Source organism: Lycorma delicatula, chromosome 2 (genome assembly GCF_047948215.1).
Source record: "Lycorma delicatula isolate Av1 chromosome 2, ASM4794821v1, whole genome shotgun sequence".
Lineage (NCBI taxonomy): Eukaryota > Metazoa > Arthropoda > Insecta > Hemiptera > Fulgoridae > Lycorma > Lycorma delicatula.
In genome coordinates, this window is record NC_134456.1 from 165,832,863 (window position 1) to 166,076,655 (window position 243,793).

Consider the following 243,793-nt stretch of genomic DNA (forward strand, 5'->3'; position numbering starts at 1 on the left):
ACATTATGTTCTTTATTTCCAACTGTTTAAAATAGTATCTATCAGTCATCTGTAGAAGGATTATTTTGTACTAGTATAATTAAATTTTGTATTTCTTGTTAAGAAGGGTGAGCAGCATTTTTTGAAATTTTTATGTCGTCAACCGAGAACAAAGGTTTTAATGTATTTAAATTAACTTGAGTTTTTCTTAATTATTTTTATCTAATAGAATTTTGAAATAAAAGAAAAGTTATTTATTTATCTTTTTGGCTAAAACAGCTTATATGAAAAATAATGATAAAGCAATATTTTAAAATAATTATATTATTTAAGTTCATAGGGTTATAATCATTTCTCTATGCTTATGTTCCTTACATATAAGGTGAAGGTTATTACTAGGGAAGACTTATGATTATTAAAATTTATTCTTTTTTATTAACATTTTATATTTTTATAGAATTATTTACATTTTATATTTTTTTAAATTATTCATAGCTTGTTAAGGGTAAAGTTCTGCTTGATTGCATTTAAATATATTATTAAATATGGTTATATATATTATTATCATGTAAAAGAATAATTAAATGCCATAGTATTTTTATTTTCAAACAATGCAGTATTTTTAATGTATGAATCATTTTACTTTATCATTTAAAATAATGGTATTGTATGTAAGAATTTAAACTTGAACTAAACATAAAATTTCCCATTTCTAAACTTTCAATCTTCTGATATATTTATTCATATGAGCAAAATATATAATTATACAATTAGTATTAGGATTAATTTAAGTTTGTTGCCTTTAGATACAATTCACTTTTTCCCAAAAAGAGAAAATATATCTGTAATTAGAAAAAAAAACATTAACATTTTTTATCAAAACTAAATATTTATAATCTTCATGGACACACCTGCTTGTCAAAATTACAAAAATCAGAGATATATAACCCTAAAAGACACACATTCATTATGTTCATCAGAGAGACATACTATCAGCATAGACATCATTACTCATAGAAAGATCATCTCTGGTGGATATCCTTATAGTTCAGATGATCTACAATAAAGTGGCCATAAGAAATTGGGAGAGGAAAATGAAGCAAAAATTAATTCATGGTTATTTAGTTATGATACAGTGTGCTGTTTCTCTATGCAGAATTAAAAATTTTGATTAATTTATTTTTATTTATTTTATATCAAAAGCTTTAGTGTATTGTTAACCTGTAGGGGAATCCCAACTGAATATTTTGTAGCTCAGCTGGTTATTTCCATGTCAAACAACTCTGGGAGTAGGTGAATTGTTTTTTAGGAACCCAGAACTTTCCTTGAAGACCCCACTACCTGGCTCTTCTAATTGCTGAAAGTGAGCAACTTATAACATTTAAGCTAGCCAATAAAAAACCACTCTTTCAAGAGATTTTACAGAGATGTAAGGAAGTTGCCTAGAGAGGGTCTTGAGCTTGAGATGTCTAACTGGAAATTTGTTTATCTTGTGGTATGCTTTCTAGATGGGCAGGTTGTTCTTTGTTGTTAATCACTCTTTTAACTTATTCTTAATCTCTTCTTTCCACTTTATACTCTGTAGTTATAAGTCAGATGCTGGCAGATTGGTGCTGAGGATTCTGGAATTATTTAAATAGAACATCATTAATATGACCTTGTGGGAAGTGGTGGTTGTTGTATCTTGTCCAGAGTCTCTGTTTCCAATACAGTGATTGAATACTTGCTAACCTGTATGAGAGAGTGGTTTGGCATTTAGTCATATGGTACAAAACTCATGTCCCATCATGAAAAAAAAAATGAGTTAGGGTAGCTGTAATTAGGTTTAGCCTACTTCATTACCAGAGAATGAATAAATAAATAACAAGTCCTTAAGTGCCTGTTGAGTGAAGTTGTGCTATGTATTCTCTCCATACATACAAGGTACAGACTTATTTTAACCTGCAGTTCCACTGAAACTGAACAATCATGTGTGTATGACTTTACCAATCTTTGTTATGTAACAACAGCATTTCTGACTTTCATCATGAAGATTCTGCATTTGACTTCTGAAATCAGACTTGTAATTTTTTATCTACAATAAAAATTCATCTTTAATTTAAAAAAGAATAAAGTGGTATGATAATTGGCCATCAGTCGTTTGTTACCAATATGAATGAATAAATATTTTAAATAACTTTTAATATAATAGTTTGTTTTTTTGTCTAAGTAGTGATTTTAGCCAAAAGAAAAACTGTTAATCAAGTTACAATTATAACATGAAATATTATTGACAAATTGACAAAAAAAAACAATTAAGGAAAAGGGTATAAGAAGAAAGTAGGCATAGAATAGAACTGAATAATAAAATAAATAATAGACTGGTAAGCATAGTTTGTAATAGTAAGAATTTTATTAAGAATAAGAAATACAGGGGGAAACAGTGGAAAAGCATAATTTCAAAAATATCCCAATTTGCTAATTTTATTAAGATTAACATTTTGAATTTCAATTACCAATACTGTAACAGTTGCAAGCAGTCTGATATGTCATGTCAAGATTCATAAATGCACAACCATTCTCAAGAATAATAACCAAAATGGTTTCTTGTTAAGTTCAGTTATTCACTGAACTGAAAATACTGTTGCATATCAGCACATCACATCCCTCTTCACTTGATCTTCACTTGGTTCACCAGATGAACTGGCTGCATAATAAACATTAATTTGAGGGAAAGCTATAAGAAACACTGATACAGCAAATATGATGGGTATTTAGAAAGAAGCCTTTCTGTGAGAAAAAATATTTTATATCTTTGTCGATTCACAAACTATTATAAAAGTTAAGAACACATGTTTATTTATTAAACTTCTTTAATTTTTTACTTGGAATGGTAATGAATACAGATGAGCAATCTTAGAAATCATTATGATAATGGTTTAAAATTTCAACTTTTAACATTCTCTTAAATTCAGTAAACAACTATTTCAAAAATGTTAAGGACGTTATGAAAGATAGAAGTTTAACAAATGTTAAATTATTTAATTAAGAAGAAAAAAGTCATGTGTTATATTTCAAATAAAACAATGTAAATATTATTATTGTTTTATTCATTTTCCAATGAAAAACTAAAATAAGTATGATGTAACAATCAATAAAATTAAAAAAAGTACATATTAACTTAACACTACAATAAAATATGTAAACATATTAGCTATGTCATAAAGAAGAATAAACAAAATATTTATTATGAATGAAAAAAAATACAAAAATCTATTTGATTTATGGTAGTAAAATTCTCTTAATTATGAAAAATGAAATTATATAATAATATTTTATAAACATTTTTTGGTTATTTATTTTTTTTTCAATAGCCAAGTCCAAACTTTTTATCAACTTGAATGTAGTGATCCCTCAGGGCAGTCCTGTTAATTATTTTGTATACATAGGACACATAAGGTAAGCAGCATAAAGTGTATGAAACTACAGAAGCACAACTCAATATGCAATTCAGACTACTGATCATGAAGACACAAGAAAAGCTAACACTAAGAAATATTTAAAAATTAGAATACAACTGCAGAAAGTTAAACAGATGAAGTATCAATAAATATTTGTGAGAAATCCTTGTAGATTGAATGGGCACAACTGAAGCAGACATTAACAAACATGGAAGAAGCGATACATGGAGGAAGACAGTTAATGTGAGGCTAAAACAGGCAAAATGGTGGAATGACAGCATTCCACCATTTTCTAAAAGTAACATTTAAAGTAAAAGAAAAGAAAGATACATAAGAAAAAGAGAGATAAAGGGTTGGCACAATTATATTGAACCTTGAGAATATAGTAAAGATGGAAGTAAGAAAGGCTAAATCTGAAACATGGGAAAAATTTGGAAAGAAGATAGAAGAAGAAATATAGAATGATAAGAAATTCTGGTAATCATTAAAGATTTAAGGAAAAAGTGGGGAAAATAAGTAAGAGTATAAGAAATCAAGGAAATTAACTAGTGAGATTCTGAAGTTTTGAAAGTTTGAAGGAAGCACTATCAAAATTATTTTAAAGACATTATTATGAAGAAGGATGAAAAATTGAATTCATAGGTTAAAGAAAATGAAGTGGAATTAAATGGCATTTGTATGGAAGATGTGAAATATTCAGTTGGAAAGCTAAAACCTCCAAAATCAGCAGAATAAGATTGTATTTATAACAGAGATGATAAAGTATGGAGGGAATGAGATTATGGAGGTGTGGATGTTTTATAGCAATGTGTGGAATGTAGAGAAAATAATTATTCCTAAGAAGGATAAAAAATTATTGGGTAGTATCATTTGTTGTGTTGAATATGCATACATAAGTTATTGAAACTTGAAACTAGATAACATTATAATAAAATTGTTATTATTATTAAACTAATAATAATAAATAATATATATAAAAAAAAAAATAATAATAATAACTAGAATAAGTCAGAGGAAGGATTATAAGAAGAGTAAGATTTCTGGTCAGAGAAATACAACTAAGATACCTCCTCTCTACACATGTCAGTAACTAAGACTATTACCTGAAATTCAGATCTAGGCCTTTAACTTATAAAACAGGGTAACTAATAGAGATTTGCTAGTTTCATGGAGAAGAGATGAGCTGGAAAACTGTACTACGCCAAAATTCCTGGGCATGAAACTTGATTCAACACTTACATGTAAGCAATACTTCAGGCATATAAATTATATACTTCATATAATTTATAATTATTATATGGTATATAATTTATATAATTCATGTGCATGACCTTATTTTATAATACTTCTATTGTTAATTTGATTAATACTTCTCTACTTCTCAACCACAGAATATGTAGCACCAGGGTGGAGAAACTGGTGGCCCACACAAAATAAATGGATGTAGCAATTAATGAGATGAATCGGATCATTTCTGGAAACCTTAGACCTACACCTGTCTGAAAGATCTATCCTCTTTTTGGAATTGTTCCATCACATATACGAAAAGGTGTAGCAACAGAAGGCGAGTGAAAGAGACAGACTTCAACAGATTCTCATCATCTGTGTTTGGTCATGAAAAGCAACAAACCACCTGAAGTAGAGAAAGAGCTTCCTTCATTTTTCAAACCACTTCTTGTCTCTCTGGATGGAGAGTTAAAGACTAGAGATGTGCCAAAATCTAGTTCCACAACTCTTCATGACATTAAAAAAAATCTCACTCAGAATCATAACAATCCCCTACAAACAGGTGTGAGGAGATGCAAAACAAGAGGAATTACATCGAAAGTGACACGAGATGCCACTGTGGAAAGATCCAGGACTACGAAAATCTCCTAGTGTGCCCTCTGATGACTCACTTCTGCACCCATGATGACCTGGTATCAAACTGTGATAGGCTATCAACATCGGCAAGTACTGGTAGAGTAAAATCTAATGAGGTCTGGACACAGAAAGCAAATAACTACTGATTCTTATGCTATTTATGCATGATTTTTATTTATTGATACAGTGCAAGTTTAGAAACAGAACACAAAACTGTAATTGGAATTTGACTCCACTTATAATACAAGCGTTAGTGAACACATGTAGTGGTTGAATAGAGAAATATCTTGAAAGACAGAGGAAGGTATTAAATCTGTTAAAGAGTAAAATTAGGATAATAAAGTCAAGAAATACAGAGGATATAATTTACATAGCCAAATATGAAAGAGGTGGACAACTCAGAATACATAAGTGTATGTTTACTAATGATGGAAAGATGGAACAAGAAATTATCATCAGAACACAGAATATAGTTTTAGCAAAATACTTTAAGAATTACTTATTTTTCCAAATAAATAATTTTATTGTAGGAAAAAGAAAACTTTATTTTATCCTTGGAGTAGAAGATCTCTGAGAATATAGGCAATATGTACATTGCATAAAAATAACTAGATAAACAAAAATTTGTTTATCTTCTTAGGTACAACATTATGTTAATATAATTCATGTGCATGATCTTATTTTATAATATTTCTATTGTTATAGATAGATATACACAATTGTAACTTGTTTGTTATTAACATACAGTATTGTGTAGATTATTTATTTTATATTACTTTCATTGTCTACACTGTATAGTATATATATATATATACATTTATATTGTTTCAGTTGAGATTACAAATCAGAGATTGTTGGTATTATTACTTGTAATATTTTATTTTAATATTAAAGGAGGAAAATTATACTTATTTGATTTTTTGGCAGGCAGTATGTTCAGTCCCGTTATCTTCCTCTCATCTTTATTTTAATATAAATAAATATATTTACTGTTGTTCTTCTTTATGTAAATGTAAACAAGATTGTTACTATGTTGTTGGCTTAGTTACCAGCTGATTATATTATATTATGCCTAAAACTGTATTATTATTGTTAGTTATTCTTTAAACATTCTTTAAACACATCAGTCATATGAACAGCAATACATTACAATCATTACATTACAATACATTACAATGTTAATTGCAAATACCAATTAACACATAAAACATGAATTCAACATTTACATATTATAAAAAATATAATTAAAATATGACTAAAGAGTGTTCTTAATTACATAATGTGAATCAGCGCTTTAATGTAGAATTGATATAACAAAGTTGGTAATGTGGTTTGACATTTTTATTGTTCATCTGGGCCATGTGAAAGTTTATTGTGATAATCTTTAATTTCAAATTATATAATTTCAAGTCATATCTTTAAAACTTCAGTATTATATAACAATAATATAGTAAGAGAAATTGATACAGCTGCTGACTATATGATGAATTGGGCTGAACAACTTATTTATTCAACATTGACATAACATCATTTATCTATATTTTATATAATTTATAGTATTAAGAATTAATATTATTTATTAAAATTCTTAATTTATTATGGATAAGGAACAATTGTTGAATCAGAAAAGGAGTATTAAATCTGCCATTACAAGAATCTTTAAATTTACTGATGTAAGTTTGATGGCTCAAAGGGTGGTAGTTATGCCTTACAGATCACGTTATACCGACACACCTTGAAATGGAATTTGATGATGTTCTCTCATCAGATCGTATTCAAATTGAAGATGATTTATGTAAATTGCAATATCTGATAAATAATACTCATCAAAAGACAGTCAATCTAAATACAAAGATTAACCAAATACAGTTACAATTGATTAACTTACCGGTATCTAAAGGCAGTGCCTTAGATTGGCAGCATTACTTAATATATTCAGTGATCTAGTATATAGTAGAAATGACTTGACAAATTTACAAAAATTGCATTATCTTCTTTCTTGAGGGATGAAGTGCGAATATATATTGACTTTAATAATAATGATTGCATCTTAAAATGAGTGTTTCAAAGGGAAAATCTTTGGACACTAGTGCAAATTTGAGATATTGCAAATACCAATTAATACTTATGAATTTATTGTGGTGATTTTTAACGTCAAAACTAGATTAATACATTTAAAAGGTGGAAGGAGAAACTATTGAATCAAAGATTTCCTAACTACAAAGACTTAGAATTCCTTGAACAAGATGACAGATTCTTGAATATCAATCCAAATAAGTCAGATCTAAAGCAGATAAAGCAAATAAGTCAGATAAAGCAGTGCTAGGGTACAGCGTTATAATATATCCCAATCTTTCACTAAATGACTTACTTCAAATACTAAGCCATATAAAGGAAATAATTTTAATTGTTATTCAAAATTTAATTTACAACAATGTCTATTGTGTAATTCAAATCATAATTTACAACATTACATTGCCTTTCACAAGAAGGCATTTCATTGCCTTCCACAATATACTTTTGATATTTCACATTTACCTTATAACCTGTTTAATGCTGATCCCAATTTTAATATAACAGAAATGATTTGAACAAGTTTTCTCATTTATTATCACGATGAAAACAGTAACAATTATTCATGTTACAACCAATTACGTATGTGAAATGTCCCTTCATTCAACTTATGACTTTCAAATTAGAGGCTGCTTACTGGTAAGCTATCTCCATTTTTATTCTAAGTGTATCACAACAATGAATTTTGTACAAAATTCGGTTAAGCATTCTACCCAGTGAAGAGGTTACATTTTCAGGTCCTTTTTCCAGAGGTCATTTCGATGTGTATGTGCCTATTTCTGAAGTAAACTTTACAAATTTATTAATACCATCAAACCCCAAAAAATTCCTTAAAAATGTTGTGCTAGATATATTGACTGTACTCATAAAAAAAAATCAGGCAAGCTTTGAAAAAGAATGTGCGAAGTAATCCCCCAGTAAATAACAGCATCCTGACCCCATAGGGGAAGGTATCAGCCTTGTGACGATCTTGTTCACCACACCATCTCCTCCATTAGTAGCCCTGAGGGGCTTTACTGGAAGTCATCTTCCAGATTCTCTAAACTTGATTACCTTTTCTCAATTAACAGTTTGATTTCTGTTAGGCTGCAGCAGACATTTCTATGTGTGTGTTATTCTCATTTGGACTATCACATTCTATCAAGCTTCAGCCAATTTTGCTCTCCTAATCTATAGTTATACAAAACTATACACTAACCTTATATATCACAAGATGGATTAAATTACTTGGTTAGGGATATCAATTTATCAAAAAATCAAGCTGAACTGTTAGGATTAAGACTGCAAGGGTGGAATTTATTTTTAAAAAATACAAAAATTTCAGGTTTTCAAAGCCGACAAAAAGAACTTTCTCAGTACGTTATTGATTAAAATAATTTGGTTTATTGCACAAATGAGCTTATGTTGCACTTAAGACAAGTTCATAAACCTGAAAACTGGCGCCTTTCCATAGATTCGTCCAATTATAGTTTAAAAGTGGTTCTACTACACATTGGTAACAAATATTCTTCGATACCAATCGCTTCATCATGTGATGAAAGACGTTCTTAAAAAAATAAATTATAAAAAACATAGTTGGAACATATGTGGTGATTTGAAAGTTATAGTTATTTTGTAAGGCATGCAGTTAGACTGTATTAAGTACATGTTTTCTTTGCGAATGAGACAGCCGAGCTAGGGATAAATATTATGTTACCAAAGAGTGAAAGAAACGAGACAACTTAACTCCAAACGGGAAAAATATTATTCATGAGCCCTTACTTGAACCCAAAAAAATATTTCTACCCCCTCTCCATATCAAGCTAGGACTAATGAAAAATTTTGTAAAAGCAATGAAGGACAGTCCCGGATTTTTGTACATCAGGCAGAAATTTCCGAATGTAAGTGAAGGAACGATTAAAGAAGGAATATTTACTGGTCCTCAAATAAAAGAGTAAATCGAAGATGATGTATTTAACTCAATGTTAAATAATGTAGAAAGTGCAGCTTGGGCTTCATTTAAAGATGTTTGCAAAACTTTCTCGGCAAACAAAAATCTGACAATTACCACGGTATTGGTAATCAACTTCTTACTTCATACAGAGCTATGGGATGTAATATGTCTTTGAAAATACATTTCCTCGATTCACATCTGGATTTTTCCCCGGACAACCTCGGAGACGTAAGTGACGAACACTCTGAACGTTTCCACCAAGACATTTCGGTAATGGAAACCAAAGGTAAAGGGAAATGAAATACTAACGTGGCAGCCGATTAGTGGTGGACATTAATTCGGGATGTGCCCGAGACTATTTATAAAGGAAAAGCATCAGTGAAGCAAAATCATTCTAACACAAGTATGGTCATGCAAAATTATAAATTTTACAGATTTTAACCTTATTTTCCTTTAATCTTTGTTTAAACGTAATTTATTTAAAACTAGGGTGATATAAAAACTTGTATTTACTGACTTGTAATGTACGCAAAAAAGCGATTCACGAAATGGTATTATTACACTTAGAGAACGTAAATTTTTTTTTTATCAGTGTAATTTTTAATATTTTTTTATCATACTCATTTAATAAAGCTAAGATTGCTATTTAAAATAAAAATACTTATACTTTACATGATAATTTTAAAATTAAGAGTGAGTAATTTTACATTAATAGTTGTATTATAAGAAAATGTATTATTATAAATATATATAAAATACAAATAATTTTACAAAGATCTTTTCTTAAGAAAGATAATCTTAATTTGCAAAGCTATTGAAAACATTTCGTGAGTTATTACATCATATTTAGCCCACTCATTACAGTAATACTTTTGATATGTCACTAATATTAGGAGATATATATTTAAAACATTATTATACGTGAACTGTTACACGAGTAAGACCTATGGTTTTTTTTATTTGATAAACCGAGTATCTATGATAATTCTATACAACATTTGGTTACTACACTCATATGTAAATTTAAGCAGGTCCAAAAAGGTTTTTCTAAGAAAACTGCCATTTACTTAAAATTTAATAATGTTAATGAATTATTTTGTAATATTTGTTACTTCGATTTCGTTAGACATTTCGAGATAATAATCTAATGATATTGATAATCTAATCTAAATGATAAACTAATTCAATTTATCAACTGAATTTCTTTTTAGTATGTTTTTTCTAACTGTTTACAGTTGCATATCATTCTGATAAGACACGGTTCACATGTTTTTATTTAAGCACGTACATGCTTAGTAGTAGAATGTCAGATAGTTGCGTTTCGTTACCCTAAAACTTGGAGTCTTTGATGTACCATGGTTAAATATATTTAGCAGATAATGACCACAGTAATAATTTATTGTGAAAGTTCTAAAATTATTACTAAGAGATTTTCTTCCAAACCCAGCATCTCAAGACTAAAGAAGAAGTCACATTTTTTGTTTAGCTTTACAAGTTTTTTTTATATTGTTTAATAAAAAGTTGAGTTATTTATTATTTCCATTTACTTTATATATATAATACACAAACACGTAATACAAATTTTTTAATAGGATTTACATAAAAGGATTGTCGTTATTCGTCGTCCTATGAATAGTTACGGATATTTTATAATTTAAAAAAAAATATCGTTAATTTATTTTACGGCAGTCACTTGAAATCGTTATAAAATGAAATAGAACAGAAGTATACGCGTGATTTTCACATCTACATGTGTAATAGACAATCCTGTAAGTAACTAAGAACTTTTATGCAGAATACATACACAGACGAAAATTTACATTACGCTTGGGCATAACAACCTTTACGGAAATGAAATTATTAAATTAAAAAAATTTAAATAATTTTTAAAATTATTCATTAATATCCCTATATTATTATGATATCATTAAAGATAGCTTGCACTATTCCCTAAAATGTTCCATGGTATTAAGTGGTTATTGGTTTACTTAGATTAAATAACCGTTTTGTGCAGGCCTTAGTTTACTTCAGCCAATATTGTTAAAACTGTTTTCTGCAGCAGTATCTAAATAGAATGTACATAAAGTAATTTATATATATATATATATATATCGCGAATTCACCCCCGAAAATTGTCACAACTTTTTAGTTCACTACGTTAATAGTCCTTCCGTTCGGTGTTAAAATCACTAAACTTGATGGAGAACTTACTCTGAAGCAGGCCACACATAATTGGCGTGGGAAAAACAGCCTCCTCTTAAATCGATTCCTGCAACTTTTAATGACTGCCCTTATGACTTTAATTGCCCTTATCACTCCAAAGCAGACTTTAATTGGAATTTGATCCTTTTGAATTCGAAGTTGTCACAAGGTATTAATGGTATACGAGAATGAAAACTGACTCTCCTTGGGCACAGCCAGATATAATTGTATTGTAGCTTCGACTACATTTTTCTGGAGAGCTTTTTGAGTCCTTCGCCTCAAATGGGGAATCCCCGAAGGGATCCTCACAGAGTCTTCGATCTTTACTCCCCGCTTGTGGCTCTTTGAAAGTGATCTTTGAAAAATATGCCTACCTAAATCGTTAGGTATAGTAGTAATCTTTCCTCCAGTTTCGGGATATTTTCCAACTCCTATTTGTAAAAGAAGTTAAGAAAACTGTCCAGCAGAAACATCACCTCTCAAATTAACTTTCATGTCTTTTCTCATAGAAAGTTAGCGTGTTTGAGGCCATAATGAGATACTTTGATGCATGCTTTGACTTCATTAGCTCGAAATCTTCTCAGTACTACTGCCAAAGTCTGAGAGAAATCTCCAGCCAAAACTACGGTAAGTCTTTCCATTAAATCGTTGGATTTTCTGAGATCTTTGAAATTGTTATTAAAAACACCTTGAAATCACCCTTATGCACCACGGCACTCATCTCAAACAATGGACTCTTATGTACCATTGGACTCTTCTTTTGAGTCTTGGAGAACTTGGGTCATATTACTTTGTTTTGAAAAAGAACAAATAGAATATTCACATACTTCAACTATCTACGAGTACTATGTCTGAAGACATACTGCTAAATCTATGCTTTAGACTGCTTCTAACCTTTGCCAGAAGAAAATTGACAAGTACAGATTTTCCGGTACAATCAGGAGTATCCAAGAAAAACATTTGTCCAGAACCAGACTCAATGCTGTCCAAGACCTGCTGGTAGACAATACGTTGTTCGTCTGTTAAAGAAACTTCGCCCGTAGACACAGTTTTATTTAAGACATTAACACGTAATTATTCTCTCTTAGATGTCCTCATTTTCCTAAAACCCCTGGAGATCTTTCAAGCTGAGGCAAACCGTAATCTGGCAAGTTCTTTCCACCTTAAATTTAACATGGCATCTTCAACCCCAAGCACCTATTAGACAACTCGTCCATTGTTGGATTAGCGCAGTTTTGTAATTGCCGGCCAATCTGTCATTTGGTGTCCTCCAAAAGGTTATCTTCATACTATTCCCAAAGACAGAATGAGTCAGAAATACGGCAAAATACTAACATCAAACTAAACAGTTCTACAACTTTGAAAGGAGAACGATTCAAAGAAGCTTCTTCTAGAGTTGAATCCCACTGCTTATCATGTTCGAGCAGGATTTGCATGCAGATTGGAAGTAGGATGCAAAATACCTTCCACCGTTTTCAGACTTTTGATATTGGACTGTTGCTGTTCGATGAATTTCTGCTTACTTTTTTTGGTATTTATCAACTGCTGCTCTGTTTAAAAGCATTTCTGTTAATGTTTGGCCACTGAGTGTAGAGGTTTTTTTGTTTGATTCGGCTTTGCAGACTCGAGTTTGTGTCTGCGATGTGCGGTAACCGATGTATTAGTAAGTACTATATTTCACTGAGAATCCTCTATGCAAAGGCACTTTACACTACAACATACAATTCTCAAGTATGTATGATAATGTCCTACATTTTGTATTTTATTTTACTGTGTGTTTAAAAGGTTGATATCAAAATTTACTTCTCAATATTTCTTCTATATACCATAGATGGGTCAGCAGTATTCGCCATGATTATATTGAAATGAAAGTATTTTATTCGTTGTGGCTGTAAATTAAAAATTTATACAACAGCTTTCAGGTATTTATATTTTTTAAATCTTTTACAATCCACTTACAAGTTTCGTTTGGTTTTAACAATAATGGACTGAACAGGATTAGCAAAGTATATGTCTAAGTCAAAAAGAATTTCAAGATATCTCACTAAAGTCTCTCTGCATATGAAATCGTTATGAATTCGACACAGAAGTCGACACTTCGGTTTTCCTAGAGCAACTATCAATCATGGTCAATTGTATTGCTAATGCCAATGCTTGGCAGATTGCGGTCGGGGAGCATTTATTCTCCCCGCTAATGGAACCAGGTTGAGGGTGAGCTGATGTAAGCTTGTTTTGCCGAAGTCTTGAGCCACTTAACGTCAATCATTCACTTCGGTTCTTGGCAAGGATTATCCATGGATAAGGGTATCGGAGCCCCTTCTGATGCATTCAAGCCCTGGGAAGTTAGTATATCGAGTAAGGCAGTACCAGACTCACAGCTGGGTTAAATCTATGGATTGTGGTTGACTTGAGAAACCCAGGCAGGATTAGGCAGTAATCTGGAGCATGCCCAACCACCTCTCTGGCCTCGCCTTGCAACATACTAACTGGCAAAAGTTTTTTTATGGAAATATTTACTTCAAAATTTATGTGGCAGAGGGTCCACATAAAAACCCTCATCTTGGAAAACCTTTGCCTTCACATGCAATGAAACGGAAGAATGTAGAATTTACCGATATAGTGAAGACTGATTGAAACAAATTTTTACCAAAGAGCAGTGGATTGATTCCAAAATATTTGGTGGTCAAAAAAAAAGAAAGGAACTTTTCAAAAGTTAGTTCTTTTGTGATAGCAAAAGTCTTTTAGAGGCATCACAAATGCTGCAGAAGGACCTGTAAAGGAGACAAGAAAGACTACTATGGGACTGATCATGGAAACTGTCAACGATCAACAATCGTCATGGTTACATAAACTGAAAAGATTGGGGTCTTGGACATTGAAGTTGCACCCCAAGTATGTTAAATACCTGAAGGGGAGTAATCGTGTCAGTGCCCAGTGACTTATTGAACTGCTCAAAAGAGAAAATTGTAGAGGAACTTAATAAACAAGATGTTGATGCGTGTCCCCATTTCAACATACGATGCAAAGGAGAAGTTCTACCCTTCTTGTAGCGTGCCCTGACTTTCAACAAACTCAAGTGTCCAGAGAAGTTTAAAGTTTGCATAGAGTAGATGTTCGTTCATCCTTTCATCGCAACTCCAATGTGGTGTTTTGGATGTAAGAAATTCGGAAACACAACAGCATGATGAATGAGAAAGCAAATCTGTGTGTGGTGAGTTAGTGCATCCAAATGACTCATGTAGAGATCCACCTGTTTGTGTGAATTGTCATAGCTACCACTCTGCGAGGTCGTGAAAGTGTCCGGTTTATAAAGAAGAGGTAGCAATTCAGTAAATGAAGACCCTACAATAGGTCAGTTACTTTGATGCTAGGAAGATTGTAATCAGCAGATCGCCGAAGGTTGCGGGTTATGCTTAGGCTCATGCAGCACCTTTAAAAAAACTGGTACAGAAGGTAGCAGATGTTATTAAAATACAGATTTCTTCTCAATCAAGGAATGAGCCTTTGAAAGAAGATGAAAGTTTTAAGGTGAAAGAAGATGAAGCGAAAGCTCAGAGGAAGCCAAATGCATCTCAAGCCAAAGTACAGATTGAGAAAATTCCCATTCAGAGAATCAAGAAAAAAGACGTAATGATAATTGAAAAAGAGACTGTTGATGGACCAACAATGGAGCCCCCAAAAGCACGGAGGCCTTTAAAAGAGAGGGCGAGCACTTAGCCACCCCAAAAAGTTTAGCAGGAAGTGCATCAAGTCTCAACTCAGATGCAATGCTCACCACTCCATCTGGGCTGATATTATCTGATGCATTTACTGTGATTTAGGGCATCAGTAGATTCCATCTTCAAGGCTTTAGACACCCCGGAATAAGAGATAGAGGCCATAAGGAGGATGAAGAAAAGAAGCAAAAGAAGAAAGAAGCCTAGGTTTACCCTTAAAATGGCTTAAGGGTAAAGATAGGTGATAGAAAATAAAGATCTAGACAGTTTATGAGTTTTTGACAAATTTAATGTAAAGATTTTTTAATACCTGTGTATGATTTTACAGCTGTTTTGATAGATTTGACAATATTTCTTTAGAAATCAGTTGTGTGAATTTAAGTGGCAAGTCCCCTGATGCACTCTTGTCGTCTTTTGTTTTAATGATTTGATTTGTGTGATAAGACACCTTTGACTAGGTTTCTTTTCTTTTTTTTAACTAAGGCAAGGGCTATTTACCATAGCAGTCGATATCCATAATCTCAAGTAAAAAAATTAATAATAATTTAATGGAAGTATAAAAGCAACAAATAATGAAAGCTGAATCAGAGAAATTATAAATTTTTCTTAATTTTGTATATATTATAGAACTTACTTCTTTTGTTGTCAATCTAGGATTGGTTTGCAACTGATCTCCATACATCATGATTCTCTGTAAGTCCCTTCAGCTCCATGTAAGTTCTACAATCCAAATCATCCATAATCTGAAAGATGTACCTCAGTTTTGGCCTACCTCTAGCATTTTTCCCTTCCACAGTAGCTTCTACTACTGTTTAATTATGGCCAACCCATTTGTCTCTTTTTTGTTTTAAAATTCTTAATGTTACATTGACCTTCTGTAGCACCTCCTCATTTCATACTACCCACCCATTGGACTTTCAACTTTCATTAATCTGTGGTAGCACCACATTTCAAAAGCTTAAATCTCCCTTTCTTCTTTAACCTCCATTGTTCACATTTCACTCCCATACAAAAACACACTACATACAAAGGTTTTTAGCAGTTTTTTCTAAGGGTTTTTTTATATTTATTAGAAGTAAAATGGTCTCTTCTTTTATTAAATTCATTTTTGGCTATGCTTTTGCGACTTATTACTTCCTTAATATTGCTGCCCAAATATGTGAAGAAATCCACATTTTCTAACTGCTCCCCACCCAGCATGCAGTGTGCTTTTGCTTGCAGTTGACTTAGCACAAGAATCTTAGTCTTTGTTTTGTTGATGAGTATATTATATTCAGTACCAAGCATGCGTTCCATTTACTGCTCACTCTGATACCACTATATTGTCAGCAAATCATATCATATCAGTTCTCTCTCATTGAACCCATTTTACTCCTTCAACTTCACCTACCTTCTCTCTTACCTCATCCTGTCCTCTCTGCATACAACCACTGAAAAAAAAATTTAGGTGATACCATGCACTTTACCGCACTCCTTGATCTGCAGTGGCTACCTCTTGATGTTCCCTGAACCTTACTTCCACTGTTTCACCTACATACAAACTGTGTATTATCCTTTTATTTCCATATTTCATTCCAGTTATTTTTAGTATCTCAAACAGCCTTGCCTAGTTTACTTTATCAAAAGTCTTTTTTATCTCTATGAAGGCTACATATGTATCCTTGTCTTTCATTAATCTCTTCTTGATAAGATGTAACCCCAATATAGCCTTCTTTGCTCCTGTGCCTTTTCTGAATCCATACTGGTTTTCTGTAAGTAACGCTTCTATTTTCCCCTCAATCCTTTTTAATATTATAGTGGTCAATAACTTAGATAGATATGACACCAAACTTAGTGTTCTATCTTGTTCTATATTAAGTGTGAACACACTTAATCTAGACTAATATTATAAAGAGGAAAGATTTATTTGTTTGTATTGAATAGGCTTCGAAACTACTGGACCGATTTGAAAAATTCTTTTTCCATTAGAAGCCGACATTATTCCTAATGAACATAGGCTACTTTTTACCGCGTTATTTAAGCAACAGATTTTAATTTTTCTATCTTTGTAATTCAGTAACTAGCAACTGTCTGTCTCTCTTGATGCTCGCGTCCCCACCACCGCCTGCCTCTGCTCCCTCGCCCCGCCCACACCCCGCTCGGCTAGCTTGGCAGCAGCATGTGACCTAAGCGTCACTGAGGTGCGGGAGGGGAGTCAATGTCACAAAATAAAGTGCCGCTCGGCTCATTCGCGCGGTCGGCTTCCTACGCAGCGCTTGTGTGCGATATCGAATATTTTTCCTTGAAAATATTTTGAATTTTTTATAATTTTTTAATCACCACTTCATATACAGGCTAATTCCTGTTCAACATGTAAGCAAATAATTTAGAATTAGTTTATGTAGTATTTAGTTTTTTTATCATTTCAAAATGCCCAAAAGATTAAGATCTCAACTTTCTACAAATAGTTTACAGGCTAGGCCAATAAAAATAATTTCAAGGGTATTTCATTTAAAGATGAAAAAATTCATAAAATTATTCACAAAAGATGAAATATTCGGCAAAGTGAAATGTTACATGGCAAGTGTGGAGTGGCAGAAGCGGGGTTTGCCTCACTGTCATTTGCTGTTTTGGCTAGAAAGAAAAATCCAGCCAGACGAAATTGATAGTGTCATAGTTGCGGAACTGACCAACCAACAAAACGACCCGATATTGTGACTAAAAATATGGTGCACGGTCCATGCGGAGAGCATAACTTAATAGCACCATGTATGAAAAACGGTATCTGGACAAAAAAGTACCCTCGACGTTTCGTCAACGATACCCAAACCGGAGAGGACGGATATCCAGTTTATCGTCGTCGTGACGCCGAAAATGGAGGCCAGAGCGCTACGCTAAATATCAGAGGAATTACTTTCTATATAGATAATAGGTGGATTGGCCCTTATTCTCCATTATTGTGTAGGATGTTTAACGCGCACATAAATATCGAGTACTGCCACTCAGTTCAAGCCATCAAATACATATGTAAATATATCAGTAAAGGATCTGATCAAGCTACTTTTAGCGTCAAAAACCCAAACGATGAAGTGGAAAACTATGTAAATGGCCGGTAAATGTCCGAAGGTGTTTGGCGAATTTTAGAATTTCCCATTCAAGAGCGACATCCTACAGTCTTGCAGTTAGCCGTCCACTTAGAAAACGGCCATAAGGGTGTATTTTACTGCAGAAACGGCTGAACAAGTGGCCCGAAACCCTGAACGACTGCAACAAATATCTTATTTTTTTAAATGGGTACACCAACCGTGCGAAGCCAGGCCGGGCAGCTATATTCAATAAATTAAGTGATTCCGACGCGGACGAAGTCGCGGGCCACGGCTAGTTATCTATTCCCTCAGAACAATGAATAAATGTGATGATCGTTTATAGTTGACTTGAAGAAGAAAGAGTTGAACAACCTTTTGGTCTATTCTGTTTATTCTGGCTAGTATCCTACATAATAGCTACTAGTACATGAAAATCGATTTTTTCTGTAGTGTGTGAACTGCCTTGTCTGACTATAACTTGAATCCAAAACCTCCAGATGAAAGTCAAATATGCTACCATGTATCAACATGGAGGTCTGGGACATGCAAATTAATAATCAAATCTGTAGTTCTAATCTTTTCAAGCAGGTGAAATATTAGCAGCAGATAGTTTTTATTAAATGACAAGTAGACGCATGTTTCCTTACTATATTTTAATCTTAATTAACAGTCTCTTGTTTACTAATGCCATTTTAATTTTAACATACCGTATTTATTCGAGTACCCCCCGCCCCCAAATAAGCCTCTATTTTCCGATCCAAAAATCTAAAAAAAAAAAAAAGTATATACCAATTTACCGATACTTAAGCACTATTAGACAGTTTGCCTAGCTTCACACTTTTATTCTCCTTTATCCTTAAAAAATGAAGAACTCATTACATCTTAATGTTAGTCTGACTACATAGGTTAAATTTAACATTTAACCTATGGATTAATGTAAATGTGGAACATTTTACCCACCAGATATTAACCAGACTGGGTGGATTCACCAGCATTTGGATTAGAAAGCTGAAGTTCTACCATTGAGCTAGTTTGATTTCCACAATAATGATAATGTTTAATACAATTAACAATAATTTTGATGGTTCTTTTTTTTTTTGTGTATTAAAACTTTTTACTGTTCTTTAGTAATTAAATGTATGTATTAATAAATTCTATTATTATTTTTCTTATTATACTAGCTAGTAATGACTAAACCAGTTTGTATTCATACGTTGAATTGCATAATCTTTAAACAGATACTTGAGGTCAACTCATGATACTATCCAACACCGATACAGATATGTTGTTTGTCTACACTACACGCTAGAGATGATAAATTAATTTATTTGACGTTACGGGTGTCTATGCAAAAAATAAGGTTAAAAAATCCTCTGATAACAAGTGAATGTCCTTGAATCTCTCTTGCTTTTAGAGTTTGCTTTGTTACTGTACCATATCCAAAGAAAGTAGGTCATTTTGTATTTTTCTCTCCTTTTTTTATTTATATCACATTAGAAATAAAAAAATGAAGTTTGACATCCTAAAAGTTTAACAATTACAATGAAATTAAACTAAAAGTCCAGATTTTATCTGATTTTCTTGGATCATGAAGATGAAATGCTATTCACAGATGTATAAAAAGGATTATTTTTGTAATAGATAAATAAAGAAACCGTTCAATTGGACAGAACCAAATTTTACTCGCATCATAATCTATCACTGAAATTGATTCAGAGAAGAAAAAATTTATTCAGAAGTGGAAGGTGGTTGAGTTATTTTTATTAGAATTTATGATACTGTACTAAATAATTTAGTGAAATAATATTTAATCTTTAGTTTAAGTTCTAAATAGGATATGCTATAATTTTCTTGACTATTTTTTTCTGAGATTTTATAGTTACTTATATTGCAAGCTGTTTACTTACAAGTTTACCCATTTTTAAAATTCTGTTAGCCTGTTATGAGTTGGTTTAAAATAATTAAGAGATTTCAAATTAAGATTTATATTTAGATTTAAGGATTGCTTTCAGCACAGTTTAGCTCAGGCTTTCTGTACACATTATTTAAATATCTTAGATTCTTCAAGTTTTTCTACGTCATGTTTTATTTCCATGATTGTATACTTTATTTTTTCTCCTTATTTTGAAAGAGATCAAATACATATAATAAATAAATAAAACATTTTTTACTTGCTATTTTAACTATCATATATTTTTACTTATCTACATATATTTTACTATTCATGGCCATTGTATAGGGTATGTTTCTGAATCACATGATTTAATTATAAAAAATTAAAGCTTTATTTTATTAGTAATATTTTAAGTTATATTGTTATATTGATAAAGCATAGAATTTTATGTGCCATGTAGAAATATTCCATTGCTTGTACTAGAAGAAGAAGAAGAAGAAGAAAAAAAGGAGTAGAGATGATGGTAGAAAGTGAAAAAAAGTAGGATAAGGAAGTAAAGAAGAAAAGAGAAGTTGTAGGAAAAGTAGTAGTAGGATGAAGCATGAAATTGAGTAGAGATGGTTGAGAAAAAAGATTAAAGGAGAAGTAAATGGATGGAGAAGGAGACAGAAAAGAAGCAATTAAGAAGGACCAGAAATGGGAAAAAATTAAGAAAGAGACAAAAATGTTGAAAAATGAGGATATGAGATAAAGAGAAGGAAAAAAAGGAAGAATAGTGAAGGATAAAGAAGCAGTAGAAAATAAAAGATTAGGTGAATAAGGAGAAAATAAATTATACAGAAAAAGAAAAGTGGTGATGGAGGTGGAAATGGAAATATTTTTCATGCCGCTCAATTAGTTATGTGGTGTAAGTGAGAATGTGTTGGATCAGTAACCATGCACACATCGGTTTGAATCTGAGTTCATATACAAATATTTTTTTTTAACTTTTTTTAAAAATTTATATGTATTGATTTATTAATAATTATTAACCTCTGCAAAAATGTTTGAAATAAAATGAAAACTAGATAAGATTTTATTTCGCTAATAACATCTGATTTTTTTTCAATTGAAAGGTAATAATTATTAATAAGTCAATATATTTAAATTAAAGAAAAGTTAAAAAAAAAGGATATGAAGTCGGATTCGAATCGATGTGCCTTCCCCTTGTAAGATCCAAATATTTCATTAATTAAATATTTTATTAATCTTACTTGGCTGTAACTCTGGATCCAGTATATCATTAGCACCACTTACGATATATTGTTGAAAAGCTTTTAATGAGGGCTTATTACTGTTATTAAGAAAAAGTTCAAAATCCAAAAAAATGGATTTTGGGCTCTTTTGGACACTTTTGGTACAGTCAATTTCAATCAAAATGACAGATGCACAACTAGATGTTACAGCAGCCCTAAATCCAAAATTTCAACATTCTACGGCTAATCGTTTTTGAGTCATGCGAGATACATATGTACATACGTTCGTACAGACGTCACGCCGAAACTAGTCAAAATGGATTCAGGGATGGTCAAAATAGATATTTCCGTTGAAATCTGAAAAACGAAAGCGAAAAGAAGAGAATGACGTAAAATTACGCAGTTAATTGTATTTCATTTTCTAATGACATCTTGAAAACTATTCTTGTATTTATTTGTTTTTATTTTCAACAAGAAAATTATAACTGGGTCAAGACTTTCATGATAAGCACTATCATTTTCTAATAAAAAGAGTACAGTTTGATAAGAATTGTAAATTTTTCAAAGTTTGAGGAAAAATATTTTCAAACTTGTTAGTAATCAAACTCAGAATTAATAATTCAATATTAATATGACCACGGTTGAATTATTAATGTTTTACCGAAGACTTTTATCAAAATTAATTCAGGCAAAAGTTTTAAATTATTGTAAATTATTGATTCTTTTTTTCGACTATTGATATAATTATGAACAGGATATGTTCACTTTAAGGAAAATAAAATCTGGGGCCATTGACCTGTGTAGCCTCATGACATTATAAAATTGTAACGAGAACAATTATTTTAACTATTTATTACGGACAATAAACTTATTTTCTACAATATAAAGAACTTATTATTCAAAATATAAAGAATTTCTGCAATTTAATTTGAAATTACTCCTTTCGTATTAATTTTCAAATGTCTTTAACTATTAAATGATATTAAAATTTATTTAAATCGTTTTATTAAAATTTGTTTCTAATAAATGATGTATTTTTAGTTGGAAATGGTAATTTTCTTGAACAGATTCCTGATATATAATTGTGTAAGAACAATGTTTTACATTACATTATACAATAAAGAGAAAGAATTCCTGTACCTGATAATGTAACCTCAAATTTTTTATACCTCAATCTTTGGATTTCTCCAAATCCAAAAATACCAAAGTCTTGATTCAAAAATTTTAAATATCAATGTTATGTAAGTTTGATTATATACACCGGGTTTTATGTTTTAAGAATGTTGGGATAGCTTGTGTGTTAGAACTATTTCAAGTTAAATAAATTTTTGAAGATTCTGGATAGTAAACAAAATGATATCAATGGGTGAATCAGAGTAGGAATTCATGAAAAATTACTGAAATTTGATTTTTAGCTTAACATAAAATAATTTCAGTGTAAACGCTACTGGGTAACTCCATTTTAAATTCAAAATATTTCTCTTACTCTTAAAAACAAAACTGTTTTTAAGTAAAATATTGTTTCCCAGTTTAAAATTTAAATATAGTCTTTTAATTTTCCTCTGAGGTGTTATCTAAATGGAAATACTTCTCAACTGGTATCACTGAGGAAGACCTTTTTATTCAAAGAGTCCAAAACATTTACATTAAATAACGTATGTTTAGCTACGTTCGTTGAACGCCATACTTCCATAAAATTAGTTGAAGTACTTAGCAAACAGTGAATTCATTTGTTCAACAGTAACAGTATTGTATAAAATTAACAATTATTTGCTGATTTTATGAATCATTATTAGAATCCTTTAAAATAATTTTTCTTTTAGTAAAAATACTCCTATCTGAATAAGAAACTAAGTAATGTCATAAGGACAATAATCATTTAAAATTTTGTCGCTATCTTAATTAAATATAAATAAATAAAAGTTATTTATATTTAGTTAAGAACTTTTTTTTTAACTTACATTAGCTTCACTCTCATCAGAAGAAACGAATTCTATGATTTTTTTTTATTTTGTAAAGGAAGTTTGGTTTTATTCATATGATGCAAGAAGAAAACTTTTTTAATGAGAAAAGAAATTATTACATAAACAAGTTGAATGTTTATTTTTTCCCATTACCATTGCATAGCATTGGATTATAATAACTTAAATAACAGTATGTAATAAGGGCCTGTATTATATTCTTACATAGAGAGCCTTATTACATTCTGATTTTCAAACTGTTTTAGCGTAAATATTAAAAAAAGTTAGCTAGCAAGTTAGTTAGGAACTTGGAATAAAAAAATTCATTTTCCGCGTTCCAGATAAATTTAGATCGCACTTTGTATCAGTTCCTTTCTATCGTTTCTCTGTATTCCATTTTTTTTTTATCCCAAATACAGATTACTCAAGGTTGATATTACTTTTATCATTTGAAAGTTATTTTACTACAGTTAAAGACTTTTTTGCAGGATTATTATCTTTAAAAAAGAAGGAAATTGTTTGTACGATTGTTTTGTATGTATCTTTTTTTAATGTTCAATGTTTAACTTTTTATGAAATGCACAGATTTCAATAATTATTTTTTTAATTTTGTAGTGGAAATTAGTCTGGTACTCCTGTAATAAAGTATCTTCCTGATAACTCGAAAGGAAGGTTTGGAAACAAAATATTACATTGCCGTCATAAAAACTTAATATTTTTGTTTTTTTTTCATCATTGTTACATTTTAAAGCACCCTTGTGTTGTTATAGTGAATTACGTATGTAGCCAATGTCGTATTTTTTAAAAATGTTATCGTATGAAAATTAAAGAAAATTGCTTTGAACTAAAGGTAAATAAATTATAATAAATATTACTCCATTTTAGAAAGCTTTACTTAAAGATTAGAACTTCTTTTTTTGCATTTTTTTCTTATTCTTATCAACACGCCTTCTCTTCTTCACGTTTCTTGCATATGGCTTTCTTAAATAATAACGTTTTTAATTTACAAAAAATCAATTTTAAAATAATATCTATTTTAAATAAAAAGTAAATGTAAAAATTTTAAATTAAATAAACATTTTAAGGAAAAACAAAAGTGATTTAGAAAATATCCTCTGAAGTGTAAATTATAATTTTCAATTTTTCTTTAAATTTCCAACTTTAAGAAGTCAATTGTTTGACCTTAATTCTTAAAGTCAAAATTTTTAAATTGACTTCTTTTTTTATTGTATAAAAGGTTATTGTTTTTACTAACTAATGTTGGTAGTCGTTAGTTTTTGATGTATCACTGACTTCAAACATGTTTCATTTAAAACTGAAATCGTTTTTTTTTTTAAGAACTAAAAATAACTACGTATTTTTTTCTTTCTAGTATTAAATTAGCACGAGAGAAAAAATTAAAAGATAGAAAAAATCTTATTATAATATAATTATCGTATTATAATACATGCCAGAATAGATCTTGAGGTCGATTTTACTGTTTTAAGTTTATTTAACGCGTATTGCAATTATAAAAGGTTTAGATTATTATTTTTCTAACCGCATATAAAATTATAAACCTTTTCTCACTAATCCAAATTTCACGATTTCCAGATAAAATGCTAAGTAACTTAGAAACTGTGAAAAATAATCTGCTTTCTTCCAATGATAAAACCTTGGAATAGTCGATGATGAATCATTGATAAAAATAAATTGTATAACATTTGATGGCATTTTCCCCTTATTAAGAACGAATATTTTTTATTTAAATTCTATTGTTTTCTTTATCACTATTTTCGTGAAGGTTTTCATGTTTACATTAGATATATATATATGACAGATAAAAATAGCTTAGCGATTAACTGAAAGTTGGAAAAATATATTTCTTTTTCTGTTTTATTTAAATTTTTTTTAATCTGAGGTTATCTACCCTATGAATAAAAAAATATATTCTTTGAAATGTAATAATTAATAAAATTAAAAATAAAAGAATTTCTTTACTTTTAATATTTCTTCCATTCTTTTTATAATATAACAAATGATTGAAAAAATATATTAACTTTAATGATTTATTATAAAATCTTTATTTAATAAAATGAAATATATAATTGTTAACATAATTTTCTATTGCTCAACATAAACGTAACAGAATGAAAAAGTAATAAAAATTGGATAAAATTTAAAATAATATGCACCGGTGCCATGGAAAGAACTGATTAAATCTTATCCGTGGAGAACCCAAAGCCCAAAACTGAAATAAACGTTGTAATTGATGGAAAGATTCCAACTAAAATTTTTTATTATCAGAAATAAAATCTCTAAATGACTGCACTGAAATTTAAATATAAAACTCGCAGATCAGTCTGTTTATTTCTACATTAACATTCAATTTATATTCCTGATTCCTCTAAGTTTGATCGCAAGCAAATTAATAATAATTATAAGTCTTATAATAATCATGGGCGATATAAATTTGTTTTTTCCAAGGGATTTTTCAAAAAATAAATAAATATAAGTTTTGAAAGATTTCCAATTTTTTTTTTTATGTTTGTTTTTCTTATTTTTCATTTGTAGTCGTATACTAAAGGAGAAAACACGATAAATCCTTTGTTTTCCTACAATGAAATAAAAGTTTTACAGAAAAGTTTAAAAACAGACTTAATTTTTTTTAGGTTAATACAAAAATTGTCAAGTTTAAAAAAAATCGGTTTAGTCGTTAAGAAAATCAAAACAAGCTGGGTGGCGGTCAATTTTTTTTTTAAGATACAGTAATTTTACCGAATTATCGACAGTTATTAATCGAATTATCGACTAAACCTTTCCTAAGAAAGCAGACTAATTCTTTCAAAAACCAAAATTCTAGAGATATGCAATATTGTTCCTTTAAGAAAAGTTTTAACCAATTCTCGGATGAAATTTCAAATTTCTAAAGTAAATACAGTGTGGATGATCGCGAACTGTGTATTCAATCCAAAATTTGACTCTTTAATCGCAATATGCTATTTCCATTCCGAAAAAAATACCATGATTTGTCAAGAGATTGGTTCAAAGATGGTTCCTTGTTGCTGGCAGAAGGGCTTGAAGGTATCCTTTGCATATTTTTATCACCACGGTTAGTCTACGGGTAAATTTTTCACAGACTTTCTACCTCGCCACCTACACCTTTTTTTGGTTCAGGTTCGCGTTACAAACAGGGAGTGCTGAATTCCGTGAAGCCAGTTCTTCTAATTTGTGGTTTGATGGAAAGCAGCATACCTACGTACATATTTTAGACTTATATTTCTTGTAGGACGATAATATTTTAAGTTTAAGCCTGAAATGCTTGCAAGCTTAGGTCTCTCTCAAGCCTTATAATTCTTTTTAAAATAAGAAAATTTTATATAATACTTAAAATATTAAAAATACTTGTACACCAATAGATACATTTCTATTAACAAATTAAAATTTTCTAAATTCCGTTACTGCAATAATATTAATATGAAAAAATTAGATTCACGTTTTTTTTGGATTATTCTTCTATCGCCAGTGCTTTAATTTAATATTATCTTTAACCTTTGATGTACTGTAAGTGAGCGAAGTCCAAAAACATAAGTAGTTAAAAAAATTAATTCAATAAAAAACCTGATGACAGCTAAAATGATTAACTTTTTTTTTAAATCAAAAACGAAGGAATAGCTAAACGCATCATGTTTTAAAAATTAGACCTGAATTTTATCTCATATAAACTGTTTATATATTATATATATTTATGCATTGCAGCTAACGAGCTGAATAAATCTTCCTAGAAAGAAACAAAAGTACCTCCCACTAGGTAAAACAAACGAACCCAGTGGGTTGGTCTAGTGACGAACTCGTCATCGCAAATCAGCAGTTTTGAAGTTCAGAGTTCTAAGGTTAAAATCCTAGGAAAGGTACTTTTAAACGGATTTGAATACCAGATCGTGGATACCGGTGTTCTTTGGTGATTGGGTTTCAGTTAACCACACATCCCAGCAATGATCAACCTGAGGCTCTTCAAGACTACACTTCATTTACATTCATATATATCATCTCATTCATCCTATGAAGTAATACCTTACGGTGGTTCCGGAGGCTAAACAGAAAAAAAGGTCTAAAGGTACACAAACGATGGACTAATTCCACATCTCCCCACATCCTCAACACAGGTCTACTAGGTTCTAAACTGCGTCAGAGAGATCCAAAATAGAAAAGAAGGCGTCAAGGATAAAAGAAAAAAATTAATGGTGCAAAAAAGTCAATCAAACAAACTTATTTCAGAAGAAAAGAAACTCGAAGAATATTTGGCAACCTCCAGGATCCTGCACAGCAAATTTCAAGAGAAATGGAGTCTCTAGTTACACATTTTCAAGATTTTGTGATCGGTTTAATTTTAGGACAACAAAATTAATTTTTATTAAAAAAAAATTAATTTAAGTTTTAAATTAATTAAGTTTTAGTGCATTCTCAGTTTCCCCAAAAGAATACCTTCGTCAATTTTCGAAACTGTTTGGTGTGTGGAAATAACTACTCCAACGCCAAAATTAATCCCAGATCAATTATTGGACATTATTATTTAAATTATTTATTTACTAAAGATTTGCAAAAACCGTATTTGTAGGATTTGGTGTATGAAAATATGTATAAATTGGCAATTCACCACATTCCTTGATAAGCCACAATGTGTTAACCTGGTAACATGTTTTTTGCTGTGTAAATGGCTTCTACATAGGCTAATTCAGATTTTTAGATCCACTAACTCCAAGAACCAATATTGATCAAGAATCAACAATCAAGAACCATTCTTAATTCTTCAGTTACAATAGGGCTACATTTTTATTTTTATTAATGAATGTACATTCTTTTGAGATTACGCATACTAAAAAAACACAGAAATTTAGAGCTCTTTTAGAGACTATTTCAAAGAAAATATTATTGTTTAGACGCTAAGCGGCAGCTTACATTCATATTTACGCATTAGATTGTCCGTAATCATACTTTAAAAGACGAGAAAGAAACAGTTTGTCTAGATTAGTTCCAAAATTACAAATTGACCTAATAATAGACCTAATAATCAAATTGTTTATGTTTCTGGTAATACCTTTTTATACTTCGTGAATTGAATAAAGCACGGACAAAAAGAATTAGTTAATCTTTTTTTTTTAAAGTACCTCCCTCTAGAGAAGCAAAATTTACTGTTTAGCTAAATGTTACACATTCTTATATTTGGCGTACGATTAGGTTAAAGGAACCTAACCCATTATTTTTACAAAATCAATATAAAATTTTTAATGTTTGTATTATTACATATTGCAAACTGATAGAAATGAATAAAAGTTAGAAATAAATATAAAAAAAAAACCTGGTAACTAAATTAATAAACTAACACAGTAATAAATTCATAACAGAATTCAAAACTGACAAAGCATATAAAAAAACAAAAAAAAAAACAAAACAATTATGCGTTCTTTAACGTATTGTTACAATTATTATTTTGAAACACACACATACACATTTATATATATATATATATATATATATATATATACATACACCGGGTGATATTTAAGTATAGAAACAGCTTTATACTGCATAAATAAGATGTATTTGGAGTCATACTGACTCCGTAGGGGAAGACATCCTCCATGCGGCAGTTTCGGTCGCTACGCCACCTCCTCCGTACCTTATGGGCTTTACCGTAGGTAATTTTCAGAACCTCGGCAAAAGTCATCTCTCAGTCTTGTTCTTGCCTCAGTCAAGATTCACCGCCGTCAATACAATATGTGATATTCCCACTAATGTACTAGTGGCAAATGAACTCTTTAAAACAAAACACATCTATGTCGAGTCTTTAACGAGACTGACTGACATGAAGGAACTGAAATTAAAAACGCAACTACCTAATCGATAGGTTAGAATAAGTACGCGATGAAATTTTCAACGATTACCCATTCGGCCCGATTTTTGCAATTCTCACATAGATCTAATGTCGAGCTGATAAATAGTCTCCGTGCCCATAAGTTCGTATTTTGCGCATTCGTAAACTACATGGTATGCGTCATCTAGTAGTCCACAATCTGGGCACACACCTGCATCCACCAAGCCAAATCGCTGGAGTCTGTTTCGGAAGGCGCCATGAGCATAAAGAAATTGCGTCACATACTTGTTAAGGTGAACCCAAGGGGCGCCCCGCAAACCATCAACGTCTGGGAAGAGATCAAGCGTATAACGCCCACCCTCTGCCTCATCCCATCTGGCCTGCCATAAAGCATTGCCATGCTGTTCTGTCTCGAATTTTTTCTGAAGTCAATTCACCTGACTTCTTAGAAACATAGCGCTGGTTCTTTTCTGACGCAAATCTATTGGTTTCATGCCTGCAATCACCAAGATTGCCTCCCGTGAAAGTAGTGCAGTAATACCGTTAATAATATAAGGCGTTGAGTTCTTAATAGTATATTGCGAAAGCTTTTAAATTTTACCCTATCAGCCCAAACAGGTGCCGCATATAGAATAATTTTCTCGCACACGTCCTTATACAGGATACTCATAGTCTTAAAATTAAGACCCCAATCAGAATTGACCACTCGTCGAATACCAAAGAAGGAACGACAGGCCTTCTCCACGACGTATTTAAGGTGCTTCTTGAACTGCAATTTCTCGTCAAGAAACATCCCGTATTTAAGGTGCTTCTTGAACTGCAATTTCTCGTCAAGAAACATCCCGAGATACTTTTGAATTGGATATATTTAATACGAAGGCCTGGCATCGAAAAACGAATCTGACGCTTCAAACTAATAATAAAACTTTCACCAAAAACAAATTTGAACTACTACGCCTACAGCTTAATTTTTAGTTTGACGGTACTCGGAGGCAAAAAGAAATGGGGTTCTACATAGTTAAAAAAAAAAAATCGGCGAGTACATTATGGAGGTTTTTTTTAATTTCTGTCCACCATCTTGGATCAGCTTTTTTGAATCAAACTTAATTATTTTAAATAGGAAGGGGGGCATATGATACATGATTTCGATTTAAAAATTTAAAAGAAAAGTAATGGCGAATTCCGTTTTTCTGTTGATGGCTTTGTTATCGAGTTATAAGAATTCAAAGTTGCAATAACGGTAATATCATGTTAACAATAAAACGTGGTAAAACGCGCTACATGGATAATTTTATTGTATTTTACATTCATAATGCTACCGAACTTTAAACAGTGCTATAATATTCATAATAATAAATAATAACTAAAAATAATTAACAACATAACAAATTAAACGTCTATATCAACTGATATTATTTTTTAAATAAAAATTAACTCCTTTGTTAATATCAGTTGATATTTGTTACTTACCAGCTGTAAATTTACAACAATACAGTTTGTATTACGTTGAAATAATGCAACTTATTAAGTCCTCATTGCACCTTTTTACTTCAACGTATTTCATGTAATGGTAAAATTTGTTACTGTTAGTAAACATTAAGTTGTAGGCGTAGTGGTTCAAATTTGCTTTTTGGTGAAAGTTTTATTACAAGTTTCCTCGTTCATTTATTTAGCTGCTTTCTCCAGTGGATTCAATAGTTCCTCAAACTTTTCATCATGTATTAGTGATCGTATTTGTGGAACCACAAATATTCCTTCTTTAATTTTTGCATCACTAATTTTAGGAAACTTCTGTTTTATGTACGTGGAACCAGGAGTATTCATGACCTTGACGAAATTCTTCATTAATCTTGTTTGATATGTAACGGAAGTAGATAGAAATTTTTAGGATTATACAATGGGTCATAACATTTTTCTGTTCAGGAATGAGTGATTCGCATTTAGGTCATTCTTTTTTAATGAAATGGGGTTTTCTGTCCCTACTATCCCATTCACACAAAAAACAACACTACTTTGTGTAACCAAGCTTCAGACCAAGAATAAGTGCAATTACCTGCAAATCACCACAAATATTCCATTCAGACACTGTATATTGAACCTTTATTAAAACAAATTTAATATTTTCATATGTTTCTTTCACACTAGCAGAGTGAGCCACAGGTACTGATGGGAATTTATTGCCATTATACAAAATCACAGCTTTTAAACCAACTTTAGAAGAATCAAGGAACAAGCGCCATTCTGTTGGGGTTATGTTCATTACAAAGTGTCTCCATAAGTGAAGAAATATCATTAGAAAACATTAAGCCATTTTCTGCAGAAAAATAGTCTTTAAATTCAGAATGACGATTACGATAAGCACATATCATTATATTCATTTGAAAAAAATTCGATCCTTTTAGCTGAGAAGCAAGCATTTCAGATTGTTTTTAGATAACTTTTAATCTCGATCTATGAGATCTTAATGATCTATGAGATCATTAAGATTTTCTTGAGTCAGTAAATGAGGCTCAGATAAACTGCTTTGTTCAAAAGTTGTATCACAAGAATCTGTTTCTTTTTCTTCCTTACTTCCATCAGACTCTGAGCTCTCTTCATCTAATGTCACATGTTCTGGAGGCTTTGGTATGGGCAGTTCTTTGCAGTGTGGAACTACTTTCATTGCAGATTGCAAATTAGGAGGTTACATCACTGTATCTTTTGATTTTGATGTAATTCCTTTAATGTCTGTTAAGAGGAAATAACAGAAAAATAGTGATTTTTGGAGTCGCATCAAGGTGTAGAACGCGGAATGCTATAGAAAATGTACTACGTCCCTTGCCTTTCTTCTAGTTTATTGATGATCTGCCTCAAAATCTTGAGCATTCATTGTTACTTTCTTCGAAAATGAAACGCCAGTTTTCAAAAAATTATTTACTAGGAAGAATGTAACCATATAATTCTAAATATGAATAAAACCGTTGCATTGAACTTCCCAGGTACACGTAATATTAGTGATATCGCGTGGGTAGAATTCCATTTATTAATAACGATATTTATTCTATTATCCAGAAAGAAAAATTTCTAGGTGGTTTATTAATTATAAGTTCATTTGGGATGATCAAATTGATGTCATTTGTAACAAAATCAAACAACCGTGCTATTACGCTTTGAAGCGCCGTATTAAAAAAGTAATTTTGCCATCGTTGTTAAATGTTTATTTTGACTACTTACATTCCCGTCTAAAGTATAATAATCTCTTTGGGCTCCCTCAAAAAGTCAGAAAATATTTACTTATTTAGTTTATTTAGTTAAGGCCTTCATAAGGCTACTCAAAATAAATGAGGTGCTATATGTTATTATAGTAACTAGATAAGTTACCTTAGATGCTTGTGGGGCTTTGATGATAAAATTTAATCATCAGTAATATTTTAAATTACATTCAATCCAGCTGTCTGCCGTGAAATTAGTTAAAAATACAAGGGGAGGAATTAGTTTTTTAATATTATTGTTTTCTTTATAAATTGTTTGAACAATTTAAGTTGATTTTTTTAATAATCAATTCGGCTCCTAAATTATAATTTTAAAGTAAGTAATTTTATTAAATGCCTCACAATGATATTTAAAAAAGTTTTATTTGAATGTGGAAGATAAAAATACCCATCGATTTTTTCATATACCGTTTTTAAGGGACGTGTATGAACTGACAGCGGTGGTAAATGTTCACCTGCTAAGAAAGGATTAATTTTTTTTTTAATTTGAGCCTCTGTTGAGTTTGATCTATAGAGTAACCATTCGTTTATTTTTTTCTTCACTCTTCTTTCTTCATTTATATTTAATTTAGTGGAGTGCAATATCATCGTTATTTATCTTATTTCATTTGTTAATTGCTACGAATGATAACCAAAATTCGAGAGCCGTGCAGTAAATCTTCAGTGAACATTATTTGACATCTATGATCTTCGGAAGAGATTTATTAAATATGGCTTTAATTTAATTTTAAATAACGTTCTTCGATATCTGAGTTGCTTCTTCTTGCAAAATATATCCTGAAACCTAACATTCCTGTTTCACATGTTGCTGTACTATCACGCTGTAAGAACATATACTCGTACATCCACAGAGCACGTAAGAAAGTTAATGTTATGGTTAATAGAAATATAATATATTCTACCGTCCTCCTTACAGACCTAATCTCGCTCCCAATGACTACCAACTTTTGCCACACCTCAAAAACTGGCTTGCGTCTCAACGATTCGAGAAAAGTGAAGAATTGAAAATCTCTGTGCAAAGGTGGCAAAACTCCCAGACGGCGGAATTTTATGTAGTAAGTTTGAATAAGCTTATTTCACGATATCAAACGTTTTTGAAACGAAATGGTGATTATATAGAAAAAATAAATCAAATATGCAAGTATTTGAAACCATTAATACATTTTTTATTTATTTTTAACTGTTCTCATTTTGTTATCGATCGGCCCTTATTTTTAGGGCCCTCGCCTCGTATATCCATATATCACCTAAGAAAGTTAATGCAATAATGGAAATATAATATACTCTACAATTAATAGTTACTAATTCTATCTACCCTCTTATTAAAAAATAAATTTTAGTTATCATAAACAACAACATCTAAAGGTATAATCAGTTTTTTTAGCCGTATTTCAGTTTATAAAATTGTAATTTTGATTTCTTATTCAAAAGAACGTTTCAATAAACAAAATTAATTAAAGGTTAGGAATGTATATGACTTTAAATTAACTTATTGTTCTACTATCGCTCAGATAATATTGAAGTGTAACAAATTTTTCGTAAAATAATCGACGATGACGCTATTTTAGTGTAAATAAATTTTGCAACTGTGTCAAAGGTTGTAACTTCTGATTTTATAAAATTTTTATGATCCCATGAAATCTTAAAGCATACATAATTTAGTTTTTTGACAAAATAAGTTCAGTGGATAATAATTTAATTATTTATATAAATAATGTAATTTATTTACAATAAAAATAGAGCTCGTAAGAAAGTTAATACAATAATGGAAATATAATATATTCTACAATTAATAGATAGTTACTATTCTATTCACCCTCCTATTAAAAAATAAATTATAGTTATCATAACAGATAATAATAATTATTATTATTAATTATAATTATTATAATAATAATTATCTTATAATTATTATATTATTTTATTTAATAGTTTTGTTGTATCTGTTGGTTGTTTACATTTAGTGACTTTATCGTAAGAAAGTGATTTTTCAAAACCGATGTAATTTTTCATTCGGCTAATGTAAAAAAAGTGGGTTTATATTTATTTATTTACGTAACAAAGCTAATTTTATATCAGTAGCTGAAGACACCGGTTCCCTTGAATCAAAAAGGAGGATGCGTCTCGTCAGGATCGAATAAGCTTGTCAAACTGAGGGCGGAGCATCTCCTATTACCAAGTTTCTTAATAATAGAATTTTATATTTCTTGTTTTTAGACATTCGTTATAGCTTTATGATAGCTGCCCTTGATCATTGGACTGTGTAATAGATGTCCTGAATAAATCTTGTTTGTATTTGATTGATTTAAAACGGGTTACTTTAGGAAACATAAAGTTTTTTTTTTATTCTGATCATAAAAGTTGCCATCTTTAGATACTTTGTTAGTTATTTAAAACGTATTTATCTTTTCTTTTTCTAATTTCTTATTCTACAGAATCAATTTCTTCATCACTTTTAGCATTATCTTGAAACTTAATTCTATATCCTTGCCTTTTCTCCTTTCAAATATTGACGCATTACAAGTCAGCCTCAAAATGCAGCAATCTTTCATCCAAAAATAAGAACTGGCCAGGATAATATACTAATTGGAACTTTTTAATAAGCTTTTCTACTAATATATTCACTTTGTAGTATATGTCACTTGTGTCAACATCAGGAAAACAAAAACATCTGAAATATCTAAGAATCTGCTCAAAACGTCTGGCAGACATAGTAGCTCAAAAAATGGGGTGATACAAAACTCGGAAATTTCATTTGACCACCGAGCAAACAAAGTCCTAAAATTTTTGAATTTCTTCAAATATTACAGCATTAAAAATATTTCCTATTCGTTAGTTCTTTTTATGCGGTCGTATAACTATTTTTAACTTATTGGCATAATTATTAACAGATTTCAAAATAACACGCATCAGATCATTATCCAATAATTTTCTATAAACATCAAACGTGTCTGCGTTATTGTCAATTGGCTTTCTTATTCCAACAGCAGATTTATCAAACCCAAAATCAGGAATTGAAGATAGTGAGTTTACCCAAACATTAACATCTGAATTTTTCGTATTACTTATGTGTGAAGTAGAGAATCCATCTTGAGTAGAAAGTGAGGCAGGGTTAATTACACCTTCAGTAGTGTCTGTTTCTGAAGACGAATCTGAATCATCTGAACAAGGTACAAAATCAGGGTCCTCATCTATATCATTTAGTGAGGTATCTATTTCATAAGCATTTTCTTCATTAGACTCGTCGATTGAATTATTTATAGAAAACATAGATGTATTTGATTCACAACTGATAGAAACATTTGAATCAGCTGCTACATTCAATTCTAAATCACTGGTATTGTTTTTGATATACTGAAAAAATCTAATTGTAAATCATATCACTGTTTGAAGTATTTTGAATATTCAATTCTGATCGCTAATTTTAGTATATGACATATTGCGAACATCTATTTCTAATTCATCGTCATAACTACTTGAAGGAATAGTTAGTTCTGAATTATTAATGGTTCGTAACTAATTGTTTCATTGTTATTACTATAATCACGGTCGTTAAAGATGTTCATAATTAGCTGTTACCTCAGTCGTATTTACGCCACCAATATTTAACTGATTATCAGGATATCCACTAAAATTACTAGAAATACTATTTACATTACCGCTCATTACCTTATTATAGAGTTCATCATCGTCACTACCCCCCTAAAATAGGTCAGACGTTTCATGAAATATATCTGAAAACCGGTCCATTATTAACAAGTAGTTTATATTATTCACAAAACTACACAAAGCCAACCAATTTTGAAATCAATAATTACAGTATAAAGGATACTGGAACTAACAGCCTGAACAAACCACAGCGAGAACAGTACAACACTCAGGAATGGCGGGAGAATTAAAAGCGCGCCCAGTTGTTTCGCATGTTAAACCAGCACAGACAGGTTGAAAGTACAAACATACAGCATTCCGATAATGCTACCATAGCTATCTGGGTAGTAAAATATGGAATCATACTTCATATAGCAGTCCTATTCCAGCAGAACCCCACTTGCCGCAGGACAACAGCCTTTCACGCGACTGCTATAGCAGTTCTGTTCGCGATCGCATTAAACGATTTCTCATTAAACTACGCAAAACATTATTTAAGATGTGCCGTGTGCTTTGTAAAAAAGTATGTTTACATTTTCAGATCATGAATTTGCGTCATCTGTTAGGGAAAACTGTACTCGTGTAATTTTCATTAATTTTTCAAAACTTTCAGTAGCGAACTGTAAAGGATTTTCTGCATCAGATTTTTCAATTAGTAACTGAACTCTATACATATAACTGCGACCTTTTACGTAGAACTTTATGAACTGTTGTTTTAGGAATTTGTAACTCGTAGGTTTGACGAGCGAGGAGTGTTTATTAGAATTTCCGATTGTTTTCAACACTTTCTTCTGATACTGATGGCCTTCCAGGCGATTTCTATTTGGGAAGATACTGTGTTTTTTTAACCGATTGAACCAATGTTGTTTTATGTGAACCCCATATTGTTTTATGTGGTGATTTCTTTTCATAAGTATTTCGAAGTGCAAACTAAACTAAAATGTTTGCCTTCAGTTCGGCATGCTACATAATACTCTGTACATTTTCTTGAAAGGAAAACGTAGTAAACAAAGAAACTCACCTCAGCAACAATACAAGGACTGGTACTGTCAGTTTGTATTGACAGTATTGTCAGACCATTACTGTCTGACAATTAATATCAGATAGTACTATCCTAACAGTCCTATAACAAAGCTGAACTTTCTGAACCAAAACCAAAAAAAAATTCATCAGTTGAATTTTATTTTATTTACGGTTTGCTGTTTTTTTATCATCAGGTTAATCGCAATAAAACGTAATTTGTTTACTTTTACTCTACAAAATGTTGTTTACAACCTTACTAGATACACGATTTAGTCATTATAAAAGTAAATTATTGTATGAGATTAACATTTTTTCAAAACATGAAAACAGGTGATAACATTAACTAGGAAATATTTTTAAATTATTGACTATTGTAACTTACATACATAAATGACAAAAAGACGTTACAGAAAGAAAACTGTACCAAATTGGTATAAAGATTAATTTCACGTATTCTAACTCAATCCATTTATAATAATCCTTAGGCAAGAATGAACTATGAGTGAAATAGGCGTGATGTTTATTCTTAAGGCAGGTATTCATATTGTTATTGTGAAATATCGTACCTTAAATCGGTTCACATTGACAGAATTTTTAGGTCAATATATAAACATGCAAACTGATCTGTTTTTTTTTTTTTTAAATAATTAGGTAAAGGATTTACATTAATATTTTTGGGAATTATGTAAATGGTTCATATTAAGCAAAAGTTAATTAAAATTTGATATTAGATCATCCTTTTATTATACTTTCCTTTTATTATTATGATATTATACTGTTTTTTTTTAAATTAAACAATTGAATAGGTAATCGCTCCTAAGCAGTTCGTAATTATCAACAAAAAAAAGATTTAACAAAATAATTATAAAAGAATATGGATATTTTTTTTAATTCTGTATACAGCTACAAAAAACAATATACTACTGGGTTGTAAGGAGACCCTAACAAAAGAAAAATAAACTAAACAAAAAAAAAATATATATAATAAACTATCAATTGGATAAATAAACTAAGAAAACAAAAGTAAATAATAATAAAAAAAACAAAGTACTCAGAGATAAATAAAGATTTTTTTATTTTCCACCTAAATATTTACTCTCTTATTTCATAATTACGCTAATTAATTCATAAAACACTTAAATATACACACGCATAGACACAAACCTGTACAGAAGGATGACATAAGAAATCCATGTACTAATCTTTTTTACAGAAAAGCGAACACTTACTTATACGAATGACTTCTTCAGCTCTGCTGTGATGTAACTTATTGTTAGCAGTATTCAACCACTCATTTTACCGTGCTACCTTAAACTGCGTTTCAAATAGTAGGCACAATCCGAATGGTCGACATGGTTCATGAAAGTCGTCCGAGTGGAAGTTTTTTCAGCGGGGATATCACTTATTTCATTGCCTGGGATTTCTACGCGGCTTGTATCAGCCAAAAATGACACATGATTACAATTTCTGCATGGGAAAAATTTTCTGGGAAAAAATGCAGACGCGCAGAAATCTCCAATTATGGATGAGTAGTAAATACACTGATATACAAAATAAAATTTCTTTAATGTTTCTCGAAGTGTGATACCATCCTCTGCATTGAGTTTTCTTCATAAATTACAGATATTTAAGTAAAATCTTTCTATGAGCCTCACCTCAGTTTAAAAGAGATCGATTCAGAAGGATATTTATTACTATTGTGAAGCAGAACTGCTTTTAAGTTATACTAAGGGGAATCAATGAAAAGGCACCATTTCTCAGGTTCATGAACTTGCCCTAATTGTAAAATAAGCTTATCAATATCTGTACAGTAAACTAAGAAAGTTTCTTCAGTCGGCCTCCGTGGCGCGAGTGGTAGTATCTCGGCCTTTCATCCGGAGGCTCTGGGATTGAATCCCGGTCAGGCATGACATTTTCACACGCTACAAAAATTGTGATTATTTTCATCCTCAGAAACAATACCTAACGGTGTTACTGGAAGTTAAAAAACAGAAAAAAGAAAGTTTCTTTAGCAAAGTATTGAGATAAATCTTTCTGTCGGCTTCGATAGCCCGAGAGTGTTTTATTTTCTTTAAAGTAAATTCTGACCTTGCAATTCTGAGCCTACAAGTTCAGATTGATTTTTTCATAAGTTTAAATCTCTTAATAAGTCTATTAGCTCACTTTCTGATGTAATATGTAGTTTACTGGATTGTAATTCAAAATCTGAATCTTGATTATCTTTTTCCCATAATGTTTGCTTCTTCATCATCGTTTTCACGAAACAAGTTTTCAGAAACTTTGGGAACTGCAATGGATTCACTGTAAGGTACAGAGATCTGAATGCAGATAGCAATACAGGATAGAATATAATGTATTTAGACTTTTTTTTTAGAAATTCTAGACGTATAACAGAAGTAACAATCAATCGTTTGGTTCACGCCAAATCACAATGGCAACGCTTTTCGTGTGCCTTTTAGCGATCCTCTTAAGTCGACTTCACAGTTACTAAATATTATATGAACAGATCATGTCTTATCCTGATCACCGATTTTACCGTCAAAACAATTTTTTTGTAAAAGTACAATTTTTAAGCTTTTTTAATCGAAGAATAGTTTTCTTATGTGACTTTATAGTGAACTCATCACACATGTAACAAAAAATATCCGAATCATTTATACACTTATGAGGCATTATGAGACTTCATTGTTCACTCGCTTAATATTGTTATCACTTTGATTGAAGATATTATACTATTAAAAGCAGTAGGCTAACAAAAGCAACAATCTTTGTGTTTTGCATTGTACAGACATGATGAATCTTGTTCATGTACGCTTCAATAGAAGGTATGATGTGATGATGTGGGATGATTGTGTTATGACTTAAGTTATTGTTTTATGGTTAACAACTAATTAATAGAGTTAAAACATATATACTGAGGACATAAATATAAAGTAATTACGCAAAACAAAAAAATGTATCCGTCTAATCATGCTTCATATAATAACAACAATTTAAAAAATTTATACTTTGGAATTTTTCAAAACGTAGAGTAATAGAAAAATTCTGATCTAGATTCGTTTTTAGTATTAAAAGCAGATTGGTTTCATGCAGAACACGCTAAGAAACGAAAATTATATTTATCAGTATCATCAGATAATGTTTGAAGAGCCATTTTGTATTTGATGAAGGATCATAAGTATAGAATAATTTTCGGTGCTGTGGCACATCGAACATTTAAACCGTGTGATCAACTAGAAAGGAATATTCAATAGAATTAACTGATCTGGATTCATCAGAATAAATCACTAGATCTGGGTTTACCTTAAAAAGACGTTTGCAGAATCTCTATGGTAAAATCAGGGGATTAGGACAGTATTTCTTATAGCAAGTTTGCAGAACGTAACGATGAAATGGTCCAAGTCTCCGTGGTGGAAAAGTTTTTTGGTGGTCAAAGAATATGATAGGTATTTCGAGACCTTATCCAGAAAATATACTTTTCAATAACATTGAAAATCATTGGAATTGTTTATAAGAGGATTCTCAGTAAAACGAAAATTAAGCTTACTTTTGTAAAGAAATCATACAAAAGACACTCACATTATACTGAGATTATTTAGATATCACATACATACGTCACATAATATTTGATTGCGAGATCATTTGATCTCACCTTTGTTGATAACAATTTCATTTATCAAGCAATCTTTTTTTTGTTTTTATTAAAAAAAGGGTTGGCCCAAATTGTGTGTTTATTAACCAGTTTTTCTTTTGTTGAAAAGTTTACATTAAGTGTTACGCAGAAATATTTGGAAATTATAATTATGCTAAATATTTAATACGCAATTTATTTTTCCGTCTTTTTTTTATATCGCCAGATAAACTTGAAGCTTGTGCGTGGGATGTGAAATGGAATTTTTATTGTAGCGTATAAAAAATGTCATTGCCTGATCGGGATTTTAGATTTTAGTGACTTACTTATTACTTATTCATATAAGTAAGTACTTACTTACTTATTCATATAGCATAGAATTAATTATAAACTAGAGTTGGATTTTTCATTAATCTATTATATAGATTAATCTTTATATTTTATTGAACAGATGGAATTAAGAAAAAATAAATAATTTAAAAAGTTAATTTTCACGAAAATCAATATATTTTTTTTTAATTAAGCTTAAAAATTTGAATTATATTTTTATATTTATTTGTGTAAAAACTCAACAGAAATATACAAATATAGCAATAAGGTTATCAAAATAACGGTTTAACAATTTACTACAACCTACTAATCCATTTTCGCAAATGTTGTCATTAAAAACAACTATATATTAAAAAAAAAGAATTGTGGTAAAAAAATTTGTGATCTTTTTATCTTAATATGTATTTGTTAACATTATTTACAAATTAACCGTCAGCGTAACTAACGTTTTTTTATTAAAAATAACTGTGTCAAGAACTTTGATCTTACTTTCAAAATGAAAAAAATTATATATTTTGAAAAATATGTATTTGTGAACTAAATAATTCAAAATATATTCAAAATACAAAATTTATAATAAATAAACTATCTTCCAATGTATTTCAGTTAGTAGTATGATAGTACCCATTTCAACCTCCGTTGAATACAAAAAAAACAAATGTTAAAATGACAATTCTTCTTACATTGATAATGGTTCTTCTTACATTATATAAATAGCCCATCAAATTAAGAACGAAGTATACCTTGAGAGTCTGAAAAACGTTTTTATAGTAATTTTACTTTAAAATTAAATGAAAATTATTTTTAATTTAAATTATAAATACAAACAAAGAGTAAATATTATATAAAAAAATATTTCTTTTTTTAATTTGTTCGTGTATAAAATGCCATTTTTAAAATGTAATAACATCAGAAGTATAGAAGTTGAAAAGTTAATGTAAAGTTGATGACTGATAATTGTTATGATTTGTATTTTAAAATGTTTCTAACTGTAGTTGAAAAAAGTGTTAAAGAAATAAATCTAAAAAATAGATGAATCTGAAAATATTTATTAGTAAGTAACTATAGTACTCATTACATATATTGTAGTAGTTATGAAGTGTTTATTTTATAATGTTCCCTCTATGAATCATGAGACCTTTTTGATGGTGAGTGGGCTTGGGTAATCAGTGATACAGAGTAGCTGGACCAAAGGTGCAACCATATCAGAGAAGCATCAGTTGAGAGCGAGAATAAGGAATGATTCCTGAAAGAGGGCAGCAGCTCTTTCAGTAGATGTTAAGAGTGTAGGTCAGGAGGACATAAATGGCCATATCAATATCTCTCAATCTACTGATTACTGTGCAGCTGAAAGCAATGGAAAACTACAGCTGTTTTTTAGAAGAAAATGTATCTCTTTGCATTTTCATGTAACAAAGATGGAGGCACCTTCCTTGGTAAAATATTCCAGAGGTAAACTGGTCCCTCGTTTAGATCTCTGGGTGGAGACTACTAAGGAAGGGGTCACCAGAAAATTAAAAAATAACATTTTACAAGTCGGAACATGGAATGTTAGAAGTCTAAAAAAGGTTGGTAGGTTAGAAAATTGAAAGAGGGAAATGGATAAGTTAAATGTAGATGTAGTAGGAATTAGCGAGGTTCAGTGGAAAGAGCAAAACAACTTTTGGTCAGGTGATTTTAGAATAATTTACTCGGCTTCAAATAAAGGGCAGAAGTAGGTTTCATACTGAATAAGAAGATAGGAAAGAGATTAGAGTATTTCAAAATGCATAGTGATAGAATCATTGTAATAAGGATAAAATCAAAACCTAAGCCGACAATGATTCTTAACGGTCTATATGTCTACAACTGCCCATGATGATGATGAGGTAGAGTGTGTATATGAAGAAAATGACAAAGCAATTAAACACATAAAAGGGGATGACACTTTAGTTGGAGATTGGAATGCAAACATTGGAAAAGGCAAAGAAGAAAATATTGAGGGTAAATATGGATTGAATATGGTGAACGAAAGAGGGGACCGACTTATAGAATTTTGCAAAAAGTATAATTTAGTAATTGCCAACACCCAATTTAAAAATCATAATAGAAAGAAGAATATACACATGGAAAAAGCCAGGTGATACTGCAAGGTTAGATTATATCATGTCAAGCAAAGATTTAGAAATCAACTCATCGACTGCAAAGTTTACCTGGAGCAGACATTGATAACAACCATAATTTAGTGACAATGAAATATAGATTAGGATTTAAAAGCCTAAAGAAAAGGTTTCAGATGAATCGGTGAAATTTAGAGAAGTTTGAGGAAGAGGAAGTAAAGAAGATTTTTGAGGAGGACATCGCAAGAGGTTTGAGTAAAAAAGATAAGGTAGAAAATATAGAAGAATAGGAAAATGTTAAAAAGGGAATTCTTAAATCAGCAGAAGTGAACTTAGGCAGAACAAAGAAAACTGGTAGAAAACCTTGGATATCAGACGATATATTGGAGCTGATGAATGAATGTTGAACATATAAGAATGCTAGTGATGAAGAAAGTAAAAAGAAGTATAGACAATTAAGAAATACTATAGACAGGAAGTGCAAACTAGTGAAAGAAGAGTGGATTAAAGAAAAGTGTTCAGAATAGGAAAGAGAAATGAACATTGGTAAAATATACAGAGCATAGAGGAAAGTTAATGAAAATTTTGGGATACATAAATTAAAATCTAGTAATATGTTAAACAAAGATGGTTCACCAATTTATAATACGAAAGGCAAAATTGATAGGAGGGTGGAATATATTGAAGAGTTATATATACGGAGGAAATGAATTAGAAGATGGTGTTATACAGGAAGATGAGGAAGTCAAAGAGGATGAAAGGGGAGAAACAATATGAGATCTGAATTTAAGAGAGCACTAAAAGATTTGAATGGCAGAAAGGCTCCTGGAATAGATGGTATACCTACAGAACTACTATGCAGTGCAGGCGAGGAAGCGAGTATGTAATATTTACGAAAAAGGGGAAGTTTCTTCAGACTTCAAAAAGAATATTATATTCACGATACCAAAGAAAGCAGGAGCAGATAAATGTGAAGAATACAGAACAATTAGCTTAATTAATCATGCAACAAAAAACTTAACTAGAATTCTGTACAGAAGAATTGAGAGGAGAATGGAAGAAGTATTAGGAAAAGACCAATTTGGTTTCAGGAAAAGTATAGGGACTTGGAAGCAAATTTAGGCCTCAGATTAATAGTAGAAGGAAGATTAAAGAAAAAACAATTAATTTATACATCAGAAAAACATTTTTGAAAGTATGTGTTTAGAGCGTAGCTTTATGTGGAAGTGAAACTTGAACGATCGGAGTCCCTGAGAAGAAAAGATTAGAAACTTTTGAAATGTGGTGCTATAGGAGAATGTTACAAATTAGATGGGTGGATAAAGTGAAAAATGAAGAGGTGCAAATTGATGAAGAAAGAAGCATTTGGAAAAATATAGTTAAAAGAAGAGACAAACTTATAAGACACATATTAAGGCATCTTGAAGTAATCACTTTAATGTTGGAGGGACAGGTAGGTGGGAAAAGTTGTGCAGGCAGGCCATCTGGAATATGTAAAACAAATTGTTAAGTATGTAGGATGTAGGGGGTACACTGAAATGAATGACTAGCACAAGGTAGGGTATCTTAGAGAATTGCATCAAACCAGTCAAATGACTGAAGACAAGAAAAGTTTATAATGATGAAGAAGGTTTACAATTTTATCTAAAAATTTTTTTGCGTTCTGATTGCACTAAAACAAAAAGAAAGATTAAAAAATCAAATAATTCATCAATAAAAAAGAAAAGATTAGAAATGGTAGGGATAGATGATTGTATCTGTGTTTGGGATAATTATTTAAATAAATAATATTATTTACAGATAATCTGTAAATGTGATAATAATACAAATCAGCTTAATTCATAAAATATACTTAAATTTAAGCAATATTAGAATATTATATTTTTATTTAAAAAAATAAATAAAAAGCATCATAATAATAATAACACCAAAATAATTCATTGGGTCACTAACATATGTACGGTAGGAATTTGAAATTTTGAAAAAAAATTGTTTCAGAAACTTAGCATGGCCTAAGTATTCTATTACCAGCATTGAACTTTTCACAAATTATATTAATAAAATTCCTGAAAATCCAAGAAATTACATCTTCAAAAATTATAACGAAAAAAATTATGCGAATAAAGAAAAAATAAGAAAGATAATGGACTGCAACAATTCTGATTAGTTTTAAGTTCGCGACAAGTAATCGAACTTAAGTTATTTTATGGTTTTCCAAAAATTAATTTTTTCATGTTTGTGTTCACTAGAAGAATCCTTATTGGTGTTTCTAGGTTAGATAGAGATATAATTATATTTTTAAAAATAACTAGTTAAGGTAAAATATTTTTATTCAGATTTATTTATTAATACTTTACTCAAAACTTTCTTTTATTATTTGAATTAAATGTTAATGAAATATTCTTAGTAATTAATAACAAAAATTTGTATTTAAAAAAAAGAAATAATTAGTTAAATATCATTTTAATGTATTGTTTAATATTAATTCGATTGTTGTACTGACTAGCTTTTTTTTTACCTTCCCTTAAAGGATGGTGCATAGCACATTTTCTTGGCAGAAAAAATGAATCTCTTTGACAATGACACGGTACAAATTATCTTTACTTTGAAGTAGTAAGAAATTATTCTAATTCAATCCGCTTTGTCAATGTACCACATCCAGAAAAATAAGTTGTTTACTTGTCAGACGTCATTAAGAAATTTATAAACATTGTAAGTGTAAAGTTTCCTCGAATTGGGGTAGACAGCAATGACAGAGGTGGATAAAATTCTTTGTTCTCGAAAAGGTTTTAATAGATTGCATCAATCCGTCATACAGCCGGCCCCCTTAAAGTAAAAGGACACTCTCTCGGGCTGAGTTCTACTTAATTGTTAATCCGGCCCGGGGGAATAGGGATATAGAAAGAAAAAAAAGAAAGGTAAGATTTTGTAAACAATGCTAAATGTGATGGATCAGAATTATGATTATTATCTGTTACGTACGTTTTGCTAACGAATGAACATTTTAGACTCGGTGTTCAATAATTCGTTATATCCGTCGGTACCGGTCGAGTACAAATCCTCATTGGTTTCATGAAGATAACAATCAGCATCCACAAATTTTAAATGTTTAGGTAAAATTTACGGGGATTATGTTAATGGACAATTTTTTATTATCGGGATTCGAAATGGACCAAAATACTTAGACATCTTAAGGGATGATATCGCTCCAGCAATTACGGATCCTAATTAATCCCAAAATGTTGAAAACCAGACGATCTTTCGACAAGATTGACCACCGCTGCATTATTCCTTCTTGTTAGAGCGTTTTCAAATACGAATTTTGAAGGAAGATGGCTAGGTAGATGAGAAAGTATTAAATGGCCGGCTAGTTTAACTGATTTGTCTCCTTTAAACTTTTTCTTTGTGGCTATATTAAAAGTGAAGTCTACATTTACAACCTCCATGTTTTGAAGAACTGTGAGGTAGAGGATGTTAAGTGCATTTTGTGCAATATCAAATAAACACTGCTTCATAGTAGGACAGGTTTTTAACTTCCTCTGTCATTAAAACATGCCACAAATTTAAATACTTACAGTAAGAGAGGAATACCGTATATTTATCGTATAATTTTTTAAGCGTTTTTTTATAATACGTTAACTTATTATCAACTGAATTTATTTATCGGATTTTTTTGTAGTGTCAGGTGATCATCAAAACATTCCGAGCAATTCTATAAACGGCGAGTAGTTAGCCGACATATTATTGCCGAATCTTTTTTTTTTAGTTTTTTAAAAACCACGGTAAATAATTTTTCGTGAAAATCTGACTGCCTACTCTTTATTAAAGGATAAATTTATCAAAAAAAAATTTATCGGTTCCTAGCATTCTTCGTTTGTAAAGAGGCTTTAAAATATGTACTTTAAAAAAGTTAAGGGAGTTAAAGTGAGTTTTAGAATACATATACCGCTGTCTGTGAAAAATTTGTTTACAGCTTATAATTTAGAATAAATAAGTAATAACGGCATTTTTCAAATTTTTATCGTTTAATTCTTGTTAAAAATAAACTAGATTAAAAGAAACATTGATTAGTATATAACAGTAAAATATTTGTTTACACTTACGACTAATTAGTGTATTTTGTACGTATTTTAATTTTAATAAATATTTTTTTGTGGAATTTATTAAAAAAAATAAATACAATTCACAAACTTATTTACAAAAATTTAAGTTTCATGTATTTCAAAATATTATATTAATATTTATATGTCCCATACTCAATTACTTAGTTTAGTTTCTAATTTATCTATTATTTTTAAGCGTTGTAGTTTAAAATAAAATAGTTGTAAACAACTAAAATTTTTACTCATTTGTGTTTTTTTTTTATATTTTAAAAACCCTCTTGATATCAGAGGTATGAAACTATAAAGAAGGTACAGTCTCATTTCTAAAAGTTAAATTTCTATAATTCTGCTAAAATTTTATTTTTTCAACTTATCGGCTTATGTATTTATTTATTGTTTTTTTAAGTGAAGAGTGGTAATAATTTTTCAACTTTTTTAAGCATTATAAAAAAATTATCAGACAATATTGTCGTTCGAGGAGCTTTTAACTAAGCTTTATAATTCTGTAGAATAAACTAGCAAGGCTGAATTTATGCTAACTTAAAAAAAAAAATCATCCTTTTTTTAGTTTGAAGGATTTAATTTTATTCTCTATACAAATTGGTGGAAAAGTTCCACAATATTGTTGCTAAGTTGCTTGATAGTTTTGTTTTTTTTTAATTTTGTAAATAATAAGATTATATCATCAAAGAACTTTGCATATGCCCAATTTCATAACCAACATTTCAACGCGGTTTTTGAACCCTGTATAACATATTTAACACATGGTAATATACTGATATATTACCTATCAAAATATATTCCATATTTGTCTATATTGAAAAAAAAAACAAAATAATAAATTACTGCAATAAAGCTTTTCAAGGTTAGAGAGATATTTGATTGCTAACTGTGGAATTTCGTAATGTTACTTCCTTGTATTAGAACAATACATATAAAATTATGAGTAATCGCATGGAATAATTTTTTTAATCCTATATCTATTTTAAATTTCGTATTCTCAACTTTAATTTTGTTTTCTGAATTCTTTGTTTTACTTTTTTATCGGGAAACAATGTTATCAGATCTTTTTAAATCATTTAAATGTAATACAAGAGTGTATTTAAAGACATCGTCATATTTATTTAAAAGTAAATTGTGAAAATTTGATAAAAGCATAATTAATACGTAATTATAATTAATATATTAAAAATGATTTATTATTTTATTTTAATGATAATAAAATATCCAAAGAAATTCTAAGAAATCTGTAACGAGGTTTTTTATTTTTTTATTTTAGAGTTATGCATTTATTTATCAATAATTTTTCTTTTCATTTATTATTATTTACATTTTTTTAGGATAATTTTATTAACCTCATAAAATTTTTCAACCTTACATGCGGAAAGAAAGTATGAAACATTTTAACGCTTTCTTCTTTTAGTAAGAAAATATAAGAAAAATTATAGAGAAAAGTATAAAGTCAACAGAAATCTTATTTCTAACTGTGGATATGTTTATACCCCTATATATTTTTTTTGTTTTCCGTAGGGAAGGAAAAAGCTGTGCCAGCCGCCGTCAGGCTCTCACCCGCTAAGAAGCCTTCCCCTCTTATCTTGCAGGAACCGGATCTAAACCATATGGTATGCACACAGCCCCTGCATGATGTATATATATTCCTTATATTCCTTATTTTTATGAAATAAAATATGCTATTTTTAAGTAGATTTTAAACCCTGTACATCGCGAAATAATCAAATTTTATTAGATAAAATTATTTATACTGAGCACAGCATTAAATACATTTATTTAGTGTTTTATCTAATTAAAACAAAATTACGATCGTAGAATTTTAGAAAATGTTGAAACAACAAATTTGTCAGTAGAGAAAATATTAATATTTTGTAATCATTGCACCAAATTTTGCAAAGGAAAAAGTGGCAATTAAATTTCAATTATTTTGTGTATTATAAAGAATTCTTACGGCAAGAACAAACGATTGAATGACTAGTAATTATACTACCCATAATTAATGTAGATAAATCGATTGTACCTGAAAATAAAGTGAAAAATTAAGATTAAGTTGAAGTTCAACTTTAATACGGACTCTATCATAAAAAATCTCTGAGATATTTTCTATTTTTTCTTCTGTCTGCAAAAAGTAATTTTTAAATTTTAAAGAATTATGCAAAATAATATTTAAATTATTATTTTATTATTATAATTATTATTAGAGAAATAGAAAAATATTTTAAGAAGGTTTTGCAAATATACAGTTCTTAATCCAAAAAATAAATAAAATGTAAAAAAAAATTAAGGAAAAAATCTATTCTATGGCAAAAGCTCAAGACATGCAGAGACGGAAATAATTTTGTCGCGTGCTCGCGGCTGGATCAGGATATTGAGAGATTGACAATTGAAAATGTTTATATAATTACAATTTATTAGTTTAAAAACATAAGTAAAACAAGATAAATCAATAATAATGACAGTAGTAATAATAATAGTAAACGAAAATCATAAAACAAACAAATAAAAATGATAGTAATCACAACTATCACAATAATAATAATAACAATAACAGACAATGAAAAATACATCTGACAATAATATCTAGAATAATGACAATAATGGAAACAGTAAATAATAATAATATTAAATGTCAATAATAAACAAATAATCATATATGTCGATAATAATAACTAGAGATTAAATACAAAACAGAATTTAAAGTAATCATCAGGATTTATTCATAGGTAGATAAATAATGAAAAGCAGAATTCAGTCCCATTGACAAAAGATATTTGCATGACCTCTTGTCTTAACACTTTTAACCACTAGTCTTGTATTAACAAAAATACTACAATAGATAAGACAAGTATAAAATTCTTTAACTGCAAATACCTTTGCTGTTCATAAATAAAACTACCCTAAAAGTTTATGAATGAAATTATCTCTTTACTTATAATCTTAAATTACCTCTTACATTATCTCTTATAGTATTTACATTATCTCTTTCACTTATAGTCTTACAGTAACTCAGCGACTCATTTCTTGTTCGTGTAACGGGATTACTTGTGACGTCACATTAGTTGCATCGAACCTGCACACGAAATTCGCTCCTTCACTGACCAGAATACACATTTCGCAGACTCTCCTCGTGGAACTGATTTTTAACTGTTCTTCCCCGGAGTATTTATACTGCTATTCGCCGTACCGGACTCAAATCGAAGCGTGAGAACCCTCACATTTTCCTATGAAATTCCAAACCTTGGTCCGGTAACTCTTCTCACGGTACAAACATTTGTTTATTGTGTGTCAGTGGGCAGTATTACAAAAGACGACTGTTAAACGGACCTGTTGCCTTTAGTAAAAGGGTTCCTTTTAGTTCCTTTCTGGATTCCTCCTATTATTATATTTTCTACTACTTTCTTCTTAATTTGTAGGAATCAGTTACTGAGGTCCGTTATACCGGTCTGGTTACAATACGTTAAACTCACAGAAGTAAACCATCTGCTGCTAGTTACTATTAATCGATGAACAGCTTCTTTCCTCTTATGAAAATGTTCTAATGATTGATTGACATCACTGAAAATCTCTTCTCAATATTAGAAACAAATAAAATAAAAATTTAAACAGCTTTTAAACGAAACTAATTGTTGCTTCACTTACAGTTACAAAAATATAATTAAATTAGAAGGATTCTAGATATGACCTTACAGCACTGCAATATTATTATAGTACAGTGAGATTAAATTTAAAGAATACGGTTTTACCATAATTTACATGAATATTTTATTTCTTTTGTGCTTATATTTATCGACAAATAATAAAAGAATTTCATAACCGTGTTTTGCTAAAAAAAAGTATTTTAATAAATTACTTCCGGGGTTAAAGTTTGTTTTCTTCCTACATACTAGTAAAATAATTTTTTGGTCCATTACTCAACTATTATGATTCAACAAGATTTTTAAATTACATATAAAATGTTTTACAGAGAGGATTTTAATTCCTAGATCTACATTTTTTTTAACTACCCTATGAATCTTACAAAATTATTTATACTATAGAACTTCTATTTTTATCCCGTTTTACATTTGCGATAAACACTACACTCGTGTGACATCAAAGAAATACCATGTGTGAAATAGGAGAATAAAAAAACAGGAATAGTTTAATACCCCCCTTTTTAAACTGATCTCTTTAAATATTTATTAAAATAATAATAAAGCAACATTCTTAAAATAAATTATAAGTATAAGCTTATAAAAGTAATTCAATTGTTACTTATTATTTTCTTAGCTGTTATAGATAGTATAAAATAAAAGAAAGTATTGTAGTGGGTCAACATTTTTAGGTCATGTTTTAAAAAACATGACTGCCAAAAAAAAACATTGCTCTTAAATATAGGTTCATTATTGTTTAGAATAATTAAAGAGGGTGTGGGAGACAATTTTTTATATAGTATTTGTATACAGTATAATACTTTTTCAATTTGTTTAAATTTATTTAAACATATATATATATATATATATATAATTCATTTATATATATATATAAATATTTATATAGCCTATGACACTCCCGGTAATATAAGACTTCCAACACGTGGTCATGCATTTAAATCAGTTCAGTCATAGAGCTGCTACGGTGGAACAAACATACATACACCCTAAATTCATTACACTCCTTTTTGGGCAGTCGTATAAAAATATACGACTCCCTAAAAATTATTTCTCACCCTGTACGCTTAAGTGTTAGTCAACTGTTAATAGGAATGAAAAGTAATGTAGATGGTAAAATTTTGAAACGGGAGAATACCTAAAGAAACAGAATACATAAGGGAATTAACTGAAAATGATAGGGTGAACTAAATTGAATAAAACTTAAAAGATTTAAGCAGAAAATAAATTATGAAGAAATGCATCAAAATAGTCAAGCGACTGATGACAAAACACCAGTAAAAATATTTTAGATAAGTTGTAGTTATATAAGCAATAATCTGTTAACTTTATTTTTATTACTTTCAATTCATTAAATGCTTAAGTTACATTAATATTTTGAAGAGTAAGTTGTTTTTACGTAAACAAAAACAGAGGAAATGAGGTTAAAATACTCTGCCAATTTCTATTTTTAAAACTTACAATAAATTTATCACCATGAGTTCACTACAGTAGAAAAGAATTTTTTGCAATGTTTTCCTGTTTAATGAGTGTATTAATCCTGTTAGCCAAATATTTAAAATTCTTGCTTATATCATATAATATTGTCAGTAAAATATTTTAATACTAAGTGTATGAATCTACATTTTATTACCTTTTTTATATATTATATTACTTTAAAATATCTAAAAAAAACGTAACTCATTATTAAAACTTATATGTAAATAAATTCACAAACATTATATAAATTACATATAACACACACACACACACACACACACACACACACACACACACACACACACAAATTTTATTAAGATTGAACTTATGCAAATTGAAATACTATTTCTTCTTTTATAATTTTTGGTCAGTTTCCTAGAATATTAAGCCTAATAAACAAAACGCCGAAGTGTTTACTGTCGAAGCATTCGTTTCATCAAATTAAAAACTGGATTTTTCTTTTATGATATATACTACTTTTAAGGATTTACTTAATCAACAAGGAAAATGCCTTAACAAATGTTGTTTTTAATTTTTACAAATCGCAAAAACATATTTTTTAATTATACAGTTTTCAAGCTTTCTAACTTTAAATAATTCTTTTAATGACTGATTTGCAAAGACTTAGGTATTCCCAAAAACAGTCCGCACTCTTACTTGGACGAAAAAAATTTATTTCAGTAAATTCTGATATGTTTTTAAAATTTTGAATTTATTATCCGATAATCTCAAAAATAAGGGATAAATTATTTGTTTTCTTTACAAAAATGTTTATTATGGCTGTAATATACATATAAAGAGTGACTAAATACAGGAGGTATAAATTAAAGTTATTTTCTCTGAGGGTTAGATATTCACTGTAGTCAGTTTTTGAGTTGAACACAACAAAGTTATCGATTTTATAAATTGTAATAGTTCAACAAAATATAATTTTTATTTCAGTAATTTGATATTCAAACGTATGACTGTATCATGTGAAACCACTTAATAAACCTCTTTCTTCCTAAATTTGGCATGGGATGACTGTTATTCTTGAAAATGGTTATGACCTTGTAACTCATTTCAGGTCACCTACCACCATAATTTATGATGCCTAAAAGTAAGTTTTAATTTCATTACTTTGGAAAAAATAATGTACAGTATTGTTCTTTTCATCTGACGTTTTAAACGTGAGTTTCAAGGTAGTTATGAATGATGTAAATTTTATTTCAAGCATTTCAAAGTACTGCTGGAAGAAATTTGTATTTCTCGTTTTATGTTCCTCTTTCGGTATTTAGGTTAATAATGCTATTAAACACGTGATGTTAATATTTGCTCTTTACATATTATTGTTACCTCAATTATACTGCATACAACTGTTTTGTCTGAATGATTTATTGAATGAATGAATATTACCTCAGTAAAGTATGTCACGTAAATTCGCACACGCAAACTTGAAAGAGGTTTGTGTTACTTCAAACTCAATTTCAAAAACATACTTTTGTGATGTGTTTTCTGTCGTTTTGTGTCACTTGCATTTTCAAATTAAGCGTTGTATAAAGCAGAATAAATTTGACTGTGTATTTCCTTCCAACCGTATGAATTATACACCCACCTCAGTTATACTGTTATAATAAGCAATCTATATAATTTTACTTGAGATGTAATTTCCTTGGAATGAAATGTTCCTTTTAGTATATTAATATTTTGTTATAATACAAATTTAATTTTAACGTAATGCAATATTTTAAGTCTTCCATAGTCACTGAAACCTTAGTAATATTTTCTGATGTTTGAGATTTTCATTAAACAATATTACCTATTAAATGAAATATTAATAACTAGACAGTCGGGCAAGCCAAGCGAGCCCCGATAGTCAGGATTTCATCCCCAGGACCTCCGTTTGCCAAGTTGGCGCAGGCGAGCCACGGGGCCGACTCCAGGTCCGAAGAGCTTGCATCGCTCACAATTACCGTCTAACCAGGACCCCCGCATTGTTCGTTACCCTCATGATTGTGAGAATACTACTGATAAATAACCATTAAAGTATTCAGGCTTCAGAGAAACCTGAAAAATTAAATTATAACAGACAGAATATTAGTAATTAAAAAAACTCACATCCCTTTGTCGAGGAAAACTTCAAAATTTATTTCTGTTGCCATGGTGACAAAATTAATTTCATTTTTAATTATTAACTTTTTTCTTCTTTAATGAATATCTTTAATTGATAACTCCCCCCCCCCCCCCCAACGGGGGTAGGGCCTCGGTCTACAGCTTAAAACCTTCTCTAAGATAACAACAATGTATCCTGCAAAACTAAAAGCAATCGGTCGATTGGTTTTCGCATGATACGAGAACATACAAACAAACTGACTGACAGACAAACAAAAATATAAGATTTGACAGATTTTACTGATTTTTATAATGCCAGACACATTTCAAACTTAAAATTAAAAGATTCTTCTGCTACCTGGAAAGAATTTAGCAATGTTCAGTCCTTTATCTATCTTATCTAACATGAAATAATAAATTTCAAAAATTTTAATTAGAAATCTCCTAATCATAATATCAATTTGTTATTCATGCTTTAAAATGAATTCGTAAAAATATATCCCATAAAATACGTAGAAAATAGATAAGCATTAAATTTAGTGATTTATTATTTGGATATACCTTTTAAGATATCTCTAAGAATATAATGATAAATAATGCTTCAAAATCCTAAACTATCTTATAACGAATCTCACTCGTTATAATTAGTCAACCAGAGGTTTAAAAATTGGTTTATTATTGGATTACCTTAAAAGATTTCTCAAATAATGCGTCTGAACAACTTTTTAAGGCTATAAACAATGACAAAAATTAATCTTAAGTTTTAATGGTATTTTCGTTGTTTTACATTTGCTTATGCCAATAGGTATTTGCTTATTTTTCAGAATAAGAGTAGCTTTTTACACTACATTTTATATAGATAAATAAATATATATATATATATATATTAGCTGGTCAGGGGGCTAGGCCCCTGGACCCCGACTGTGTTCATTATCCAAATGCTTGTGAAAATAACATTGATAAATAACAATCAAAGCCTGTTCAATTTACAAAAACTTCAGTATATTAATTTCTTCAGAACAACAGTTTGGTCATAACCGGAGTCGAAACTTTGGGTTATCTGAAGTATATGGGTTTCAGAGTAGAATAGTCGTTCCCCTTCTTAAAAAGGATAATTATAACTTAATACCCGTCCTTCGTATGAACAAAAAATATTTTGCACGGTTGTATTCGTTACCAACCACCACGAGGAGGTGACCACACTTCGTTTATCATCTTTTTTAGTCAAGTAACCGAAGGCAGGTCCAGTCTGTAGCGTCGCACACACAGTAGACTGGCAGTAATTGTGTTGATTGAGCCGCCGCGCTGTACACCATCGCACATTTAAAGCTAATTTTCTCGATAATTAAAAGAAGAATAAAAAAAGTTAACGAAATCTTTTTTGTAGATAATCTAATTTCAAATACTTCAAGTGGTTTTCGAATTCAGTTTGATCAACGGTTTGGCCATAGTAAAGTTGAATATCGGCATGTTACTGCAAGCCATTAAAACGGTGAAACATTTCGTAATGGCAATAGTCCTTTGTACTTTCCAGGTATAAAAAATACCTTCATGCAAAATTTCAGCTCAATCGGTTGCATAATTTTTGTGTAAAGTATCAAAAGATTCACAGGCACCAATAGATTTTTATATAAACATCAGATATGTTTGTATATACATAATACATACAGAATAATATAATATGTACGTGTTTAAATTATAATCGTAATTCTACTCAAAAGAAAATATAAAGTGTCTGAAAAATGAATAATCGAATTTAATAAAATTATTTTTAAAAATTGTTATTTTTATTTACACTTCCTGTTGGGTTCAAACATTGGATAACAAAGATCATGAAACCTTGCACTTCGAGTTAAGGTTATTTACATAATTTTTAATATTTTAATCAGTAAAATAACTTGTCATCTGAATCAATCAATCATCACATTTTTATCATTTTTATTTCTTAATTTGATGAGATTATAATAATTATAAGAAGAAAGGATCGACAGTTTTAACAATAAAAAATTAAATCGTGAATCTAATGTTTCAGGATATAATGTAATTTATTTCGTAAGGGTACATTAAATAATTTCATGAAATGTGTCTGATAATACTAAAGATAAACTGTGATCGATGATATAAGTATCTAATGTAATTTAAAAGAAATTATTATCATAAATTAGTTAAATAAATTGGGTCAATAATATCCAGGTATTCTTAAATTAAGTAGAGACTTATTAATTATAAAAGACACACAGTTATATTTTTTGAGTACATTCGATGTAAAATTTAAGGATCTACTTTTAATGTGAAGAAAGGTATAGAATCGAAATCTTCACAAACAATTTAAAAAAAGGTGGTAATTCAATACTCTTAGTCTGTTGTCTTGGGACTCGGTTGTGAGAGGATATTGTTTCTAACGATTAACTATAGCCGTATTTGTTAATCAGATGATGAAAAATCTCATGAAGAGAGATGAGTGATATTTATTTAATTTTTATTTTAGTATTATAACCTAGATATACTATAAGCAGATTTTAACCGCGAGAGATGAAGCAAATGATTGGGAAAAAATGTCAGATCTTCACTGAGACTATCTGAAGGGGTTGCCAAATGCGTATATACCTACGTTATACATTTTTCTTGGCCACTATTGATCCTCTGTTAATTATAATTCTAAAAAACTAATCCTGAAAAACAAAGAATTTTCATAAAAGTCAAGAAATTTTGAACGTTTAAAACACACACACTTAAAACAAATATTGAAGTAGAATATAAAATAATGAATAGTGATCAAGAATTCTTCTATCAAATTGTGTACGGTGTAATATAACGTTGTCTAAGGTGAATTGAAGGAAATGGCAATCATTGTGAATAATTTTTGTGTTTTAAAGCAAGTAAGTATTATTACAGTTATTGTTTACCATTCATTTATAAATTTCATTAATATAACAAAATTATGATTTTTTTATTTATTTCCTAATAAAGACTTTTAGGACAACGATATTTTTTAAAAATCAATTATATTTAAAAAAAATTCAATTATAGAAATAAATGAAAAAAATGAAAGGAAATAAGAGATTGAAAAAAAAAAAAATTAAAGGAATAGTAAATATCAAGGTTAATTTTTTCTAAAATCTTATTTACAGATTGAAAGAGTAGACCCATCTATATAACCCTGCTGGATTGCAGTTACTCTCGTTTCAATAATGACACTATGATCTGATTTAATGAGATTATATATTAAAATTGAGAATTTCTTTTTTTTAAATCGTAAGATGTCTTGTTTTTTTTTACCGTTATAATGTCAAACTGAAATTCTTTAAAATACGATTTTTTTTCTAAATGAGCCATTATCGAAGGGGAAATAATCGTAAAGCATTATTAGAGGGATAGGGGTAATTTATCTTCTTATCTAAAAATTACGAATTCTATCACTTCTTTTAAATTGTTTCTGTTTCAGTTTATTGACTTTAACACTTTTTTCTGTTTTACTAGTATTTTGTTTTTTAAATGAGGATAAATTATTAAGGTAAAAGTATTTTTAAATCTTCATAGAAAAGCTTTTTAATTAATTATTTATGAAAATAACTAACTGTTTTTGAGAAATTTTTAACTACTTTTTATGATAAAAAAGAACAAAGAAGTCGTAACATATGATTGAATTTGAACTATTTTTACAACTCACTTTAAATATCCACTATAAAATTGTTTTTATTATTATTATTTATCTGACAATAGAATACGCGAATACATAAATAAATGTTTAAGAATAATAATGTTCTCAAATTTACTGCTGAGAAGGATACTGATAAAAACTAAATATTGGTCGGGAAATTTCAGCCACAAATTTCCAGGTTTTATTTTTTTTATATTTATATCGTAAAATAAAATATTAATTTTATCACCAGTATTTATAATTTCCTTAGTTAAGTATCGACCATATAGAAAAAAAAGTATTTAAAAAAAATATTAAGAATATTTATTATACAAATTAAGAAAAAATTACAAATTATTAAATCATCAATAAAAATTTTGCTTGAATTTTTTTTAAGGAAGTTTTATTAAATAAATGATAATGTTATAAATATATGAAGATAGTTTAAGTAACTCGTAACTTGCTTCCTTCCTACTATCTTGACGTTGCTTCCCTAGCAACGCCAAAACAATTAATTATGACTGTTTTGTTGCGGAAACTGCTGTGTTGATATTTTAGTACCATAATTATAGGCATATTTATGAGACACTTCGGCGCCCACAGATAACTCTCAAGAGGGTGGACCACGCATGCGTATTGCGAGTAAAGAGATTTGAATATATACGAATGAAATCAAGTAAGAAGTGCCAGTCAAACTCTCGATTGTTTTGTAATAATAGCCGATTTGTTTTCGTTTTTTTTCGGAACATTATCTGCAAATTATAACAAACACATGGCGGCCTCCTCTTCAGTGGTATGTGTCAATTGATAGGTTATCATTAACGTTAAATTGTATTATTAAAATTTTTTTTAATTAGATTGTAGGAATTACTCATTGTTTAAAAAAAAATAATCTTTTTGTAAAAAAATATACAAATACATTTATTATTATTATTATTTTTTAAGGTTACGTTAGACAAAAAATGTTTAATCAGTTAATATATGTAATTTAGTTTACAAATATATTTTTAATTAAATTATTTCACGATTGAATTTTGCTGCTACAATTTATATTTAAACTTTTAATTAAATTATGCTTTATAAAATTTTTAAAACTAATTAAAAGGTTTGTATAATTTTAAATTTTCTTCGTAAATGAGTATAAACAAAATTTCTCAGAATAATAAAATCAAAATTACTGTAAAAGAAAAATTAAAATATTCTATATTTTGTAATATATTCGAAATTATTATATATATGTAGAAAATCGCAAAACTACAATACTCTTAAAGATATGCATCTGAGGTTTTTTAGTTTCTTAAACAGGATTAACGATTTCTGACTATTTATATTTTAATATTTCATAGTATCTATGTTAACTAAAATTTTCTCTGTAATTTTTAAATGGGTTTTTGGCTTCTTGAGAAAGTTTTTGTATTATAACCCTCATATTTTTAAAGAATTTAACTGATTTTCACAGGAATAAAAAAAATTAAATTATGTTGTTTTTTTTGGTAGTATTATTTCTGAACAAGTTAACTAATTTTTTATTTTATTTACTTATTCTCTAAGCAACAACAGGCTTACGTTCAATTACAGTCATTAATTGATAATACCCAGCCTGACTAGAATTCGAACCAGAATTTTAATAATGAAATTGGTTTGTTTAATGTTAACTCTGATTTTGGCTTAAGATTATATATAACATTACAATGATATGCAGTGGGGGGGGGGGCTCTCCCCTATCAGAAAGTTCTGTTTTTGTATAAATTTGATATTTTTTCAATTATTATTATTTTAAACTAATATTAAATAAGTTTAATATCATTTTTTAATAAATTCAATTTTAATTATTGTTTATTATATCTTCAAATTTATTTTAATATATATAAATTTTATTTTCACTATTATTTCTGTTAAATTATATGGACATTTTATTACAGATCAAATTGTTTATAAATTTCAAAAAGACCAGTTTAAACTTTAGCTGTTCATCCTATCTTTGAAAGAACAAGGAAAACCTCAGAATTTTTAAACACTTAACTTTATTTTATTATTTTATTCTTTTAACAATACTTTTAAATACCTATATTTAATTTAATTATTGAAAATTAAGATACCGTTTAGATATTTTAAAACTTTTTAATTAAAATTTTTTTTTGTTTTTTAATTTATTTTATTATTATTATTATTATTATTATTATTACTTTATTATTAGTTTAATTGTATCATAAAGTTTCGTTAAAAAAAATTAAATTAAAAAATATATTTTATTTTATCTGTAAATAATCATTTGTTGTTCATTTGTACTAAAAACATACTACTGAAGTATAAACCATTATATCGCAGAAGCGATGAGAACTAAAATACGACTATTCATGTACGGTATCATATTATGATCTCATACTTAGTTTTTTTTTCTATTATAATCTATTTTCAATGTATCTGTAGGTCTGGCATTATTTTTCAATATGACTTTTTCATGAGTGACTTATGTCGTTTCATTCTAGACTGCATACAAATGTTAGATACCGAACATAAATACATTAAAAAAGTTATAATCGGAAATAACAATGATTTTTACTTTAATTCATTTAGATTATATTTAGCCTAAAAAATATAAATTTTACTTTATCATTTAACAACCTTATTTAAAATTCAAGTATGAGACACTGAACGTTTAACCAGACCAGAATTATTTTTAATTAAAACCCGACAACAAATGTTGTCAATTAGACATTGCAGAGAAATTGATGACGTAAATATCTGGAACAGACAGGTACCGACCAAGCCAAAATATACAAACAATAAAAATAGGACCAGCAATGAAAATAAACATATTATTACGTGTATTAAAAAAAGAGGGAAATATTTTTTAACATTTCTGTACAGATATTTATGCGAGACGTAGAATCAAATACCCACTTTTATAAAATATGTTGTAAAATTTAAAGTTATTGCTATGCGGAATCGATTGAAGTTTTGAAATAATTCAATCTATTAACTTCACTTTTTTCATTCGTACTGGATGAAAGTACTATTTATACTTTTTCCTTAACTTACATTCTTTCCTCCGCGATATTGATCGGTACCGATCAGTATCGCTAGACTCACTCGGATAAATGTTAAGGACGTTGAAACTTTTAGAAGTTTGGATACTCGGTATTTGTCCAGGTTGGTGGGAATGGCTCTACCTATAGATCTAACTGTTTTGTTCTATCTTGTGGCCGCCGTTCAAATAGTGCGAATTAATGCTGAGATGCTTATCGTGTAAAGCTGGGAGTGATATCACTTCTGGGCAAACATATATATAAAATGAGACTAACGTTTATAAAATGGTATAAAAATTAATAAATAATGTTTTATTAGAACTGATTTATTTTTAAGTACCATATAAATATTCTTGATAAAAAATAAAACAAACAGTTAAGAGAGCATTAAATTTTTAGAAAATATTATTAGAGATTATGTATCCTATATTTGCTACAGATGATAAAATTCTTTTAACGAGTTCAATAACTTTATTTGTTGTTATTACAATAATTTTTAAATATATTAATGCATAAAGGTTAGACGAGACATTTATACATATTATTGTTTTTAAAAACTAAAGATTAAAATCACGTGTTAAACAAACAGTTAATTTTGTGTAATACAACTATCACAATATTTTCATTGTTTACATAAGACAGTAATATGGAGTGTAGATGAATACGTTGCCAAATCGATAACTTTAAAATTTGTTATAAAATTAGTGTCTAATTTGCCTTTCTATTATCACTTCTTAAACTAACATTTTCAGAATATTGATTTCCTAGGAAATAAATCCGCAATTGTAAAGAAAGTCGTAGTAAAAAAAAAAGTAAGTCTGTATTGTTTGAAAGTAGCTAATAACGTAACCTTCTAAGTATTTAAAAGAAATTTTTTTTTTAATTAGTGTTATGCTCTGAGGGCAGCACAAAATCTTTAATAATTTTTTTAATATTTATTAAAATCATAAAGCAATTGGATGAGCTCTCAAACGCTTTACTTCTACAAAACGACAGATTCCTAATTCACGTATTACAGCTTAGCAGTTGATAAAAAATTTGAGTTGTGAGTGTTCGTTATGTGCAAAAGATGAAAAAAAGAGTAATAATTATTGAACAGAATTTCTATTTTCCCCCTTTTTTCTTTACTTATTACATGAGAAAGTACTTGCTTTTTGAAAGTAAGTACAAGTGTGTGTTCCTTCCACAGGTAGTAAAAAACGTTCTACACGATATATGTACTTTATCACATAAATCAAGTTAAAAAAAGCAAATAAACAGTTAGAGAATACATAAAAATGTATTGTTTGCTCAACAATTACAAGGATATACCACCGTTCGCAAACAAAAACCAAGTCGAATCAATACTGATTTACAAGTATTGGGCAAAAAAAAATCAAATTTTTATACGTTAAAAAATATTTTTATTTAAAATTAATTTATACTGTTACTGTATTTAAAAAAGTAGATATATGAAAGTATAGTAAAAGATGTTGGCCAGGTGCGTAAAAAGTCAAAAAGGAAAACATAGAGGTTATAAAGTGATTCCACAGTAAAAATAGATTTAAAAAACCTCTTAAAATCCCCAAAAAAGTGGTAAATATCAAAACAAAGATAAAATTAAAACAAAGTGATGCAAAGACATTTAGTAAAAAAACATTCGCTGTACAAAGTCTAAAGGAGATCTAGAGAGATGTAGAAGATTATTACGTTTTTTTTACTTTCCCGGCATCATAGCTCTAGAGCTATGCTGCAAGAAGTAAAGTATGGTAATCAGTCAAAAAATGGTGTATGAATTTTTTGCATTTCTCGATCTAGGGACCCCCCCCCAAAAAAAATGGAGTAATGTTCGTACGTATGTTCGTGCATATTTAAAACTTAATAACTTTTAACTAAATATTTTAAAAAGACTCGTGTGTATGGGGCAATTTATTGGTAAAATTTTTTTTCGGGAGTAAATTTTCTCAAAATTTTACAAACATAATCCCACTTTATACTAAGCTCAGTACATGCATGCATGCATGCTTATCTTCTATTAAAAAAAAATTGCATCAAAATTCCCCTTCCCCAAAAATTAAAAAAAACTATCTTTTTATTTATTGAAAATTTTTAATCGAATTTTTGTTTGTCCTCGAAAGCATAGTGACAGTGCAAGCGACCCCAAAAAATAAATAGTCTGCGGTAATATTATGGGTAGTCAATCAAGATTTAAAATATAATTTTTTTTTAATTTTTCAAAACATTTTTCGGTTTATTTAAACTTTAAATAAAAATTATTATTAAATCATTATTATCCCCCACCCCCAAAAAGGAAATTTAGGTAACTTTTTATTGGTTGTACATTTTTTAATGGATTTTTTTTAGTTTCTTCCATTTAGCGTGATAAACGAAGAAAAAATTCTTGGAAGGTGAATTTGGAGGTAAGGGAGCAGAAAAAATGAAAAATACCGATTTTTTTGAGTTTCTAAAACTTTCTTTGGTTTATTTAGACATATAATGATAATTCTGCAATAAAACTTAATCATAAATTACCCCCGCCCCAAAAAAGGGAATCTTATGCAATTTTTTAATGTTTAATTATTTTTACCCACGATGGAACGGAGGCAATATACTCGTTTGGGGTAAGAGGTTGTGGGTGTGTTTGTTTGTGTGTATGTCCGTTACCATTTTCCTCAAAAACTACTGAACCGATTTAGATGCAGTTTTTTGCATTACATGAGTATCACCTCAGAACAGGTTCTTAGATTAGTTTTACGATTATAAACCAGGGGTCGCTGAAGTAGATATGTTATTAAATACGTGTGGGTTATTAAATAATTTGCATTGATCAAGTATATTAAAATTTCATCATCATCAGCTACAAAGGTCCCACTATTGGGCATAGGCCTACTAAACTTTAAAAAGTAATAAATAAAAAATAAAATTAAACATTTTTAAAATCCCAAGACCAAAAAACCTTAAAAACGTGAAATAATTAAGTGACTATATTTTTACTTTATAATCTTCTGTGACATAGTGATAGTGTTTTTGAGACAATAAAATTTAAGATTTTGATTGATCGTCGTGAGTGATCCGTAGACTGCATAGATAAGGTTTAGTTATCATCATAGTCACGCACGACGTTTAATCAGAATCTTAAATTTTATAGTCTTAAAAACAATATCACAATGTCACAGATGATTATTAATAAGGTAAAAATAGAGTTAATTATTTCACGTTTTTTAAGATTTTTACGTCGTGGGTTTTTTAAAATTTTTAATTTTATTTTTTTCCACTACATAAAAATAAATAACCAATGCCAGAATATTTCAACTTTGTTGTCAGATTTTTTTAATTAAAAATAGATTAGAATTAGTCTACCAGCATTAAACAATTTGAATAATTTGTCTGTTTTGGCCATATTATCACCAACACGTAATCAATTCTGCGAGTTAGTTTAACTCTTTTCCTCAAAGCCACATAACGTACATGATCAAGGAAAATATGATACATTACACGGATCATTAAATGTGCGAAGTGAGTACCACCAGATGACACGAGAAATTCATGCGTTAGTCTGGTATACCCCCAACGCAATTAACTAAGGAGTGGTACTTTCAATTCTTATATATCCTACCTTAGTTTATCTATTTGTTCCCTAAGTCCTTGAATATTTTCTTGAACATTGATATTTGTGGCAGAGGACAATTCATGTTCATGATTTAAACAGATATAATTTTTTTTCGCTTAAAATCTTTTTTCATCTCTATTATATTTATTTTTTGTAAGTACGTAATCTGCAATGTTAAAAAACTTAATGTTTAATAAATACTTACATAAAATGAATTACTTATTTGTGATTTATTATTCGGAGCATAAAGCAACGACAATTAAATTCTTCATGGCAATTTTCTCATACAAGATCACACTCGACTCACATTTCCCTTCATTTGCTCATCGGTATGGTGATTCCCGCATAATTTTGCGGCTATAGAATAAGATTTGGTAAAGTGCATTCAAAGTATGATGATAAAAATATAATAATAATTTAAAGATAGATATATTTTTTAAGAGTAATTTATTTAAATTGTACTGTATTAAAAAAACTGCCCGTCGTAATATGTCCACAAAGTTTTATCTATAAACCGGATTAAAATAAAATCAATAAAATATGTTTCATGTCTATGTGAGTTCCAATTACGGATGATGTTCGGGAAAGGATTAAAGAAGACAGTACTAAAAGTGTAGGAGATATCACTTTGAACATCGATAAAATAAACTTTTTATTGCTGCAAATTGTTGATAACTTTTTCTGGTGTTTTGTTCAGAGAAGTATTTTTAAAAAAATTATAAATGAATATTCATTAATTTTTTTTTAATTTTCTGGACTAATATTTATAATCTATACAATTTACCTATAAATTCCATCCACTCTGCTATTTTAGGTGGTTTTTTCTTAGTGGTAATTTTATGCTACCGTGCATGTAAGTAATATCAGTTTTTTATCTTCCCGCACCCCTAATTTAATTAAAAAATGATAAAAAATATTTTAGATTAAAAAGGTTTTGATAATTTTCTGAAAAAAAATTAATAAAAATATAAAGACGGCTGGTTGGTCAGTTTGAAAAACAAATTGGTGTCGACTAATAGAAAATTTTGCCAAAAAAGATAAAGACTAGAGATTTTACTATTTACTTTCCTACGTCTTTTCTATAATTTTTTCTAGTAAAATATTTGGTTATTATAATATTACTATTGTTTAAGGTAGACTTATTTTAAATATTTTGATGTAATTTTCATAAGATTTCAAAGACTTGTTGGAGAAATAGAAACAGTTTTAATAAACAGAAGTACAACAAGACTGCGCATAAATAATCTGTGTTGTATCAACATAATTATGTTTACTTTTTGTCAAATTTAAGTAGCAGAAAATTTTCAAACAATTATATATACTCTGAAAGATTTAATGTTCTATTAAAGAAATATGTAAATGAATCATTAGTTATTTTAGTCATTATCAGTGGTAGCCTCGTCAAAGTATTTGAAATTTTGTTATCATTCAGTCGTCAATTGTCAGTGATTGTGAGGTCACTTATTGAAATAATAATAATAAACATATTTTTCTGTAAATTTAAGTAGTAGTTAAAGAATAATAAACTTTAAATAAAAAGGGTACAAGAAAACAGTATATTGCTGGTAGGCGAAATGGAATTTGGTTTTTAAGCTTGTGAAAAATGGAGCCTACCTTCTACCACTATTTTTTTATTAATCGCTGTAAATCAATGTCACTGATAAGACGCAGAAGGGATAAAACAACTAATCGTTTATCATCTATTTCTTGAAAATAATTTATTCATTCTGTATTCGACAGGAACATAAAGATACAAACGAACAAACATACTATACAAACACAAAACCCTTCAACAGGTGCAGTCAGGCAAAAAGGTTTTTATCAACTGAAACTGCTGTAAATTTTGTGAGCTAATGAGAATTTTTTCAAAAGTGATTTTTAAAAAACGTAGAAAAAATTACTATGTACAAGATAAATACAATCTACTACATCAATACGAACATCTACTATATGAATACGATTACACATCTACTATATCTAAGTAAGTTGAAGGGATGTACACAATGCCATATTTCATTACTGAAAGAGGTTCATTAATTTATCATTTCACACTTTCTGTCCTACTCATTTTTGCGGTTGTGACATATTATGTAAATCACCAGAAGAACAAAAAACACTAGTCGTGGGTGCTTTCTCGAAGAGTAATGATGTTCACTCAACAGCTTGACCCAGTGGTGAATAGAATGAAGTTACACTTGAAGAGTTGAATATCATCTTCATTTCAATATTGCCAAGCGGAATCCAACAGTATTTCATTTTATTGAATAACACTAGAGCGAACACTGTTGCATATTAGCTTACAAAACCTACTGAAATGCGGGTATACTCAGCCCTACTTGTGAAACTTTCACTCAGTTTATCACATTGACTGGCTATTAGTGAACATCATTGTTAACAAAAACAATCTAGCCAATACTGTCGGTACTTCCGATGATTTTTTGTATAACAGACACAAGAACAACTTAAAATAATATTGTATAAAACAATTAAATAATTCATTAATGTACCCCTTTTGGTACGAGAAATGAAGCGCTATAAACAGCCTCCACTTAGTAAGGAAAAGTCATTATATTACTATTTTCTTATAATATTATTTATTTTAAATTCAAATATAACGGACATTTAGGTCTGAATAATTTGTATTTAACAGTAGGATAGTCGTAATTTGAAAGTATGTTCAACAAAACAGGATTTTTATTAATTATCATTCTTTATTTTAATTGTTGATATTAATAAAATACAGAAAAATTCAATAATTTTACATATCGAACAATTTAATTGTGTGTGTGCGCGAGCAATTTTATTTTTACATTTTTAAGCTGTTATCTAAAAATGAGAAAAGTATTTGAAGACAATTTTTGTGATAAACTCCATGCTTCTTTTCACATGACCTGATCAATTATTATTATTATTATGAGATTATTTGTCCAAAACTTGTCGACCTCCGTTATTTGGTTGATAAATGTAATTAAAAAAGTCCCTACTTGTCCTTTTATATAATTACGGAGTGAGGAAAATAGATTATAATTTTATCTGAAGAAAATAAGTAGAATAAACGTAAGCATATTTTGTCTTATTTTTTTATTGATATTAAGAAGTTTTTATTTTGAACTATTTCTTTTTTTAATCTTGACCATGCATAAATTGGACACAGTTAATCAATTGCAATGAATCTCTCGATAAAAAATTAATAATCGTCATCTCAGTTAATCATCAAACACAAAATTCGATTTAATTTCACCCATTAAAGTGTACCCATCATTTTTGTTTAAAGTTTTCTTAGTTTCCCTAACAAACTAAAAATTTATTCTACTACCCAGTAATAAAATGAAAATGATTAATACCCTTAATTTGTATTATCCTAGCCAAGCAGAAATAATTTTTAAAAACTACACTAAATTGTTTTTAAATTGTAAATCTTTTTGTTTAATCTTGTGCTAAGTTATTATCTTTTAAGGCATAGAAAAACTTATTTTTAAAGTATCTAAAATTACAATACTTATAAGCAAAAAAATAATTTTTTTCAAGTATAAAAATTACCCTCCATCTCTGTAATAAAGGTTGAAAGTTATTACACGACTGTTCAAAAAGGAGTATAATGTATTTAGGGTTGTTGTTTCACCGTAGCAGCTCAACGGCTGAACCGATTTAAATTATGATCCTGTATTGGAATCCTTACGTTAGCGGAAGTGTCATAGACTATAAATATGTATGTATATATTTTTTTTTAAATATGATTTTTTGAAGGGCAGTAGGTTCGATCATGTAAGCATGTTGTTTCTACTTGCTCTTATTTTCGGTATTACTTCTTCTTACTTACTGTTTATAAGCATTTAAGAAAAAATATCAAGATTTTTTTTTTCAGATAGTTTTAATTTGTTTAAATATATTTTCACATTGTAGAAATAGCAGGCATTTAAGGTTGTCTAATGATTAAGTTCTCACCTGGTCTTAGATCGATAAGAAAATGTTGGCCTTCGAGGCCAAAATTAAAAAAAAAATTAAATGCAGTCGAGGGCGCTCTGAATAGAAATTATCCTATATTAAACTGCGGGAGTGTCATACTCTATAAAATTATATATGTGCGCGCGCGTGTATGTGTATGTTTAAATAAATTTAAAAAACTGAAAAAAAATTAAACTATATACAAAACTGTCACCAATACGCTCTTTAATTATCCTATATTAAAGAGCAATTATATCCTATATATATATATATATCCTATATATTATATCCTATTAAAGAGCAATGTTTGTCACCAGTATTTTTTGGCAGTCGTGTTTTTTTAATTTTTAATATTTATCTCTTGTTTTTATTCTGATAAAGTCTTAATAAAAAAATTCAAGTCAAATTGTCTGAAACACTAGTAAGGGTAATCAATTTGTAAAAGTCTTTTATTAGTTTAATAAAATTTCCCTTACATAAACTTAATGCGAGGGAGAGACAGAGAAGACATCCGATTTATATAAGTACGGGTAATGTATTCGGAGAGTTGAGTTTGTAATTTATCGACGACTGATTAAATTGGCTACCACATTATACAATATACTGTATTTAAATATGTGCCCCTACTTATTTTAATATATGCAATTTACATAACATCTTTTTTTCGGTCGTTTACAATGACAATCTGAAAAACAATCTTTGAGTATCAGTTTTCTTCCGCTACCCGAAAGGGAACTCTCGAACAAAAGTCTAAAAAATATTGTAAATAATGTTGCTTTTTTTTAAAGTTTCTATTCTTTAATCCTTATCTCATGATATATTTTACTAACATACCACTTTAAGATCTTCTTTTACTCTCGCTCTCAGTCTTTCATAAGGAAATTCGTGAGTTCGAACATGAAAATCCATTTCATGTTTACAAGCATAACTTTCTAATATATGCAATGAATTAACTTTTTTTCAAAAAATACATTTTCAGTGAGTAAATCATAAAAAGATCTCTTTCCAAAAGAGGCGATGTAAACGTCCCCTCTTTGGGAAATAAATTCTTCACAAAATTTTCTATAATAGAGACTTCACAAAATTTTTTATACAGGAGTTCATGAATATTTGTTTTGTTTTAATTTATATCCATTGAAATCTTTTGTTGAATGTATTCTTAAATCAACAACAACATTTAAGGAAATGGAATTTAATAAAAAACAATTTCAATAAAAAACTTTTACTGTAAAACACATCACACTTTCAGTTTAAAGAGCGGAAGTGTCGTGGGCTATATAAATATGTTGATACACACACACACACACACACACACACACACAAACATATATATGTTTAAATAATTGTAATCATTTTCAAAGAAACAAACTACAAACACATACTCTAATACAAAATTGTTAACTGAAAAAGGGTCATCTATCCATATTAGTTTTAACGATATGAAAAGTTATTTTAGTGGAACAAAAATCCTTGAACGTACTGATTGATTAAAAATATAAGAATTTTTGCGTAACTGAAAATTAGGCCATCAGCTTGAAAGTTATTTCGCTGAAGGCAAAAAACAGGTCCGAAAGGTGTATAAAGTTTTAAAATGTTTGATTTTGTTTCATGGTAACGATTGTCCTCATACAACCATAATAACAAATTTTTCCTTCAAGATTTCAGTTTGAACTGCTGGATTATCGGTCGTACAATTCTAATATGGTCCAAAAAGGAAATTAAATGCTTGTTGAAAAATAGACTGAAGTGCATAGAAGCAGAGAGGATTATATTGAAAAATAAGCATAATTTTTTTAAGTGGAAATAAAAGTAAACGGTTTTTTTAAATTTCACTTTACTTTTTGACTTACTCTCTTCTGTATGTATTACTTTCTCGGCGAATGTAGCTAGAATAGCTATATTGAAAGGAAAAGTATGATGATCGTATCAAAAATAGAGTAACTGGTATTTCAAATCTTACGTTTTAGAGTCCATCAAGTTCATCTACACAAAAAAAAACATATTTATGTATGAATGTATATACGAACGTATGTAGGAATTTGTGTCGCACGCTTTTGGCCTTATATCTCAGATTGACCGACCGATTTTCTCCAAATTTTGGCTCAAGAAATTCTAAATGTTGGGTATTAATCATGTTAATTTTTTCTCAAAATTCTTTTAGGGGATTGGGGATATCGCGAAAAAACCAATTTCGATCTTATTTAGAGACATTTTAGAAAAACCTTTTCTTTGGCAGATTTTACGAGTGTATACCTAAATTGTATAAATAGATCAAAAAACCTCTTTTCAAAATAATCAACCACCAGCTCTTAAAATTGAATTATAAATATATCTATTTTTTTGTCTTTTTGTTCTATCTCCCTTCAGTTTTAATATAGCTTTTTTAAATTTTTTGATATTTTGTATATCATATTAAATAGGCCTATTAAAAAAGTCTACAATTTTCCAAAATTATAAACTCCGGACCTTAAACAAAGAAAAGCTTTTTGAAGATTTTTACGTTATTTTTCTTTTATTAGACGGGATGTTAAATTTAGAGAAAATCGAATTAAACCTTAACCTATGAATGAATATTTTTAGAATTTTTTTTTTTTAATTTATTCTCCATCTTTAGCAAATGTAATATTCTGTTTTTTTTTGTTTTTTTTTTCTATGTTCCAACTCATTTAACTTTTACTTTCTTGTACAAAGTAAAGGAAGTATTGTGATCGCAAAAAATTTTGGTTTCCAGATTTCAACGGAAATATCCGTTTTGACCATCCCTGAATCCATTTTGACTAGTTTCGGCATGATGTCTGTACGTACGTATTTATCACTCATAACTCAAAAATGATTAGCCGCAGGATGTTGAAATATTGGATTTAGGACTGTTGTAGCATCTAGTTGTGTACCTCCCCTTTTGATTGCAATCGAATGAATCAAAAGTGTCCAAAAACCCCAAAATCCAAAAATTTGGATTTTTTACTTTTTCTTAACTGCAGTAATTGAGAGCTTTTCAATGATTTATCATAAGTGGTAATAATTTACATTGGTTCCAGAGTTACAGCCAAAAAAAATACTAATTAATGAAATATTTGGATCTTACAAAGGGAAGGCACATCAGTTCAAATGTGATTTTATCTCTAATTTTTTTTAACCATTTTTTTTTAAATTTAAATATGTAGATTTATTAATAATTATTAATCTCTGTCTGTAAAAAAATGTACAATAAATAATTTAAAAAATTTACAATAAATAATAATTCAATAACAGCAATAAAAAAAGAAAAATATCAGAAGTAATTAATGAAATAAAATTATATGTAATTTTCATTTTAAAAATATGTGTATATGTAATTTAGTAGGTGTACAAGGAAGTTATGTGGTGACCACATCAGATATTTTTTTAAATATAAAAAAGAACCAGTAGACAATAATATAAAACTGTATTACACATTGCTCAATTATTTTGATTGACCAATTGTTATCCATTAAAAATGATTTAATAACTTATCAGTTTTTTTTCTATAAATTTGTATGATAATATATTATCTTCTAATATAACAGAAGTTTTTATTTATTTTGTGTTTTTTTTTTTTTACTACTAATAGAATTCATTTATTTTTAAACTGACCTATAAATTAAAATATTTTTAAGCTTTCATTTATAAAAAGTTTAGATAATAAATATTACATAATTCATTTAATTTTGCTAGCAGCTGTGTATTAAGGAAAATAAATACATATATTTTTATGATGCATGTATATTATATATACAAACACTAATATTTTGTATGTGAATATATATATATATATATATAAGAGATTAAGTTTTTTAAGATTCATATTATCCATTTACTCTGTTAAATTACATTAAAATCAAATAAACCACCTAGTACAGAATATTGAAATAAGATATAAAAAGTTAAGAAGTTAAGGTGGTTTACAAAAATTGAGGTAGTTTATTTAATAGAATGTAAATATACATACTCTTATATAAAGACTGCAACTCATCAAACTTAAAATTGTTGAATATATTCCTTAGTCAGAATAGTTGATTATAGATAACTGGGATTTAATCAATAATCTTGAATTTTAGTACAGTTTAAACCAAAACCTAAAATAGGAAAATTTGGAGATAAGCTAATGTTTTTCATTAATTATTTTTGTGAAGAAGATTCATTGTGAATGATGTTAATTTTAATTTTTAGGACATTTCATTCAATTCTCACAATAAAATCACAATGAAGTGATTATTTATGAACATGATTTATATTTGACAAGTTAAAGGATTTAAAGAATAAGGTACAGTTTACCTTTACTTTTCACATTTTCTTTGTTTTATTACATAATGTTTTTTATCTGTCCACAAGATATATATATATATATATATATATATATATATATATATATATATATATATATATATATAAGCACAATTAAGTATAGAAATTTATCTAATTTCTGCTTAACTATTGTCCCCTATTTTTATTCAAAATGTTCTGGATTTGGATCCTACAAAAAAAAATTACATTTTTTGTTAAGATTTCAGTTCTTCAAAAAATAAATAAGGTTACCACAATCAGGTGTTAGCATATTGCTACCAGTATGAATAAATAAATAATTTATACTTCTCTAGTAACTGTATTTAATGTCATAGATGTAACATTTTTTAAAACAGCATTTCAGAAAAGAGATGATAGAATCAAAAATTGAAAAAATAGGACATTAATTTTTTTAACTGTACACTAATTTTAATTAAATTTTTATTTTTTCCCATTTGCAAAACCAGTTAGTTACCTGGGCTTTGAAAAAGAACATTTTGAATATTACAATAATTTTATAAAATACTAGCAGCAGAAATTTTTCCCAGCTGGTAGTCATGCATTACCAGCTCAGCTCCTACTTCCAGAATTACTATATTTTATTCTCACAAAACAAATTTACAAGACCTGATACATCTAAGTACACTTTTGAATAAATTTGACTCTGCACTGAAGAAATCCAAACTTTCTTGATCAAAGTTTTTAAATGGTTGTCTTTAAATAAGTTGTTTAAAATGTTATCCCATAGTATTTTTTCGCTTGGAATTTTTGCTAAAATGAATCTTAAGTAAGTGAATTGTGGTCATTTTTTCACTAAATATTGGCCCTCTTCACATTTTTTTTTTAATTTTCCCATCAATGTTCCTATAATTTTAATGAGCTTAGATTTAGCCATTTAAATAACTAAAACATTTTAAATGTCTAAAAAAAAGTTAATTTTTAGTGTTCCTTTAGTCAATTTGATTGATTAAATAAAAAAAAGTAATTATAGAAGAATGTCTCTGTAACTGCTTTACATCAGTAGATTTATTTTAATCATGTGGAAAAAGACTGAGCCTCAGTGGAATGCACCTTCGGGGATGTCTTCATTTGAGGCATGGGTAACAAGACTAAGACCCAGCTTCTGGGTGGGGCCCAGGAATGACATAGTCAGACCTGGTTACCCCACTTCAGCAACTTGAGGCAGGTAAGAAGATAAGATCCAACCGGCAGGCCGATCTGTCATGCCAAATGTAATACTGGTAGGCAGGAAGGCCCATTAGAATTTTATGGACACTCCCCTGGGCTTAGTTATACTTTTTATAACTAAGCCCAGGGCTGGACTTGTAGGTCCAGCCCAGGGGAGTAGAATATTAAAAGAAAAAAGAATCATGACTAATTCCATTTACAAATTTCATTACCTAAATTTGATTATGTTACTGCATAATGGCAAAGAATTAACTAAAGTCCAAGTTGATCATGTGGTCAATGGACTTATCTCACCAGTTTTTTTTTCTTGCTAACATGTAAAACACCATTATGCAGTAGGTAGACAAAAGTTCAATTTTACTAACATATACATTCAAATTTCAACTTTGACAATTATAAACTTCTACTTCATTTTATTTTATGTTTATTAAAAGACCCATCAAATTTTCATAAAGTAAAGGGGGCCAAAGTTTGGTCAGGTATAATCTGTTGGAAAGAATCTGTTGAAAAAATTTTTAAAAAAGAATGTTAGATAAATGGTTTGACTCAATGTTTCAGTTTCTGGTAACTAAAAAAAGCTAAGGAATCTGAGCTGGTAAGAAGTCCCAAATCGCTCTCACACCTTTCAGTTTTCTATATCCTTGAAAGTAGGAACGGGCTTAGAAAAAGAACAGTTTGAATATTACAGCATTTCAACTTTTTACAGTAAAGGAGGCAACAGAACCTAGGGACCATGGTGAGCAGGGAGAATAAATTTTCACTTACATCAGTCATTTACTGGTTCTGAGAACAGAACACTTAAAAAAAGGTCTGTTTAAATATCATAATATACCAATTGTTTTAATTAAAATTCAAAAGACTACAGAGTCTGGAATGAGTGCAAAGTTTGAGTATCTCAATTCCTTGCCACTAAATTTTTTATTTGCCCCAGAAAGTACAAGAGGTTTTGAATAAGAATATTTTACATTCCACAGTATTTCAACTTCATTAATTTAATTTTAATTGCTTGAGAAGCTCAAGGAAACTTAAAATTTACATTTTTATTTAATTTTTAACTGGTACCTGCAGAAAAAGAAACTGTTTTAAAAAGTTAAATGCAAATGCCATTATATGCTATTTGTGTTAATTGAGTGGGTAGGAACTGGAAAGCATCTTAGAAGGACAAAGACTTAACATGAAGATATATACTACTACCAGAATGCAAAACATGTTTTGAAATAGAATAGGTTGAATATTGCATAATACCAACATTTGTTAATTTATGGAGAGCAGGAGATCTAGCATAGATCAGGATTCAAGAAGGCATAAACGAATTTCTCAAAGGAACGGTCTGATTGTCACAATATACAAATTTTTGTAAACTGAGGAAGACCAAATACTTAACTAGGGACGGACCAGAATTTCTTGAAACCATTAAATTTTTTACTTACCCCAAAACAGTGAAAGCACTTTGACAAAAAAAATTTCAAATATTGTAACATTCAACTATTCTCCATTTTAATGAGGGAAGTTTACCTTCCAGGAGTTTAGAAAACCTGATGATGATTTCTTCTTGAAAAGAATCAGAGTTCTGACTTAGGAGAAAACAGTTTTCTAGCTGTAAGAATTCATTGTTTATTTCTGTATTATTTATCAGATTATCATGAAGGAATTGTCCAAGGAGTGAAATTTAAAGTGATGATGGGTGAAAAAAACTGTATAGCTTATTACTCAAAAAGAAGTAAACATTTAAAAGAAAAGAAAAACAGATTGTTTTAATATTCTGAAATTATCTGAACAAATAAATAAACAGCCAAAAAATTTTTTTAACACAATTGAATAAAAATAATATCACAAAACTAGAAGTAGGCTAACTGTAATAATTTTTTTAGCCTTCCATTTAGAATGTTTTAAATACAAGTACATTTAAAATTTAGCTTAGATCCTCTTAATTTGTTTATACCCAAAATTTATGATGTCTTTTTGAAGAATTCATCTGTAGACATAATTAAAGAATTACATTACTATATCATATAGTAAGAATTATTAACAGTTGCATCATAATTCAGTAAAAAAACAACACATGACAAATGAATATGACCTACTGTAAAAAAAAATAACTCATCTACAACTGATAAACGGTAATCATGGAGTATCGTTTTTTAAGTGGTTATTTTTTTAAATAAATCGTTAGTCTAATAGTTTTTTCAGCTAAGAGATTTAACTGAAACAAAATTATTCTTTTAATTCTATGTTCATTATTCTTATATTTTCTTTCTTCTTGCTTCTAATTCCTTTCTTCAATTTAGAATGCTGGAAATAATTACATTGTAATTATTCTAATTCAGTTAACTAAAAGTTAATTAATTAAACTTATTATCACAAAAATAAAATAGCTCATTATTACCAAAAAACAGTAATGTTAGAATTTCTATTAAACTTACTAAGGAATAACTATATTGAATAAACAAAGATTTTTTAAAAAATTATACCAAACCAATTTCAGCCACTATTGTGGTCTTAATTGATGACAATGACATAGTGTTTTTCATTGTGGTTCCAGTTTAAGTTATTTACCCATCGGGTTGCTCTAGTAATGAACTCATTGTTGCAAATCAGCTGATTTTCAAATCAAAATTTTCTAAAGCTCAAATTCTAATAAAGGCAGTTACTTTTAAATGAATTTGAATACTAGATCGTGGACACCTGTGTTCTTTGGTGGTTGGGTTTCAATTAACCACACATCTCAAGAATGGTCAACTTGAGGTTATACAAGACTATGCTTCATTTACATTCATGTATATCATACTCATTCATCCTCTGAAGTAATACGGTAGTTCCGGAGGCTAAACAGAAAAAGGTTAAGTTATTACCAGGTGCTTTTTTATAAATATATATATTTTTGAGTAACAGTGTGAATGTACACACATTCAAAGAAGTTTATTGGTTTTAAACTATTATGTTCATTAAGTAAATCAGAGTGATATGCTTTTGTGTACATTTCTTATTAGTCAAGTATTTTATGATATGGTGCTTTTATTAGTAGAATATCTCATGTTTTTTCTTAATTTTGATAATGTGATTTATTTTTATGTAGTGGCTTAATTAAACAAAATGTTAACTGTGTTTTATTATGAAATGGTTTTACATATTCATAAAAGATGTAAAAAGATCTTCATCCACTATAGAACTTCATCTACTGTAGACAACTAGCATAGTTGCAACAGTTTAGTTTATATAATTCCTGAATTATAACTGGTTTTCCTGTGTACATTTAGTTTTTATATTAGCTACTTTGTTCTGGATTTTTTTTATATATGTCAGAATAATGTACATTTTACTTTGGTTACCATTTCTTTTATTTTTATTGTTATTTATTCTATATTGAAGTGAGTCTTGTTACATTCACTTATGAACAGTAGATATTTTATAGTGTTCAAGTTTTTTAAAAGATTTTCAGAAGAGAATTATGCTGAAATGAGGTTAGATGATTTGAGGCATTATGAATATGTATATCTGTTATTTAAAAACGACATAATTTTTTAATAATAAAAAAGAAACTGTAATGAAGTAACACATCATGATAATAAGTATTGTGGAAAAAATATTTAGCTATAAATTAGATCAGATTATTATCATTAGTTTTATTTTTTTTTTTTTTAGTAAAGAGTAAAACATTTGTTCATTTAGGTCCTACAGTTTTACTTATTCATTAATTAGTTTAGATATGTAGTGCAGTCTTGATAGCCTGGCCATTTCTTATTCCACCTTATGATATTATAAAACGGTCAGGCCCACTACCATATTTGAATCAGCTCCACCACCACATCAGGATCAGGATCCATATACAAACATGAATCCAGCCACACCCAAAAACAAAAGAATTATGGCCAGTACCAAATTGAAAAATTATGGGTATTTTGGGATCACAAGGGAATTCTTCTGACATAATTCATGGAACCTGAAACCAAAATAATGTTAGAAATTTAGTTACGAAACACTCAAGAAGCTTCTACAGAGGCAAATTTAAAAAAAAAATGTTGTAAAATATTATGATGAGTACTGTTCATCTGTATGAAAATGTTCATCCTCATTCCATTGGTCACATCAAGGTTTTATATGAACAGTTAAATTAGGAAATTTTCAACCATTTCCTTACTGCCCTGACTCATCAACAATTGTCTATTACCTTTTCACTGAGATGAACGTAATCATTGAAATTAATGACGACCTCAGAATAGGTCTAATTACTGGCATTATTATTCTTTGGCAATGAATAGTCCTAGTCCTCATATGTTGATCATTGCCTCATATTTTTGTAGATGCTTGAAGGTGGCAGTTACTGCAGATACTTAAGCAACTCAATTTTTGGTGTGCTTTTGTTAAAAATATTGTTTCAAATATGAAAACTCTTGCTATAACTCTAATCACTTAGAATTTTTTCTATAATTTTTGAAATCTTTTCTATTAACCACATTATTTGATAGAATTTCATAGTTTTTATGGCAGCAACTTAGAAATGATTATTTATGCCTAACTCCTCATAATAATTCATTAATAAATTGCTTCCTTTATGATTATGAAAGTGCATCAAGTAGGTTAGTCTATGGAAAATCCTTATTCGGCTGAAGAAATCCCTCCACCCCAACCTTAAATAAGATTTGTGGAAAATGGGTTTAAAAGAAAAAACCTTCTGATAAATGCATTCCAGGAAAAATACATACTTATATGAGTTTTTAAAGTAAAACTTTTAACAATAAAACAAATATAGTAGTCAAATTTGTAGGTCTATTGTTTGTTTTTGCTCATTTTATTTATTTGAATTGGTAATGAAGGTAACATAATGTTTTAGTAAAATGGTTATAAATTAATTGATTTTCATTTACACTTTACTTATTTTGATGTTAAAATCTATTCATTTAAAATTGAAGTAGTCAAAAAAAAAAATAATAAAATGAAAGTTTAAATTTTGGTTTTAGTTTTTAGAATTGTATATTTTATATCTAAAATATACAATTTTAGATATAAAAATTTAAACCAGGCATGTTAACTCTTTAAATATGATAAAACTTTAAAAATATTAACTATGTAACAACTTTTTTTCAAAATATTGGAACTTTTTCCTTCAAGGACTTAAAGAATTAAATAGCAGCATCTTTTTCAATGGAGATACCAGGAATAATAAATGGTAGTTAACTTCCAGTTCTTTCAAAATGAGACATTAAATATTTATTGATTACAAAATTATTTATTAATTTTCTTTTTTGTTTTTGTCTACATGAAAAAATTCAATCATCAGAAATTCATAAGGTGTAAAACCTTTAACTTGATAAAAATTAGGAAATGAATGTAAAAACATTAATGTAGAGAATATATGGCTGTGCATGAAATAAGCTGTTTGGAATGCAAAAATATGAATTAATTTTTACCTTTAAGTTTTTCAATTATTTTATTAAATTTTCATGTGAATTTATGTATTTGAATTTAATATTAAATAATGATGATGAAAAAATATTTTCAAACTACCTATAGAGAATATTTAATTTTTCATTTAAAAATCGTCCACATTGATTATTTAGAAGAACCTTCAATAAGGCAATCACTAAAACTGCCTCTACTAAAAAAATATCAAAACTGAAAGCATTTCATAAAAAGTAAGATTTGAATATTCAAAAACGAAAAAAAATGTATTGCATGAATTAAATTGAGCTTCTCCTCCTTTTATTTTGAAATTTGTTAAAAAATTATGTCAACTTTATCATCATTCAGTAAATAACAATATATTTTCCCACTGATTTTTTCTGATGCACCATTGACACACACATATACACACAACTTAATTTAAAATAGTTATCATTTTATTTTAAATATAATAGATTTTGTTTATTTAATTAAATGTTTCTAACTAAAGCACATGCGTATACCGTATTTCATTCGTGGGTGTGTCAGTACTAGCAGCCACTTTAAATACTTTTTTTATACTTAAATATTATTCATTTATTTAATTCTACTGATCACCTGTGATGTCACAATATAGCAGATGACAAGAGCAGCTGTATGTCAGTGCTACACTAGCTCTCCTTGTGGTGAGAGCAGGCAATAATGACACAGTATACCCATATACCCACTAGTTTATGTAGACCATTTTTTGGGATGTGGGTGCAATTTTGCAAAAAATGTTTTTGGAAATATTATTTTTTAATTGTTCTCAAGATACCGAGGGTGACCTTGTTCTACAGCCTCACCCACTTGACCTTTTAAGTTGAAAATTTAATGACATCAATGGCCCATATATAGACGTAATCTTACCAAGTTTGATAAAAATTGGTTGAGTAGTCAACCAATTGGAGATATAAGGTGGTTTAGAGTGTGAACGGACGCGCGCGTGCACATGTACATATGAACATCCAGAGACTTCCCATCTGGTTTTTTAGGTTCCTTAGGTGTCAAAACGTCAAGATCCAGTGAAAACTGCATATGCCCAAATTGAACTGATTACAATACTTTGCCTCCTGAAGCTATAGCACTGCTATAGCACTAGATAGGAAAGTAGTAATTAATGCAATATTTACTGCTTAATTAAATCTTTTAGGCTTAATCAGTTTTTATAAGAAAAAATTAAACATTTAAATAAATAGTAATAATGAATTTATAGATAATTTAAATTAATGAGTTAATTTAATTTTTGGGGAAAAATAAATTTTTTAAAGTATATTTTTATAAAACATTAACTGATAAATGACCTACATCAATTAAAAATTAATTGGTTTATATTTTCAAACTGTATAATATGTCATCTAATAACTGATTATACAACATAAGAAAGAAAACATTTATCATGTACTAATTAGTATATTAATAAATAACACAAAATTATATTATCTAATTAATTTTCTCACAGTTTTTTTTTTTTTTTTTACACTGAATTAAGTAAATATTAAATTACTGATATTATTGCTGATGTATAAGTTATTACTAATTTCATCAATTTCATATTATTATATTACACATTAAGAGGAAATATAATATTTTAAATAATAGTATCAAACACTATATAAGAAAAATGTTTGTTAAATAATATAAAACACCCTGGATTTAATAAATTTACAGTTCCATAGTTTATTGTTACCCTTAGTTTGACATATTTAAAACTCTACTACAATGGTTTACTACCATGCAATTGCGACAGATATTTATCAAGATTTTATCATCTCAATCATTATTAGTTGTTTAATCAAGTGAAGCTAGCTTTCTTGAAATACTCATCATTTTTGTTTATATTTAAAATCTTTTCACTGTCTGTCATTAATAATAAAATTTTCTACTTCAGAAATAAATATTTTAACAAAAGTGTAGTACAAATCTAACATACACTTTATATTTTAAATATAACTTATTAAAATAAAAACCAATTAGCAGTAGATTAGGCTAAGAAGTCATTGATGAAGAATGCCCTTCATTAGTCAAAAACATTATGGTGTAAATTTCTAAGAGATAAATAGTTAAATTTTTGTTCATTACTTTGTACAAGATATGATATTACCACAGAAAAAAACAGTGAATTGCCAACAGTTAAATTTATTTATTTTAACAATTGATATAACAGCTGCCAATAAATGATAATGGATATTTGAAGCAGGTGAAAAAATACATGTCTGATGGGGATGATTTGAACCTTGAAACCTCCAGTTGAAAGACAGAGATGCTCACACTTTGTTACGGAGATCAACATTAATTAAGTAAATAAATATTCATAAACACAAGAGAATATTTTTCTGATATACTGCCAGTAGCTAATCCATACAAAACTCAAATAACATCCAAATAAAACAGTGTTTAACTGATCATATCTTTCAGCCCCAGATGTATAAGACATGTTTGTTTATAATCCTAATCTCCTACTTTTCTAATCATCATAAATTCAAATGCATCACTGAGAGATTATCTAAAACATTCTGTATTATTTAAGTCATGAGAAACTCCAGGCCATTAGTATACTCAAATGTGTAATTTCTTTTTCATGCAACAGCTGTTAAATTCATGGTAGCCTTAAAACAATGACCCATGTCGCAGTGGTAGAATTATAGTAGTTCAGAGTCAAGTAACTGATATAAAAGTATTGAAAAACCAAGAAAGAAGCCAAAAACTAAAAGAAAAAATCCAATAATTTGAGAGCTACCTTTTTAACACTACTTAATTAGTTAAGAAAATTATTTTTATTCTACTATAGATGGGGAAAACAAAAGATAGTTATTCAAAATGTTTAATTTACAAGAAGTTTATTTTAAGAAAAATATTGTAAGATAAAATAACTACATAAGATAAAACTTTATGTCATATATTTTTTTTATGGATGAATTCTTCATGAAGATTATTATTATCATAACACATATTTTTGAGATTAAGCTGTAAAAAAATATCAGTCATAATTTTTATAAAAATCATTTATTTGTAGATGAATGTCTGAATATTTGTAAAATAAAAGTTATTTTATTAAGGGCAACAGGATTAATTTATGTTTTTTTTTTTGGAAAATTTTAGAAACATAATTCTATTGTTAGGAAAGTACAAAGATTACAATGTGACACACTGTAGGATAACCTCATGAATTATAAGATATAATACTAGACAAAGGTGACATGTTTATGTGAAAAATTCTGTGAGATATGAATATCTTTATTATATATATTTTAGAAACTTTTTAACATAAAACTTTGGAAAATGATATGTACAAGATCTAGAATGGTAATGTAACAAAGAAAAAAGTTAATGCTGTGAATTAACACCATGGTCTGCAAATTTTATTTCTTCATTCATTGTTGCAATTTTGATTGATTATTAATGTTTTGCAACCTTGATTATTTTTTAAGCTGCTAAAATAAATACAAATTATATGTTACATTAAATATTTTATTTAACATACACACTGCCACCAGTTAATTCTTGCTGTGCTCTATTAAACATCAGGCATATACAATACATAAAACTGACATTAGGGCCACAAGACGTTATCTCTTTTAATAAGTCATTTTAGTGATATTTAAAAAAATAAACCCTTACAGTACCAACAAAATTTGTATATCTATCAAGTAACTTGGAAGCCAACACATACACTTGTGAACCATATTATCACAATATAGTGTTCATCAAGTAATGGTCCACCAAAATCTAACATACACTTTTCTGAAACCTTTTTGCCTGACATTCCTTCTTTTCCAGCATAACCTTGAGATTCCGTGTGTAGCCGCTGACAAGCATAATTTGGAAAGTTTTACCCCATAAAAATGTTTGGACATCATTGATGAAGGACAAGCCCCTGAATGGAATTATTGTTTCATCAATGGTCATCTCTTACTGTAGATTCATTGCATCTTGAAACTTTGGGAGAAACAAGTTGATAAGTTCTTGAACTTATTCTCAGAAGAGAATCTCAAATTGGTTTCGGGAGATTAGCTTACTAACATGGCTAGAATACAACAGAGACTTGCTTTCCTATATGACTGCATTTTTGGCATTTTAACAAGACACAATCACAAAATTTTCTCAAAGAATCTTTTCATTTCATTTATAATGGTTGTTTTCCATTTCTTCAATCTAGAGCTTTTTTATAAATTTTTGGTTGTCTCTTTCAGTTTTCTAATCTAATCTTTTGTTCAGCATAATGATTTGTCTCACTGACTAATAAACTGAAAATGACATCATTCATGAAAAGCAGATATACTTCTTGGGGGCTGGCTCTCTGTACCCTCTGAATTACTCTTTATAAACTTCTGATTTTTTTATCCTGTCATTTACAACTGTTCATTGAATTCTGATCTGTATTCAAGTGATCCTGATAGCAGGATCAAGGCCAAAATCAACACTTTCGCTATAATCACTTAAAAATAATTCATTAGTCACCTTAGTGAGTTTCGTTGGCTTTACTGTTCTAGGTTTTATCAGTTCTTGTAATTTGCTACTCGTTAGTGATACAACTCATCATAAAAACAAAATTCAAATTTATGAAATAATATAACAAGATATTAAAAACTGCAGTTCAATCATTTCAATATATATCACATTAAATTACAATATTCATTCACATTAAAACCGGATATAAACATAACAGCATTAATTGTTTCTCGCTATGTAAACAGTTTGGTTCATCTCATCAATGCTTCCAACATAAAACTTCTGGAAAGCTTTTTCTTTTTCTGTTTAGCTTCCGGAACCATCATAAGGTATTACTTCAGAGGATGAATGAAGATGATATGTATATGATATACATATCATCCTCATTCAAACTCTGAAGTAATACCTTACCTCTGGAAAGCTAAGGTTCATACAGCTAACTTTGAGGTTGGGACTTTACATTCCAATTTAAAAAACATTCTGTTGTGAGCCCTACAAGGTTCACAAGGCCATCTTGTAAGAAAATGCACATGAGTCATATGTGGTTCATGTGACTGCCAATTCAAAGAATCCACATGAGCCAAGAGCTGTTTCACATGGCCTCACAAACAGAAATGTGTCACATTTGGAGCACGTGGTAGACAATGTGTTAAATAAAAATCAATAGTGTTTTACAGAAAATATGTTTTTTTTTTAGATATTAATGTTTACTTATGATTAGAATTCATTGTTAGTTGAATATACTGATTTTTCTCACTCACATGTTATTTTTTGCTTTGCTATGAGCTAAGATTTTCTAGTTGCATTTTTAATTTTTTTTTTAAATTAGACTGTATAGTATTGATATCCTTAAAATCAATGAAAACATTGATCACATGCAATTTAATCTCAATTTAGTATAGAGGAGCATGATAAATTGATTCAAAATCATAGAATATTAAATTATTCACATTTCAAATACTGGAATGTTTAATACTGTATACTTTCAACTAATTTCTGTTATCTTTAAACAGACCTTAACATAAAATTTTTGTTCAATACACTTATTTCAGATTCCCAATTTTAACTGATTGATACATCTGTTACCAATTTTAAAAATATTTCATGCAGTGACGTGCCACTTGTGTTTTTACCATTAGTTCTTTTGGAAATTTAAATTTAGTTTGTTTTTTAAAAAAAGTTTATAAATATTTCTCTTATATTCCTCTCCTAAAATAATTCATCATCACTGCCAGAAAACACTGGCGTCTACATTTGGGTTATTACTTCATGAACTAATATTGTTGAGTTGTTAACTGTTTATTTAAGATTGTTAAGATGTTTATTTAAATTCTAATTATTTAAACCTAATGTACACTGGCAAAGGACTAGATGTCAAGAATATTTCATTTCACAGAAGATGGTTGTTGCATGAATAGACTAGAAGTAAACATAGCTTTCACAATTTTAATCCAGCATTTTATAACATTCTAAATAACCAGAAAACAAAGTATGACAAACAATATAGTTTGTAATTAATGAAGAAAAAAATTAACTTTTATTTAAAAGTGACTAGTCTTATTTACATTATTATAACTAGAAATAGTACAACTTTGGAAATGGTAATTTCACTTTCCCCACTGTAAAGGATGAAATTTCATCCACTTCAATGGAAATGGATAAAATGATACATGAAAAGAAAGCAGATTCTTACTAGGAACTGAAAGTAAGACCAGTCAATCTAAAAGTCAATGTGTGTTTACATGCAATGCAAACTTAAAAAAAAGAAAGATAGACTAATTATTATGTAACAAAGTTTCTAATGAAAAATATAATGACATGAAGTTCAGTTAGAATTAAAATAAAAAAATAACCATAGAAAAATTCGTTTTAATTTGGAAGCAATTTTCTTATGGAATTTTCTTTAATTATTTTTATTTGATTTTTTATTCAATAGAACAATGTCACCAAATGATGTGCATTGCAGTGTTTCTTGAAGTAATTCATGGGCATAACCACCTTCTAAAATATCATACTGCTATCTCCAAGTTTACTGTATATCAGGATCAACATCAGACAGCTTTCTTTCATGTCCAAAAATCTATTAAACATTTTCTAAGAATAGAGAATTATTTATGTATATTTTTAAAAATATACTTGATTTTAAATTAAAAAATTCAAATAGAGAATAAGAAATTAGTTGCATTAAAATTAAACTTAAAAACGTACTACTAACTTAACTTTAGTATATTTAACTAAAATAGCACAGAACAACAAAACATATACCACAGAAATGTATATCAAACAACAATCAATTCCATTGAGTATTATAATTAATTATTGAGAATATTAGTTTATTAGGTCAGAAATTGTTAAAGTATTCAAATAAAGGTTTGGTGAAAGTTATTTTGGCATTACATTACCTGTTAAACATTAACACATGTAGTTTAATTAAGAAAATTAGTAGTCTATAAGAGTAAAGGTAAAATTTAACATCATTAAAACAACTTCAATGAGGGTAAACTATAGCCAAATTGTACTGTGTGAAAAATTATACTAATTCATAAATGGAAAGAAATTAAACAAAAAATCTGTGTAGCTCTTAAAGAATAAGCACTGCCTGTTCATTTCCTGATAATAGAAATTTTTCTTTTACTATCCAGTTATACTTAAAAAAATAATTTTGAGCATCTTAGGATAAACTGCTGACTGATATTGTTTATACTTCATTAATTGTTATACTTTGGTTTTTAAAAGTTTGTAGCAATGAACTAGTTTATAATATGTATTGAAATTGCACAAAGCATGATATATCAAAAGTCTATAAAGTAGAGATTTAATTTAACTGTTTTTTAAATAGAATTCTTACCTTCTTTACCTCTTTCTAGCCTGACAATCTTGATGAATTTTTTTTTATACATTCAGATGTTGTTTAATTGACAAATATTTATATATTCTAGTATACTTTTTGTAAGTATTAATACACAAGGATTTCTCAAAAATTAAGAAAGAGCATATTTAACAGTAGCTCACCTGATATAAATTTGTGAAACTATTAAAAAGGGTTAGATAAGAAGAGAATATAGTAATTTACAACCCTCAGTATCTTCTGATCCAATAGTCAAAACAAAAATACAAATAGAATTTTTTATAAATAAATATATCTATCTAGAAAATTTGAATGCAATTTTGTCAGTGCATAAAAATTTTGCAATGTAAAAACAAGATTTTCTTTGATTTAATTTATATGAGTTTATAATAAAATACAATGATCAAGCACAGTAAATGAGGTTCAAAAAAATTTTTTTAAATTGATTTAATTATAAATGGCTGATATGACGTGTAAAGTTTTTTTGAAAATATTTAAAACTGATTATTCACATATTCCAAATGTTGCCTGCCTGCACAATTTTTTCCTTCTATCTGTCTCTATAATATTAAAGCGACTATTCCAGGATGCCTTAATATGTGGCTTATAAGTCTGTCTCTTCTTTTAACTATATTTTTCCAAATGCCTCTTTCTTCATCAATTTGCCGCAACACCTCTTCATTTGTAATTTTATCCACCCATCTGATTTTTAACATTCTCCTAGAGCACCACATTTCAAAAGCTTCTAATCATTTCTTCTCAGGGACTCCGATCGTTCAAGTTTCACTTCCATATAAAGCGACGCTCTAAACATATACTTTCAAAAATCTTTTCCTGACATTTAAATTAATTTCTGATGTAAACAAATTATATTTCTGACTGAAGGCTCATTTCACCTGTGCTATTCGACATTTTATATCACTCCCCCTCCTCCATCTTTAGTAATTCTACTTCCCAAATAACAAAATTCTTCTAGCTCCATTATCTTTTCTCTTCCTATTGCCATATTCAGTGATCCATCTTTGTTATTTCTACTACATTTCATTGCTTTGGTTTTGTTCTTGTTTATTTTCATGTGGTAGTTCTTGCGTAGGATTTCATTCATGCTATTCATTGTTCCTTCTAAATCCTTTTTACTCTCAGCTGGAATTACTATATCATCAGCAAATCGTAGCATCTTTATCTTTTTACCTTGTACTGTTACTCTGGATCTAAATTCTCTAAGATTTTCTGGATCTAAATACTCTGGATCATTAACTGCTAGTTCTATGTAAAGATTAATAAGTAACGGGGATAGGGAACACCCTTGTCGATCTCCTTTTTTTATTATGGCTTCTTTCTTATGTTACTGTTTTATATACTTAACATTATTTATTTTTCCTCATGATGTAATTTATTTCTGTGATATTTTTGTTCATAATGGTTGTGGTGAAAACGGCATAAAATTATAATTTTTGAATGACAAATTGAACTAAATTTATTTTAATATATTTTTAGATTTACATTATAATGTTTTTGGTTAATTTTGCCACCATCTTCAGTAACCAGGAACTGTTTTCCTCTTTTAAGCATTTTTATGAATCCTGTAAATCACACTGAACTTAATATTATAAAATACCTGGCACAAAGAAATTGATAAATTTTCTGTGCTAGGTTTGTGGATGTTCAGTCCTCCACAAAAGGATAAAAACAATGATACCAATAAATAACATAGTAACACAAATAAAAACTCCAATAGCTCAAAAATTTAAAAAAGCTAAACACAATTCTGCCTTCTGAATAAAAAATAAAAAGAGTAAACTATCACATATTATCCATTATATGTCTTTATTTTAGTAGATTTATCACCAAACTAACAAAATACCCTTAAAGATATAAATTAAATTGCTCTAAATGTGCATTATTCTACAATGAACTAGTAGAATGTAACTTCAAAGATATAATTAACATCTGAAAGCACTGATAACAACATGCAGTCAATATTTGCTACTGCCTCAGAGAAACACATTATAAATCCAACATTAACAATAACCTTGAATTCATAAAAAAAAACCACCTTATCTTAATGTACTTGAAATTTATGGAATAGACAAATTTATGATAAAAATACAATAAAAGAACAACAAAACTGAAATCTAATGCACTTTTCTATTTTATTCTAAATGTATGTAATTTTTAACTAAAAAAACTGCCAGCAATAACATTGGCTGAAAGTATTATAAAATGAGATTAAAAAATAAATAAATAAATTAGAAGTTAAAATAAATTTGGTGAAGTTCTCACTAAACAAATAGTTTAGGGCTTTTTCTTCTTTTTTACCTCAATGAAGCATAATATATGGCTAGTACTACCTGTTTTCAGCCACTTCAGTTTATAAGCAGATTAGGAATTGTAATTTTTTTTTCAGTACATTTTTAGTACTATTGGTTGAAGAATAAAATATGTCATTAATGAACAATAGAAGTTATCTTAACTGAGATAACAAGTTATATTCTTTATTAAAGGTTTATTAAAAAATAATTATCCTCTTGTCAGCCATTCCAGAATTCTTTTTTATTTTTATTATATTATTGTCAACAATCTTATTTCTATTTATATTATTGTCTAGTTATGTAATATATTAATTTGGCCTGCTTAACCTTACTAATTTGGATAATAATAAAATTTGATCACTTGCTCATAATCTGTTCACATAAATAGATTTCTTTGTTCTGTATGTTTACAATTAACTAAATGATTAAATTATAGTATCTGCTCTTTGTTCTTTGTACTGTGTTTTATTCTTTTAAAATTAGTTTTTCAGTTATATAAAAGTCTTAATAGGTTTAAAAATATTTCTTGGATAAAATCAAAATTATGTTTGCTAATTACATTAATATTGATAACTAAACTGAAATGATTTGTGTTCATACAAGTTATTATATTTAAAGAATGCTAATCATGTTAGACAATGGTAGAGTACTTTATGCAATAATTAGAAGAAACATTAATTGACATACTTTAATAATTTTAACATGAATTCATCAATATATTTTAAATATATTTTTTTTCTGTAGGAGTCATAAGATAAGTTTCTAGGTAATCTGAATTCCCAAAAATGACAGCAATTATCAAGAAAAAGGAGGATCCTGTTACAGACTTTCTAGGAAAAGGTGAATTGTTTCCTGCTAAACTGATTATACTGTTGCACATCTTGTGACAAACTCAGTAAAAATATACTTGAGTAGCAAATAGTATAATAGCACTTCATTAGTTTCACAACAAATGATAAACACATGGTAAACATACTATTCTTGGAGAAAATAAATCTTAAAGATGTCTCTTCTATTCTAATTATTCTATTTCTCTCAAACCGTTAACAGAGGGTGGACAGATTGTAGAAAGTAATAAATTAATGTACTTCATTCAGTCAAGTATTTACCCACTGTTTATATTCAGTAATAATTTACTTAAAAATCAGTAACAGTTAAAAACAAAAAAAAAAAAATGTTTAATCTTAATAATTTAAAGCACAACTCTTTTTATAAAAGTGTTTATTTTGAAGTTTATAAAGCAAATTTAACCTATTTATTTTTTCATTATCATAGATTTTCTTCATTTCTATGTGTACAAAACAAATCCAAATATTGTTTTGCTTATAATAGTATTATTTGCTATGTATTATAATAGTATTATTTGTTAAATAGTATTTTCTTGTTTGCTTATATTTTTACTAAAGTAGCTTCCTAATCAAAAAAAATGTTACTCAGCCTAAGATTTCGTCAGGTATACTTGATACACAGAATTTCATCAGTTAGAAACTGAATGGACCAACAAAAAGATGCTAATTATTGGCAACTTAAAATTTATGAAGTTTGGATACTTACACAAATAAGCATTAAAATTAAATTAAGAACAAATAACTTAGTTCAATTAATTTATTTGTTTGATAGAAACACCACATAAGATAAACCAAAAGGAGTACATTTTTACAAATGAAGCAAACATTACATGTTAAAAAAACATATTCAATGAATTTAAGAATATTTACATTTTATTTTACAATATGTGAATATTTATAATTTTACAGTCATAATAATAATAATTTATTATAGTAATAATAATTTATTGAACACCATGGCAAATAGTGAAGTAAATTTCTAAAAGTATTAAACATTTAACGACATTAAAAACAATGAAATTTTCTTCCAAAGGCCTCTTAGAGATAGATGATTATCACCACCATTAAGAGGATGTCTAGTGGTACTAATATTAATAAATCTGACAAAAAATGGTTATGGAACCCTAGTATATTTATGTTATGAAGATACTTTATAACTAAAAATAAATATTTAATTTATGCTTTGTTTGTTTGTTAAACATGTGTTACTTTTATCAAATTTTAAGTGTTTGTAAATTTTGTATTAATCTAGTGTGTTTCTTGAATTTTATAAGATGTTTAAAAAAAATTGCATGTTATGAGTATTGTTAATGTGTGTGCATCTTTTTTCGGTGATTTAAAAATTTTATTCTATTATTGTTTGTTCTTTGTATCAGTGGGTATATGAAGATTAACACCTTCATACTAACCATTCTCATCATATAAATAATGTTGGACAACTGACATAGTATGTTAGCAAATTGTTACCGGTAAGAATAGATAAATAATTTTCCATTTAGAGATGCCTTATTGAATGAAATCTGTGGAATTCTTAATTTTTTTCATGCCAGGAAAACTAAACAGTAGCTTAATATACTATTTATAAAATGTTAAAAATTAAGAAAAAGTCCAGTTACAGTTATCTAAAAATCCCAATTTGCAGTCATATTTTACTAACTTATGTAACATTACATCTATTGAGAGAGTAAATAACTTTTTTTATTCTGGAATAAGAATAAGAAAAAGAAAATTTCTTATATTTTTTTGATTCAGGATATTTAACCCAACAACCAGTAAAAGATTCACATATACTACAAATATTTTTAATAGTTTACTAAAACATCTTTTTTGTTTAGTTTACAAGACCTGTTTTATTCATAATTTATGGAGAAGAATCTGAAATTATATTCATCAAAATATAAATTAATTAAATGTTATGAAATTAATATTCAAATCAAATTAAATCAAATTTAACTCAAATCTCCAATGGATTTTTCTTTTGTGAGTTAGAATTTTGCAGACAGAAGTGTGCTAGCTTTCCATGCAGGGAAGATTGATTTTTAATTTGAGACCCAACCAAACCAATTTTGTTTTAGTGCTAACAGTTTCTTAATACTGCCCTAACCACCATTCTGTTGATGAACTCTGGTCAACAGTACATTGTAACCACGTGATCCATGAATAAACTTATTACTCAAACGAGGGATACAGCTTCCACCAAATCAAGAAAATGTATTATGTATTTGAAGACTTCCAGAATGAATCATATGAATGGGTCAATGAATCATATGAATCATTCAATTACTCAATCTTTTGTCTGTTTTTTCACTACTGATTATAAACTATATCTGCAAGGATTTTTAAATGGTTCAGTTTAAATGTATTTTCAATTTCCTGTTCATATTAATTCAAACATTTATTGTTTTATTACATAATTTTCAAATTAATCTTAACCATTTTCATTAATGTTTTTATGATTATTTCTAATAATATATTTATTTAATTTTTTCAACTGTGCTTTTTAGTTAGAGATACAGGAACATAGATTACGTAGAGCACTAGATAGGGAATCATGGAGAGCTGCATCAAACCAGTCAAATGACTGAAGACAAAAAAAAAAGATTACGTAGACTATGAAGGGATAACTATACAGTAAATATATCCTTAAAATCTATTTTTCGTTCAATTAGTTGATGTCTAACTTGAGTAGGAGTACAATTTTTATTTTTTAAGCTTGTAAATATTACTTTTTTCAAATTGTTACTGCAAAATTAAAAAAAATCATTTAATTCCTAATTCATGAAAATTAATGCATTCTTTACTTATAGTAGCCGAAACAAAAATGAATACAAAAATAATATCTTCCAAGTATGTTACTCACCTCCTGAATAGTTGCCAAAAAATTATTATATGCCAGAGAAAATTCATTATATTCGTTAACTCTGTACTTTACAAAGCAAATAATTAAACTACCTAAACATTTCAAAGAACACACCATATTTAAATCAAGATACAAAACAATTAATTGCATGTTATAGTTTGTTAGTGCTTTACAATGTATTGTTCAATTAATTACATTTACTAATAATGTAATAATCTGTATCATCTAATTTCATATAACCTATACAGTATTTTATACTAATACATCTATTTTGATAATTAAAATTATTCAAAATTATTATACCTTTCTGATACAGTTGTGTAGGTTATTTGCCCAATGAAAGTTAAAATTATTTCACAATTTTCAACAAGTAGAACATCAGTCAATAATAACTTGGTGTTATCAGCTTATTACTAGGTAAGCTGTTTTCTGATCACCAGGTTTATAAACTGCCTTGTCTTGCTTTTAAATTTTGAGAATATTTTTTCCTCTATTTTTGTTATAAAGCATTAGATTAAAATTTGACTGTGTATACTGATTACATAGTTGTTACTAATGCATATGTGTGCACATTATTACATAATTATACATGTTATAGGTAATTAAAAAGATTATATATATTTTTTTAAATATGGTATTGTGTTCTTATCTTATTCATCCTTCATGTAATGTGTAATTTAAAAGTTATAAAAATAATGAGTAAAATAGAATAAATAATTAATTATCAGTAATACAAATTGACATTATCAGTTTTATTATTGTTATTAACTTTTTTACAAATTAAAAAATATGTGAATCATTTCCTATGTAAATATGAGGTGATCACAAAATATATAAAAATCAAATTTCCAGACTTTATTTTTCGCTTTATATAATTCATAATTACCAGTATAATTTATCATTTATTTTTTTTTGTGATAAATCACTAATATAAATAATTATTAACATTATAACATTGAACTGTGGCCTATTAAAAATTAGGCCAATGTCATCTTAAATTAAACAATATGATTAACTGTTCAAGGTAATGTTATTCCTGAAACACTTTGATTTAACAATACAATTCTATTGGATATTTTCCAATTAGTTATTTTTCTAATCAATAATATGGTATTTACTATCTACCAATAATGATTATAAAAATATATATTCATATTTTGTTATTTTTGTTCCGTATATGATTTATGGATAATAAAAATGCAACACATTATATTAAATAAATTTATGCATCAGTACATAACCTTTAGTTAAGTACAAGTTATGTATAATATATATTTATAAATCATTTTATTATATTTTTTATTAAACTCTAACTTAGAAATTGCAATCTGATTAATGTTATAACAATCATTATCCAATTGCATGTGCTTCTAATGGGGAAAGGAAATAGTCATCTGTCTAATAAATATTCACTTAGTACACAACTCCACTGCTGCCTAGGCTTGTATAACAGCTATAGATAATGATGAGTATTAAAACAGCCTTTGAAAAGTTAACTTATCCAAACATGCTATTACTTCAGTAACTAATATTTTTGTAAAATAATTACTATTACTAATTAATGAATTAATAAAATGATTTTATTCAAATAAATTAAGCATGCTATAAAATCCATTTCCAATTTCTACTTTTAGAAACTGGAACAAAACATCTGCTGCCAGGTTTTTATTTCCTACAGTTAAATAAAGAGTTATAAAGAATTTATTAAAGTGTGCCTCTAAAGTCATCAGTGTGTTTATAATTGTTAGATGTAATAACCTGACTTCAAGAGGATCAATGACAAACTAGATATCTTCTTAAACTAGTGTTCATGAACGCCTGGAAAGAGTTACCCAGGGAATTTTCCTGGTAACCTAGTGTAGGAGTTCATTCCTAATGTAATCAAAAGCAAAACTGTGAATGAATCACCCCTTAACCAGAACTATATATGTTAGTTTCTTCAATACAAAGGTTCTAATATGCATTAGGGTAAATTAGTTGTAACTAATTTATCATAATGCATATTAGGATAAGAGTGGGGGAGACAATGAAGATTAATAAATCATAATGAAATTATAGTACATGAACCATGTTCTCAGTTCATCTGCTTTATGTCTATTTTGGCTAAATGCTTTCTTTCTCATTATTGTGTTTTTTACAAGTCTTTCATTTCTATTTTTCTGGACTGTTCTTAATTACTTACCTCTTCCCACAGTAAGACACCTCTTTAAATTTACTAATGCATATAAACATTAACTTAACTATAAGTAATAATTGGGGTGCTGTTGCCACACATCAACATAAGTTATTTTAAAAGTTGACTCTTCTGAATAAAATAATTATTATTATCAGTAAATACCTGCTGCTTGGATAATCTTCTGATGCAATTGTAATTGAATACAAACTGCTGTGGGAGAATGGTAGTAATCCAGTTTTCATCCAAAAGGCTCAGGTTAAAATTCTATTTATATTATATTTGTTCATCAGAAGATATATAGAACTAATTTAAATGCTTTATTGAGTTGCAAAAATTTTACAATGTAAACTTTTCACTATCTATATTATTTATTATATTTTCTAAAAATGTAGAAATAGGCTGTGTCAGAAGACATTTTTTTCTAAAACCATGATAAAAATTTGTCAATATGCTCAAATCTCTTTTCATACTTTTTTTCAAACACTTTATATATATAAACACTACATGTACATAATTCTGTAAATTAAGTGAAAAACCACTTTATTAATGAATAACAACAAATATCTTAAGGCAGCTATGAAGAACTCTGTTGTTGAAAGATGCTATCCCCTTACATTAAATTTGTAAGGGGATAAAAATAGCATTGGTGACTTCTTAAAAAATATTAACAGAGATTTCATCAACACCCACTGAATGCTTAAAACACTCTTTTTATGTTTAAAATATAACTTTTAACTTCATTGTCAATGAGAAATAAAAATACTGATTCATCAACAAAACTGTTAAAGGTGAATGACTTTGAAATGGATTATTTCAGTTATTTGCATTACTGGAAAAGAATTTATCAAATTCCTCTAGTACATAAATAGGGAATGAAATGATAGAAGTTCAGCCCTTTCTGATTTGATTTATTTCCAAATCTGCTTTCTCTTTAAAAACACTGCCCAATTATTTTTAAATTCTTTGTTAAAATTAGACATTAAATTATCAAAATATAATTTTTTAACAGTATGAATAACTTTAACGTGAATTTGAATGAAATATTTCAAATAATTTTTTAGATTATTAGGGCAAGCTAGAAACAGGCCTTATGAAAAACATTAAGGTCTTGTTAATCATTTACATCAATTTAACAATTAAATCACCATTAATTGTTAAATTTTTCATCAAAAAAATTTTATTATTACTTCCAATTTTTTCTGACAATAAGATTATCAAAAAGATTAATTTATACGATTTTAATTTATAAAATTGTCATTCAATTTCTAATTGAATCTTTAGTAATTGTTCTTTTAGAAGAACAACATAATTACTCATATAAGCAATAAATAATGAAATGAGTAATCATTATTTCATCGCTTTTTTTCATTAATAAATGATGGATGCTGTTGCAATTTGACAGTTATTATCTGAAATATCGTATTCTGCAAAAAAGGATCAAAAATTATCTTTAGATAAATCTGTAAAAATATTATCAGTACAGATGGCTGAAATAAAATTATAATTTTAATTTTGCAGGGAGAAATATTTAGTCTTACTAATTTAAAACTGAATTAATAATTCATTTATCACAGGACTAGAATTGTTAGAAAGTTAGCATTAAAGTCGCCATGCACTGACACTGAATCTATTATGAATTTTAATAAGTTTCCAGTAGTTCATGTAGAAAGGTTTCAAAATCAATTTAGACTAGAGTATTGAGTTGCAGAACATTCAAAATTAATCTCTTACGCATATATAACATAACTTTCAACTCTATAAAAAAGTAGTGTTTATCAGACATTTAGATGCCCCCATTTTTATGTGTAGTTCTATAAAAACTTCAGCAATCTTGAAATAGCTACCTCAGAAATGCTTCTGTATAGGTCAGCCTATGTCCTAAAAAGAATGCAAAATCTGGTAATTTGTTGGAAAGAAATATTTCAACTTCTTCAGTTTTATATCTTAGGGATTGCATATTTATACAGAAAATTTTAATGTTAGTGTAATTAAAGTTTTCCAAAAGAGAAATCAGAGTTTGATACTTCAAGAAGATTAGGTTAAGCTTGACTGCCGATGTATTAATATTTTTAGAATTTATTTTATTTTTTGGGAAGAGTTAAAATTAATTATTGTAGAAGTAGTTGGAATACTGTCATGGAAGGTATATGAAAAGCTTAAGAGGGGAGTCATTTAAAAGAAAGAAAAGGATCCCCTATCATTGAAAAAATCCCTCCTCAGAATTGCCAAAGACAAGGCTTCACCCAGAATTTAAAACATGAGATTGGTATACATACCACATACAACCAAATAGGATCCATAAAAGAACAAGGTGACATCGTATCAATATTGTCTACTCCTGCAACCATTCACTTCTCTTTGGGTTGCTTCAAACACCAAAATGTCAAATTGACTAAGAATATCAGTGAATTACACCCTGGTTTGGCTGAAAATCCTGGCCTTCATTACAACACCAGGGAGCTGTGCTGGCAGCCCATCGAAGACATTCATTCCGACACTGATGATAAGATTGTCCCTGGAACAAAAAATAGTCCTCATGAAGTCCAAAAGGCAGAGGATTCCTCCCCTCTGGTCTTAACACTGAAGTTAATGATAGCCCAACTCAGACTCCCCTGCATAAAAGCATCCAAATCTATTGAATGACTGTCGCCAAAAAAATAGCAAGACAACAGTAGTGAAACTGTCATGGTCAACTGTTTCCTTTCCAAATTTAGAATCAGAACCAATGAAACTACTGAAATTTATATTCTCAAGCAAGCTGCAGAGATTTCTGTTGGCCAAAGATGCATTTCCACAACTTTCAAGAAAGTTGTGTCTGCAGTTTGTAGTTGGATAACAAAAGCCTTCTTTTTGCCCACATTGGAAGACCAAGAGCAGGACATTTCACCTTCAACAGACTAACTAAAACCGTGACTATTTAAATAAAAGCAATAAAATAAAACAAAGGACTTGAATTAATATTAAATTTACTCATTTAAAAACAATTTACAAAAAATAAAGTGTGCTAAAATAATTTTCAATAACCTCTTCCAACATGTTATAACATCATGACATTTTAGTACTGATTTTATTTATTTTGTATCTCCATGTATTTGTTTCACTACTAATTAACAATACTGTATTTTTGCTTTAATGTGGATTTTAGTGACCGACATATTTTTTTAATAATTTTTTTAATTGTGTATTTTATGATAATGCTCTGATCAAGATTTTACCAGTTTCCCTTGATCTGTTTAGATACATGCTTGGATAGTTCCTTTTTTTATTCATCCAGTAGAACAAATTTTATGTTCCTGAGAATCTATGTAATGTACATTTATCAACTGATGTGAATCAAATATTTAATTGTATAATTTGAGTAATGGAACACAAGTTGAATTTTTTCCATGTAAAATCAATTTCCAAAATATTAATTTAACTATGAAGTCATTTATAGGACAGATAAAGAACCACTTCAAAATAATTGGCAGCAACATTGTTAAACTTTCTCCAGAAATGAGTATGTACCAAAATTTTTAAATAAAAATTATCAAACCTGAAGGAAACTGATAATTTTTACTAAAATCTTTGGTTTTTGAATTTGTGAGACATTTTGGGAAAATTTTTAGAGATAAAATCTTCATCTTGTTTAAAGAACTCAAAACTGTTTGGAATAAGAGTTTCATTACAACCAGCTCTAGTAAAGATATAATTTTCTGAGTCTTCTAGATCTCCCCACTCTTTGAGATCCCAACTGCAAATTTTAGTAGAATTATTTTCCCATAAATAAAAATCATCATGGAAAGGGAAATCTATATCTTTTTGTTACATTTTTCAATGTTTTATGACCCCCTAATCCATAAACCAAAGAACAGAAATTTTTTTGATTTTGGCAAGGTTATCATACTTACTACAAAAAAATGTTAATTAAAACCTATTCTGTTTCTTAAAATAATAGGAAAATTATTCTTGCACATTTCATTAATAACAAGTTGTTCTTAATAATTCTAATGATTGACTTTTTTTCAGATGATTAGATGGATTTTTTACTTCACCATCCTATTATTATTCATTAGTTCAACATGTGTTGCAGCAACTTTTAATATCCACTACAATTACCGTCCACCATCAGAAGCATCTGAATTTTTACCTGACATGTGCAAAGAACAGGTAATATTATTATTTCAGTTATTTTTCAAAATAATTGTTGCTGTAGTATACTGAATTAAATTTTACCTGTTACAAAAGAATTTTTTTTCTATTAAGCCAATTAGTCATAACAATTGTAAAGTTATTTAGAAACAATATAAGTGATTGTACCACTATTATAATAAGTAATGGTTCAAGTTAATAAAATAAATTTTAATAAATTTGGTTTTCTCCTATAAATCAACAACTAGTATATTCAATATGAAAAAAATTGAAACATTTATATATAAAATGTTATGGAAATATTTTTTTTTAAATTCATGAGTGATTGATGTAGCTCTTACATTCAACATAAAAAAAAAATTTTTCATGTTGTTGTGCAACTATATTCATTCCTCACACTTGCCTCAATATAATTCCAGAACTATGCTCTAAATGTGTTAAAATTTCTGATATAAAACATTTTTGTATTGTAAAAAATAGTACTTTCAATTTTTCCCTTTTTTATTTCAAATATATAACTAATTCAAATTATAAATTTTACAATTGAGGAATAAATGAACATATTTATTAATCAATAAGAACGATAATTTACAGTTGACAAAGTAAATTATTTATTCATAATTTTCTTAAAAGCAAAGCCTAATATAAATTAGTAAAACAAATACATATTAAGCATTTACAAAAATGAGCATGAAGAATATGGTATGATTTTGTCTGAATCTTCCTAATCATCTAGTGATAGTGTTGGTAATTGGATCATGTCAAATTCCTCCTTACAACTCTCAATCTTTTTTTCTATGGTATCTAACATTCATACATTCATTTAAAAAGATTTTTCTTTCCAACATAGCTTTCCTATATGTGTGTGCGTTTTACAATCATAAAATGGTATACTCCATATTAATCATTTTAACCTTTTTTTTGTAATTCCTAAATATATGTTTATTTATTGATTCTTTAAATAACCATGATATATGTACTTAAGTTCAAATATAGTTACCTACAATGAGAAATGAATTTTTTAGTATGTGTAAACTACTAAGCCTGACTGGAATTTAAACCTAGAATCTTTTGTATGAAAGGCCAAGATTACCATCATTAAAGAAATTAGGAGTTTAATACTAGTATCTTCCTTTATTGTACCTCAAAACTCTTCTTGCTTGCACAAACCTCTTTTCTACCTCTACCTAGTTAGTTTTCTTTGAAGACTGTGTTCCTAATTCAGTGACTGTACAAAATACCCAAATAACCTCAGGCGTAAGTGTTCATTGTATAAAGTCAGTGCTTCTAATACATAGTTATTTAATCAATCTCCTTGTAATTTTACTCTCTAAATAACAGAATTCAATGATTAGAACTGATGAAATGGGGACCATCATTTCTATTTTTTATCAATTAAAACTGATAGAAAAGGGGAAATCCAATTATAAAGAAACCTCTTGTTTAGAAAATTCTTTTTGTTGAAAATGACCATTGAAAAGCTGCTTAAAAAAGCTGTAAATAATATTTCAATACTGTAGTTTCCAAAAGGACAGCACAGATCACCAATAACTTTATTTTATTTGCACATATACAAAAAATAGTTTTTCTTATCTATTTGCTTATATAACTGTTCTAATTTCATAAATCTGGCAGAACTTTTTAAGATGACTTTGGAACATGGAAATCATGAATAGTGTTTTTTTATATTCATTTTAATATTTTTTACAATTTATTAATTTGTATTTCTATTATTAATGTATATTTTCTTTGAAATTGTATTAGATAAATGAATAGATCATTATCAACATTGACTAGTTGATTAGTCCACATGGATTTATTAACAGCATTACTTCTCTTCACTATTAGCAAAAGTACTGGTACTTTTGCTTTCTGCATGGCCTTCAGATAATAGTCTCAGAGCCTGAATCCTTCACTTCATTTGACAGAGATATCATATCTGTCTTGCTGGAAACAATTATTAGAAAAGTTTTATATGATCTACATGTCACAGGCTAGATTGATAGATTCTGCCACTTGCATTTGTTTAAATCTTTCTCATAATGTTTTCTGGAAATTCTTTAAATTCAAAATGACTAAATCAATCAAACTTTTGCACCTTTTACACTTATTAATTAAAACCGATTGTGAGGAATTACTTGATCAGAAGAGTTCCCATTCAATTGGATTGGTTATCCTAATCAGTTGCTTGTCACATTATTATTATTGTACAAAAAAATAATTTTTTATATCATTTAAATTTACTTTTTTTACCATCTTATTACTTACAGGAAGAAATACAAACACTCTGTCAACGTTGTGCAAAATCTACAAAATCTAATATTGTTTATCCAATGTGCTGCTCAAACCAAGAAGAGGCAAGGACTTGGTGTGAAAAATATGTGCATTTTGGTATACACTGAAAAAATAAAATTTTGTAGGTGGTAATAAATCTGTTAAGTTTTAAATTAACATCACAACAATTTGTAGTATGAATTTATTTATTATTACCTACTTGAAAATTGCTAACTTTAATGAATTGTTGCTTTATTAGTTTACTTCGAGTAAATATTTTTATAAGATGCATAATAATTCAACTAAAGCATTTTAAAATTAATTTCGGATTGGTTTTACTTTCCTTTTTTATAATAAAACATTGATTTAAGTTTTTAGATATCCAAAAATACTTTTATTAGTGTATCATAATAACTGAGATAGGACTGTTCATCATAAGAATCTTTTATTGATTTTGTTTTGAATTTTAACTATATTATATTAACATTTTATTCTCATGTAATGTTTTGGAGTTTAGAGTTTACAAGACTGCTTATTTAATAAATAACTAAATTTATAATAGTAATATTAGGAATTAAATGTTAATGAACAACTTGTTCTTACCTTTATTTAAAATGTAGATTAAAATTTGTTGCAGAGGCATAGAAATTGTACATTAGATGTGAATATGTGTGTATGTGTTATTTCTGTGTACGTGTTTGGTAAAATGTGTGTTATGTATGTTTTAAAAATATATTGTACTTAAAGCTTCTTAAGAATATTTAAATTTTTAATTGAAAAATGCATGTTAATTTACATTTGTATAATAATTTAGATGATAATAGTAATGTATTTATGAATATTAAAAATAGAAAATATATTAACATATTTTCATGTTTACATTAACGTTGAAGGGGGGGGATTACATTAGGAAAATGTAATGAATTTCTGGACCATTTTAAATCTCTTTAGTAATACATTTTTATTACACCCTACATAACTACATAATGGAAAGATTTGAAATAATTTGATTATATAATAAAAAAAAGTTTAACTTATCCAATTAATTTAGAAAATTCTTGTAACCTTTGCAAATCTGCTTTTATCTGATGCTAAAAAACTACCTATCCACAAATGCATTATTTTCATTTTAAATAGTCCCATGTGAAATATAAGTGACTATTATTAAATACATTATTCTACATTAGAATTTATAATTGCTAGACAAAAAGCATACTAAGCAATGAATCAGGGATCATAACCTCCCAATACATATATTTGAAGGTATTCATGAGACTAATAAACTACAATGATATAATAATTTTTGCTTACACTGGGGTAAGTAAAAATAGCCCTAAAATTGGGGTTTTGAGTAAAATACTTTAATACAATATTAAAAACGTTATTTAGCATATTTTTCATTCTATTATTAAATATATGAATTCCAATGTTGTAGCAAGAGTTGATTTTAGAAATAATATAATTTAATCTATTTATTATAAGCTATTAAATGGTAAATTTAGCAAATTCATAGTGCTTTGTTTAAAGCATCTCAATGAAGTAATGGCAGGAGGTATTTCTGTACCAAAAGATTGATAGGAGTCAGAATATTAAAACTTTTAAATAATAGTAATGTTGTACTTATTTTATTAATAAGTGCATATTCTAAATCCTTTGTGAATCAATTCTATTGTAGTACAGTACCCTAAGTTACATTTAATAAATTACTTCCCACACATGACCAAAGATAAACATTGCTAAGTACAGTTTTCCTGCATGTTGTCTGCATTCACAAGATGTTAATGAGCATAGGAGTCAATGTTAGATGTAGAAGTAAAAAATATTTGTCAAGAAGATGGTTGGATTGTTTGATAAAAGGGAATTATGTACGCATAAGGTATGAAAGTTTTAGTAAAAATTTTAATGCCTCATCGTTAAATTTCCATAATTTGTTTATGCCTGCCTGAATTGGCATTTTATTATTTAATTTTTATTACAATAATTTAATAGAGATTTATTAAAATTTAACCAGAAAATAATTGAATTCAAAAAATTTTTCAGTAATTTGTTTTATTAATTTAAAATGATTAAATTAGTTGGTTATTTTACTTTTATTAGTTTTATTATTTGTGTAATTTATAAGATTATTAAGTGCAGTGACAACACTAATTTATGAGGTTAGAGTAACAATGGTTATTACCCAAAATAAAAACATTGACTCGACCGACACCTGTTACCAAATTAATCAATCAAATTTTACAAATCAATGAAATATTTTTGAAATTAAATAAATTCTGTATGCTGTAAAATTAAATAACAGATTATAAAATATTTTTTATTAATTATTAAAGATATTGAAATTGTTAAAATTCTGTTTAATTTTTAAAAAATATAATTAATTACAATTAATCATTGTAGTAGATTACTGTATGATTTTTAATATTCAGTTTGCATCACTTTGTAAACGTTTAGTTAGAATGTTTTAATTTATGATAGGATGACTAAGTATAACTTCAATTATCTTCTGTCAGAAAATAAAACATGATGATTAAACTTTATAAAGACTGAAACAAAACTTTGAAGATAGTGCAAAACTAATATAATGAAATGATAAACAAAATATGAAAGTATAAAATGTGAATGCATTATAAATTCAGTTTATGTAAAAACATAGTATACTTTTAAAATTAGACCACATTTTTAATAAAGAGGAAGTGGAATCTCCATTACAATCTCATAAAATTATTATGAAATTATAAATATTTAAAATTAAAAATTACTTAATACTATAATTAACATGAATAATTAATAAAGGAATACTGATATATAATTAACAATTGAATAATACATTCACAAATTTTAATTATAAGCAATATAAGTGTACACCATATTGCATGTTTCTGAGAATATTTATAAAGATGATAATTATACTAATCTTCCAAGCTCATGAATGGTTGGCAGGCATTGTAAATATAAATGTTTTAATTATCATGCTGTTAAAAAATATATATAACATATAATATGTATAATGCATAATATAATATAATATATAATACATGATTATTTCTTTCTCTCATTTACAAAAGTAATAATACTCATTTATACAACTTCAATACAGGAATGTAAAAATGTGATACTTGTGTTTAAGATATTAAAAAATGTTAATATTAAAAATAATTAATTATTAAGTGTTATGAGTGTGAGTGTATGTAAAGTAAAATAAGTCAGAAAAACCCAGTTATTTTTATGAAAACATTTTATAAACTAACCAAAACTTTTTTTGTTTATGATTAACAAATTATTATAACTATCACCAAATATCTTCTTTTTGTTTTTTTTCCAAATCTTTTATAATGTTCAAGACATAAAGATGTATGATACAGAGTCACAAATCTTTACGACATGTGTGATGAAAGCATAAATAATAAAAAAACCCAAGCAAATTCTAATAAAAATATTAAATTACTCATTTTTAGTCGTTTAAAATCTAATTATCTCCATTCATAAAAAAATCAAAAACATTGTATTTAAGGAACATCATATTCAACTTGAAATATCCTAAAATAGTTTATTAATTCAAGTAAAAACAAGATAGTCATTCATATATTTTAAAGAATTAAAAAAAAGCATTGTGTTTATCAATGAAATTTGGTAAATATTGAGCTAAGTTTAAGAAAGAATATAATATACAGAACTTGAAAAAAGTAAGATCGAAATGTAAATTCTAAAAATTGGTGCACATTTCAGTTAAAACAACCATCATCAGTTATTACAGTACATACATTTTGTTCTAGATGCATACCAACATAATTTTTTATTTATAAATTGTTTTTTTATATTTAATTTCATTAAACATTAACTTAGCAAATTTAAAAAGGCTGAGAAAAGCTTTGAAGAGTGTAAATAAAAAGAACAACTTTGTTTTTATAAAATTAAATAACAAGTTTCATTATCCTACAGAATATATGTATTTAACTATTAGTGATTGATAAAATAAAGAAAAATCATTAAAATAAATTAGAAATATTGTTCTTTATGCCGTATGTATTGTTTTTAATTATAAAAGAATTAATAATAAATATGTTATGTTCATAGAAATTCATATTAACAAAAAAAAAATATTGAGAAATATAATTCCAGTAGATATACAACTGAATATATATTTTTCTAAAACATTTTTGATGGTCCTACTCATAAATAAGTAAAAAAGTCAGCTATATAACTGGGTTAATTACTGACTTAAAGTATGCATTTAAATGTAGTTACCTATCTATTAATTAATATTATTTTTTTTAATTAAAGAAAATTATGGAAACTTTTGTGATATTAACTCATGTGATATACTACTAATAGATCATTTATTTATTAATTTTGTATAATTATCTTAAGAAATTAATGCTGAAATAAATGGAAATAAAACATGAATTAGATTGTTTTGTTAGCTTTAATAACTTTTATTTCTTATGAAGAATACTAATTCTAATTTGAGGTGATTTACTACTTTTTTATTTTAATTTTTTAAGAAATTCTATATTTTTAATTCTTTGTATGTCAGTGTCATACTAATCAGAATAAATAAATGAAAATTCAAGGTGTAATTTTTACTGTCTTTTTGTTTTACGTATTCAAAAAAAGAGTAAATAAATAAAATCAAATAAAGAAATAAAAATATGAAACAACTACTATCTGTCTGAATAAACAACTAATTAATTATCATCCTACTTGAGAAAATATATATTTTGTCATTTTAATTCTGAAATTAATAGTTGACCTTATAACAATAATAATTTTTAATTTTTTTGGGAAACTGACGGTCTCCACATCATCCCTTAGAGCCATCCTAATTTTAATGAAGATAATCTATCTAAGCAGGCATGCTGAATGATCTATGGTAGATGTTGAAGCTAGTATAGTAGAACAGTAAGAAAAACTGTAGTATACTACATTTGACCCGTCAGGAAATGGAACTTTTCATAACAGGGATAGTCAGAATGTAAAAACATAATAATAAAAATAATTATAAATTAAATTAGCCTGAAAAAACCTTAAATTTAAATGTTTTAATTTAAACTATTAAACCATGAAAGCCATAAATGATTTATTTCATAAGAGCACAGACAATAATTGACCTCTTAAAATTCTCTATTGTTGAATTAAATGTATTAATATCATTACTGTATAATTCCCAGACACAAATGTGTCAATTGCCAGACACATCTCTCCATGGGACTCATCCCACCAATGCTTTTATATTGAAAAACATTGTTTTTTCTAGTGTTCACATTCAGAAACTGGATCCCAATGTCAAGAATATCAGTATCAACATAACCATTCATTGCCTTTGTACAAAGAGCATTAAATTTCCTTTCCATTAACATTGAAATGTCAAATTTAATACATTCATCTTCATACAATAAACCTCTGTATAGCTAACCTTGTTGGTGCAATACGAATAACAATCTTCTTTGGACTACTTCAGTCTTGTTGCTTGACAACTCTGTCTAATAGTTCTTAAAGTTCCAAGTGACAGAACAATATTCCAACATGACATGAACCTGACAATAACTTTATATAATCCTAAAATATCATTAACTGTGTGAAATCTTCTGGTGACCCAAAAAAGTCTTGGAATTTGAAATAATTTTATCAACATGATCAGTAAATAATAGCTTAAGGATCGAACTGTATACCTAAGTCATGAACATTAGACTCACAGTGAATTTTCACATTTGTAATATTATATATATATTTTACAGCCAGAATCTTTCTGGTGTAAGTTGTAAACAGTGTCTTATTGAGACTAACGGAGCCTGTTTTCAACAGATCAATCATAAATCTGATCAATATCACTCTGAAGAACAATGTATTCACTGTAGTCATTATTTTAAAATCATCGGCAAACAAAAGAAAATTAGAAGTAATTTTTCAGGTATCTCATTGATAAACAATAAAAGAATAAAGATCCTAGACTGGATCCTTATGAAACACCTGATGTGGCACTAAATTCTTGTAAAATTTTCCATTCACTTTAATGCAAAATTTCCTCCTGTTGAAATACGACTTTATCCATTTTAACATCCTTCCAGATATCCCAATGCAAGAAAATGTTCTATTTGGATGTCATGTAGAACAGAACTGAAATCTTTCTGAAAATCAAAGTAAACAATATCAATTTATTTCCTATTCCTAAATGCAGAAACAGCAAATAACAACAAGTGATTTAGATTTGATGTTATTGATTGTTTTTTCACAAATCCATGTTGCAATGAATTGATATTTTTTGCTACGAGTCACTTAAAGATATCTATAGACAATGTTTTCAGAAACTTTAGCAACAGTTCATAGTACTGAGATTAGTTGTTAACATTATGTAGGTCGTCCTTTTGAAACAGGAAAAACCTTTGCTAGTTTCCAATATTCTGAGAATATACCACTTTTTAAATTATAATTGAATATCTACAAATTACCAGTCATATCATCATAGACAATGCTTTAATGACAAGCAGGAGTGTATCATCATACACAATAGCTGTGTTTAGGTCTTGAGGTCCATGCATTTTGCTTATTTTAAGAAAGAGTACACATATTTTAAGAGGTTGTTCAGCTAAGTGTGCAACTCATCTTCAATAATATCCACTCTACTGTCGAAAAAGCCACAAACTTATCCTTAGAATTAGATCTTTCAAATCTTCAATCAGAAGCTTTCTTCATCTTAAGGCATTTTATGATAGCTGCAGAAAACAACTGTAGGTATTTTTCAGAAAGAATTCATCTTTTAGGAATGCAAATCTGTAAGGATTGTAGAAAGATGAAAGTGAAACCAACCACTGCATCATCAACAGATGTACTGTAGCATTCTACACTGAAGACCAATCAGTATCTTTTGAAGATAAATACAAACCAAGTAAATGACCTTTCTTTTTTAAAATCATAGCCTTCTATGCAGCATATTATAACCTCATTAAATTCAACATTAACAGTAAGGGACATCATTACATCTAGTAAGGGTCATTCATTCATGAGGGACATCTTTGGCTAATTAGCACTTAAATATTGTAAAGGATTAAGTCGAGAATAAATTTTCCACCTCTTGGTAAAAATGTATTAAATTGATTAAAATTTAAATCATTAATAAAGTCAAACAAAGAATCTGCCTTTTCCCTAGTGTAATATGGCACAAGAGGGTGGATTTTGAGTGAATCCAAGACAACTTTATGATCACCAAAATCACCTACCACATTAGCCATTTAAAATTGAAATAGCACTTTCCAATTTTTCAATAATTGGCCAAAAAATCAGAATGGGTATGTAGGCAGAAGTAATGATTACTCAGTAATACATTCCTACCAACTCTAGATTCAATTTTGATCCAGACATACTCAGTAGGGAACTCCAAATCACTCCTTCTACAACTGTGGATACCATTCTTTTATACCCAGCAAAGCACTTCAGCCCACTTCTTATCAGTTTCATCCTTATAAATCCTCTTCAGAGGAAAGCTTTCCATAATAAGAAAGTACTATTATTATTCCTTTGGGGCAAACCTCAGGGACAATGACTTTATCAGTCATCAGCAGGAACAGAAATATTAAAGAACTATAATCATTGCCTAATCTTTATAAATAAGAATATTTGTGTGTTCAATTGCCTTTAATACAAATCTACAGTTTTATTCCATTCATGTTGAAATTTAGCACACTAACAGTTCCAGACAAGAGGAAATATTTTTATCTATAGTTCATGTTGAAAAATCTATCCCCACCCCCTTTTTCACACTCTTAAGCAAAGTTTTAACACGTAGTTTTGCGGTTATTCGTGAATATCACACAAACTGTGATGAAACCAACTAAAGTAGAGGAGATTTACTGAAAGCTCATAAAATTCACTATAAAATGCAATTTGTCCAACACTGATAGCATTCTTATTTCACTGAGCAAGTGAGACCGATAATGAGGTGGAAAACGAGTGAGGAGATTAATAGACCCCTATTAAACAAAGACCAGAGGCAAGCATATGACACTGTTCTAAGTCTTATTTAGACTGGATGGTGGGCTCTGTTTCCTGGGGTAACTGTTAAAACATTTTTGATAAATATTTTGCAGTGTAAATTAATTGTTTGGGATGAATGTACCATGGCTTACAAAAAGACACTAGAACCAATTTTTGCATACTTTTATATTTATATAACTATATATTTTTAAATGTTTGAACTGAGTAATAGGTATAAGATTCTACAAAATAGTAGTAAGTTATCCTATGAATTAATAAATGCCCAATACTGCCGGCCTCTGTGGAGCAAGTGGTAGCATCTCAGCCTTTCATCCGGAGGTTCTGGGTTTGAATCCCGGTCAGGCATGGCATTTTTCATAGACACTACAAATCATTCATCTCATTCTCTGAAGCAATACCTAATGGTGGTCCCAGAGGTTAAATAAGAAAAAAAATGCCCAATACTAAAATAAAGGGAATAAAATTTAATAGAACCTATGACCACTAAACTCACACTAATCTTATTGGTTGAAAGTACCACAAGATGTCTAGACCTCTAAAATAGAACTTATACAAACCAGTGAAAACTGGGTGGGATTAAAGGTAATGAAAGAACTGACTTTCTGCTTTAAATTTATACTAAGATACTATTTGAAGGGGAGACAGCCAAAGGAATTAGCATAATTCTAGCTAAAACTGCAATTAAAGATTGAGTCTCCAAGATTAAAGGTGGAGGTAAAGAAAGGTCAGCCTTTGAAGAATGCAGACCTCAACTAAATTTTACAGGTCTTTCATTGTAGTACCCGGAAAAATTTACTAAATTTTATTTCTTCTTCTTCTTCTTCTTCTTCTTCTCAAAATTATTTAATGCTGTTAATTGTTAAGATAGTTTTTTAAATGCAGATTGTGAATGTTCAGGAAACCATTTGAAGATTGGAAACTTCTTTAAAAAGATCCAATGTATAGGTTATACCGACAGATAATGGAATTAGTATATACTTGTTTCCATGATTCTGAAATAATACGCCAAGCTAGGCAAGTTAATTATGACAGAGAACTGAATAGAAACAGATATGTGGTATACAAAAGATTTTTAGGTTTAGTATATGGGGCAAAACCAGTAAGCTTTGATGTATATCAAAGATTAGCACAAAAAAAAATATCTACCCTGATGAACACTGTTTTCCACAAAAAAGATTGAATGAATTTTTTATTGTTTTTACACTTTGTCCCAGTTTTTCGATGTAACACCTGTAAATCACCCGAGAAAGAAGTAAAAACAGTCAGAATTAATTAATAATTTTTTTGTCTGAAAAAAATTATTGTAATACAACCTGTTGCTGGGGTGTACAGAATGAAGCTGTCACTTGTACAGCTAAATGTCAGTTGTGTTTTCATGAACATGATGTGCTGATATTCAAGAGTAAATTTAGTTTGGTGAAGCACAGAATGAAAAAATCTTCCTCTTAACTTTGCCAGTTAAACCCAATAGATTGTAAATCTTAGAAAATATTATGTAATTTAAGAAATGACGGTTGTCTTGTGTCAGGTCATTTATATAACTGGAATACGGTTACAATATCATAACAGATTTTCCATTTCTTTAATTTTAATTATATTAACTTAAATTATTGTCTAGTTAACTACTGATGATGATTGTTAAACCATTGAAATGCCATCTTGTTAAGTATGATCCATTTCTCTAACCAGCTGCTGAGCTTTCCTTATGTGTTTAATTTTTTATCTTGTTTCATAATTAACATTTTTATATATTCATGTAAACTACACCTAAAAAATTTCTACTAAATTTTTTGTTTTCAATTTTTTTTTTTTCATTTTTGATGATATCACCACAATAAGCTTGAAGCCTGTGCGTGGGATATGGAAATGTAGGATATGAAAAAATGACATGCCTGACCGGGATTCAAACCCAGGACCTCTGGGTGAAAGACCCAGTCGCTACAACTCACGCTACGGAGGCCGGCGCGAGTGGTAACTTGAGTGGTAATTTGAGTTAAAGCAATTATTTTTTTGCTTAACCCTGTGATCGATGCTTTCTAAATAAGCAAAAAAATTTTGCTAAGTTAAGTTTGTATAAAAAAATCTTTAAAAAAATATATGTAGCCTATTAAATTTTTTTTATTGATTATCATTTAACATGATATAATTAACTGAAACCCAGTTATTAAATTCACCAACAAAGTGGGAAATCAAAATCAAATAAATTATTAAACTATGTCTGTGTAAAATAACACTCAGAGATTCTGTTTTCAAATGATGCTGCAGATACCTAATGTATAAATTATTTAAAAAAGTTTTTATTATTCATTTTAAATAAATGAGTTATATGTTATTGTAAACTCAAAATCACTTTTTCTCCTTAAATCTAACAAAGAAAACTTTAAAAACAATTTTTTTTCTATTAATATGGCTTCTGTAAAGTAAAAGTGGATTTTTAAATTTATTAAATTCTTAGGGGAAAAAATTATTTCTTTTCTTTTTTTTTTTGTGAAATAAAAATTTTTCTTATGCATTTGTAAATAAATTGTGAAAATCAACATACTAATCATTATGATTAAACAAACTGTCAAAATTATCATATAACGTTGAAAACATTATTCATTAATTAAAAGTTTAATACAGTAATGTTATAACTTTGCATCAAAATTAATTATTACATAATTAATTATTTCAATAATTCCTTACGGTGAAACCTAAAATTTTAATAACATCAGAACATGAATTTCGACAAGGTAAGTCAATATTGAACTTTTAAAGCTGAAATTTAAAAAAAATCAAATTGTTGGGTAATTATAATAAGTTTTTCATTAATAAGTCTAATGAGATAATTTTATTTATAAATACGATTGGAATAATCTTAGAATTCTGCACCATATATGAACTGCAGACAAATTAATAAAAAAAAACCTCATATAATAAAGAAAAATAGTAAATATGAAGTTTAAAAAGCGAAGATGTTTGTTAGATATGTTTAATATTTGGCCAAACTCACTTTGTCTAATTGTCTATTTTTATCCATTATAACGACAAACTATCAGTAATTGATTATTACTTTTTTAATAATTTATTTCACAATTTTTAGTGGTATCTAGTACCTACAATAATATACATATAAAATTAAAATATGGATAGGCCTACAAACCCCTCTGCTCAAATGAGACAGCGATGTTTAAAGTAAAGTTGCCAAGAAAGGAATGATATTTTAAGGGAAAATATAGAAAGAAGTACCACGAACATTTCCGCCGAGACATCTCAACGACGAGAATGCAGACTCACAAATGAGAACTTACAACAGTCGATTCTTACTGAATGAAAGACTAGAGAGTCATGCTCATCGTGTCAGTTTAATACATAAACGTTTATCAAATGAAACCCAAGAGCAACTTCTCACCGCCTCTGCTTGATATACAAGGAAGGAGAGTTACCGGAAGCTGTACTCATAAAATTTGATGACGAGACTATTGTTCTTAGAATGAAAGATGTTGATGGTTACGGCTAGCGAATGGTTGCTGATATCGAGTTGCGACTAGCGAAAACTTTTGCCCAGATTTCAGTTCCCCCCGGTAAAATGTCAATGAAATTTATAACGCTTTAAAAATAAAGAGGTAAATTTGATGGTTTCTTTTGAATTTTTTGACCTGAAAAATATAATAAAACGGGTGAGTCCAAGGAATGCATCTCTCAAAGTTTTCATGACATCCAGCATAAAACAGAAACAATTGGTGATGTAAACCACTTTTTACAATAACTTTGTTAAATCAGTAATAAATGCTAAGTTTTGTTATCAAAATTTGTAGAGGAGAATTTAAATCTCAGAAAATTGATTTTAAAAAACCAAAATCCATTTTTATTATTAGAAACAAAACTTAACAGACAAAACTTTAGTATGAAAAGGCCTATTAATTGGTTGTTGATCATAACTTACCCATATCAAACGTGTGATCCAGATTTCATTAAAAATTAGTTTTTGGGAACACATGTTTTATTTAAACATTTTGTTTTATACAGTAAGTTGTGTACAGAGAAAACTCTGAGGGCAGCAGCTCGCACATAATTACTAAAAAATATTTTCAATTTATGAAGTTCTGTACGCCTGCCTATAGCGTGAGCGAAGAATAATTAGTCATTTCTCATAGAAGACTCATTCGATGCACATCATCGTCCTATTTAATTCATCATTAGCATGTACTCAAAATGGTGTAAAACTATTTAAATGTATATTAAATAGTTAACAATTAATTATTTACAGTTAAATGTATATTAATTGTAATAATGTTAGTTGTATAAAAATAAAGTTCGTTTTTTAAAAACAAAACTTGTTGAGTTTGAAACTTATATACATATATATAAAACAACTGTAAAATATTAAGTTTTAAATTGGTCTAAATATTATAAGAAAAAAAGGAATTAATAAATAAAATTATGATTCTATTCTACTTAATTCCTTGTCATTTTGATTTTTCTTTTACTAGATTTGAAATTAAATGGAAATAAATTGATGTATTTTTATGTTTACAATAAATTAATTTCAGCCCTTTCTTTTCCAATTATTCAAAGTTAAAATCTTACATTTTTAAAAAAATAATAATTTATTTGAGTATTTAAATATTAACAAGGAATTTCCAGAGAAAATTTATATTTACTTCTTGGAAGGATATGCTTGAATGATTAGATAAGCGGTTGGTTGGTAAGCTGATGGCGGTAAATTACAATAAGTGACTTAATTATTATTTTGGTTTATTAAAGGCTATTATTAACTTACTTATTAATAAATTTATTATTTGTAAAAATGACTTTTTTAATTTTCTCTTTAGTGTCATTCGAATGATTTGCTGCTCTAATCTAATAACGTTTACTTCACTTCTTTATCAGTCTACACCGTTAAGTATTCGCTTTAAGAATTCTAACCTTAATCTTAGCTTCCTCCCGATTTTTTTTCTATCTTTTCTACAATAATGTATATATTTTTATATTATATAAATATTAAATAATTTTATACACATATATAAACATTAAACACGATGTATATATGGTACACATATATCCACATTATATCAATTAGTTATACATTCGAAACAAACACGTGTTGAGTCTTTGAAGGATGGAACAAGACTGACTAAACAAAAGGGCATTAGACCAACTCAATTAATAAGAGTAACAAAAAAAGTGAGAATTTAATATTTAATATTAATAATTTAATTTAATAACAAAAGAGTAAGAAAAAAGTTAATATTTTTATTTTAAAATTTAAGAGTCCTCCATTAATAACATTTAAAGTTCTTCCTTTTAATAAATTAGGAGCAAATGAAACCTGAGTCGTAACAGTTTTGTTTGATAACTGTACATTTTTTTCTTCATTTCGGTAACTTGCTTTTAATATATCCTCTACATCCTAATTTTACCACCTAAATAAAAATAAAAATTGTAAAACCTTTTTTGTCAAATCTTTATTTGTGTGCTACAAATTTTATTCGTCAAAATTTTTTTACAATACATCGTTCATTACCTTTGTTTACATATTACATTTTTTACTACCAGTGAATTTAAATTATTTACTATCGTTATTATTTTGAGTTTTAATTTGAAATAGTAACATTACAAGTCTTATTTGTAAACAAAGATCTAATTATCGTTTGTTTTATATAATTCGTATCATGCAGTAACTTCATTCAAATGTTGCGGCGATAAAATTAACTTTGAGAATCTACATGTAGGCTTATTTTTGTTTATAAGATAATTTTTTAACTTGTAATTATTATTTTATTTCGTATTATTTTCCAGACCTACTTTTTGTTATCAAATTGTTTTTTAACTTATAATTAACCTTTGATTTCGTATCGTTTTATTTTTATATGCCTCGAGAAAGTTCAATTTATTTACTTGTTAAGTTAAGGGATGTGTAAATTGATTACGCAGAGTTATTCTGATTCGGTTTTTGAGTTGAAAGTGTCTTCCGTTGAATAAAGTTTGTTTCTAAAGTAAGTCAAGCTAATAAGTCTTAAGAAAACTAAGCGGAAGGGTTGAGTAAGAGTAGTCGTGCTACACGGACGTGTTGTTGCTCCGCATTTTTAGTCTTTTAGAGTGAATTTTTTTCAGATTTTTAGGAAAGGATGTTTAGTATTGTTAGGGGATTACGGACTGGATACGTTTTTCGGATTTCTGTGATTTTGGCTGCCGGACTAATTTTTTATAGAGCATTTTGAATTTTCGACCCGATTGCCTAGTGCAATAAGGATCAGTTAAGTGTGTTTGTTCGTTATACTCGTACAAGCTAGTTACCAAGTTGTTTATTGCAGTCTACTGATAAGATTTAGAAGAATTTCTTGTCATAAGGTGAGCTACCTACTTTTTTCAAAGTTTTTGTGGCGTTTAATAGGGGGAAATTCCATCTGTCATATCTCCTACAATTTTCCTTTCCCAGTTGTGTCCTTTTGTTTCTATCCGTTTCGGGACATTCTGACTTTTGGGAAGAATAACGGAACCTCGAACTTCTAAACGCCGGATGTACACTCACGTAGTGAATTCGATATTTCTATATGGGGTACCGGTTTGGCACAGGGCCCTTGAAGTTGAGTGCAACCGGCGCTTGCTAGAGGGAATACAACGCGTATCGCTCTTCGCGTGGCAGTCGCGTATAACTCTGTATCAACCGAAGCAGTTATGGTGATCGCTGTGTGGTCCCACTACAGCAATTAGCTAACCGTAGTACTACAGTATACGAAGGGTGCGATCTACCAACCGTTCGAGGCACTGATGGTCGAGTGGCAGGCCTGGTGGGACGCCTCTCAGAAGGGACTCATCAATTGATTCCAAACATCAGCCCATGATTCGAGAGGAAGTTTGGCAAGCTGAACTATTGGCTCATCCAGTTTATCAGCGTCCACGAAGCCTTTAAGACATATTTATGTGGGAGGCGGAGGGCTGATGAGGAATGCCCGTACTGTGGTGAGAGGGACACACCTAATATTAGTAACGGTAATATTACCTAATATTTCAGTACGGTATGTGGATCCACGTCGGTCTTGCACATCACTGGTGGTCCGCTGAATACTGAAAATATCATTGATAGGATGCTAGAGAGCGAATAGAAGTTCATCATCATTTCGAACTTCTTTGCGGGTGTGATACAGCAGAAAGATCGGAGAACAAGGGGATAGGGGACAACCCACTGTGGAGTCATCGTTCGTATCTCTGAAGATACGAACTTTTTGCTTGGATGGGTGGCGGCGATGAAGAAGTGGGACTTCCTGACCCCGAGTTGAAAAGATCGATTCCTGGCGGGGATGTCCCTTGGGGTAACCCCGTTAGAGGCTAGACACGTGATGCCCGAGTCCCGGCCATTGGGTTGGGGCTGCTGTGAATGGCATAGCCAGGCATCGCGCGGCTCTCTCCTGGTAGTTGGAAGCGAAGGTACCTCCCAGAGCCGGGCTTATGCTTAAATGCGGGTCAGACCCCGGGAGGGAGTCCGATGAGATAGGAGGATTAGTCGGTAGGGCGCAGGCATACATACGCAGTCTTAGTAACATCTTGCTGAATCTGTTAGCGAGCCCGACACTCTGCCCGTAAATGGGGTTCCTCCGGCTCACCGAAGAAAAAAAAACCAAACCGGAGTCTTAAAGCAAATCTTCTAAAACTGGATTTTGAAACTAGATTAACGGAAAACTAAATTTTCCCTTCTTGAGCCTAAAATAAAATTAACAATCTTCATTCAACCGATTAAGATAAACGACCAGTTTTATTTTATACAGCAATGTGTAACTTTAGTGGTTCTTCATAACAACTGAATTAAAAAATCTATATTAAGTAACCATAATTATTTTATATTTCTTAAATGAATGAAGAAATATGAACTTCATAAAAGGTGATGACCGTACAGGAAAAATTTGCATAAAAAATAAATTTATTATACCTACTAGAGTATTGTTTTTTAGAATTTTCAATCTTTAATGTTCTTTGTTTTGTATTTATTTGGAATTCAATTATGATTACCAAGAGCTCATATTGAGGCATCTACTTCTTAGCTGGTTTTCTAATCTTAGCTGTTATTATAATAAAATTTGTTGGTTATGGTTCAATTCATTGGTACAAAAAATAAAATCCACATTACGTCGCGCTGGAAAATTTCAAGTGCGAAAAACAAATAGCACACTCAGTGAAATAATACGTTAAGTCTAAAATTAGTTTTTTTGAGAAAACCCCAGTTTTAGTGTTAGAACTGAAAAATAAAATACATGTACTAAATTTCAATAATATTTCACAAGGTCATTTCGTAAGATAGATATGAATAATAACAGTATTTTCCTGGAAAAGAACACACATTTCTGAATTTTATATAATGATCTTAGTTTCATGAAAATTTTACGACGCTATTTTAATGGGTGTGCGGTATTCAGTTCAAAGAAAAAGGTTAGTTCTCCTATTCTGGGAAGAAATTTATATTGTTCGTAGTTATTTCTTATTATTCTTATTAACAAAAAGAAAAAAAAACTTTTACGTTAATATTTTAGGCTACTTCTTAAAATTTCATATTAGACGTCTACAAAAAAGAGTTCAAAAAATTTAAGTTATAAGCTTTACTTCACATTAAACATTTAGTAACATAAATTTTCCCGATATTTCAAAAACAAAAAGGAATATTGAAATGACTATTATTTCACTCTCTACAGATTCTTTTTTATCTAAAAAAAAATTTTGTAATGAAAAACTGAAAATTAATTCAATTTTAAAGTCTACGAAAAGAAACCAAATTTTACAATTTTTTTTTAATTTTTCTCTTTTATTACTTCATGTAAAAAACATTTTTTTATTAAAATAAATAAATTATGAAAATATTATCTTCACTTTTCGCAATTAAATATGTGGAAATATCATAGATATATTACGATAAATTCTTGTTTTGACCTTTCAGGGAAATTTCTAAAAATTCACAAAAGGATAAAGTGTTGAAGTAATGTATCACGAAAGTTTATATAACTTTTTTATCTAATAGTCCAGAGAAAATTTAACTAATTGCGTTAAGTTTAAACTTAAAGTTATATTTGATAAAGAATCTATATTGTAAAATATATTATTGAAAGAGTAAAACGTCAAAGAGCTTTTCTACAATCGATCCATTTGTAATGAAAAAGTAATTCTGAAAAAAATATGATAAAATTAGAATTTTGAGGTAAATAATTTTTCATGTAGAAAATTATAGGTATTAACTAAATTAAAATTTCCTTAAAACCATTTTTAATTCAAATTCATTTTGAGATCTAATAATATCGTACAATCAAATTTCAGAAAATAAAAAATGTACTTGTATGTAAAACGTTAACCATGATATAAGAGGCATAAAAAATAATTTTTTTATTAACTCAAAATAAGGGAATAATTAAATACAAACATACATCTGAAAAAAAAATTATTTTTCAATATTCTCCTTAAGTCGGAGTTTATCATCATTTCATTATTTCTCTTTATTTAATAAAATTATTAACTTTACGGCACTAAATATTTTTGGATATTTTCAATCAAAAAAGCCGAAATATAATAATATTACAGTTAGATAAAAAAATTAACTTAAATAAATTTTATCGTAATTTTTTCCATTTTAAAAGTTTGTTGAACAAACGAGGCAGCACCGGGAAAGTTTTGTAATCCTTTGATGATTTTTTTTTAAATTTCGAACAAAGTTCCTTAATTCTAATTTGATGTCATAATCACAATAATTATAGGTGACCAGCCACAAGAGTCACTTCAAGTAAGCCAGTCTTAACTGGTAGCTAGGGTAAGGAAAATGAGGAGAGAAATAGTTTCACGTTAACTTTTGTATTAAGCTGCCAAATACAGTGTTGCGTAAATATCATAATTCCATGCCCATCAAAATGAATAATATTCAGTCCTACAAATGATATATTCTTTCTATTCATCACAGCGTTTGGCTGTATAATGACCAACATTAATTTCATTGAAAGCAACCCTGATTTGCTTTATATGCATCCCAGTCATAAAAAAAAGACTGTGAAAATTGGTGTAAAGCAACGAAATGTTGTATCTCTTTTTCTAGAAAAGAATGCATTTTGCAGACTGTCGTCACTCAATAGTGGAAACTGAAATCACATAAAATCTAGATATAAAATTAACATTGAAAAATTTAGCGTTTTTTTCCGCCACCAACAAAGAATAAAACAAGTTTCCAACACTGCTTTTCCTCGTAAATAATGAAATACAGAAATATATATTCTCGATTATTTAATATATATAGGAGTAATAATATTTGCTATTTAAGTATGGAAACAGCTTTGTGCTGCATATCCGAGATGGAAGCAGAAAGAAATGGGGTTCTACATAGTTAAAAAAATCTGCATTATGGTGGGTTTTTAATTTTTGTCGCCATCTTAGATCCGCCATATTACATAAAACTTAATTTTTACTTCCTTGTACGAAGTAAAGGGAGTATTGTGATTGCGAAAAATTTCGGTTTTCAAATTTCAACGGAAATATCCATTTTGACCACCTCTGAATCCATTTTGACTAGTTTCGACGTGAGTTCTGTACGTATGCATCGCATAATTAAAAAACGATTAGCCGTAGGATGTTGAAATTTTGGATTTAGGACTGTTGTAACATCTAGTTGTGCTCCTCCACTTTTGATTGCAATCGACTGGACCGAAAGTCCAAATCAAGTTCCAATCAAGAAAAGCCCAAAATTCAAAAAATTTAGATTTTGGACTTTTTCTTAACTGCAGTAATATGCCCTTATTGAGTTCATTTCAACAATACATCATAAATGGTACTTATTTTCATTGGTTTCAAAGTTATAGCCAAATAAAAATTTAATAAATTAAATATTTGGACCTTACATGGGGAGGCACATCAGTTCGAATCCAACTTCTTCTCCTTTTTATTAACTTTTCACTTGTCATATATTTGCTAAAATGGGTGGGCGTACCCCGTCAACTACTAAAAATATATATATGACATCCATAAATTAAAATTTATTTCGTCTAGACAACAATTCGCTGCCACGCCTAGGTTGCTGAATGCCAGCAAGTACCTGTCCACCATATCAAAGCGCTGGGAGCCTTAATTGGCTAGCTGGTGGTCAGCCCTATATATCTCTAGGTTAGCTTCACACAGCAGTGCGGTAGGAGTCTTTCCCCTTAGGTAAACTACTGATGTCGGTTGAACAAAGCAACCGCATCAAAGAATTCCCACACGGTCCGACAATGCGGCTCTCGCCACATTGACTCGCCGCTTGTGAGTGGCCACTTTTCCACTTGACCTCTAAGTTCCAGGGTGGTCCGGTCCCCGGCTTCCCCCCTAGAGCAGGGCAGTCAAACATCAGGAATTCATTTGACTGGACCTCTCCGCAAACGCACAGCTCATCAGCTGCCAGGCGGAACCAAAACAGATATTGGTTTAAATTAACATGGTTGGTGAGCACCCGGACACTAATGCCCTTAAAAACGAGCTCGAGGTATACCACCTCCCTTGCATAAACTTATGAAAGGATCTTTCCTTAGTCGTGAAGTCCCATTCCAGCTGCCATGTTTCCATCGCGAGGCTCTGCAGCCTCTTCCACAGGCGGGAGATGAGCAACTGAACGAAATTTAAATCCGGTCATTGTGATCTCCGTTTCGCTCCGGTACTGGCCCGGCTCGAAACCGCATCCCAAATATCTCGGCCTCCAGGCCTCTTCGCAATCTTCATATGGCTGCTCGAACTTTCACCACTAAATCGATTAGGAGAGCCTTTCCGAATACGGTGGTAGCCTCGTAGAAAGGTGTTTAAAAAAAAACAACAGTGCATACAATTAGGGTTCTGCGCTGGTCACTCCTTAAAGTTTGAACAAGTGATCTATTCATATCCAACCTATGCGCTCAAACGGGCGCCGCGTATGAGGTCATGCTTTCGAAGACACCTCGGTACACCATGTACATTTGACGGCCCGACAACCCATAGTCTTTCCGAGCAATCCTCCTAAGTTTGTGCATCTCAGAGACGGCGTCGCTCTACTTGCCTAATGTGGTTGCTAAATAGCAACTTTTCATCAAACTAAACACCTACACTTATGAACTCTAACGCGGCTGATTACATAGCTTTTATATTTAATATGGGGGTTACGACTGTACGATAATTTGTCTGCACCCTTGAGAAGCATAAACTTCGTCTTGGCCACAGAAATCAGCCCATATGGCTAGGAACGAGGGGGGCTGACGACCGGAATCGTCACAAGGTGGGTGTCTTCCCCTACGGGGGTTAGGATGGGCACAGAAATCTTTAAATTTTGAATGTCCATCTAGCCCTCTGCGGTTGACAAGGCCGCCAGCACCCGATCTTCTAGCTATGGTCGTGAATTACCACGAACTAACCTACGATGTTGATCAATTGAAACTTGAATAACTGACGTTTAATAACACACAGATATATGAAAGTAACCTACCGGGTTGGTCTAATGATGAACTCGTCATCGCAAATCAGGTTATTTCGAAGTCGAGAGTTTTAAGGTTCAAATCCTATAAAGGCAGTTAGTTACTTTTATACGGATTTGAATTCTAGATCGTGGGTACCGTTGCTCTTTGGTGGTTGGGTTTCAATTAACCACACATCTGAGGAATGGTCGGCCTGAGACTGTACAAGACTACACTTCCTTTACGTTTATACGTATGATCCTCATTCATCCTCTGAAGTAATTCCTTACGGTGGTTCGGGAGGCTAAACAGAAAAAAGTAGCATTAATGAAAAGGAAAACTAAAAAAGTTTTGTATTACATTTGATTCCCAACATTACATCGTACATGCTCAACATGAACTCCCTGTGCCACACAACAACATTGAGTCTGCAGTCCAGTTCATACCATACACATTGTAATATTAGACGATCCACTAATGTAGTCGCTTCTGTGATATGAACTGCAAAGATCCTTGACGCTAGTTGATAAAGGTAACAGATACACATGTTGTTTGACAAAACCCCAGAGAAAAAAGTAAGGATGAAAAGTTTGGAACGTAGAGGCTAACGCAAACGTTCACTATCGTCACGGCCTTTTTTTTTTTTTGTCTTCAGTCATTTGACTGGTTTGATGCAGCTCTCCAAGATTCCCTATCTAGTGCTAGTCGTTTCATTTCAGTATACCCTCTACATTCTACATCCCTAACAATTTGTTTTACATATTCCAAACGTGGCCTGCCTACACAATTTTTCCCTTCTACCTGTCCTTCCAAAATTAAAGCGACTATTCCAGGATGCCTTAGTATGTGGCCTATAAGTCTGTCTCTTCTTTTAACTATATTTTTCCAAATGCTTCTTTCTTCATCTATTTGCCGCAATACCTCCTCATTTGTCACTTTATCCACCCATCTGATTTTTAACATTCTCCTATAGCACCACATTTCAAAAGCGTCACGGCCATCATGCCCAATCTATCTCTGGTGCGTTTTGCACCAGAATACTGTTGGCATGGTTACGGTAATGCGGCGGAGAACCATTTAGCTGTTAGAAAATTAATTAATTAATACTATCATTTATAAGTCCGTACCAAACACTGATTTTGAGAGATCACGTTGATGTTCGATAATTTCATGCGATGGCTCGGATCCCCAAATGCTGCAATTGTGTCAGTCTACTGACCTACTAACGTAGGATGTAGCCTCATCTGAAAATATTACATTTTTTCATATAGTTCTCATTTCTATTAATGTGAATAAGCATTAAATTTGCAAATTCCAACCTTTTCACTTTGTCACTGGTTTGATTTCATGTAAAAGTTGTATCTTACACGCACAGAATTTAAGCCTCTCACGCACAATTTTGTACACTAGATTTAGATATTCCTAACTCTAAACTGCGCCTTGCTAATGATTTTTTTCAGGTTACGCATACAAGATGCTAGGATCCGTTCCACATTCTGTTCAGATACGGACGGCCTACCTGGTGATTTCCCCTTTAAGACAATGCCTGTTTCCTTTAACTAATTAATACTCTGGAATATTGATTTTTTTCGTAGAAGCGGCAAAGCCATATTCAGTCGATAATTACGCTGAACTCTGATAACCGACCTTGTTTCGATCAACCAAATCACGCACTGAAGCTTCTGCTGCGGTATCGTCGTGATTCAGAGTCAGATTCCCGACCCAATACACAGTGGTGCCAACCACGACGAATATTTAAGAAGAAAAACTTAATAATGTAACGAACCTAAATATGAAAACCGGATGCTTTATCTGATTCCATTATCTGATTACGATTTTTTGGAACGAACGAATTCTTTTATAAACATTCCATATGTATATATATGCTGTTTAAGTTCGGCATAAGTTTATATTTAGAAAAGTTGATCTGATCCACTATTTGAGCCAATTGATTTCCTGCAATTTGGTTATGAATTACAAGAAAATAATTCGTATCTAAAACAAATTTCCAAGGAACCCCTACGTGATTCTTTAGTTAATCCCTGCAAATGCAATTTAAATGCCTTACGTTATTACGTAGTTGAAAGAAATCAACTTTAAGTATTTCACTGTGTGATTGTGTAAGTAGCGATTGTGAAATTTATAAGTGATCATTTCAACATTTGCTTGTTTAGTTCATACCTAAGAGTTGTTTTTATCATGTTTTTTTTTTTTTTAATAGATTTCAATTAATTGTAGTTAATATTATTTCATTTATTCATCTACACAGGAGACACAAGTTACTTACAAAATGTACGTATCCGCCATTGTTAAATTGAACGAATACATTATATTTTCCGATGATAGCCGTTGAAAGCGTTTATATAAATTACAAATGTACACTTCTCGACGAGATTGAATTTAATTTGAATATAAAATATAACACCATTGTAATAATTGAACATGTTACAGAATTGCTATGTACGAATAAATTAACGTGACGTTGCCGTAATGAGAAGAAAGCCAACTGCACAAAGCGACCGAAGAGGCAGAATGCCCTATTGGTCAGTAAGAAAACAATGGCTTTTAATTGCCATCACCTTAAGAAAATTTTAAATTCTTACATAACTGCCTGTCAAAATCGGAGATTTATTTTAGAATGTTACTCGTAAACACAACATTTGACTTAACATAAGTTAAACTTAAATTTTTTTTTTTGTCTTCAGTCATTTGACTGGTTTGATGCAGCTCTCCAAGATTCCCTATCTAGTGCTAGTCGTTTCATTTCGGTATACCCCCTACATCCCTAACAATTTGTTTTAGATATTCCAAACGTGGCCTGCCTACACAATTTTTTCCTACTACCTGTCCTTCCAATAATAAAGCGACATTCCAGGTACCCTTAGTAAGTGGCCTATAAGTCTGTCTCTTCTTTTAACTATTCCATCCTTGGCTCTTGTAGTGAAAGGTTGTGTTTTATTGTGCTCTGTGAATTGTCAGTTGTAACCAGTCCAGCCAGGTGTTCAACAGTTCTTCTACCTGCGTCGCCAGACAATGTGAGAAGGGTCTGCTAGGATATCAGCCGGGCGGCCAGCTACCTGGACTACAGGCCAGTCACATTAAGAAAAGGATAATCCTTTTCTTAATTTTACTTTTATTCTATTCAATATTTCTAATAATGTAAAGTGAACTCTTGTAGTCATTGTGAATACATTAAGTAAATAGCCTATTATTATAGGACTATTGTGATACTTTTAAAATAATTTTATTTTTTAATTGATTTTCTTGTCAGTGATTTTATTTTACAGCAAGTGTAGATTAAGAAGTGTAAATTAATTTTAATTTTTAAATTTTTCTTCCTTATTTTCCTCAATGGAAGGAAAAATAAGGCCTCCTCCACCCCGTTCTCCCACCACGGAACTGTCCGACGGTGGAGAGGAAAGCGGGTCTGGCGCTAGGAAGCGCCAGAAACGCCGGGACTCCGCGCCTCCTATGGAGGCGGAGCCCGTAGCGGGCTGCAGCAGCTGCCAACTCGCAGGCTGATGATGGGGCCCCATCACAGCCTGCTACCGTCAGGCGGGAGAAAATCCCGCCGATAATGCTGGACTGCCCGAAAGAGTGGCCAGCATTGGCGAGGGACATAAAGTCGAGGATTGGGGGGCGCCTGGTGGCTAAAAGCACCGGGCTCTCGATAAGGCTGCAGCTGGGCAACGAGGCGGATTACCGGGCGGTGCAGAGTTTTCTGCACTCGAAGGGAATCGCCTTTCACTCCTTTCAGCTCCCGAAGGACAGGGAGCTGAAGGTGGTTATACGGGGGATCCCCTATGGGGCTGCCCCGGAGGAAGTAAGGGAGGAACTGACCTCCCTTGGCTATGAGGTGGTTTCGGTTAAGAAGCTCCTCACAAGGGACGGTCGGGAAACCCCGACCTGCCTAGTGGCCCTTAAGAGGACCCCTTTGGCCCGGGCCATTTATGACCTTGGCAGTATTTTTTACTGCAAGGTCGCAGTGACTGCATTTGTGTCACGAGGGGGGCCACCCCAGTGCCACAGATGCCAGAAATTTGGACACTCGTCCAATTACTGCCAGAGGGCCCAGCAATGCGTAAAGTGTGGTGGAAACCACCACACTTCTGCCTGCGTCAAGCCGCGTGAGGAACCAGCCTCATGCGTCAACTGTAAGGGGCCACATCCGGCCAATTACAGGGGCTGCCCCTATTATAAGGAGCAGACAAACAAAGTCAAGGGACTTAAAAAGCCCGCGACTTTGGACGGCCGCAGCTGGGCCCGTGTTGCCGGTGGGGGAAAAACAGCCCCCAAACCGGAGGTGCCGGCACCTGTGGCCAAAGCGGCCGTGAAAAAAGGGGAGGTACCCTCCCCAACACCCGCCAAGCCAAAACCGGCGGCAACCACCAAGAAGGTGGTGAAACAAAAGGCGGCGACAAAGCCGGCCCCGGTGAAGAAGGCCAAGCCTTCCTCGACGGGAAAGGCAAAGCCTGCTCCGGCTGGGAAGGCCAAGCAGGCTGTTAAAAACACTGTGGCCCCGCGCCCCACCAAAAGGGCGGCCGCGCCAAAAGGCACCCCCAGCGGCAATCCGAAACCGGCTACCCCGTTGGAGACCACTGGCATGGACTTCCTGTCGCAGATGACAGTGAAGGATATCCTGCCAGATATCATGATGGTTTTGCCACGCCTGCTCCAGGCAAAATCTCTCAAGGACTGTATTCAGTCCTTAATAGAGTGCCTCATGGCTGTACTGTCCAGGTATGGTTAGGCCCACCCTCAGACTCTTGCAGTGGAACGCCAACTCAGTAGTAGGCCGGACGGAGGAACTATGCCGTCTGGCCGAGGATCTACTGATAGACGTGATACTGTTGTCTGAGACGTGCTTGAACCCAAACAAGCAACTGACCCTTCGGAACTATTTTACATATAGGACGGATAGGCCAGTTCGACCCGGATCTCGCACCTCTGGTGGAACTGCGGTTTTAGTCCACAGACGCCACATGCATACGCGCGTTGTTCTTCATACAAACGTGATGGAGCAAACGTGTGTGCATGTGGAGCATCTGGGCACGGTGTATCGGCTGGTTTCGGCTTATAGCAAGCCGAACGACGCGGTAACCGGCGCAGATCTGGATGCCGTGCTGGAAAATTGGGATGGGCCCGTGATACTCATGGGCGACCTCAATGCCAAACACGTGTCATGGAACAGCATTCTGACAAATCCGAATGGCAGATTGCTGTACGAAAGGGCGAGAGCCCGCCGCTTGGTCGTCGTAGGCCCTGAGGTGCCCACGTTCGTGCATCGCTCAGGCAGATCTAGGCCTGACGTGCTGGATATCGCAGTCATGAAGGGGGGTACCCTCCCATTCATGATTGAAACGATAGAAGACCTCAGCTCGGACCATTCCCCTGTCCTGTTGGAACTAGGTCAGGCAGGGGGTGGCCGAGATCCCCCGCCTATACCCCGAAGGTCAGTCAACTGGAAAAGGTTGTACGAGACCCTCCAGCGGGAGTACAGGCCGGTAAATCCTGAGCTCCTGAACACCCCGGAGGAAATCGACGACACTGTCGGGCGCGTCACGTCGTCAATGACCGTGGCCCTGGCAGGCAGCTCATCGGCCAAAACTCGAGCAGTTGTTCGAAACGACCTCCCTCCTCATATCTCCGAAGCCATAACGGAGAAACGACGACTGAGGAGGAGATATCGAATCACCCTGTCCCCCGCTGATAAGCGGGCCTTTTATAATCAAACGGACAGGGTAAAACAACTGCTGACAAGCCATCGAGAGGATTCGTGGAACGAATACCTCGCCTCGGTCTCTGACGACATCTCCTCGGTGTTCAGGTTGAACAGGAGACTGCGAGAAGGGAAGAAGCCTCGCCATCCGGTTGTGGGGCAGCGAGGTTTTCTTGCATACTCGGAGGCGGAGAGGGCCGAGGTATTCGCCGATACCTTGGAGGAGCAGTTCACTCCAAACCCCCCTCCCACCCCGAACGACGAGCACACAACCGAGGTGGAATCCTTTCTTGTAGATTATTTCTCACAGGTGGAGGACGCCCCTCTAGAGATTGACCAAGTCACTGAAGCGGAAGTTTCCGTAGCCATTAAGGCCACAAGCCCCGACAAGGCCCCGGGTGTCGACGGGATCAGCGCCCATGCATTCCGGAACATACCGGCCTCCGTGATTACAGCAATTTCGGTGATATTCACGTCCATTTTGTACGTTGGATATTTCCCGAATTGTTGGAAAACGGCCAAAGTCATATGTTTACCCAAACCGGGGAAAAGTTTACTTTTCCCACGGAATTATAGGCCAATCTCCCTGTTACCGGTATTGTCTAAGTTGTTCGAGAGGATTTTTCTCGAAAAACTGAAGTGATACATGGAGGGAGAAGTGCGGCCCGAGCAATTTGGGTTCAGGGAGGGTCACTCAACCACCCTCCAACTGGTAAAAATAATAGACGACCTTGTCGGAGGCCTGAACAGGAAACGGGTGACTGCAGCCGTTTTTCTGGATGTGGCCAAGGCCTTTGACAAAGTTTGACATAGCGGGCTGCTTTATAAGCTAGCGCGATCGGCGATCCCGTACCGCTATGTCAGACTGATGCGGTCATATCTGCTAGACCGACATTTTGTCGTGCGCGTAGGGGAAACGATTTCCTCTACCAGAGAAATAGCCGCTGGGGTTCCCCAAGGAGCAGTACTTTCCCCGTTCTTGTACACTTTGTACGTGAACGATATGCCGCTGTCGGAAGGGGTCAAAACGGCCCTTTACGCAGACGACACGGCATATTTCTACGAATCCGCAAATGTGGATTACGCGGTCCGGAGGCTCCAAAGGCAGCTGGACTTAGTGGAACCGTGGCTCGACATGTGGAGAATCAGGGTCAACGGTGAAAAATCGGTGGCCGTGATGTTCACATGCAAGACACGAAAACCGACCAGAGAGCTGGAAATCTCAGGGGAGAAAATCCCTTTTGAGAAAACAGTTAAGTACCTGGGGGTGGTGTTGGACAGGCGGCTTACCTTCGGCGAACATGTAAATTATGCGACCCGGACGGCTAAGGCCGCCAGAGCCTCGCTATACCTAGTGCTGAACAGTGCCAGCCCGTACCCACTGGCAACTAAGCTCCTCATTTTTCGGCTGTACGTACTGCCGATTCTAACATATGCTTACCCGGCATGGGGGGCAGTGTTGAGCTCCTCGCTTCAAAAGAAGATCGAGGCCGTCCAAAACATCGCGTTGCGGACGATCTTTGGAGCTCCGTGGTTCGTCAGGAACGCCACTCTCCGATCTGATGCGAGATTTCAATCCGTGTCCGAGGTGGGGGTGGCGCAGCGCGCAGACTGTTCGGGAGAGCGGCTGTGTCCGAACACAGTCATCTTCGGGACATCTGCCGAGAGGACCCAACTCCGACAGTTGTAAGGAAGCGGCCTCACGCCGTACTGGACGAACCACCGTGATGGTGCGGTGCGGTAGCCGAAAATCGACAAACCAGGCTTAGGGGCCTCCATATCGCATGAGCCATAAACGGAATAGTGCGTGAGACGCGTTTCCGGGGTCGCGAGTGAAAAGTTTTCGCGAGTTATATAGTTTGAAGACGTCAAACACGGTAAGTCGCGCATAAAATAAAAACGCGGTCTAAATTTTAAAAAAACCTTACAGTAAGACAAAATATCCCAGCAATTGCGACTCCTCCGGAAAAGGGGACGCATTGCTCCCTCCTTATAGCTAGTGCCCCGTTGTGGCGTATTCCTGCTAGCCTATTAAAGAGTTAGCACCGAAAGGACTTCAGTGGACGGTCTGAAGGGGAATTACGTCGGGAGGACAGGCTTTATAAGCCTAGCCTTCCGCGGTCGGCCCATGAAATGGGTTCGATAACGCTGGTTTAACAACGGATTGGAATGCAATTAAATCCGTCTTAAATTCACTAAAATAATAATAGACAAAACTTGAAAAATTAGATCCGAGATTAAAAAATAACCCTTTTAAAAACAAGCCCGATTAGAATGATCCAGCAGCAAGGGACTCTGTCCAGGTTCTGCGATAAAGTAGGGAGTAATAGACTCCTGCCAACTTTGCATTCCATTCCATTCTTTTAACTATATTTTTCCAAATGCTTCTTTCATCATCTATTTGCCGCAATAACTCTTCATTTGTCACTTTATCCACCCATCTGATTTTTAACATTCTCCTATAGCACCACACTTCAAAAGCTTCTAATCTTTTCTTCTCAGATACTCCGATTGTCCAAGTTTCACTTCCATATAAAGCGACACTCCAAACATACACTTTCAAAAATCTTTTCCTGACATTTAAATTCATTTTTGATGTAAAGAAATTATATTTCTTACTGAAGGCTCGTTTAGCTTGTGCTATTCGGCATTTTATATCGCTCCTGCTTCGTCCATCTTTAGTAATTCTACTTCCCAAATAACAAAATTCTTCTACCTCCATAATCTTTTCTTCTCCTATTTTCACATTCAGTGGTCCATCTTTGTTATTTCTACTACATTTCATTACTTTTGTTTTGTTCTTGTTTATTTTCATATGATAGTTCTTGCGTAGGACTTCATCTATGCTATTCATTGTTTCTTCTAAATCCTTTTTACTCTCAGCTAAAATTACTATATCAACAGCAAATCGTAGCATCTTTATCTTTTCACCTTGTACTGTTACTCTGAATCTAAATTGTTCTTTAACATCATTAACTGCTAGTTCCATGTAAAGATTAAAAAGCAACAGGGATAGGGAACATCCTTGTCGGACTCCCTTTCTTATTACGGCTTCTTTCTTATGTTCTTCAATTATTATTGTTGCTGTTTGGTTCCTGTAAATGTTAGCAATTGTTCTTCTATCTCTGTATTTGAACCCTAATTTTTTTTAAATGCTGAACATTTTATTCCAGTCTACGGTATCGAATGCCTTTTCTAGATCTATAAACGCCAAGTATGTTGGTTTGTTTTTCTTTAATCCTTCTACTATTAAACTGAGGTCTAAAATTGCTTCCCTTGTCCCTATACTTTTCCTGAAACCAAATTGGTCTTCTCCTAACACTTCTTCCACTCTCCTCTCAATTCTTCTGTATAGAATTCTAGTTAAGATTTTTGATGCACGACTAGTTAAACTAATTGTTCTGTATTCTTCACATTTATCTGCCCCTGCTTTCTTTGGTAACATGACTATAACACTTTTTTTGAAGTCTGACGGAAATTCCCCTTTTTCATAAATATTACACACCAGTTTGTATAATCTATCAATCGCTTCCTCACCTGCACTGCGCAGTAATTCTACAGGTCTATTCCAGGAGCCTTTCTGCCATTTAAATCTTTTGATGCTCTCTTAAATTCAGATTTCAGTATTGTTTCTCCCATTTCATCCTCCTCAACTTCCTCTATAACACCATTTTCTAATTCATTTCCTCCGTATAACTCTTCAATATATTCCACCCATCTATCGACTTTACCTTTCGTATTATATATTGGTGTACCATCTTTGTTTAACACATTATTAGATTTTAATTTATGTACCTCAAAATTTTCCTTAACTTTCCTGTATGCTCTGTCTATTTTACTAATGTTCATTTCTCTTTCCACTTCTGAACACTTTTCTTTAATCCACTCTTCTTTCGCCAGTTTGCACTTCCTGTTTATAGCATTTCTTAATTGCCGATAGTTCCTTTTACTTTCTTCATCACTAGCTCTTATATTATTATTATTATTCTTATATTTTCTACATTCATCCATCAGCTGCAATATATCGTCTGAAACCCAAGGTTTTCTACCAGTTCTCTTTATTCCGCCTAAGTTTGCTTCTGCTGATTTAAGAATTTCCTTTTTTAACATTCTCCCATTCTTCTTCTACATTTTCTACCTTATCTTTTTTACTCAGACCTCTTGCGATGTCCTCCTCAAAAATCTTCTTTACCTCCTCTTCCTCAAGCTTCTCTAAATTTCACCGATTCATCTGACACCTTTTCTTCAGGTTGTTAAACCCCAATCTACATTTCATTATCACCAAATTATGGTCGCTATCAATGTCTGCTCCAGGGTAAGTTTTGCAGTCAACGAGTTGATTTCTAAATCTTTGCTTAACTATGATATAATCTATCTGATACCTTGCAGTATCGCCTGGCTTTTTCCAAGTGTATATTCTTCTATTATGATTTTTAAATTGGGTGTTGGCAATTACTAAATTATACTTCGTGCAAAACTCTATAAGTCGGTCCCCTCTTTCATTCCTTTTGCCCAGCCCGTATTCACCCACTATATTTCCTTCCTTGCCTTTTCCAATGCTTGCATTCCAATCTCCAACTATTATTAAATTTTCATCTCCTTTTACGTGTTTAATTGCTTCATCAATCTCTTCGTATACACAGTCTACCTCATTATCATCATGGGCGCTTGTAGGCATATAGACGTTAACAATCGTTTAGGTTTTGATTTTATCCTTATTACAATGATTCTATCGCTATGCGTCTTGAAATACTCCACTCTTCTCCCTATCTTTTTGTTCATCACGAAACCTACTCCTGCCTGCCCATTATTTGACGCTGAATTAATTACTCTAAAATCATCCGACCAAAAGTCACCTTCCTTTTCCCACCGAACCTCACTAATTCCTACTATATCCACATTCATCACATCCATTTCAAACTCAAAATAACAAACTTAAGTCCAAACCAATTTTGTTTCTCCCTTAGGCAAAGGTTTAATTTTTAGTTATATAATTTTGCCAAGTGTACTTCCTTTCTGACAAGAAAAAAAGATGTTGGACAAAATGAAATGAAATTTGTGCAGGTTATATTTGACATATCTAACTCATAAAAGTAAATGGAATTATTTTAAAGTCCTTTAAGACACTAAACCATTATGTTCATCACCAACTCCTCCCATTATCTCTGAAAACTTTTTGTTGCAACAAAAATTTATTCTTCTCTACAGAATCCCTCTCCCCAAATAACTTTACAATACCAAAGCGATACAAGAAATAAAATAAGCAAAACAAACAGCTATTTATTAATTATTTGTCAGATAATACAGCCTTTTCAAGCCAGGCTCATGGCCAAGTGACTTTATAGTTACTAAGTTAATATTTACAAATAAAATTTAAAACATAATAAAAAAAATTATTAGAACAATGTACCTAGACTTAACACGTTCCCGTCGGCACATTATTTCCCTGCTTTTAATAGAAAGATGTTTGATTCACGAAGAGTCTTCCAACAGACGTTTAGTTTCTTTGAAAAATGTATTTGAAATAGTGTATTTGTTACTGGTTTGTTGAGTTTAGCGAAATTTTTGTTTTCCATAAAAAATTGCCTGCGCACCAGTGTTACGCTCTGACTTACAAAAATACTGCATCGGTACTTGGGTGTGCCGCGCCCACTATTTTTATACTGAAACATAATTTTCATATTATTTTCATCCAGCTCTGAAGACCAAAAAAATAGTAGTCACATGGTGCCAATTAGGGTTTTACGACTTAAGTGAGGAGGATATCCAAGAAATTGTCCAGCGTTTTGTGATGTTGGATTATGCCAGTAGTATAAGATCTATCATTATCACACAAGAACAACACATTGTATATGAGGATGCTATGATGACTACCAACAAAACATGCTGTCTTGATCTTATGAAATGGTTCACAGTAACAGTTAACAGTATAAGTTTCTGTTTACAAGAAAAACTATAGTATTTAATTTCTTTGGTATTCCAAACCATAGGTAACAAGAACTTTACCTATAAATAATAAATATTCAATCTTCATCTTTTGGCATGCTTTAACTCTGAAATATGACAATTTATTCATGCTTCAGTAAGATAAGACTACAATTCAGAAATTAATAACTTAGTCAAATATCAGTTTTTTTGTTGTTTTTTTATTTATTTAATTTTTTTACTTAAGCTCATTCAAAAAACTGTTTTCATTGTTAACTAAGTATCAGCTTTAATGAGAGTCATAGACTGCTTTAATGATGGGATGCCACTCTTGGGACTCCACATATGCACTGAGGTTTAGTGCATATTTTTACATTTAGTTTACACTTTAGTTTATTTTTCACATTTAGTTTACACTTGTGCAATGTTGAATTACAAAGTTTTTGGTGAGGGTACTGTGTAACTTACGAGGGACGTAACTAGGGTGAAAGGTGTTTCCAACGAAAAATTTCAATTGTAACAAATAACTTAGGTTCTAAATAAGGTACGAGGTCTGTTCAAAAAATACGAAGACTAACGTCATAAAACAAAGTGTACTTTATTTAGAAGTTAATTGTCTGAGTCCCCTTCAAAGCACTCTCCTCCCCGACGCACACACTTATCCGAACGGTGTTTCCACTTTTGGAAACAATCCTGGAACGCTTCTTTTGTAATGTTCTTTATTTCCTTCGTCGCATTTACCTCAATCTCGGGAATCGTCTCAAATCTTCTTCCTTTCAAATGTCTTTTGAGTTAGGACAACAAGAAGTCACGAGGAGCGAGGTCTGGTGAGAAGGGTGGGTGGGGAAGAACAATGGTCGAGTGTTTGGCCAAAAACTCACGAGTCTGAGGGCTGAATGGGATGGACCGTTGTCGTGATGAAAAAACTAGTCACCACTCTTCCACATTTCTGGCCTTTCCCGCCGGATAGCGTTCCGCAGACGTTTGACAACTTCAATGTAGTAAGTCTGGTTCACTGTGGAGTCTTGGGACAAGTACTCGTGATGGACTACGCCCTGAGCATAAAAAAAAAACTGTCAACATCACTTTCACATTGGAACGAACTTGGAGAGATTTTTTTGGTCTGGGAGATGTTTCACCCACCCACTGGGACGAACATCTATGACTGGGGTCCACTGGGACCTTTGTTTCGATGTCATAACCGTACACCGAAGATTCATAACTTGTTATGATCATCGACAAGAACTTTTCATCTTCTGATCGTTCAAGCTATTCTTGACAAGCCTGGACGCGATGTACTTTTTGGTCGTCCGTCATCAGGCGTGGAAAAAATTTCGCAGCAACGCGGTGCATCTTCAATTTTTTGGTCAACATCTCGTAACATGATCCAACTGATATCCCACACTCTTCAGCAAGCTCTCTGATGGTCAGACATCGATTTCCCCGAACCAAGGTGTTGATTTTGTTTACGTGTGAATCGTCAGTTGACGTGGAATGGCCGCTCATCATCTTCAATCGACTGACGACCATCTTTAAAACGTCCATGCCACTTAAAACATGTCACACGCTTCATAGCAACCTTCGCCGTAAGCCGTCTTGAGCATAACAAAAGTTTCACTTACAGATTTTCGAGTTTAACACAAAATTTCACAGCAACTCTTTGCTCTTTCAAGTCACTCATTCTAAAATCCGCCAAACGAAAAAAAACATACTTCACAAACAACCGCGTAGTTAAGCAACCAATATTTGGAATCAAAAAACTGCGTTGTAATCAGCTGATCTGTACGAACATGGCGACGCCAAGCGGATTTGACTGAAACCAACTGGATCCGAGCAATTCAAACAGTCTACGTATTTCTTTAACAGAATTCGTATATTCCAAATTTCAAAAAATTTGGAGATGAGTCCCTAATTTTAAACAATTACCTTTAAATTAGTAAGAAGTTTTTTACTAACATAAGAAAACAGAAATAGAATGTAAAACAATAAATCTTTTTTAATAAAATTTGAATTTCTAGATCTGTAAACTTAATTATAAAAGTCACTGAAAAGTTTTCATTGTCATTATGGCAGTTTTTAATATGCCTATGAGCTAAAGATGGGCATAACCGATTTAGATAATCGAAATAATCGATTATAAAAATAATTGTAATAATAGTCTATTATAAAACTTGTATGCAATTATTATTCGTTTCTTAGCGATTATCAAAAGTATTGGGTACTAAATGCCGAAAGAACTATTTCGTCAATCGTTAATAAATGTTTGATTTACTTCAAGTTTAATGCAAGAACTCAAACTCAACAACTTGGTCAACTACCATGTTTTAGAGTAGTTCTTCACGACCATTTTCTGCTTGTGCAGTGGATTATGATAGTTCAATTATGATATGCCATGGTGGGCAGCGATCTAAGTCTTTCACTAAAGCTTATACTGTACTGTTTATATGTCTTGTGCTTAAGGCAATACATTTAGAACTAGTTTCTGACCTATCTTCACAATCATTTATTGCAGCCTTAAAAAGATTCATATCTCATAGATTTGATTCCTAATCAAATCTTTTCTGACAATGGTACTAACTTTCACTCTACTAAAAACATACTTTATAACTTATATCAACTCTTTAAATCAGACAATTTTAAATCAAATATTCAATCATTTTCAACAAAACAAGATTTCAATTCGTCATTCATTCCTCTCACTCTCCTCATTTTGGTGATTTGTGGGAAAGCGCAATTAAAAATGTCAAACATCACATGCGTTGTGTTATCAGTCAAGTGATTCTTAACTTTGAGAAAATATATACAATTTTAACACAGGTTGAAGCTTGCCTTAACTCCCGTCCCTTATTCTCTCTTTCTATAGACCATAGAGCCTCCTAACCCTTAGTCAGTTGTTTAGGGCACTGGCAATTATTGCAAAAATTTATTTAATCTATTTGGAAGTATTGGTCTAAAGACTATCTGCAATACATGCAGCCACGAAATACAATACAATATTTATTTCATTCTGCAAGTACTGCAGAACAAAGTAAATAGCAGTTTTCCAAACGAAATCTTGCTGCTGGTGATTTGGTTTTGATCACCAACGAACATTCCACTCCACTGCAATTGAAACATGACATTGTCGCTCAGGTTTATCCTGGTTCTGATAATCTTGTGAAAGTGGCTGATGTAAATACTGCTAAAGGTTTACTAAAAAGACCTATGCATAAACGTAGTTGTTTATTACCAATTATAAGTGATTGAACTAAATGATATATTATAATAAGTAATAACATATTTCTTAAAGGTCATAATGATATTTATAATAACAATTTATTAGATTTGTTATTTATGGTTCAATATTATCATGTAATTTCATTTGTTTTGTATTTAAATATTGTATATTCTAAGATACACACTTATGTTGATGTGATTGTAATTCTCATTTTCAAATTGCTCCCATATGTCTTATACAATATACAGACTGTTGTATAGCATACAGATAAAATACATACAACACCAACATACATACAAACACAAAACATAAACATACATATAAAATACAATGTAAAACATATACATTATTTTTTATATAGGCTACCAGGCTAAAGGCTAATTTGGTTGCATTTAGGCAACAAGATGGTATACTCATCATTTGTTTGAGGTAAGAGTCCCAAGCTACTTTTGCATTGAGGCACCAAGTTGGTATAGCCATCATTTGCTTACGGTTGGACTCCGAAGCTCAATACATCTTAACACATGAAACTGCATGAACAACACTGTTAAAGAAATCCTAGAGCTATGTGACTCTAGGTCCAATCTGCCATTGGCATTGTGATTGCACTGGCCAATGGACACATCTTGACACATGAGGCTTCACGAACAACATTACCAAAGAAATCCTAGATCTTTGCGATTCTAGGTACCAGTATTCTAGAGGTTTAGTCCACCCTAGATCATGTACACATTACGGCCTTTGGTATCATGATTGCTCTGGCCAATGGATACATCTTGACACATCAATATTACCAAAGAAATCCTAGATCTTTGCAATGGTAGGTACAATTAATCTAGAGGTTTAGCCTACCCTAGATATGTACACATAATTTTCATTGGCAACATGATTGTCCTGCCAATGGATACTTCTTAATGCATAAAGCATCATGAACAATATAATAAGAAATCCTAGATTGCTGCAATGCTAGGTACATACTGATTAAGATAATCAGATTATTTATAGAGTTATGTAGTTACTTATTACTATTACATAAAATAATTTATTTATGAGCATTATGATTTATTCAAATCATTGTATAATTGATTGTAACTTTGATTCATTGTATGTTTAAATAAGTGAATGTAATTACAATTTATGTTTTGAGATAACTACTACATACTATTTGTGATTCACGAGTGATCATAATTTATTATAAACATGAATTTAGAAATGTCTATTATGACTTGACAATATTCTCCTTGTTACTTTGTTGTCTTGATAAATACAACACTATGATTTTTTAAGTTATATACAATTGCATGATATTATTACCATATTTAAGGTGTTGTAAATTGTTTGTTATTAACATAAGTTACTGTGTAGATTATTTATTTATTACTTTCATTGTCTACACTATTTGATATATGTACAATTACACTGAATCTGCAATTCAAAAATTGTTATTGTTACTATTGTTATTACTTATAAATTTGATTATAATTTAAATGAAGAAAAAATCTTGTATGAATATGTCTTATATGGAAATCCTAACTCTACAAAATATATGCTCTGTAAATTCTATGAAGCTTTTTTTCTTCTGCTCCATATGTTCTTTTCTTCTCGTTTTATCTTGCACCTGAGCAACTTTTTTTCTGTAGGTTTCATATTTTGAACACTTACAAGCTTTACCTAGTCGTAATCTCTTTTGTCAGATTATTGTTCTACTTTATGTACTCACCCAGGACTCATGCCAGCAGCTTTTTGAAAAGTGTTTAAGTTTTTAAAACATCCATTATTGTAGTTGCATATAGTTTCATATAAACAAGTTTCTAACCTTGCTTTCAAAGTGAATAGAATTTATGGACACTGGTCCAGATGTCATTATGTAATGATGCTATACTGGCATTTGCATTTTACCAATCAGTCATGCATCTCATTAGTATAGAATCTGATGCTAATCTTTGATGTAAAGGTAGAATTCTACTTATAACTTTCTCTTTTTAATTTATCTTTATGATCCAAACTTGAAGTTTTTAATTTATGTTTGTGATTCAGGAATTTCATTTCTTGAATCACTCTTTGAAAGAAACACTAAGAATCCTCTCCTTCAGGACATTTTTCCATTTTCTGTGATTTGGCCATTTACCAGTAGACTGACAGTGAGAAAGGCTGGCAAATATTGCCTTTTTCATGTCATCAACATTACCAAATTTTTTTTAAATGCTGTTGCGATAGTAGGCTGTTAATTTTTTTTGCATGAATTTACAACAAATTTCAATGAGTGTCTACCTTCCATCAGAGAATTAGTCCCTACATTAACTTTTACAATTTTCCTTAAGTCTGTTCACAGTCTTTTTGCTATCAGCATTAAACTTTCTGTATTTTCAGTTGGCAGAAGAGAAGCCATTGTATTTACTGTTGTATTTGTGTTTGTGGGTTTCATACCACACTAGATTTTGAATCATTAGTGAATTCTGTTTTCTTTTTTTCACATATGCAGCACTATCTTGATAATAACTCAAAATCTATGACATGACCTGTCACATATAGTATTTGCAGCATCAAATACTATATTTGGATGTAAAACCATGTTTTTGCCAGCTTCCATCATAAGGTAACAGTAATTTCAGTTATTTATTCTTCAAATATATATAATATACCTAATATTTCATAGCTTTTCCAACTTTAGAGCCTCTGATGGGCTATAAAAAAAAAAGGACATTGACTTAACAAAATGATTTTTTACTAAAAGTTGAGTAGTATCTACCTTATTTTTCTACAAAACTGCCGAAATAATTGAGGCATTTGTTGTATTGTGACACCAGCTTTCCAATAACCTCTTCAAAGAAGTTTGCCACCAGTGAGGTACGGTATGTTTTGACAGCCTTCTGAAGTTCTTCGTTGGTGGTGAAGTGCTGTCTGTCCAATCATGCCTTCAATTCTCAAAAGAGGTAAAAATCACTGGATGCTAGGCCTGAACTATACAGTGGATGGTCAATAATTTCCCACTTGAACTGTTTGAGAAGGTCTTGTGTCATGTTGGCACAATGTGGTCATGCATTGTCCTGAATCAAAACCAAGCTGGATGAGAGCATGTCTTCATTTGTTCTGGATCACTCTGCAGAGGTGATGTAAAGATTCACAATGAACTTCCTTTGTTACTGTTGTCCTCTGCTCCATGAAGTCTAACAACAAGACACCTTATGGTTCCAAAAAAATGTAGCTATTGTTTTCCTGTTGCTCAGTGTCTGAGCTTTTTCGGCTTGTTTGGAGAAGAAGTGTACATACAATGCTTAGACTACTTTGTTTTCTGAATTGTCATACTGGATCCAAGTCTCATCGCCAGTAACGATAGACTATAAAAACTCTTCCACCTCATTATCATAACGCGTGAGAAACATTAAGGCTGACACCATTCACTACGTTTCGTGATTGTCACTCAACATTTTTAGGACCCAATGTGCACACAGTTTCCAGTATTCTAGGTCTTTAGTCACAATTGTATACAGAAAAGACCGTGAAATTTCTGGGATATTGGCAGAAAGTTCACTTATCATAAACCTCCGTTTGTTGTGGACAAAATCATCAACACCCTCAACCAGGCATACAGTAGCGACAGATTCCTTGCTCACCTTCATCATGGACATCCGTTTGCCCTTCTTTAAATTCCCTACACCATTCCTGTACACTACCATTAATCAAAGTTTTCACCCTACACTAAGCTCATTCTGCAATGGATTTCAGCAGCGCTACATCCTTCTGCTTGCAGAAAACGTGTCACACTTCGCAATTTACACTTGGCAGGAATATTGATTGTAGTGGCCATGTTCAATTGCCTGTAACTCAGCTCAGACTGACGCAATGGAACTGGCAATGGTAGAGATTATGGTGGGGGGGGGGGACGGTGTAATCATATGACATGCAAACCTGGCTCCCACCTACCTCTTGTTTACTTAAATGCATGTTGATCAGAGGTTGAAAAAACGGCTCTCATAGTTCACTAAATAATTTATGCCTATTCACTAGGGTTCCTTTTTGCAAAGTATATTTTCTAACTTAAAATTAATTCTTATCTATATTTTGTTAATGCTTGGGTTTTTATTTACTCCTTTGAGAACGTTTACTTTTAATTTTCTATACTAACTGATGGATAACCAGGAAAAGACTTACTCTCCTGATCAAGCATTTTTCAATATCTAATCTTGATCCTCATTATTGAGTTAGGAATTTCAATCACTTTGACCCCAGTTGAAAAAAGACTTGTTCAACCTATTAACTTGACTGCTTATTTGAAGTTTTAGAGTAGATAAATTCACATGTTATCTGGAATGAAGGAGATTTCTTCTGGAGACTGATAACCAGCATTATCTTAGTTGTCCTGGTGATAACAGTTAAATAAAATAGAAAAGTGGATTGGCAAAATTACTTTTTTTAAATTTCAAGTTAACTACAAGTACAATAAAGGATGTAAAATATACCTGCAGACTTTCCAAGAATGAATGAAACAGATCTAAGTCATCATTACATTGGTATTTTCTTTAACATCCTTTTCTTTTTATCTGAATTGTGTCAATCTGATAATAATGTTAACAATAAGTAATTCCTGCATTACATTCAAGTTGATGCAACAATCAACCGGATAAGAATTTTGATGAGTAATGAAGAATTATAAGATGATGTAAAAATACTGTATTTTTCTTTTCTTGAAGTGCTTTAAATGGATTGATTTAAAGACTAATGTAACAGAACACAGTTTGTTGTAATAAGGGTGATTACTTTGTTCAAATGTCTCTTTAAATCTTCAAAAAATAATATAATGTCTGCAAATCATTCAGTGAAAGCATTAAAAAAGCAGTAAAATGCATGAAAATAGCATCTACCAATTTGAATAAATTGTGAATTCTTTCAGAAACTCTTTTAAAACAATCAATTGAAATTTCTTAATTTTTTTCTTGTTGGCCACAGGCAAGTTTAAAATTACCAACACTACTAAACAGTAAGTGGTACCTCCAATCAGTCTGGAATGTGTACATGATAACATAATCATAAATATTTCTTTTTTTATAAAAAGGAAGAATCATATAGGTTTACAAATAATAGAGTATTATTATTTAACAAACATTTAATGAAAAATAATACAGAAACAAATTTATGAAATTAAACTTTGGCAGTAATTATACATGGTATTTTGTACAAACTTGGAAAAAATAAATTTTAATAACTGAATTCTATACCTGAATAACTTTGCAGATGGTGTAATAAATGAATGGTATTGTAAATAAATTAATAAACATATAAATAAAATTAGCCAACAAGTATCTTTATTACTATTAACAAAATTCTTTAAAATGAACATAATGATTGTAGTAAAATCCAAAATACTAGTAAATATGTATATTATTACAAAGATAAAAAAGTAACATATCAGTTATACATCCAAAACATATTTAAAATATAGTATTTAGGTCCAATATTTAAATTTAAAATTTACTTTATAATGAAAAGGAGTTACATTTGTATAAGAAAATCATCATCTGGATCATCATTAAGATTGCCACATAAACCGCTTACAAGACCACGAAGGAGAATATTTTGATCCAGAGTAATTGACACAGGAGTATATACAACATAAAATCCAATGCGTTTTGAGTAAACTGTTATCTGCCCAAGACTATTCCGTATCCTGAAAACATTTTTTTAAATTACCAAAATACTTCTATTAAATCACTTTAAATTATTATTTTAATCATGGAAAGAATGGGATTGATAAAATTCCTTAGTTTTTATACTTTTTATTTTAATTAATAACTACATTTACTTCTCATTCAGGAATATAAAGGTTGAAAAAATATTATGTGTAAGACACATCTCATTATTAATTAATACAATTCTGAGATCATGTAATGGCACCAAGTTCAGAATATTATGTATTACAGTGTACTTATAATTTCTTTTGATCAGTCATTCATCCATTGAACAACTTTTCAACTTCTTTTTTATTCTTAACTTCTTTACATGCATTTTTCTTATTATACTAGTACTTAAAATCTATAAACTATACATGAAATTAGATTTGCAAAGTGAGCACAAGTAGTGATCCACCTCAGAAAAAACAATATTACCAAATGACAGGAATTTATTTTGGTGGACAAAAAAAAAATTTTTGGTAAAGTGCAAATTCTTTTTAAAAGAAAACACTGCTGCCTATGCTACTATAGTTTCCACAATGAATGCCTGAATGTGAAATAATCCATTTGAAAAAGTTATCAACTTATTTACTTCATTTTCCAATGCTTCTTTCAGGTCTTTCTCTGAAATAATGTATTTTTTCCAGTATAATTTTTTTCCTAAACCATTTTCCATTAAAATTATGTTACTCAAAACATATTTACATCAACAATTATATTGATGTTTAGTTTTTTGCTAATTTAGTTATACACTGTTTGAACATCTTCTGCAGTACATGTTTTCACATAAAAAATTACGTCTGTTGGTTTAATTTTATAATTATGTTTGTGCTTACCTTAATTTTTCTATTTTTAATTCTGCTGTCTTTACATTTTTTAAGTAAAAATGTAAACTTGCTGCGCATTTAGTATTATTTTTAACATTTTTTAATAATGGACAATTTTAGATCTACATCATGTAATAGAAAGAAACTTTTCATAGCCAAGCCAGCAAAATCATATGTTGTGTAGGTGAGTTTATGTTGAAAGAAAACAATCATTTAAAAGTTAAATCTATAAATACACTCTAATAGTAAGTAGCTTGTGTATATGGTACAAAAAAATAAATAGTTTTTAATATTATATAAAATATTAATAATATGAAAGTGTTTGATCATTGCTCCAAAGTTGGTAAATTTTATTCAGTAATACAGGTTTTAAGCATTTAAGCTGATAACAGAATTAATCGATATTTGATAAGATAATTCAGTTGCGATTCAATTTCTACTGACTTTATTAGCATTTTTAATAGCACAATTAAAAGAGCATTTAAATAATACCATGATTAATACAATATTTTAATATTTGACAGATTATTTAGAAAATAATAATTTTTATCAGGTTTGGGCACATGCTTAATATACTTCTATACATATGTGAATATTTTTATTAACTGTATTATGTTCTGTATATTTATACAAAAACAAATATAATAAATAAATACCTGTCATTAAATTATGTAATTAATTTACCTGAAATAATAATAAGGCTCATTAGGAGGATACTGGAAACCATTTTCAATATCTGGAATTGGCTTTCCATTCAATGTTGCAGTATTACCACTTATTTCTACTGTTGCATCACCTACTACAATTTCAGCAACCTGAAAAATTGCAACCATTTAAATTGAATGAAGTCTATTAAGTAAAAGATACAAAATTAATTCTGATTATAATAGTAAATAAAATAATGGAAAAGGTACTCCTTTAGTATTTACATTTTTAAACTCATTGTTTTAAAAATAAAGTTAGAAAAAACCTTTTTTAAGGTAAAGTTAAAAAAAAATATTGTTCAATTTTTAATTTATTTTTTATGCCAAAATACTTGAAATAGGATATTTCTCTGTAAGCCTTGATATGTATTTTGCAAATCAAGTTTTCCAGCTGATTTTTCATTCACATTCACATTGTACACCTGTACATTGAATTAAATGTGGCTTTGCTTCTTGTTTTGATTACCACTTATACCACACCAATTAATTAATCACAATATTGAAACTTTTCTGATTCCCAAATAATTTGACTGCTGATATTTGATTAAACTACCGCATTCATCTTGTTTGTATTGCATTATTTGTTATAAATTTTTAAATGTACTATATCCTTTGTCGTGAGTGCTGTACACATCGTGGTTTTTAGTTATTACATAAACCAAAGGTTTATTGCCAGCTTTTTTAAGCAGAGGAAATTAACCAGATACTGCACTATAGCTATGTAAGCCAGTTACACTTTTCATTTATTTGACCTTTCACATGAAAAGCTGAGGCACTATCAATCTGCCATAGAAGTTGGCAACAACACACTCTACTGTACAATATACTGGTGCTCTAAAAATTTTCATATGTGTTTTAAGGTGTTTATAATTAAGTTTTAGAATAACTGGGGCGGTAGCATCTATGACGCTCATAGAAAGTACAAGGAGATCTTTAAAAAAAAAAAACTACTAAGTTGTAGTAGGCCGAGAGACATCTATACTTCATGATCTGTTTATAAAACTTTCACAACATTAAGCAATACATACCACAGCTGAAAAGATTAATTACTTTAAACTGAACAAGAAAATAATAATTACCAGTCCATTTGAGCCCTTCTTTGCAGAAACTGAATATTTAGAGCTTTTTTCAAGTTTACTAAGAATTTCAAAGTTTGAACCAAATTGATGGCTTACTGTTGCATTATCTGAGGTCAATACTGATACTGAGTTTGCAACACAAGATTCTAAAAAATAAAGAAAACATATAATAAGGATAACATGATGTAACACAAAGCAGGAGATAAAAATTGGTTAATTTTTCTTAAAAAATTAGTCATTCCAAACCAGGATTATTAGGGGTTTTCATTATCTTTTTTGCTAAGGCCAATATACTACTGCACATGGAAAGCCAAACCCATTACAATGCAGGTGATATTCATTCAGTATTACAAGTGAAACTCTTTGTTCATTATAGGAACTGGCTATATAATAAACACCATCACTATCAGGAAGAGTGACTCTTACAGCTCAGGATAGTCACTCTTACAGCATAGTCAAAAGAACGATTAAAGCAAATAGTGTAGGGAACAAATGTAATATTTCTTTCTGTCAAGAAATAGTTCTTAAATTAAATACACTGCCTCTTTGTTTAATACATGCAACTAATGCATATACAATGTTCAAGCATTACTTTTTTTATCCATTTCTTTTTTTTTATGTTTTCAATAAAGAGATAAAAACAAAAATGTATATCTTTATACTGATATAAATTTTCTTATTGAATTTTATATATACTGTTCATAATAAATATCAGTAAATATATTTATTAACAGAATACAAGTGAGGTAAAAGTCATTCCTCTGCCTGCAGGATTAAATATTATAACATTCCTAAATAGGTGAAAATTTTTGGTTTTGTAATTGTCCCTAACAAACTGTCAACATTTGTATAAGCTGAACATAAAATTTGAAAACACTAAAGGCATTGGAGATGCTTCATGATCAGATAGAGTTAAAACTAGTTACTCTGGAGACAGTTAAGAACCCTCTAATGTTAACCAGAAAGGCTTCTGTTAGGCTAAAATAAACAGAACAAGTTTGTGACATATTCTAAATGAATTAAAATTTAAATAGTACTTTTAAAAATTACTTCTTGCACTTTATGAAGGTGATTTAGAAGAAGATTGGAATTCTGTGAAGAATTTATAATTTGTTATGAAACCATTTCTCAGTTCAGTGATACACTCTGATGCAAACTGATTACCTAACAACTGTTATAACTGTGTTTTGTTTATTGGTTTGATGAAAATTTTCAAATAATTATGGAGAACAAACTGTACCTGGATTTCATGACTGATGTGGGGTCACAAAAATATGAGTTACCTTATTCCCTTGTTGGAAATATTACAAGCAATTTATATTTTGAGATATTATGGGACATTATCATTTTCAAGCTTTTAAAAAATTCAGTATTTGTCAATTGGCCAATCCTATATTTGTCAATAAGATAGGGCATCATTTTGTTGTGTTCTTAAAGTTAGAGACCACTGTCAAACATTTTTTGAATAGATAGGATGCTAAGGAACAATTGAGTGACCATCGTGTTCTTGTAAATGTTTGGTGAGTCGTTGTTCCAGGAAATTGTCTAAACTGGATGTTTTTCAAATTCATATGACCTGAACCCATTAAGCTGTTGACTGAAAATTCAACAGTTAAACATTGTGGTAGAATTTAGAGCGAGGTTGGACTGTATGTTCACAAGTGATGAATGAAGACAACACCTTGTTGCTTGTTGAATAACGGTTATGAATTGTTGTCTTGACAGTTAATGAAATGTATAATTGAACTTGATGCATATCTTTACATATATAATTAAATTAAATAACATATAACTTATATTAATAAACTAAACATTCATCCGAACATGTCCATCCAGAATGTATGTATGTAGAATGCTAGTACAAGCTTCACTTTCAGGTTAGCGCCAGCACCCACTAGATCACAGCACCAGATGGCTTGATGTGGAATGGAACACATTGCCACAAATAATGGCAGAATGATAGAATTTTGAACATTTATTTTCTTATGTATTAAAAAAAAATTTTAATGTACAACTACAACTTTCCTTGAATCTTGGTAATAATGTACTGAATGGAGTTTTGATGATCCAAAAGGAAAGGAAGATTTGAAATTTTTGAATTATTTATTCCAGGAGTAAATGATTGTGTAAAATTACATTAATGATTTATGTACCATTAGACAAATATACCTTCCTAACAATTTGTAAAATGGTTGAAACAAATGTGTGTGTGGTGCGGATGGGTGTAGCAAATATGACCAACTTTAAAAACCTTGCCGTAGTACCATATTATAAGTCAGGTACCACCGACTGCATCAGTCTGACGAGGTACAAGAGCGAGAATACCTCATCTATAGACTAATGATAACACTAACAGTGGGTAATAATATTATTTATCTCAGACTTTATGAGAGTAGCAGTGAAGAACCCAAAATGCCCAAGATTCAGAACAAAATCTCATCAGGCATGGTAAAACTTAGTTAAATAGCAGGCCAAAGGTGAAAAACTCAGAAAAGGTTGCATATGTTGGAAGCCAAAGAAGGAATATACAATTTGACTGAAGGTAGTACATGAGTAAAAGTTTCATGCCTGTGTGCTCTGCCACCTCACATAATTCTATGCTAAACAGCTTACAGCATAGCCCAAGCTGTTTTTAACTATTTTTATGTTTTGCTATTTTCTTTTTTTTAATAAGTTATTTTTTTGTTAGTAAATGAGAAAACAGTCTAGTGGACTAAAAGTAAATTGACCTTTAGCCCACAGGTATATGTCTATCTCATGTATATTTGTCTCTGCTAATTGCCTATCTTTAACGTACAATAAGAAAACAATCTAAATATTAAATACCTTTCTAATCTGATTGGTGTATGAATAATTTTATTTTCTTGTGTTCTCATAGTGAATCCACTGTTTGTAAAAATTTATTATAAATGGAATTTTTACTATGAAATAGTGTGTGCGTATATGTAAATACAAGTAATTTAGTCATACTTCTACATTAAAATAAATACTTTTACAGTTTATTTGTTTAGGCAACTACAAGTTAATACCCAATTACAGTTTCTTTTGGATAAATTAATTTTTCAACATGTGGAAAATGTTATAAATTTTACAAATTTTACATTTTAGCCTAACCAGTTAGGTTTTGAACATCCACCTAAAAGGTAGATGATTCTGTTAAAGATCAGTTTATATACATAAACTAAAATGAACTAAGACTGAAAAAGTTTTAACTTTTAAAATACAGTCATATGAGGCGTGTTCAAAAAGTAACGAAAATTTTGAAATTTTGCAGGTTGTATTAGTCCAATTCTCAGGATTTTTTCATTGTTGTATTGGTAAACATGTCTGAAAAGTATATGTACATTTTTAGCCATATTAGGTGTTTATTCTGTTGTCAGCAGTCAAAGGATAACATGTGTTATGGTACGATTGGGGATTTTTTATTTGTATAAATAATGGATCAGAGAATTTGTATTAAATTTTGCTATAATAGTGGAATAAAGTATAGAAATGTTCTAAAAATGTTAAATATTGCTTTTGGTGAGTCTGCTATGAGTAAAGCGAGGGTTTACAAGAAGGTCGTGAAGACGTTGAAGATGACGAGTGCCCTGGATGTCCCAGCACATCAACAACTGATGAAAACATGAAAGTGTTTTTAAGTGAAGGAATCCAAAAAAACGCCTGGATTTGTGGCGAAACAATTCATGGCTTTTGCACCACAACAATGCACCTGCTCACACTTCATTGCTTGTTCATCAATTTTTAGCCAAAAGTAACACTGTAATAATATCCCAGCTGCCATATTTGTCAGACATGGCTCTGTGTGTCTTTTTTCTATTCCCAAAAATAAAGAGAACCTTAAAGGGCTGTCGTTTTACAAGCATAAATGAGGTTAAAAGCGAATAGCTGCAAGAGCTAAACACTATTCCAAATATCGAGTTCCAGAAGTGTTTTGGGGATTGGAATAAGTGTATAATATCTAATGGGGACTATTTTGAAGGGGATAACATTAATGTAGACAAATAAATAAAATTCTTTCCAAAAAAATAAAAATTCTCTTTCTTTTTGAACACACCTTGTAGGTTAACGCTGGCTGCATTTTAGATAAGTATGAAATAAAAGGTGGAACAAAAAACTAAAAAATAAAATAAAATAAAAGGTGGAACATGGTGGAACAAATATTGTGCAATACAGAACAAATAACTACAGAGAGGAGATTAAAATATTTATATCAAAATTATCCAAGCTTAGTTAATTTGTTATTTCATATGACTAGTTTGTAGATTGACTAGATTGTATACTTGTGTATCTAGATGTATGTCATTAGTTGTTACAACTAAATATAAGATAACTGGTCAATTTTACTGATTATTAGCATCAGAATAATCAAATGAACCACCAAAATTAGAATTAGTTTTGATATTTAGTTACTAATGTAGTAAATAAAAGTGTTAAAAATAAAAAAATTCAATAACAAAAAATTTGGTTTCAGTAATCAATTGATACAATCTTTTTTCAATCAATCTCAACATGATTAATAACTTTCTGTCTGAATTTAAATTCATGAAAAATAATAGTAACTTTTTAACTGTTCAAATCTATTATTAATTTTATTGCAGCTATTTTTCATTATTCTCTTTTTTAATAAAGTCTCATCATGATTAATAACTTTCTGTTTGAATTTAAATTGAATATAATAATACCTTTTTTAACTGTGCTCTATTATTAATTTTATTGAGCTATTTTTATTATTACAAACATTTTTATTTTTGTTATTTTGAAGCTAAAAATTAGGTTTCCTGCTATTAATGATTTATAAATAAAAAAATTATATTATGAGTTTACAACTTTGGTTAGAATTAGAATTTTTATTAAGTTATCAGTAGTAATTTAGTAATAGTGATAATAAACATTTGTCATTCAAATTCTTATTATGTCACTGAAAAAAAAAACTTACTAACAAGTCCTGTAGATTCTACTAATTGAATGAACCTTGAGAAATGTGTATTATCCAGTTGGATTTGGTATATGTTTCTATTGATACTCGGTACATCTATCAATTTAAGGTATCTATCAGCTGTTAATACTTCTATTTCCATTGTAGGTTTTGCAACTCTATGGAGTATGGTTATATTTACTGCTCCACTGTAATTTTCAGCATAAGTTGTATCATTATTCACATTTTCTATAACAGAACCACCGAACATACTAGGAAGATTATCAATGAGATTGTTAACGATACGAATCTGAAATAAAAACAATTCATAAAACATTTTACAATACATGAAATTTAAAAAAAAGTATCTCAAATGCATTAAATATATTTTTTTTTATATTATTATACTTATATTTTTATTGAAACAAATTTTTATTTTTATTTTAAATTTTTAATAATAACTAATAAATTTAATAATTTATTAATAATTTTTTATTAATATAATTAATTAATTAAATAATTAATTAATAATTAATTTATTTATTTATTAATAGTTTTTATTAATAATTTAATAATTTATTTAACTAATAAATTTTTAATAATAACTTAAAATTTTTATTTTATAAAAACTTGAAACAAAGTCCAACATTCCAACTAACACATTTCTGATAATAAATTTTAAATATTAAAGTGATATTTTCAACATAAACTACATTTTATTCTATATGGTAATTTTTAACTCCATTTAATGAAAAATGTTCAAACCAATTTTTTCTTTGTGTTATGTTTAGAAACAATCCCTAAAATAGTAAACAATGTCTTAAATATTAGTAGGATTCAATTAAATATTTTTTTTAACTATTCATTTCAATGGAGCTAAGATTGTGTTTCCAGGCTGTAAATGTAGCTAACAGTTGGGGGTTTCTTAATATATATTTTACATTTATCATTAGACAATTGTTTAATAAAATCAGATAATCTATTGTAAAATTATTCCCAAACTATAAAACAATAGATATAGGTACATTTTACACTGAAAGAAAATGTAACAATTTTTTTTTAATTTGAATATGTAGAATTGTTGGAACTTGATGCTGACCTGGCTGAATCCCTTTCTATCACTCAGCTCTGATATTACCACTCTCCTATATTTTTCCTTCACCAATAAATCCAATTACTTTATATTATTTCATGCTTTTCCATATAAGTAGACAAACACATTGTTTCTGGCTTTAAATTTAATTTTATCACAATAATATTGAAAAGATTTTCTTACAATAAAATTTTTATCACATTATCAACATCTACATAATTATTAAAGTTTTTTTTCTTTCAATATCATAAAACTATAATATTTCCATATTCTTTTGTTTCAAAAATATGTTCTGTAAATTTAATCAGATTACTGATTTTTTAATAACACAAAATTCAATGTTTAATTCACAATACTTTAATTCACATTAGTCAATGTCAAGATTGACTTTCTTTGTGTTTTGGTAGAAAACATTTGCTAAGCTTAAATAATCATCAGGGCAATTAGTTGGCAATGCTCTGTGGAATAGTCATTCATTCTACTCTTGCAAACAGTATCATATGTAGAGAATGATGGAGTTGTGTCTTTGATTGATGCAATTAAATCATTATAAGGGAAGTCTGTTGTTAGCAGATAGACGACACCATTAGACTAAATTAGAATGTAATGTGATAGTAAATTACATTATCACTACAATCAAGAAAGTTGTTTGAATGTGAGCCAACAACCTAAGATCAATGTTTTTGATATTGATATTCAGGAGACTAATAGTTTATGGTACACCTTTTTTCAGTGCAAATGCTCTGGTTGTTTGGAAACTGTCCCTACTCAAATCCAAAAATTATGACAGTTGAGGAGTAGAGGGCTCCTGTTGTGGAGCCCAGCACATTACTATCCACACTCTGCACTCCTTTAGGATACTCTTAATCAAGCTATCTCATGTCTACTGCAAACTGAAGAAGACAAGACATTCAATGAACTTAATTTTGTACCTGAAAGGCTAAACAGTTCAATGTAAAATTTATATATATAATTTTGGATTATAAGTGTTACAATTAATTAATATTAATTATCAATATATAATATATATATATATATATATATATTTTTAATATGTAATATATATTAAATTAATTTCAGATAGTTACAGAAATCTATTGATAATATTATTACACAGTAATCCAGCTAATTATTGCACAGTATAACAATTTTATTATTATTATTATTACTATATTACCAATTAATTATTGAATTTATTTTGTAATGAGGGCATTGGTGTTGTCTTTGTTAGAACCATTTTTAATAAAATTGGTTTTGGTAATGCAGATAACTGACCTGGCCCAGAAAGAAATGTAGAGGAGATTTTATAACATTATTTAATATTATCATTTTATTTTCTATCATAACTATTATTATAAAAAGATGACATTTTTACTGACCTTCCAACAGAGAGAAAGCAAAAAAATTAAAGTGATTTTCTTTAACTACTTTACTTGATCTGGTATTACATACTTATGACCTTATAACAATCACGAAACATGAATCAGTCAAATATTTTTCTGTTAAATCAACTGTAGGTAGTCTTAAGGACTGGTTTTAACAAATGTTCTTATTATATGTAAAAAACTGCTCTCTCTCTCTCTCTCTCTCTCTCTCTCTCTCTCTCTCTCTCATTTATAATTGGATTAGACAGAATAATTAATTAAATATCTCTCTTTTACATTACAGCTGTAAACAGCTCTTGGTCATCTGGTAATAACTTGAATTGGAAAGTATGGATATTCAAAAGCTACTAAAAAAATCAAATTCTTTTAACTTTTGTCTTTAATTATTAATATATAAAATAAAAGTATTATCCATATTTAATGATGTGATGCGCAAATATAAAAATTATTATTAACTACAAAAATATAACAAATTAATAAGCAATTTTCTAATTCGGATTACACTTGGAATTTTTCATTCTGTAATGACTATCTGTCATAAAGAATGTGGTCTTTTTCTATTGTCTACCCTTTGGAATGAAGTCTTTGGAGTGGATTATAGCTTGTGAAACCTTTTGAAAAGTTACTGTTTTGGAAAAAAATAAATAAACATTGTAATATTATAAAAACAAGGTTTGATTTTTAAATGGTATATTAAAACTAAATTAAAAGTAGTATTAATAATAATAATAATAATAAAAGAAACGAAGATGTATTGATGTAAAAAACTGATACAACTTACATTATTATACTTCATTCCAATCTTTAATTGTCGAGCATAGAACAATCTTATAGCACTTTCGAAGCAAGCCGATGTTCTTGGATAAAGTGGTCCTTGCCATTCTGATTTTTTCTTATCTACTTCACATTGATTATATGGATAAATATCACTACTTGCTATCTTTTTTTGTTCTTCAGATATTGTTCCTACAATGTCAAAAGACAAAGACAAAGAATCTTCTGACTGACCCGAAACAGACAATTTTGTTGTGACACTTTCATCACCCCATCCATATTTAAAGGAATCTGCACCAAGAGGAGGGAATGTTTTTTCAAAGTCAATAACAAAAGGCTGAAAGTAAAATAAAAAATTAATTTTAACTATCATACTACCAAATAAATGTGTACTTTTCAATATTAAAATACCATTTTAATATAACATTGACTATCATTATCTAGTAATAAAAACAGTGAATATTATTCTCATAAAAGAATTATAACAAAAAATAAGCACAGCAGCATGATGTGAAAATTCTTAGATGGGGAATGCATTCCCATAGATATTTCAATTTGAAATATATGTTATATTTCTATTATATCCATTTCTGTATATTTCTGACCTCCATGGCAGAATGGTAGTATCTCTGCCTTTCATCAGGAAGGTTCTGGATTCAAATCTTGGTCAGGCTTGACATTTTTCATACATTATAAAATTTATCTAACATTAAGAAATTATAATTGGGTGTAGCCTGTTGTTTCTGGAGTAAATAAATTTTACAGTTTATGATTTTTTTTTCCATCCAAGTTTTATTAATACTGTTACTAATACAGAATGGGATAGAAAAGGGGTTTTAGTATTGTATCAGTTTTTTCAAATACTATGAAACACAGGAAAAAACTATATTGAGATAAGGACAAAATTTCATAAATAAATACTGAATGGCCAAGCAGAGCCCTTTCTTTCTTTTTCCTATTTAGCCTCTGGTAACTACCATTCAGATAATACTTCAGAGGATGAATGAGGATGATATGCATGAGTAAGTGAAGTGTAGTCTTGCACACTCTCAGGTCAACCATTTCTGAGATGTGTGGTTAATTGAAACCCAACCACCAAAGAACACCGGTATCCATGATCTAGTATTGAAGTCTGTGTAACAATAGCTGGCTTTACTAGGACTTCCAAATCAGCTGATTTGGGAAGACGCGTTCACCACTAGACCAACCCGGTGGGTGGCCAAGCAGAGCCCAGACCTCATCAATATCACACTGAGTTTTTTTATTGTATTCAAAAATAGAAGTTATTAAAAATAATGTTTAGATGATCAATATACTTATTTTCAATATACTTATTTATTAACTGAAGATGGCAAATAATCAATTTCAATTCTACTCAACTAAAGACTAAAATTGCAAAGTCTAATCTCTTTGATATCACTCAAGATCTTTAAGTGTTCTTAGATAGAATTGGCAATTTACTGAAAGATTAGGTAGTTTGAAAGTAAATTTTGAATATCAAAATATTTCAATTTTTTTTAATGAAAAGGCTCATGGGCATACAGTAGGTAGGTGAGAAAAGGGCTTAAATTCTCACCATAAAGTTTTTTATTAATCCAGAAAACTAGACAGTTTGCTAAAGATTCCAGTAGTTATATTTTTCCAAATGTAAGACTTAAATTTTGAAAATTGAATTTTTTTAACAATTGAAGGATCTAGGGGCTACAGACCCTAGCAAAAGAGGAGCTCTTGATGCCTTGCACACCATTGTTTTTTAATTTCTTCTCAGATAGAACATGTTTTGAAAAAAAATAATAATAGAAATGCAGCAGTATTTAATCTTTTATAAGGGGCTAGAACTTTTTTTGAGTTGAGCACAAAGGAAGTATATATTTCTTGGGTAACATTTTGATCACTTTTTCTGTAAATTTTTCTGAAATAAAATATATTTTGAAAATGAAGAGACAAATACTATAACATCTTAATTTTCATTAAGGTGAAAATTAAGATGAAATTATGAAAATTAATTTTCATAATTTTACATATTCATGTAGCTGGGGGAAAAAGATAATTAAATTAATAGTCCCAAATCTTCTACTATATGCTTTTTACATTTTTTTCTAAAGGTACTTTTTTAAAAAAGGAATAGTTCAAATTTTACAATACCTCATTTTTTGTTAATTTAGCTGATTGAAAATGCTATTGTTACAATGCTACAAGGGAGGGAGGAAGTAAGTCTGAAACCCTTGGGTCCATGACAAATTTTAAGTTTCTCATGTAGCAGAAATCTTTTTGAAGGAAAAAGTGATTTGATATTGTTATTTTTCAACTATTGTTCACTGTGGAGGGGGGAAGCAAGGAGGCATAAGTCATTAAGAATTCAAGAAGGCAAGCTTTACTTCTTCTCCTTTGTGATTTTTTTTTAATTGTTTTTGAAGATAGAATACATTTTGAAAAAGAAAAGTTTGAATAGAGAAGTACTTAATTTTTTTTTATTTTGGTGGTTAGGGGAGAGGTAGAAGTCGATTGAAAACAATGGGATATGAACACCCCTTCAACTAGGTATATATTTTTCTAGACGAGAATCCATTTTGAAAAAACATTTCAACAAAAAAATATTTAAATTTTTTATGGGAGTAAATCGAAAGGGAACATGAAAAATAGTAGGAGATTAAAATCTTTTCAATCCTAGTGACGATAAATTTCTAATCCAGAAGAATCAGATTCCTAAGTTTCGTAGATATGTGATGTTTTCTCACAATCACATATTTATTTTTTAATTTATTTATAATTAATCTAGGACATAACATTTAGGATCTGACTTTGCAACCTTTCTCCAAAATAATAATTTTAACAAAATAGGATTGATTCTCCACATGGTGCACCTGGATATATCTGGAACAACTATGAGAGATTTGTCCAGTGATCTAAATCTAAACAAACTTCACAGCTTCATCTATCATCAAATCACACCTCACTAAGTCATATCTAGAGCTGTAACTTGGGACCTAGTCCCACCACAGGTGACCTCTTGACAGTCAACCATGAAATACTACATTACCATGAAATACTAGTTTTAAGAAATACTACACTGGCTGAACCAAGCAACACCAGAGTTCAGAGAAGGCAGCATTCGGATATGGTGGGTTCCACTTAGAAGACAACATGCAATCAGAAGCATTGGAATGCCTACAAACACTACAACATTAGAACACTACAAACAAGAAAAATACAAAGTCCAAAATCAAAGCAAAGCAAATTATCTACATTTCCACACAAAATGTAAATTCACTCATGAAGACTGGTAAACTAAAAATAATAATTGGCCTAATGAACCAGCATAGCATTTTCATCATGGGTCTGTCCCATGATGAACCTAAATGCCTGGAATCTCAAGGATATAGACTCTACAAAGGTATACCTGATAAGAGAGTAATGAAAAATGTCCCACAGTTTGAAACATAACAAATGTAGACATAACAAATAGAATTCTTAGAAAATATTTAACATGTATTCCTTCTATTGTTCAGTGCATACAATAGTTCAGCAACAATTTTTCCTGGAATTAATTCGGTTGGTCTCTGCCTTTGAATTAGTCACTCATATTATACAGTACTCTACTGTACTGTTTCTTTAGTGTGTCATATGCAATGTCGAAACAGAAGTGCCTTAGCGTTACAAAAGAATTAGCATTATATATGAAGTTAACAGAGGTATTAAAAAACAGATTTCACGCAAAAATTTGGAATCCCACACAGTTCATTGTCAATAATTTTAAAAAAATCAGGACAGTACTATCAAGAATTAGACTAGCATAAAGAAAATCTTGTGAGAAAAAAATTAAACACATGTAACATGTATTATGATAATATCAACAAGGCTATTTTAATGCGACTCCAAAGATGCACTAGGAGCCGCATTAGGACAAATATTTCCCAGCCAGCAATGGGTGGCTAGAGAAGTTTAAAATCTCAGGAAAGGTTGACCTGAGACCATACAAAACTACACTTCATTCACATTCATACATATCATCCTCTGAAGTAATTCTTTGCGGTGGTTCCAGAGGCTAAACAGAAAAAAAGAGAGAAGTTTAAAAAAGACATTGCATTATTCATAAAGTAATTTCTGGATAAAGTGCAAGTGCCAGCATATGTGACTCTATAACTTGGAAGCAGACTGTGTTGAAACTGATCTTAGAAGAATATTTGCGAAAAGACATCTTCAATGCGGATGAGATGGTTCTCTTAAAAAATATTTCAAATGTTTAACCAACAAAATGTTAACTTTTAAAAATTATCTGTGCTTTGGTGGTAAACAAAGTAAATAAAAAATTATGTTGTTAGGGGCTGCAAACATGCTAGAGACTGAAAGATTTAAAATGTTGTTAATCACCAAACGTAAAAATCTGCATTGTTTTCGAGGAGTTAAATCTCTGGAGGTAGACTGTGAATGGAAGACAGAAAGCATAGGTGAAATGGAGAAAGAAAGTAACTGTTCTTTAATAAAAACACGTAGAGAAAGATAATAAACAACGTCGATTAGAGGACTATTATGTCACTTGGGATGGTATACGTCAAAAATGATTGGTATATATTTGCAAAATTAGGATATTTAATCAGATCTAATCTATGTCATTGTCATGTAGTACTCATAATTTGAAAATTAGTTGAAAAATATCCTTTTTATAATGACAAGAGATGAAGTCAGACGTTGCCTGATTAAACTTATATCTTAGTTATGTTAACTATCTAAATGTTTTAATAGATTATGAAACTGCAAGCATATAAAGAAAACAGTTTTTCTATATTTACAAGAAGTTTCCTAGTGTTACTAAAAAGATGATTTCATCTAAAATTCTAAATTAAATGATTGCTGATATACATTTAAAAAAAAAAAAATTATACTTACAGTTCCTTGAGTAACACCACCAACTGCTGTTGAAAATTTCGTCTTGATAAGCGTTTTAATTCCATTTGGTGAACTATCAACATCAGAATTAAAGGAATAAGATCTTGACTTGTCTTCTGATTCTCCTACCAATTCAACATCTCCTAACACATTGAATTTATATCCTGGTAATGGGTGATTACCAACTTCTCCACCATTTACTTTAATCTTAATATTAAACTGTAAAAAAAAAATTACATAACATTTTTATACATTTTATAAACACAAAAGTAAATTACAGAAACAACAGCATCTCCAATAAGAATAACTAAACTAAGAGTATATATATATTCTCAAATATGGTTTTTACATCAACCCTTTTCAATAGACCCTTTTCAATACATTACAACCCTAAACTTAAAAATATTTATTGAGGAAAAGAGAGTAATTCTTCAATTAAGTAAAAACATTTTAACAGCTGTTAAAGTTTTAGCTTTAAATAAAGGTTACTTTCAAATGTTTTTAAGGCTGCTTTAGCTTTTTATAAAAGCTTTTTATTACCACAGGTAATGATGTTATAATATATGTTTCTTCATAAACTTTGATCTTATAAACTCTCTTAAACTCAGTATCTTATACCATGTATTTTTTTAGTTTTCTGCTACATTCTAAAAACTCTTTCTAAATTCTGTTTAGATGATAATCTGCAGAACAGTATGAGTATTGTAAGTGGGAAATTATCAACTTATGATATACAGCTTTCTCATCAATTTGATTTGTTTAGGCTTGGGCTTAGGTTATTGACTAAGATTGCGATTTCAACAGTGAGCGATATCAAAAATTTTTAATATTTTCTGAAAATTACAAAAAAGAATAAAATATAACTTTTTGCATCCATAACTCAAAAACGTTCATTTTCTCTAATCTATTCCGCTAAAATCAGATATTTAAAGGAAAATAAATTGGTTTCTCAATTAAATTCAACCAACGGTGAGAATTTAGTCTTGATAACGATTTAATTCCTTTATGTACCAACTTAATAATAATTTAATACTAGAACAAATGTAAACTGCATAGTCATTCACAGAGAGGTAAAAAAAAAGGTGAAAAAAATTTCATCAATATCAGACAAAACCTTCAGGAAGTAATCTGTAAATGACTGGATAGATTCACTTTTAGAGAAAGAATATTAAGGAAATTGGTGAGTAAATAATTAAATTAATAAAAAAGAGAAGGTTTCTAAAAAGATTTCAAAGAAATACATTGAAATGTTTTAGAAGTAGAAAAAGAAAGAAATACTGAATGGCATTGTAAGTTACAAGAAACAGAAAAAAAAAAACAGTTTTTGCCAGGCTACTTTTAAGCAAAATAATTTAAGAATTTACATTTGATCATTAATGTTAACTATACATGGTGAAATGAGCAATAATTTAAAACTATTTAAAATTAACAACACTTGAAAGAAAAACAAGTAGTTAAACCAATTACCTTAGAACCAGCATTTGTTGTAGTTGGAGATGCATATACTTTAATAGCACAATTGTCAGATGATTGTGAAGATCTCATTGTAGTTTTGTCCAGCATCATCCATACAAAATAAAATGGCTTGTTTCTGTAATTAGTCAAAAGATACTTATGTATTATAACAGTGTCACTATGGTTAGTCAGTTAGGTGTTAGATGGTGTCACTGAAAGGCTATCACTATCACTTAGCTAGTAAAGATAAACTTGATATCTGAATACCTAAATAGGATATCGCTATAGCTTAGATAATAATAATAAACTATCGCTTTAATAATAATAATAATAATAACAACAAAAGCCATTGCTTAGATAATAAATTTGACATCTGATTGATTACCTATAGGATATAAAATTACAAACATAATTTAACCATTTTTAACCTATGCTTGCTTCTCTCGCTAGTGAAGGTTAGCAAGTATAGGTTAAGTTTGGTTAGATTATATTTATAATTTTATTATAAATTTTGTTTATAAGTAGAAAGTAGTTATTTAACTTGCCACCAGTCGCACTGGTTATAACTTCCCATTGATAGTGGCGCCATTATAATACACAAGTACCAAAAAAAATAACCATTGCAGAAAATAACCAATTTCAACCATGAAAATTAAATAACCAATTTAAATTTGAAAATTAAATAACCAATTTAAATATGAAAATTTTTGTCTATTTATTAAACTACAGTGATTTGACATCAATGTCATTATTAATAATAAATACACTGCATAAAAATGGTAATAAGAGTAGAATTCACCATTCTTGAGATGTCTTTCTATCCTTAGACCACCTTGATTCTCAAAATAACTTAGATTTTAAAATACAATTCTGATGTGGACAACACATGACTTCCTTGTACACCTACTAAATTACATTTACACATTTTTTTAAAATGAAAAGTACATAAAATTTTATTTCATTAAAAACAAAACTTCTGATATTTTTTCATTTTTTTTTTATTGTTAATATTGAATATTATTATTATTCATCGTAATTTTTTTTTACAATGAGTGCTTAATAACTATTAATAAATCATTATACTTAAATTAAAAGAAAAAAGTTAAAAAAAAGGGAGATGAAGTCTGATTCGAACCAATGTGTCTTACCCTAAGATCCAAATATTTCATTAATTAAAATTCTATCTGGCTATAGCTCTGGAACCAGTGAAAATAAGTACCACTTATAATATATCAATAACTACCACTTATGATATATCGTTGAAAGGCTCTCAATGAGGACTTTATTACTGCAGTTAATAAAAAGTCCAAAATCCAATTTTTTTTTTTGATTTTGGGCTTTTTTGGACACTTTTGGTTGTTAACTGTAATCAAAAGGGGAGGTGCACAACTAGGTGTTACAACAGTCCTAAATCCAAAATTTCAACATCCACATTGAAATTCCTATGCTAATAGTTTTTGAGTTATGCAAGACACATACATATAGATGTCATGCTGAAACTAGTCAAATGGATTCAGAGATGGTCAAATTGGATATTTCTGTTGAAATCTGGAAACCTAGTTTTTTGCAATCACAATACTTCCTTTACTTCACACAAGTAAAATATGGTTAAGTTATTAATATTTATTAAGCTACATTGCACTAATATTGCTCTTTACTAATGACTAATGTAAAATAAAGAAAAAAGTAATGATACCATCTGATTCTAAATAACTGAAGCAGTTTTTAATTTTTACTTCCTTGTATGAAGTAAAAGAAATATTGTGATAACGAAAAACTTTGGTTTCCAGATTTCAATGGAAATATCTATTTTGACTAGATTTGGTGTGATGTCTGTACATACGTATGTATCTCATATAACTCAAAACTCCATAGGATGTTGAAATTTTGGATTTAGAACTGTTGTAACAAATAGTTGTGCACCTCTCCTTTTGATTGCAATTAACTGAAACAAAAGTGTCTAAAAAAGCCTTCATTGAGAGCATTTCAACAATATATCATAAATGATACTTATTTTCATAGGTTCCAGAGTTATAGCCAAATAAAATTTTAATTAATTAAATATTTGGATCTTAGGGGAAGGCACATCGGTTCGAATCAAAATTCATCTCCATTTTTTAACTTTTTATTTTTTTAATTTAAATATATTGATTTATTAATAATTATTAACCTCTCATTGTAATAAAATTTTTACGCTCAATAATAATTCAGTAATAACAAAAAATGAAATTATATCAAAAGTTTTTAATAAAATAAAATTTGATGTACTTTTAATTTTAAAAAAATGAGTAAATGTAATTTAATAGGCATACAAGAAAGTCATGTGTTGTCCACATCAGATCTTTTAATTTAAGTTATTCTGAGAAACATGGCTGAAAGTGGTCTAAGGACAGAAAGAAATCTCAGCAATGGTGAATTCTGCTCTTATTACCACTATTTAAAGTATGCCACCTTACAAATGCACTCTATAAAAAATATGGTGCTTTATAATATTGCATATAATATTAATATTGTATGGTTCATTTATTCATTATAATATACTATCAAGTTACTGATATTTTAAAGGATCATAAGAAGTTTTTGAATATAAGATTACAATTACAGATTACTCTAAGGCAAAGTGTAATACAAAGTTCTCAAATACTAAAATACTCATAATGCTAATTAAAAAAATAAAATAAAACACTTCATTTCTTAAGTTAAAATTTTATATTCACATAAAATTTGCACAATGAACAAAAAAAAATAAAAAAAATAGTAAAATAATTCAGTAATTTAATTTTTTATTTAATGTATTCATCTGGAAAATTAAGGTTTTAAAGTGATACATTTATGTGTACCATCTTTAATGTGTAATGCACACAATAAAGATGGTTGGGCAAAAAAGAGAAAAATTCAAGAATTCAAGTGGGAAAATTAGGGACTTTCCTGCTTCTTCCTTATTAGAGTTCTCTTTTTTATATTGATGGACTCATTTAGCAGTGTAACAGAATAACAAGAAGTTACAAGTTTGAAAACTGAAACTTGGGGTCAGCTTTTGAGAATCCTTGACTATGCTGATGACATTGTTTAGTTGTATGGAAAGATAGGCTAAAGAAAAATGAAGAATGACCCACTGCTATGGATTGAACCTGGCAAAGTCTGAATCCGGGCAAGACATGATGATGAAGCACCCCAGTGAAGAAAGCTTTTCAACTTTTTTTACCAACCAACCATCCTCCTTTCCTAACTGTTACAATTATGTCACTGCCAGTACATGTGACTCCCTCCAGTGAAGGGGGTAAGGAGAGTGCATTGCATTCTCAACAACTAGAGCCCCCAAGAGGTACATTCCTGCTAGGCCAGAAGGCATTAACACAGAAAGAACTTCAACGGATGGAGGGGAATCATGCTGGAGGAACGAAGCACATATGCAGTTAGTCTCCCATGGTCAGCTCCGGTAAATCTTTCAATCTGGTCTAAAGGATCAGAACGCAATACACAATTCCATCCATAAATGAAAAACAAATTAAAATATAACTGTCAAATAATATAACTGTTAATTAAAATATAATAATAATGACCTGCTCAATAAAAAAAATGACACAGAAGCAAGGAACTTCTGTCCAGGCTCTGTGATTAGTAGGGAGATACATAAATTTTCTACTACTATCCTTGTATTATGTTCCGACATTGTTTATAATAATAAAAAATTTACTGTAAGCTGTCTTAGAATGGGCTTTACGTTGGAAGAGAGAGACATGAGTAAACACAGAAAAGAGTAAAATTATGAAAATAGAATAGGACAGGAAAGAGAGTAAGACCAGACCGAAAGAAGTCCAGATGGAGCAAGTAAAAACCTTTGAATATCTTGGCAAAATAATAAGTAAAAATGCCGAAACTGAAGACCAGGACAACCACCTGAGAAATAGTAACAAAATATTTTAAAATGGGAATATAATACAGGGAATTTTTCCAGTTACATTACTTTTTCATATAAGAATTAAAGGTAGAAACAAAGAACAGAAAGTTTATTGGAACTAATTGGACAACCCAACACCAGAAGTCACAAGGGAAAAATAATTCATGTTTATTTATTATAATAATGTGTTTAAAAATGTTAAGTAAATTTTCAGTGAAAAAGAAGAGTGGTAACCAACAGTAAGGCATCAACACACTAATTAACTTGATCTTGTAGCTCTGAGCTGAGTATTGTTTCTCATTTCACTTACCATGTGTAATGGGTTTTAAAGTGAGAAAAATAGGTACAATTTCATGAATATAGGGATTCTTTCAGTAAAGAAAAATTTATTAAAAATATCCTATTTTTGTTGAGAAATTAGAAGTTTAACTATTGTTGCACTCAATTAATATCTCTATTAAAAACAAAATTTAAAAAAAACAGTGCATCTATCAGTCAAATATCTTACAATAAAAATCTACTAACAAGAGTCAACTGGTAAATATTAAATAGCATTTATATAGTGGAGAGTTTTTCACTTTACTATATGTATTACAGAGTGGTGCATGAAATCATCCAAGATTTGTTTTGGCAATAATTGTTTAGGTTAATAATTATTAATAAGTTTTATGTTGGCAGAAGTGACAGCAGTTCATGAATATTATTATTATTATTATTATTATTATAAGTCTAACACACACCACCAGCAAAATAGGTAGCATCCGCTCTGCATATTTGGTTTATAATCACTGTGTATTTGTTAATATTGAAGTGTTTTATTATAGGGTTTTTGTAGAGATTTGGGTTTTTTGTTTTTGTTCATACTTTCAGGAATTTCATATTGTTTTATTACTCTAATTTCAAAATTTTGTTTCGTGGGTGGCCCATTGGCTATTTAGGTTATCAGTTGAATGGGTGGTTAATTTTATTAAATCACTCCTTGGGACTGTGTCTGTTTGCGCTTTGTTTGTTTTTGTTAATTGTGTTATATTCTGATAGTTTTATTTGTGGTAATCTAATTTTCATTTTTATTTAATATTATTATATTTTTATTTAGTTTCTGCTAGGGCAGTCATCTTGTTTTCAATCTTGCTTTTTGTTTACAAAAGTTGTGATTGGACTCCTTGCCTGTTTACAACTATTGTAATTGGTTAGTCTTGTTTGTAACAAATGACTGTAAATGGTCAGTTTTATTGTTTAGTTTGTTTTTGTTTTGGTTTTTGATGATGATAATAAGTTAAGTCGTAATACTGTATTCAGTTTGAGGTATTGTAAAATTTTATATTAAAATTTAATTTAATTTGTATGTGAGTTCGACATATAATTATGAGTAGTCCTGAGGACTCTCTAAGAAAATGTAATACCCACTTTAAAGCAGTCATAACTGAAAAGGAGATCCAGAGGAGGATGAACAGGGAGGCCATTAGAATAAAAAGGGAAGCTCAACAGAAATTGAAGATGGAAGCTCGGCAGAAGTTGTTACAGGAGGTTTGCTTGAGGTTAGCCGAGTAGGCTGTGGATGGTAGTAGTGATACTTCTGATGTGGTACTGTTAGTGTGGTGAGTGTGTCCAGTCGGACATAACCACAAAATGTTAAACTGTCATCAGATAAATCTAGGAAGATGGAATTAGCTGCTGAGGCAACTATGGTAGCTGTCTGTGTGGAAATGAGGGATACTGATGCCAATTCAGATACTGCATTTGTCAAAGAGTTATTTAGTCCTATAACGGGTCAAACAAAGCAGGTTTTGCCTCCTCTGAAGATAAAAAATGTGAAAGCTGCAGCTTTAAAGACGTTGGAGGCCCAACTGGCTTCTAGTGACTTAGTCTCCAATGAAGTGGTGACTGAGTTGGTGGACTCATGTCACCATAACCCATGTTTCATGGGTTATGCACAAAGTGGAGGAATGTGTGGGGAATTCAAGAAATGTAAAGGAGAATACTGCCTCCTATGTTCTGTATCGGCTGCATAAGCTGCGATTTTTACATTGTTAATGGTCAAACGGAATGAACAATTGCAGGGGTATGTTAAGGGTATTATGGCTGGTATGGGCGAATGGGTGAGGACTGATTTGCCATCGACTGTCAAGAAACTAGTCTCTGAGATTGTTAAAACTACATCACCTATGGTGAACTCAAAGTTCTGTTAATTGACAAACCTGTTGATATTACTTCTACAGCCTTTCGGGGTGAGGTGATTGAGAAATTAGAGGCCAGGAAGAGAGGATTGTGGAAAATGAGTGTTCGGGATAACCCTAAGGTTGTTAGGATTGTAGTTAACAACAGCAAGACAGAGCATAATATTAGGTGGAATGAAGAAGTAATTCAATACCCCATACAGGCTGTAGTTACTAAGATTCTGAAGTCTCGAATGATCACTTATGATGTTCCTTGTGACCTGGGGAAGAAGGATTTATTGATGTGGTCCGAGCCCAAAGTACTAAGTATTCTGAAGGTGAAATTAGCAAAATGCTTAAGGTTGTACTTCAGACAGATAGGAGAGATTTCACTAATGTTCATTATGTTGTGGAGTGCTACAAGCACTATGTGCTGCCTTTATTGAGAAAAGATGAGTGTTTGTAGATTTCCAATCTTGTAAGGGGGTTCTTCTGTCTGAGTGAACTGCTCACGAGTGGGGAAACAGGCCCACCACGAATGCAGGTCAGAAGAATGTCCTGTGTAGACATGTGCGTGGGACGTACTAATTAGTCAAATTGATATTTAGAAACAGACAGTTCCATGGGCCAGTATTGGGTTTATGTTTTAGCTGAAGTATTGAAGTTATTAGTGTTTTTGTTCTCGTTGTTCTTGGGAGTCACTTTTCCTGATTGGCTTTTGGTTGTTTTGTTAATATTACGTTGGGTATTGATTACTCTTTAATGTTTACTTGTTGATTTTTCTGTTTTTGTTGATTTTGTTTTATATGTAGGTTATAGTATTATAGGTTACTGTACTGGGGTTATTGGTGTTGATGGTGTGATGATTAGATTCGTCACATGGTGGATGTCTTCCCTTTCAGGGTCAGTTCATGAATATTAGTTTCTTCTTTTTCCGAGTGTGCTGTTTATGTATCACTCCAAGATGGCTGACAAAGGAAAACTGACTGTTGAACACAGTGCGTAAAGACTGTGTTGTTTTTTAATGAAACGAAAAGTGTGGTTCTTCGTTCTTCAGAGAATGTTGAAGCTGTCAGAGCTGCGTTGCTGAGAAGCCTGGGTAAAGCAACAAGAAAAGCAGCAGCACAACTTGGGATTTCTAGGCAATCTGAGCAGCATTTGTATGCATACAAAATAAAAATGTTGCCCAAATTAACGACTGACAACAAACATCAAAGAATGGCATTCACTGAATGGTCTGAACCAAGACATAATGTTGAATAATGTTTGGTTTTCAGATGAGGCACATTTTCACCTATGGAGTTATTAATAAACAAAATGTGTATTTTTGGGTGTCAAAAACCCACACATGCTTCATGAAAAGGTGCATTACGCTCCAAGAATTACGGTATGGGCCGCTATCTCAAATCATGGGGTAATAGGGCCATTTTCTTTTTTTTTTGAACAGATAATGAACAGTGAACGTTATCTAAACATGCTGCATTATAATTTTATTCTTCAGCTTCTCACAAAAGCATTTCAATTAGAAAACGAGTAATTCATGCTCCAAGCTACATACAGCAAATGTTGTTTTAGACTTTCTGCATGAAACTTTTAATACAAATGTCATTTCAAACCAATTTCCTAATAATTTTGCGTGTGGACAGAACTGGCCGCCGAACAGTCCTGATTTGAATGCGTGTGATTTTTTTTTGGGGATTTCTAAAGGAAAAGATTTTCCCTAAACATCCTCATACAGTGATGGAACTGTGACTGCTGATCATTGAGATGTGCAACAAGATAACCGATGATATGTGTCATCAAGTTATTAACAACATAAGAGTTTGTGTTGAAGAAGTTGCCAGACTGATGGTGGTCATATTGAACATGTGATAAGCTGAACATAATCTCCAGGTATATATTAAACACGTTATATTTTACTCTTCTGTACTGCGGTTCAAATAAATATTTTTTAACAGAACCAAATTCTGGATCATTTTGTGTGCCACCCTGTAAATTTATGATAAATTTCAACAAAACATTTGTCACAAATGCAGGAAGAGGCTAAAGAAACAGAAATGCAATATAAGATGTACAATGAAATTTGACAAAAGACTCACTCTCATCCAAGTTCTTTAGCAAATGGTATTTATGAGATATAATGTACACATGAAATCACTGATTTCAAAGGTGACAGCAAAAGTTTGCTCAAGTAAAAATATTTTTTGAATACTTTCTGGAGTAGCTAAATATTATAAAACAATAACTAATGTCTACAACTAATGGGTGCAATAGTAATATAATAGATTCATTAAAACAAAGACACGGTACAGAGAAATTAGTAATGATAAAACCAACAGGAAATATAATTAAAAACAAGTTTTAAAAAAATATCCTATTATGACTAACAGTTATATTTTTTAATCTTTCAGCTGAAAAGATAAGAAATATATTTTCTTATGAGCTGTATCATTATAAGTATGACTGGAAATGTATAAAATTGAAGGTGATGCTGGGCATAAATTTTATATCGAACCTAAAATTACCTTAAAAGACCATTTAATGTAAAATTAAATTTGTAAAAAATGCATACTAAGCTTAACACTTAATATTGCATGATCACAACTATAAACATTATACCAATACATTACTACCACAAAAGTAGATATGTATTTGCTTTAGAAGAATTAAAAATTTATAAAGCTTCAAAAGCACAGAGACTAACTTCTAAACAAAGTTTTCTTCATATAAACAGTTTATATTAAATTTAAAACAGAGAGAAATGTATGACATCAGCACACAACATCACAAGGTGGAAGAAAATAGATTAATGATCTTATTTTGAAACATTTAACTATCTAACTTACTTCTAACTACTTGCTGACACACACCATATGAAAAACGCAATGAAGTCATGATCACAGAATATATGCATGCAATAACTTTTTCTTTTAAATTATTTAAATACATATAATCCATTTACGTTATTAAATAATCTCTTGTTAATATTATTCTATGGCTAATTACATGCTTTTCAGATGGAAGATTTGTCTTCTGCAGGGTCTGTTTTTTCTAAATTTCCATTTAGAATTTTTTCAATTCTTTTAAGACATTCACCGCCAAGAACAACTCTAAGGTGGCCGACGTGCTATTATCTTGCTGCCTGTTAATGACATAAAGGTGCTCTGTGCAGGACTTGGTTTATAGTAATCATAGTTATTCATTTATATAATTAAGCTTTGTTTCTTTTCACAGAGTGCCACTTGTGTTTATAGAGAATGTGTATTTGTACTTGGCCCAAGTTTTTTTCTAACTGTTTGACTATGGCTGACGATCAAATTGTAGTTCCTTCACAACTGAAGAGAACATGTTTATTAGCATAAAAATTTTACAGATGATGAATTAAAAGTGATTTCTGAGTGATAGAAGTGGTGATGATTTTGACCGAACAATGATGACTCCGATCATTATTCGGGGACAGTGATGATAAAATGGAGATGTGATGGATTATAATATTATCAATAAAAAACTAGGCTTTCATATTGTTAAGATGATGTTACTAAATTCTTTCAAACTTTATTGAAAGTACAAAAATACAAAAATTCCTTTTCATCATTTCTGACTGGTTGTTATAGAGGAATTGTTATCTGAAAGTTCATCACAGGAGGAAGTAGTGTCTGGTCCAATTGTTCAAGGAAATCTTTTCATTAGCAAATGTGAAGATAAAGAAAAAAATCTCACATTTTGGAAAAAATCCTGTCAATGTGCTAAAAATGGCAACTGGAAAGATGCAATATACTATTGTAAGACGATCTTTCTAGTTTATGTTATGAATGTTATGTACTATACCACATATAAAAATGTTACGACTAAATTCTGTTTTTAATTTGTTTAGACATGAAAATTAAAAAAAAACTGTTTCTACATTCTGTGCATCAGTTTTTAAATATAATGTATGAGGATGTATTTCATTCAAGACGTTTTAATTTTTTTAAATATGTTTTATTTGTTTAATCTCTTATTTTTGCTTTAGTTTGAGTTTTTAAATATATGTATAATTAGTTCAAATTATCTTAATTTTTTCAATGTTACTGCTCATAATTCAATTATATTATTGATAATTATTACTAATTTTCATGCTATTGTATCTGCTTACATAATCATTAGATTGATCTATAATAAACAAAATTGAAAAACATTCATTTCTGAGTCTTAATTTTAGGCCTATTTTCCTTGTAAAATAAATATTAAAAAATGTACTTAATATGTACAAAATTTGTATCAATACAGATAAACTAGCATAAAAAAAAACAACATATGTAAGTATTCTATTACACCAACAAGGCCGGCACCACAGAGGCGTTCATTGGTCCAATAACTAATACTTTCATTCAAGGAACCAAAGAAGCCAATAGAGGCATTTTTGAAAAATTATGACTAAAAATGTAAAATATATTATTCTTTATTCGTAAATGTAGGATAATTAAGAAAAATTCACAAGCTGAGTTTTTTGGGTAGTTGATAATTTCCCTGTGGCACTGAACATGTTAAGGAGGATTTCAGAAAAGTTTATATGGGACTAGCAAAAGGGAAATTTTTCTATAATTAATTATTGACATCCTTTTTTATCTCCATTTTTATGTAAAGCTTGAATTATGGCAATTTGTAGGAATTTTTCTCCCGTCTAGGTTTTTAAGAAGACTGAATACAGATTATTAATTAGCTTCTGCATGTTAAGTTTAAACTGGAGATTCTGTTAGAGGGTATTTAAAATCAGTAATTAAATTCAGGTAATCTTTACGAATGAAGAAAGCCACTCATAATTTTTTTAGAATAAATTATACAGATTTTCTCTTAAAAACTCTGTAATTTTTGGTGTCAAAAATGTTTTCATCTAAAAATCTAGTTTCTTGTAAACATGCAGAATTATTATTTTATGTTCTAAAAATTTGGTTATTACTTTTTATTTTTCAATTTGGATTATAAAGTTAATATTTAGAATTGTTTAAAAAGTGAATATTTTTGAATTTAAATTTAAAATATGCAGGTTTCCAAAACATCAATCACCTTTTTAGACTGATTAGGGTTCCAAGAAGTCTTTGACCAGAATTTACTGTTTAAAATGGGGATGCTTTTTGCAGTATTTTCATTTTGGATTACTACTTGAGGTCTGCACTTCCTTTAAATTATACTTTTCATTGTGCATAAAAGTTGTGTTGTGTTGTTGGGGATTAGCCTTTTGATTAATATGGCTTTAAAACCAGAAAACCAGATTGTAAATTTGGAATTCTACTGAATATTTCAGCTAAGAGAAATATGTTTCTTTTCTACCAAAAAACACTTCAAGTAAAATATCTCTTGGAATTTGGTTCTAATCAAAAGTTTCTTTGAAATTTTCTGGATAAAATTCTGCGTTAAAACCTTTTCGCAAAAAGGTTTTAACGCAGCCTTAAAACCTTCAAGGCTGCGTTAATCGCAGCCTTAAAGGTTAAAATTAACCTTTAATTTTAAAGGTTAAAATTAAACCTTTAATTTTAAAGGTTAAAATTAAACCTTTAAAAGCTGGATTCTCCAGCTTTTAAAGGCTGGATTCTCGGCCTTTAAAAGGCCGGAAGCTGGAGAATCTGTTTCCTTTTTTTACGTAACCTGATGATTTGGATATAATTTCAAAATAAAGTTATAGGGCAGGTCCAAAAAATAATGTAAATTTCACTTGTCACATTAAATAAAATATACGTAAAAGAAAATATCTTTTATTGTATTCAATTATCCAAGCAGGTGTAATAAAAAAACATCTGAAAAAACCAATAAGACATACAAATATACGAGGGTTATTTTTTTTTCAAGGTCCGATCGGTCACAAAATTAAAACCACAGTGAAAATAAAAAATTTTTTATATGTAACAAGTACTTACTCTATTTCTCTACATAGTCGCCACTCCGATTTAGACATTTTTCGTAGCGTGGTACCAACTTTCCAATACCCTCATCATAGAATGGAGCCGCCTGTGTTTTCAGCCATGTTTCTACGCTAGTCTGCAGCTCGATGTCTGTGCCAAAATGCTGTCCTCCTAGCCAGCATTTCATGTGAGCAAAGAGGTGAAAATCAGATGGAGCCAAGTCCAGGCTGTATGGTGGGTGATCAAACACTTCCCAACAAAAATGCTGCAGGACCTTCTTTGTTACAGCTGCAGTGTGCGGCCGAGCATTGTCATGGAGAAAGACAATGCATGATGACAACAATCCTCTCTACTTATTCTGAATTGCCCTTCGTAGACGTTGAAGAGTCAAGTAGTATGAGGCTGCAGTGATGGTCATGCCACGTTCTATGAATTCCACCAAGAGAACTCCATTCCGGTCCCAGAACACAGTAGCCATAGACTTTCTGTTGGAGAAGGTTCACCTGAACTTCTTTGGTTTACTGGGAGAATGAGAATGCATCTACAGTTTGGATTGTTCTTTTGTTTCTTCAGTTTCGAAATGGACCCATGTCTTGTCCCCTGTGACAATTTTGTTAAAAAAATCTTCTCCTTCATTGTGGTAGCACTGGAGAAATGTTAGGGAGGAGTCCATTCTCATTGTTTTGTGATGGTCGGACAGCATCTTGGGAACCCATCTCGCACACAATTTGCAGTACTGAAGTCTCTCACTCACAATGGTGTAGAGAGCTGACCTTGAAATTTCAAGAAACGAATCACTCAATACAGAAATTGTGAACCGATGATTTTCTCGAATTGCGTCATCCACTTTCTCAATGAGATCATCGGTTGACACTCGCTTCCTTCCCTGACCGCCTGCATCATGAACATCTGCACGTCCTGCTTTAAAGTTCCTGCACCATTGTTGCACTTTGCTGTCACTCATTGAAGTTTCACCGTACACATTACTTATTTGTCGATGAATTTCAGCTGCATTACACCCCTCAGCCTGAAGAAATTGAATTACTGCACGCACTTCACACTTGGCGGGAGATGCTATTGTTGTAGACATGTTTACGTGCTAGCTGCATGTTCAGAACCAAACGAAGTGACGCAGCATGATTGGAGGCCATACTAGAGACGCTGCATAACACATAGGAGCAAAGGTTCATCTGATTTTTGCATGTGTTTTTATTTTGCGACCGATCGGACGTTGAAAAAAAATAACCCTCGTATCTTTAGTAATATTTGTACAGTTGAAACAGTTGTTTTCAACAAAGCACTGGAATAAAAATAATATGCTACATTACATAACTAATCTCTTATTTACTAAAACTAATCTGCTATTTACACAACTAATCTCTTTGTACATCCTTCAAATTTATATTATTTCATATCAAAATAGCTAGATGGTCAAGCATGAGATAAATTATAAATCCAATAAATGGTAGCTGCAAATAATGATAACAGAATTTTTTTGTGTTATTAATTATCTTAAATGGAGCAGTAGCACAAAACTTCCAGGACATCTCATAAAAATTAAGTTTAATGGTCCACCATGTAAAAAAAAAACATTTGTAAAGATACTGTGTTGGCTCCAGAGATGTTCCAACAAACTATCACTCAAAATAAATTAAAATTTTCTTTAAAAAGACATCAGGTACATTAAACACAAGTACACAACAACATTGATCTAGAAGAAGATTGAAATTACAAACAACCAAACTAAATTTACTATTGATAAAATAATAATTTTATACAAAAGTCATTAAACAAAATCTTACTTGTCTTCAGGCTTTTCAGAATATGTATTATCGTCAGCTTCATTTGAATTTTCTTCATTTGTACCGCATTTTTCTGTATCCATGATGACATTATAAGCTAGGGATTCGTAATCTAACACGATAATTCTGTTTGAAGCACTGGATCCCTGAAAAAAAATCATATTTGTCGATATTTGAATTTTAATAAACTACAACAAAAAAAGTTTATTATTTTCAGTCATTGAAACAACTTTAAATATCTCTGGAAATAATGATTAAGTTAATTAAAGATAACTTTTCTATAAAAGAATTCTTTCATTATGATATGTAAATGGATATTTCATGATGTTTTTTTTTTCCAATCTAGTTAATGATTTAAGGTATTTATTAGTATAATGAAAGCAATGACAAAAAAATGGATCATAAATGGAGGCAGTGTAAAAAGGAAAAACTTGAAACTGTTTTTAATGAGTAATATGTAACTTGAACTAGATTTGTATAATAACTTGCATAAATAAAGAACTTTTATGTGCTTATATAGCCTGAAGAAAGTACCATGTACTTATATATTTTTGTTCTTCATGTCACATCAACCCTTAATAAAATGGTTCATTCAATGCCTATTTTTTTTCAAAAACCTTTTTAGACCAGCTGACACTTGTTACCAGTAACCATTCCACTGTTCTCCGTAGCAAAAAGCTAGAGCCTCAGCCTTTCATCTGGAGGTCCTGGGTTCGAATCCCAGTCAGGCATGGCATTTTTCAAATGCTACAAATTTTCATTCTCATAGGGAAAAATGACCAAAGAAGACGATGCCTGTAATCTCAACAAAAAAAAAAGTAACAACTTCCATGGTAACATCTATGATACAGGAATCTGCTGTTAGAGGCACATTAGGACACAAAATAAGGTCAATGATTCCAAGAAGAAAGTTAAACAAGAATAAAATAAAAAATCCCAATAACTGGAAAAAAATAATTTTTTTTATGAATAAAAAATCAATGGAATAAAAATCTCATTAATTTAATTGTAAGAATTCTGTGTTGTCCGTGAAGTCTCACAGAATTCTGTGTTGTAAGAATTCTGTGATTTTACTTTCAGATTTTTCAAATTTTTCATATGAAAACATATTCTTTCTAAGTATATTATTGATAATAATTTATTTTAATTTATAATAATTTATAGTAATTATTAATTTTGATATAATTTAGTACATCTAATTAATACAACCACTCACTCATCGTATACTGTTGGAAGTGGTTTCAAATTGTTACAGCACAACTTCCAAGTACATTTAAATGTACAACCAAGTACATTTAAACTGGATTTTGTTTTTCTGTTAAAGGGGAAAATTTTTAATAGGTGATAGAAAGTGTACTTGGCAATCACACCATCAAACGGTCAATCAAATAAATTAACAAAATGAATAAAGATGCCAATATAGTTTTCTGTTTAAAGGTGAGATAAAGAAGGACTTAAAAAATAACAAGAAAAGCTTGGTAAATAAAATGATAATATAGAAAAACCACTTCAGTGAAATCATGAGAAAAAGGAGGAAATTGTTAGGCTTATTAGTATGGTAGTAAGTAATATAAATGAAGATTTCGGTACTGACTTGAAGTTAAATAATGAACATCTCCATAGTACTGAAGATAAATTAAAAATAGGCAATTTTATTAAGGATAAGTATCATGGAGTAAAGTCGTTAAGAGACATAAAGCCAGATCCAAAAATAACTTAATCTTGGCATTTTAATGATTAAATCTACCAAGTTATTTAACAGTAGAAGTATGGATGAAAAGAAAGTTTCTCTTAAGTCAGCTTAAACAAAACACCAATGCTGAAGAAAATAAACCATGGAGGAAGTTTCACAGATAAACAGTAATGGACTATTATAAATTTAGCATTTCCTTATTCTATGTAAATATCAGAGACCTAAAAATAAAGTGTGATGAAATCTATTAATTTCTTATGGACTCAACTTACAACACACTAACTTTGTCAGAAGCCTGGTTAGGTAACAAGCTTGTTATGTAAATTTCTCACTGGATACTTACAATATAGTAAGAGTTGACTGAAATTAAAAGAATGTTTTGTTTAAAAGAGGTGGAGGATTATTGATAATCTTTAAAATATTTAAGAGGATCAAATTTATCAGTATAATTGGCATCAAAGTTTGTATGGATTGCAATTTCCCAACAGAGTGAAAATAATTGTTGGTTGTTAAGATACATTTTTTCCAATTGCTTTTTGTCTCTGATGCTGAATGTTATTTGATTCAATAATGAAAAAATTAACTGGAATCAGTATGATATAATTATGATCATAATTATAATAATAAAATAATAATTATAAATAATAAAAGAAATTTTATTTTTCCAAATGAATCCCATGATTTTAGATTGTTTGATCCTAAAACAGGCTTTAACAAGAAAATTAAGGCAAAGTTGATATTTACTCTTATTGACTGACTCATAGGTCGTAATGTTGTAAATGGGTAAAATGAAAACTCCTTTGTGGAGCCAATTTTAGATCTAATACTTACTAATTGTAAGGTGAATTTTAAAGGAAATACAGAAGGGTTATACCTAGATAAGTTTCTGTCTGCAAAGAAATGCGCACTTGTTACTCCCATTCCAAAACCTGGTTTATCCTCAATAGATAACTACTGACCAATTGCTATGTTTGGCTCTGTTTCTAAGATTCTAGATACACTTATCTAAACCTACATATATAATTATGTTGAGATGAAAACTTGATTTAAATAGCATGGACATTTGGAAGGTCACTCAACAAAGACTAATTTAGGCGCAGCTTTAGAAACTGCTGAACCTGCAATGGAAAATCAGTCAGGTGGATGTTGTTTACTTTGATAAAAAAAAAACATTTGATAAAATATTACTTAAAATTATTCCGTAAAAAGCTATCAGTATTTGGAATTAGTGATGTTTTTTATGTGAATATCTCTTCATACTTGATTAATAGGCGCTTTTCTGTGAGATTTATTGGTGAACATCAAATGAAATTTTTACTACATGGTCATAATGGTTAATCAAATTTGTGAATCTTAGTCCATTAATATGGGCAACAGTATTATTAAAAAAAAAATAGTGTTAATTTTTTTTATAAGTCTTTTGTCTCTATAATAATTATTATTATTATTTTTATTATTATTATTATTATTTGTTTATTGCACAACCTTTATGTATATATCAAATTTCTACAGTAATAAGGAAGACATTACTTTACAAGAATTTGGTAATATTATGTCATTGTCAATATTTAAGTAAACTTATGTTATTAAAATTGAATATTTTATGGTTATTTTTTTATTTCTATAATTTAATGATTGGGAATATTAATGCGTATATGATTTGTTAGTTATTGTCATCAATATTTTGAAAATAAAATTTTAATTTCAAACTACTATTTTCAAAATTTATTATTAAAACTTTAACTATATATTTTGAATATTTTTAATTAAGTTTAATTTAAAATTTTTTTAAATATAAATTTTGTGGTGACAAACTGAACCAAATTGTGTGTTAAGTTTTTTCTTAAAAACCTTTTTTAAAACGTTTCCAGTAGTCTTTACAACCATCCTCAGTAAATCGTGTGGATGAAAATAGAAAACTTACAGACTGACTCAACTTCTGTAGAACATCTTGCTTCATAAGAGTGATACTCAAAGGAACTGGATTATCTGTTTCACGAATACTTGAGTAACTTCTAGTAGATGCTTGAATACCAATGTGACCATCTCCTGAAAAGATATTAAATTGATATGATAACATCAGTTAGATATAGTTGGCATTGTATAACAAAATACTATAATCATCGATCTAATAAAATTTTTCCCTGTAAACTATCGATAATTTTACAGTATCATTTTTTAGATTTAATTTTTAGACTTAATAAAACATTTTTATAAATATTTAACAGTTAAAATAATTCAGTCTCCATCATTTTCCAAAAATGTAAATAGTGCACGAATGAGGTTGGATTTCATTGCTGCCTTTAACAACCATTCTAGACCACAGACTCCTTGGGTTTGGAAGGGGTCATTTACTTCAGTATATAATTTAAAAAATTACATTATGTTGCACTTTATAACAAAATATAATATATTATATAATAGTTCTTCCATGAACTCCGGCTACACATGATGACATATTCAAATAATGCTCTATGAACTTCCAGAAATCTACTTGTTCCATTTCTAATTCTGAAATATGAGTGTCTAAATTTAAAATATATATTTTTATATATAATTTTTTTAAATATTTATATATATATGAAACTAGAATTTTTGCATAGAAAATACACGTTTATTGTAAGAAAATGATTAAAAATATTTTATTCGAAATATTGTCCATCAGTAACTGTACATTTTTCCCATCTCTCTGACAATTTATAAATGCCACGCCAAAAAAATTGTTGCTCTTTTGAGGCAAACCAGTTATTGAGCCATTTTTGTACATTTTCATAAGAAGTGAAGCGTTGCTCAGCAAGTGAGCATCCCATAGATGCAAATAAACAGTAGCTGGACAGAGCCAAGTCTGGTAAGCCGCAAGCGAAAGTATTTCCCAACTGAATGCCTCAATTGTTTCCTTGACCAGTTTTGCTGAGTGTGATGGTGCATTATCATGAAGCAAAATCACTTTGTGTTGCTTTTTTTGATATTTTGGTCATTTTTCATGCAATGCTTCATTGAAATCGATCATTTGTTGTTGGTAGCATTCAATATTAATGATCACACCCTTCTGAACCCACCAAACACAGAGCATTGTCTTCTTTCCATAGTGATTTGGCCTTGAAATCAATGTCAATAGTTCGACTGAAGTTATCTATGATAAGAAATAACTTTCTTTTGTACCTGGGGAGCAACATTTCGCAAGTGGTTTTTCAGTTTTCTTGCTGTCTTTCACTGAGTTCACGTGGAACCCATTTTTCCACCTTCAGGATCTTTCCCATGGCTTTTAAACATACGAGAAGCCGTCTGGCTTCTCGTATTACATTTAATTGATCCATGAGTTGTTGTTGTGTTTGAGCGTCATTCTCATTCAACAATGCTTGCAATTCACTATCTTTAAACTTTTTGGTGGTCTTCCATGTTCTTCATTTCTCATGTCAAAATGCCACTTTTGAAATTTTTAAACCATTCAAAGCACTGTGATTTACCAAGAGCATGCTCACAGTAAGCTTTGACAAGCATCTTATGCAATTCTGCAGCAGTTTTCCAGTTTTCTTTAAATGGTAACAAAAAATCAATGCTGTCTGCAAATCATAGTTTGTAGGTACAAAAATCGACATGTTTAATGCTAATTAAAACTAAGCTGTTGTATGAAACTTGTATTGTTGTGAGTTGAAAATCTTTGTCAGCTTTATTTTATTTTATAACCATTCTTACTTCACTATAATTTATTAAGAACTTTATAACATGACACCTACAATCTAACCATCACTATTTTCTTTCAGTCTTACTGTCAATAAAATTTGTTTAAATATTACCTACTGTTGTACTATTATCTATAAATTCCAGCAAGTTCAATGTCCATTTTTGATGAAAATTTACTCACATAATTAAACATGCTTCCTGCATTATACTTTACATCTTCTTTCATGTGAATTCTAGCAATAAAATTAACTAATAAATAATCTATAGCATTAATTGATTTATTTTTCCCTATTTCAGCCAATGTTCAGTTAAAACCACAAAACTGACACCATACTGAAATGTAGTAGTAATCCTTGCAGCTCTAGTAATAATTCAATAAAACTTGGAATTTTTTTTTTTTAAATTACACTTGTAAAATAATCTTTGAAAATTCCTACCACCATCCTGGTGCCATAAGCTTAACCAAAGACAGGCCCATCACTAAAACTGATCCAACTAGTCTCATACAACTCAATTATTACTAGGACAATTGCCATTTGTAGAAAATATTTCAAGTGCACATCTAACAAGTACACTAAAGGAAAAACTGTAAAAATTAAAAATAATCAATATTTTTTATAAGTTTTATATTTTAATACATACTAATTTTGATGATGACTAGATTGAGATAACAAAGGATAGGGAGAGAAGGATGAGACTTTTGTCACAGATCATCGATCTGTTAGATCTGTCAAGACCAGGATAATATGATGTAAGTTAATTTAATATATACTAATTAATATTACTTTAATGAATGAAAGAACAAACCATCTTTTTTAGCAACAGTGAATTCAAACGTCTGTTTCTTCAATGAAATCTTAGCATTAACAGGTAACTGAATATCAAGTGACAGTGATTTAGTTATAGCGTGCCAAGTGTCTGAGACTGGATTAAAGATAGCCATATTGGAATGTCCATCAATCCACTGCCTGAAACACAAATTTTTTTAACTGAAAATAACTAACTTATTTATCTTACATACTGACATGTAAACTGGTCAAATTTTATTTACAAATGAGGCAGGCAGACTCCTCAAGAAATGGTATAATAAATTCACAAAAAAGGTATATTTAAGCACAAAAAAATTCTCAAGGTTCTGAAATTAGTATCATCAAGAGCAATTTGATCTCAATGTGCAACACAGAAGTGACAGAATGTCACGGAGCCAGATTAATAGACCATTCTACCAAACTTAAATAGTGTTGTTTATGAAGATTATATCAAACAAATATTGCAAATTTTGCTGGAAATCAATTGCACATCTTCTGGCAAGATCTTACGTATTGTTTATACATGACAGTACTATATCTATTTAGTAATCTTGCTAACAGGTACTTTGACAGAACATAACCACTAAAGGGATAAATGGATGGGGTATAGGTCAATGGCCAGCATGATATTTGAATTCATCAGACTACACCCCATCTTAAAAGCTTTATACAATTTATACTCAACACATTTATACAAGCCTCAGCCATAAGGTTTATTTCATATAATACAGTAGGACTGTACAAAAACATTTATAAATACCATCAGGATTTTTTAATGTCTTAAAAATCCTTTACTGAAATATCCTGACAAATGCGTCAATGTTGAAAGATGAAATTTTTAACAACTCTAGATGTAAGCCATGTTGTAAGTCTAGAAGTAAGACACGTTGTAAGAATAATGCAGTGTAGGTAATTCAATAAATAATCTCAATTGATTGCTATGTTCATCATAAATTTCTGTGATTAAAAAACATTAATTTCATGAAGTTAAAATATTGCTAGCCCTATCAGCAAAACATATTTTTACTTTCCTGGCTATAGTGATATATGCTGCTACAGCAGCTATATCTTTATCAGGAAAGCTTATCGCTCAGTAAAAATAATCTAATAATATTGGTCTTTTTGTAAGTAATAAAGGAAATATATTTTTTTTTAAATTAACTAAAAAGATAAATTTAATTAAAGTGTATGTAAATAACCTGGGGAAAAAATACTTTATTCCAATGCTCTCAAACCAAAAAATGATTGTCAGATGGAATTTTGTGTGTATGTGTGTATGCATGTACCATATGTATGATGTACTTGGTCTTATTACGCTTGACCCCATTGACCGATTTTCTTCCAACTTTACAGACAGGTACTACGTTCAGTAAGAAAGAATTTCCTGTTCTTTGCAAAAACAGGAAAAAGGAGAGATGTTTTGGCTGAAATAAGATTTCAAATCTTTACTGGGGGACTTTAGCAAAATCCTTTTCTTAGAAAAAGTTAAAACTTTTTTTTATCAAGATCACCAAAAGGTTTAATTTAATATTTACCCCTCCTCAAAAAGTGGCTATATATTTTTTGCTTAATCCTGCTTCAGAAAAGAAGTTAATGGGAGTTTTTCCATCTACAATGTTAGCTCTGGTTTTTTGGCATAGCCGGAAAAATTATGAAATTCATTGATGGCTTTTTTATATTTTCAGATCATCTATTAATAAGCAATATATTTTCTTTTTTTTACACAGAAAGAAACAAGCAGTGGTTCAAAATTTGTTCTGAGTTTTTCCCATAATGAAAGTATACAGGCGATACCAAACAGTTTTTGCTGTAACTGGGATGTTTGAATTGATTAAATGGGTGGAATGTAATTTCACAGTAAATAAGATGCTTCAATTTTTCATAATAAAACATAATGACTGAATTATTAAGTTATCATTATATAAAGATTGAAATGGCAAACATTTTTGAATTCTGAAAACAAAAAACGCAAAATTAATTAATTTATTTTGTAGAGAATTTTGAATAAAAATTTAAACCAAATTTTTATCAGAATATTTCAAACCATTTTTAAAATACTAATTTATACATACATCAAATATTTATTACCTAATATCTAAATTAATATCAACTGCATGAGGTATATAGTCATCAAACTTAACATGTCCAATTACAGATGTTACTGAAGGATGGGCAATAGCTACAACTAAAGGTACACCAATATCAGTTACTATAGTTTTTTCACCAAGATGAGTGAATGAAATAAACTGTTTGTTCAACTTCATTAACTGCTGCAATCCAATTTCAGCTAAAAAGAAAACAAAAACAATATTCTCTGGTTAAATGTAGTAATATTAATTATACTCAATTAGAAAAATAATAATCTATTACATAATTATATATATATATATATATTAAATTGTATTCTAGTGTTAATTGGATGTTTGTTCATGTATGAATACATATTTATTTTTTATTATGAACCAGTATTAGAAGTATTTTAACCCAATCTTTTAAAAATATTTCTCAAAATTTTATAATAAAAATACAAAATACCTTTTTAGGTATAGTTTACTTTGTCTTGGAAATAGTTATTGTTTTTAAAAAAAACCTTATTGTGGGTAATTTATTAAATAACATGTAAAAATTTATACAAAATACAAATTATTTAATGATGTTCATTATAATATATAGTTTTGGGAAAATTGGCTGATCTTGAAACATATTACTAATGATGTGACAAGATTTTAGTAATAAAATGCCAGCTGGTGTTGACATTTTAAAATAAAATGGAAAGGTTTTTTGAAACCTTTCTACATAAAATATTAGAAACTCTTTTTACAATTTCTAATAAATTCAGTGTTATATTCAATGTAATAGTATGTGGTGATTTTAATAACAGTTGGTCTAGTGATGAATGAATTATTAACTTAGTTTTGGGTTAGCAGGAGAAAATATTTCTCTCTTAGCACACTGAAATTATAAGCACTCTTCCAACTATATTGACAATATTTCTACAAATTTACTTAATTTTCAATTTGTTCATGTTATAATCTTTCAGATCATAATTGTCAAATTGCAATACCATCATTTATTAATGTAAACCTGTGGCAAGACAATGATAATTTTTATTCTTTTAAAATGGTGAATAGTAAAGACTCATTAGTAATTTAACAATTTTCTTAATATTTTTCAGAAGACCATCTTTCTAGTTTACACTTCAGTGACAAACAAAAAACATTTAAAAAAAATGGATTATTAAATAAATTGTAAAATCTAACTACTCGTATGTAAATGAATTTTCATGAAATGTTTAAAAAGCTTTTCTGATAAAATTTTCAAATTATTTGAAAAACTAGAGTAAGTTAAATTGACCATATTATATAAGCCAATTTTCATTGCTTCTCTGCTCTTTTCCTTTTTATTTTCTACTTTTCTTGGAATAAATGAACAAGGGTTTGAATCTGAAATAGATATTGACAAAAAAATTTACAAAACTGTAATATCAGAAGATTATTGAATATGGGTTATCAATTACCTATATTTCCTTCAGTCTGGTAGATAATAGATGTAGTATAACCTTGCTTTTGGAGAATTATTTCTATGTGGTATGGATCATCAAATTCTTTATTATTTAACCCTGTTCGTACAAATAATAAAGATTTAACATCTTTAAGAATGCAATTCAAAATATTTTCTTGTAAACCTTTAATTCTTATATATACCTGAAAAAAAATTACCAGTAATTTTACATAAAAAAAGAAAATAAATAAAATAAAATTATTATTATTATACTTATTTATCTCATCAAAAGAAAAAAAACCACTATACACAAAAAAAGTAGTCCTGCCAATATCTACAGTAACCTGTCAGGTAATACAACATCTATTAAGACCTAACATACCTGTCTGTACTTATTTTCAGAGTAAATGTTGAAAATGATCTCTACCAACAACTAAACACTTAGACACAGTCACTCAGGAACTCCTTCAAAATAATAAAAAATCAAACAAGATCTAAGTATAAGTGTGATGGAAAGTGCTTTTTGTGGCCAGACTGCCTCTTTTAGACTAAATAACCAAATGAAAAACTATATTGATAAACTTACTTTGAAATTATTAACTGGGTCTACCACAAATTAGAAAACAAATAATAAATAATAATTATTAATAATAATAAACTATTTATTTCTAAGCAGCATTGTTTTTTTCCAGTAATACATGTTATAGTCTGCTACAAGCTCTGACTAAAAAAGTTTGCATGGAAATTTTTAGCAATCCCCAACATACAGCACTGATATGGCTCCCAGTGATTTTCATGTATTTTCTAAATTAAAGCATCAGTTATTTTGAAAGTGATACTAGGTCAAAAAAAGCTGTTGCTGAATGTTAACAAACCTAGTAGCAATTTTTGTAATATAGAACAGAAAAACTAGTAACATTATATGATTTGATGTTTTATTCAAAGATATAATTTTAAATAAGAAAAATAAAGAATACTTTAATGTAAGGATAAAATAAATAATTTTAAATTATTACTAGTTAATGTTTATTCAGGCAAATATTCTTTACTTCTTGATGACAATCATACAACACAATATTATAATTAAAATTATTAAAAAAATAATACAAAATAAAATGTACTAAGACTTTCTTGTATACAAATATCTGTACAATGAGAAAATTAGTATCACTCTTTAAAACATTTTTTTTAATCTGTGAATAAAATTTGACTAAACAAAACTAAATGTTGAATTCAGATTCTGAACAACCAAAGTTTTTTCTTACATTCATCTTTATAAGTCGTTATACAAACTTTTAACCATATTGTAAAATCTACTTTTTATTATAATAAATGTAGAACCTAAAGCAAGAGCTGTATTGGAAGAAAATAGAGATTATAAACTAATTATAGTACTGATTAAATGTAATCAGTTTTATTGAATACAATTTAATAAGGTGCATGTGAAATTAAAAACTACCATAAAAAAACTACATTATTCCTCAGTATACTCAATAATCAACTAAATAACAATAAACACATTAAAGAAAAAGATAATGTCATTTATTTTATAAATGATAAAAAGTGTAATTTAAGCATTTAAAATTTTAAAGGATTTTCAAAGCAATTACTAAGATAAAAAAATAATAAACACATAATTAGCTAAAACAATTTTTAACTGTAAGTTAAAAAATACTTACTCCAACTAGATTAAGTACATTATCATTGTACAGTAAATTCCATTCACCATATAATGTATTTGGTAAACTTCCTTGTGCACCAATTACATTGAATACAGTTTCATAGCCATTACCATTATTTTTACCAATGTAATTGTAAATGTTGGCAAAACTTCCAAATCTCAAATGTGAAGATGGTTTTCTTGATACTTTAAGAAGTTTTTGAGATACTTTTTTACTGTAAACAAAAAAAATAAACATTAACTTAGAGCTTGGCAGATTTTACAAAATTTATCAAATATAATTATTCTTTTAGACAAGGTATTTAATTTTTGTCTTTTTTATTACATATAAATTAAAAACTCTTTATAGACATTATACAAAAATATTTATAGAATTTTAACCAATTGATATCGGTATAAGTGTCAAATTTTGACGTATGGAAATTTTGAAAGAAAAAAAGGTTAAAGGTACTTAAAATTTAATTGCAGTCAAAAATTTGAAGCTATCATTTTGTAAAATTTTTCCAATAAATTTCTAAACTGAGTAAAAAATTGAATAAAAAAGTTTCACTCTATGAAGAAATATATTCTATTTTAGACTATGAGAAGGTCAATGGTGAGAGTGGAATAAAATGTTTAACAATTTAACGAATGAAAATTATATTGAAAAGAAATAGTTATTCATAATCAGCGTTGGAATTTGGTAGTCGAAAGTAGAATAGAAGACAAAAAAGACAAGCTATAGTTTTAGCTGAAACCATATTGTTGAATTTTGTAGATTCACTATTATACAAAAAAAAAAAAAACATCAAATAATTTTGTTCCTTAGGAAGTAAAACTACAAAGAATGAGTACTACATGAAAAATAAGAAAACAGGTTAAGGGGATTCCTTACTGAAAATCTTATTCTTTTTATTTCTTCTCCAATTTATTTTTTAATACTACTTTCATGTTTAATGTCTTTTAAAACATACGAATTCAGTAAATTTTGAAACAAATTTTATTATTTTTTACTACTTTACCTTTTTCTTTTTTTTTCAGAAAATCATAAAAATTCAAAAATGGATATATCTAAAAAAACTATTGAAAAAATTTTATGAAAAGCCTTTAGAAAGTACTAAAAAAATGGGATGTGTTTGTTTAATGTTCTAACATTCTCCTTCAAGTTATACAATCAATAAAAATAATCTAAAAATTCTAATCTGAATAAACAATGGCCCTTCATATCTAAAATTTAGCAGATACTCCATTATATCAGAAATTGTAATGTTATAAATTCCATTCATTATAATGTTATAAATAAGTGTGCAAAGTTTCAAAGTTCTATCGTAAATAGTTTTTGAGATATATCAAATCTTTCCTTTGAAAAAGTGAAAACAATCCAATCTTTGGAAAACATAATTCAAAGTTTCATTTGCACTTTTCATCAATACAAGATCACTGATTTTTGTATGTATTATTAACAACTTATATTTGTACTTATTACATGTACATGTGATGAAACATTATTTTATACATTACTAGCTTATTTATATATGAATATGTCATATGGAAATCAAAACTCTAAAAAATACATACTCTATAAATTCTATGAAGTAGTGTAGATTTTAAATTTTAGTTTTTAAAATTCAGCTGCTCCATATGACAGTCCTTTCTACTCTTTTTTCTCTTTTCCATTTACAGCTGAGCAACTTTTAGCTTTTTTCTGTAGGTTTCATATTCTGAACAATTATGAGCTTTAGCTAGTCATAACTCTTTTATAAAATTGTAGTCTTATTTTAGCTATATTCATGCCAGCAGCTTTTTAAAAAGTAGCAAGGTCTTGAAAGATCCAGTATTGTACTCACATGCAGCTTCATATAAACCAATTTCTAAACTTACTTTTGAAATGAATACAACTTTTGGACACTTGGTCCAGTTGATATTATGTAATGTTTCATTGGCATTTTGCATTTTAACAATCCTGCACCTCTTTAGTATAAAATTTGATGCTAGTCTTTGATATAAAGGTAGAAAATTCTACTTATACTTTTCACTGTTAAAGCAGCTTTTAATTAATTTTTATATGATTCAAGGATTTCATTTCTCGATATTGCTCTTTGAAAGTAACACCAAGAATCCACTCCTACAGAATATTTTCTGTGATTTGGCTGTTCATAAGTAGACTGACAGTAATAAAAGGTAACAAATATTGCCTTTTTCACATCAGCAACATTGCCAATGTTTTTTTTGAATACTTTTGAGAAAGTAAACGATTACTTTTTTTATGAGAATGTCTCTCAAATTTCCGTGTATTCTTTCTTCCATCAAAACATTGGTCCCTAAAGAGTTCCCATAGATTTTTAAAGAGTTCAAATGTGAGTGTTTTAGAATTACCATCTGACACTAACGTATAATGAAACTAACACTCTTTCGATTATGACTATATTGTTTCAGCTGCCACCATCTCCATGGTAGGAGAGGAGCCATTATCTTCTGTGTTATGTGGAGCCATTCTGTCATATTTGTGTTTATGGGTTTCATACCACATAATATAGGCTTCTGAATTAGTGAATTTTGTTTTCTTTTTTCCCATATACGACAGTATTTTGATAACTCAAAATCTTTGTCAAAACCTCAAAATCTATTTACCAGTCCACTTAATGCAATATCCAATACCACATTTGGGTGTAAAGCCACATTTTTGTTAGCTTCTAACACAGCTAACAGTAATGTCAATCATTTGTCCTTCAAATATATAATATATATATGATTATATATTACCTAATATTTCATAGCTTTTTCTAACTTCACTATATGCTGCTTCTGGTGATTTTTGAACATTTTGTTTATAAACATTATGAAGATGAAAAATACGTTTTTACAAGTTCCACTTTGCATTGATTTGATGTTCATATACATACTGAAAGTTTCTAATGCTCTGTGCCCCCTTCCATTGATGTAAAAGCCTGCACTACTCTATAATTTATATCAAAAGTTTTTCTAGTTGATTCATTTTCAGTTACATAACTTGACATGTCAAAAGTTGATTCTGTACCACATGATAAACAACAGATTTTTTGAAAATTAGCATATCCTTTTGGAGTTAGAATTATTACATCAGTACTTCTTGAATAACATTCCTTGCATGAAAATATAAAAGTAAACTTAGATTGTCTACTCAAACCGAGTAAAGTACTGATGGGTATGGTATGTGTGTGCCTCAGCAGGGGGTGGTGTGGCAGGCGGGTGAGAGACAAAACAATGAGGTTGTGTCATGTCAGCAGAGGAAAAGGCCTCATGCCGTCTTAGATGAACCACCGAGAAAAGGGTTTGTGTATGATAAACCAGGCCAGGAGCCTCTACATCGGATGAGCCTCTACATCGGATGAGCCAACAGGCAACTCCCAGAAATGACTGTGGGCCTTTAAAAAAAGGTCATTAAAAAGAAATGTGGGTGTAAAGTTGCTACAGTTCATAAATGTATGAACATATGGTTTTTTTTTCATAAATAGAAAATATAATATAACACCCTAACTAATGCTTAACAAGTAATTAAACATTAAACATTTAGTTGTGTTATATTTTATTCAAATTAAATGTAAAATAAAATAAATACTTGAGCCAATATTAACTTAATCTACCCCATTATAATATCCTACAATAATACAGATATAGGTAAAATCTAATGTTCTAATGAGTGCTTAATAATAATTGAACATATGGTTTTGTTGTATTATGCTCCACAGGTGTCCTCAACAGGAAATAGATAAGATGCTGCTACCTGGCTAAACCTTTTTCATTGTCTATGATGAAGTTAGTGGAAGTGTTCAGTTAAATAAACAAAATAAAATAAAATATCTTTTAAACCTTTTATACCAAATCCATTGACTTGATATTTTGTTGATCCCATCCTAATTTAATATTCACTATTACTAACGGTAATATATCTTACCTGACCAGTGTTAACTACTAGTAGACCACTTAATTATTCAAAATGATAAATAAATTGTTAACTTTCAATTTTTATTGAAAACATCTGAATCAAAGCCCATACTATCCTAATTAATAGTTCTCAACATTATAAAAAAATTAAATTTTATAAAAATTTAATATGTAGGTAGCTGAAACATGAGAGGTTTGTCATATTACAAGGTCTGTTATATCTTTCTTGCAATATAGAACATGCCTCCTTTTTATGTCTATTTCAGCTCTGTTTCAGGTGAACCAACACAATGACGGTGACCACATGATCCCCCAAACCCTTTCCTAGACACACGTGTGTCTGGTAGCTTCCTCCAAACACTAGGGCCCCCACAGAAGGCAAACTGTTAGACTGAAAGGCTCTAGCATCAAACGGGCTTCAGAGGATGAACTAAAGGGGAATGTTGCCGGAAGTACAAAGCACATTCACACGTAGTCACCCCCTATCAGCCCCAGTCAATTATTTCTCATTGTTCTAAAGGACCGGAACGCAAACACCAAATTCATCCATAAATAAAATAAAACAAATAAAATCTATAACCGACACTAAACAAATAATAACCCTTCAGATAAAATAGATAGACACAGCAGCAAGGGACATTTGTCCAGGTTCTGCAATTAGTAGGGAGAAGACAAACTCCCACTATCCTTGCATTCCGTTTCATTACATTGCAAGTCTTTTCCTCTAATATTTCAATTTAATAGTAAACTTGAAACATTTTTATATTAAGAAACTTATACCTTCCAATTAAACAGTTTTAATTAGTAACTTTTAATAAGAGTAGAGTTCATGAATATTTCATTATGTAACAATCAAATCAACCTTAATTAAAAAATATATTCATAGAATTAGTATTATATATTTTTGTATTTTATTTATGTGTAATGAGAAAACAAAAATTTAATTACCAACATATAATAATAATTCTGTTATTAAAGGAGCATCATTTAAAGTACAGATAACTAAAATCAATAAAAAATACCAGAAAAAATCACATATAATATTATTTAACTTAAGTTATCTACATGAAACAGTTTAATAAAGAATCGTTTTTATTAATGGAATTTCACTCTTACTTCACATGCTTTTTGTTTTCAAGAAAGGACTCTATGGGAAATTAGTAATTTTTTTTTTTTTTTTTTTTTTGAAGAACTGAAAAACGCTCACCCATTATCATTGCCCAGAATAAAAATATGAAATTAGTGATGAGGAATCTAAAAAATTCTCATATGACCTTAGGGAATACAGTTTAATATACTTCCCTGTGCCCAGAACTGAATTCTTTCAGTAATATTTCTTATAATTAATTCAGTAACATTTCTTATAATGTTGAGGTAAATCTCAAAATAAATTAATGGTAAACATACATAATTAACAAAAAAAAAATTAATTACATTGCCTCATGATGAGGATTGGTGCTCTTAGCATATGACTGCAGGAGTGTGTAGTAATAATTGTAAACATGGGCAGAGCGTTCAGCAAGCATATGCCAATGATAAGTATACATTGAAGAATCAGGATGAGAAATATGATATTCGATAATCATTGAAAGAGCAGCAATTCTTAAATCAGCAGGTTCACTAATATCGACCAAGACGGGCAAGCATACTTTAAAAAGCTGTAAAGGAAAAAAAACAAAGATAAGAAAACATAAAAAGATACCGTCACATTTGAGTAAACATCTACACAGTAAATACAGGAGTCAGAAATATCAAAACCAATACCAAATATCAAAATTTAATTTGTTAAAAATATAATAATTTAATTTGTTAAAAGTTAATTTGGAATATCAAATATCAAAAAAATTAGTTGAAAACACCTAAATAAAGTATTAAAGTATTTAAAGTTAAACCTATTTAACTATTTAGTTGAAACAGGCCAGATCTTATGCTGCAATTTACAGAATTTTCATATTTGTGGATATTTGTATAGGTTATTTTTAATAGTATAATGCATGATTCAATGCTTACATGTAAATTATAAGGGCTTTTTTAAAATATTCAACGAGGAAAAAATATATGATGCAATACTGACTAAGGATAATTAGAAGAATCTTTTGGTACAAGCACTGTAGGCTGTACTTCTGGAACCACCTCAAGTTTTGTCAGCTAAACATACAGTTCTGAATCATATTGAATTTTTTCACTAGGGATGATTTCTGTAGGCTCATAGGGTTGGTATCACTGGTTTCTAACACTAGTATACAGTTATAAACCACTCAACTTTTCTATCCTGTACAACCTACCTGAAGATATTCAAGTAGCATCACTGTTTCCCTTACAACATGAATCTCATGAATTGTTTATTGATATTGTGTTTATTTCTGGTTAATATAACTGCGAATTGTAGATCTGTGATTTAAAATCCTGAAGAGGTAGTAAATTACAACATGAAATGACAGATATTGGTCAATACCTCTCTAATTATTGTTTTATTACAGAAGTATCAAGCAGTATAAGAAATCAACCATCCACATAATGGAGTTAATGTAAAATGCTTTTCTGCTGATATTCAGAATATAATTCAGTAATACAATTACTAATTAATTCAACTAATACAATTCAGTATTATAGTTTCTTCTGAAAGATGACCAATGTACTATACCATCAAGAACATGGACTACCAAAACTTTACACATTGTATAATAAATAAAACCACTTCTCTACACCGATGTCTGTCCTTTAGAATAAAAAAAGAAGAATGAAGCAAATAATGTTTTAACAATATAATCACAACACAGTTATAAAACCACATATGCAGCAGAAACACTCTTCTATCTGAACAAACAATCAAAGACCAAAATACTGCATAAAATTGAAAGAAGAATTGGAAGAACCTGCATAAAAAAAAGTACCAGAGAGATGGGCAGTGGTGTATTGCGCCTAACAAACGTTCAAAAAGTTAAGTTATAAATAAAATAGTAGAAGTAGTAAGTAATATGTAAATAATAAGTAACATATAAGTAAGTGCATGTGTAGTAGTAATAAGCAGTAGTAGTAAAGTAGTATAAGTTAAGTAGTAGTTCGTAAAGTTAAGTTATAAGTTCATACAAAGACGTAGAACCCATCACTGAAATACCTCATGTAAGTGGAGACTAGGATTTTTTGGACACATCATAAAGATGCAAGATTACATTATTTCTGAAGCAGCTGGTCTCAGAAACAATCTTGATTTGAAAAATACCAAGACAGGATGCAAATGGGTCAGAGAAATAAGATAGGATTTGAAGGAGATTGGCCTTACACCAGAAAACACTATAGACAAAATAAAATTAAATGAAAAAATCAAGGATAAAAACACTCACTAAACACTAAGAAGAAAAAACTACAAATGAACATTTTCAACACCAGAAAGGGCATGAAGATTGGAATGTATGAAAATGTACTGGGGGGACCGCAAGGCCCAAACAGTCCCTTTGAAGAGACTTGGATAATACTCTGACTAAAGTGATTCTATGCGGTCATAAAAAAAGGGGAAAAAACAGTCAATGTTTTAGTGTAAGTTTTTTTTTTGTTGAAAATATTTAATGTTTGAGATTTTCTGTTCTTTTATTTTAATTTATATTTTTAATTAAATATTTTTTTAATTTATATTTGACATTTTCAGTGTTACTATTTAAATTGATTTTAATTTGATATATTTTATAACTAATTTTAATTATTTTTATGATCATTGCTATTTATGTGTAACATTTAAAATATTCCCAATATTTCAATTTTCAATATCATTTAAAAAATGGGAGAAAAATTTATTCTGGAATAAACATTTCTGAAAATAATAAATATAAGAATTATTATTTTACTCTTTAGAATTAAAATTTCTGGGTTCCAGTTGAATTATTAAGAAAGATTATAAAATTAATATTCTTTAAATTGATTCTTTAAATTAATAGTCTTTTAAATTGTACATAAACTGTATGAATCTCATTCATTACTTTACAGTTTTAGTACGAAAGTCTATTGTAAAAAGAAAATACATCGAAAAATCAATTAAATTCACATGTGGGGTTGTGAATCTAATTCAACTAAAGATCTAATTCCTAACTTTACAAATAAAAAATCATCAAAAATTCCTTTTTTTTATCCTGAAGAAAGTAATATGTTGAAACAGACACAAAAAAAATATGAGATCTTATCAGGAAAAAAAAAATTTCTTTTAATTCTGAACATTTTAAGTACGTAATCTAATGGTAAACAACAGGTTGTTTTGACATGATTCTGGTTTCACACTCATATCCCACAAATGATATCAATTAGATCCAGAACCACATCCTCACTGAATTAGTTAATACTGTAGTTAAGGTAGTAAAAGCAAACCTCACACCAATCTTGTTAGTTTCTTTATTTATATAAAATTGGGTTATTGAATTAACTTATATTAAAATTGGGATAAAATAAAAAATTAATTACCTTCATGATCTTATTTAATTTATTACCAAAGGCAAAATAAGAAACAAACATTCTAGAGCGATTTGTTAAACCATTAGCACATTACATAAGTCGCACAAATTTAAGCCTCTGATAAGATATTCTACATCAAGAATGTTAATCCATTCAGCTAAAGTTTCTCAGTCAACACTACTTAAAACTACTTGAACAAAAATATGCACTGTAATAGCAATTAAAAGTCCACTGCTGTTATGCAGCAAGATGTAAGAGGGTGAAATAATGGATTAGATCCTTTAAAAAGTGTATAGTTATTTAAGGTATCATAACAAGAGAAAATACTTCTCTTAAAAATAATAAATCCTCAGATTTAGGACATTTCAAGAACAGCAGTTAGCATGATATATGTTACTTACAAAGAATGTCTGAAGGAAATTCTGATGATAGCTTTGGTATGGATTCCTCTTTATAGAAAGTGTTGAAGACCCAGAAAGAGATATATGAATATGATAACCTTTACCATGGAAAAGAAAGGGTTGATTGATGAAGATGTTTTTAACAGAAAAATTTGGTTATTTGAGAAGCGGAGTACTTTATGTGGTAACTACATTGCAAATAATAGATAGATAAAAATATATCTCCTACTCCCAATATAAACTTTGAAAACAATTTTTACCTTTATAATAAAGTATACAGATAATAGATCAGAAAAAATACAGATAATTAGTGAAGTGAATAAACTATACTTTTTACTTTAAAGTAAATACTGGTCAAGTAAAGTAAACCCTTGAGACTAAGTGAATAACCTTTTACTTATACTTATAAGTAAACACTTGTAACATTTGTAGTTGTCCAAGTATTTGCCAGTAGTTTTCCCATTTTGCTTTTACTTATCCAGTATTCTCTTTACTTATCAAGAAAACACTTATATGATTCATATCCTATACATCATCATGTTCAGACACGTTTGTCAATACATCAAACGTTTCATTTGTTTTAATCTTTTCCCATCACAATGATCCGCGGTTGATTGGTATCCGCGAAAATATGTTGGTATCTGATTGCCTCAAAAATTACGATAATTTAATTGCAGAATTATTTTGCGCATTTCTAACGCGTTTTTTATAAGCAAATTTTTTTTTTTTTTTTGCTTTCTGTTATGAAACATAGTTTGCTGATTTTAAAAATAATACTTTCAAGCAAATCGGTTGAAAATTGGGCAAAATATGATGAAAAACCCGTGTCATAAATCACAGATTAGTAACATATGTTAGTATAAGTGAACGTAGATTCAGAAAACTACGTTTTATAAAAATTCCCACCACTCAAAAGGCTATTCATATTGACAAAAACCCATTTTTACTGTAAACTCTTATTCATTACGAATCGTTATGTGTTACATGTTTACCGATATCATTTGTCAGAAAAGATATTTATAGACCTCAAGTAAAGTGACGTATTTATTTCTAAGTGCGTGCATACCACAGCACCTATTACGCTCGGCATTTTAAAGCGAGAACTCCATTTTCTCTTGGCTTCATTTAACTCAAGAGCATTCTGTGGAAAGTGAATCCACTCAGATGCCTTTTCGTTTATTTTATTCAGAACGTAATCGAAAGTTTTGCATACTGTAGAACGGTGAATCCCGAAGTCTTCACTGACACCGTTTTGAAATCTAGGGTCTGATAAGTACCGCAAAAATACTTCCATCTTCTGTTGCGATGACAGAGCATCTCCTCGCTTTTCATTACTTTCTTCCAAAAAAGCGTTCGTCAAAAATTCAACTGATTCTTTTGTAAAACGAATTAGTTCTTCATATCGTCTTGGACTCAATACTCGCCTTTCTTTATAAGTTTTTGGTTGACGAATGTTGACAAAGGCAGCCATACCAAGTATAAAAAATTAAATGAAAGTTTGATAAGGTTACTAAACAGCTACCTTGAAATTCTACCAGTAAATACTTGAATACTCTTCCGAACTTAGGATTTTATTCACTCGTTTTAAGTAAAGTCTGACCGGAATCAGTAATTGCGTGTAGTTACAAGTAAACGCTTGATAAGTAAAGGTTATTCACTTCCCTATTTTACAAGTAAAGAGAATACTTGTCAAGTATTTGGTTTACCGTTGTTTATTCACAGAACTGCAAGTAAACACTTGTATAATTGCAAGTAAAAGTAAATACTGGTTTTTATTCACTTCACTAAATAGATCAAAGTAACAGTGAAAAGTAAGAAAAATTTAAGAAACTTATAATTTTAAGACTATCATTTCTACATATCTTATAGTTATTATAGGACTGTTCTCAAAAACCCATCATTTAAGAAAATGCCTGAAAATACAGACAGCGTAAAACAATTTAAAGTTGGAAAAATTGAAAAAAAACAATGTTTTTACAGAAAGAGCTTTTCTAGTTTTTCTAAAATTTGTTGATTTCATTTTTTTAATAAACTAAAAAAAAAGCATATACATAATATTTTCATTAAGCTCTTCCAAACACTTTTGAGACACTCGTACATTACTTTCTCAATATTCTCTCTGTTTCTGATACAAGTTTTGTTAGAATCAGACCCTTAATACACAAGCTACCACATCAGATATAATATAAAGAACCTGAAAACAATGGGAGATACAAAAGGCTGGGGAAACAGGTTCAATTTTTAACTGATAAAAATACTTCCCCTATGATATAAATATTAGCACATTTTTCTTCTTATGGTGCCAGCTTACTACCTCCATGTTGGTGATCAACATGACACAGTGACACCATTCCCTACGATTTTTCAACCAGGATAATGGTTTTTCAACCATCTTCTTCCTACAGATCTTTTACAAACTTTTTTACCCTGCAGCATTAGTCAAAGTATTTTGTATTTTGATCCTCTCATGACTTGTCCAAAGTACTCTAGCTTCCTCTTTTAAATCTAAATTACAAGTTCCCTTTTTTTAATACACATTTGTAGTACTATGTTGTTTGAACAATGAAATTTTTGGGATCTTATGATATACTCATAATTTAATGTTCTGATTCTCTTCATATTATGTTTTCTAAGCATCTAAGATTCTGCACTGTAAAGCAGAATTGAAAAGATGTAACAATGTACCATATGAATTTTTATTTTTACATTCAAATTCTTGTTGGTGAAGAACAATTTAATTTTCAAGAACGCTGATTTTGATATTTCAATTCATATATTAATTTCACCAGAGTGATTAAGCTCTTGTTTTAAGATTGTATCTAAAACTGATATTCACATGCACATTCAATTTATAACTAGCTAGTAACAGTAAACTATTAATCAGAAATTAAACTTTATCATTAACTTTAATGAGATTATTTTAAATAAAAATGGAACATGATATTTAAGAGAAAAAAATTAAAAATTTTTAAATTAAAAAAAGAAAATAAAAATGGATGTACAATTAAAAATCACAATTTCAACCATAAATAACTAAATTTTATAAAATAAAATTTTAATAATAAATATAATACTTTATCATTTCACCTTACCAGGGAAGGGTTTTTCAACAATGGATTTTTAGGGCCAAAAATAGCTCGCACTCTAAGATCTTCAGAAATTTCTTTATTAGAAATTATTTTACCTAAAAAGTTAGCTGCATCTTTTGTCATCAAATTTTTCAGCCCTTCTACATATACAAGTTGTTTCTTGTAATTATCTTTGTTTTCTGAAAGAGAATAACAACAGAAATATTATTTAAAAATACATACATGTAAATTATATATTCGATTGTACTGTTTTGACTACAATTATCAAAACTGAATGTTTTTTGGAAGAGTAGTAATTTGAAAAACACAATTAATGAATGCAGGATAATGAGGAATTAAAACAGGAAAGGGAAAAAAATATGAGAAGTTACATAAATTCATAATTAGGGAGTAAAATTTCAACCAAAGAGTAAAGTAAGGAAGATATCAAAAACAGACTGATATAAGCAAGAAATGCTTTCATGCAGAAAATAATTTTGCTGGTGTCAAATATAAATCTTGAAATTATTACGATGAAGAAGATTTTTAAAGTGCGTATTGAAATTTTCAAATATGAGGTATGATTTCAAAATAGGAACCACTAATAATAAAGCCACAATTAACTCCACTGATGAAGGAACTGTATAATTTTCTCTAAGAAGATATTTTCGAAGCACAACACCCATGTAATTTGAAAAAAAGTCGTCATAATTTTGTTTAATGTTAGCATGTTTTGTCAACTGATCAGTGAAACTCTATCCTTTATAACCTGATGATTCCACATCCCCTGAGACATCTCAGGGTGATAAGTTTTAAAATAATTGTTGCAAACTCACAAATTTTAGTAAACTACATCCCTACCAACCTGATCCTTCTACCACACCTGGAAAATGTCAGGAATTAGATTCTACGAAACCTGAAGAATACCAATTAAGGATCAAGAATCCAACAGCCAAAACCATAAATGGGTTACTGCAAATCAAAAGATACATTTGAAGAATAAATGATTATAATTTATTAAAATGTATTTAGTTTGTAAAAGAAGGTGTTTTTAATTCTTTATTTCACTTGTTACATTACTAAATTTTTGAAATGCAATAGCACTTTAAAATTACTGAAAATTATACCAAACCATCTTTCATATTAATGAAACTAGTCTTACAGCAGCTTTTTGTAAATTTATGAGCTTCTTTATCAGCATAATTTCTGATAATTTCACTGTTGTAAATTTAAAAAGGTTGAGGAACCCCTAAAGTATGCACTTGAATAATATACTTGATATAGATTGTTTTTGTCAAAATTAATGTTTTAGATTGTTAATTTAATAATGTTTATGTGTGCTGTGATATCTTAGTTGTTTTGTAAAATAATACAGTTTGCAGATTGTGATCATAAATTGCATATCTTGAAACATTAATTATAACATTAAAATTTCATACATTCAATATTAAAAAAAAACCAAGATTTCAACACACTTGAATATGAAATTTTTAAAACATATCTAAATTCAACATCATTCTAAATTTGTCAAAAATAACGGATTAATTAAACAAATACAATATATATGGAATACAGTTCTTGAGTATATGTATAAAAGGATTCCTAACTTCTTCAAGGCAGGTAAAAATTAACAACTGTGCAACTCCTCGGAAATTATCATTATTACTGATTAATTCTAAAAGATCTTTGGAAGTATAATTCCATTAGAACTAAAACAAGCTAAGAAACAGTACTATTTCAAATGAGCATTAGTATAAATTCTTCTGTCTACAGTAAAATGGCAACAAGGACAAGGGATTTATATTTAATTAAAAAGACACAAAAACAAAAAAACATTACTTTTAATTTAAACATTAGTCCTACATCATTCCTAAACAAATATTACGTTTGCTGAAACACAATGATGTTCACTAATCATGTATCACACAGCCGGTTGAGTTAGGTTTAATGTATTTTACCCACTTTTCAATTAATTAACAACTACAGGAGGAGGAGAGTCATACAATACATATATTTTTTGCTATTATTCAAAAAGGTGTTTTTTTTTATTGGGGAGTTATGAGAATTTCCCAGTCAAACAGATATCAAATAAAACTGATTTACATACACTCTGTAAACTTAATTAAACATAAGATAACTAAATCTGACAACACTGACCATTGATTTTATTATAAAAGTCTTCTGAAACTGTTTGAACCAATTGATATAAGCATAACTTCTGAGTACATACTTTCCCAAACAATATTGAATACGCTAGTACAGCACCATCTTGAATTTCATGACTAAATTGATCAGCTACTTTCAATAACACCTATAAAACAAAATTACTTTATTACTACAAAACAAAAGTAAAAACAATTAGTTTAATGTTACTATAAATAAATAAGTTAACAAATATATATATATATATATATTATTGTGTTGCTATCAATAATTATTAACATAAACACCTAAGAACACATGAAAATCATTAATAAACACTATATGTAAAGATAGTAATGCATTTCAATTTTTAAGCATAAATGCTGATAGTGATCACGATTAACTGAATTAATTACGTGTTAAGGTTAAGGTTGATTTGTATTGCATTAAAAATTAAAAATAAAAATTATTGTATTGCTTAAAAATTATCTAATGTTATATCTGAAATCTTATACACAATTTTGAAAATGTATGGTGTGAGATGAACACAAAATATTCTTTTATGAAAAGATGTGTAGATGAAATTTTAGTAATGTTAACCAAAGTATAAAAATAAACATTTAATCATTTTAAACAAATTTAATTCCTTTAATAATGAATTAAAATATATTCTGCAAACTAATAAAAATGGATCAAGAATATTTTTAGATACAAAAGTAAATATTAATGAAAACAGTGAAATTCTTATTGTAGGTTTTGGAAAGGATTAGACAGAATAAGGTAAAAAATTACCACAAATTTAAGTCTAAACAAGCCAAAAGGAAATAATAATATTTTATAGAAAATACAAATAAGAAATACATTTAAAAAAATACAGAAAAATTCACCACTTTCATTTGTTAAAAAGAAGAAATATAAATCTAATTAATATTAATAAAAAACAAAACATTTTTACATTAGTGATAATTACACCATATCTTTTATCTCAATAAATAATATTCCAAAATTCTTAAATTATAATTAAATTGCATTACAAGATAAATGTAACAATAATAGCACTTAGAAAAATCTTTTAATAGTACTTTAAATAAATTGGTGGGAATTTCTAAGTGGTTTGATAATTTAAAAATATGGTAACGAATGCATAATAAGATCCTTCTAGTATGCTGAATTATTGTTCGAGTTATACAAAGAAAGTTCAGTTATCTGTTTTGTTACAGGTGGATATTGTTAGTTTTTTTAAAGAATATGTATTCATCTTAACAAGGATAAATTTTTTTTTTTTAAATAGTCATATTTTTTTTTTTAATTGGTAGATAAATATGGAATTTTACAATAACAGGTTAAGAAACACTTTCACAACCAAGTAACATTTTTTTTAGGTAAAGTCACCTTAAATTTATTAACAATTTATTTTCAGTATGAACATGATACAATTCAGCATATTTGTAAATATCAATATTTGGGCTGACATGCAGTTCCTGTAACTGCTAAATAATCTACAAGAACAGTTTATAATAAATTCTAAACTAAATAATCCTCTAAATTGGAGAGTTGAAAATTTTTATTTATGCATACAAATAGAAGTGTTTAGCTTAAGCTCAAACATTTTTATAGCATATTAAAATGAAGAAGAAAAAATGAATCCTCTGTCACACTGTTATGAAAGTTTGGAATGGATGGATATCATATTCAAATAGTGAGACTAAGCAGCAATCACAATTAACTCAGTGGTTCTATTTAACATACCTGAGACCAAGGCAGCTTAAACAAGAACATTACATCAGAAAATTTTCACCACTGTTTTCTGAGACTAAAATGTGATATTTATTAAATTTCTTGAACATGGAATTATGCAAGTATGGGCATTACAGAACTTTGAAAAAGCTAAGATGACCTATTAAAAAAAAAGACAAAGGATACTGTTCAGATGGACTGTGCTATTGAATAATAATGCTTGACCACACAAAATAAATCATTCATTAAATATTTACTATTATACTTGTACATCGTGTATGCACACATGTACTATCAAAAATATAGGTTATACTGAATTTGCACTTTATAAACAGATTCTAGAATACATATATATGTAACTTCTAACTAGAATGATCTAACCATACAATGATCATCTAAATCAATGTTCCCTTAATTAAACAGCTAAATTAATTAAAATTACTCTACTTTAATTATAAACAAAGACCTAATTTACAACACTAATATTTTTTATACAGTGTCTGGTGCTGAATCTAATTTTCAATCTTCTCTACTTTTCAGGAAAGTAGACATTATACTAGGAAGAATACTAAACTTCCTTATCATCTCTGTTTCCTTCTTTTTCACTTCTTATAATACATGTATCTATCCTCATAATGTAAGATATGTACTTCCCTAAAATTAAGATGGCTTTTGTTTATATAATGATATATCAAACAGAAAAAAAGAAGAGAACATTGCCTATTCAATAAAAATGATTGAGTTTCTTATGTTGTTAAAAAGCAACATACAAAAACAAATTTATAACTAATAATAATGAGAAGCAAAGACACAAGACAGCTACCAAGATGTATAAAAGAATGATGTACAGAAGTAAGAAGAGAAGATATTTGGGTAGTTCAGTTTAAAAATAAAGTTGACAGAAGTGAAAACAGTATTGTTTCATTTTTAGATAATGATTGCCAACACTTGAAATTCTCTAAAATTGATGACCAGGTTGGGAAGTAATTGTTTAAATCAGGCATGAGCAACGGATGGCCTGGGTCACTTTTTCATATGGCCTGTCAAAGCTTTACATTTTGACTTTATATATATATATTAGAAAAAAGGCCATTAAATTACAAAAAAAATAGATATATTTTAAAGTAGTTCCCATTTCATAAAAATGTGCTATCAAGATAAATGGTTGTAAAATGTTGGCATTTGGTTACAATAAAAGCATTTAATGAACTGTAATAATCACTTAATACTGCTGACTCAAGCACTACAGAGTCCACTTCATAGTATTACCAAAATCAGACTAAGTTGACTGCTTATTTTATCGGAAAAGCCAACGAGTTGTGCAAAAGGACACATGTACTCTACACCTCCATACCAAACAGTAGTGACAGTCTTTTGCAATCATAAGAACTTTAGGACAATCATAAGGACTGCTTTTTTCATGATAGTTTAAGTTTTATTAAAAGTTTTTTCAAAAATCATAGAACTTTTTTGTGAGTATTTTGTGTTGACTATTTCTGTGATTTATTAGTGTCATTGTAATATAAAAGGTAGGCAGTATTTTTTAAATTTAAAAACTAATTGTGTCAACTGAAAATTAATTTTCTTGTGATTTTTTTTTTTTATAAACACTTGCCCTATTTTTATAGTTAAAAAAGTATATAAAAACAAACAAAAAAATGAAAAGTTGGGAATGAAAATAGAAGTTTTAATGAAAAATGGAAACTGGATTATTTTTTTAACTATTGTATAAGACAAAGCTATTTGCCTTTTATGATTTGGATTCAGCATCAAAAAAATACATTATTAAATGACATTATGAGATGAAACATGACAGATTATAAAAACATCCAATGCCAAATGCAGAAAGATAAATGTAATCAATTTGAGAAAAGCTTAAAACAACAACAACAACATATATTTAAATCTCAAAGCTTTTTATCAGATTTGGCAGTGAAAGCTAGTTACACTGTTATTCAAATTTTAGCCAAAAAACTGAACCATTTGCTGATGGAGAAATGATTAAGGAAACTGCTGTTGCAGAAATAGATTTTCCTGATAAGAAAGATATTATTTCCAAAATTAGTTTGTCAATATTTAAAATTGGAAGAAGAATTAAAAACCTATCCGAAAAAATTACTGCAAATTTAGGTGAACGCATAAAAAAATTTGAATGGTGTTCCTTGACACTGATGAGAGCTGTGACATTAGTGACTCATCACAATTAGTGATATTTGTATGAGGAATCGATTCCAATTTTAATATAACTGAAGAACTGGGTCCACTGATGCATGATAGGAACTACAACAATTAAACCTGTAAAATGAACTAAAATCGCTGTTGGAAAACTTATCAATTAATTCCACTGGAAAAGATTGTTGACATATCAACCAATGGAGCATGATCAAAGGAAATCATGAATGAATATAGGAGTCACAGGATTGTAGTTTAATGAAATAAAAAACTTGAAAGTGAGAGAAATATTTATTATTCACTGCATAATTCACCAACAGAATCTGTGCACAAAAATTTTAAATATGCCAAATGTCCCCATGCCTACAATAAAACCTATTAATTTTCTCAAATCTCAAGCATTAAATTACTACCAATTTAAACAATTTTTAAACGATTTTGAAAGTGAAAAAGGTGACATAATTATTTGTGGAACTCAGCTGTTTGTGGAAATTATAGAATATCCATTTTCCCAATTCAACAATAAAGAATAGATGTGTGATTTTGCCTTTCTCGTCAATATAATTCAGCATTTGATTGACTTAAATATGGAACTTCAAAGAGAAAGCCAGTTTAAACATAACATGTTTGATAAGATTAAAGCTTTTGAAAGCAAATTCAAACTTTGGAACAAACAACTATTGTCAAATAACACATCACATTTTCCACACTTGTGAAAAAAAACTCCTTCAGAAACATAAAAATATACACAGCAAATAACGAAATTAATATCCAAATTTGAATCACGATTTAAAATATTTAAATCTGAAAAACTGTTCTTAGTTTTAATCATTTTTTCTCGCCATTTAATATACACGTGGAAACAATTCCAGATGAGTAACAAATGGAACTGATAGATTTACAAAACGACAGTGGATTGAGGAATAAATTTCAGAATGTGGACATCCAAAAGTTGCATCAAAATTACATGATTTTTCAAAAATTCCCATGATTAATCACACATGTAATGCATATCATGACACTTTTGGAAATACTTATGTTTGCGAGCAATTATTTTCTGCAATGAATATAATTAAAAGAGACAATCGATCAAGGCTAAATGATATATGATTGGAAAGCTACATGCCAGTTGCTGTGTTATTTATATTCACAAATATAGACCAATTGGTTGCAGAGAACCAATGCCAAACTTCTCATTAAAATTTGTTTGAGAATTTTTCCCATAATAATTACCTTTTATTGTTTTTTTATAGTATTTCTATTATGTGTTTTATTTATGTTACTTTTTTATAGGGTTGTTATTTTGTTAACAACGAGATAATTTGTGTTTATCAGCTAGTATTCATATTTTAATGTTTCTTATATGCGGCCTGCACAAAATTTTTAAATTTGTAGCTGGCCCGTTGTAAAAAAGATTGCTGATCCTGGGTTTAAATAACCAAATTCATGAAAAAACGTATGTATCATTAATAGCAGTTGTATAAGTTAAAGATAAATAGGTGAAAGACAGCTAACTAGGTAAAAAGGGTCATGTAAGAATGCTGCATTTACAGCTGAATAATATAATACTTCCCTATGGTCTAATAACCTGCACTAGAAACATTCCTCTAAATCTAAGTAATATGTACATAATACTGCAATCAATATTTTGCTAACTAATTTTTTTATCAAGGGAAAAATTATTTAAATAACTCATGGAAACTTGTGCAGTATATAAATTTTACATTATTCAACAGGTTAGATAAAGTCAGGTAGTTATTCAATTCAATAATACGAAAATTTCCCTGCACTTGTTGATTTTATTAGGTTATAATAAATTTTTTATCTTCCTTAGTTTTGTTCATATTTAAAAATAAAATTAAATGCTTAAATGTGCTCCTAATAAAAAATAATACAGTTTTAAATAATTTAAATAATATAATTTTATAATAAGAGGGCTGTCCAGAAAGTAACTTACTTTTTAAAATAAAAAACCAACCAAATAAAAAAATAAATTTTATTATATACATCTGAAAAGAACAATCTTACCACTTAAATTGAAGCACTTATCATAATGATAAGTACAAATATCTCTGTAGAAATATGCTGCCTGAGATTTTTGGTACAAATCTTGCAGAAAACTTGTGATAACTAAGCTTCTCCGATACAATTTCATACAGTAAAATTTGTGAAATTTGGGAGAAATTAAGTGAAAGTTTCAAAATCGTAATGCGGTGATTTTCACGAATTTTATTTTTGATTTTCATCAGTCACAAGGCTAGGCATTGGCCTAGCCTTAATGAGGACCATAATGGTCTCACTGCGGTCCTCATCATGAACATTGGTGTGGCCATCTTTAAATTGAATGCACCACTGCCTCATTCCACCTTCACTCATTATTCCATCTCCATACACCTCACAAAGTTGCAGATGAATTTCAATTGGTTTGAGGTTTTTTGCCAGTAAAAACCTAATCATTGAACGCACCTCACAACTTGTAGGATTTTCTATTGAAGCGCATATTTCAATAATTCACAATGAACAAAGTAAAAAAAATCTCAGTTCACACGCTATGACAGCTTGATGTGTACTGTGTGTAGAAATGTTTTGACACCAAGATGGCAGCTATATCCCCACCCATCTTCACGCTAGACACAAACGTGAGTTACTTACTGGACCGCCCTCATATAATATAATTTTTTAATTAATATAATTTTAAGACAAAGCAACATTAGCTTAAATTAGTAAATTGATCATAATAAACAGTTCTTACCTGCATTTTATCAAGTAATCTCAATTCATAATTCACAATATAGAATGGCATTATGTTTAAAATATGGAGCAATTCATTGTCAGTAATTAAGTTGTTTTTGTTCTTAAGTAAAGTCTCAATAAATGACAGGGATGACTCTGTTCCAATCATTGGTAATATTTGTAAAAAAAAATTCCTAAAAACAAAATTTTAAACATTTTAAAACTTAGAATAAACTGTTTATAAAGAATAAAACCAACCTAAAAAATTTTGCACTAAAAAAAAAAATTCAAATTCCAAACTATAAAAGTCAATGCAAATTTAAAAATAGGCTCCAACAACTAACTAAGTTTTAATTTAGCACTACTTCAAAACGTTAAAATTTTAATTAGAAATGAAAAACTAGTTTTTTCTCACATTTTAGAGAGGTTGAAGTTGATTTTATTTCACCATTTAAGTTCATTTAATTCCACTTGTTATATTTCTCATTTTATTTAAAAGATAGATTATCCAACAAAAAAATGAGTATTTAAAAAAAGGCTGTTTTCAAGAAGCACTAACTTAGAAGAATAACTTATAACGGTTTAGAATATCTTAAGAAAATATAAAAAGGAATGTAAAGTAAAGAAATGTATGAAATGTTCTCTGGAATGTGAGTTTTATTTTTTTAAGCTCAGTTTTCAACTAATTTTCTTGAATTTTCATACAAAATATTTTGAATGTCAGAGTAATTGGCCTGCATGTTGTGATGCTGTAACTATCCAATACGGGGTCATCAAAAAAGGATGCAGCAATTTAAAAAATTATATCTCAGAAACTACTAGAGATAATCAAACTAGTATTTTTTTTAAAATTCACCAACTCAAAAAGGTTTTTACATACCTTTGAATATTTCAATATGAGCCCAATTGGTCGCTCTGCAAACAATCAGCCGATAATCAATTTCTGTCCAGGTCCACTGAATCATCGCAGGCGTAACTGTGGCAATAGCACCAATGATCCATTACCTTATATATTGTACATCCCTGATGTTTTCACTGCAGACGATGTTTTTAATGTATCCCTATAAAAAAAAGCTAGGAATGTTAAACCAGGGCTTCTTAGAGACCACAGTACAGAGTCGGCCCTACCAATCCAACAATTAGAGAATTTTTCAATGAGGGCGCGTCGAATGCTAAAGTATAGAGACGTATCATCTTGTTGAAACATTACAGCAACATTAATTTCTTGTTCAATTTGGTCAACTTGCAGGAAAACATCCCCACACTTTAGTCTAGGTGTTTGAGCGCTGTTAATGAGACATTTCCTAATTGTTGGTTTGGTAGGGCTGGTACTGTGCTTTGGCCTCTGGGAAGCCCAGATTTGACACTGCTAGACCTTTTCTATGTGGATATGTTAAAAACATTGTCTATAGTGAAAAAATCAAGGATGTATAACATTTAAGACAATGGATCAACGCTGCTACTGCCACAGTTGCGCCTGCAATGACTCATTGGACCTGGGCAGAAGTCGATTATTGGCTGGATATTTGCAAAGCAACCAATGGAACTCATATTGAAACACTCTAAGAATATAAAAAATCTTTTTGAGTTGGTGAATTTTTAAAAAAAATACTTGTTTAGTTATCTCTGGTAGTTTCTGAGATATAATTTTTTTTAAATTGCTGTAACCTTTTTCGATGACTCTTAGTAAAACAATTAGCATAGTAGAATTAAAAACAATTTTCAAATTTAGAAATTTTTCCATTAGAAAAATTTTCCATTCAAGTATATGGAAAAATTACAACACGATTATCACAGTAACCTTTTCTAATAAATAAAAAAGTATCGTAAAATCAGTCTTATTTGAAGAGCCTAAACATAAATAAAATTAATTATTGTTTAACTGCGTCCTCAAGAAAGTGATACAAGAATAGCCAAAAAAAAATAATACCCAAAATTCATCAACCAATCACATTAGGCAGAGGAAAACTAAATAGACTCCCTAGTATTTGCGAATGACTTAGCAATCTTAACTTGTAACATTTCAACAGCACAAAAACAGATTGAACAACTTTAAAGAATCCACAGAAAAAGTCAGCCTTTAGATTTCATTAGAAAAAAATAGAACACTACCAGCAACAAACAAGCACCGAAATATACAGAATCTAAATATGGTAAAATCAAATGAATTGTACAATTTAAATATCTTGCTGAAACAATTCAAGAAAACAGAATTGGAAAAACAGCCAATGAAATTGATGCCAAAAAATGGAATTCACAGATTGTCTCACCCATAACATTTATAACAAAAAATGCATCTCTATACATATAAAGTTACGGCATTACAACACAGTCATTAAACCAGTATGTTTATATGGATCAAAAACCACTCATTTTGAATAGAAAAGCAGACAAAGAAAACATTTAAGAAAAAGGAATGCAAAATAATGAGAAATATTGTAGGAACAAAACATACTGGTGAACAACACAGAATCAGAAGCAATCAGAAAATTAAGTAGTACACAAACATTTACATGGACAGTAGAAAACACAGATTGAAATTTTATGGACTCATTATATGAAGCCAGACAGACTCATAAAGTAAATAGTAGAATTCTATGAAAGCAGAAGTGAAGCAAATGCAGATGAGATAAAATGGATTGAGATAAAATCAAAATTGACCTAAAGCTGACAGGAGTAATCAAATAGGCATTCTAAACAGAATAATTTTTGCACTCAAAATTCAGAAATGGCAAGTTGAACTTTTTGAGTTGGTGAATTTTGATTATCTTTAGTAGTTTCTGAGTAAGATTTGTTTAAATTTCTGCAACCTTTTTCAATGACCTTGTAATTGGGTAGTCAGTGACGTATAAACTTTATTATTCAGAAATATGCAAAAAAAAGAAAAATCATTTATATTAATTTTTTTAAAGTTAAAAACACAGCTAAACAAAATAATTGAACTTACTTTTTTACAACATCATCTGCTGATGAAACAGAACATACTTTATTGAAAATTTTTTCAATATATTTTAAATCAAGGTATCTTAGAGATATTAACAACTGATTTATTACTGGAGAATGAGAGATTTTTTCTATATCATCAATTAAATGGTTTTCTTTTAAATAAGCAGCTCCTTTTTCAAGCTTCTCAAATACCTGAAACAATGACATTAAGATAAGTTATAAAAGATCTTAAATTATCTTGAAAATAGAATAATCAGAGATTTTAGATATTAATCAGTAATTTTATTAACAAAATTTAGAAGTAATAATAGAAATTTTCCTTATTTTTGCAACTTAAGAGGCAACATAAGTTTCATGGAGCAATATAAAGGGCAATTTTTAAAAACCTATCTTGCACTGAAGATATGTCTCTTGACTTTCTTCTTCAGAAAATTTGTTATGGATAATTATTTACCACACATCATTACTTCTAACAAGGTTAAACTAAATCTTTTAACTTTATCTTTTAAGGTAATACTTCACAAATAAAGAAAAAAAAATTATTTAAAATGAAAAAAAACATAAATAATATGTTTTTTTAATTAAAATTATTTAATATTACATGACACATTCTCAAAATAATGAAACGTATTTTGGATAATTTTCTTATGCGGAAAGTGTGTTATGTTTTCTTTATTTAGTAATATGAATGGAGTATGTATAAGTTGATAACGTTATACATTCAGTCTTTTTTTTTTGTCTTCAGTCATTTGACTGGTTTGATGCAGCTCTCCAAGATTCCCTATCTAGTGCTAGTCGTTTCATTTCGGTATACCCCCTACATCCTACATCCCTAACAATTTGTTTTAGATATTCCAAACGTGGCCTGCCTACACAATTTTTTCCTACTACCTGTCCTTCCAATAATAAAGCGACATTCCAGGTACCCTTAGTATGTGGCCTATAAGTCTGTCTCTTCTTTTAACTATATTTTTCCAAATGCTTCTTTCTTCATCTATTTGCCGCAATACCTTTCATTTGTCACTTTATCCACCCATCTGATTTTTAACATTCTCCTATAGCACCACACTTCAAAAGCTTCTAATCTTTTCTTCTCAGATACTCCGATTGTCCAAGTTTCACTTCCATATAAAGCGACACTCCAAACATACACTTTCAAAAATCTTTTCCTGACATTTAAATTCATTTTTGATGTAAAGAAATTATATTTCTTACTGAAGGCTCGTTTAGCTTGTGCTATTCGGCATTTTATATCGCTCCTGCTTCGTCCATCTTTAGTAATTCTACTTCCCAAATAACAAAATTCTTCTACCTCCATAATCTTTTCTTCTCCTATTTTCACATTCAGTGGTCCATCTTTGTTATTTCTACTACATTTCATTACTTTTGTTTTGTTCTTGTTTATTTTCATATTATAGTTCTTGCGTAGGACTTCATCTATGCTATTCATTGTTTCTTCTAAATCCTTTTTACTCTCAGCTAGAATTACTATATCAACAGCAAATCGTAGCATCTTTATCTTTTCACCTTGTACTGTTACTCTGAATCTAAATTGTTCTTTAACATCATTAACTGCTAGTTCCATGTAAAGATTAAAAAGCAACAGGGATAGGGAACATCCTTGTCGGACTCCCTTTCTTATTACGGCTTCTTTCTTATGTTCTTCAATTATTATTGTTGCTGTTTGGTTCCTGTAAATGTTAGCAATTGTTCTTCTATCTCTGTATTTGAACCCTAATTTTTTTTAAATGCTGAACATTTTATTCCAGTCTACGGTATCGAATGCCTTTTCTAGATCTATAAACGCCAAGTATGTTGGTTTGTTTTTCTTTAATCCTTCTACTATTAATCTGAGGCCTAAAATTGCTTCCCTTGTCCCTATACTTTTGCTGAAACCAAATTGATCTTCTCCTAACACTTCTTCCACTCTCCTCTCAATTCTTCTGTATAGAATTCTAGTTAAGATTTTTGATGCATGACTAGTTAAACTAATTGTTCTGTATTCTTCACATTTATCTGCCTCTGCTTTCTTTGGAATCATGACTATAACAGTTTTTTTGAAGTCTGACGGAAATTCCCCTTTTTCATAAATATTACACACCAGTTTGTATAATCTCTTAATCACTTCCTCACCTGCACTGCGCAGTAATTCTACAGGTATTCCGTCTATTTCAGGAGCCTTTCTGCCATTTAAATCTTTTAATGCTCTCTTTAATGCAGATCTCAGTATTGCTTCTCCCATTTCATCCTCCTCAACTTCCTCTTCTTCCTCTATAACACCATTTTCTAATTCATTTCCTCCACATAACTCTTCAATATATTCCACCCATCTATCGACTTTACCTTTCGTATTATATATTGGTGTACCATCTTTGTTTAACACATTATTAGATTTTAATTTATGTACCTCAAAATTTTCCTTAACTTTCCTGTATGCTCCGTCTATTTTACCAATCTTCATTTCTTTTTCCACTTCTGAACACTTTTCTTTAATCCACTCTTCTTTCGCCAGTTTGCACTTTCTGTTTATAGCATTTCTTAATTGCCGATAGTTCCTTTTACTTTCTTCATCACTAGCATTCTTATATTTTCTACGTTCATCCATCAGCTGCAATATATCGTCTGAAACCCAAGGTTTTCTACCAGTTCTCTTTATTCCGCCTAAGTTTGCTTCTGCTGATTTAAGAATTTCCTTTTTAACATTCTCCCATTCTTCTTCTACATTTTCTACCTTATCTTTTTTACTCAGACCTTTTGCGATGTCCTCCTCAAAAATCTTCTTTACCTTCTCTTCCTCAAGCTTTTCTAAATTCCACCGATTCATCTGACACCTTTTCTTCAGGTTTTTAAACCCCAATCTACATTTCATTATCACCAAATTATGGTCGCTATCAATGTCTGCTCCAGGGTAAGTTTTGCAGTCAAGGAGTTGATTTCTAAATCTTTGCTTAACCATGATATAATCTATCTGATACCTTGCAGTATCGCCTGGCTTTTTCCAAGTGTATATTCTTCTATTATGATTTTTAAATTGGGTGTTGGCAATTACTAAATTATACTTCGTGCAAAACTCTATAAGTCAGTCCCCTCTTTCATTCCTTTTGCCCAGCCCGTATTCACCCACTATATTTCCTTCCTTGCCTTTTCCAAAACTTGCATTCTAATCTCCAACTATTATTAAATTTTCATCTCCTTTTACGTGTTTAATTGCTTCATCATCTCTTCATATACACATTCTACCTCATCATCATCATGGGCGCCTGTAGGCATATAGACTTTAACAATCGTTGTCGGTTTAGGTTTTGATTTTATCCTTATTACAATGATTCTATCGCTATGCATTTTGAAATACTCTAAACTCTTCCCTATCTTCTTGTTCATTACGAATCCTACTCCTGCTTGCCCATTATTTGAAGCTGAGTTAATTATTCTAAAATCACCTGACCAAAAGTCGCCTTCCTCTTCCCACCGAACCTCACTAATTCCTACAACATCTACATTTATCCTATCCATTTCCCTCTTTAAATTTTCTAACCTACCAACCTTTTTTAAACTTCTAACATTCCACGCTCCGACTCGTAGTATGTTATTTTTTAATTTTCTGTTGACCCCTTCCTTAGTAGTCCCCACCCGGAGATCCGAACAGGGGACTAGTTTACCTCCGGAATATTTTACCAAGGAAGGCGCCTCCATCATTGCTATATGAAAATGCAGAGAGCTACATTTTCTTGGAAAAAAAAGCAGCTGTAGTTTTCCATTGCTTTCAGCTGCGCAGTACTCAGAAGACTGAGTGATGTTGATATGGCCGTTTAAGTCGTCCCGACTTACGTCCTTAATAACCACTGAAAGAGCTGCTGCCCTCGTTCAGGAATCATTCCTTAGTCTGGCTCTCAACAGATACCTCTCCGATATGGTTGCACCTTCGGTCCAGCTACTCTGTATCACTGAGCATATGACTGAACATTCAGTCATATTTTCTAAACTACATAATTTAATCTATTATTTCTATGTTTTATCCTTTTATATGAAATGTTTGTATTTATCATGGGAAAAAATCAGCCATCACGAAAGAACATGAAATGAAGAAATATATTCATTGATTCAAGCAGGATGCACAAAGGCAAAATGACTTGTATCAATTTTATTAGTTCCTTTTGTGTTGAAAGTAAAGTTTTTTGCATGCCTTATTTATTGACAAACTATCTAACAGTATAAATGCTTAAAGACTCTTGGGATAAATTATAGTGAATTAATTTTAATTCAAATGATTTCACATTTCTTAAACCCAAACACAATAAGGAACTGGAAAATGAGTCTTAAGGCAGAAGAATTTCCAAACATCAATGATTTTATACCATCTCTGGAAAAACAAAGTGAAATATTATAAAATAGTTCTGCTATTCATCCATCAATTCAAACCCAAAAAATTTAACAAGTTGGCAACACCAATCACGTCTTCTACCTTTTCCATATCATATACACATTATGCTCAAATAAAAAAAAGTAATATAAAAATGTTTGCTAGTATTGTATTAAAAATCATGCCTTACAGAAGTGTAATAAATTTTACAATATGACTATTACTGATAGAATATCTCTTTCCATACAACATATCTTTGTTTTAATTGCCTCAAGAAGAACCAGATAACTAGATATTACACCAGTATAAGCACAAACACTGTAGAGCTCACCATTATACTCTATTACATATTGAAAGAGATAAAATCTGTATGAAGAATACAGATTCTTCATACAGAAGAATACAGAATTCATACAGAAGAGTCGCAAATTCTGTATGAAGAAGGCGAGGAAATCGTAGAAACCAGTAGTGGTGGCTGCTACAGATTAAAATTGCAAAATACTTCAATGCTTTGAAGGACTATGACATGGTTGAGGATCAGTTTGGTCTAGTGCACAGTCCTGTTAGATCTGGCTCTCAGACAAATTTTATTTCTGAATTTTTAGTATAATGATTAAAATTAAGAAAAAACCAGCAGACCTATACATTTCAGACATCAGTAACAGTTCTGGTAGTGCTAAGTATTGTAAAAGTGTCTTTTTTTATCAAAATTTCTTCTCTGAGCTTATGTGTTTTAAATTACCAAGCATTACAAATGAAATTCCAACTTCCAATGTTGACACAAATAAGTGGTAATTGTCTTGTAAAATCCAACTTGCTGATCAAGAGTTCAACCATCAGGGAAACTACATTTTCAAATTGCAGTAGAGGTATTTCTATGTTGATAATCCAAGATAGAATAGAATAGGGAAAGGAGTTTCCTGCATACAAGAAACCAAATTAGGGTGTATAATTTATGGATGATCACCTATAAAACACTGTCAAACTAAGCAAATTTGTTTCATGTTACTGCTTGCATAGCTGCCAGCACAACCAGCATTCAATGGCAACTTCAAAAATTTCAGGAAATTGAGAAGACTGTAGAGCCTATGTTTAAACCCAAAGAAGATGAACACAGTGAAAATTATTTTGTGAAAACCCTTCAAAGGAAAATTCAGATCGATTTGTCGTCAAACTACTACACCAGTCAGACCATGAGCCTTTATGAAAATCACCTTTAAATGCCAATTCAAGACTTCTAAAGCTGGAAAGATAGTTAAACAAAGATAAAGGCCTAACAGAAAAAGAATATGCCAAATTTATGAAAGAATTCATTGATCTAGGTTAAATACAGTGCAATAAGATTTGCAGTTGACTTGGTTGAAACTAAGAATACAGTCCTATTATCAGCTGTATCAAGCAGTATTTAAAGATTGTAGAAACACAATGGAACCCCCCCCCCCTGCGCATGGTATTTAATGTTTCAGCCAAGTGTAGCAATAATGTATCCTTGAATGACATATTATTGATAGGTCCAACCATCCTAGGTTAAATACAGTGCAATAAGATTTACAGTTGACTTGGTTGAAACTAAGAATACAGTCCTATTATCAGCTGTATCAAGCAGTAGTTAAAGATTGTAGAAACACAATGGAACCCTCCCCCCCCCTGCGCATGGTATTTAATGTTTCAGCCAAGTGTAGCAATAATGTATCCTTGAATGACATATTATTGATAGGTCCAACCATCCAACTAGACATTCAAAGATCACACCCTATGATCAGAGACATTACTAAAACGTACAAGCAAAAAACAGTCACTCAGATGATTATTACCTACAATGAATATTATGGAAGGATGACCCACAGAAGTAAATTATATCTTATTAACTTACCACTGTGACTTATTACATGGCACCTAGAGCATTCCTTATTACTTGACTCATGCAGTTAGCTGAAGAAAATGGGGAAAATTTTCTTCAAAGGGTATTACTTCAAAGGTATGTGTAAATTTCCACATACCTTTGAAGTAATATAAAGGGACTTCTATTTTGTTGGTCTTCAAGCTGGGGATGATGACATCAACAAAACAATAAGATTACAAAGGGATTATCTGAAATTCTTGAAAGCAGAGGTTTTTCGTTACATAAGTGGTGTGCTAATGATAACTGTCTCATTAATTCAAACAAAAATTAGAGAAAAATTGACAATTAGGGTCATCAGTTAGAGTGGATGAAGAAAACACAACGGAAACCTTATGACTTATGTGGAATCATGAAAGAGATGTTATTGATATAAATATACAAAATGTTTGAAGTAATTACTTCAAAAGAATGGTACTGTCAAATATTACATCTAATTATGATGTTCTCGGTTTATTAGAATCCTTTATAGCAGCCTGTAAAGTATTTATGTAGCAATTTTGCCAACAAGATTTATATTAGGATGAGAAATTGTCAAATAATCTCAATTAAGGTAATGTGGATTGATTTGAACAGAAAATGGCCATTACTGAAAGAGGAATATTCAGGGTTGTAAAAATTAATGATAGTATAAGCAGCACTCAATTGTGAGGATTTTCAGATGTTTCAGAAGTGAATATCATACAGAGTACAGAGTGTACCATGAATTTCTTAAATACTGATGGAAGATGTGATTGTGCATCATGTTGAAAATTTTGAGTAGTTCTAATTTAATAGGTATCACTTTCTAGACTGCAACTACACGAAGCTCTCTTACTAGCTAGGCTAATTCATACAATCCTGTTAGTCTTGTGTTTAGATGTTAATGATGTAAACTTATCGACAGATTATGCATTAATCCTAACATGATTATCAGCTACATTGTTTAAATGAAAAATAATTGCGGCAAACTGAGTATTGAAAATTCAAATTATCACTGATAAATATCATTAGAGATATGTTAACTCCCAAAGCAACCCACCAGATATTACCTCAAGAGGAACATCACCTTAAGAATTGTTAGAAAACAGTACGAGAAGGAAAGGTCTACAATAGTTGCTGCAAAGACTGGAAGAATGGCCCCAACTGAAACAGTCTGACAGAACCTGATACAAAAATTGAGATTCTGAATCAAATATTTATTTTAAATATCCAGACATATTTACAGATGAAAAATCAATTAATGTGTCTGGATCAACATTCAGCATCAAGGTCACTAAGTTTTTATCTACCAAAGAACTGGAAAGCAGTGCATAAAACAAGTTTGAAAAATTTACTTTCTTGATGAGTTAAAGGATTTAAAAATGAATGGCTTTGTTTCTAAAAATATCTCAATTTTATCATTACATCTATTTCTTGACAAGTTCAGTTGCCTCATGGAGAGCAACTGTCTACTCTTCAAGCAATCTTATCCTCACTATAATTGGTCAGTTATCAAATAAGCATAAACAGATGAATAATGCTTTTGTTAATGTGGGTGTTGATTATGCAGGGCCATTTACAATTTGTCAAGTAGACATTGTACACTATGGCACACTAAGGGTTATGCAGCAATATTTATTTGTTTAGCATCCAAAGCAATTCACCGAGTTAGTGACTTGAGCACAGAAACTTTTATAGCTGTTCTGCGACGAATTGTTTCAAGGCAAGGTTATGTTCAAATATATGCAGTAATAATAAAACCAACTTCATAGGTGCAAACAATTCATAGATGCTCAAATTGAAATACACAATGTCATGAGAATCTGAAGTAAATATTTTTCATTATGTTTTTAATGATGGTATTAATTAGCATTTTATCCTACCTAGCTTCTTACATTTTGAAAGGCTTTGGGAGGATGAATAGAATCCATGAAATACCATCACGTAGAATCATGGGAAAATTTATTGATCCTTTGAAGAATTAAACACAATACATGTACAAATATAGGCTTGTCCAAATTCTCGTTCTATCTGAAGTTATCCTCTGATCCAGAAGCTCTGTCTCCCAGTCTTTTTTTTAATATTCTAATATTACATCCCTTATTCAAGAGTTGATAGTGTTAGAATATTGCTGATTCCTTCAAGCCTCAAACCCTCTACCCTCCAGCACAGAAGGAGAAACATTAATCCTCTCCACCACTCCTACATACAGCATCTCACATCTCTTTGGGATACAAAATTATTGTACATTATAAAAAGCAAGAAAAAAAAGAGAGAAGAGAACAATTGTTGAAAGCAAAAAAATAATTCAAATGGAAGTGATTAAGATCGTAATATAATACGTAATAAGACTGTAAAGATAAATAACATAAAGAAATGGATCTTACCACATCGAGATGAGAACTGCTGCTAGAACTTCTTCCATTTGAGAAATAGAACAATCCATATTGACCTTGTGAATCTACCTGAGAGTACTGCAAAGAAGTAACCGTGTCATAGATATTACTATTTTTAAAATCAGCTTCAAGAGAGATATTTGTGTTTTCCATTTTCATCAAAGTGATGTTTTGTCTAAAAAAAATAAAAAAAATAAAAATTTCAAATACAATTAAAAAAATCAAACTACATTTCAAAACAAAATTGACAACTGCGAGACCATTTTAATTATTACAATTATTAAAATCAGTTTTCAAAATCATAACCTGTTCATAGAATATGAATTGATCTACAAAAAGAAATTTATAACATTTTATGTACAGTTTCCAGGCTAAAGGTATCCAAAAGTAACAGCTTATACAGAGAACCAGTTAATAATAAATAATGTTTTTTTTTTTTAATAAAACAGCAACTCACCTAAGTGTTTAGGAGCATCTACAGTGTTATTAGACCAACAGCTCTAACAATTCTCTATTTTAAATCATCCAGATTTTGAACTTTTCTTTGGTACACACAACTTTTAATAAATATGCAAAAAATTTCAAAGGAGTGATATCTGAAGATCTAGGTGTCCATGCAGTTGGACATCCTTGTCCGACTGAAAATCTCAGAAAAGTGTTGTTCAAGAACATGACACCACCTCAATGAAAGTGTGGTAGAGCACTGTCTTGTTGGAAACTGGAACCTGCAGGAATCTGAGAAACAGTACCATGCTCAAGCATATTGAGGTACGTGAATCCAGTCACAGTGGGTTCCATGAAAAAAATGGACAGATGATGTAATTTTTTAGTGTTAACCAGTTATTGACTTTTGGTGTGTCGCTTTTTATCTTTGACTACTGCATGGGGGTTTTCAGTATCCCAAATTCAAAAACTGTGTCTGTTAACTTTTCCATGCGTATAAAAGATTGCCTCACCACTAAATAAATACGTATCAAGATAATCAGAATTGTTTTTGACATGGTGCATTACTTCTGCAGCAAATTGATATTGTACATGGAGATCACTTGGTTTAATGTAATGTAGTTGTAACTTGTACGCTTGCAAATGCAGCTGCTTATGAACAATGTCGTGAACAGTGGAATGAGGGATTTGCAGTTTGTAACTAGCCTGCCTAATTGTCTTTCCAGGACTGGCAGTGAACGCATCTTGTACAAGATCCACAGTCTCGTCACTAACTGAGGCTTTTATATGATTTTCAGTTTGTGAAATCAAGCTATCAGTCTCTCTTAAAGTTGCATCCAACTGATGAATAGACTTGGACATAGGAGGATCAATATCACTGAGACAAAAAAAGATTTTTTTTTATGTTTTTCTAAGTATGTTACCATTTCTTGAATTGCTTTTTTGTGTACATTACAGATCTGTAAAAACAATTTTTCTATCACTCTTAGTTTTAAATAAATTACATTTAAAAAAAAAATTAAGGAAAAATATATTTAAAATCTGTAAACTTTATAATTTTGGATGGCCATGCCTGTGTTAGAATGATTTTACTGATGCTTTTCTTTTATAAATAGCCTCAGGCACATCCCGAATTAATGTTCAACAGTAATCGGCTACCATGTTAGTATTTCATTTCCCTTTACAGCGCCTTTCCATCACCAAAATATCTTGGTGGAAACGTTTACTATGTTCATCACTTACATCTCTGAGGAGGTCCAGGAAAAACCCCAAATATGAGTGGAGAAAATGTATTTTCAAAGACATATTACATCCCATAGCTCTGTATGAAGTAAGAAGTTGACTAACAATATCATGGTAATCGTCGGATTTTTTTTGCCGAGAAAACTTTTGCAAGCGTCTTTAAATAAAGCCCAAGCTACTTTCTACATTATCTAACATTGAGTTAAATACACCATCTTTGACCAACTCTATTATTTGGAGACTAAAAAATATTCTTTCTTTAATTTTTCCTTCACTTACACTCGGAAATTTCTGCCTGATGTACAAAAATCCGGGACTATCCTTCTTCATTGCTTTTATCAAATTTTTTCATTACTGCTAGCTTCATATGGAAAGGGATAAAGATATTTTTTTAGGTTCAACTAAGGGTTCATGAACAATATTTTTCCCATTTGGAGTCAAGTTGTCTCATTTCTTCCACTCTTTGGTAACATGATGTTTAACCCTAGCTTGGCTGTCCCATTCGCAAAGAAAACACATGTACTTACTATGGCCTAAATGCATGCCTAACAAAATAGCTATAACTTTCAAATCACCACATATGTTCCAGCTATATTTTTTATAATTTATTTTTTCAGCTTTCCTTTCCAGCCATCCTCTTAAATATACAGAACAATTAGTGCATACTATATGAGGAGCCCACGTCTTACCCTGTTTACAAATTTTACACTGAAAGTACAAATGATATGCTTCTTTAATTAAAGGTGTAATGTTTTCATATTTGATTTTACGATAAACTCACCACATACAGAAAAAAAGGCATCCCCATCATTTACACAATTTCAAAGCATTATGACACTGCACTGTTAACAAACTTCAGATAGCAGTAAGAATGAACAAAATTAATTCACTCCTAGTGCTTAACACAAGCAACACAGCTATGTTTTCAGCTACAGGTTTTGACCTGCACAGACATGATTAATCTTGTCCATGCAGGCTCACTCTTCAGTATTAGATATGATGTTATATATGTAACAACTATGATATGATTTAATTCTTTGTCTAGTACTGTTTATTTATAGCTTAAAAATTATGTTAACAAAGTTAAACAATAAAAAATGAGCTAACAAAATACAATATAGAAGCTTAAAATGCTAACTATACGTTGAAAAATGAAAAAAATCCTTTAATTAAAATTAAAAAATTTTTCAAAATTGGAGGATGATAGAAAGATTCTGAGTACATACTTGTTTTCAGCATCAAAAAACAGATTAAAATCATGTATTGCATGTTAGGAAACAAAAATTATGTTTACCAGTGTATTCATTCAGTTCATACACGTTGTTGAACATGCATAATTGATTGAAACTCCGCTAACCAAAGCAGGCACTGAACCTATTGTTGTGCAGTCCACTCTTCAATTGACTACTACTGACTAAAATTGGATTGTGAGTTGGCTTGCCTGTGCATGCCTATTCTGCTGACCTTGAAAGTATGCAGAACAAATCTGAAGATATTTCTTGCTGATTGAGTCTACGCTTAAAAGTTATGACTACTGGCTTTCTAAATATGGGCCATTACTTTTGGATACCTTTAGCCCGTACACTCTGGTATACATTGTATGTATTATAGTAACTATAAAACCATCAAATACAAGTGAATAAAAGGTAAGAACATTTATCAAATATACCGTTTTCAAGAAATATTTTCATTCTTGCCAAAATAATTATTTTATATACAAATTAAAAACATTACTATTTATACATTTTAAATATCAGACCAGAATATATTTATCAAATAATTATAACCTCCTGTCTTTATCATAGCAGAAAGTTTTCTCTGTCAAATTTGATTAGTTGTGATAAGGTTTATTATCTGTTTTAACTGCATTTTGTGTTTAATAATTGCTATAATATATATTATTTTTACATTCAATTATTTTTGATAAATTATATATTCTCCCAGCTACTGAAAAAGAGAGTCTCATAAGCGGCTTTGTTTGAGAGCGAACAAGTTACAACTCCTTCATCGCATTAAACCAAATAATTGCCTTAAATAGCGATCATAAATGGTCGGCGGTACTATAACATTGATCATATGACAAATGCTAAATATAGCAAATGCTGAACTAAGGCAAGTGCTATATAAAGCTGATCATTTGGCAAACCAAATTAATCGCTTATGATCATTTGTTTGAAATCATCAAATTTCATATTAATATTTATTAGAGTATAACTCTCAAAAAGAGGTTAGACCAAATTTTTTAAATAAGCCATCAAATGGCTTTTTCCATTCAGTGACAATTTGCACAAGCTGATTTGAAAAATGAGAAATGTTTAAAAATATGTTAGGTCTTTATGAAACCATTTAATATTAATAACCATTTTTGATTCTGTAATAAGAAATCATACAGTTGACTTCATACTCATTTGAATATTTTATAATTAGCTGGAAAATGATTTTTAATCTTCAATTTTGTCATTACTAAGATCTTATTTGTTTTATTGTATTTTTCAAATTTATAAGATATTCATTGCATATGTAAACTAACAATAACTTTAAGTTTAATGTTAACCTGTGAACAATAAAACTTACATTTAAATTGTTTGTGAGAATGTTAGAAATGGTGATAAAATACTACTGCAACCAAATCACTATAGAATAATGTACATAAGTGTCTGATGCCATAGTACTGAGCTAAGAGAAATAAATCTCTGACAGCGTAACCTAGTCTTCCTGTTCTTTATATTGTGTTTCTGAAAATAAATTTATGTTACACTGGCTTAATGTGAGGACAAAAAATGAGTTTAATGTCCTATGACCAGTTAAAATGTAATGGTAATGATTTACCAATTTTAATCATGTTAAAAAAAGTGATATGCTTCACAGTAATATTATTCAACAAACACAACACAAATTAGATCCACAAACAATGGATTTATTCAATTTTAACAGTTCCATTTCATTTAGAACAATAAATAATAGTGAAACAGATTTTATGGTCATACCTAATAAGTGCAAAGTTCGATTGTCTGCCGCCTGCAAGAGGAAAACCATAAATCTTTTCAGTTGTTTCTAATGATTCAATTAAGCCATACAATAAGTCTGACAAAATATATTTTTTAATTCCATTAGTTTCTTCAGCAGCCTGAAAAAAATTATAATTCAAAATATAAAAATTGAGGTCTCCGATACAAGTTACTTCAGCAAGCTTATTCTGAAAAATCCTACAATCCAAAGTGATAACTGTAGAAAATGTTATGAAGTCATCAAAATTATAGATGACATTACAGGAGAATGCAAAATATTAGCAGTCATAGATTAGATGGAAGTTAAGAGATAACTGCAAAAATTGTTCACCAAAAATTAACAAAAATGTTTAACCTAAACTCACAAGAAATGCCGTAATAATAATATACAGCTCAATTAACTCCACAGAACAACAAAGCAAATATATACTGAATCAAAACATTACTCAGTTACTAAACTACATTACTCAGTTCTTAAACAGTTTAACTGTTTCTTATAAAATAGAATAGATATAACTGAAACAGACAAAAAATATAAATACCAATTTTCATACCCAGTCATTTTAATTTACCAAAAAGATAATGAAAAACCCTTAAAATGAGTATCCGAAAAGATCTGTAAAAAAAAAATTCATGTTGGAGTAGTACCAATATGTAGCACACGGATTGGAACGAAATTTAATAATGTAATACATTTTAGTACTGTATTTGAAAATTTGAAGGGGAGAGTTTATAATTCAAAAGTAAATAAATGAATTAACTATAGGATTTAAGGTATTATATGCTACAATAAAAAGTAGTACACAAAAGGAGACATTAACTATACTCTAAAAAAGTAAGTAAAATATTTATTGTGAAGAGGAAATATTGCCTTAGATCATTAAATAAATGAGTTAAATGGAAACAAATGGTTTGCACTTTTCTAGCTTTTAATTTTTCCAATAAAAACTACTTTTTAACATTAGAATTTTATCTCCTTAAGAACAGAAGTATTGTATTATGGCTCTCATCAGATGAGAGTTTTGGTTGTAGACTACATTGTAAGCTAACATTTTCTTTTACAAATAGACTGATCACATTGTAGTCTACATTATTTGACAGCCAGCAGTTCTTTTTCTAATCTCATAAATATAATTTACGAGAATAAGTTGAATGAGATGTATGTTTTAATATGGGATTTCTTATGAGTCTAGGTTAAACTTTATTCCACTGGGCTGGTCTAGTGGTTAACTGATTTTGAAGTTGAGAGTTCTAAGGCTCAAATCCTAGTAAAGGCAGTTACTTTTGCAAGGATTTGAATACTAGATCATGGATACTGGAGTTCTTTGGTAGCTGGGTTTCAATTAACTACACATCTCAGGAATGGTTGACTTGAGTCTGTGCAAGACTCATTTATAAGACATTTATATGACTGTCATTTATAATCATACATATCATCCTCTGAAGTATTACATTGTGGTGGTTCCACAGGGTAAACAGAAAAAAGAGAGGTTAAACTTTTGTAATTGTTGGTTATCAATTTTTGTAGTTACCTCATAATTTTAATTTTTTCCTTCCCATGTAATCTATGGATGCTAATATACTTTGCATACTCCTGTAATGTGATTTATTGTTTCATTGGTTGTATGAATTCCTATATTTATCACTTTGGATTGTAGGGTTTCTCGGAATATACTTTGGTGTTTGTACTATTTTTTTTATTGCTTCATAAGTGTTTTTAATGGGGTTTTGCGTATTTATGTTTATTTTTAATTATGTAATATTTAAATTAAATTATTTTATACTGTGGTTAAATTAAAAGTATTATTATTATTTATTGTGTGAAAAACATAATAATTTATTATTTATTAATGTATTGCACTAATTTTTTATTTCACTGAGCAAACAGAAAGTATTATTTAAAGTACTTTATTTTAAAGTATAATTTAAAATAATATAAAAAATCAAATCGCCAATAGTTTCCAACTATTTATCCACTTTAGTAGCAATACATTTCTGTAAACTGAACTCTTCAAATTACTAAAATGTTTAGAATAATAAATTTTCTGTTAATTAAAAGATATCTCTTTTAACTGGAAATAAATGGGCTAATGTAAGATTAAAAAACAATAAATAATATTATTAATAGGTGATCATAATCAAATGTTGTAATTTTATGTTCAAGAATAAAGATTAAAACATATTGCATATTATATCAGAAACTCGAGCAGCTTTGATTGGTTATACAATATTAAATATACAATTTATTAACGTTCTTAGTTCATTAGCATAATAAAATGTTTTGAAATCTATATAGAATAGACAGGACTGGTGATAAGACATTTGCTTAGCTGCAAAGAAAGTCTTATTTGTATGTCACAGATACTATGACATCACTGCAGAAGATCATAGATTACACCAGAAATTTAAACCATCCTCCTTCAATTGCAACAGTAAAATTTGTTTTTTTTTCATATCCCTATTATCCTAGCATCTACACCTGGAAGTATACTATAACAGGATGAGAATTGCAAGTTAATGGAATAAAAATTCTTATAAATCATGACTCAATTTAAGGCAACTATCACTAATCAAAACACACTTATTATGGAAAAAAAATTAAATACACTCACAGTTGATTCCTGGTGTTCACTTTTTGCATTATATTTACTCAGAACAGCAGGTTTCTCACAATGGCTTGTAGAGTATACTTTTGTAACAAATCGACTTTTTTTACCAACTGGGAATGAACTGTATTCTATTGTACACGATCCAAATATAGAGTTCTGAAAAAAGTAACATAAATCATTCTAAATTCAAAGAATAAAACTTCAAGAAAAATAATTAACATTATTATATGTTTCAAACAAACATTAACTTTTAACAACATTACTAAATTCAAATCATGTTGAATTAAAATTCAGGTATTTTCAGTCTTTTTTGATAATAATAATCTTTTTTTTTAAATTAAAATAATTCAATAAATAATCCCAATTATTTTTATTCACACCAGTTTGAAGTACTTTAGTTAACACATTCAATTAGGAAATTATGTATTATGTAAAAAAATAAAAAACAGAGTAATAAAAAAATACTTAGCATTTACAAATAACAAAATAATTTTTCAAATTACGAGTATATTACTAACAGGAGTATGTTCAGATAGAGGAAATAATTATGAAAAAATATTATTTATAAAAATTTTTTTAGTTATACTTTCATATTAGTGGCTGGTAAACCAAAATACAAGAAAACATTTGTGGTTCAACCTAGAAATATGTCAAATATTTTTTTATGATAAAAAGTGATACATTAATTTAAATTTTTAAGTTTGTAGTCAAGAATATTGAAAGGATACATGGCTATAAACCTAGGAACAATCTAATACTTTTCACAGGTGATTTCTATCTTGAGTAATTAATATTATGGCCTTTCAACTGGATTATTAATATCTGTATTTATAGTGGGATGCATAAAAGTGACCTTATTATTTCAATAAGACTGTAATACATTAAATATTAATAAGAAATATTACATTAATAAAAGCTTATTATCAGCCAAGGAAAATATGTTTTCATTATCACTGTCTAGAGGTAAACTGTGTTAATAATCATATTCTCATGTAGATGGCACTTCCACTCAAAACTATTTTTGCTCTTTACAGATCTGGAAATACCATATAAAACTTCCAGTTCTCTCATCCCTCATCCATTCTCAGAACTCAGTTGGGTTGAGGATAATGATTGCCCTGAACATCTCATAAAAAAAAGCTATTTATATTATAGTGGGGACCAGCCTGTAGAGTCATCATAACATTAGCTAAAATTGCAGTAAATCACTGATTCTCCAAGAAAGTTATTAAATGATTGTGTGCCTAGTCCTCTGGTGAACTTTACAGGTTTATTATTAAATAATATGATACAAATCATACTAGATCCATTCTTAGATTATACAACATAAGTGTTCTAAATATACACAGTACGTCTGAAAAGTTCCTAAACTAAATTTATGTAGTCGATACAAGTAGCACCATCTCTCAGACAATGAAGGAACTATGTAGTACGATGTCTGATGAGTGTGTGAACAAAATTTCATCACATTTCGTCACTCCAGTCTCGAGTTATATTCAGCCGCGTACATTGTGTTCGTGTGACCTTGTGTGAGCTCACGACATGGAACAAAGAAGCGTGAAAAAATTTTGTGTTCGACTTCAAAAATCTTTCATTGAAACTTATTCTATGATACAGCAAGCATTTGGTGATAAAGCCGCGCCTTGTACAACAACATTCATGTGATGGAAGCAGTTTAAAGACGGTGGAGAGTCACTGGATGAATGAACGAAGTGGGAAGCCATCAACAGCTGTTCACGATGAAAATGTTGCAAAAGTGTGCGCTCTTCTACTTGAACAACCGCATCTTACCCTCAACAGAAGGGCTAAACATAGGTAAAGATGCAGTACATACAATTCTAACAGAAAAAATGAATCACCGAAAAGTGTGCTCTCGTTTTGTTCCACACTTCTTGATCAAAGAACAAAAACAGATGCGTCTTTCTTGTGCTCAAGACTTTGTTGCAACTACTGATAGCGACCAAAATTTTTTGCAAACAATTGTAACTGGGGATGAAAGCTGGTGCTTCATATATGATCTGCAAACAACAAGTCAATTCACTGCTTGGTTGAATCCTGAAGCACAAACACCAGCAAAAGACAGGCAACAAAAATCATGAGTAAAAACAATGTTGATTGCATTCATCGACTCAAAGGGCCTGATTCATCATGAATTTGTTTCAACTGATCAAGCCATGAATTCTAAATTCTATTTGTAAGTAATGAAATGCCTGATACGTAGCATTTGTCAAATCCAGCCCAAGTACTGGGATCCGGACAGTTGGACTCTCTTGCACAACAATTGCCCTGGTACACATGGCAACAGTTTTAACATGTTATTATGCTGTAAATCAAATCACTGTCTTATCCCACCTGGCTTGGCTCCAGCAGACTATTTTCTGATCCTGAAACTCAAGTTGATGATGAAAGACCGCTTTTTCGACAATATACCGGCCATCCAACGGGCTTGTATTGAGCAGTTGAAGGCGATCCCACAAAGTGATTTCTCCAGAGCGTTTGACAGGCTCTACCGATGCTGCAATTGGTATATAACTAGAGAAGGGTTCTATGTAGAGGTCTAATTACTGTATAATATATTCAGTAATCTGAAAAGTCGATCCTTTTTAAGAAAATGGATTACATACATTGCACTAACAGTCTAGTAATATTGGTTTGAATTTACACTTAGATTGTAATGTGCTCTAAACTCAAAGCAGTATAATTTTTAGTACATCCTTTCTTGCAGATACAGATTCTAATTCTTATTAAGAGTAGGTAGTTGAGCTGAAATAATCAGATAGATAGGAGTAAACAAAAACATTTCTTTATATCTGTACTTTTATGTAGAACATAACACTACTTCTAATCTTTCTCTGGGTAAATTATTATTAATTTTTATTAGTAAATATTATAATAAATATTCTTCATTATTTCACCAAAATAGGATCAGCCTAATTTTAGACTATCCAAAATTTCTACATCTTGCCATGACTTTATTATGAACAAGACCCAACATTTCCTTCTTTTAAAAATTATTTTTCTTTTTTTACACTAACTAAAAGTTTATAAAAAAAAAACTGGAATATTATCAGAGAAAAAAATTCAAATTAAATTTAAACATGAATATGTTTGTTGACTAACAAGCATATTTAAACAATTATTTTTTAAATGTCCGCTTTACATTAACATAATAGTGCAAAAATATATCATATTAAATATAAAATATTACAAATGAATGGTAATAGAAATGTATAGCCATAATTAAAACAATGAATAAAAAATAAAAATAATCAAGAAAGTTCAAGCTTCGCTCAAATAATGAATGAAAGGTAGATATAACTCATTGGGTAAATAATTTTTATGTCTGAACTTGTCATCCATCAGTAGTGTTGGCTGCTCTTTCTCTCTTTCCAGTTGTAATAATTAACATATCTGATCAGGAGATATAAAGGAGTATAAAGGGGTTAAATTATTATTAGATATTTGTTTGACAAATGAAAGGGATCATGATCATTCTACCTCACATTTATGTGATACTTAAAAATAAGTTTAGTGATGAGTACCTACCCTCAGTTCTGTGTGTAAATCTGCACATCATTTAGAGGAAATTTAAATTAATTAATGTTTGTTAGCCAAACTTTTAGTTAATGAAGGCAAACAGATTGAAACTGAAACGCTTATTTGAGACAATTTGCAAACTACTATCAGGGAAATCTCTGAAAAACTTGAAATAAACCTTCCTGAGAGCTGGAATAAGTAATTGCAGTATCAAAGAACTTAAATGAAAAATAATACTTCACTTTGTATAACTCAGTGAAGAAATTACAGGTAAGAAATTCAAGTTAATTTTATATATTTTTTTTTAAAACTACTTCATCGACCTCTATGGTAGAATGTTAAGTGTCTGTCTTTCATCAAGGTTCTGAGTCTCAAATCTCAGCCAAACTTGGCATTTTTTCACATGTTACAAAATTAATAAATATGTGTGTGTGTGTGTGTGTGTGTGTGTGTGTGTGTGTGTGTGTGTGTGTGTGTGTGTGTGTGTGTGTGTGTGTGTGTGTGTGTGTGTGTGTGTGTGTGTGTGTGTGTGTGTGTGTGTGTGTGTGTGTGTGTGTGTGTGTGTGTGTGTGTGTGTGTGTGTGTGTGTGTGTGTGTGTGTGTGTATGCGTATGTGTGAAATCAAGTTAGATACAAAAATTCATCATCAAAAACAAAAAATAAACTAAAAAATTGTAGTCAAATGTAAAATTACAAACAAGCTGTATTTTTTTAAAGAATAAGGCATAAAAACTGCAGTTGTCTAAGAGATGTACAGGAAATCACTAAATGATATGAGGTACTTATGCATTAATGTGGTGTTCCTCAAACATAAATAACAAAGAACATCTCCTCCCCAGCAACTATCTTATATTGAAGACTTTCACAGCAATACACCAGCTTTAATAGCTGAAATTTTGCATAGCACATATCTTAGGATTGCCTGGGTTTCTATAAATATTCTTGGGATTCTACATGGCTAGAATCCCAGCAAAAAATTATAAGTATATTTCAGCTTCTGAGAACAGAAATAAATTTTTGAATTTCCACTCTAATTATATTGGATGCATAATGAATATTTGGCATTAACACAATATATTATAACTTTCTTCAGCATTCAAAAACAGCTTTTCCTCCAATGTAATAAAAGACATTAAATTAAAAAAAAAAAAAAAAAAAAACATAAATAAAAACAGTACAATTACTGAAAATACCAAACAGTAAAAAAAAATAATAATAAACAATAATATGATTTCATGGAACCAGTAAGTGATGTGAACATAAAAAGAATTTTATCATAAATTATGCTTAAACAAACCTCTTTAGACAAAAATGAATAAGATTCACGAAGTCGAGAAAGATTCACTTGAAATGAATTCACTAAAGCTTTCTTCATATTTTTAGACCACTCAGGTTCATTGCTTTTGAACTTAACAATTTTAGCCTATTAGAAACAAAAAAAAACACACACAATATAAATTAAAATATCAATGATTATTATTACTATATTATACTCATGTTATATTTTTATAAAATTATATGCTATTTCACTTTAATTAAATTATAATGAATAATGAACCACGAGTATTGTAATTAACACACAGTACAAATATTTAATAAAAATTAATTTGTTATAGATGATAATTTTTATTTTTAAGTAAATTAAAATGAAGAACTAACAATTATAAAACATTTTCTTTATAAATAATGAAAATTATACATTAATTTATTTATAATCTCTTACCAATCCTTCATTAAAATACACAAAAAATGGTTCACTCAAAGAAGACGCTTCAGCTGGAGCAGTTTTAAACACATTCTCATTTTCATTTTTTTTTTGCAAGTCACCATCATACACATAATACTTAATGTTTCTCAGCTGTAAAAGAAAACATAAATATATAATGATAATGGGTCATCATAAAAATATATTTAAAAACTTCTTATAAGTCTAATTAAATACTTAATCTGTAAACCTTGATACTTACTACTTATTAAACCTTATTATAAATTTATTTACATACTCATATTAACACTATTGTTAAATGAATAACACATTTTAAAAATAAGATATTATTACACTTTAAAAGGAGGACCTATCTAAATATTGATAAGGTTATAAATATTACATTTATTGAAAATTTCACTTCTAATGTTCTAGTGGAATATAAGAAAAAAATAGTTCTCTGAAAAGATCTTCTGAAAAGTATATTTCTAAGTTCATAGAAAATTCACTTTTCAAATTTTCTTTTCTGAAAAGTGTTAAGTTATAATGAAACATTGGTAATTTGAATCTAAGAAGCTAATAGATATAAATGAACTAACAAATAATAAGGGACCGATAAAATTATCAAAGTTTTGAATTACTGGATTAAGCTAAATTTGCCAAAGTAATTTGAATGTATCTTTCAATCTTATATACATATTACATGTCTACCTATATGACTGTATTACAAGTCTTTATCTTAAGTTAGAGTACAATATGTTTATCATATCATTAAAAATTAACTAATAGTGTAAAAATTATTTTGTTTCTTAAAATTAAATTCAATTAATTACTGTAAACTGTAAAAATTTATATAACTCACAGTGGTATTTATTAATTAACGGCAAAGAACAACATTATTTTAGTCTGATTTTTCCAATTGTGGTTATTTTCTGCTTACTTTATTCTTAACTAAAAATATACTTGAAAATAATTCAACAGTCAATATCCTTTTTATCTTAAAGTACAAACATAAATTCTTAGGATTTTCAATTAGTATTTTTGATGTTAATTAGAGGAATTTGTTTAATATCTTCTCCATCCTTGACCTTTTTACTTTCACAGTTTCAACTTCTTCCATTTTCTTATGATGTATCCCACCAACAACTCAGTTGTATGTTTGATTTGTTGGCAAAAATATCACTTTATCCATAATGACAAACAAACAAAACAATATAATAGAATTTACTTCCAATATTTTATTAATTTCCATCACAATTACAGAAGACAATTTGGAACTGGTTTTACTATTTTAACTACATTAACTTAATTAAAACTGAATTCTCTATTTCTTTAAACTATAAATCTAAAAAAGATCCAAATTACTGTATAATCTTTCCTTTATATTTCATAAAATATATATATATATATATATATACATAAGTAACAAAATTACCTGAAATCTTCTGTACGTATGTTCCCCTGATGTTGGGTCACTAATTACCTCTGCTTTAATCTTGTACATTGAACCAAAAGGGGAATCATTATCTTTTCTAACTTGAACATTGCTTTCATAGTCATATATGAGCCTTCCTGGAATGCCATCTAAAAAAATGAATATGTCACATTAAAGATAACATTAAAAATAAAAATAATACATAACTATTATAAATAAATATAAAATATTATTTAACAATTTATAAATCAGGTTTAGATCATAAAGGATTTTTAAAAAAATTTGACAATAAAAAATATTCAAAATATGTCAAATTTATTGTAAGATAAATTTGACATATAACAATTATTTAAATGTATGATAAATTATTGCATGTAACAATATAAACATAATTATATGGGAGTATTGTAAAAATAATTGGAACAGGTTGGTAGTTTTAAATACCTTCCTTCCTTTTTCCTGTTTAGACTCCAGGAATCACCATCAAGTACTACTTAAGAGGAAGAATGAAGATGATATGCATGAGTAAGTGAAGTGTAGTCTTGTACACTCTCAGGTCAACCATTTCTGAGATGTGTGGTTAAGTGAAACCCAACCACCAAAGAACACTGGTATCCATGATCTAGTATTAAAATCCACATAAAAGTAACTGCCTTTACTAGGACTTAAATGCTGGAACTCTCAACTTCCAAATCAGCTGATTTGCAAAGACGCGTTCACCACTAGACCAACCCAGTGAGTAGTTTTAAATACGTTGGAAGCACAATAAAGTTTGATGGAAGTTCACTGAGGAAATTAGAAACAGCATTACTAATTAAATTTTCTTAAAAAAACATGCTGTATGTTATACTTTCTTGTTCAGTTGGTTTCCTGTATATGTCTATGTCAAATTTATTATTATTCAAATTTTTATTAATTTTTATATCCAAATAATTAAGACTATTGTTATTTTTGCAGTTTAAGGTAAACTTAATATTATCACCTAAATAGTTCATTTTTTTAATTATTGTATTCTCTTCATTGTTAAGTTGCTGATTATAAATAATTAATATATCATCTACATATCTCTTGTATAATATAATTTGGTGTTTGTTAATTATATCAGTTAGCATAGTGTTTTCTAATTCATTCATAAAGATGTTAGCTATAATGGCAGAAAGGGATGATCCCATAGCAAAACTTTTTTCTTGTAGATAATATTTATTATTAAATTTAAAAAAATTATATTTAATACATAATTTTAATAAATTTATTATTTCATATATTATATTTTTATGACTAATAGTTCATTTTCAGTTAGAATCAAAGAACATATTAACTGTATAAATAAAGAAAATAAAGAGACCTTTCTAACTTCACGAAACATATTTTTGAATATAAACATCATTATAATCAAAACAATTTTTATTGATGTATTAATGATTTTTAAAAAACCAAAGTTTTACAGAAATTTTAAATTTATTTAAACAATAACAAACTGATGAACAAACAAACTGAATTCAATAACGACATTCTACTTAAAAATCATAAACAGTAATTAATGATTATTAGGTTGGCCAAATTGCTTTCATTTCATATTATCATAACAATTGAGACAATTTATTTTACGCACATGTTTATACTTTCACTTATGACTGTTAGTACTAAAACTAATGTACTTTTAATACATGACGATTAGTTGTTATGAATATAAAATTTTGATTATTTTGTTTTAAATGTATATTGAAAAAAACAATTTTTTTAAAATATTTAATCATATGAGGATGGATGAAGATCTGAAAGTGCTTGAATAGGTTTTAACATTTTATATTGTTGGTAAACTGAACCTTCATTATTTATATCTTATTTTAGAATTACTAATGGTAAAACAGCTTTCAGCAAGGTTAGAATCTGTTTATAGTAAAAAGTATACTTATTAATTCTAAGAAACAGATTTGCAAGATGTTTTGTTTAGAGTGTGGCGGTATAATTTGCAGAAATATGGATAATAAAGAAAAGAGAATTTTGATAACTGGAAAGTTTGAAATGTGGCTACAGAGAAAAATTCTAGGAATCAACTTGCGAGAAAGAGTAAGTAATGATCAGGTCTTGACAAACATAAATGAAAGTAGGAGCATGACTAAGAAGAAAAACTAATTGGATAGACCACATTCTAAGACATGACTGTATTTAAAACGTAATAATTGGAGAAAGATTGCAGGTGTGAGGGGAAGAGGTAGAGGGATGGCAGGAATGGTGGATGATTTGAAATGAAACAGGATACCAAAATTTAAAAGAAAAACTCAATACAGACCAGAGCATGAAGAATGCTGTTTCTTGACCTATCAATAAATAGTTCCACTAAAAAAGAAAAATAATAAGGGGTGAATTAATAGTAAACTGTGATTAATAGAATTAACTAGATGCATATTTATTTATTATTACTCTTTTTATTATTAATATATAATTTTCAATCATAATGAGGCTGGTAATACTATTATTTTGTAATAATATTGCATTTTTTATAACTGTTATTATAATTTAATTAAAGTGTACACATTTGATTAAATGTATTTATAACTTTATTTTGTTACTATTGTTTTTGTGTCCTGCTGTTGATACTATTGTAATTATTATTCATTTATTTTTATGTTATTTATTGATCATTATTTTTTACCAAAATTTTGTTTCAATATCTACGTATTTTATTTATTGATGTAACAATGTCAACCCTACTGTTTTGATATCTTTTAATGTATCACATAAATAAATAAAGACTGATATAAGAATTGATTATTACACTATCCATAAAATAATAATTTAAAGATTCATTGAATAATAAACCTACATCTATATGCACACACACACACACACACACACACACACACACACACACACACACACACACACACACACACACACACACACACACACACACACACACACACACACATGCACACACACACACACACACACACACACATGCACACACACACACACACACATGCACACACACACACAACATATATATAGTCCTCCACTATTTAGTGGTGTAGGTTGTATAAACCTAGCAACATTTATAGAATAATACAAATTAAATTGAAAAAAAAATTCCAAAAAATAAACACAAAACACACTAAAAAAATAAAGGTAAGAATACCAACAAATAATAACAGGAATAAGTAACAAATACATAACGAAATTTGAAATGAAATACTCACATGAAACATTAATTGATGAGGCTAGCAAAACCACCAACAACTCTGAAAGCAAAAATAAACATTATTTACCAAATTTACTTGAATACAATTTGCTACCCATCATTGAATAGTACTTATATATACTATTATACAAAGAGGAAGAGGGTTTTTGTTTGTTAGATCAACAAAAACTACTCAATCAATCGCAATCCAAATTTTACCAATGTTTCTTGGCATAACTGAGAAGGTTTTTGGATGTATTTCATTTTGAAAAAAAAAAATACATATAACTTATTCAGCCATTTCACAAAGTACAGAATTAAAACATTCTTACCTTACTTTTTTTTTTATTAAAGTGCTTTAGGGCATAAGCCCACCTTATGCTCCTTAGGGCATAAGGTGGGCTTTTAAAAAATATTAAAAAGTAATATTTTTTTATTTTTTAAACATTTTTTTGATCTTCAGTAAATATTATTCAGTAATATTTTTTCAGTAATAATTTTTATATTTACTCAATAGATAACATGATACATTAAAATTTATATAACAAATATTAGTTCATTAATAAAATAAAAAATAAAAAATTTAAAACATTATATTAAAATTTCCTTTAACATGCTATCTATATGTTAATACAGTATTGTACTCAATAGCATGTTAAAGAAAATTTTAATATTATAACGTTTTAAATTAAATTTTTTTTATTTTTATTGACAACAAATATTTGTTCTATAAATTTCAACATATCATGTTATCTATTGTGTAAATGTAAAAAAGTAAAATTTAAAAAAACATTACTGAAGTAGGCTTCTGGCTGAAAATGCTTTAATGAAAAAAAAGTAAGGTAAGAATGTTTTAATTCTGTACTTTGTGGAGTGGCTGAATAAGTTTTATATTATATAATTAGTTAGATTTTACATACAGAGGAGATATGGACTACAAAAAAGAAAAAAAAATTAATTTAAATATATATATGTAGCAGTGGAGATTTGCCGGTTGAAGCACAAACCTTAATTAATTGACTTAATTAGCTGTAAACTGTGAGTCTTTTATCACTGTGTGAGCTGGGTTGAACTGAATGATTCAAATCAATGAAATGAATAACATTATAAAAATAATAGAATTAAATTTACATTAAATAAAATAATATTAAATAAATTAAAAAATCTCTGTTTAACAATAACAGGCTTCCTGTGAGGACTGTGTGTAAGGCTACAGTGAAAAGATATGTGAGCACCTCGTGGGAGGCTAGATGACCATCAATCATGACCATCAACTGGTAACAGAGTGCCTCTGGGTTGCTGTTTTGGGAGGTGCAATGGTGTGCTCTTATAATATCTCTGCAAACAATTGTTCGATTTTCAAAATTCAAATGGGGTATTTGTTAGTAGGTTGAAAACTAACTTTTGCATGCATCAGGTAACCTATCGATCTAACAGATCATGGTTATTCGAAAATCTATAAGTATTAATTAATTAATTAAAGTATATAAAGTTTGTCTGTTTGTTATTCCATCACGTGAGAACTGATTAATTACTTTCAAATTTGCAGGATTAACACAAATGTATTATCCCAAGGAAGGTTTTAGTCCTAGCCTCCTTGATGGTTAAAAGATTAAAAATATTCTTATTTCTTCTCCTGCAAGGAGTGTAAAATTAAAGTTGTGGATTAAAGATATTCATTAAGGAAAAAATAGATTAATCCTTTTACGTCATTATATTTCTGCCTCCATGGTAAACAAGTCATGAATGTTTGATCAAAAATGTGGCAACTAAAGTACCACACCTTTGATGAAAAATATATATATAAAATAAATAAATAAATCGAATGAATTCATAGCAAGATAATGCTACCGGTCCCAGAACAAATTGGCCGACAAAAAAAAATTAAACTTTAAAAATACGAGAAAAAAGTGAATATTAGAAAAATTCATATAACAGTAATATAAAATTCATATAACTAATTAATAATGTTCTGTACATATATACTGGCAAATTCTGGCGCATGTTTAATTTATTGAATACACTGTATTCTTTGCACATTGGCAACAATAAACTATCCCACGACGAATGATGTGTAATAGTGGAAGATATCATAACAATGCCACACTAAAGTACCTACATAAGTATTATTAAGGCTTTGGTGGTACCTTTGTTTTATGACTTAGCTATGTGCATGTTCAATTTATTGAAAACATTACATTAACCATTATTCACTACATTTATTTTTATAATGATACCATGAAACAATCCAAAATGTTACGACATTTAAAATCAAGACATCCCAAACTAGAACAGAAACCATTTGAAAAATTTGAACGACAAAAACAAGAATTTAATCTCTCCAAAAGAAAAAATTTAAAGAAACTTTTATTTAAAATAAATCACAGTTTAAATGTTCATATGTAATTGCACTACATATATTCAAAACAAAAAAATCATTCACAACAAGAAAATTTAATTAAACTGGTGTAAATTGTTGTTTGCAATGAAATATTTGGATCCTCAGTTGCAGATCAGATCAGATCAATTCCTCTTTCAAAAGATACGATTAGTCATCAAATTGAAAATCTGAAAATCAAATCTCTATCTGAAAATACTGAATACCAGTTATTAAAAATATTAGAGAATCACCAATGTTTGCCATCCAGATCGACGAATCATATTTCTAGAATTGCTATTTTACTCTGCTATATGCAGTAAATTGACTATTCTTCTGAAGAAATTAAAGAAGAATTATTATTTTGCAAAGATTTAGATTCCTAAATGACAAGTTCCAAAATTTTTGATTCATTGAATTCATACATTAATAACAATTCCTTAAACTGGAAAAATTGTATTGGTCTGTGTACCGACGGAGCAGCAAATATGACTAGGAAACATTGCAGAGTAACAAAAAGGATTCACGAAATCACTTCTCCTGACATATTAGTAACACTGCATAACACATTGCCAGCACTTAGCAGTTAAAAATATGTCACCTGAACGATGTTCTCCTGGAATTGACAAAAATTGTTAATTTTGTAAAGAAAAGTTATTTTAACTCTCAATTATTTACCATTCTTTGTCAAGAGGTAGGAGCAAAACACCAACATTTCTTAATTTATGGAAAAGTAAGATGGCTCTCACAAGGAAAAGTGCTTACCAGACTATTAATTAGGACAGAAGTGGAGATATTTTTGGTAGAAAAACAGTTATCAAAATGATTTTCCAATATGTATTGGACTGCAAAACTGGCATATTTAAGTAAAATATTTTCTATAAAAATGACTTAAATTTAAGTTTGCCAGAAATAATGACATTTAAATTTCTAAAAATTATCGCATTTAAAAAAAAAAATTAAATTTTGGTTAAAGCAACTAAATAATCCTGATGTATTTAATTCTTATTACAATTTCATTTCTACACAAAAGGAATTAATAGTTGACAATAAGTCAACATTATAGTATATTTACATACATTATAGTATAGTTGATAAGTCAACATTTACAATCATTATATGATGGATTTGAAAAATATTTCCCTATAAACATAAACTTGCAAGAGATGAATTTATGGATAAGAATCCTTTTATTGAGAATAATTGCAATAATATAAATTTAAGGAAAGAAGACCGTGAATATCTCTTGGAACTGAATTTAGACATAACATTAAAAAATAAATTTTTAATTATGAATATAATAATTATTATAATATTGTTTTGTTGTTCACGCTTAGAAATTATATTAATTAAAATTATATATATATATATATATATATATATATATAATGTAATTTTAACTACTAATAAAATAAAAATATTATTATAAATATTTTTTTTTTTGCTCATCGAAAAATCTAAACTGGGTCTGCCGGTCCCTACATATTTTTCAATAATTTTACCAGTCTGCAATAAAAAAATTTGACATACACGAAACTAGCCGTCCAGTCTTAAAATACTGTATTCATTAAAAAAGACAAGTGTAGTTACAACATAAGGAATTAGAAAATATATATTGTTCAGTGAATTAATTAGCTATAGTACATTAAAAAATGAGAAAAAATTAAGAGTATTTTTATCTTGAGCATTGTAGAATTATTTATTTCATACTCCATAATCACTTTTTTTATTCATAAAGATAGCTCATTTTTATCATCTAACTTAAATTTTATAAAGTAAAGGAATTAAAAATGTTTCCCAACTTTCTGAAAAAATGCTAATTACTTTACAATTTGGATTTAATACTTGTGTACTTCTTCATACAATAAAAATTATCTAAACAACTATTTCAATAATGTATTTTAGAAATTCACTTATTTCAATAAAAAAAAAAATACAAAATATTACTCCAGAACATTACTGAAAATTATTTCATTTTTTATTTTGTTAATAGAACATCATGGCAAAAATATAACTATATCATTTTTTAATTAATCTTATTTTTCTAATAAGATAATTCAAAATAACAATCCTAAAGGATAAGAAAAGTTAGCAATTTTACAATTTTTAAATATATAAGCAAGGGCTTCTAAGAAATATTTAATATAATTTTTTTAATTAATCACGGGTTAAATTAATAATTAGGTGAATAATAATTTAACGATAGAACATTTTTAGAACTGAAAATATTCATTCATGAATATTTTCAGTTCTAAAAATATGTTACTCTTTGCTGTTGACCACTGTTAATCACTGCTACTCAGTAAAAACTTTTTGGAAAAGAAGTTTAAAAAATAATTACAAAGAAAAGAATAGTTGCAAAGTAGATAGAATTAATAATAGCTTTTTAAAATTAAAATATTTATTATTCTTGTACATCAGTATGATAAAATGTGGCTTAACTTATTTCAAAATAAATTTAAAGGCACTTCCAAAAGATTCTTACGAAGTGAAGATGCAGTTCCTTGTCAATGCATAACTGAATAAAATGTTTAATGGAGATGGTGGGGATAGTATTTATTTGAAATTGTTGGAAAAAACATTTAATATGTGTTCAAGTAATAGGACAAGTTTAACAAAAATAATAATATGGAAAATAAAACATAGCTCAAATATATAGCTTGATCACACATAAAGAGGTTTCTTAATTAATCAATTGAAGAAATGATTACCAATTGTGACCTCCTTTAATATATTGTCACCAGTAATATTACTTAGGAAGTAGTGTTATATTTCTGAAGAAATCTACGTTAGGCATTTCCTTGTATTTAAAAAGTGTAAAATTTTTTAATATATATTTTTTAGTTTATTTTACATTTTTATTAATAAAAAAAAATAAATTAAAATTAAAAAAAAATTATACAGAAAAAACTATTCCATTTCCTCTTTAAAGTTTGACTTCACAAGTTTTTACTTATTTTATAAAACTACAAACAATTTTCTAACCCTTAATTTTGAATCTTTATCATGTTGATATTTAAAGGGCAATAAAAAAGTGTCACTTTTTATTTTTTAAAAATCATTAGTGCTTTTTGAAGTTGGTTATATTATTTTTTTAATTTATTTCGTTTAAGCGTTTTTGAGACTACGCTAATATTTAGAATATGAATAAGCCAACAGAAAATTCTGTCCACCTGAAAAAAAAAAACACTTGCGAGAGATGCAGAGGGAAACATGCACTTTGATTAAAATTAAAAAAATCTGATGAGGACATCACATGACTTCCTTGTATGTCTATTAAATTATACATACATATTTTTTTTAAATGAAAAGTACATAAAATTTTATTTCATTAAAAATTTCTGATATTTATTCATTTGCTTTTTTTTGTTATTATGGAATTATTCATCATCATAAAACTTTTTACAATGAGAGGTTAATAATCATTAATACATCAATATATTTAAATTTAAAAAAATAAAATATGTTTAAAAAAGGAGAGATGAAGTCTGATTCAAAGCAATGCATCTTCCCCAAAGACCCAAATATTTCATTAATTAAAACTTTATTTGGCTATAACTCTGGAACCAATGAAAATAAGTACCACTTATGATATATCGTTGAAAAGCTCTCAATGAGAGCTTATTACTGCAGTTAAAAAAAAGTCCAAAATCCAACCTTTTTTTAGTTTTTGGGCTTTTTTGGGCACTTTTGATTCAGTTGAATGCAATCAAAAGGGGAGGTGCACAACTAGATGTTACAACAGTTCTAAATCCAAAATTTTAACATCCTACAGCTAATCATTTTTGAGTTATGCGAGACACATATACGTCATGCCGAAACTACTCAAAATGGATTCTGGGATGGTCAGAATGGATATTTCCGTTGAAATCTAAAACCAAAATCTTTCGCGACCACAATACTTCCTTTACTTCATACAAGGAAGTAAATAGAAATGCAGAAAAACAATGTAAAGAAACCACTATTAAACATTAATGGAGGGTTTCTGGAATGTGGGAATATATATTACTTTTTACCCTAATTTTGCTAACAGATTTTCTTGAATATTTGTGAAAAATCAATATCAGAGTGACATCAAGGTATCATTAATTATAACAATCTGATGACAAAAAAAAATGAAAATATGTTCACATCGTCTAGATAGAATATACGATTTTCTTTTTAAATTCTTCAGCTGTTAAGCTGAAGAACTAACAACAACAGGATCACCAACTTAACAACTTACAACAGGATCACCATTTTTATTCCTCATACAAAATAAAAAGGAATTATCAAACTGATCTATTTTGATGAATAGTAAGACTTGAACAAACACAAAAATACATATAGATCAAATAGAGAAGCGTTTACTATTTTTAAGCCAATTAATATTATTATATTCTTAATTAAATTATTAAAACTTATAGAAGTGCATTTTGTAGTTAATAAAGAAACTTACTAAGTGGTATACAATACTTGTCCATAGTAATGTCCACTTGTCTTAAGAAAACCTAAAATTAAACTGAAAAGAACTACAGAATACATATCAATATAGCTATTTAAACAATTACATCAAGGTCAATAAAAAAATTGAATTCAAAATTTCCTAAATTATTTATTCATAAGATAAAAAAATTACACATGTATACATAATTAGGCCATTCAATATCCAATTAAAAATATTATTAATAATAATGATGAAAAAATATCTGTTTTTTTTTTAAATAAGATCCAATCAAAATTATTTATCATCTTTTTTTTTTATACCTACTTAATAAACAAAACAATATAAATGACAAGCTGAAAAATTACAATTTTTTTTCTTTTGAATATTAAAGAAAAAAAGTAATCCAATGATGTTCAAAGGTGTCATTAAAAAAAACAACTCCTAATTAGTATTCATAAAATTTGATATAAACAAATATTAATATATACTGCAAAAATGTTTAAAAAAATTATCATAATAATAAATTAATTATATTCATCAAAAATTAAACTAATAATAATATTTTTTTGTGGAGGGAGGTGGAAATGCATTTACACACGTAGTGTCGGGCTCCCGCTGATGGTATTATCCAATCACTATCAGCAGACTACCAACTAAAACCGCCCCCTTTCTACCAGGACTCGACCCGGAACCGTTTAACACATTACTTCCGGTCGAGTCCTCCTATACCAGCCTGAAAAGGTGCTACCTAATTTTCAGGACTATCCAGGTCAATCTTTTTGGCCCTGAGAATGTTGCCGACGAATCGGGCTACACTCTCCCAGCTGCTCAGGTCACGGAACATCATCGCAACCACGTTGTGGGGACTCAGTGCTCCGAAATCCGCCTCTCGTGTCCCTCTATCTGCTGCCCACCGAGCAGATTTGAAAAAGGTGTGCTCAGCGTCGTTCCGTACACGAAGGCAATACAGGCAGTCGGGGGACAGCGCTTTCCCTATGACGTGGAGGTCATAGGGATGTTACAAGGGGTGCGCCTCCCCGATCTAGTTTTATGTTTGACAAGTGAGCGATTGGGATACTTAAGCGGGTGCTGTATGGCACCTTGCCTGATTCGCTCACGCACGTTAGGTAGCTCACTAGGAGCTTTTAGGATTTGGGTCGCGAAACTGATTCGAGGCACAGTAGCCGTTTTTGGCACGGAACATTTGGTCTATGCTCTAGGGCGACCGAATGGGATGGTGGTGGGAGAAATGCCAGTTAACCAAATGACGTGGAGGTAAGCGCGGAAGTACCCGTTAAAAATTCTCCCTTGCTAAAGTAGCAATAGGTATGACGCCGGCGACTACAAGTACTGCAGGCTCGGAGACCGTGAGATACGCAGAAGCGACTCGCAAGGCTGCGGTGCGTTGCACCTGCGCGAGCCGCTTCCGGTTTCTCGCAACTCTTAATGCCTGGGCCCACACTTTCGACCCGTATAAGTTTAGAATGCACCGTGGACATCAGCAATCGCCGTCTGCTGGCCTTCGGTCCGCCGACATTCGCCATAAGCCGGCTGAGAGCAGTTACGGCTCTCGCAGCTTTGTCGGCGGCTGTACGAAGCTGCTCAGCAAAACTGAGTTTCCGATCAATCATCATACCGAGGTACTTTGCGGCCGGCTTGGTCTCGACAACCTCTACCCCAACCTACAGGGAGAGAAGGGTGTCGATACGCTTCTTCGTGATAACTACGATCTCCATTTTGCTGAGGGCTACAGACAATCCATGGTCGTCCAGCCAGGCACCGACTCTGTGCATGGCTCGACTGAGCCTCAGTTGGGCGCGCTCCACGTCGCGGTCGGCGACAAGTAGCGCACGTCATCAGCGTACCCAACCAAGGCAGATTCTTCAGGCATCTCCAGCCTCAGAAAGCCATCGTAGACGGCGTTCCAAAGGTCGGGGCCGAGAATCGACCCCTGCGCCGCCCCTGACGTGATCGTAGTCCTACGCCAGCCTGCCGCCGTCTCGTAAATGAGACCGCGGTTCCTCAGGTATGCGACCACCATTCTGAGAAGGTATTGAGGCACATGGAACGAATGCTCCAGGGCCCGAATCATATCGTTCCACCGTGCGGAGTTGAAAGCGTTTTTTACATCCAACGTAACGAGAAGGACCACACGTCGCGAAAAATGATTGTGGTCCTCTGCTTGCCGCATTGCCTCAACAACCTCTTGAATTGCGTCTAGGGTCGACCGACCCTGCCGGAAACCGTAATGGTTAGGTGACAGGCCACCTGCCTGATTCATCGCCGTAACCAGTCTTTTCTTTAACAACTTCTCCAATACCTTCCCAGCTGCATCGATCATACACAATGGGCGGTAGGAGAACGGCGACTCTGGGTTTTCTTTTCCCTTGGGAATTAGCACAAGACGCGCGGTCTTCCACCTGGCGCTAAACGACCCAGCCTTCAGACATGCATTATACATGCCTAGTAGAAGACGGGGCCTGCAGCGCCCCACAGGTTTGAGTACCTCGGCCGGTATACCGTCGGGACCAGGGGTTTTTTGCCTTTCAGCGCCCGTAGGACTCCCTCCCGTTCCTCCATCGAGAAGAGCAGGAAATCGCCCACGTCGCCGAAGTCCCGCTCAGCACGGACCGAGTGGGCTGGGAACAAACAACGACATGTTCCGCTTTAGCCTCGTCTAGTGCAGCTGGTGACCTCGAGACCACCAATCGCCGAGTTACTATCTTGTAACCCAGCCCCCAAGGGTCTGCATCCACGGTCTCCGTCAGTTCTCTCCAGCAGCGTGCCTTGCTCAAGTTGGTGGCTTGACGGAGCCACTTCTTTGCTGTCTTATACTCGGCTTACCTGGCATTTGCATCTGTGCGATTGCTTGCACGTTGCGCCACCCGTCTTAGCGGGTGGTGATTAGCACCCTGCTTAATCCGCTCACGCTGATAGGTAGCTCACTAGGAGCTTTTAGGTAACGAGGTCACTAAACTGTTTTA

General features: G+C 29.9%; 2 protein-coding genes across 3 annotated transcripts; one reads left to right on the forward strand and one right to left on the reverse strand.

Annotated features, from left to right (window-relative positions):
- Positions 1-58,870: 58,870 nt before the first annotated feature.
- Positions 58,871-106,108, forward strand: LOC142319400 (uncharacterized). 2 transcript variants are annotated; one of them, XM_075356641.1, is made up of 4 exons: positions 58,872-58,965; positions 71,467-71,532; positions 99,148-99,288; positions 101,541-106,108. In XM_075356641.1, exons 1-4 carry the CDS (start codon positions 58,945-58,947, stop codon positions 101,670-101,672), a joined length of 360 nt encoding a protein of 119 aa, XP_075212756.1. In that variant the 5' UTR covers positions 58,872-58,944; the 3' UTR covers positions 101,673-106,108. The 2 variants fall into 2 exon arrangements, with proteins under 2 accessions (XP_075212757.1, XP_075212756.1); XM_075356642.1 differs by lacking the exon at positions 71,467-71,532 and having other exon boundaries at positions 58,871-58,965.
- A 35,862-nt stretch (positions 106,109-141,970) lies between these two features.
- On the reverse strand, positions 141,971-240,867 carry LOC142319401 (vitellogenin-6-like). The gene is made up of 26 exons (XM_075356643.1): positions 240,822-240,867; positions 234,026-234,067; positions 230,826-230,974; positions 229,409-229,543; positions 228,983-229,108; positions 224,152-224,304; positions 221,519-221,658; positions 216,837-217,020; positions 208,230-208,420; positions 205,302-205,476; positions 198,656-198,809; positions 196,523-196,698; positions 190,024-190,247; positions 184,685-184,901; positions 183,022-183,208; positions 181,593-181,791; positions 179,503-179,663; positions 176,936-177,060; positions 173,319-173,464; positions 159,593-159,716; positions 158,126-158,344; positions 153,246-153,575; positions 150,008-150,296; positions 145,069-145,214; positions 143,970-144,100; positions 141,971-142,454 (listed from the first exon to the last, which is right to left on the reverse strand). The coding sequence occupies exons 1-26, from the start codon at positions 240,844-240,846 to the stop codon at positions 142,280-142,282; spliced, it is 4,323 nt and encodes a 1,440-aa protein (XP_075212758.1). The 5' UTR covers positions 240,847-240,867; the 3' UTR covers positions 141,971-142,279.
- Positions 240,868-243,793: the final 2,926 nt, after the last annotated feature.

What these genes read in the sequence shown, in the direction of transcription:
- LOC142319401 (XM_075356643.1), bottom strand. Translation starts at nt 240,846, where the DNA reads ATGGACAAGTATTGTATACCACTTA. An exon ending in GTGGTGTTACTCAAGGAACT is followed by an intron (nt 153,576 to 158,125) that starts GTAAGTATAATT and finishes TTTTACTTTCAG; the next exon opens with CCTTTTGTTATTGACTTTGA. An exon ending in AGAATCTACAGGACTTGTTA is followed by an intron (nt 145,215 to 150,007) that starts GTAAGTTTTTTT and finishes TTTATTTTTTAG; the next exon opens with AATCTTGTGTTGCAAACTCA.
- LOC142319400 (XM_075356641.1), top strand. Translation starts at nt 58,945, where the DNA reads ATGGCGGCCTCCTCTTCAGTG. An exon ending in CTAGTTTCGGCATGATGTCT is followed by an intron (nt 71,533 to 99,147) that starts GTACGTACGTAT and finishes ACTTTTTTTCAG; the next exon opens with ATGATTAGATGGATTTTTTA. An exon ending in CTGACATGTGCAAAGAACAG is followed by an intron (nt 99,289 to 101,540) that starts GTAATATTATTA and finishes TATTACTTACAG; the next exon opens with GAAGAAATACAAACACTCTG.